General features: G+C 38.2%; 3 protein-coding genes and 1 long non-coding RNA gene across 4 annotated transcripts; all 4 read left to right on the top strand.

Annotated features, from left to right (window-relative positions):
- The first annotated feature begins 8,508 nt into the window (after positions 1-8,508).
- Positions 8,509-48,064, top strand: LOC146004071 (uncharacterized). The gene is made up of 12 exons (XM_083142693.1): positions 8,509-8,668; positions 10,478-10,641; positions 13,531-13,725; positions 14,599-14,721; positions 16,722-17,738; positions 26,973-27,457; positions 28,925-29,700; positions 32,208-32,332; positions 35,084-35,202; positions 41,934-42,099; positions 44,049-44,207; positions 47,849-48,064. Exons 2-12 carry the CDS (start codon positions 10,501-10,503, stop codon positions 48,056-48,058), a joined length of 3,516 nt encoding a protein of 1,171 aa, XP_082998819.1. The 5' UTR covers positions 8,509-8,668; positions 10,478-10,500; the 3' UTR covers positions 48,059-48,064.
- A 22,285-nt stretch (positions 48,065-70,349) lies between these two features.
- LOC146004388 (putative ATP-dependent RNA helicase DDX60) lies at positions 70,350-142,795 on the top strand. The gene is made up of 9 exons (XM_083143196.1): positions 70,350-70,473; positions 90,131-90,327; positions 94,177-94,316; positions 107,341-111,644; positions 117,790-117,895; positions 123,825-124,112; positions 133,957-134,107; positions 136,086-136,219; positions 140,319-142,795. The coding sequence occupies exons 2-9, from the start codon at positions 90,144-90,146 to the stop codon at positions 140,616-140,618; spliced, it is 5,607 nt and encodes a 1,868-aa protein (XP_082999322.1). The 5' UTR covers positions 70,350-70,473; positions 90,131-90,143; the 3' UTR covers positions 140,619-142,795.
- An 11,287-nt stretch (positions 142,796-154,082) lies between these two features.
- Positions 154,083-157,050, top strand: LOC146004134 (uncharacterized). The gene is made up of 3 exons (XR_014443898.1): positions 154,083-154,162; positions 155,901-155,954; positions 156,841-157,050. It is a non-coding gene; the product is annotated as an uncharacterized LOC146004134 (long non-coding RNA).
- A 27,852-nt stretch (positions 157,051-184,902) lies between these two features.
- Positions 184,903-239,776, top strand: Nse4 (SMC5-SMC6 complex kleisin component Non-SMC element 1). The gene is made up of 8 exons (XM_083142484.1): positions 184,903-185,173; positions 197,894-197,974; positions 211,112-211,242; positions 213,702-213,926; positions 219,906-220,113; positions 227,228-227,343; positions 231,844-231,959; positions 239,389-239,776. Exons 1-7 carry the CDS (start codon positions 185,089-185,091, stop codon positions 231,931-231,933), a joined length of 936 nt encoding a protein of 311 aa, XP_082998610.1. The 5' UTR covers positions 184,903-185,088; the 3' UTR covers positions 231,934-231,959; positions 239,389-239,776.
- Positions 239,777-247,908: the final 8,132 nt, after the last annotated feature.

The raw sequence follows: 247,908 nt of genomic DNA, 5'->3' as shown, positions 1-247,908 counted from the left end.
TCTGTTCATTGTAAATTGTTCGAGATCTGAACAGCGGGCTTGCAACAAGTCGACGACATTCTGTTTTCTTCGTCACCAACCTCACATCAACGCGATTTCGCACATTCTCCATGGTCTTCCCAAATACCGCATTGTTCATTAATTTGAAAAAATCGCGATCAAGTTCCGAAGTGGCATCAGTGCGATGTTTGGTGTTCAGTTCGATGTACGGCTTCAACCATGGAGACTGCCTGAACAAGAGCACGTGGTAAACTGCTTTGACCGAGACCCCTTGCTGTATTAACCACTGGAGGTTCCGGTAGTGTAGCACATAACGCTTTTTGGGCTCCAAGTCCATGACGAGCTTCGGTTGATCCGAGCCAGGTGGACACTTGAATTCCGGAGCAGGCGAAAGGTCAGAGAATGTATCCTGCAGCTTCTCGGGGAAGTCAAGGTCCACCTCGGCAAAAAACCCATGTTCCGAATCGTCAAAACCTTTAACGTCGAAGTTGGAAGGATCAACCCACTCAAACTGTCCTGTTGGGAGTGGCCGCATCATGGAGTGCCCGTAAAGATTATTCACGTCAGTGTACATGATGTAGCTTGATGGTTGGGAGGGGTCGTAACCAGTGGCCATGTGGTAATTGTTGGCGTGTGCGAAGCGTTGCGACACTTGGACCATGCCGCCCCGGATAGCTCTCTCGATGAAAAGCATGATATCAACATCGAAGATAAGTGAAAGTTTAATTTTAGTCAGCAGGAGCATGGCCGACCATGCCAGTCCAGGAAGGCTGTAAAAATATACAGGGTCCAGGTTGTAAATGTTTATCGCAGTCGCCCGAAACGCCTGGAACACATCGGCAAGAAGCGTCACATCAAGCTTCAGGTATGCATCGTGGTAATCACCGAAAGTTCGACATCCCAACTCGACCCACATAGACTGAGCATGCTTGTACTCCTCGTCGGTAATACCTGAACCTCTCAGCTGGCTGTAGAACTTATCCTGGGGAGGCAGCAACTCTTCTTCGAACTTGGAGCGGTCTGTGACGTATTCGTAGGGGTAGACCCCTTTACGTCTGATGAGTGCGACATCTAAGTTTGGGAAACTTGATGTGGTAATGGCTAGTTGGTCGTCTCTGAGCTTCCCAGCAAGAGCATCCAGGCTTGCCTGGAGGAACCTCAGAGAGTCGAGGAACCGAAGCTCGATGCTCCTGCTTGAGTCGGGGATCGGCACCCGCTTGCTGATGCTAATATAACGCTCCTCGTTCTGTGCCAGGACATTGATTCTCGCATCGTCGTACCCTAGATGTGTGACCAAGTGATGGAAATCATATCCCGAGCCATTGTGAAAAAAGACCGGTATGAAGCGCGGGTCCCTGGCTCTCAAGTTACACCTGTTGCACCACGGGCCAATGTAGCTTCCAGTCCCATAATGGTCATGGTGGTGGACCTTTTTGTTATCGTCAGTGAAGACCGAGTTGCAAACAGGACACTTTAGAGCTATTTCGTGCTGATGCTTGTCTTCCGGAGACAGAGGCAGCATGGGCTTGGGGGCCAACAGCACCTTCTCTATCTTGATGGCTTCCTGTTGCATTCTCTGCAGGAAGTGTTTGACCGGGTCGCGACCGCGATACACATAGGGCTCGGAGGCAATATGGTCTCGCCACACCACAACATAGGAGTAACTCGAGGCCTCGTGGATTTGGAAAGGAATGGTAGAGGATGTTTCGGGGTTGGGCTCGCAGTTAGACAGAGGTTGAAGAAAGGCCTCGAAGTCTGCTACAATATAGGCAGGATGCTTCACCATAGCACTGTGCATGCGGAAGCACTCTACTGCACCAGGTTCGGGCAGGATAGTTCGTGCAGGCTTGTTGGTACCACAGTAGAGCATGTGGCGAGCTAGCTTCTCAGCAGCAATGTTGGGTCCTCGAGAGTGTTTGAATTTATAATGGTTTCGGTTGTCGAAAGTGGACAAGCACCTGCGACACACCACGATGTGACCATTGTCTATTTTTCTGATTTGAAACAAGTCTGGAAAGAGAGCGAATAAGCGTATAATGGTGGCAGGTGTTATTCTTGATAAGAAGAAGGTTAATTTCCTGCGCACCATCGTCGTCTACGTCGCTCACCCGGATGGGGTGGACGATGTTTGCCTTGGTGAGACCGTAAACATTGATGGCTAATTGCAGGCCCAACAAGTCACGAGCACGAACCTCAAACTTGCCAATATGCGAGACTTCTACAGGGTAGGCAATCCCGGCCATTGCATCCTTCAGTTCCGACTCATACTGCGTGTAGTGGTTAACACGGTACGGGTGGTTTTTCCAGTGAACAGGGTGCAATGCTGCCAGCACCGACCAGAGGAAGCATTTGGTGTCTTTGTTCCGAATATTGAGAACAGCTTTTTTTGCTTTAACCTCGGATGGCAGGGAAATATAGCTAGACCCTGCCAGTGGCAGGAATTTGTTAAGTTTCAGACGAAGTTTGTGGGGCTCGCCACACAGCGAACCGCCCGAGCCTTCAGCCTGATGCTCCTCGTGCTTTGCCACAAGCTTCTCGACAAACTTGCCGTAGATGCTGTCGAGGTCAGTGACATCTGCCTGATGCAGTGTTTTTGCTTTTGTGGCATGGAAGAATTTATATATTTCATCAGACGGTTTCTTATACTTGCAGCATAGCACAGCATAGAATTTAGTGGAGTGTGTAGCCAATGCATCGTTGAGGATGGATATTATCTTAGCTCGCTCGCTCTCCAGAAAACTACGCACATCGCAGAAGCTGTCTGATGTTATGTTAAAATCTTCTAATAAATGCTCAAACGCAAATTGGTCTGCTTTCTTCGCCAGCTTGACGCGTTTGGCAGGTGGCGATGCATCGAGGGAGGTTACTTCTACCTTTCGCTTGGAAGGTTGCGGTAGAGATGTTCCAGTGCTCTTGCAAGTAAGCTGGTGTCGCTTGAAGTTGGCAATAGAAATATTTTTTCCACACTTAGAGCACAGTTTGGTCGCACATATTCGCTTTTCCGGCACACAAGTACGACAGTGCCTTTGAAAATGTTTACTTGACACAGCAGTTTGGCACGTAGGGCAATTTTTTACAGAACGCATAATGCAGAGATTTTTTGGGGGTATGTTATTTAATATCAAATGGTGTGCAATGCAAAATATAATTGTTCACTTTTTTTTAACTATTAACTATTCTCTATGACCTTACTTGGGTTTTTTTTTTTTCGTTAAATTATATGCTTCTAGCCTCCTATACAATACAATATACGTACAATATTGTCAAAAGTGTCATATTTGAGTAAGTCGCTTGTCACCTAAACACTACAGCTGACAGGTTGGTAAAATTTCACATCAAAGCAGATAATACGCCTCAGTCTTATTTATATATAATTTTACGGGTGTACAATTTTGTCAAAAGCGTCATATTTGAGTAAGTCGCTTGTCACCTAAACACTACAGCTGACAGGTTGGTAAAATTTCACATCAAAGCAGATAATACGCCTCAGTCTTATTTATATATAATTTTACGGGTGTACAATATTGTCAAAAGCGTCATATTTGAGTAAGTCGCTTGTCACCTAAACACTACAGCTGACAGGTTGGTAAAATTTCACATCAAAGCAGATAATACGCCTCAGTCTTATTTATATATAATTTTACGGGTGTACAATATTGTCAAAAGCGTCATATTTGAGTAAGTCGCTTGTCACCTAAACACTACAGCTGACAGGTTGGCAAAATCTGAAATCAAAGCAGATAATACGCCTCAGTCTTATTTATATATAATTTTACGGACGTACAATATTGTCAAAAGCGTCATATTTGAGTAAGTCGCTTGTCACCTAAACACTACAGCTGACAGGTTGGTAAAATTTCACATCAAAGCAGATAATACGCCTCAGTCTTATTTATATATAATTTTACGGACGTACAATATTGTCAAAAGCGTCAGTTTCCGTAGAGCTTTCTTTTTCCATCTTCCCTCTATACAGAATCGACAGCTTCCCGATTTTCATCACGTAGTTCCTTTTTCATTCAATAGATGGCAGAGGTTGTATGATCTTTCAAATCTATGACGCGTATGTTTGCGCTGCTCAAGTTTTTTATACTATTTCAAGTGTGTTTTGTTTAGTAATTTCTCATGTAAACAAACCTTCATTTGTTACGTCTTGCAAACATGTTGCATAAAAATGTTGTAGAAGATTCTGCAATATGGATATTGTCACACATTCCTCTTATTTTATACTGTTGTAAATAGAAAAAATTATGTACGATAAAAAAAATGCAAAATATCCTCCAATTTTAATTCGATCCACCTCTGAATCGAATTTTTACATATTCTCACGCCGGCACATATGTTCTATTTTGCTTCTTTTACTCGCCTTGCTTAATTAACTCTCGCTAATTAGCATTTTTTTGGAAGAAGTCAACTAGAACAACATATGGCGGTATGAGAAATATGCAAATTAAAGAATATTTTAGTAATATAAGGGCCCTAGCAATTAGCTTTGTCGACTAAGAGTACTCTTTTAAACGTCTTGAGCTAAATCGTATTACTACGCGAGGACGTTTAAAATGGTTGGGTGTTGAAAAAGTTTGACCTACTTTTTATTTCTATGTTTCGGGGAGTCAACATTATTTTTTACTCAGTCGTCATATAACATAAACACACGCAAACATTCACATGTGCTTTTTATTATTTTGTGTTCGGTAAGTACAAGTATATTCTTACATAAATTATTGTTTAATTTAATAAATTGTAAACTCGGAGCCTGCTATACTAACACTCCTTCTGCTTCTGAGCGATAATACTATTGAAAGCGAATGTTGCGTGCATACAGAAATAACACAGAAAAAAAGCGGATGGAAGCAATTTAAAATCAATGGAGCAAGGTTAGTATTACGAGAACGTAAAAAACATGTGCTTTCATTGTTGTCCGAATTCGCGGCAAACGTGGAGTTGAATGGGAGAGCAGAGAGGCGCGACAGATGCACGCTTGAACTCGCCGTGACCCTGCGCTTGGCAGTCATATTCTAACATTTACTAATTAAACAATGTAAAACTTTAACAGTTTATCGATAATACTGAATGTAGAAAAATTGTAAATGATAAAGTAGCACGTTACATTTTTAATATAACTAGTAAATAGGTGGAAATCATTGTGACGTTTGTTTGGCGTCTACCTTCTGCTTCCACACTGTGCGCCTGCGCCCCAGAGCGCTGTGGGTGAAATTCGGGCTGACACCTGGCGGGAAAAGTAACAACCGTACTACAAGGGGACACAGCCTAAGTTGTACAATTAGGTACAAATTGTTGTACAATTATTTCCCCCCCCCCCCAGTGTATTTTGTTTAATATTTTATTTCAAATTCACTGTCAGAAACTAGTGTTGCCAGTTCCTGGATGTAGGTTTACCTACTCTGTTGGTTGTCACTGTCAAGCTTCCAGTATTCGTACAGCATAAAAAGCCATAACCCCCCCCTCTCAAAATATATATATTGTATACGCCAAGATGCTCAATAGCCTAGCAACACATCATGAAAAAACATGCCAAAAGGACCCAGTGGGTTTATAAGTCAGTGCTGCCAATTCCTATTTGTAGGTTAGCTTAGCCAGTGAAAAATCATATAGTGGAATTTTCTTCGGATGGGTAGGCAGCACCGACGAGCCTCAAATAATAATTCGAGCGTCAAATAATAATTCGAGCCTCAAATAATAATTCGAGCCTCGTGTTGCCAATTCCTATTTGTAGGTTAGCTTAGCCAGTGAAAGATCATATAGTGGAATTTTCTTCGGATGCGTTGCTAAATATAAACAGAGGGCAATGGGTCCCCTTCATAAAAAGCTACAGTAACACAGTGTCGCCAACTCTGTGCCCCCAACAGTGTTGGCAGACATAAAAAATACATGGGCCCCTCAGGCCCCTTTGAAAATTTACAGTGAACCCAGGTTGACAAAACTGTCAGAAAATCCACGGCAGTGTTGTCAGACATAAACAGGGGGCCATAGACCCCCCTCATAAAAAACTACGACAACACAGAGTTTGCAACACTGGGCCCCCAACAGTGTTGGCAGACATAAAAAGCTACAGTAAAAGCCCACAGTGTTGCCAACTCTGTCAGAAAATCCACGGCAGTGTTGCCAGACATAAACAGAAAACCATAGACCCCCCTCATAAAAAACTACAGTAACACAGAGTTGGCAACTCTGTGCCCCCCAACAGTGTTGCCAGACATAAAAATACATGGGCCCCTCAGGTCCTTTGATGAAAATTTACAGTAAAAAACCCAGTAGGTTAACAACACTGTCAAAAAATCTACGGCAGTGTTGCCAGACATAAACAGGAGGGCAATAGGTCCCCCTCATAAAAGGCTACAGTGGGCCCACAGTGTTGCCAACTCTGCCCCCAACAGTGTTGCCAGACATAAAAAGTACATGGGCCCCTCAGGCCCTTTAATAAAAGTTTACAGTAAAAAACCTAGTAGGTTAACAACACTGTCAAAAAATCTACGGCAGTGTTGCCAGACATAAAGAGTACATGGGCCCCTCAGGCCCTTTAATAAAAGTTTACAGTAAAAAATCATCCTATCGTGTTTGATGCGATAGATGTTCTTGCCGGAGGAAATTTTGGCCTCTCCTTTATTCTCGGGATTCATGTCAAACTGCAGTTTGCCGGAGATGGGGAATTGGTAATAATTCAAGTTGTTGTTGAATATGTAGAAAATCTTGCCCACATCCTCGTCGTACTGGGTCAGGATGCTATTCAAGTGTATAATCAACAAACCGTTGAGTTTAGATAGGGAGGGTAACAGGTCCCAGCTCGCAGGTGGCGATGGTGCGCTTTGGGCGGATACCTCCATAGCCTGCTTCCTGAAGCCAAACAGGTTCATAGGCATTGTTATTTTATTTTATATTTAGCGATTCGTTTCGAGCCTCAAATAATGATTCGAGCCTCGTCAGTGCTGCCACTATTTGTAGGTTAGCTTAGCCTGTGAAAGATCATATAGTAGAATTTTTGTAGAGTGGCTAGGCAAATGTAAAAAAGCCATAGACCCCCCTCATAAAAGGCTACAGTAACACAGTGTTGCCAACTCTGTCCTCAAATACATCATAAGGCTACAGTGGGCCCACAGGCCAACTCTGTCTACGGCAGTGTTGGCAGACAGGTGCATGGGCCCCTCAGGTCCTTTGATTACAGTGAACCCAACTCTGTCATACAGCAGTGTTGCCAGACATAAAAAGCTACAGTGGGCCCACAGGCCAACTCCTACGGCAGTGTTGCCAGATGTAAACAGGGCAGGACCCCTCAGGTCCTTTGATTACAGTGAACCCAACTGTCTACGGCAGTGTTGCCAGATGTAAACAGGGCAATAAACCCCCCTTATAAAAGGCTACAGTGGGCCCACAGTGTTGCCAACTCTGTCTACGGCAGTGTTGCCAGACATAAAAAGCTACAGTGGGCACACAGTGTTGCCAACTCTGCCCTCAAATACATCATAAAAAACTTCAAAATATCAGTTGGTGAAATTTTCGTGGGGTGAGTTGGCAACACTGAGCCCCACATAATGATTCGAGCCCCAAATGAGGGCGTTGAACCGGGCTTCATGTTCTACTTAGGTCCATTCCCACTTAGCCTTACTGTGCTTAAAACACCAACTCAATCAATCAATTAACAGTCTATCTGCTTGGCTAACCTTGTACTAATGCGAAGAACACCCCTCCCCCTTCCAAACCGATTCTAAAGGCATAAGGGGTGGTGTTTCATTTCAACCCCATTGCCGCAATCACCAACAAACGAAACCCCCCATCCTTTTGTGTGAAGCCTATATATCATTGGAAGCTAAATGATAAAACTTGATCTCCCCCCTAAATTCGCATGACGCGGGCACAGCTGATTATAAATATGTATATTTTTCTGTATATAGCCTATATCAGTGTTCGAAGTGAGAGGATATGCGGGGGGATGGTATCCCCCAGTAGGAGCTAACTTAATTTTCTCCAAGCATCCCCTCAGCTGTTTCATTGCTACTACTTTTTAAAACCGGTCGCGGCGATTAGGAGGGACTAGGGAGCAGTTCCCCCCCCCCGCATTTTTCGCCACTTTTGGCCCCGCACTATGCTAAATCTTATCTACAAAGGGAAATATACTGTCTTTGCCCCCCTAGTTTTGGCACCTTGCCCTCCGGTTTTGGGATCCAATCGCCGCCACTGTTTAAAACATAGGAGCATGACGAGCATATGCGATGTAAATTATTAGGGGCCGTTTCCTTTTCTTGGTCAGGGGGACGGGACGTGAAATGTTTTATATATCCCAACTGTTTGAGATCCCAAAAGAGCAGGAAGTCATTTTCCCGAAGTCAGAATCGGGGATATATATATATTTTTTTACCTCTATCGGCTTTTCGGAATCCCTCACAACTCTAAAATAAAAATTAAAACATACATTTAAAAAAAAAAGAAACGAATACGTCGGAGAAGACGGAGCATAGAATCTCCTGTGAGATGGTGTGCAGAACTAACTGGCCGGTAACCTTACCGGTAATGGACATGGAGTTCAATCGCAGAGTTTGTTGAAAAATCCACTAAACAGGTGTTCGTTGTGTCGACTGTGTCTCTTGTCATGAATTGGAAATTATATTAATTTGGAGAAAGAAACACTGTAGTGTGACTATACATAGGAAAGGTATGTTATTTTTGAGCACAAATAATTTATGAGCACCATGTCCTGTACTTTTGAGTGAATGTGAAATGAGGTTCACGTTGAAACAAAACTTACTCCCATATTCGCGCTGCCCACTCGATCAAGATGGTAGATGTGTCTTTCTCAAAAATGTTACTTCTCGCTTTGAAAGCGTTATGTATATCACTGAACTGTGATGTGTACACGTTCACAATTAAAATATGGGACTACTTGTCGCTTTGAATTAGACAAATGCATTTTAAGATCTTTGTTGATTAGGACCGCAGATCAATTAATTTTTATTTCGTTTATTTATGTAACTTTTGTTAATACCTTTGAGTTAATTGAGAGGATAAGAATGAATGATCAACTATGAAATAGATAATGGGACAAATTTTGTGTGTCGGTAACTGGAAGAGGGGTAGTCGAGATTGCCATAATATTTGAATGTCCAAATAAACATAATATTTGCTTCCCTTGGGTAACTGGGGACAGAAATTACCTTGCCACCCATAAATAAATGCCTAAGATGTGTGATGCAGCGGATAACTGATTTACCATATGGATTAGTGTAATTATTTCTGTGGTGCTTTAATAACGTGTACTTGGCCCAGGTTCCGATTGCATAATTCCAATATCATTATGATGCATATGCATTTTCTTCCTGAATTGAATTCTATACATGTCTATTATCACATGCTCTACATGCTTTCTGGTTTGATCATCGTCATATACGTAGCTTAAGTGGTTCAGTGTTAATGTTTTTTTAGCATCATAATTACGCTTGTATCATTGCACAACCTATTTTTCAAGATATAATTCCTCTAGCTTTGAATCACACAAAATAATTTCCCCGAACTTCAAAGTTACTTGGACAATCATTCCTATCATTCTAGATGCATTCCACACTTCTGTCATTGTATGAAAAATTTTCAGAATCTGAACCGGTACCTACTTTTTGTTTAAAAAAAGGCCATACATTTTGCCTTTTTTAGACTACAATAAAAACAGAATTGTTACCTGTTATATCCTTGTTGGTTTTTTTCCAATAGTGAATGGGTGTATGTCACCTAAATTTATTTTAATGTTATGGGGTAACAGTGCGATCTCCGCCGAATGGATTTCTTCATTTTTACAGAAGAAACTACTTACGGAAATGAGTTTCTGTAGTATTCTGAAAGTTCGTGGAGGTATTTTCTTCCATCATGGAATCTATTTGACTGGGAATTCATGTATTTTTGAAGAAAAATATCTCTCGAATGCACAATGACCGTTGCTTCCTCTACGTGAGCTGGATGTTCCGTACGTTTCATAACGTAACCTCCTGTCAGTGTTTCCAACCACGCCATTGTTTTACAAGAAGTGAAGGTGATTTTTTTTTAAAACTATTGCAGTGTTTTACGAATAAAATTTTAACTATGCTTGCTTAACCTTGCTGGAAATGGTTTTTGGGGCTATCCGTCAATGGTTTGTGGGTCTATTCAGGTATTTTTCGATTACGGAGGTTGGAAACACTGCATACCCACATGATGCGACTCAAGCTGTACCCGCCATATTGTGTGTTACGGAAGCGAAAAACAAAGAACAATAATTACTGTTAATGTAAAAAATTGAAATTATTTTCGTGAAAAAAGTAAAATGCCACCTTAAAGAATCTTTCGCAATGCAGAATAGGTAAGTATGAATGTTAGAAACAACAAAATAAGCGAGTGAGAGGTGTTCGGTGGAGATCGCACCGGTACTTGTTTATCAAATAAATTGTTATTTGTTGTTTGGCATGCTGAGGAAAGATTTTTTTTCTAATATGTATAGATACCTAAACTTTTGCCACATAAATGGCGAAGAGGAAAAGGAATAAAGAAGAAGCTGGCAACAGTTCAGAAGGATGTTCTAAGGGTATCAGTAAGCGGAAAAAGATGGATGAAAGCCAAAGAAGAGTATCAGAAGGTGTACCAGCGGAGCAGGATGTTCTGCAGGTACATAGGCTGACATTTTCATTCTTAGACTGTGGAACTTTATTCACGTAGGAGCCAACATCTGAAAAATCTGCTCTAGTTGAGCATTTATGGGGCCATTGACCCACTTTGAGAATTACGCTCAATTTTTTTTTCTTAATCCACGAATTTTGATGTTTTATGTAATATAACATTGGTTACATTGTGTGGAAACCACAAATGACTGAATGTTTGATCACAAGTATGGCCTGGGTAAGTAAAAGACTGCCATCTCGGAGTACTTTTGCCACTTTTTATTAGTAAAAACCATTTGTATGCACATTCAAATAGCTGAAGAACACATGCAAGAGATCAGATCATCAAGCGTAGCACTCCTAATTTAACAAAATTGCCGAGAATTGCTATCAACACCAAACCCAACGATGTAAACACCAATAAATCTAACACTCCTAACAATAATTTCACTTCTATCTGGGTTTCATAAGTTTTCAGTCCTTCGTGTTTGATTTATTTATTTTACATTTATGAATCTGAAGGCAGCATGCCATCTGCTGCTGTTGTGGAAGCCTTCGGGCTGTTCTGCTTTATGCTAAGGTAACACATATACTTCACTAGACATAACCCATTTCCACGAGCTATAAACAACAAAATCTTCATAAACCATGCAAAATATTTCAATTTCTCGATGGGGTACAGAAGGCAAAAGGTACCAACGTTTTACTCTTGGCTTTGTATGAATAACTTTATTTTCTTTCCTTTTATTTTACTAATAGATATATGTTTGCAAACTGTCCTTCATTGCATTACTTCAGTTTGTTTTGGGTAATGTGAGTTTCAAGAATCGAAATCAACATCAACAGTGTGTCATAGGCAATTTATCCCATTGCAGTAACACTATTAGAGTCAATTCCATGCAAGAGTAAAAAAAATCACGTAGAAATTGGGGCTGGCTTGGTAGATCAATGGCACAGTGTTGCCCTACATTTTTTTGCAAAATTTCTACAAAATAAATACTGTATATATGTCTGCATAGTTAACCATAGCTTTTGGGACCATTGAAAGAGCAATCATAGAAGTCATAAAGCCTACTTTATTCACTCCTAATTTAGTTTTTGGATACTCCTTTGGTTCATACCTGGATTTGAACCCATACCTTCATATATTCTGAACTTGACCTACATTTTAAAGTGGGATCTGAACCACTATGTGCCTCCACTGGGTATCGAACCCGGGACCCCTTGATTACAAAGCGACGACACTACCACTGCGCCATTGGGGAAGCCTCCATACCTTCAGATGATACATCGGAGCATCATTTTACCTCTCAGATTTGGTAACTTGTTGACAATGTGTGATGCCAGACAAAACATCAGGCACATTGTGTTCGGGGAAAGAGCTTCTCGGCGGAAAAAAAAAGGTTTAATTTAAGAGTAAGAATAATAATGACCTGTAACACAACAGCCCTTGACAGTCAGAGCCTACCGCCTGCCGGCCTCACTCCTACCTGCTGAAATCATCCAACCAGTTATGGGGTGATGTGTGATCAATATGACAAATCCACAGTCGTTGTTGTAGTTTTCCATGATTGGGTTATGCTACTCATTCGTGCCTCCCAATGTCCTCATGATGGTAGGTGGTCACTGGCCGAAATCTCGGTAGAATATTTGTTACGGTTCCACCCAGGAGAGATTAATCAGCATATGTCCTGTAGCCCAAAGCCTGATGGCTTCGGCATGACCATGGTGTGGAACTTAATTTAAGAGTAGTTCTATAGAAATATGTTAGTCACAATTTAATATGTGTAATGATTAGAGCTCAGATTTGTATGTAATTACATATGCTATTCCTTTCTAGATACATAACTTGAACAGGAAAATGTAAACTAATTATATAATTGACATGATTTTGCATGAGTTTTATGTTACATATTTGCCAGGATATTACATATTTGCTAATTTACTTCACATAAAACAACATATTTCTGTAATTTTTTTCCTATCTTGATCCTTTTCCTTCAATCTCAAAAACATGATGAAGAAAATTTGTAGCTCATGTGATGTCAAATTTTCTAATCAATGAGATGTTTAGTGCTTACGGTCACCTAAAATTGACTACCAAGTCAACAGTCAGGCTGAAAACAAAAAAAAAAATAAGTAATAAGTTTCTCCCCCAACCACCCTTCTGATTATGTATTTTCGTTTTACTTTTAGATTTAGGCAAGGTGCCTAGAAACTTGGCATCCGTGGATAGGAAAGCTACTTTCCTGTATGTAGCGAGTTTGACAATATGTTCCCTTGTACAAAAGTAGCTATGTATTTTCATTCAATTGTTATTTCTGTAGATGCTTCTTTTCACAATTTGTTTCAAAAGTTACAAAGAGCTCTCTTTCATATTTACATATTATACAACAATTTGCAATGTGAAAAATAATTAAAAGTTGACAGAATTGGTTTCTTAAATATGTACATGTTGATGTGGTTTTTTGAGTTTATAAATTTGATACAAATTTTAATTTCAACAACTTATGTTCTTAAAATTGTTCAAATAAAATATATATCTAGCAGAATTCTTGAAATCGTTTGGATACTCAATTGTTATTAACGTTACATATTATTTGATACTACATATTTTGCTACATATCCTTTTGATAATACATACTTAGGTACATATTTTGTCAATTATTGTTACATATTTATGTACATTTTTGTACTTTCATATAACATAAAAATCCGGGGTCTAGTAATGATGGATACATTGAAATTTTTATTTCAGTATTGTGTTTCCCCAGCTCACTTTTTTTTAATATGTATCAAAATTTGGGCCTCCTTCCTAGAAAAGAATCTGGCTACGTCACTGCAAACATCCTTAAAATATTATTTTTTGAAATTATGTTCCCATTTTTTTCAATAGATAGCAAACACAATATTTGGAGACCCGCCTGTGAAAAAGGATCTACGCCTGCCAAAAACTCGAAGCAGTCAAATAGACCAGCAGATTTGGACATGGTATTGCGCCTGCAAGAAGCAAGGGAGAAAGATTTCTAAGAACCTCATCCAGGCACGAGCCAAGTGGGCTTTCCACAATGCTGGGATGACGGATTTCAAGGTAAGGGCAGTCATTACGGATTCTTACTTTGTCTGTGCATATGCATTGCATAAGGGCAATGCTTGCCCTTAGTATGTAAAATATCTATAGGAGGATTTTGTTTACAGGTGCAATTCCTGTAGTAGGAGGTTGTTTACGGGTGCAACATTAAATTTACCCTTTGCGCCAAAAAGTCACGGTCATATATATAGTGCAAGGACATATTATTTGCAAGCAAAGTTGATGTAAAAAGTTGTCGTAGGTTGAGAAGAATGTTTATCTTCCTCACATACATTGTATGGTTATAATTCATCTGTTTTTCTATTGAGGTCAGTCAATCACAATAATGTGGTTAGGAGTCAGGTTTTGGAATTAGTTCCTTTTGTTTGATCCACAATATTGTATAATAGAAACAATATTTCTTAACACATAATAGCACGAGTGTGTATTACTCACTTAAGATAAACAAAATAATGTCTTTATTAAAAAGAAAAAAACTTTTTCTAAAAACACTAAAATTCCTTACTTACGATTTGCGAGTAGTCCAATGCTATAATCAACATTGGACTAATCGTAAGTAAGCAATTTTAGTGTTTTTAGAAAAAGTTTTTTTTTTTCTTCTCAATAAAGACATTATTTTGTTTAATATTTCTTATAGTGTTAAAATTAGTTTATTACTTCAATAAACAAGTTTTAACTTTTGATGAAATGAATAATATTCAAGTGTGCTGTTTTTTTCTTAAAACAAATACATGTATTACTAATTTTCATGTATTTGAGTTAGAAAGGTGAATGTATCGCTCAGTTACTGCAGAAAATGGCTGCCATTTTATGGAGGCACCAGTTCTAGTATCTGTGAGTTTGCATGTCAAGTCGTTTCTTTTTTCCTTTTAGGCAAGCTATGGCTGGTACAGAAGATGGATAAGCCGGTGGAGAAAGTTTGGCCCTGCAATAGGTATTGTGGAAACAGGACCATTGACTAAAGGAGAAATAGCTGTGTTAAATCAGAAAGTTGAGGTATGTACCATGCTACATACTGGGATATAAAGGTTTTGAGAGATGTATTGTCCTTGGTGTAAATGATCCTGGGTTTGAATCCTGGTAAGTGCCCCAAAATTTTAGTGTTGACGTGGCATCATTAGGACGATGTAGAACTACTGGTTTGGTTTGAGTTGCTGTTTTAAGTCCACTTTATGCACAGTAAGGCTAATCGGGACTGGACCTACAGTTTAAAGTGGGATCCGAACCACTTGTGCCTCCACCGGGTATCGAACCCGGGACCCCTTGATTACAAGGCAATGACGCTACCACTGCGCCATGGGGAGGCCCCCTAGAACTACTGGCAAGCAATGGTAGCAGCTTCTGGTCTTGAAAGCCAGAAAACCGAGAACTCTTTGCATAAATCTCATAAAGGTGGAAAATTTCACCTTTGTCATTTGAAAGTTGACATTGTGGGGCCATTTACCCACTGTACCCCCTCGAGAATTACGCTGAAATTTGTATTAATCGACAGATTTTGATGTTCATGTAATATAAAATTATTTCCGGCATGTGGAAAACACAAATAACGGAGATATTCGATCACAAAGAATTACCCACGTAAGGAAAAACCTGCCATTTTGGAGTACTTTTGCCACTTTTTATTATTAAAACCCTTTGTATGCACACTCAAATAGCAAAAGAACATGTTGATAATAACTATTGGTACCAAACCTAATAATCCTAACCTAACTACGTAAAATTATAGTTGCTGTTGTGGAATGTCATTTTTGGGTGCTAGATTCACTTGCGCGAAGCCTTCGGGCTGTTCTTCACGGTAAAGAAAGATGCTAAGGTAACAGATGTCCTTTATTTCTCAATGACACATTTCCGCGAGCTAAAATCAACTGAAAACGTTCATAATCAACAAAATCTTCATATACCATGCAAAATATTCCACTTTCTCGAGAGGGTACTGAGGCTCAAGGTTACCGACATTGTTTTAGAATTATTCCATTTACATGTACATTTAGTGTAAAAAGTCGACAATGGTCAGCAAGTGAAAAAATGCACATGCATACATTCTACCTTTTCCATCACTGTGTACTCTATAAAGGAATAACATCTTATACCCTGTACCAGCTAACTGTGGAGCAAGGCGTACATAGCGTCAGAGAAGCGAAGGAAATCGAGTGGCCAGAGTGAAGCAGTACACGCTGCTGGGAAGGCTGGTAACTGCAGTCGCTTTCCGTTCCTCTTACGTGTTCATTGGTGGACCCGTGTCGCGACACTACTTGCGCAGAGACTTGTTTTTGTTTGCCTGCTCCACAGTTAGCTGGGATAGGTATAGATGAAACACAAGTGCAGTATATTACCAGCATAATTTTACTTGCCTGTAAGGTGGTTGTTTGTAACACAACTTTTTTAACCTGACTGTAAATTAATGTTTGTGGTTTAATTTATTTTGCAAACATACTTTTCTCTGATTTAGTGCTACTCAAATCCCCTGTGCATATTTTTACACATATAGGGATGCAAGTTGTGGAAATTGTGGTGAGAGTCTATTAGAGCATTGCAAAGGAATGCCAAAATTTTCAGTAAATGTACATTAACATTTTTAAATTATCATACCTGTGATCAGGGGTAGAAAAATATTTTTGGCGCCTGGTTGCCATAACACCTGAAAATTTTCACCTGGTGACTGAATTTTTAAATGCAGTTGTAAAAAGAATTTTTAAAAATATTTCGAGTTTGATTACAGAAATCCCATTGTTTTTTTTTTCAATAATGAGTACAGTATGTGTTCTTTAATGTTTGCGTGTTTCCTTATTACATGCATCATTAAATCAGAATAATAAATATGTGATTATCATTTTTTCAGGCTGTTACCAGTTGAGCCTTCTTTAGGAAGGCCAATCTGGTGCAAGAATTAACTAGTTTTACTCAAATCTTGTATTAATTAATAAATTAAAATTTGATGCAGATATATGGAAATGTGGCAAACGTAATACAAATTATTATGCTTTCATTTATTCCAGGGTAAAATGGGAGTGGAAGGTGTTGAAGAAATGCCAATAAAACTCAGGCAAGAAATGACACGGGAGCGACGTACGGCAACAAGTAGCCATGAGGGATGGAAGGGGGAGTTAAATACACTGGACAGGATGCAGATATTGCATGATGTAGCATCCAAGCACCTGGCTTCTGAGATTCCAGATCATTTTGTTTGCCAGAACCAATGGCAGGATGCACCAGAACCAGTAATGTCAAGTACTAGCAAAGATTCGGCAGCGCAGAAGAAGTGTGACAATCAGATACCAAGTTTCGAAGAGCAGAATAAAATGACTAAGTTTCTCGAAGAGCGTAGTGCGGTGGATAATTCATGTGTTCTGGCCGTAAGTGATGCTGTAGGTACATCTACGCATGTAACGGAAGATGTGGTGAATGTGGCAGAAAGTTTATCCCGCGACACAGCTTCAAACGTTCAGCACGTACTGATTACCAATACTTATTACCCTCAGTTGTCTGTAATAGAGCAGCAGTGTGCAACAAATGAAAATCCTAGTGTATCTCTCGAACAGGCGGACTTCATTTTCCAGTTAAATGATTCGTCGCAGATCATTGAAGCCGACAAACTCATAGGCGTTCTGGATGAGAGCAAGGATTCAGATTTACTTTCGGCGAGCCAGTGCATGAGCTCGATGCTGCAGGACATCACATTGAACATTTCCAGGGACAGCATGCTCTCTGTGACCCTTCCTGTGCCGCAGGAGCTAGTGAGACCGGGTGACGAGAGAGGGGTCATGCCTGCAAGTAAAATAATCGAGTCTGTTGTCCTTCTGGAGCAGCCAAGTGAGTTTATCGGTGACGTTGCAGGTGATGCCTCTCAGGGAAACATAATTGGTGAGAATGCTCTCTCGTCGTCCCAGTTGAGAACTCTACCGTCGGAGTATGTTCATTTTCTTCAGACAGTGGCAGCCTTAGATGATTCGCAACATTTTCTGGAAACAGTTGCCAACACTTCTTTGGATGCTACAGGACAAAGCAGCTTAGAGGTAAGTTACAAACTAACTGACCTTAGCATATTGGAACCTGGAGTTTCACTGTTACCTTCATTTACCTCTCCTTGTACACTTATCCACATTGCATCTTCAATAGAAATGTTTTAGATCAGCGGTGGCCAACCTTTTTTGGTTTGAGGGCTAATTTACATTTCAAGAATCACTGGCGGTCTACTTATTTTATTAGAGCTAACAACGAGAGCCTAAAAAAGGAAGCAAAGGGCCAATACCATAAAACTGACATTGATTATTTGATTTTATGTATTTATTTATTTACATATTTATTTATAAAATAAGTTTTGGCTTCAGTACTGTGGGCCTGGCACCTGTTTTCGGCCGTATCTCCCCAGTTCATCATTAGCACCTTTTCATCCTTTTAATGAGAAAGTATTGAAATAAACATAATTTTATTCTTTCATAAACACTCATTTCAACAAACGTATGTCACTTGTTGCTGGGCATCAGGAAAAAAATTACACTATTATTTTGTACTTTTTAGCAGTCATTTCACTTGATTCCAAACACTTGACACTGCATTCCGCCAATGAGTTTATCTTGTTGCAAGTCATATGGCGTTACTGCTACTCTCAAGCAGGAAATCAAGTAATCATCAGTTAATCGATTCCTCTCCTTTGATTTTATCACATTCATTGTAGATAACGCTGACTCACATAGATATGTAGTTCCGAAAAATGCAGTCAAATAAAGCTCCACTTTGCGAATATTTGGATAGAAGTCTTCACACAATAGTTTCCAGATTTCTGATACGTTGCTATCACTTGCTCTTGCTTTCAAGTAAATGTCGCAGTGCAGTCTACTTTACTATGGTCTCCTTCCACTAATTGCGATATTTGAGAACAAGAGTTTATCCACAGATTCAGTTTTCATTTCCTGAAATGGGAAGACCATGGAAGTTACGTCTTCTAACTGGAATTATTTTCCTGTAGTTTACAGTTATTACAAGCATAAGAAAACAGTTTTTGGTTGTGACGTTTCAGGAGAACACACGCTCCCTTCATCAGACATTTATTTTCATTTTGACTAAAGATACAGTTATAACAATGGTTAGCAATTTTTTAAACAAAAATAATCCCTTATATAATGGATGTTGTCAATGTTACATTGTTGTAATATAGCAACTTAACTGTGAATAGAAGTAATCTGTTTTTTTTTATTTCAGATAAAAATTTTTGATCACATTATATTTTATTTAAAATTATGAATCCCAAATATCATCAGGTAATTCAAATTCATCATTGTTTTCACAAAGTCTCTTGATGTTTTCTGTTACATTCAATTTTAAAGATGATGGCTTACTCCATTTGTGAAAAAGAAAACTCCATACTGGATCTATTTACCATTTACATTATTTAATTTATTCCAGTATTCTTCTGCAATGAACGAAGCTTCCCAGACATTCAACTCTATGTTTCCCGTCAATCTTTTTAAAATCCTTCTCTTTTTAATCAAATGCTTCTCTTCGATGATGTGAGCTTGACAAACCTATTCTTGGGTTTAGATTTATAATTTCCAAATCGTGTTCGTGCCATCTTATTTCCATTTTCCTTGCTGTTTGTCCTACATAATCCTTTGAACAGAACTAGAAGAACTCCGTAAATAGTCTTTCAAATTCCGTGCGCAAATCATCTAGTTGCGTTGCAAATGACTGACAGAGCACTGCAGGCTACCTCTCAGGACTTGCCGGTCGACTGGTAGACCGCGGTCGACACGTTTACCACCCCTGTTTTAGATTAACCATCGCAGTGCCTCCATATTTTCATTCTCAATACATAATATCCCACATGAATGCAGCGCTGTATTTATGCTGCAAAAACTGAGTTCAATATACTCTTATAATCAACTATTGTCAGTGTGAAGTCAAGGTCTTGATGCAAACTTCAAATTCTATTGTATGTGGAACACATTTTAAATAATGGGGATTGTTTATATGGGAATACTACAGTGCCTTCATTTAGTTATTGTACTGAATGTGGCCTCTTAGCAGCTGGAAGCATGCTGCTTGCTGGTGGTATTCAATGTACAAAACTCGTCAACTGAATTTCGCAGTTACAACCAAATTAATCACTAGAGACCAGATGTTAAAAAAAAAAAAAAAAATTATTTTATTTATTATTAACAACTTACCGCATTCCATAGCTTGCCTCCACTTTTACCTGGCTTCACCATTTCACTGACAGTTAATACTGTCACACAGTAAAGTTAAAACTATTCTAAGAATGTAGCAGATAAGTACACTTTTAACCCAACAGGTGTACCTCTTAAAATGCGTTTGTTGCTGCATGAGCCCAGATTGCATTGTTTCAACAATCGCTACAATGTACTCCCAACACTCATGGAGGGAAATTAAGGTAGAAGGCTCTTTCCTCTAAACTGCACCAAATAGACAATTGCTGAATGTTTTGTTCAGGGTAAAAAACAGTCCTGCAAAATGTTCGATATCTTGTGAATAAAGAGACCAAGGAAGATGTTTTTTAAAAAGAGGCAAAAGAGGAATGTAGGCTGAAAAACTAGTCAATAAAGGGACCAGAAAGAAAAATGTTTTAAAAAAAGGGAAAAAACGAGAATGTCTGCTAAAAAAGAAAAGTCAAAACCATGTAATCTTGTTGGTTGAAGATAATTATCAACACTGTTGTTGTTTATTCCACGATCAGTGTTGAAAAATTTAAACTGTTTCCCTTTAAAATCCAGTTTCTAGTAATCACATACTTTTGACACAGATGTTGGAAATGTCCTTTTATGCCACCCATATATATCACAACTTCCAAGAAAGTTTGCATTTTCACAAAATTTTATACATTTTTTTTTTTGTTCTAAAGTGTACTAATGCTGTGGCATTATAACAGTGTTAATAACAGTTATCAATACTAATCAGTTTGTTACTTATCACCTTAGCAAACTACACAGAAGTGAATCCTTCATCAAAATGGCATGTCTTCCTGTATGAAAGCAAACACTGCCAAACAGTGCATGGATCTGTTCTGGGTAACATGGTGTTGGTGTATTGCATTGTTCTGTAGTTTTCTTTCTTAAACCCTTCCCTGTGTAATTTTCTGACAAAATGCTTTCCCGTGCTGTGTATTTTTTTTTCTGAGTTTGCGTAGTCATATTTTTAAGTAGCTACTGCTTCAGCACAATTTATCCGAGAATCATGGTTCATACGTCTTTCTATTCAGAATAGAACAGGCTTTCAAATGGTACCATGCACATGTGTGTATGAGGAAGGGGAAATCTGGGATAATTCAGGAAATTTCCCTCCGAAAAATCCCTTTTGGTAACTTTGGGGCCCTCTGGACCAGCCCTGGATATAGGTACCCGATTATAATCTACCTTGAAAACTAATATGGTCTATACGTAATGTGTCCGCCAAGTTTCATTGCAATATCTTCAGTAGGTATGAGGGAAAAAATATTTCGCAATCCTGTGTGACAATACTATTAGATACCAGTCCCAGATTGGGTCCCAAAACAGGGGGACAAGGTGCCAAAACTAGGGGGGCAAAGACAGTATATTTTCCTGTGTAGATAAGATTTAGCATAGTGCAGGTGCAAAAGTGGCAAAAACTGGGGGGACAACTGCCCCTCCATAATCGCAGTCACTGTTAGATACTATTAGAAACTCACCGTCACTTGAGCTCACAAGATAATCCATAATTTCGAAGTCGTCAAGGGCATGTTTCATTTTGGCCATTTTACACACCTAAACCAACAATAAATCACCAACAGTTCAAATAACGCAACATGAAAAAAATGTACATAAAGCAACTTACTAAACTCGGCACTCAAACGAACTCACGTTTGCACTTTGTCAGCATAACACAAAAACATTTTCTTTCCCCTGAACTTCTTCTTCTTTGTCAGCACACTAAATAAAAGGTCGTTGTTTCTTCAAAAGCAAAACATATGTTTCACCAACAAAAAACATATTTTTCCGTTCAACACAGGTTACTTCAGAGTCAGAAATGTTCGCGGGCATAATATTAAGCCAAACACAGGGAAGGGGTTAAGGCTCCTTCATACATTTGACGAAAGTCGAATCTGAGTAAGAAGGGGAAAAAAGGAGGGTCATATGGGTTGGTTTTTGTTGTGGCTTACTCTGTGCGTATCTCTGACGTAACAGAATACGTCACGAGATTGGCAGTCTTCACAGTGTTCTTGGGTCTCAGCTTCTACTGCCTCGTAGAGCTCCGACACAGTAAATAGTCCCTAACGAACCTACACAAGTTATGTTAAAGAAACAGCGACATGATTTTAAAAAAGTATAAAAGATTACCTACACATGGAAACGGATCTTCATATGAAATAGTTGAAGGTAGGCATTCGCTGTTTACTGTTCACGGCTGACGGGAGAGAAGTTGGGGTGGGGTGGGTACCTGAGGGGAAACAAAACAATCGCTTGCAAGGGTGGAAGGACGAAAATTTGTTTGTTGTGAAGCAGTTGACCATCTGGCACGCAGGCGAGCGAAGAAAGCAAACATGAATTATCGTTCTTTTAACACGTAACGAATTTTTCGTGGATAGTAAAACCGTAATTTGATGACAAAACATTATCAAACATTTATGAAATGGAAGATAGTAAACACAGCCGTGCTTTCATCTGTCTTGAATCTTGGATATATCATTATGTGGGAGAAGCAGGGAGGGGAAAAGGCACTTTCTCTCTCTCTCTCTTTCTATTTTTAATCTTCCATAAAGAGCAATGAAAGGAAAACCAAAAACTATTCCTATTTTGTACCTACAGTTCCTAAATAGAAATTACAATTGTTGTAACTATAATTGGCTGAAGCAGAATTTTGTCGCGAGGTGTTTGAAGATTGTTTAGATTTTAGTATTTATAGTAATAATAACAATACATTGTTTTTTGATTGATTGATTGATTTGCTTTATTTTACTTTGCTTTTTGTGCCACTTTTGGCTAATTTGCGAAGATGGTGATGAGTGATGATATGATGAAATTGATGAATGAACACTCACATACAACCATGCCCAGGCCAGGATTCCAACCCGGGACTAGTGTTGTCCACGGGACGAGACGGGACAGGCTTTTAAAAATTCGAGACGAGACGAGATTGACCATGTGTCATGAGACAAACGAATATTTTCGAGACGAGACAGCATTTCCACGAGACATGACAGGCCAAAGTCTCGTCTCGTGGGCAACACTACCCGGGACCCCTGGCATCGTAGCGCGATGTGCTAACCGCTCCGCCACGTGGGCCGGCAATATATTGTTTTTATTATAACATTTATTAACAATAGTAATCTAATAATATGAACTGTTTATATTTTCGCTGGATGTGACACTAATTAGTTTAAAACAGACCACGAATTAAACATTTCTTCAGTTTGCCCAGTCAGTGATCACAACAGGTTCATTGAATGGACAGTGTTCCATAAGATATACACATATCATTCTGATCATGTACAATTAACTACACGTTAGCTAAAATTGTAGTTTTACAACTTTGTTTTTACAACGCCCACACTGGAAGAGCAATGTTGTGCGCTACTGAATTAGTAGTCTTTCTGTATTATTATCTGCAGATAAAGTTTATTTCGTGGTGAAGAGTAATGAATGGGATGATGAGAACAGACATTGCCCTCTACACCGCAGGGAACGGAGTAGACTGGTTTTTCTCGAGGTACATTTATTTTTTTTGCTTAAGTAACAGTTTCTTATGTATATATAAAGGGTGGGCCAGACTCAATTAGGCAGTTTTTGATTAGATGTTATTTTTATTTTTCCTTTATTTTATTTTTATTGACAAATGTTAACTATTTCAATGGCTACAAAATTGTTACAAAAATGGAATCACATACACATAAGTCATTGATTTTCAAGATAGTGGTCGACCTGGGCACCATCTAAGTCAACACAGGCTTGTAGACGCAAAGCAACATTTTCACACGCCTTACTCCTGAACAATCACCTCACGCATATGTTGCTCACTGTCAATGGGATTAGCGTACACCTTGTGTTTGAGGTAACCCCAAAGGAAAAAGTCTGGTGGGTTGATGTCGGGTGATCGGGCTGGCCACTCCACAGGCCCTCGACGGCCAATCCAGCGATCAACCTTGTTCACAGCATACCGTATGATGCAGCCATCTATCGACAACAAAATGTACTTTCCAATTTTTCCGTGTGCTGTTGGATTTATTGGTTACTAATGTTCGAAAAGTGCCCAATTGAGTCTGGCCACCCTGTATACTATTCCAATTTTTGCTTATTTGAAGTACAAATAACAAGAAAAGAAAAAAATTCTGACAAACAGGTAAAAAAATTAGTGGGCTACAAAAAAATCATATACGGACACAAACAATGAGCTTCTTAAAAATTCATGAACAGCAGTGCACGTAGATACACTATGTAATACAATAAGAACAAATACATGACAACGAAACTCTCACAATAATTGGAAAGCGACCTGCGTTTCAGTACATTACGAACAATTTATATGACAAAATCAGTCTCAAAGGTAAACATATTCTCTGTTGCTATACAAAATGCCTCCTGTGCATTGCAATACATAAATACGATCAAATTCATGAAGAAATTAGCCTCTAAACACTTACAAAAGTGAAATCTGTTACTGTACGTTATGTGTAGGCCTCCCAGAAATATCCACTTCCAACTATGCCACAAACAGTGCATACGTTACATACAAAGGTTACCTCGTTTAGAAATTAATGTCAAATAGAAGAAGGATTGAATACTATTGCATAACGAAATAAATATTAGATACAGTGAAGTTTCTGATTAATATTGTATACATATCGTTATGAGTTGTAGTATGCATAAACCTTCTTTTGTAATATCATTCAAAGCCGTACGATCCCAATATAATCCTTGCCTTCCAATAAATTCACAAATGCTAAACGAGTATTGTTATAATTTTATTACTTGGTAATATTTTCGTTGGGGAAGGGGGTCCAGACGCCCCAAATAAATCCCTTATGTCTTTCAAAGCCGTATGATCTCAATCCTAATCAATGCCTTCCAATATATTCAGAGTAAAAATAGTTGTACTTGATAAGTATTTCGGATGCTATACTTCAAAGCCGTATTATATTTATAGCTATAATCCTTTCCTTCCAATACGCGTTCAGAGGAAATGATGCATCGAATATGCAAAAATTGATAAAGGAGTATATTTACATTATTTAATTTTAGTACTTCATAATCCTTTCGGGGGAGGTCCGGACCCCCAGCTAACTTGTTCTACGTACTATAGCGTAATATTTGCCAAGGAGACCGGTTTAATTGAATTACTCAAAATAACGTTACTGGTTTACGTACGTACAATGTAAACGTCTAATGGAAAACGATAAATACTTCCCCATTTGATGATGTAGTAAACGGATAGGTATTATTTATATTTCATTCTGAACCCTTCCACAATACGTGAACGTCTGTGCAGTTAATTTGCCGGCGATTTTGTAGCGCTTGAAACTTCATTGTTGTTTCTGCAGCAGAAAATTTTCTCGGAGCCCACATCTTACGCCAAACACACTTGATGCCGTCACCCATATTTTGCAATTTAACACGTCCAGTTGACGCATGCACACTTCCCTGTCTCTTGCGATCGTGTTTTGTCTTCACGGGCTATTTTGTTGTATCCCTCCGCTTTCTACTGTGGGTGGGGTTTAGAACGCTTCCAACTATCTGCACGAGGTGTCGCCACAGTGCAGCGACACTTTTACGTATTGCAAGGGTTTCGTTTTCCTCAAACAGTCTCAAAATAGGAAAACTGACTTCTACAGTGATGATGTTAATGTCAAGTACAATGAACATTGCATGACCCCAACAAAACAGTTTTCCGTAAGCTTGTGTGGTTAACGAGATAATTGCATGTGAAAATTACGGTTTTCCCCATTTTTATGCCCAATTTACTTATTAAGCAGGGTCTTTTTTAAAATTTCGGCTTTGTAAGAATTACGCAGCCATATTTTCTGAAGGATATAAAACAAACCCCGAGGTCCTATCTTTGCTCGTAACTGAAAAATCTGTTTAAAACGGAACGTCTGCACTGCGCGTTTTCGTCGCGGTATAAAGGAGCCTTAAGAGACACTTGACAAAACCTCAGCTTGGAAAGCTACCAAATGTACCAAACAGTTGAGTTGAAGGGATGGATATGTGTATCGGATTCTGCTGGCAAGCAACGTGCTTCAAACCACTAAGTGTGCCATGTTCAAGCAGCCATAAGTTACATTTTATAGCATTAGTGTATTTATTTAAGAAATAGTGCATTGCCTAGCATACCGGTTATTATCATTGTCGTATATGTAAATACCTGTTGCAATATGTGTCTTCTCTTGGTAAAAACTTCATAATTAAATCCCCAAACAATTTATTGTATGGATTACAATAAAAATACCTTAAAAAACTTTTCCGAACTTGTTCTATTAATTTCTGATGAGATTTGTAAGATAGGATTCACACAGCAGAAGAATTTTCAGGTTTATTTCTTACTAATGTATTTTACAATAGGGAACTGAAATTTACATTACTTAGATTTTTAAAAAATTCTTACAAGAAACCCCAACATTTTGTAAGCATTTATATTCTTTCTGTTTTTGGAGGGAGGGGTGTTGCAATAATGTTTGTCTATTCATCACCACCACCACCATCATCCTTCGTAGTTTCCTCCATCTGGCTGGGTCGGCATAGAAGTCAAGCCTCCATTTTTCCTGGTCTTCCACCACTCCTGGCTTTCCATGGTGTTCCAATCTTGTCCTCGTCTCCTGACACTCTAGGGGCCTTCCCCGGTGGAGGCACATAGTGATTTCGGATCCCACTTTAAAATGTAGGTCCAGTCCCAATTAGCCTTTCTGTGCATAAAGTGGACTTGAAACAACAATTCAATTAATCAATCAATCTCCTTACATTCTCCACTATCTGTTCTTTCCACTGACATTTTGGTCTCCCCTGTCTAGTATTGATGTTTAATTCCAGAGAAAAGTGCATATGCATCTTCATTGTACTGTCAATTGAGATTATGTACTTAATTAGCAGGCACTTTTCTTTGTTTATATGGTTGTTGTAATTTATGTTTTGTGGATAAAGTGAATACTTGTTTTGGATTTAGTACTGAATGGTCATATTCAGGAAGCTTCATGAGCCGCCTGCATCTTTCATTAAAGACATTGAAATCTTTGGATTTTGCATGTTTCAAGGTTTTAACAAGTTTTTCTTCTCTCTTCAACGAAACAGAAAATGCCAGAGAATCTGATAAGCGAGGAAAGCTCTCTGAACGCAGAACCCCCAGCAGGTAAAAAGCAATCGGAGAAAAGGAGAAAGCAGGCACTGGATGCATCGTCCAGCTGCAGTGCACTGCATAGGAAGAAAGGTGAGAGGTATCTGCCACAATTCAAGGAGAAGGTGATATCGTATGCAGCAAACCACACCTTCAAGGAGACTTCCAAGAAGTTCAAAGTCCACCATGCCACGGTTTCAGAGTGGATTCGAGAGAAGGAACGACAGGACATTGCGGAGCAGGTGGAGACCGGACAGAAACCGGAGAAGAAAGAAGTGGAGACTCCCGACCAGGCCTTCCTGTCATGGGTGCACGATTACCGCTGCAGTGGCAAGGTGCTCACGGGGGAGATGCTGAAGATGAAGGCAGATGAGGTAGTGGCAGCTTTTGGGAAGGAATATGTTGAGAAGAGCAGCAAGTGGTTCTTTGCGTGGTGGCAAAGGTGAGTATCAGATCTGCATTCTTATATTCTGTTTATTTTTCTTCCAACACACAAAAACACCTTTTGTCATTATCCTTTACTGTTAACCAAACCTCTCTGTTGTCTTCTGATCTTCCACCACTTCTCTCTTTTCATTGTGTTCCAATCCTGTCTTCCTTTTCTCACAACCTCCACTACCTGCTCTTACCATCAACATTTTGGTTTAACTTTTGGTTCTTTTCCCTCTCCCTGCACATTGTATGTGCTCTCACTGGAAGTCCTTCTAGCCCTCTTCATTGTCCAAGTCTGTCTGTGATGATGAGGATGAGTGATGATATTTTGAAATTGATGGAGGGGCACTCGCAAAGAACACCCCGTGCCCAGGTCAGGATTCGAATCCAAGGTCCCTGTCATGGAGGTTGTCACACATGATTATAGGTACATAGTATGTTATTGAAGAGGATCGGTGCAGAAAGACAGCCAGTATGAGCTTACAGTGCACAAGGAGTGGGGAATAAGGCCAAAGGGGAGACCAAGATGTCGGTGGAAAGAGCATATAGTGGAGAGTGTTAGGAGAATAGGCAATATTGGAACACCATGGAAGGAGAGGAATGGTGGAAGACCAGAAGAAAATGGAGAGGTTTGACTTCTGTGCTGACCCAGTCAGAGGCAGGAAACTGCAAAAGAGGAGGAGGAGGATGATGATGATGAGTATGTGTTATGTTAAATTGTGCATTTCCTAGTCATATACTTGTTCCAACCTGTTTATATCAATCTTATAGCATTGCAGATGGAATAAATACTGGTAATAAAGTATAAAGCAAACATGCCACACCCCATGAAGATCATAAGTATGTTGGGACACATATCGTAAAAACAACCCAAATTTTCTAACCTCCCCTGGGTTGGAAAGGAGGGTGTTAAATTAGGTTAAAAATGGTTAAAAACTTGGAACTCTCTAGACATCAAGAAGTCAGCTTGTTACTCACAATTTTATCCTGACTGCAACCAGATAGACAACTTTCTGATCTCCAGGGAGTTCCAAGTTTTTAACCTAATTTAACATCTTTCCTTTCACATGATTGAAAATTTTTATCAAATCTAAGATACATTAATGTTGTATTCTACTTAAAGTATAAAATCTCATGTGTGTGTAGTAAGATTCATTGTAATGGCCTGTTGAAGAGGAGCATTTTTCTTTAAATTCTTGAACCATGTATTGAGTAAAACAAACTGATGATTGGAACAGGTGTTATCAGCCAGGTTAAGTTGCTGTTTGAGTCCAACGTTTCAAACGCCTGATGATGAGAGTAATGTATGTGCTCGGAACGTTGGGCACTAACACCCAACTTAACCTGATAATGTGAGAACACCTGTTCCAATCACGGTGCCAGGAAAGCTACAATTCTTAAACTGATGATTATCAATTTGCCTAGTATTAACTTTCTAGCTAACTATACAACAGCATCATAGAACTTTCTTTGACAGGTTTGAGGAGAAGGTTTACGTGGAAGGAATGGAAGACAGAGAAAACTTCAAGGAGATGCACATCCATTATCCGCCAGCATTCAAACTTGAAGTTATGGAGTTTGCTCTTCTCTACAGCCAGAATGCTGCCTCTCGCCTGTTCAATGTGTCCAGGAAACGCATTTTTGAGTGGCTCAAGACGAAGGAGAAAATTGAGGCACAAGTAAGAAAGGGAAGCACCAAGATGAAGACCGCAGGTCGGAATGTCACAAACATCGACGTGGACAATATGATTTTCCAGTGGTACTCCACCCTGAAGAAGAAGGGGAGGAAGCCCAAGGGAGAGGAGGTTAGACTGAAAGGGTTGGAGCTGTACAAGGCTCATGGGCACAACAACATCAAATGCTCCTACGGTTGGTACAAACGATGGTGCATTCGGTTTGGCGTTCAGCTGAGGTACGAGAAGGACGACGAGATAGTGGAGTGGGTGTTGACTCAGTTTGATCACAACAAGACGGTCACTCACCATGAGCTGCAAATGTACGGCCTCAGTGTGATAACTCGTGAAGACCCTGAGTTCAAGGCTTCTCCTGGTTGGAGCATAAGGTTTTGCAAAAGGTACCCTCGACTTCTGCAACACCCTGTTCCGTTGGACGTTAGTTTGCCAGAAAACTTAGTGCAGCAAGTGAACAAGTTTCGTTCTGTGGTTCAGAAGCTAATTCAGGAGAAGAACTTTGATCCTGGATGCATAGGGAACATGGACGAGTTATCTCTGAACTTTTCTGCACAAATGACGGGTAAAGATCCTCTCTTTCTCTATCTATCTCTTGCTTCAAAGTAAACTTAAGTCTTAAAGTAAAGAAATGCAATTGAGTTAGTTGACAGCTTCTTCAGAGCTGCATGTATTTTGGAGAAGGTTTTCAGTGCAACTCTATAGTGAAAACTGAAGAAGAAATAGAAATTAGTCGATGGAAAGTAATATATCGTTCCACCAATGCCAAAACCATGAACGTGCTAAATCTTACTTTGAGATAAAAGCATTTTAATATTCAATGTCCTGAGAAAAAAACACGTTTTACATGTATAAATATAATTTGAAATTGTCTACCCACATCCGGCTGTTTATTAGCTGAAAAAAGTTAACATAGGAATCTATCAACAAAACGTAATCATAATCTGCAATTAGGTGAAAAATTCAACATTTGCTTATACGTGGTTTAGGCATTGGTGCGATGATGTGTTCTAGAGAAAGTAGAACAGTGAGTTCTAGGGTATGAATTTCTCCTCATGTTGCAGTTGTAAACCAATTATGAGGCCCTTGACCAACTATACCACGTCTGGAATTACGTCAAATATTTTTTTAATGGATAGATTTCGATGTTTTATGTAATATATATAAGATGCGTTTCAGGAAATAACACACACACTTAATTCAAAAATTTTCCAAAGTAAAAACAAATCTCAAGAGTACTTTCTCTGTTTTTTGTGTAAAACCCTGCTGTATGCACACTCAGTTAGTGAAAAAAACATGTGCAAATGATAATGCCACCAAACTTTCCATCCTACTTAACAAGATAATTGAAAATTGCTATCGGGGTCAAACTTAACAACGTAAAATTATGAACACCAATTAATCTAACACATCATCGCTTGTATTTTGGTTTTGTAAGCTTCCAGTGCTTTGTGTTTAATATACTTTATTTTACAATGCAATTTAATATAAAATAATTAATATTTATTGTAAATTTATTGGCTTTTGAAGCAATAGGCAAGGTTCTGTCTGAATTTGTTTTGCGTTATTGTGTCGGGTGCTATATTCAATTGCAAAATGGCCACAATATGCTGCATCTGGAATTTCCTCAATAAATAAATACAGCATTTTGATGAGGAAGAAATAAGACACCAAGATGTTATCTTAGCTAAACTACAACATAACTTATATCCTGCGATGATAATAGATTCTAATTTAATCATGTAATGATGACTGTCAAGTGCAGTTTAAGTATTGTGCAAGAAAAGGAAATCATTTATGCCAGAGGTATAAATGAAAGAGTAAGTGTTCATATGCATACAGGGTAATTATAAAAATCAATGAAAGATTTGTAAAAATTGTACAATGACATGGTTCAGTTGTTACACCAAGTGCAAAACAAACTCTCATATTTCTGTACAGTCTTCATTAGTGTTCAGTGTATCCACCCTTTGCCACTTATCCAGTTAAACATAAAAACATTGTATCTTCTGACATGTCAGGATCACATCACCCCCACTCAAGACCGGCTCAAGAAAGTGTGGGGCGTTACCCCCACACCCCCTATACGCCTTCATGGCGTGGTGCTAAGCACAGGGGAGCACTTTACCTTTTTTTTTACATGCCAGGTAGGCCAGAACATTTTAGAATGCACAAACGTCTTCCTCGAATTTCCTGTGCCACTGCATTTGAGTTTTTGTTGAAGTTCACTTTATACACAGATAGACTAATTAGGACTGGACCTACAGTTTAAAGTGGGATGTGAACCACTATGTGCTTCCACCAGGTATCAAACCTTGGACCCCTTGATTACAAGGTGATGACTTTGTGCCACTTCATTGTGTTGTTGTGCACTGGTGAATTGTTCTTATACACGGCACAGAAAGCTCACTGTATGTCTACAGTCAACTTACTGTGGACAAATTGAAGCACACAAAATGATATCTGTGCCTAGTTGGCACCATCTGTGGCCTCTGTTGAAGGATTTCACAACTACTTTGGCAAATTGTTAAAAAAAAAACAGAAAAATAAATTAAAAATCTGTGAGAGTTTGTCCTTCACTTATATTCCTTTTCCGGAATATCTGGAGTAGCTACGCGCAGAGGCGAAAGTTTGTGGGCGGAGCCAGACTAGGTGGGGAAGGGTGCAGAATGCAGAATTCCTCTAGTAGGCTTGCGAGCTGACATGTTTACTACAGAACTACTGGACCAGTAGAGTCGCCCCCTCCCACGCAGTCCCCTACCCTCCGTGCTTTCATTGGGCGAGACACACAGCCGCAACATGTGCTAAGGATGCGTTTGCGTTCTCTTACTCCAGACATTCCGGAAAAGGAATATAGTGTATGATTTATTATATGTTTCTGAATCATTTAAATGTATCAATCTTAAAAAAAAATATTTCACAGACTTTCTAAATACCATACATATAACATTTATTAATTATTTTCAAGAAATAAATATTTTTTTTGCTTGGAATGATTATACACTACTGCAAAAAATTATTTCAAGTGCTTGCTTGTTTCTCTAGTCGCAGTGTTATTTTTTTCTCTTGTAGGTTCCAATGCAGATTTGAAACGCCATCTCTTGTTGCGGAGATCTGGGATGGAGAACTGCCATGCCACAGTTGTTCTAGCCTGTTTGGCCAATGGGGGATTGTTACCGCCTGTGATAATCTTTAAGGTACTTTTGAAGAAAGGAATTTTTTAAACAAAATAAGTAACAGAAGTAAGGAGTGATTATAGCTAGGTCTGGAAACCTTAGAATCGTCTCCAGGATTCACATGGAGGTTAACTAATGTCCCCACATTTCAAGAAGTAAGACAGGTGGTTGTTGTGGAGAAAGCCATCATATGGTTTGGTTGTTGCCTAATATTAGCAGGATGTGTATCTTGGTCATTTGTGCATGACCAGCAATCACCAGCTGAATGCTGTTTTGTTATGTCTCTACTTTTTACCGAAGATGAGCTTTTGACATTATTTGTTCCTTAAAGGTAATGCCTCACATTCCGAAGCAACATATCTGGCTGTCAGCTGGTGTAAATTATCAACATTAATCAAATATATGTGCCAGTCTTGTAGTGTATTCAAAATCACATATGTTAAACTTTAATCAGCTCTCCTGCAAAGTTAATGCAGATGAACATATGACAAAATAGTATTCAGCCGCAGGGTTGTTCAAGGTCCAGGAATTTTAAATAAATTCAATTCCGGTCCAGGAGAGAAAATCATCAAGCGTAAATGGGTTCTGGACCGTAAATAACCTTTTTATGTTTAAAGTATTTCAATTCGGTCCAGGAACCTTTTTACTAGGGATTTGCCGAAGCCGATTTCCGATGTATGAAAATCGGCCGAAATTGACATATCGGTATCGGAATCGGCAAAAATCCATTATTTAAACTGGTACAGATTATACTAGAGTTTTACCTTCTAATAAGTTTTATATTCTAGTTTTGTAAGATTTATTGAAAATTTGGTTATGATTCTTCATCATTGTAGAGTTTTTGTAATAAAATTATTGCAAACTCATTCAGAGGATCAACCTAACTATAAATCGGAAATAAAACAGTACATTGCTGAACCAGGATCTGCTGTTGTATTGGAAATTCAAAAATGAGTATTCAAACCTGAAGCAAGTGCTGAGAAAATACTTGAGCATACCTGCTGCATCAGTATTCAGTGATTGAGTGTTCAGTGTTGCTGAACAGATTTGCGATAAGAGAAGTAGGTTACTTCCTGAAGTGCTTCCAAATCTCGTATTTCTGAAGTTGAATCTGACAGAACAGGAATTCATTTTGCATTTCAAAGAACTGCTTTTGTACTAATGTTAAATCTCTAGGTTCACATAACCTTTTGTAGATGCAAATGTACATTCGCATCTCTTGAGAATATATATGCATATGCATATGGTATGCAATAGAAATGTACATAGCAAATTTATTTTTGTCATGCAGAAAATAACATCCCATTTCTGTTTAATAATCTTATGTATCGGAATCAGTTAAATATCGGTATTGGTTCCAAAAATTATCGGTGAGTACATCGGCATCGGTAAATTTTCAGCTTCGTCACATCCCTACTTTTTACCAGATCAATTAAAACACGGTCCAGGAACTATTTTCCAGCTAAATTTAAATACGGTCCAGGAACCTTTTTTCCGGCTCAATTTAAATACGATCCAGAAACCTTTTTTTCAATTAAACAAAACGCAACTTAGATCGAATTTAAATGGTGCGAGAAAAAAGGTTCCCGCCCTGTTAACTGAACCAAATAGTAGAACCCATTAGAGTGTATGGATTTCTGGATCATTAATAATCCCAGGGTTGTTAATTTCCAAGAATTGTAAATAAATTCTATTCCCATCAGGAAGAGAAAAATCAACAAGTGTAAATGGGTTCTAGATGGTAAAGAACCTTTGTGTATATATAAAGTATTTCAATTTGATCCAGGAACCTTTTTTTTTTTTCAGAATGAACTTAAATACGGTCCAGGAACATTTTTTCCGGCTCAGTTTAATACGGTCCAGGAATATTTTTTCCCCGGATGAATTTTAATATGATCCAGGAATCTTTTTCTGGCTCAATTTAAATATGGTCCAGGAAGCAATTTTTCTGGATCTATTTAAATATGGTCCAGGAAGCAATTTTTCTGGATCTATTTAAATATGGTCCAGGAAGCAATTTTTCTGGATCTATTTAAATATGGTCCAGGAAGCAATTTTTCTGGCTCAATTTAAATATGGTCCAGGAAGCAATTTTTCTGGATCTATTTAAATATGGTCCAGGAAGCAATTTTTCTGGATCTATTTAAATATGGTCCAGGAAGCAATTTTTCTGGATCTATTTAAATATGGTCCAGGAAGCAATTTTTCTGGATCTATTTAAATACGGTCCAGGAACCTTTTCTCCAGATCAATTAAAATTCGGTCCAGGAACCTTTTTCAGCAAAACAACACACAAAGGACCGAATTTAAATTGTGCGAAAAGAAAGTTTCCGGTCCTGCAGCAGAACCCATTAGAATTTATGCGTTCCTGCACTTTTAACAACCTTGTTCAGCTGGCCAAATGTCTGAGGAAGGGGAAAAACTGCGAGATCCAAAGAAAAGAGTAGGCAACACAGCATCTAGTTTACAATTCACCCATTTCTCAACTCTAAAAGATCCATGTAGTGAGCATTGCTATGAGAAGTCAACTCACACCATTCAGACACTTTTGTGATAAATACCTTGGTATTTCAACCATTCTATCATTTATTGGTACATGAATTAACATGTGAAATGTTTGAATCAAATCTAAAAATGAAATTATAACTTCTTGTCAGATCAGATAATTCACAATTTTGCTTGGATTAGTCTGGTTATATTTGCTGAGTGTCTTGGTGGATGGGTATGTTCATATTTTGACAGAAATATTGTTAATTTGTTTTTTATTACCAGGGACACGAAACCGATCAAGTGCTCTACGTGCCAAAGTCAAATTGCATGGTGTTGTACCAGGAAGAGGCGAGAATGGACATTTCCTGCATGCGCAAGTGGTTGGAACTAATTTGGTTCAAGTAAGTTCACCTTCATTTTCCCATACAATGATCCAAAATCCACAGCATAGTTTTGCTCCTATTTTTACCTTGCTATTTTTACTCAAGCTAGGCTCATCTTCCATGGTTGAACAGTAGCAACCCTGTTTACTGTACTGCATTGTGAATACTTGTGCTGTTGCCGTCGTTGATTAATTATTCATGTACTGCTATTAAATGAAAAATATCTTTCACAATTCGCGAATGCAAAGCCAAACTTCTGTGGGCTGATTACATATCTAAATTACCTGAATATTAGCATAAATGGAAACTCAGCAAATCACTTTTTGATAGAAACTTTCTTTTCCAAAACTTCACAACTGTTACAAGAATATTCCATGACTGTTATCTCTGTTACTATAGCAACGACAATGTTGCCATACACATAAACAATGTACAATTTAACATAAATAGAAAACAAACTTTATTAAACAGCAACTTGAACATTAACATTTGAAGTTAAAAATAGATAATAATTATAATTGTAGATCCACAAATGAACATAAGAAGATAAATATATTTGTGCTGTAGAGAACGGTCACAACATTCCCCTTCCTCGAGGAAGAAAACGATGAGTTGTCAGAAACTTTTGAGTCACCCTATACCAATTTCTTGACACGAACCGTTTTCTTCACAATATTTGTAGGTAAACTGAAGTACGTATCAAGAAGCTAACCTAAGACATATTCCCGTTTGGAACCTAGGCACTCTCTATCATGGAGTCATACCTCCTAGAGCATTCATAGATCTGGGTACCTTACATAAAGGATTATTACCCATTTAACATTAAAATGGTACAACTCTTTTTAACTCTTCCTTTCGTAGGACTAGAGCTCAAATTCTAAGTATCCATTACTTCACATTAATATTAATGTCAGTTCAACTTCTTGACTCTTATACATTAATGTTGTTAGCTATGGACGATAATCGCTATCACAGACTCAATGTTTTCAATACGTATGCGTTCGTACAAGATGACATTATTACAATATTATACACTTATTCATCATTATAACTTCAAATGCATTTTTTTACATGAAGATAATATTTAACTCAACCATATAGAATATTGTAAACAAGATCAAATAGCAAAGACTTTGTTGAAACTAAACTTTTACATGAACATAAATGTCGAAACACTTTCCTTTCGTAACATTCAATCTAAGAACAATGATTGCTTGCTTAACAGTATAACAGTTCTTTGAGACAATAACAATAGTAGAGTATATGAAAGTTCTTAATCTTATAAACTCTTAAACTTTGTACTGCGAATGCTTGAAAATCTAAGATCACCTGTGGCATTCATTTAATCTTACACTTGATGTAGGCTGATCAAATTGTTTACATGCAGTTTCTCTACAGTCAAGATTAGGAGAGTTTGCGTTCAAAGGATTACTCATCGTCCTTGTTTGATAATTTTTGTTTCTAGTATGACTGTCTTCATTTGGTCTTGCACACATTGGACATACATTAGATGAAGATGGGTTTGTAGAAAACCTTAAACTACTACGCTGTTCGTTACTATCATTAACTGGACCTTGATAGTTACCAGAATGCCAATTAAACATATTGTTCGAAAATGTTCTATTCCTTGGTAATTTCGGAAATTACCATCAGGTCTTCTATTATTTCCAAACTGATTGTTAGAGTTATTGAAATTCCTCCTTCTGAAATTTCTATTCACGTAAGATGATCCCTGATTGCTGTAATTACTGTTGCTAGCCCTTGCATCAAAGTTTAGTCTCGGTCTCTTGTTTCCCGTAAATCTAATATTTCCCCTGCTTGATGCATGACTGTCGGATGAATCTGAATTGCTGGGCATAGAATGTACATTATTGTCATTATTTTGCGAAACTGAATATCGATTACAGTGTTCACCAACACGTAAGGACATTTCATTTTGTTTATTAACAGCTTGCACTCTTAGCTTATTATTAGAATCATCAGTCTTTGAAATATTCTTTCCGGATTTCAAATTCATAGCGTTGAACCCATCAGGCAATTCAAACTTTTTATTGGTTCTTACATTTACTAGATCTAATCTTTCCAACAGATCGATTACATCATGTACCTTGTTCAATCTAGCAGCTATTACCGACTGAGCGATAGATGTGGGCAACTGGTTAACCAAAATATCAATAGCTTCAGATTCATTGGGATGTTCCACTAAGTTGTAATAAGTGGAATAAGTGCATACTCCAAAAACTTCCATGCTAACACCACTCGTACTGTCATATCTTCTACTTCTAAGTTCGGAAAGTTGAGCTTGCATCAAGGAATATGATGTATAGTGTTGCAAGAATTCCCTTACGAAATCTTGGTATGTCACAAAAGTGTCAACATGTGTATTGCACCAGCCCTCTGCCGGTCCCTGGAAGCAATTGGAAATGCACTCCAATCGTTGAGTATCTGGCACTTCCAATAAGTCCAAATACGAAGTTAAACTTTTAATAAATTTACACAGACTGCATTTTTGTGGATTGCCAGAGAACGCTGGAAGCATGTGAAGTTCATTCAGTCTTACATACTTTCTAGTTTTGTGCATGCCCTTGCACTTAATTGTACAACTCGCCCTGTTAACACCAGGCACAAATGTTGAATGTAACGCATGTTCATTACAATCTTGCATTTCTGTACGTCGATTATAGTTAAATTGACAAGGCTTATAAACTGGATTACAACATTCATGGTTAGGTTGTGATGAAACTTTTACATTATTTTTATTTCTTTCTACTTTTCTTCTGCTGATCTTAGGATGTTTAATTTTACATTGGTCACACATATTATCCCTTTGTTGTTCAGCACATGATTCATCAAAAGATGACGAATCTTCTTGCTTTTGTGTAAATAAGTCAAAATTTGGAATACCATGTGACATTCTATCAGCAACTTGAGAATGTTGGTAAACGTTAGCACAACTGGGCAATGTAGTAACTGGAGGCGTTGTTGAAAGATCTTGAATTCTTACTTCACATACTTCAAGACGTTCAATTATTTCCCGATCACAAACTAGATTAGTAATTTTTGACAAACTTGCAATTTGCCTTTGCACCTTTCCAGTCAATTCTGAAATATTGCCTTTACACACACTAATTTCTTCGTCCAAGTTGGTAAATTTATTAGTGCAGCCAAGGTTTACTTCCTGAAGTTGTTCTGAGAGTTTCTGAACTTCATTATCCATTCTCTGGTGCAGACTTCTGGTATTTGACCAACATGATTCATCAACTAAACTTATTTCTTCTTTAAATGATTGCCTCATTTACTCAACATTGCAGTTAAGTGATTCCATTTCCTTCCGTGATTGAGATATTTCAGAAGTGATCTGTTGTTGAAAATCATTAAACTGCTGACGAAAATTCGTAGACTCCTCCTGGAAACTGTTGAACTGTTCCTGTGACTGCTTCTGGAAATCTCTGGACTCCTGTTGGAAACAGTTGAACTGTTTCTGTGACTGCTTCTGGGAATCACTAATGCTACGCAGTTCGCCGAACAAAGTTGACAGTTGCGAAACTAAAATATCTTGAGGAATGGTAGGATTAGGGTTAATGGTAACGCTGACACTATCATTCTGAGCTTCCTCTTGCACACTTTGACTTTGTACAAAAGCTTCCATTGCAAATGAATCATAAGACGGATCACACATCATGCACAAGTACTTCTCGTTACCTTGATACAAATCCCAGTGTTTGTCAGTCAATCCTACACATTCTATATGAAACCAAAATTCATGTTTGTTACAAGAGATCAATCTTTCCTTTCCTGAATCTTGGCAACATTTAACATTTAATGACTCATGGTTGTTCATTGACTCATTGCTTGGTATAGAACTCGCAGATGTGCTAGTTCTGGATCACAGATTATAATTACTTCCTGAAGATTGCATTATTGTTGTGTGAACAAATTTACGACAACAGGCACAATAAAACAAAACATAGACATTGAAACTACTTCACAGTACACATTATTCGAACTATTAAATCGCCCCCCTTTACTGGTCACCAATTTATGTGCTGTTGGCATCGTTGATTAATTATTCATGTACTGCTATTAAATGAAAAATATCTTTCACAATTCTCGAAGGCGAAGCCAAACTTCTGTGGGCTGATTACATATCTAAATTACCTGAATATTAGCATAAATGGAAATGCAGCAAATCACTTTTTGATAGAAACTTTTTTTCCCAGTACTTCACAACTGTTACAAGAATATTCCATGACTGTTATCTCTGTTACTATAGCAACAATAATGTTGCCAAGCACATAAATGTTGTACAATTTAACATAAATACGAGGGAGAGTCCCAAAATAAGTTTCCCCTGGCGGCTGTGGACAGAGATGGGAAGGAAAAGCAAAAAACGTAAATGAGAAAAGGAATAGCATACTTACTTTATTTTTCCACATGGGAACCCCGGACATTCAGACATTTGTCATACCGCTTGATAAGCTTCAAAAAACCCTCTTGAAGAAAATGAGTGTCCTGTATACAGAAGAAGTGTTGCACGAAATGTGTCACCTCAGCATTGCTTCCAAAGTGCCTTCCTCAGAGAGCCTTCTTCAAAGCCGGAAACAGATGGAAGTCACTCGGTGCAAGATCGGTACTGTACGGCGGATGGGTAAGGTGCTCCCAACCAAAGGTCGCAAGATGGTGTTGCGAAACCCTCTCCAAGCCAAGTGCGGTTTCGCATTGTCATCCAACAACAGCATGCCAGATGTGAGAAGGCCAGGCTGCCTACGCCGAATAGCCTGCTTCAATTTGGACAAGGTGCGACAGTAAAGTGCAGCGTTGATGGTTCCTTGTTCCAAAAAGTCCAGCAACAAAACACCATGAGCGTTCCAAAAAATTGTGAGAAGCACCTTACCTGCCGAGGGAGTTGTCTTGAACTTCTTCCGGACAGGAGATGACGGATGTTTCCATTCCATTGATGCGGCCTTTGATTCGGGTGTGCTATGGTGGACCCACGTTTCATCCCCCGTCACAATCCGAAAGGGAAACTCATTTTCTTCCCGGTGATAATGAAATGCTCAAAACTGACTCCCATGCGCTGATCCAGATGTTCTTGGGTGAGTTGATGGGGCTCCCATCGTGCTGACACTTTCCTGTACTGAAGCATGTCGTGGAGGATCTTGTGAGCTCACTCTTGGGCTATTCCCAGTTCTTCAGCGACGTCATCGATGGTGATACGCCTGTTCGCTGTAATCATGTCATCCACCAACCTGACATTTTCGTCTGTAGTGGACGAACGCGTCCGACCAGGTCGCGGTGTGTCCTGCACTTGCTCACGCCCCTCACTGAATTGGCGACACCATCTCCGCACACTTTTGGTTTGGACGTCACTTCTGGGCCATACACTTGCACTAGGCAGTTATTAATTTCTGCTCCCGATACTCCACGTGCCCATTCATACCGGACAACCGCTCTCACTTCCTCCTTTGACCACGAATTCAACACGCACCCTCTCTCCATATCTGCCGGGCCACGACTGAGAGGCACCTCCTCCCGTTTGCATGCACTACGCTCACGCCATCTGTTGAATCGCGGTCGTACTTCACCCACTGGTGTATGGGTGTCTGTTGTGTTCCAACACGGCCTGGTTTCTTCCATTGCTGTATGATTTCCCTGGCAAAACTGGGGAGGAAACTTATTTTCGGACTTTCCCTTGTAGAAAACACGTTATTACACAGCAACTGGAACATTAACATTTGAAGTTAAAAATAGATAATAATAATTATTGTACATCTACAAATGAACATAAGAAAAATATATTTGTGCTGTAGAGAACAGTCACATACTGTATATTTATGCTTAAAACTATCCATATCTTCGGAAGCTATAGTTACAATATTAAATTGTTCACAATTTCATTATGTAGTTCACGGATGTTACACAGTATTGATACGGAAGTGCCATATTTGTTTTTTGGGGGGGAAAGCTTTATCACTGAATATTATAATTAATTTACAGTATTTCAAATGTAAAGTAATATGTAGGCCTACTTTCAACAAATACCTTACCTAATCTAACTAGGAAATAATAGATTTTTAATCATCTTCAAAGCAAGAAAGAAATCGTCCAACTCAGAACAGAGAAAATTTCCAGAAATGAAGGTAATCCAAAACTGTGTATCGGCGTATAAGTCGCACCCTGTTTTTCAGACCTATTTTTAAAGAAAAAAAAAGTGCATCTTATACGCCAGCAAATACGGTAAATAGTGATTTGTTTAACCTCCTAGATATTTGGAACCTTTGGAATACCCAGAATTGGGTAAGAAATAGATTAATAAATTCAAAATAATTCTTTATTGGTTGTAGCTGATAATAATATTTGCTCAGATTTACTTTTTTCTGAATCATAATGTTTTTAAGTTACTTACATGAAATTTTGAAATTTTGTATTTCCACGTTGCAAAATTTAATGGTTAAATCCTATTAATTTCGAAGACCCTCTGCCTTCATTCACTAAGGGTACAGCATCTGGAGTGGAGATGGTACGGCTTCACTTTGTTTGTTCCCAAGTGGTGGTAGTTGCTGTACCCTTAGTGAATGAAGAGAGGGTCTTCGAAATTAATAGGATTTAACCATTAAATTGTGCAGTGCAGAAATACGACATTTCAAAATTTCACGTAAGTAATTTTAAACTGCGTTTACCGCATCCATCATGAAAAAGGAGAAAGTAATTTCTCTTCTCCAATGTTACATCTGATGCATCATTTCCAGGTATGTGCCTTCTCCCAACCTTCTGATCATGGACTGCTTTGAGCCTCACACAGCGGATGTTGTGCTTGAAGACTTCAGCGCTAATGGATGCCACACAGCTATAATCCCTGGGGGCTGCACATCCAAGCTCCAACCCCTGGAGATAAACATCAAGCGGGTTTTTCAGGTAATGTGGTATGGTTGATCTTTCGAACTAAAGTAGTATAAATTAATCAGTCATATGCCTAAGGCATTGTATTTAGGGTACAAGTCAGCAAACCTGACAGTGATATTACATGATGGAATTTAGCAGAATTCACTCATTTCTTGACATTTCATTTTTCTTCGCAGTTTTTGTTCGCAATCGATTGTACCACCTGTCTGGTAGCTTTGTTAGGCATGTAATGTCTTTCTGCAAGTGGTGTGGTTCCTTTTTCTCCTGCTCACATTCGTTGTGGCGCTAGTTTGTACAATTGCAAACAAAAACTGGACAGAAGAATGAACTGTGAACTTATTAGAATAGTTTAATTACCTCTCTCGGCGTAACCACCAAATGGATATCTTTAGATACGCGTACCATGTAACAAAATGTTCAGAAATTTTTGCAGTATCACTACCATAAAAAAATCTTGAAGATGTAGCCATGATTTTGTTGTGACTTTACGTTGCTGATGCGATTTGGAAGAAAATTTATTATTGTTAATGGCAATATCTTTCTAACTGCAGTAAAAATGTGAGGTCCACATGAAAGATTTACATTTTTCCTCTTATACAGTTCTGTAATTTCATTCTTTATTTGTAGTTTTAAATTTAAACATTATAGATATGGGTGTGAAGTTTCCGTTTAAACGATAACACCAAAAAGTCGAGGAAAGCAAAATAAAGTGTTTAAAATGCATTTGGGTAGGTTTAGGAGATAAGTCTTTTAGGTATATCGGAATTGCGAAATTACACGAATTATGCCATTTTTCAGAATAACACTGAATTTTGCACTTTAAAGTGAAAAACGCCATGAAATATGCAATATAAACTTGGGACAACACTTTTTAATAGAAAAAGTGCTATTAGATCTGTCATTTGTAGACTAGCTGGTGATCCTTCTATTCAAAAGATATTGTCATGTTTCATTTATTGCAGTTTGGCGCAGAGATGACTGACATGATGATGATTTCATCCTGAAATAGAATTCGTTTGGGGGCGGGGGTCTTCCCAGATAGCATCCCGTGTGACTGAAGGTGCACGCTCAAATTCTGCCAGAATACCGCGAGTTTCCTCCAGGTACCCACTTTATACGATGCGGGTGGCAGAGTGGTTAGCACATCGCACTACGATGCCAGGGGTCCTCGGTTCGAATCCTGGCCTGGGCATGGCTATTTGCGAGTGTCCATTCATCATATCATCACTCATCCCCATCTTTGCAAATTAACCAAAAGTGGCACAGGAGGCAAAGTAAGATAAAGCAAATCAAATCACGACGCTGGGTGGGTACCGGAGCCGCTTGAACAGGTTGAAAAAGTCCCGGCAGGAGAACCGGCACCCACCCAGCGTCGAATAAAGTGGGTACCTGAAGGAAACTCTGGGGGGTAAAGACAGCCAGAGGCATGGTGCTGATCACACCACCTTCACCTTCGGCCGTGATCAAGAAAGTGTGGGTCCTAACCCCACACCCCCTATATGCCTTCATGGTGTGGTGCATAACTCAGGGGAGCACTTTACTTTACTTTATAGCACGGTGCTGGTTTTCTCGGTGTCTCAAAATGTTCCGTTAAAAAGTGAAAAATCATGAAAAATGGTCATTTCACTTTTATAATGTATTTTTGAAAATTATTATTAGTAAAGAAATCCAACCTGGTAATTCGTACTTGCTCCTGTTAATATATACATGTTATACGCAGTAACATAGTAAAAACGTGCATGGTTTTAATGTTGGCTGTTTGAATTATCCCATACTTAATATGCACCACTTTTGGGGACCAAAAATTTCAGAGAAAAAGTGTGCATTATAAATGAGTAAATAAGGTATATAAGACTATTATATAGAAATATATGTATGACTGTGTACGCTATGTATTTTTGCAGCTGCGTTGTTTTTATAATGGTCATTAAGTAAGGTTCTTTACTCCTTTCTGTTTTCAGAATACCGTGGAAGAGAACATCACCCAGTGGGCCAAATATCATACGTCATCCCTGTGGAAGGCTTTTGTGAAGTACGGAAACACAAAGTTCTACAACCCTACTTTGGAGGAGATTCTTAATTGGGTGATGGAGGCTTATCAGAAGGTCCTGAAGAGGAAGGTAAGGAAAGCAACCAACGCAAATCAGGTTCAGGCCATCTAGGTGGCTGAACATGTTGAGTGATCGACTCATGATTTTACTATCGTAGGTTCTAGGTTTGAGCCCTAGCCTCAGCATGGTTTCTTTGGGAGTGTTCTTACATGAATTTCGTCTAACCATCTTTTATCCTCATCATCACAATTAGCCTAAAAGAGGTGACAAGCAATGTGAAATAGGCCAGCTTTAAGGGAGATTTCAGCGTAGTGGTAACATTGTCGCCTAAATCAAGTCTCAGGTTCTATACTCGTTTAGGCACATTGCACAGTGGTTCGGATCCCACTTAAACTGTACGTCCAGTCCAGGTTAGCCTATCTGTGCATAAAGATGACTTAAAACAACAACTTAATTAATGGAGATTTCACACGACATACAACAGGTGACGCATGGCACTTGGAAGTGAAAACTCAGTAATCAATTGAACCTTTTCAAACTGAAGTGACATGACAACTTGCATTCGAAATACATCCGCTACTATAAGACACACGCACTTCAAGTTTACACACACAAAAAAAAAATGATTTATTGTTGGTGATATTATACAATATAGTGTATAGTCTTCTACTATTACTCTGTTCGGTTTCAATTGATGAATCACTTCACTAAAACAGAATTCAAATCTTCGTCTGTCCATTCATTGGTAATTAAAATTCATCCTTCATTTTCTTTGCACACGGAACAGTAAACATGCATCTTCAACAAAGCCTTCATTACTGCCAATGTGTGAAACAATAAGCTTCCCCCTCCACCTTTCCCATCGGTCAACCCAGTGTATCAATGAAAGACTGGCGGGAGTTTTGCATGGTAATATCCTGCCACGCTTTGTTCAATGTACGCCGCATTGACAAATAATAAACATTTTTCTTCTCATGGCAATATCTTTTAATACCGCGAAGATTCTTGTGTCACCAAACAACAAATGATCATTCCCTCCTTCTGCACTCAAACAAACCCCAAACCATTCAACACCTGAGATGCAGTTCGTGCGCACATTGACGGCAAATCACACTCACTTGGTTGCGACAGTTTAAAGTTCACTGCGGTGGAGTATAAACCTTGTGCACTTTCTTCCAAATCGCGCAGAGAAATCATTAAATACCACCACTCTTGAACGGCAAGAGGCCTCTTCTTGCCTGGTGTTTTCATATTATATGTTAAATAAAACTTTTCATCATATAAATGGAATGTCCGCAGACACCTGTCGGCACTGGCGTTATTTTCGTCACCTGAAGCTCTGTTTCATTTTGATATTGTTGCCGTAAGAAGGAATATACATTTAAAACAACTTGCTTGACTTTGAAGAGCTTTTCCCAAATCAAAACTCTGGCAAAACCACACTGTGAACAGGATACCTCGATTCAGCCATTCTCGTCACTGTATAGCACGATTAGCAATGAATCACGATGGACACGGGGTTAAAATAGTGGGATGTGCAACACTGCTATCACTGATTCCACGTGCCATGCAACTTGTTCCAGTCCTTCTCGACTCACTCTTGAGTTTAAGTGCTCCTTTCGTGAACTGACAGCCCAGATGGCGAATCTGCGGTTCCAAGTTTGTCTGCTCAGTGGTTGCAACCAATCAAGTCCATACCTTTTAATGTGTGTATTGTTTTGTCTATATATTAAAAATGAAATAACTGTTTTGTGGCAAGTATACAGTTATGTCGGAATAGAACCCGTCTCAGCGGAACTATATTCTGTGTGAGCGTTTGGGTCTACGTATGCGAAAACCTGCTGCAAAGTTAACTTGATGTGCAGCTTAGTAGTGTTACTCAACTGCCAGGCTGTGGTCCTGTACTGGGCCTTGGTATCAATTATACTGGGCCACGAGAGGTTCTGCTGAAAATGGTTGACAAATAACATGATCCTAATTTCATATTTGAGTTGTGATCCTTTGTCTCTTTAGACCACTTTATGCACAGATAGACTAATCAAGACTGAACCTACAGTTTAAAGTGCGATCTGCACCACTATGGGTCTCCACTCGGTATCGAACCCAGGCCCAATTGATTACAATGCGAGAACATTATTGCTAACAGTTGGGCTGAAAAGTTCGTAGGCTAACATAGTAAAAAATATTTTTTTGACAAAATTCGATTTTATTATTCAATATAGTTGCCTTTGAGGGCGATACAACGATTATAGCGGTCATACAATTTTTCGATGCCATTTTTATAGTACGATTTCTCTTTAGCCTCAAAATAGGCCTCAGTTTCGGCGATTACCTCTTCATCAGTGCTAAATTTCTTTCCAGCAAGCATTCTTTTAAGGTCTGCAAACAGGAAAAAGTCACTGGGGGCCAGATCTGGAGAATATGGTGGATGGGGAAGCAATTCGTAGTCTAATTCGTATAATTTTGCCATCGTTTTCATTGATTTGTGACACGGTGCATTGATCGATTGTGAGCACGCGCGGCACCCATTTTGCACACAGCTTTCGCATGTTCAAATATTCATGCACAATATGTCCAACACGTTCCTTTGATATTTTTAAAGTCTCAGCTATCTCGATCAACTTCACTTTACGATCATTTAAAATTATTTTGTGGACTTTTTTGATGTTTTCGTCGGTAACAGCCTCTTTGGGGCGTCCACTGCGTGCATCGTCTTCGATGCTCATTTCGCCTCGTTTAAATTTAGCAAACCACTTCTCAACGGTTGATTTTCCTGGTGCAGAATCCGAATAATGTTTATCAAGCCAAGCCTTGGCTTCAACAGTATTTTTTTTCCCCAAAAAGCAATGCTTTATTAACACACGAAATTCTTTTTTATCCATTTTTTCACAATAACAAAAGCTGCTTCACTCACAATGCTATATCTCACGAACTAATTATCCGGCAGCTGTGGAATTTATACACGTATCTTTTGAAGGTTAGTACTAAGTAAAAATCACATGGATTTAATTCTAGTAACGCCATCTATGAGTCAGCCTATGAACTTTTCAGCCCAACTGTTACACCATCCATATCTTTATATTTGTCAACAGGATTAGACATAATAGAACTATTACTCTTTTTGATTATGCTGGGAATTTATTAATATTTAATTTCAAGGGTATATGTTAATTCAAGTATAAAATTTTAAATACAGTAGACTTGCGATTATCCGAGCTAATTAGGACCGAGACTACCTCGGATACGGAAAAACTCTGATAATACGAAGATATTGTGCTAATAGGTCGTAAATGACGAAACAACACTTAAAACTGTATAGTAATTATTTATTATTATTACAACATAAATGAGAAGATTACTTTTTCAAAAAGTCTTTCATAGTTTTTTGGACACACCTTTTCCATTTGCCACTCATACTACATTACTGGCTTAGAATAGGCCTATACACAGATTTAAACACCACAGTAACAATCGGATACACCGACAATGTAACAAACACGTGCAGCGTGGATGGTGACTTGACTCCTACTTACTAGTAAACAAACAGGGGATGCGTTATGAAGCGCGATGTTTTCCAACCCCTCCCTCGGTTAACCCAGAGCCTCGGTTAATTGCGAGTACTGTACTGAAAAGGTATTTACGAAGACAATTTGAATCCATGGTTGCATTTTTCATGATCATTACATTGTAAAGATTCTACTCAATTTCAGGAGATCATCCAGTGGAGCTTCTTGGTGACGGGATTGACAGTGGCCCAGGATCATAGTGAAGACAAGCTAATTGAGGACGTGTCTTATATGCCAACAGTGGAAGAAGAGCCATCCCCTGTGGGGGATCCAAACAATCACACAGAAGCCATGGCACCTGATGTTTCACAACACACAAGCGAGGCCAAGAAACTGGTGTATATTATTACATAATAAATTTCTGCAATTTTTACTGTGTTTACTGTTTAAGCTTTCCTAGTGAAAAAGAAGTATACTTTAAATTAATTTATTGAACATTTGAATCTCAATTTTTCACTTATTTTCATTAATTATGTAATATTAATCTTATGTGTGGTCTAGTCCAGCAGTTCTTCAACCTCTCAGGGGTTCGCAAAACCTTCCCAGTGTTCCACAAAGGTTCAGAAAAATACTAAGACAAGAGCATTTACTCTCTAATGCTAAGAATGAATTATGAGAGAACAAAAATTATACAGTGTATATGGTGTCTATTTACTGAGGTAAAAGAAATTGAAGTAGATAAGCCGAAAACGTGGACCTTCACCTTAAGTTCATTTCGTTCTTATCTTTTATTGCCCCTCCTTCCTTCATCATCCTTACTTTTGTTCGCCCTCTTGTCGCGTCGTATATTTCATCTCCCTCTAATATTTCGTCGGCTCCTATCTTTTATCCCACCCATCCTTATCTTTGTTTGCCTCCTATCTTTCATCATCGTTATCTTTTGCTGCCCCTATCCTTCATCATTCTTATCTCTGTTCACCCCCTGTCTCTCGTCACCCTCATCCTTAGTCATTTATCATTGTTCACCCCATCCTTCATCATTCTTATCTTTTGATGCCCCATCCTTCATCATTCTTATCTTTGTTAGACACACACACACACACACACACACACACTCACTCACACACTCTCTCTCTCTCTCTCTCTCTCTCTCTCTCTCTCTCTCTCTCTCTCTCTCTCTCTCTCTCTCTCTCTCTCTCTCTCTCTCTCTCTCTCTCTCTCTCTCTCTCTCTCTCTCTCTCTCTCTCTCTCTCTCTCTCTCTCTCTCTCTCGTCACCCCATCCTTTGTCATTCTTATCTTTGTTCACACCTTATCTTTTGTCATTCTTATCATTGTTCGCCCCAAGTTTCTAAAATACAATACTGACAATATAAATACATGAAGACTTATATTATGTACATGATTATTGATTGTGTGTAAATTAATTGCAAGAAAATTTCCAACAGAAAGTAACTGTAAAAGTAACTAACTGTAACTGAGTTACTTTTCAAAATTAGGGTTATACGTCAAAACATCGACAACAAAAACAACGCCGACATTTCATCGACAGTACAAAACATCAACGGTAAAAACATCGACGGCAGAAACATTGAGACCGAAAACATCGATGGCAATAACATTGACGGTAATAACATCGACTGCAAAAACATCGACATCAAAAACCGACAGTAAAAACATCGACATCAAGAACATCAACACCAAAATCATCGACGGCAGAAACATCGACTGGAAAAGCATCGCTATTATGTTTGGTCATTAAAACTGTTAATATATTATACAACAGCCATGTTTTATTTATCATTATTATTATTATTGGAGGAAGGTGGAAAGGAACTTAATCATAATTCACTAAAAGATTTCTGAACAGCTATACAAAATTTGCAATATGCAATATATGCCAACATTTGGACACCTGGCTAAAATAAAGTTTACTACAAGAAAGATCACATATTTTTAAAGACAATGAAGTGTTTGTCACCATAATTCAAAGCACTTTCCATTTACTTCAAAACTTTTGTGTCCCCTATTCTAGAATACTGTTCACCCATCTGGAACATGGCTGCCCCTTCTCATACCTCCAAGATCGAGAGTGTTCTCAACTTTTTCCTCTCCATCGTTCGATATAGAGACACCTACCTAAGAGAATTTTGAATTTGAATTAAAATTTTGGGTGCGTCAGCACTAAGGCTATTTTGCACCAGTCACATTATACGGGGTCCAGGTCCCTTACCGTTACACATAACAACTCGAACGTTGCAGAACTAAAATCATAAAATATTAAAATCTTCTGACTTTCGTTAAAAGCTGAGGCTGTAAAGGAGCACTCAGCACAAATAAGGACAAAACACAGGACAACACAAACAAAATTATACTGGCTATGGGGCCAGTCGCCAGAGCCTCGTTAGTCTGCAGTTCAGGGTGTACTATGTGGAAGTGAGGTTGACTTTTGGGCCCCTTCGTGGAATGTACCCCTTACACCCCACCTACCTAAGAGAGATCTGCTTGTAAACTTAAACATAAATACTTCAGAATGTGGCGAAACGGGATAAACAAGTCCCGATTCACCAAAACATTTTTTTTTCGAAGGTGGGGGAGAATGTGGCGAAACGGGATAAACAAGTCCCGATTCACCACAAGAATCACGTAGATACATTGCAGATATGAAATTACTACATAAGATCATTAATGGAAACCTAAGATGTAGCATCCCACTCCACGAACTCTCCCACAGAGTGCCCAGACATAAAACACTGAGCAAGGAGACTTTCCACACTCCAACTCCCAGACTATCACTCATACAACGTTCATTATTCAATAGGCTACCGAACCAATTCAATATCATCTCAAATCAAGTAGATATTTTCAGTTCATATTCGTCTTTTATCACCCATTTAGAAAAAATTGTACATAAGTAATGCATTGTGAAAGTAATCTGTTTAACTTCGTACTGTCTTGGCTTGCTTATGTTTATATTTATGTCTTGTTTATTTTATTTTATCTTGTTTCGTGTGTTCTTTTTAACACTAGGGTGCTGTTTTACTGTTGTGTCTTTCCGGTTTAAAATGGCTTCTGCTGTACTGGAAATTGCAATAAATAAGATAAAATAATCGTCTATGACCTGGTAATAAAAATCAACGTTGTGCCGTTTTTGTGGATCTTCAACAGTTTCATCATATTGAAACTGCTTCTTCTTTCGATTTCGCCCCTGTACAGTGTTGCCTATCTTTGGATCATCTATATCAATATTCGATGCCAATTCTTTCTCATCAACCGGGACCCACAGGTCGCCACTCCCCTACGCCTCCATGAGTGGAGGTAGGGAGGCCCTGCCAGGCTGCCAAGTGGCGTCTAAAGCCAGGCTCACACACGATGGTTAAGTAGGCCCCCACTTCCCTACCCACCTCCGACTCGAAACTACCATAAGATTTTTTACGTCTTTAGTTCGCCAAGGCATCAAAAGGGGTCTCACACGATCCTTAAAATCGCATATCTAAAAATGGCGACTGCACCAACACGGTATACCACTTCACAAGTTTAGATGCTTCTAACTGCTGAAGATTTGGGAAAATAATGTTTTCTCTTAAGAGAAAAAGAGAAAAACATTGGCAGTCAGAGGCGAAGCGTCCGGTCATCGGGAGATGCAGCAACGACAAAGCAAAATAATAATAAAAAAAAATGCTTTTAAAATATTTTAGAGAAGAAGTAAAAAATAAGTCACACTTTTAGTTCGTCTTTTAATTCAGTAGCCTTCATGTGTTAACATTCCGGCAAGTTTTCTACACAAGAGACAAAAGATCAGATGGCATGTATTTATGCTTACTAATATCATAGAAGAAATTGAAAAAATCACTCTGATGTTTAAGCTTCTCAAATCTTTCTCTTTGAGCTAAAATAATCGCCTATGACCTGGTAATAAAAATCAACGTTGTGCCGTTTTTGTGGATCTTCAACAGTTTCATCATACTGAAACTGCTTCTTCTTTCGATTTCGGCCCTGTACAGTGTTGCCTATCTTTGGATCATCTAAATATTCGCATATTTGAGAGAAATTAGTCAATCGACGCCATGAAACAGCTAGAAATACGCAAGAGATTCGCTAAGTTTAGCAAATCGAAAGGAGAGCCCAGTTCTACCCCCCCTGCCCAGCCGTCCCACTACGTTTCCTGTTGAGTGCAATGGTGTCAGGCGGGCCAACTCATCGCAGCAGGTCTGCGAATCCAAGGTCCTTCGACCGCTTTTCCCCCGCTCTTGAAAGTCTGGTCATAAGAGGCCTTTTTCAGCCCCCTTGTTTACAAACACGACAGGCTTTCAGTGATGTCATGCATAAGTAAGCAAAAGTATAAATTTCCCCACGGTTAGTGCTAGAAAGAGCTGGGGAAAGGGGGGGTGGAAGCAGTTCTGGATCCATTGTATATCCTTCACAGTATTTCTCCTTTTCCATTTTTCTTTCTTTTGATCTTACGGTTCAAATATAGTTTTCTGAAAATAATGTTCTTACTTTACACAACACGAAGTACTTCAATGTTGTTTTGTGTTTACTATGCTTACGAATGACAAGACTGATCAAGAGTTTTGTTCTCGAGGTGACAGACATACTTACTTACACAGAACCATTTCCCTAACATATCTTACTTTCACACCAGGGATGGTCAAAAACATCAGGATTCCGGAAAATTTAAAATATCGATTCGGAAATTTTACTTCCCGGATTTCGGAGAGAGACGTTTAACAATTTTTCCATTTTTCGGGTAGAATTTAAGAATTTAGTCTTCCTTATTTTACGATCATATACAACGTAGAAGAAAATGAATTTGGCCATCTCGACTTCACACGTCTGTACGAACACTGTTATCATTATCAATGTAGAAATCCCCCTTCCCCCTCCACGGTTGAAAGATTGACCCTGACGTTTGGCAAGTCTTGCGATGACTACGTAAAAATGTCACGCTTCGCCACTGTTGGCACTGTTGAAAGATGTAGCACATGTAGCCCGTGGCAGTGAATGTGAGTATACAACATATGTTATTTCAAGTTGATATCAGTGGCGATTCGTGGAATTTTTGGGGTGTAGGAAGTTATGGTAAACAGACCGAGCAAAGTTTTCGAAAATGCGTTCAATTCCACAGTGGCATGTATCGCCTGTACCTTGGATTAGCCATTGGATTTGTAATATTAGCTGCAGGCCCTCCCTGCCTGTCATGTGTGGATTAAACAGCTTTACCAATACCAACCTCCTGATAAGAAAAGGTGCTGTTTCAACTCATAAATTACCCTAAATGTGATAAAATTATGTTAGGGTTTATTATTATTATTATACAATTATTATTAATTTATTATCATCATTTTCTGATGACTGTAGTAGTTTTAACTTCAATTTTATTTTGCTATTTTGGAGTTGTGAACTGTGTTATTGATTATTGTAGTTAAGCAACATTAGTAATTTCGACCATTCAATAAAATGGGTTGAGCATAGTGCTTGAAAAAAGTTGAAGAAAATTCCATGACTGGTAACGGCGTCCGTTTGTTTTATTTGTGACCTCCAACTTTCTACCAATTTCCTTTTATGAAATGTTCCTCCCTTGTTAAATCGGGGAGGATAAAGAAAAGATTAAAACAAGAGGATGGATCATTGCCTGTAAAAGCTTGTCCCTTGGTCGGCATACTTCCTTTTGTTTGAAACAAGTCCGCTAGAGAAGTACAAACAAGATCTGGAGATTTTCTTAAAAAATAAATATTTCCTCATAATATCTTCATTAGAATTCAATTTCTCTTTTTACCGGGGACGCCCGTTTTTGAGATGATGCTGGAGATTTTCCATTATGCCAAACACAAGAGTGCTAGGTGCCAACGAAGTTCAAATTTTGCTAGCTTTTGAACCATTATGCTAGAGTCAATCAAATGTTGTGTGTGGTTGCCAGCATTCAGGCGGCAAAACGGCCTTTTTGAACTACTGTAGCGCCGAAACGATGCACCAACGAGAAAAATGTTACTGAGAAAAGTTGTTTGTTTTGATGTCCTCTATACGTTCCCGTGGTCCGTGGGCGCCATTAAAATGTTATATATATATAGCTATATATGAATGCTCATGTGATGCATTCTCATTCTCATTGACATTTCATTGATTAACTTGGACCCCCGAAGATAAACTCCGACCCAGGGCCGGCTCTATAGTCCACGCGTTTACTTCGTTAACGTCGAAGATTAAAGAAACCCGCCGCCACAAAAGTGGGTGGGGATAAATAGCGGGCGAGTTGTTTTCGTCCAATCACACTCAACCTTCAGCCAATGGGCGTAGCTGTCATTCTGCTCGTCTACTCTACGTGGAGTACTTAAGCCAATGGGCGCAGCTGTCATTCTGCTCGTCTACTCCACATGGAGTCTCAGTCACATGACTGCGGATACGCTGTTGCCGTATTTTGCAACTTCAATGTGGAGACAGTGGGAAGGTTCTTGTGCGCGGAGGGACAAGGTGGCGTAGATTAGATGTGGAGAGTAGATGTGTGGCAGCACTTTGCGTTGAATGTGATTGTTGGAGCTGGTGGGCGCGCTCTGTGGACTTCAAAGCCAGCGGGTCGTTAACGTAGCTAGCGCGTCGACTATACAGTACGTGCAAAACGTGCATTTGCACGGGGCGGCTAGCTCAAAGGGGGTGGCAAAATGTATAAAAATGGAAGCTGCATTATTTGATGCAGTTTGGTATTCTTGGGGCGGAGAAAATTCAAATTAAATCCATTTGCATATGCAGTATAAAGCAGAAAAGGATAAGAAAAGCAAAGAGTAACTACGAAAGAAAGGGGTGCCGCAGCTATTATTGTTTTGTCTGTGAAAATGGTAAGCAACGTCTGCTGTGCGTGTGCGGTGCCAAGTTACAACGATATCTATAGACGGTGTTAAAGGCGGAGCTACTGCGGATCATGCGCACTCGTCAGGTCCCCCTCGAACATCCGGTTACACTGACGGTGCTATGGACGTTAATATGAAACGGCAAAGTGGAGATTTTTTTTACAAGAAAAAAGGGTGCACGCTGTGGAGAGAAGAAATCTGTGGATACAAGCGGAACGAAGAAAGAATTGGTACCCGGCTCAACAGTAATTTGTACGACTTGTATTTTCTTACAAGCACATGGATCGTTTATCTGTGTATGTGGTGAAAAGCACGTCTGTTAGGGAGGTTTCAGACCGCGACACCCGACAGCGGGGTTTCACACCGAAGTGACAAGCAACACAGGTCCCTTTATACGCAAGCAAGCATTTATTGCGCATCGGAGAGCAACAGATTGAGGTGACACGATGCATGCCATTGGGAGTCTGAGCGACACGTGCAGCTTGTTGTCCCGTTTCGGTTCGAAATGTTACTGATGGTTTCCTTCCAAGAGATCTGTGTCGCTTGTCGCTTCAGACTGAAAGATCCATTAGGAAGATTTCAGACCGAAGTGACAAGCGACAATAGGCATACGCAAGCATTCACCTCGCATGTGACAGCAATGAATAGAGCAGTGGCAGCGATTAGGGAGGGCAGTTACCCCCCCCCCCCTCACTTTTACATCTGAACTATGCTAAATCTTATCTACAAAGGGAAATATACTTTCTTTGCTCCCAAGTTCTGGAACCCAATCGCTGCCACTGGGACCGAGGCAACACCATGCACTGTATTGAGAAAACTTACAAGTCCGAGCGACATGTGTAGCTTGACGTGTCGCTTTGGTTCGAAAGGTTGCATTGATTAATGACGGTTGGCTATCAAGCGACACGGAGATTTCACACCGAAGCGACAAGCAACACAAGCCCCTTTAATCTAAAGCAAACAACTCATCACGCATGGCAACAACAACAAACCGAGGCATTGACAAAACGGCCCAGTCCAAGCTACACGTGTAATGTAAACCGATCTTCAAAAATAAACAAAACCTTCCGAACCAAAAGCGACATGACAAGTTGCAATTGCGTGTCTTTCGGACTGGGTCGTTTTATCGTGTCACCTCAGTCTGTTAGTCTCATGTCTGGTGAACGGTTTGCTTTACATTGAATGCTTCTGCGTTGCTTGTCGCTCGGCGTGAAATACCAATGTCGCTTATCGCTTCAGTTTGAAAGCTCCCTTATGGTTTGAAGTAAATTAGTGCAATTAAAAGTGGCATGTCTTATCATACGTTTTCCTTAAATTCCCCATGCGCAAAGGCGAAGTTCAGAGCACACATATTTACAATCATTTGAATATTATATGTCATTCATTACTTCTGCAGTTTTTTTGTCAAAGATTCACTTCAGCGTACATTGATTGTGTTATAACACTATCACCAGTTTTATAAGATAAGATAAGATTTATTTCCATCCACTTGATCATATGAGTACACATAGCACTATGATATGAGATAGGTCAATTACATGTATAATTTTGAGTACAAAGGAATTAACACATACTTATGCATATTAAAAAGTATAAGAGAGTATGGAATAACATAGAAAATAGAAGAAAAATCAAAGGTTATGACTATTAGTGAACATAAAAATACAAGAAAAGTCAAAGTTTATGTCTATTAATGAAAAATATGATCTAAGTACTCCTCTGTGCTATAAAACAAATACTTCATAAGCAAGCTTTTTACGGTTATTTTAAATTTGGTTGGATTATGATTCTTGAATTCCTCTGGCAGATTGTTATAGAGTTTTACACCTTGAAATCCTAGACCACTATGTGTTTTGGATGTGCGGACAGTAGAAAGGTGGAGGGAGTTATGCATACGAGTGCTGTACTTGTGTATGTCCAGATTTTTTTGAGAAGATTTTAGAATTTGTATGAATAAAGTACAACGTTTCTAATATGTACAAACATGGAAGAGGCAATATTTGAAATTCATTGAAAATTTGTTTTGTTGGGTTTGAGAGGGATACATTCTTCATAATTTTTAATATGCGTTTTAGCCAAATAAAAATTTTCTGCATTTTGGGTGAACTGCCCCAGAAAGAGATACCATATGAGTACAGGTTGAATCTGTCCAAAATATACTGTCCTTAAATCATTCAAAGTTAAAACATTTCTCAAAATTCTCATCATGTAGCAGAGCCTGCTTAACTTTTGAGTTAAATTAGTAATATGCATGTCCCAAGACATGTTTGTGTCTATCCATACTCCTAAGAATTTTATTGCATTGCATTCTTTGACAACTTCATTGTTAATAATCACATTTAAGTTTTTTATTTGTTTTGCTGGATTAAAATTTATTAGAAATGTTTTATTAACATTCAGGGAAAGCTTGTTGTTGTTTAGCAAGGTGTTTAGTTGTGTTGTTGTTGAAATGGAATTCTTTTGAAGTTGCTCATATTCCAGGCTTTTTGCTATGATATTGTTTGAGACTCTGATAAGGTTTCTGGAAGATCATTTATGTAGAGTAAAAATAAAACTGGTCCTAGAATTGAGCCTTGCGGTACACCTGTATTGAGGAACAGTTGGCCTGATTTGATTTTGTTAATATCTACATACTGACATCTGTCTTTTAAATAAGAGGTGAACCATTTTTTTGCTAAACCTCTGATACCATAATGGTCCATTTTATCTAGTAAAATGTCATGCTGAACCAAATCAAATGCTTTGGTGAAATCTAAAAATAATCCATGCACATGCATTTTTTTGTCTCTCGATTTTAGTATGTTGTTTGTAAATTCAAAAATAGCTTCTGATATTGACTTACTTTTTTGGTATCCAAATTGATGTTTGGATAAGATGTCGTATTTTTCTAAGAAAGTTACTAATCTATTTAGCATAATTTTCTCTATTACTTTAGAGAAGACCGATAAAAGATAAATTGGCCTATAGTTTGAGCATTCTTCTTTGTTGCCTTTCTTGAATAATGGTCTCACTTTTGCTATTTTGTACTCACTAGGAAAAATATCTGTTTCTAAAGATGTGTTGCAAATACTTACTAGTGGTTGTAAAATACTACTCGCACATTTTTTTAGTAGAGAACTTGAAAATTCATCTGGCCCTGATGAATACTTATTGGATTGCTTGTGGATTGTTGTGTCCTCCAGAGGTGGTTGTGGATATTGTGCTGATCAGTTATGTTGTCAAAAACTGATAAGCCGTGAATATGAAGTGGAATTCTTGAAAGCAGCAAACCAACGGGAAGTGGCATTCAATTTGAATCTTGTGAAGTTGAAAGAAGATGAAGATAAGTGGTTGGTGAGCTGAAATAATGGACAAGAATGCGAAAACGTTTTGAGAATAATTTTGTGGTCCTCGACAAATGCTTTGTTAAATAAGTAAAAGAGTAAATAACTTTGTTGAAGGCCGACACAAAAGGAGAAAACTGTCCACACTCTAAACTTTTTTGTTGTTTGCATTATTCATTTGTCGAAGAAATTGGGTGTTTGTACTACGAAGTGCTATCGGAAAGAAAATTAAAGGATAATAATATTGAAAATGCTAGCGATGTGTCTAAGAGTTTATTAATTGGTTAGGCAACTTGACCAAGTTCCTGTCAACGTAACAGGAGGTGATTAACTTATTCTATTTGTTATATACTTTTCTTACAAAAACTGTAACGAGTTTTATGTAAAACTTAAGAATATTACGTATAATATTTCATAAATACAAGCATTTTTTAGAAAAAAAAATCCACCAGAAAGTTTGTAACGATTTTCAACATGAATTTGGGTTATAATAGGGATTTTTTTGAGGTAGCCATAGTCGCTTCTTGAACGGAAATGTTGGTGTAAATATTCATTTTTTATCCTTCTATCTCTTTTAACTATATTTATGTGAGGGTAAATGTTAAAATGTGACTTCCTCTGAGATTCCAATCATTCAAAAAAGAAACAAACGAACTTAAATTCTCTACGATGAAATACTGTCTTCCTTTTACAGCGTTAAGATGATCGCCTCCAGATGATGACGTCTGAACTGAGCGCTGCGGCCTGAGCCTCTAAGATGGTCTTGGTTGATCGTGAAAGGTGGTGATGATAGGTATTGCCGAATCGCGCAAGACGCAATAGTAAGTACGAATATCCGCTGCTTTTGGTCGTTGCTGCTTGCACCTCATTTACAATCTTGACGGTGTAACGATAGTGCAGTTAGTGTATGTCGTGTGTGAGAACGCGCACGCATTTGAGTGTGACAATGTATTGAGAGACTTGTGTATTTGTGAATTCTTCGGAAACAAACACAGCATGTCTATGAGGTAAGGGATGAACCCATTTTGGATCCCGAGACAAAGTTTAAAGTGGATTTTTTTTCTTTTTCATTATTGATGTTGCAGTCAATTCTATTCAAGAAAGATTTCAACAACTGAAAGCTCACAGTTCACATTTCTGATTTTTATATAATATAGATAAATTAAAAACTATGGACACAAGTGAAATTTTAAGAAAATGTGAAAATTTGGATGAAATTTTAACACATGAAGAACACCGAGACTTGGATGCCACTGAGTTATGCAATGAACTGAAGGTACTTTCCCACTTAATAGAAGATGATTCGCCCCCACTTGAAGTGTTGCGTTACATTATTGACAATTCGAGATTAAAATTACCACCTGAGCACTAGTGTCGCTTCCAATATGGCCGCTCTAAGTAGGATAATTCTTTGTTTTCATTCAGCAGTAGTACGAAATAGCAGCATGTTGTCATGACTGGTATGGTAGAAAACGTTTAAATTACGCTTTATTTTTAATATTGCGAATGCGATTTGAATTCCAGGTACTCTAACAAACGTGAAACTGTACTGAGAACGAAGCATTTAATTATGATAGGCAAAAATAACACGGAAAATGCAGACGAAATTATGTATACGCACTGGTTGTCCAAAGCAGTGCTGTATCATCTGCACGTCATGTTGTAACTGGGGTTCTCGGAAATTATTTGAAAATAATGGAATTGAACTTGACCTGTACTTGAAAATCTGGGACAGGAGAAAATTGCGAACAGATCGTTGCAGTTCTTTCTCGAAAGAGAAAGGCTGGTTTAATAATAATATTCACGATTTCATGACCAGGCTATACTCACTGAAAAAGGACATCATACTGAATGAAACAGTAACATTAGCAGGTCCACTTTTTTTTCTGGTTACATTTGACATTAATTTATTCTCAAACTATTTTCATCTTCTCTCTTAATCGACTTGCACCTGTTCCAAATTTCACACATACGTAATACCGGTAATACATGGACGCATTGGGTAAGATGCTTCATGATTTTTCGAAAGAAAAAAAAAGCTATATTTATAAAGTACAATTTATAACTTAACTTTCATGGTAATATATATTTATCTCTCGAGAAATAAAGTAAGCAGACTCGTGCATTGCATTCTTCGTCATTTCCTTGCCGAATTATAGTGTTATACCCCCCATACCAATCATCTGTCAATTATGTTTTCCCTGATTTATTAACAAACTTCATTTTGTTGATTCCACGGGGTGGAAACACATGAAAACTTTTATACTTCCTGAAAATCCCACCAGATGACATATCGGTTAATTTTAATTGCGAATTGTTTCGCTCCAAATGTAACCGTAGCTTTGAGAATACTGGTTACTCTGCCGGTAACAGTTGCAAGTGGTGAACGTAGTTTTTTTGAAACTGAAGCTTATTAAAGCTTATTTACGTTCCACAATGGGCGAATCACGGTTAGAAGGACTTACCATGATCTCAATTGAACATGAAATTGGTCAAAAATTAGACTATGGTTCTGTTATTTGCGACTTTGCAAATAGAAAAGCTAGAAAAGTTCATTTGTAAGCTTTCCAACAAAAGGGGGGGAAGGTACAAAGTGAATAGTGTAATCATGAAGAAATCGTGGTTTACGAGACGTACATAATTGTACAGTGTCTCTCAAAAGTTTTAGGACAACGACATTTTAAACTAGGCAACCCAATTTACAGAAGCCGTTGGTGGGTTGCGGGCAGAGTTAGGCTCAATTTCAGGGTTGCCACATGCACAATAGATATTTATAAAATACGCGAAAGAAATATAAACAATTATTATTGTATACAATTATTAAAAATATCACTATTATATCGCAAATGACAAAATTCTTTCTGAAAGAAAAAAATAGGTTTTCTAGTATTTCATCGCTGATGAGTCTTCAGTAAGGAAAAGAGGTGAGAGGAAACGAAGGAGAGGAGAAAGAGAAAGCGAAAGGAGAAGAGGAAAAGTAGAGGAGAGGAGAAAGATAGGATAGACGAGGAGAGGAGATGTAGTGAGGAGAATGGAAAAAGATTGGAGTAGAGATGAGGAAAAAAGAACAAAGAAGAGAAAAGAGGAGGAAAACGAGAGGAGAGGAGAGGAGGAGACGAGAAGAGAGAAGTGGAGAGTAGAGTAAAGGAGATAAAAAGAGAAGAACGAAAAAAGAGAGTGCAGTGGAGTCGGAAATCTAAGACAGGAAAGGAGATAAGAGGAGTGGAGAAGAGTGGGATGGAGATAAGATGCGAGAAAAGTAGGGAAGGCGATATGAGATAAAAGCAGAACAGAAAGAGGGGAGAGAAGAAGGAGAAGGAACTGGAGAGAAGAGGTAGTTGCAGAGCGTCAAGAGCGTCAAGAATGGATGCATTGGTCAAATTATCGACATGAAACATTCAATAACATTTTGAAATGTATTGGAGAATATATTAGATCGGTGCGAAATGCCTTTTGGCTGAGTTCAGAGCATATTAAAATCTTCCATGCAAGATCTTTGATTTTACCTGCGATTACACCACTAAAAAAAATAACGTAATTTTTAATATTTATAAGAATTATTCAATTTTTCTCTACTTCTCGGTTCGTTGAAATTGAGATTTTGTAATTCAATATCTCCCCTCCCCCCATCGTTAATTCCAAACTGAATCATTCCGTTTCGCACGGCGTGGACAATGAACACAATGGGATATGTCTAAAACTTACGAAAATTTTCTGCCAACGGAAGGGTTCGAACCTACGACCATCAGATTGACAAACCTGAACGGTAGCCACTACCCTACAAGCTTTCGTTCCTTAAACCAGGTAGAAGAACCGCTACACCACGCCTTTACCTTCGAATGAAACAACAATTTTTTTTAAGTATTCTGTCCCTTTAATATTGTAAATGTCGTTTGGTATACGTGTAGTTGAACTTTTACTTTAATTTTGATTTCCTTTCTTGTAGTATAACCGATATCTTCGAGAAATAATTTTCGAAGTGATTAAAAACGAGAATATTGGTAGTTGTGAAAATGCCAGTTATTTCTTCTAACTTATTATTGTGATTAGACATTACTAATGGAAAATTGGTAGAGGCTTGAACATTACAGGACGATGTTCTTTTCCTGTGATACTGTAACAGACAAAATGCTTGTTTACTGATGCAAGTCTTGTGTCCAGAACAGTCTTATGAAATGTATTTGCTGTTGCGTAAGGTAACACGAAATAATTACACCGTGTGCGAACTACCAAATCTGTGCAACGTTATACGTAAACAGGCGGAAAATTTTATTCATAAAATCATGTCACATTTGACAGTATTAGTCAAGAGAGACTCTTGGGACACTGTGTTAAGGTGCTGGACTAAATCCTTCTAATTTTTCTTCCTCGAAGAAAAACAATTTCTAAGGAAGAGCAACAGTTGTCACGGTATCTAGTGACATGTGAAACGCAGTTCGATATAAATTATTTTTTGTTTATTGATTCATTTTATGCACAAACATGAAAGTGTGAGGTTTGATTTTATTTTGTGAATAAACTTGTATCCGAGCCAGACGTCGTTAGTTGGAAGATGGGGTTTTTCTTGAGTGACAGCCGAACTGTCATTTCGGCTTAGGACATGACATATTTGCACCAACACGGAGATACGGAAAGATTATTTTCGTCGAGACTGGGCTTCAAGTCGCAGCGGTTGGTCGACCCATGTTCACGGATGACCAGGAAAATCAGCTGGAGCCCAAGCCTGCAAGGATCGAAAACGCGCTGCCGACCGCGTTTCAAGACAATGGACACAGGTCATTCGCATCTCCTCCGAAAGCGAAGCCAAGCCACCTGAGCGTGGGTTTCAAAGGACGAATTTGAATCTCTTATAAATATGCGGTGCTACCATCCCAGACACAGTTTTTGACGGATTTCATAGAGAGAGCAGCTCCGCGCTACACTCTCGCGTGATTATTGTTTTGTGTCCGTGAACTTTGTTTCCTTACGTACCGTGAGCGAATTGCAGATCGAGAGTTGCCAGTGTGCGCCTTATTTTGGTGAAGATTTCGCGGTGATTTGTTTTTGCCAAGCGTGGACTACATAATAATGGAGGGCTAAAGAAGATAGAGAAGGGAGTCCGTCGACTCCCCTGACGCCTGCAACGACGCCGAAGCCAGTCAGACGACGCCAAAACCAAACACTGCCCAAAGCCCGAAGGACGCTTCCAGATCGACGTCCCAACCAAAGCCCGAAGGACGTTTCCAGATCGACGTTCCAACCGAAGCTCGTTACCAGAGAGAGAGAGGGAAGGACGATTCCAGAACGACGCCCAAACGAAGCCCGTCACCAGAGAGAGATGATTGCAGATCGACGTCCAATTGATGCCCGACACTGGAGAGATTCCTGACCGGCGCGTGACCACGTACATCCGACGCTAGTGACAAGAGGAACGCCCGAAGTACTAAGGAGGTGCAAGAACACCATATCGTCGCAATTATTCTTCGTCGCGATCGACCTCGGAGAACAATTTCGCCACAAAGGAATCGTGTGCAAGTCCCGCGTCCAGGAGAGATGAATGACCACGCAACGTAGCAGAGTCTGGTAGAGTATACTTCAGAGGGTCTATGCCCATGTAAACGTGCATTGTTAGTACCAACACCGTACTGTTAACGCCGAAGCCTCACTTATTTGCAAAGTGACTCAGGAAACTCCGAACCTAACCCCCGCGTCTGATAATTTTTGGTATTGTTATAAAAAAGGGTAATTTCATGTTCAGATGTTCTAATTTAATTGTCTGCATTCAGCGTTAGAAGCTCCATTTCATTTCTTTAATATTTAGTGTAAATTGTCAAAGTGTGCTCCATTTTTTGTGTAACCGACCGCCCCGTCGCGCCATTTAATTTGTCAATACTTGACTGATGAGTCCGGTTTAATTGTGGAAGGCGTAAATTTTATTGCAAGGTCGTGCGCATGAAGTAGTATTATTTGTTGCATAGTGGTTTTTGATGTAATTTTTGCTCGCGTCGACGATTGATTTGTGTATTTCCGGCAGCTGGAGCCAATTAAGTTTTTGCATCCCTATGTAATTGTGTAGTTGTTCTCATTGGACGAAGAGGCTTGTGTGTAATACCCCCGTCCGAGAAACTTGTATAATGTCGTGCTTACGACTGGATGCATACGTTCATTCGAACGAAAGATTTAACCACGCCGACCCAATTGTCTTAGTTAACCGCTTTCCGAGGGCTGGCACTTAAGTTAATTTAAAAGAGCACAGGAGCTGGCAGACAAATGCCCTAAATTCACATAAAGGTTTAAAAATTAAAAGGAATGATATGTTAATGAGATCCATGATTTGTATCCATACTTCACATGTAAAAATACCTCATGTGTGTGAAAGAGAGAAGAGTGAATGTTGTGAGAATTTGAGGAGGCTTTGTAAACAGTTGTTGATTGCAATATTTTTTTGTTGTTACAATATATATTCACTTTTTACCGTTCGTCAGTGTTGTTATTTGACGTTTTTCAGGTACCGGATATTATGCTATTAGTGTTTTATGATTGTTCGAATCTACATATCAGAGGTAAACAAAACAGTATAATATTTCAAGGTATTTATCTCCGCCTCGCAATAGTATGACAATAAACGACCGTCTCAGTACCGAACTTGAAAACCTGGACCGAGAGACACGGCCGGTTCCCCGTACACATAACGACGTTTGGCCCCGTGCCGAGGTATGATTGACACGTCATTTCGGGGACCGTGAGTGCACTCGTTACACAGTGATGATCTTTCTTATTTCTTTTAAATACTTACACTTTCCTTTAATTGGGTTAAAAATAAATAAGAATATTGCTTGTATTTCTGTCATTGACGTAGACCAGAGAGAGAGACAGACAGACAGACAGATATTACAAAATAGTTCAAATAGTGCGAGCGCCATTAAAAAGTCATGATAATTCTATGTTGCGTACTTAGAATTATTCATACAATAAAGAACATGTCTAATTGTGAGTTAACAAAAAACAATAATAAAGAGACATTTTCGCATCACGATTGCAGTTCGAAAAGTCGGGACAGGGATTGAAAGTAACGCACTATCCTGACTAAATCGGTGAATCGGACGTCTGCTAGCCTTGCATCAATGATTATAAAACTAAAACCACCCAATATTGCAGCTTGAAGACTTTTGCGCAAGAAACAGATTCATTTATGCAAGAGCAAAATTGAAATTTTTACACATTTCAAAAATCGACGATGTTATTTTCGTATTTATTTATTTATAGGTTCACATTTAAATATTTTAGGGTTCGAGGGGGTAGCATGGCCCACATGGCCACTCCCCTGGGTACTGACCTTACGTAGACAGTGGAAGAGAAATTTTGGAGAGCCTTTCTATTAAATTTAGTATTTACATTCACCTTATGCTCAGATAGATTAAACCGTTTATTGACAATCGTGAACTTTTCGTTTAATAGATAATATTTGGTTTTAGACGACGGGAGAACATTGGTCGAATTTCCTTTCTTGCTCTTTTGAGAAAATATATACTTCTACAATAGCAATCGCGTTCGGAAACTGTGAAAAAAATGACTTGGTTTTCAAAGGCAGACAAGCTTGGTAGTCTAGCTTGCTCGCGATCAAAGTGACTCACTCACGCTATTCAAGGCTGCTTCTTATCGCAAAACACTGTGGTTCGATGCACAGTGTCTGCACCCAGCACGTTACAAGTGACCAGAGTCGAATTTTAAAGAGAATCTGAAGAATGGTAGATTTCATCAGAGGCGGCTAGGTAGGCACCAGCTCAACATGCAATAGTTTAAGTGATAATTCCTGACAAACAAAAAACCGTATTGAATAATTATTGGGATAGTAATACGTGTATCCGCTCCTTTTTAACAATGTAAGCTCGAAGACAATCTATTCCATTTATTTATATTGGCAACTTGGTCAACCGGAGGTTATTTTATCGACTTCGATGATCGAATTGTCTGATCGATTATATTTTGTTTACCCAGGAACATGCCCCATAGGAGATTTCCGAGACCGGGTTACGCTACACACTCGTAGCTCCCCAATTTCTTCACGATGGTGGGTTTCTACCGGTCCCATACACAGGCCGATAACCTAGAGAGTGAGCATAGGCGGACTCGAATCCATGCCGTCCTGCAGTCGGAGTCCAAAGCACAGCTCCTTTGACCGCACGGTCACGGAGGAGGACTATTGTTATCTTACCTTTGGCTAATCGCGACGATGAGGATGAATAATGAATAGAAAAATAAAGAAGGTCACGCACAAAGTAGAGGACGATCTTCAACCTCTTGGGATGACGAGTTCAAGCCCTAAATATGAGGATTTCAACCTTAGACGACCTCAATTTCAAAATTATAAACAAAATGCCTACTTACACTAAACTTCTCATCAAGGCCAAAATAGTTTGTAACTGTGAAACTACCCCTGAATACAAATTGACAATTTTTTTCCATGTGAGTAAGAATTCAATGTATGGCATACAGACATAGATGATACCTTTTGAGAAACAATTAACTGTACCCTGTCCCAGCATCTCTGGAGCAAAGCCACGCATAGGGGAAGAGAAGTGGGGAGAGGGGATCGAGTGGAGAGAGCGAATCAGTGCACGCTGCTGGGAAGGCTGGTAACTACAGTGGTTTTCCTCCCTCCACGCAATCCCATTCCCCTCACGTGTTCATCGCTGCTCAGATACTTTTTTTTCGTTCACCTGCTCCAGAGATAAGTGGGACAGAGTGTAGTTCGCATACATGTAGCAAGTAAAGAAACTTATCCCAGAATGAAAATTCCACGTAGTTTTAAAACGTTTGTTTAAGCAATGAATGACTGGAAACGGATCACACATAATTCCCTTGCCAAAATCTAGTGGTCGAAAATTAATTTCAAGACATTTCATATCTATTCACCATATTCCAAGTTATAAGGAACTATTTCGTAGATGTTCATGAAACCGTTATAAAATTACAAATAAAATATGTTCACAGGCTTAGATATACTAATACGAAGAAAGAAATTCAGAGTTAAATTTGAAATGCGTGTGTATAAAGTAAGAAGTAGAAGTACAGAGCTATATCTGAGTATTTAACTTCTTTTTTGCAGATAACGTTACAATATTGAGGCGACAGAATAATTAGGAACTGTAGCTCCAAGAAAACAAAGGGCGTAGTGTATTGGTTAGAGTTCTTGAAAGCATTGCGGTCCCACGTTCGATCATCCATACTAGATGTTCCTTAAAAAAGAATCCCTTCCATTAAACAAGAGCATGGTAACATTATTTGTAATAGCAGTATATAGTCCCTACATTGTTCTGCATATAAAATTTATTAAAAAAAAATAAACAAATAAATGAATTGACACATGTTCAACGGGATATTTTTATATATAAGATCGTGAATTATGATACGATAATTGTGTACTGTTTCAAAGACATTGATAAATATTAATGAAATAACTATTTATATGTGTGGCAATTCAGGACATGCTAATTTTACCCCTTTTCCCACTTGAGTTCAATGCAAGGATACCTCCGCAAATATCGAATGAGAAGTTCTCTCGTTTTCTTTGTTACAAACAATACTTGTTTGCACGTTACATGCAGGAGAGTTACATCTACATTTCACATTGGTCAGCTCCTTTTACCTGGCTTAAGGAACGAAAGCTTGTAGGGTAGTGGTTACCGTTCAGGATTGTCAATCTGATGGTCGTAGGTTCAAACCCTTCCGGTGGCAGAAAATTTTCGTAAGTTTTAGACATATCCCATTGTGTTCATTGTCCACGCCGTGCGAAACGGAATGATTCAGTTTGGAATTAACGATGGGGGGAGGGGAGATATTGAATTACAAAATCTCAATTTCAACGAACCGAGAAGTAGAGAAAAATTGAATAATTCTTATAAATATTAAAAATTACGTTATTTTTTTTAGTGGTGTAATCGCAGGTAAAATCAAAGATCTTACATGGAAGATTTTAATATGCTCTGAACTCAGCCAAAAGGCATTTCGCACCGATCTAATATATTCTCCAATACATTTCAAAATGTTATTGAATGTTTCATGTCGATAATTTGACCAATGCATCCATTCTTGACGCTCTTGACGCTCTGCAACTACCTCTTCTCTCCAGTTCCTTCTCCTTCTTCTCTCCCCTCTTTCTGTTCTGCTTTTATCTCATATCGCCTTCCCTACTTTTCTCGCATCTTATCTCCATCCCACTCTTCTCCACTCCTCTTATCTCCTTTCCTGTCTTAGATTTCCGACTCCACTGCACTCTCTTTTTTCGTTCTTCTCTTTTTATCTCCTTTACTCTACTCTCCACTTCTCTCTTCTCGTCTCCTCCTCTCCTCTCCTCTCGTTTTCCTCCTCTTTTCTCTTCTTTGTTCTTTTTTCCTCATCTCTACTCCAATCTTTTTCCATTCTCCTCACTACATCTCCTCTCCTCGTCTATCCTATCTTTCTCCTCTCCTCTACTTTTCCTCTTCTCCTTTCGCTTTCTCTTTCTCCTCTCCTTCGTTTCCTCTCACCTCTTTTCCTTACTGAAGACTCATCAGCGATGAAATACTAGAAAACCTATTTTTTTCTTTCAGAAAGAATTTTGTCATTTGCGATATAATAGTGATATTTTTAATAATTGTATACAATAATAATTGTTTATATTTCTTTCGCGTATTTTATAAATATCTATTGTGCATGTGGCAACCCTGAAATTGAGCCTAACTCTGCCCGCAACCCACCAACGGCTTCTGTAAATTGGGTTGCCTAGTTTAAAATGTCGTTGTCCTAAAACTTTTGAGAGACACTGTACATACATAGTTTATTGTAAAAAGTGATGAGGCGAAGATATGTTACTTCATGTACAGTATAAATAGTCATGAAGAAATAGTGAAACAAAACAAGAGAACACAGTTCTGCACGTCGGCAGAAACTATGGTGAGAAAATGCAACAGATATTTTATTATTATTAGGCTTAAATATACGTATATTATTTCTTTATTTATGAATAACTTATCTTCTCACATTATGTATTCTTTCATTTTATTATGTTAAAAATTGGTTATACCATGTGATACATTGTTGATACATTACGTTTTCATTGTACGTATTTTGGGTTGGGGCAGCATGAAGTAATATTTCGGGGCAGCAAAATTCCTAGGGCCGGGGCTGCTCCGAGCTACGCCTATGGAGACACCTCAGGTGAACTTTAATGTAAGTGAAAACATATGTGCGTCACTAGTTAAATATTTTCACATATACAAAGAAAATCCAAAACAAATTTCCACCTCACTCATGGATTATGCGAATTCAATTAAAATTGTACTTATAGCTACAGCTGAATGTGAACACGGGTTCAGTGTCATGAATCTAACCTTTGCTGAAAAGACTGAGATTAAATATTTGCTTGGATCATAGAATACATCGGCGTAAATCGATTTTGGTGATACCCCGTTGTTGGCGTTTTATTTTCATGAGATATGAGCTCCATTACCATTTTAAACCTTCGTTTTAAAAGTTATTCGAACACAAAAATTGTTATCGGGGGTAATTTTAAGTTTTTTTCCGACTTCAGTACTTAACTTCATTTTAATTTTTTATTTTCTGAAAATTTCGAGGGACTGTAGCCCCTTCAGCTCCCTGGGTACGCCAGTGCACCCAGACATTACATTTTGTATTCTTCCACAAATGCCTATCTTTAGCAGATGATATACGAGATAAGTAAAATTACGAACCATGATAAAATGTACGTAATTGCTGTAATCAATAGATCAAATAGGTCATAATATCGCAGAGCTCGGGATAAGTCCCGAAATTTTCTTTACGATGGGTTTTATTTTCCCCGCACATAGTTGCATTGTTGCTAACTGCTATAAATAGTTATATGTAGCGGGATATTTTCCAATTACGAGTACAATGTTAAATTCGGTGAATATTTTACGTCTTGCATGAAGCGAAGGCTATATTTTATGTATTCGGTGTGAAAAAGAGAAACTTTTGTTAGCGTTGCACAACTTTAAATTACAAAATTGTGACGTACAGTATTGCAAATCCTGTAATAGATTATTATTATTAAAACAGTAATGTTTGCATTCTCCAAAATATAACACAAAATGGCAGATATTGGACCAAAAATTAAAATTGCTCTTTCAGTTGAAATTGGTAGAATTTTTGACGTTTTCTCCGAGTTACAAAGAAAATTTAACCAAACTTCATTGCGAGCAGTTTGCACGACTGTTGTATTTATTTCGTGGCTGTTTCGGCTTTGAGTCTCCATTATCGCACGACACTTCTGCAACATTGTATTCTGACGTAAGATGAGGAATTCTTGCCTACGTTGTTAGGTTTGGTTCCATTAGCATAAATACACTGCTAACTTATTATTTATCTTAAGAGAACTAAACCTAGCTAGCCTAACCTAACAACTTTGGCATTTATCCTAAAAATAAAATGTATTTCTACTGACGTCATAACGCAACGTTGCAGAAGTGTTGTGCGACAAGTGAGACCGGTTACGGCTCTCTCCTCCTCTCACTCATTCTGCTCGTGGCTCTCTGGTGGTGTTCTGGTGCCGTGTTCTATATACGTATACCATACAAATGACATCGTGCCGGTTGAAATTGTCAGAAATATTTATCGTACTTGTTTCCAGTGGACTAACTAACTATCAGTTGCAGCCAGCATCTTGTAAGTCATTAAGTGTAGAGTTGAACCACAGAATTGAAATATTCATTCGACCCAAAAGTAAAAGTAACATGGGGAAATCTTACCTTTTTAAAGAAATTGCATTTAATCATTCATTCATTCCTTTCTTGTTATAATATGTGGTATACGTAATGCGTTATAATGTTTAGCCATGCCGTGTGAGTAAAATATTGCACAGAACACTTCTGAAAATGTGCAAAACTATATCACTTTTGTATTTGAATGGTCCAGTTGTGTTTCGGACTAGATTTTGTGTGTAGGCCTATAGTTTTTTTTTTGTTTTTTTGAGCGAATTTACAATATAGAGTGTATCTAATTTCGTTAATATTTTGTATACTAACCAATTTTGGCCTTCTTAAGATGACCGTACCCCCCTCCGATTTTTTTCATATTTGGCATACTCGTGATTGAGGCCTCCTAATCACGAATCTGGAGTTAAAAGTTGTCGGAAACGTCTAGAAATTGCAAAATAAGCGAAAATAAGGCGTTAGTTTTCGGAATGGAAACTGTCGATTTTCGCGAAATTTTTTGTTTCACAAGGAAATATATATATTCCTGATACTACCACGACACCAAATTTTAACTGTGTTTGCCTAACCTAACAACACGTCAATGGTTCGCAATTATTTAGCAATTTCTAGATCCTGATACTACCATAACACCAAATTTTAACTATGTTTGCCTAACCTAACCTAACTACACGTCAATGGTTCGCAATTATTTTGCAATTTCTAGAGGCTCCCGACAAAGTTTAACTTCAGATTCGTCATTAGCAGGCCTCAATTAGTAAGTATACTAAATATGAAGAAAATCTGAGAGAGATCCACTCATCTTAAGTCATACCAAAAATATTAACTAAGCTTTCCTAACCTAACCTTACCGCAAATGGTTCGTGGGGCTAGCCATGCATAACGTACAATTTCTACACGTGAGCCCTGCATTTTAACAACAGATGCGGGTAAAAGTTTGGTATGGTCCCAATACCTCTCACTTGTTTCTTTCATAATTTTTAACATTCGTACTTACCTAGTCTGTATTACGAAATATTCTTCAAGGTGGTATTTTGCTTTTTTCACGAAAATAATTTCTATTTGTGACATGAGAAATTATTGTTGTTCCTTATTTTGGTTCCGTAAGACACAATATGGCGAGACAGCTTGACTAGCATGGTACATCATCATTGGGTATGCAGTGTTTCCAACCTTGTCAACCGAAAAATCCCCACGAACCATTCACGGATAGCCCCAGAAACAAAAAAATCCCCATGAATCATGCACGCTTAGCCCCACAAACCATTCATGAATAACCCCACAAACCATGCACAGCAAGGTTAGGTTACGTTAGACAAACATAGTTACAATTGTCATCTTCTTGCAAAAAACGGCGTGGTTGGAAACACTGACAGAGAGTTACGTCATCAAACATTCACAACATTTGGTTCACGTAGTGCAAGAAAATTAAAGGTACAACAATTGTGCATCAGAGAGATATTTCTGTTCAAAAATAAATGATTTCCCGGTGAAATAGATTCAAGGATGAAAGAAAATACTTCCACAAACTTCTAAATGCTACAGAAACTCATTTTCGTAAGTAGTTTCTTGTGTAAAAATGAATAAATCCGTTGGGACTGTATCGAATTTTTACCCAGATTCGTGATTAGAAGGCCAAAAGTAGTTAGTATACCAAATATTAACGAAATTGGAGATACTCTCTATATTGTAAATTCTTACCTTTTTCTTAAAATGAGGAAACTGTATGTGCATAGTTTTTCTCTCTTTTTATGAAATAAACTACTTGCACAATTATCTCTTACGTAGCTTATGTGTAGCACGATTATGTGATGTTAGTTCAGGGTACGATCATTGGGAAAATTGTTCCTGTGCAAGTGCCAGTTGTTTAATACGTATTTACAAGTTGCACAGAAGAATGTTGTTAAGGAGTGTAGAAGTAAGTTTGAAATTTGGAAGTACAAATTTGCATAATTTTAAATTCGCTTGCTGAATGGACGTCACAAGTCATTGCTATGTCAAGAACGTCTCCACTTTGGAAAATGTGATGGAGAGAAAGGGAAGTGTGCAAATGCCAAGGTGATCAAACCTAACAATCGCAACATACACAAAACCTATAAAAATACTGTAAATATTGTAGAAGCACAATTTGAGTACCAAACCTTACTTACCTGACCTACTTACAAAAGCATATAGGATAGGAATGAATAAAATATTATATTCTCATGAAGAAGTGTTCAGAATGTGTCAAGTGGCACATGAATCCCATGCTCTAAAACTAACAAAGGGAACACTGCAACCCTCATAAAAACAATCTCATTGAAAAGAAATATATACATATGGCTTGAGAATATGTATGAAAGATCTCTTAAGGTAAAAATTTCCTTTGCAATTTCCAATTGCAAGGACACTTTTAATTTTGGTACCAGTTTCGTACATCGGAGACACATTAAAATCTGATATTTTGTGTTTCGCATGGTTCGTCCTTACCAATTCTGTATTGCGGAACATAGTTCAAGGTGCCATTATGCTTTTTACACTAAAACAAACACAGTTTTTCTCATAGAGAGTAATTTTTTAAATTCCTATTTTCGCTTTCGTAACGCACAATATGGCAGCCACAACTTGACTACTGTTCTGGGTAAGCAGTGTTTCCAACCTTCTTCACTGAAAAACACCTACTATCGTGTTCGTCACATGTGCAAATTGTACATTATGCACGGGTAGCTGACGGATAGCCCCACGAACCAGGGAGTCGTAACGTACCCAATTTGCGTTACACGGTACGTTCCATTTTGTAGGAGGAAAAGTATGGTTCCACTGCTGGTACCCATGTAACGTAACGAAATGCAATATGTTATAGACTGACGTTACAAGGAACGTAACAAAATGTATTGTGGTAGATATTAACGTTATAAAGGAACGGAACGAAATGAGCACATTGGAACATAACGTAATATGCAATATGGTATATACTACCGTTACAAGTTACAAGGAACGTAGGAACGAAATGCAATATGGTATATACTAGCGTTACAAAAAAACGTAACGAAATGCAACATGGTAGTAAATAACGGTATACATAGGAACGTAATGAATGCAATCCTCCGTAACGGAATGAAGTGAAAGGCAATATGGTTAATTAACGTTACATAGGAATGTAACAAAATGTAAACCACTGTAGCGGAACGGAACAAAATGCAGTTGGGTACATACCATCTACATAAGGAACGTAAATAAATTCAGTATGGTAGATGTTAACGTTACAAGGAAAGAACAATTCACAAATGTTAGCTAGTAACGTTATAGGCGCGTGACGAATATAATCTATTTAACATCACGGAAGAAAAAGGAATAGCCAAAATCTCTTACCTTTCATTGGAACATTGCGAAAAATAACTCAGTATATCGTATGGGATTAATGTGAAATAGCCGTGAAAAATATGGTTGTTTGTAAACAAATGAATTTCAACCAGGGTTGTTAAAGGGTCAGGAATTTTAAATCAATTCAATTCCGGTTCAGCAGGGAATATTAGCAAGCATAAATGGATCTGGACCGTAAAGAGCCTTTTTATGTATTTCAGATCGTTCCAGGGACCTTTTCTCCTGATCAATTGAAATACGGCAAAGGGACCTTCTTTCCGGATCAATTTAAAAGACGGTCTAAGTTCCATATTGAAATGAAAGAATACGCAACTTGGACCGAATTTAAACTGTGCGATAAAAAAGTTTCCAGTCTTGTTGCGGAACCCAATAGAACCCATTAGAATTTATGGGTTCGTGGACGTTTAACAACCCTGATTTGATATTAAATTACATTTTTGGCTCGAAACTGAATAAAGCTTCCAACTAGTGTAGAAAGGAGTAGCAATAGGCGTGCGCACGGGGTGCAAGGGGAGGGGTAAAATGCCCCCCTCGTCATGGACATCAGAGAAATATGCCATATGCAATTGCATATTAACCCGATAATAGTGTTGCCCCCTCAAGAAACACCACTTGAATTCGAAATTATCGCATTCCTGCATCCCCATTATAATAATTAATGTAAATTAGTATGACAAATCAAATTATACGTGTGAAATATATACTTTTAGCTGACATTCGTTTTCTAAAGGGGAGAGGTGGCCATCCTCGCCCCCCTTCCAGATTTCCATGCCCTTATATTATTATACTTTATTCCAGAAATTTAGGGTAGAGGAATCATATCGCCGGTTATTAAACTATATTATGCTCTTGAAGAAAATGAAGTATTTTGAAGCCGATGAAAGTTCACAAAGGAACAACGGCGGAAGAAGGTGTTGTGGCACAACCACAGGGGGCAGGGTAGATTAGCCCTCAAACTTGTACAGAAATCAATTCTAGGAGGTAAGGAAGGCAAACATTGGACTATAGAAAGAAAGGTTGCAGAATCTAAGAGTAGCAAGACAAAAGGATACTCAAGATGGATTTAGTTTTCACGTCTTTCGTGCACTATTTCTTCCAGACGGCAAGAGCACCTGCAAGGGGGGCACAGAGGGGCAATTGCCCCCTCTCGATTTCTATCTTTATACCAATTTTAAAAAAAGTTATATAAACTTGGACAGTTGCTGCTGATTACGGTGTAAGTTTTGTCCGTGTAAGGTAATAAATAGATTTATTATTAATTTTTGAAGCCGCACCGTTCATTTATAAACACACTGTATATGAGTCATTGTGAATTCGAGTCAATTTAAACATTTTGCGTTGTTGCGAGATTATCTATTAGGATACAATTTGGACATAAACAATCTAAGTAGAAAAAGTGCATCTTGTATATCAAAATTGCCATGTCCATCTGATCTCCGAAAGTAGTGTTTAGCACGTCATTTTTCAAGTATATGATTGATTGATTTGGTGTTTTGAGTCCACTTTATGCACAGTAAGGCCAATCGGGACTGAACCTTCAGTTTGAAGTGGAATCCGAACCACTTGTGCCTCCACCGGGTATCGAACCCGGGACCCCTTGATTACTAGGCGACGACGCAACCACTGCGCCATCGGGGAGGCCATTTCAAGTATAGTCCATGATTGTATCTAGTATATGAATGAGATTTGTCCCTCCTCTCAAACAATTCGTGGCTTGTCCCCACCGAACGAAGTGTGTCACTTATAAATTAAGTTTCCGAAAGCAGGCATTATGCATGAACAGAACAAAAAATACTCCTGAGAAATTACAAACATTATAAGCCAGTTCGTGACCGGGAGTTATTGACGGTCTCCCCCCCCCCCAACCTATCCACTTTAGGTCCCGGGTTCGAGTCCTGGTCTGTAAATATCTTTTTTAGGTGTCTCTTCATCAATTTCATCTATTTATCATCCATCTTCATAGTTTCGATTAATTATAAAAGTGACAAAAGCAAAGCAAAATAAGAACAAATAAAAATAATTGCAAAATGACTACAATGTCAGAACTACATTTGAAAAATAAAATGCGAGCAGAAGATTCATTTTCAAACAGGTATTTGGGTAGAATTGTGTAGACAGACAGCATGCTCCCGAAAGTTGCCAATCCACGTGTAGCATGACCTTCGATACTGGGGTTGCGCTTTTTCAGGAAAGTTTTCTCGACCCTCCTCAGGCGTCTTATCAAGAATGCCTCAGTGTTCGTAGCATTGCCAACTTATTTTCCGTCGGAAAAAGTATTTTTCCTCCTATTTAATCTGCGGTTGGCTCTACAATACATACAACAACTGAATTACGGCGAAGTAGGTTAGAAACCCTGCGTGCTCAACAGCAGCTTCGATAAGGCACCTGATTGTTTCGAGCTGAACCAGGAAATGGGCGATCTTTATTCCCCAAGGCCATTCCGTAAAACTAATGCCACAAGAAGTTTTCTGTGTGGATTTGAGAGCATGAAATTGTAGGCTGATGATAGTACTAGAAGACGTCAAGTGGATTTTTTTTCTGTTTCGTTATGTTATATAGCTTTCCTACCTATATAGTTTGAATAACTAATCAATCATTTGATGAGTAGACAAACACGAAGAAGCCGATCCCGTGGCAAATTAGTTAGCGTAATACACTGCGAAGTCTAATGTCGGATTAGAAAATATGGATGGGTCATTTGTCTTTATACCACTTCCATCACCTATCACATCCTTTATCATCGCGATTAACCGAAAGTGGTAGACGCGAAATAAAAATAGAACCTTTGCATGAATGTCCGAAAAAAAGGCAAGGGCACGAACCACCTGGAAAAGGAAAGTCAACCAAAAATTATATATATCGCGCAATTGCATTTTAGCTATAATAATATATGTTAATTATTGCATGAACATGCTTGAGGGGAGGGTGGGGGAACACAATTTTTATCCCGAAATTTTGGAATTTTGAGAGTTAGCCCCCTCCCCCTCGCCACATATTTGCAAAAATTTCATATAGTCTGAATCTCTGGTTCATTCCGCGTACAACGGTATATCACTCATCTCTCTAGGACAATTAGCTTCCGATCTACACTTATTTAATTGAAACTCTGCATTTTGCTCAAAATCGGCTCGGTACCCAGAGGCTTACTTGTGAAAAAGGTCTTGGGCGTCAAAAGGTTAAAACAAGACAAACTTTCATTCTAACCTCAGTCAATTGTGGGAGCTGCTTAGAAGTAGTAGTGTTGCTGGTATGGTGGACTTCGGTTCTTACTTTTGCTTTTAACAGATAGATACATTTTGAATAATAGTGAAATCAAAGTAATCGATTATTTTACCGAATGACAAAGTTATAATGGAATTGTGTTATCTCCATTACAGAACAACTACCTAATCTCATTCAATTCCAGTGTTCTATCTGGTAGATAGATATATCAACCTTTGCAATGATGTAAACTTTCAGTGCAATGGCGACAAAAGTCCAAGAACTATAATGTCAAACTTTAAAGGTTTCCTGACAAAATAAAAAAGGGACAGATCATTTACATTCTCAATGGACATGTTGAAAAAAAGACTAATATTCATTTTTTTAAATTTCTTTTTTTAGCGTAGGTAAAAGGAAGTCACTTGAATAAAGTGGGAATATAATCAAAATGTCCATCAGGTATTCATTGATTTCAAAAAAGCATATGATTCGGTCAAAAGAGATAAATTATATAATATATTAGTCGAATTTGGAATACCTAAGAAGCTTGTTAATATGATACAAGTATGCACCAGTGAAACAGAAAGTAAAATTCGTGTGGGTATTTATGTGTCTGACAAATTTACAATTCATGATGGGTTAAAACAAGGAGATGCATTATATCCATTGCTCTTTAATTTTGCCTTAGAATATGCTGTCAGGAAGGTAACAGAAACTAACGAAGGACTAAAATTAAATGGTGTGACTCAGTTGTTAGCATATGCAGATGATGTAGACTTATTAGGGGATGATATAAATACAATTAAGAATAATGCTAAAATACTTTTCAAAACTGCTAAAGACATAGGTTTGGAAGTTAACAAAGAGAAAACTAAATATATGCTTACAGGCCGAAACCAAGTGTTAGGTAATAATCAAAATATAATTATTGATAACAACTCGTTTGAACCAGTTTCCAAATTCAAATACTTAGGAGTAATATTAACCAATGAAAATTATATTAAAGAGGAAATAAAGAGTAGGCTTAATTCAGGAAATGCAAGTTACTTCTCTCTTCATAAACTTTTGTCTTCTAGTTTAATAACTAAGAAACTAAAAGTTAAAATATACAAAACAGTAATTTTGTATGTAGTGCTCGTATTAAATGGGTGTGAAACTTGGTCCCTTACATTGAAAGAGGAACATAAATTGAGAGTATTTGAAAATAAGGTTCTTAGGAAAATATTTGGACCTAAAAGGGATGAGGAGACAGGTGAGTGGAGAAGGTTACATAATTTAGAACTACATAATTTGTATTCATGTCCAGATGTTATTAGAATAATTAAATCAAGAAGACTTAGGTGGGCAGGCCATGTGGCACGAATGGGAGAGGAAAGAGGAGTTTACAGGATTCTTGTTGGGAAACCTGATGGTAGGAGACCTGTAGGAAGGCCAAGACGAAGATGGAGGGACAACGTTGACATGGACCTAAAGGAAATCGGTAGGGATGGAAAAGAGTATATAGATCTTGCTCAATATAGGGACAGATGGAAGGCCTGTGTTGCTGCAGCCATGAACCTTCGGGTTTAAGAAAGCTAGAGAGTTAGTTAGTTAGTTTAAAAGGAAGTAGCTATAAATGAGTAAATAAAAAATATTACGTGGCAGAGTGGTTAGCACAGCGCACTACGACGCCAGGGGTCCCGGTTTCGAATCCCGATCTGCACATGAGTGTTCTCTGTGAGTGTCCCTTCGTCAGTTTCAGCATTCGTCGCTCATGCTCATCTTCGCTTTCTGAACCGCCAGGTGTACAGCACCTGGCGCAGCGTTTCGCGTCCGAATTCCAGGAACAGGCAACTTACGGTTACCTGACCAAGTAGCGTTTCGTCCGAGGGCTACCATCCTAATAGTGTTTAATGAAGCAAACTCTTGCTAACACTCTTAAATGCTCCATCGAAGAAAATATATATTTTTTTGTTTTAATATTTCTTTCCCTCTGGAAATTGCAAATCTCACCTTCGTAGTTGACAGATAGTAAGAAAGTGTTGCCATCAGCCATGACTAAAATTTCTAGATCCAAGTTCACTTCCTCTCGACGATTTGTTTTGATTTGATTTGTTGTTTTAAGTCCACTTTATGCACATTAAGGCTAATAGGGATTGGACCTACAGTTTAAAGTGGGATCCGAACCACTTGTGCGTCCACCGGGTATCGAACCCGGGACCTCTCTCTCGACAATTTGTCTTGAGTCTGCACTCCGCTGTCTATGCAATGTAGTTTTAAAAGTTGTAAACCGAGGTATACTAGTCACCAATTCCATCGCTGCCAGTGGTTAGTCAAGGTGTGACTCATCATCAGCCAGGATCGAACAAAACGCAACTCATTAAACCGTCGCAGACGAACTGTAGCATTTTTCTAGAAATTTCGCTTTCGGACGAAACGCTACTGAACCGTACAGCAGTCCCAATGCCTACTCCAAGTTGCACAGCTGCTTTCGGAGCTCTTGGTTTGGAAAGGGGGTCGGGATGAGGAAAGGGTCTTGATTTTTTATACTGAAGCTCCTTCATTTCAGTCTCCTATTTCTCTTGGTTGAATTTTCTGAGATACGGAATCTACCTCATTTTGCTTGTCATTACGTTTTATTGCATCACCCACGGTACGCTTACATATACTACTTAACATTTTCAATTTCCCTGTACCCTTTGGTTAGGTACGGTAAAAATAAATAGCTGCCATTCGTCAAATGTTGTATTTTTGTTTTTGTTACCCATTTTTCTCGTACTTCAGTCAGGGAGCAATGCAGCTACTGGTAACAAATGTAGTCAGGAAGTAGCATCAATTGTTCCTTCCCCGCACTGTAGTTGACCAGTAAAAAAAAACGATGTAAAGCCTCGTTTCTATTACCACAAATTTGCCGCGCAACATGACGCGCGGCATGCGACGCTGCATGTGCCAAGCATTTGTTGAAATGGAAATTGTCTGCAACATGCCGCGGCGCAAGTGCCGGGGACAAAATTGCCCCAACAATTAAGACGCACAACATGCGCCGCGGACAATGGAAACAGCCTGCAGCAAGTTCCTGGGGCATGCGCACTAGAGTAGAAACAGACGACGCGACTACAATCTGTGGTCCAACAAGATTTAATAACAATGCAAAATCACTTACAGTCATTCTTACAAAGTTTTCGTATCCACTTTGAAGACGTAAGTCTCTCATCAACGAGTTATATGCTCCTTCCGAATTTCTTTTCGCTAGAAAACTTCTAATCCACCATCTAGGTCGTTTTCGCCTCTTATTTTTACAAGTTCATGGTACGCGCCTGCCATAACCACAAAACCCGCCATAGTTGTATTGTTCATCTTTACACAAGTTAAATCACTACCAAATTATTACAATACAAGAGAAGAAACACTGACTACTCTAAAGCACAATGGAACAACGCTACACTCAAGTCCTGCACTCCGGTGCTGTTGTAGGCGTATTTTGCAGAAGTAGTTTTGAATTGGAAACAGTGCACTGAATGACGCGCAACATGCGCCTGCACATGTTGCGCGTCATGGGTCTGGAACTTGTCAGAATGGAAACGTAGCTTAACAGAAACAGAAGGCTTTCACGATTTGTCTGAATATTAAAGTGATCTCTTTTTTCACACCCAAACATAAATAACTATTTTCAAATATTTAAACGTAACAGGGGTGTAAGGGGTGACCTTCCACGTATTACATCCAATCCTCAACTTCATTCCACGTAGTACGCCCTGGACTGCTCTTTCCAGACTAACGAGACTCTGGCGACTGGCCCTATGGCCAGTATAATTCTGTGTGTTCTCCTGCTTTCTGTCATATGCGCTGAGTGCCTCTTTACAGCCTCAGCTTTTAACCTAAGTCAGAATATTTTAATATTTCAGTTATGCGACATTACAGTTATGTTATTTGTTATGGTAAGGGGCTGCACCCCGTATAACGTGGCGGGTGCAAAATAGCCTAAGTGCTGACGCACCCAAATTTTTTTAAAAAAAGTTACATATAACTTTAAGAAATGCGTATAAATATTTCACCATCGTTTATATTTATGTACATGTTAATTTTCAAATATTGTGAAGGAATGCAGCAAGATGCTACGTATTTGATTACTAATGTGAGCCACTGTATATGTTATGTTTTTATTTCATGAACAATGTATGGTCAAACATTATTTTGCAGAGCTCCGTGGCGGAGTGGTTAGCACAGTGCAATACGACGCCACAGGTTCCGAGTTCGGATCACAGCCTGTGCATTATTTTCTTTGTGATGTCCTTTCATCAATTTTGCCATTTCATCACCCATCCTCGTCTTCGCGATTAGCCAAAACTGGCATAAAACCAAATTTAAATATAACAAATCAAAATCAAACATTACTTGGCATGACAAGAATGGATAGGTTATTTTGAAGCTGCTGTTATTAAAAGCAAATTGTATGTAGCTTTCCTAGACAGAAGTTTCACACAGAGAAACTGATTGATTGGATAACGGCTGCGGATTCCTACTCGAGCAGAAAATATATATATTTCCATTTATTACTTACAACAATAGCAGACTGATTTCCTGCTAAATCAAAGAAAACTTGCATTCACAGTTACAAATTGACGTGTTGAATGAACTTAACTACAGATTTCTCTCACTCCAATTCTGATTAATCGAACAGCACACCACAACGTGGGTCATTATATATTTCCAGCTTACTCTCGAGTTCCTCAACTAAAAATAAATTGACTGCGAGACAAAAACTCCTCTCCGATAACACATTATATGCAGATTGTACGTAAGTTGAAATTCCATCATAATAATAATTTGAATTCTTCAAGTAGTAGCTACAAATATAATTTTTCATACATATTTTCTTAGCAAAATATGAAGTTCCTCACTTCACAAGGATAACATATACACAGTATTTCACAAGAGTTTTTAGTTCGAGCTAGTCGTAGGCCTAATATGAATATAAACGTCACTTCATTACTTAGTTAAAAAAAAAAGTGCCAGGCAATCAGAATTCAAGGGTATGCCTGAAACTATTTGTAGTATCTCATGTATAAAGGGGGCTTTTTAAGTAAAATGAAGGATACATACCACATGCTTTGGTCAATTCAGAGTAGTAGAAACGTAATTATACTGCATGTTGCAACTGAAACCGTAGCCTCGAAGGCCGAAGTCGTTTAGTAATCCATTCATACACTCGGTACGTACCAAACATTTCAAGTTCGAGTAGACATCTGGGCATGGCTGTTTTTTTTTATAACATCCCTTCATAGATTTAATATGATCATCATTCATCTTCATAGTCGCGATTATCTACAAGTGGCAGAAAAGCGATATAAAACATGAATAATACAAAAGTATAACAAACAAAAGAGGATAAAAGGATGAACTGAGTTTGAGTTAATTATAGGAAGTTTTATAAAATTACTGTTTCTTGAATAATCTTGTCCTTTGTTCCGATTGTATTTCTCAGTCACACGTTGCTCAATATCCATGTCGACTGCCGTTCTTGCGTTCTTGAAAATTACTTTCTTGTCTGTCTATGACCTTCTTTCGAACGTGGTAGGTAGGCGGGCATTCTGTCTGTTTCTACACCAAAAAGTTTAATGCACCTCCTGTCCAAGAAGACAAGAATTACTGAAAGTAATTTTCAAAATTGTAAGCGGATGAGGGCCCTTGTAAATGATAAAATATACTGTCATTTTATTCGCTTAGTTTTAAGAATCACTTTCCATACAATTCTTGCCTTCTTGAGAGTCCAATGGCCCTGTCTAGCTACAGACCAGTTGCACAAACGCGGTTTCGTTTGTTTCGTACAACAATTCCATCTAACATTTCGTTTCTACGCATTTTCTACTTGCCAAAAGTGCCTTTCATATCGCCCCAAGGCGTTGTCTACTCGGATGCTTCGTGATCGAAAGTCACGTGTACAAAGTTTCAGGATTCAGATTTTCCGATTTTGCGTGGTGCTGCTGCTATCAGTTCGGTTCGCCTTCTCAAGGTCGCGCAACAAGCAATTATTTTTGGTCTTCCGATAGGAGAAAGCTTGCCTCTCGCTTAGGTGGACGAACGATTGGCACGAATGATTTTTTGGCTCGACCATGGTTGGTCCTTTATGTTTCGTCCTTCAGCAACTTAATCTAAGCACGAATCATTCTCATCGCCAAACAACTGTATTTTTTTTAAAAAAAAATGATGTAACACATGTAAACAGAGAGAGAGAGAGAGAGAGAGAGAGAGAGAGAGAGAGAGAGAGAGAGAGAGAGAGAGATGAGATAGATAGATATAAACGTTTTCCCTCAACAAACGTTTGCTTTGCTATCGTATAAAGTGAACGTACATGTTAAAATTCATCTTGCATAAATAATCAAATTAGAACAAATTCACATAAAGCGATTAAGTATGCAGAAAAGAAATATATTTGTGATAAATACATAGTTAATAAGTAAATTCCAATAACCAGAACTTTTGTCACGCCGAATCTTGTTTACGGATGTTTTCAAACGTTTTGTTTTACAATTTAATTTTTTCACTGACATCCAAAACGAAAATACGTATTATAACTTAGTGACTTTCAAGGGGTCAAAGTACTGTAATGTTAGTATGCTGCCGATCATAATTATGAGGCTTCTTCGAAAACGCCTTCGATAACGGTATTTGCTATTCGTAACGGATATGTGTATCACTTTTTCGAAACAGACTTTTGTGGAGGAAAAGAACTGTAACGTTACAAAAGTAACGAGCACAATTATACGAGAGACCTATGTTATTCTCTCCGGAACACGGCATCGGACACGGTATTGCACATCGGAACGTCTGTATCATACCAGCTATAAATAACGTTGTTGCTTTGAGAAAAGGAGTGTAACGTTTTTACAACCGTGACCTCAATTAAGTTACTGGTTAATTGTAACGTTACTATCACTTTCCACACACACTAAAGTTACTAGTCAATACGTGACGAACCTCTTTCTTACCCTGTAACGTTACTGGGTGCCGGCAATGGATGTAACGTTAAAGTGTCACGTGAAGACCTACTCCTTTAGAGATCAGTTATGGTTCGGTACCGTTATGCACACCTGTAACGTAATGTTCATATACCTGAGGTAACGTTTCTGTTCACGAAAAAAGTTATTCTGTTTCTGGTTGTAACGTAACGGAAACCGTAATTGAAAATACCGTTCCATTTCGTTACGTTACGACTCCCTGCCACGAACCATTTCCGATAAGGTTAGGTTAGGCAAGCATAGTTAAAAAAAGGGGGGTTGGAAACACTGACAGTCGCTTATGTCATCAAACATATGCAGCATCCGTTTCACGTAGGGGAAGCAAATGAAAGCAATGGCAATTGTGCATCGGTGAGATATTTCTCTTGAAAAATACATGATGAAGGGGTTTAGTCTAAGGCTTGATTTTTTTTTTTCATGTGTAGATCTACCTGCAGGGTGTCTGTAAATAAAATGTCAGTGCTTAGAAATGCACCCCTTTTTTACAGCATGGGCTCAAACATGGCCGTTCATTGAATTTTGACAGTTTTCGGGGTTAAATATCTTAGTAGATGGGTTCCCTTTAAAAATTCTGAAATTTGGCACATAGGAAGCCCTTCATGAACCTAACTCTCAGTACAAATCTCAACTTTTAGATTCACCTCTTTTTGGTCAATGTGAGGTAACATATGTCACACGACCAGTTGGTATTGTCAGCTCCAAAACTGAGCTTCCCCCATCTTTTTATCAATGTAGCAGTACATGCAGCTTAAGATAGCCAGTGGCATGCCCAGGAATGTCAAAATGGAGGGGAGTTACATATACTTTTTTAGTATACAGCCCTGTTTTTGCCACATTTTCCTGCCTTTGACTTAAACCTATGCTTAAAAATGCAATTTTTTAACTATTGTTACCCCATTTTCCACCATAATTTTCGTACTTACGATGCAATTTCAAGTTAAACATACCTGAATATCATAGGAAGTATACTTCATTAGCTACAAAATGAATTTTGTTGCAGGTCTCTAGCTTTAATAGTTTTTGAGATATTAAGGTTTCTGTATACTGCCGCATGAGCAAAGAAAGTCATGCGCCATGTTGGAAAAATGGCTGCCCCAGAAGAACTAAAGACAATAATTTTTTTTGAACATTGGTTTTGATATCTAGAAACATGTACAAACGTATGTACTAAAAATGATTTTTTTCTAAAATTGGTTGATTTGACATGGAATGACCCTGAAGCCAATTACTAATTTTGTTGTTGTTCAGTGGATTACACCTAACATGAAGTTATTAATGCATATTAGAGACAACGCTCTGAGGAAATTCAAACGGACGAACAACGTTGCCAATTGGAACCAGTACAAAGATCTCCAAAATTTTAATACTACCGTTATCTGACAGGAAAAGAAGTCATATTTCTCTTTTAAATTTGGCGCCATTCAATCAAATAAGATGAAAACGTGGCGTGAACTAAACCAGTGGGGCTAGCTGGGTAATAAAAATGTCATTACGAACTTGTCCTCGCTTGTGAGCACAGCACACAAGCTCATTGCTCTTAATAATCATTTTGGGCAAATTAGGAATGTATCTAGCATTTCCACTTAACTAAAGACACAACAAATAGAGTACTTTGAAACTGTAGCTTTATCGATGAAGATAAATTATTTTGTTTTAACACAGTAACCAGACTTGTCAAAATTATTGGGGGGGGGGCTCTGATCACTGAAATGAATGAATGAATGACTCACTCCCTCCCTTTTTTTAAAAAAATAAAAATTTCGTCTTCGTATAGCAGTTTTTAAGCAGCTATTATATTCCTCATGCAAATTAAATGTAACATGAAAAACGTTTAGAAGATGTTTCAAAGTCTCTTTATGTCTTTTGTGTATGCTCATTTGTTTTTTTAGATAACAATTAACATTTTTATTTAAAAGTAGGCTATGTATTTACATTAAGAGGCCAACATAACAGTTTTATGCCGGCCTCGGTAGCCGAGCGTGTTGGGTGGTCGACTCAACTCGCTTTGTTCCGGAGGTCTCGGGTTCGACTCCCGGCGAGGGCATGTGCGTGTTTTAATGTCCGCAACAGACTTTTAAAGAAAGGACATGTGACGGGTGCAAAGAACCTTAGTGTTGACGTACCCATAAAAATAAAGAATATTTACAATATTTATCAGTTTTATTTAATTATTTACATAAATGCTAACACAAATCGCTGGCAAATAGTTTTACTTTTTTGTTCTTGCGACAATATTTTACTTAAACATTTAAATTTAATTTTGCAATAATAAATAAACACATAGCATGCCGTGCTTGAGCAATAATGCCTTTGATCATAGCCGTTCCCGCTTTCGCAATACAGACTTTTCATAAGCTTTCCTTGCGTACTTTACTGCATGCCAGTGTTGAATAAACTCAAAGACTTTAGATTTATTTTCCCCTATTCTTTGGACTAGAGGCAGAGATTTCGAGGATAACTAAATATCCTACATATCAATATCGCCTGAAAGTCGTGTTTATGACCTCAAATTGTTCAGAATTCACTAAACAACATACTGGTATAATTGTCATATCACCTTATTTTGAAACTCTTTTCAGTAGAAATGTTAACAATACTCATAATTATAACAGGTGTATAAGCTTAAATCTGCTGTTTGCTCATAGATGGCGTTAGTGAGTGTATGAAGCTACCATGGGCATGCCATACCTGCTGTTTGTTTGAGTTGGACATCTGCCAACACGAATCAGTGCACATCGTCAGCACGTGCAGACATTAACAGACAGAAAAAGAGCATATGCAGGAAGCTTTGCTTTTCTGCTTCCATTTGAAGAAATCTGCTACTGAATCGCATCGAATGCTTGTGGAGGCCTATGGTGACAGTGCTGTATCGGAAACAACGTGCAGGGATTGGTTTCGTTGGTTCAAAGACGGCAATTTTGACCTGAATGACAAGAAGAGTGAAAATCGGCCCAGGAAAGTGGAGGAACATCAATTGCAGGCTCTTTTGGATGAGAACGATACCCAAACGCAAATGATGCTTGCCGAGCAATTGGGTGTTACTCAAGCAGCCATTTCCATGCGTCTACGTGCCATGGGAAAGGTTCAAAAGATCAGAGAATGGGTGAGACATGAATTGACCGATCGGCAGCTGGAGAGACGCCAAAACACATGTGAAATCTTGCTTGCCAGACAAAAAAGAAAGTCTTTCCTGCATCGGATTGTGACTGGTGATGAAAAGTGGATATATTTCGATAATCCTAAACGCAAGAAATTGTGGGTTGATCCCGGCCAACCATCAACATCTTCCTCGAGACCAAATCGCTTCGGCCGGAACACGATGCTGTGTGTTCGGTGGGATCAACAGGGTATCGTCTACTTTGAGCTGTTGAAACCTGGTGAAACTGTCACTGCCCACAGCTACCACCAACAACTGATCAAATTGAAATTGCACCATGCTCTTTGTGACAAAAGGCCGGATTATGAAAAAAAAACATGACAAGCTGATTTTCCTCCACGACAACGCCCCATCGCACACGTCAAGACTGGTCCAAAACTACTTGGACACACGCAACTGGGAGGTGCTACCCCATACCGCGTATTCACCAGACCTGGCTCCTTCCGACTACCATCTGTTTTCGTCGATGGGCCACGCCCTCGCTGAGCAGCACTTCGATTCGTATGCAGATGTCCGAAAATGGCTTGATGAGTGGTTTGCCTCGAAAGAGAGTGACCTTTTTGGCGTGGTATCCACAAATTGCCCGAGAGGTGGGCAAAATGTGTAGCTCGCGAGGGCAAGTTCTTTGAATAAATTTCTTATTGCTTTCTTTGAACAAACCATGTCTTTTTCTGACTACAAAACAGCAGATTTAAGCTTATACACCTGGTATACTTAGTATATAGTAATAAGTCATGTGTTTTGCTGTCTCCGGTCATAAGTTGATGGTCTAGAACATTTCAAATGTGTATTTAAAGTTAAGTTCATGTGGCACAATTCAGAGTAAACTTTACAAGAGAAGCAAAATAATACATTAGATCCTCTTAAGCAAAATTATTTGAGGGGCTCTGCCCCCACATCATTAACCTTGGGGGGGGTTCGAGCCCCAAGCCCTATGACAGTAACTGAAATTGATGTGCAGAAAGCAGTACATAACTTTAAATCAAAGAAGTGTTGGAGCGGATGGCATAAACACTAAGATGTTAAAGATTACACTACCATGTACTGACTCCATTAACTCATATTATCAATTATTCTTTGTCTAAAAGCGTTTTTCCAGAAAAATGGAAAGAAGTGCGAGTCTTGCCTCTTCAATAGCAACAAGATCAGTTCTTTCAATGACTTAAGACCTATAAGCCTATTGCCAGTACTCTCTAAAAGTACTAGAAAGAAATGTATTATCGCAATTAATATATTATGTTGATGCGAACAACTTGATACCTACAGTTCAGTCTGGGTTCTGTGCACGACATAGCACAGCAACAACATTAACAAAAGTTAGATAATATTCTTTGCTAAATTTGCAACCGTTGTTCTACACTTCTCGTATTACTGGATTTTAGTAAAGCTTTCAACACAGTCCAACACTATTTGTTAATATCCAAACTCAAATACTATAAATTTGACTCTGTAGCCGTAAGGTGGTTTGAATCCTATTTACTTAGTAGAAAACAGAGGACATTCCTTCAAAATTCACCCTCACAGATCTCCGAAGCTGTAGTTTTAAAATCAGGGGTTCCACAGGGATCAATTTTAGGACCACTCCTTTTCACCCTCTACACCGCAGACTTAAATAAGGTTATTCAATTTTTCACACCACATTTCTATGGAGGTGATACACAACTGTATTTTTTGACTAGATGTACATCGCTGGAAATAGTATTTCCTCACTCAACACTGATTTAAATAATATTTACACATGGTGTACATCAAATGGTCTTAAGATAAACCCTGAAAAATCACTTTATATGCTAATTGGAGCGAAACAATCTCAAAATTATTATGTTGTTGAACCAATTAAACTTAAAATTAATATTGAAATCATCCCATGTAAGAATTCAGCAAGAAATCTTGGCTTGATCATTAGTGAGACATTGGACTGGACGGATCACATCAATGCACAATGTAAAAAGCATATTTTATTCTGAGAAGCCTCTACAGTTTCCAAGATCAACTACCTGCAGAATGCAAACTTAGACAAGTTCAATCTTTAATTTGGTCGTTATTTGATTATTGTGACATTGTGTATGGGTCCAAATTTGAAAAAAAAAAAAAAAAAAAAAAAAAAACTCTGTAGGAAAATACAAATTGCACAAAATGCATGCATCAGATATACTTTTGGCCTGGCTAAACGCGATCACATCCTTCCCATCTTAAACAGACATAATATTTTAACAATGGCCAACAGGAGGCTACTGCACTATCTGTCTTTTATTCTGCATACTTATTTGAAAAATTATGTAATCACAGCACAATTCACAGATACAGGAAACGTCACAACGAACTTGACATTCTTTACCATTCCACTAAGCTATATACCTCATCTTTTTCTATATCTGTCCCAAAAGCATGGAATGCACCGACAAATGTTAAATCCATAAAACTATATAAGAGTTTCAAAATTAAATTCAAGGAGATGCTTCTACAGGAACAGTAGCACATACTAGAAGTAAATGTCCACTCAAGAAACGACAAGACACTCATATTCTATAACTGTAATTATTGGAATTTTATTACTGTCGTCAAATTATTATTTTTACTATTTACTTAAAGGCAACCTTATGTTAACATTCACATTTATATTATTTTATGGCAAATATTACTGTAATGAGTATATTTGTAATTTTTTATTTCTCTTAGTGTAATCATGCTTTCCATCTGTATTCATATATTATCATATTATATTATATATACTTATATTTTCTTGTGTAGCTCATGACAAGGGTTAGGTGGTAGAACAGCCTACGTCTGAACCTCACCTGCTGAATAAATGCATTATTATTATTATTATGTGAGAAAAAATAAGTGAATGTATCTTTTATAAAATTTTAATTTCATGTACTTTTTTCCAGGAGTCTATTCCCAATGGAGGAATACCCAGAACCGTTAGAGGAGGGAGAGGGAGGAGTTGAAACTGATGAATCTTCATCAGATGATTCAGAAGATTTTGATTCATCAGTTGATACTGCTTCAAAATTCAGCACCCAAGACCCCGCAGTTAAATCACTTTTTACTACACATGAAGATAAGGACAGTGAGACTAGTTCTGGTAAGAGAACATATTTTAAATACTAACACTTATTATAGTTTATAGCTAGCTGTTTCTGGAAGGAGAAAGTGTTTGTCCAAATAATGTATAAAGTAAACAGGTGTGTGCCGTGCCTTAATGACGGATTTATATCTAAAATAATTTTGTGTAGTGAAGTAGGTATCTTTGAGAAGTAGGTATCACCAATTTTTATTTAAGACTTGCATGGGATGATTCAATTCCAGCGTATTATCCTAATATTTGTACTGGTGTAGCATGGTAATGTTAAAATTAGCAACACGGCAAAACCATTTTGTAATAGCATCAGTTATATCAGTGTTGCAAAAAGAGAAAGGGTTTTGTGTATATTTTGAGGCTGTAGATACTGAGATCATAAAATCATGTGTTCTCATTTAGGTATTTTTCTGTGGTATCATTCAAGCATTCTTTCTCATGCTTCCCTGCCCCCCTTTCTTCCACAGCAAGGTTTCACAAATTATACATTAGTCTTATGATTGATTGAATAGGTAGATTAGTCATCTCATACATTTGAAAAGTATGTTGCACGCTAGTTGGACAATTAGTATTAAGCTTTTGCTTCTGTAAGAAGGGTTTCCAAAATAACACTGAGTGAAACATTTGAGCAAATGCTTAAAAAGTGGGAATATTAAAAAAAAAATATAATAAAAAAATTAACAAGTATTTTTTTTTAGTTCAACATCTATTGAACTTGAATTTGTAGATAATTCATAACACCCATGACCATACAAATGTAACACACAGCACAGATTTTTTTATTTTTTAATATTGAATTTAAGAATACAGTGGAACCTTGATAATAAGTTTTTCAGGGGACCAAGCTGAGAAAGTTAAAATACTGGAAAATGTAAAATCGAGGACAATTTTATGGCATTTTGCAATGTTGGGACCATCAGAGTTGAATGTATAATGCAGGGAAATGCAAAATCTGGAAACCTAAAGTCGGGGTTCCACAATTTTCAAAAGTTAAAACATTGAACATTTCTTTGTTTTTTTATAGATAACACAAACAGTAAAGTGTTACAGTAAACAGTGGTGAAAGTACCTTACATTTGTTTCCTATCTTCTAACTTTCTCTGGCAACATTGTACCAACACTACAGTTAGTATTCTGCACTCCTATACTTCGTGAATCTGTACACCTCTTTTTTCTCCGATGACAATGTGACCTAGGTCACGAAATATCAACGTTTTTCTTTTCCTGTGGTGTTTACTGTCTCCTTCATCATTTGTATAAAATACAGGAATAGGATGAGAAGAGTGCCAAACACTAATAATGAAGGAGACAGTAAACACTTGTAACACGAAAAGAAATAGTTTGATATTTCGCGACCTAGGTCGCATTGTCATAGGAGAAGAAAGAGATCGTGGTTACGAAGTGTAGAGGCACAGAATATTGACAGCAGCATCAGTGTTGCCAGAAACAGTAGATACAAGAGTTAGTTTCACCAGTGTTTACTGCAAGGTGGGGTAGTTTTGGGGAAAAGGGGAAAGGGTTATTGGTTAGTTAGGTTGAGTCCTGGGTGGTATAGTGGCATGCATGCCTGATATATAGGCCCTTTCCCATCGCCTGCGGAATGATGTGTCTGAGTGTGGGGTAAAAGATGGATTATGGCCACATGGAAACAGTTGTTAAAGGCTGTTGGTATGGATAGCAACTGTGAAATCGAAGTTTTGGGTGGAGGAACGGTGATTATTGATCCTTAGGTTCAAGGGGGTTGCACGTTTCGCGGATTTACACCCTCATCTGCCAAATCTGCAGCGACTTCTATCGGGGCAAAATCTCATCCTCATCACCACCTCCTCCCCCCACCACTCACAGTTTTCTACAAAACTGGCGAAAGGACTACGTACATTCCACTCCTGAAAATGTGACAGTGTCATGAAAATTTGAAGTTTTTCTGCATCTGGTGAGTGTTTCTTCTCTCTACACTCACACTTTCACTCTCTCTCTCTCTTTCTCTCTCTCTCTCTTTCTCTCTCTCTGTCTCTCTCTCTCTCTCTCTCCCTCCCTCCCTCTCTCCCCCCCTGTAATCTGTGCAACAAGGCTGCGCATAATGGAAGAGAAGGGGAGAAAGTGATTTGGCAGAGCAGTGTGCACTGCTGCTAATGGCTGATAGCTACACTCACTTCCCCTCTCATAAGTTCATTGACCGCACCCTCTCGAGTCATCACATGCGCAGATCCTTGTATTTGTTCGCTAGCGTCAAAGATTTCCAGGACAGAGTATAGAAAGCAGAAAGAATAAGGTAAAGTTTTATAATTGTGATTTTCCAATAATTGTAAGGTAACAATGGTAACGAAAGTGGTGGTAGTCAACTACTTGCCTTGCAAATTAATTTCCAAAATTCAGTCTCAAATTTTGGAATTTTTTAAACCCTTCTTTGTTCTATATTGTATGCTCGTTACTAAGAATACATATTTTACTTTTAATAATAGCTAAGAAGACACTATATGTGTATACATGTAACTTGTTTTATTATCCAGAGTTGAATTTGGCTACACACACATGCATGGAACATGCATTTTTCATGAACATTATGTAAGCTAACTGATTCATGTAAATATTTTAGAATGCACTTCCTCTAAATATTGTATATATGAAAGTTTAAAAATATATGAAGTTTAAAAAATTCAGTTCACTAACTTATAAGCATTACGTATATGCAAGTATAGGTATATACATAAAGAACAAATTTTATTATCCCGAGTGTACTCCGGCATTTTTATCATCATAATAAACATAAACACTGGCTAATATCTTGCCTTTAAATGTTTTTAAAATCTTACAAATTGCAGTTATGATTCTGAAATTATTAGGTATTAGGCACAGTGTGTTAGTCTGAAGCATGAAGCTACACATAAGGGGACATAGCAATCTGGGCAGCAGTAACATGATACATGACAAATCTTGTTGCCTTTGACATCTTTACACTGCTACACATTTCACATTGTCTTGTAGGATTAGTTGGGGGTTTATGTGAGCATAATTTACATCATTGTTGCACAACAGCTAAATCAACATCACCGGCCCTGCCCTAGAGAATTCAGTACCCTTGACCCTCTGTACCCCCTAGAAAAAAAAAGAAATATCTTGCATAGTTTAAGAAGATTTTGTTGTTTATGAACATTTTCAGTTGATTTTAGCTCGCAGAAATGTGTTATTGTGAAGTAAAGTACATCTGTTACCTTAGAATGTTACTTTACTGTGAAGCAGAACAGCCCGAAGGCTTCGCGCAAGTAAATATTACACCCAAAACAGCATTTCATATCAGCAGCTATAATTATGCGTGGTTAGGTTAGTATTGCTAGGTTTGGTACTGATAGTTATTTTCGACGTGTTCTTTCGCTATTTTAGTATACATACAAATAGTTTTTACTAACAAACAAAACGTTGCTAACATATGGCGTGGGCCATACTTTGGGATCAAATATCTCCCATTATTTGTGTTTTCCTAACGCTGGAACTATAAGTAAAACATCGAAATCTGTAGATTAAAATTGAATTCAACATAATACTTGAGGGGGTCAACGGCCCCGAGAATTCACTAACGAAGAAAGCATATTCTTAAAAACTGTCTTTGACAACATGTACAATGGTTTCCGGGCATCAAGCTGAGTAAGGTGCTGCCTCCAAGTGCATATTTACTGTACTTAATGGCAGAGAGCCTCTCACGAGTTTGTATGAGATAAAAACAATGGAATGATTATACTCTGAATAATATAAAGTGCGCCTAATACCTGCCAGAATTTACTTAAGATGATAAGGAAAGTAGTTAAAGGCATGAAAAGTTTTTCCTCAATATCTGAAAATATTTTTTTCATTCCATAGATGAGGGTTCTTCAGAAGAGGATATTATTAAAGAAATGGATAAATATGGAGTGTGTGATGATGAAAAGGAAGACCCTGCGAAGGATGAAGGAGTTGCAAGTGTGCCACAGGAGGAATCTGAAGAGACAAATGAGGACCAGGTGAGTGAATATGTGTATTATTGACCTAGTTTATGTAATACTAATATTTTTTGACTGTTATATATTAACACTAGGACTGAACTGACACCAATACTGATTTTCGTACTTTACCAGTTCCTGATGATTCTATTTCCTGAAAATTGTTACAAGTTAAGAGTTGTTCAAAATATACATTAATATTAGTTGGTGAATATTCCACTAAAATTATAGAGAATCCGTTTACCAGAGTTATATACAAGAATCACATCAGAATAGCAAAATACCTCTTACGAATTGCAGAATACAGCTTTCAACACAATATTGCTGAAAAATAAATGAACACTTCAAATTTTGCAGAACTTCCAAGATATTAGACTCCATGAAAGTGTTGCACAAAAGACAAGAATGCCAAGAAAGTATTTTGCCTGGACCTGGATGTCTGAAGCTATTAAATGGTACTGCATTCCTCCCCCCTCCCTTGGTTCCTTCACTGTTTATTCCTCGTGATTTTGTGTATTTATATTAATTATTAGAACAGATTAGTGCATGCAGCAAACTTCGGTGCATACCATATTTACACGTGCCTTTTCTTCCATTTTTTTTTAAATTAAAAATTCGGTGCATGTTAACCGGTATAATTCCAACAGCTAACATGAGACCACGCATATTTTTTACTATGCCACTGTGTATAACAATGTATGTATCGACAGAAAATGTCGCAAACAACTTTATTAAAAATTGCATCCCACAGTAGGAAAATCATCGGCACATTTTGCACGAGAAATAATGGAAAAATAACTTCCTCAAAAAGTTTCCAGGAAAACATCACAAACAACTTCATTAAGTATTGATTTTACAATGTAAAACATTACTGTCGGATGTTTCTACCTTCTTTTGTTATATTATTGTACATGTATGTTAGGTTAGGTGGCAGGTTGGAATTCTTTAGCATTAACAAATTTTAAAAAAAATGTATAAATAAAACTTATAAAAGTGAATACTGTTTCTCATGATTTTTCACCTTGTATCGGAACATTTTGCATAGCCAAGCAAACCGGCGCCATTGTGGTGGTGATCAAGTGTACGTGGGAGCCATATCATCGCATTTCTCACATGAGAAATAATGGAAAATAACTTTCCGAGCCCTCCAAATTGCCATCTTATATTTGCATCACCAACCTCGAATTTTCGAGCCTCAGTCTTGTTGCCATTTTCCTGAGCAGACAGCAGAACTTGCAATATGAAAGCAGCATTAAAACTCCCCCTCTTTCCAATCTTGATTTTGTTTTCTTGCGTGACTCATTGTACAAGGTGTACAACTTGGCTTCCGCCGTGTTTCCCCAAAAATATGATGCTGTAATGAAAAACATTGCTTACCCAGGCATTATTCAAAGTATTGTCCATCGCTGGCCACTACTTTCTCCCATCTTTAGGGCAGCGTACGAATGCCGCGTCTAAAAAATTGTTCATCTTTGGAGGCGATCCACGAATCGATCCACTTTTTGACTTCTTCATAAGATCGGAAGTGTTGGTCAGCCAGTTCATGAGCCATTGATCTAAACAGGTGATAATCAGAGGGAGCGATGTCTGGAGAATAAGGCAGGTGGGGTAGGACGTCCCATCTTAATGTTTCCAAGTACGTTTTCACCACTTTGGCAACGTGGGGTCGTGCGTTGTCATGCTGCAAAATCACTTTGTCGTTCCTCTCGCTGTATTGCAGCCGTTTGTCCTTCAATGCTCGGCTCAAATGCATTAATTGCGTTCGATAACGAGCACCTGTGATTGTTTCACTTGGTTTTAACAGCTCATTCTGCATCTTCGAAAACTTTCTGTCTTCCACCACTATGCCGGTCTTCAACGTTAAAGTCACCGTTCTTGAATCGTTGAAACCACTCACGACAGGTTCTCTCACTTGTAGCGTCCTCACCATACGTAGTGGAGAGCATTCGATGAGCCTCAGCCGCAGTTTTCTTCATATTGAAACAAAAAAAGTAGAACCTCCCGCAAATGGCGAGAATTTGGCTCGTACACTGACATTTTCAATCGCGAACAACTTCACGATGCACACACCACTCGACTAATGTTTGAATGGGGTTATCTTGACAGAGGTCCAAGCTAACTGCGTGACGTCTGCGATCTGCTTCTTTCGACCGCTACTTCCTGTTGTTGCCACCTGTCGGAAAACAGCAGAAGCAAAGTTGTACACCTTGTATACAGGGGAGGATATTCCATCATGATCTGCATAGCAACAGCTGACTCATTGCATAGGCATGCGTTTCATTCTTGCTGGACATAGCAACAGTTTTATGTCCTACAACTAAGAAAGAGTTGTTCTGTACATTATATATGAGATACTTTTTTGTCACTTTTGCCATCAAAATCAGGATGTGCGTTATACATGCGCAAATATGGTATATAGTACTCTTTTCCATTCTTTGTGTACCTAATTTTATCATTTTAATTATCTTTCAATAATATGTATTTCTTAGTTATACTTTTTTAGAGATGGGACCGATTAATCGATATTCTATCGGTTTATGGGAAAAAATTACCGATTATTTTACCGATCCGATATATCGATAAATATCTTATAATTTTGTGCAAAATTTTGTGCCATTTTGTTGTAATTTTTATGGATAATTTCCATGCCCTACTTTCTAAAAGAAGTAAATGTCTAAATATTCAACTTTTGCACTGCTGTCACTTAGAAACACACGTTTATTATGGAGACCAATGAACATTTCAGGTTCTTCAAGGACCATTTCTAATTTTATATGGGATCGGTTATCAGTATCGGAAATTTTATATCTGTACTTTATCGGTATCTACCAAAATTTCATATCTGCCCATCCCTACTTTTTTCTCCTGTTCCTCATAAAATGTATAATTGAGATTTCACTGTAGTACATTCACATCTTTCACACACAAAGGAAGTCTGGGTAATTCCATACATACATAGAATATCTTTCTCATTTTTAAAATGAGAACAGAAATCTGAATACTTTATTTCTTGATCTAATATGATATATACATATACTTTGTTGGCCTGTGCCAACATGCTTACTATGATAGTGCATATGAAAATACAATAAAGCTTTAGACACTTCGGCTGTGTGAGAAAGCATTAGAGTTGGAAGTGCTCAGGGGGAAAACTGCCTTTTTTCGGGGAAGATACTGATTTTCCCCCTGGCATTTGTGGTTGGGTTTTTTCCAGCTCTTTTCCCATCTAAGTGTTCCAAATCGTTGAAAATACTTTAGTTGTCAGCATTTTTCTTGTTCCATTGCTATGGTTTATCTCTCCAGTCTCCAGTATAAAAAGACAACTTTTGACATTGAATTTATAGCTAGACATCAGTAGAAGTTAAAAAAAATATAAAAGGCTCCCTGATGGCATAGTGGTAATGTCGTCGTCTTGTAATCAAGGGGTCCCGTGTTCAATACCCGGTAGTCACATGACACAGTGGTTCGGATCCCACTTAAACTGTAGGTCCAGTCCCAATTAGCCTTTATGTGCATAAAGTGGACTTAAACAACAAACTCAATAATCTTCTTCTTCCTCTTTCCTCTTTTGCCTCATCTCTTTTTCCATCTCTCCAGTTTCTTTGCCATCCTCTTCAATTCTCTTATTCCTTTAACTCAATAATCGATTTTTTAAAAAGTCTGTTTTTTGTGAATGTATTTTTTTTCCTGATTGGTCTTTTCATGTTTCATCATACTTACTAAATGTATCTACATAGTATGTACATATTCACATCAGTAGAGTAGTTTTGTACAGGTTATGTTCTGTTTTCTGCATTGCAAATTTAATTAGTTTTAGATTAATTTAGAAAGACCAGTGCCTCCATTGAGATAGTTAATTCGTCACTGCTTTACTTGTTCCCAGGCAGCAGTAGTTCCAATTTCTCCCATCGGGCGGTGCTGGTGGGTGTTGCTTAGCCTGTCTTTTCTCCTGTGTTTACTATTGGCAGTTGCTCTGTTTTTCATTGTCTGTTGGAGCCGGGGGTGGTGATTGGCAGGTTTAGCTGTCTACTGTGGTGTGCTGCTTAGTTCAGCATAGTTTGTGTTCCTTGTATGGGTGATAGATAGGGTGTTGTACGGGAGGTCCACATTTGTTCTTGCTGTCTGGGATATTTTGAAGTATAAGGTGTCAGGTCGGTTGTGCTTGACCATTGTCCGAGTTTAGTTTGTTTCTGCTGGGTAATAGCAAACATTTCTGTGAGAAAACCAGTGGCATTGAGGTATTATGAGAGACCTGATCTTGTTAATTTTTTGTGGCATCATTTCAGTGGTCTCGCAATTCATTGTGTTGTTTTGTATATTTTTGTAAATAGAATCTAACATTATGGTATATAAATAGGCACAGGATGCATTTTTTACTATTCTTTCTTGAGCTATATCTAAAATTTAAAATTAAACTAAAAATAAAAAAAAATGTATTTGTCTTTCAAGTGTATCATGTAAAATATGTATCAATGTGCACTAAACATGGCACAGAGCTAGTTGTGTATTTTGGTTGCCTAGTGCAGTAGTTCTCAGCCTTTGTGAAATTTATTTTATCCTGATCCGAACAATTTTACCCATAAGTATGTTACATATTTTTTATCTTTATACATTTATTATATGCACCAAATTAAATATGGTATTAATTATAATATTAATGAATATTATAAGGGGTAAGAGTTTGATTATCTGCAGAATTGTTGACAATATAAAATTAGGTTTATATTAGTTGTCAACCATTGGCTCAAGTGAACAGGTTCTGTGCATGATGCTAAACATTGAGGAAGGCCCAACGTAGCAGCCAAAACCATGCCACGGATAGAAGATGACATCACCAGAAGCCCAAAAGCATCAACAAGAAGGCTAAGCCAGGAGCTGTCCTTACCACAACCAACTGTGTGGAAGATACTCCAGTACACCGTAAAAAATCTGGTCAAATGACCTTCAGGTGGTGCACAAGTTGAAAAGGAGAACAGCTGTTACAGGCAATGCAAGAGGAAGATTTGATAGAACACGCGTTGTTTAGTGAAGAAGCTACCTTTCACACATGTGGAACTCTCAACAGACACAACTGTAGTGTGTGGGTCAATAACAGCCACATGAGGTCAATACATTTGTTCTAATGTCAAGCCTCGTTTTCTCTAAAATGGATCGAGACTTTGAAATCACCCTGTAGTTTAGGAATTGTAGCTTTCCGGCAATGTCATTCGAACAAGTATTCTTGGGTTACCAGTCAGATTAATTAATCCTTAGCATTCAACGTTTCGAGTACATACTCTCTCATCATCAGAGAATATTGATTGGAAACCAAGTATAAGCTTTATTGTGTGTATGAAGCAGCGGAGCTTACTCTGTCCTTTGATTGGTTCGCTCTGGATCCTGGTGTTTAATTGGCAGATATGCTTTTATGGGGAAGTGGATTCCAGGCATGAGTTGGAGTCCCACTTTTCTGTTTGAATTTTGTGCTTTCTCGGGGCAATTTTACTATTCTGCCCCAGTAACTGGCACATTTGGCTGTGCTTTTGGTATCGGCAAATAAAATTCTATGACTCTTCGTGATGCTATATTCTGTTAGTCCTGACTTTTCTTGTTGGAGCAGTTTGATGTAGCTTTGCTCATTTTATTTCCGTTCAATGGTGCATCCTGTTTGTCATATGTATGGTGTCCGATATTCACACGATATGTGGTATACTCCTGGAATACACGAGTTCCATATCATCATTGACTGATTGCAGTTGGGTGATCTGTGGATTGTCTTTGTCATGCCTGGCGATAATTCTGCTTAATTTTGCGAAGTAAGTCCAGTGAATGGTACAACTGTGTTCCAGGTTGTCAAGAATCAGTCCTTCTAATGGCCACACTGCGGTTCATGACTGGTCTCGGCTGAGATGCAAACTGCCTTTGTAAGCACCCTGTTATCTCTGATGTTGTATCCATTCTGTAGTAGCGTGGTTCTAAGATAAGTGAATTCTGATTGTGAATTTTCCTGGTCTGAAATTGTTACTGCCATGTGGGTTAGCATGTTCAGACAGTTTTAAAATGGAATTCAAACCTCTATGCAACGTGTCTCCACTGGGGATCAAAACCAGTACACTTGAGAAGATACACACTAGCAGCTTTTTTCGCAACTCGAGAAAACATTGTATTTTTATCTGCTGTAGGAATCTGAATGCCATGCAGGAGACACAGTGTAGGTGATAAATGTTCTAAAACAAAAACGCTAATTTTCGGAAACGTAACACTAACAAGTCAAAAAAAGATAAAGATTGATTGACTTTAATTTTTTGGGTGCGTCGCCACTTATGGTCATTATACACCCTTCAGTATATACGGGGAAAATTCCATTATCTAAAATCCTTACCTTAAAATTAAAAAAGGGTATGGAAAATAACTTTCCCAAAATAACTTTGAAGATATCAAATTCTCACGAAGAGGCGTAAGCCATGTGACTTACCATGAAGGTATAATTTCAGATATTTGTCAGAAAATGAGCTAAAATGAAAATGTGAATTTTGGGAAAAATAACACCGTATAGTAAAAAATAAAAAAAATAAGAAAATACATCAATTTGAAAAAAAAAATATCAAGGTCCCTACCGATTAGGCATAAATAAAACATGAATAACAATTGTAATTTATTGCATTAGTAACAGTGAGTGTTACCAAGTGTTAGGTAATAATCAAAATCTAATTATTGATAACAACTTGTTTGAACCAGTTTCCAAATTCAAATATTTAGGAGTAATATTAACAAATGAAAATTATATTAAAGAGGAAATAAAAAGTAGGCTTAATTCAGGAAATGCATGTTACTTCTCTCTCATAAACTTTTGTCTTCTCGTTTAATATCTAAGAAACTAAAAGTTAAAATATACAAAACAGTAATTTTGCCTGTAGTATTATATGGATGTGAAACTTGGTCCCTTACATTGAAATAGGAACATAAATTGAGAGTATTTGAAAATAAGATCCTTAGGAAAATATTTGGACCTAAAAGGGATGAGGAGACAGGTGAGTAGAGAAGGTTACATAATTTAGAACTACATAATTTGTATTCATGTCCAGATATTATTTGAATAATGAAATCAAGAAGACTTAGGTGGGCAGGCCATGTGGCACGAATGGGAGAGGAAAGAAGAGTTTACAGGATTCTTGTTGGGAAACCTGTAGGAAGGCCAAGACGAAGATGGAGGGACAACGTTAAGATGGACGTAAGGGAAATCTGTAGGGATGGAAAAGAGTATATAGAACTTGCTCAAGATAGGGAAAGATGGAAGGCCTGTGTTGCTGCAGCCATGAACCTTCGGGTTTAAGAAGGCTAGGGAGTTAGTTAGTAACAGTGAGTCCTAACCTAATTTTTGACATAATCACCCCCGTTGTTTTGGCATTTGTCGTAGCATGGCACTAAATTTTGTATGCCCATGGTATATGTGTCTGACAGCAAAGACTGGAACTATCTCTACCGCAGTGTAGCTGTCAAATCCTTGCCCTGCCAGAAACCTCTTCAGATAAACAAAGAGATGAAAGTCGGTACATTCAAGCCCAGGGCTGTACAGGGAGTGGTCCAAGATCTCTCACCTGAAGTGATGCAAAGGGCCCGTGTGTATTCAGCTGTATGGGGTTGTGCACATTCGATTGGCCTTCTGTGAATTGTCTGCACCATCGTCTGACCATACTATCACTCACGATGTCCAGTCTGCCCACCTTACACGATTGCTGGTGGCTCTGTGCCAAATTCTGAGCGTGCAATGTAGGCTACATCGCTGTCGGTGGGAGACTGTATGAGAGCTGCAATCTTTAACCTAGAACGGTCCTAAAACTGCTGCATTGCAACTGAATCAGATTACAGCTACATGCCACTTCTCCCTGCCTGCATGTGTGTGTGTATCTCTGACCACTAGTACTGCATACAGGCACCATTGCAGCTTTTTTCAGGATGCCCCTCGTATATGATCTTTCAGAAGCTTTTATTATTTGAGTGTTCCTGTTTTAATGTGTGGTTAGCTAAATCAGGTACCTATACAATGAAATTCTATAAATTCCTTACGTTGAATTTCTAATACCTAAATATCCTTTTCGTCAGCATTAATGGTATAACTGCATGTTGTCAGTTTCACAGTACTTCACTTGGATATACTGTACTGAAGCAGAAATCCCATTGATAATGTAAGGAAATATGACACTTTATTTTGTTCGATTCAATTGTTTCACTTATATGCAAGAGTTAAGTTGTTTACTCTACAGAGAACAGAGAAGTAGCTTTATGCATCGAAAAATGAGTCTGCACTCATGGTTCTTGCAAGCAGAGGGTTCCAAACCTCAGTGGAAATATCAACATATAATACCGAGAATGTATAAGGAGACTGATAAATTACAATTTGTATTTCTTAACCTTTTGAATCCCAAGTATCTCGATTGAGATACCCTGTGTCAAGGTCGTAGTTTTTACGTTATAACTTTTCCATTTTTGGCTAGAATTTCGATTTTTTTTTTATATTGTTCCTAACACATGTATTTAACAGAAATGTTTTTTAGCATTTTTTTTGTCTTCATGAAAAAGGAGGGGAAAAGGTGGGAAAAGGGACTTCTCTTTTCAAGGTCAAATTTTTGCCGACAAAGGAAGACCGGCTTTGTTGTTCTAAAGCAATGCTTTTCACTCCCTCCTGTTAACTGCATTCGAAGGAAGCTTGTTTATCAGTATCGGATGTCAAAATGAATTTTCCGTGAGGGTGCAAGCAGGGGGTGGTGGGAGGGGGAAGACTGGTTGTTGAATCTGCATTGTCCCCCCTCTCTCTCTCTCTCTCTCTCTCTCTCTCTCTCTCTCTCTCTCTCTCTCTCTCTCTCTCTCTCTCTCTCTCTCTCTCTCTCTCTCGAAAGAGAAAAGGAAGAAACCCCAGGACCCCCCCCCCTCTCTCTCTCTCTCTCTCTCTCTCTCTCTCTCTCTCTCTCTCTCTCTCTCTCTCTCTCTCTCTCTCTCTCTCTCTCTCTCTCTCTCTCCCCCCCTGTGAAAATGGAATTTCGAAGCGTGCTGAAGGAAACCTTTGTTTGTGAGCACAAGGTTGAACATAGGTTACCCTGCATTGTCTAAAAATAGAATGTCAAGCAGCTGCAAGAATCGGTGTTCATTTTTCACTGTGTTCTAGCTTTTCGTCCGTGAATGTTGTGTGTAGGTGTTGTTTTGTGCCCAAGTGCGAGGACATTTTTTGGGTGAAGTGACAATTTTTTAAAATAATTTTTTGGGGTTTTCTCCCTTCCCCCTCCATATATACGCCAAATTTGCATAAATTTTGCATTTTGTATATTTTGACATTTTTTCGGGGGGCGGGGTGAAACACCATTTTTTTTTAAGAAAAGTTTTTGAGGTGATTTCCCCCCTTTCTCCCTCCATATGTACGCCGAATGTGCATAAAATATATATCGTCTGAATGTGATTCATTCTGCGTACAACGGTATATCTTTCATATCTCCAGGGCAAATAGTCTCTGAGCTAGAGTCATTTCAAGGTACCGCTGCATTTTGAAGCTTGAATCAGTGGCGTGCCGACCATTCCTTTTGGCGGTACAACTCAAGTTACATTGGTCATATGATAATAATGCAAATATTTTTGTGTTCCTTACATGTCAGCGATCATGTGCATGTCGACACTGTCGTGTACTTTTTTCTTAACCCATTAATGCATAAAGTTTACAAACCCCTTTCATGAAATTTTTTTCATGGTTTTGGTATCAGTACAATTCAAATAAGACACAATATACGATACATTTTTATTTTTACACTGTATGTAAGAGATACAGTGCGTCCGATAAATCGGACACTGTGCACTACGATCACTTCCGTGTGTCCAATAAATCGGACACTGTGCACAATGATCACTTTCATGTTTTGTCTATAAATAGCTGTCCCAAGGAAAAAGTATTGCTGTGCAAAATATGTAACCAAAAGAAAATAAAACACTTAAGATCAGTCATATGCAGTGGCAGATATTGGGTTCCAAAACCGGGGGGCAGGGGGGCAAGGTGCCAAATGTAGGGGGGCAAAGACAGTATATTTCCCTTTGCAGATTAGGTTTATCATAGTTCAGGTGCACAAGTGACGAAAAATGGGGGGGCTACTGCCCCCCCTAATCGTCGCCACTAGTCATGTGTATGTTTGCATAAATACATACACATATTTCGAAGAAACAATACAAATGGAAACATTTGCAATAGAAATCAACAAATATACACAAAATTATTATTGTTACAGTATAGAACACATTGGTCCGATATCAGATTGTATCTGTGCACAACTGGAAATCTATCATGTAACCACTACTAGAGCTTTTTTGCCCAGTTCTTGAACCCAAAATGGACCAACTTTCCTCTAATGAACTGTTTTGCGTAGTGTCTCCCGTAGTAAGGAATCATACTCTCGTCGATGGAAAGTATTTCGTCCACACCTCCATGCTGTTCGAAAGATGAGGAAGAAAAGTTTCTCGAAATATGGCCGTATCTTGTACAGACGATCGGACTCATCTATTTGTGAATTGTTATTCAAATTAATATTATGCAGAATAGTCTCAAACCGATCACAAGGAATGATTACAGAAAGTATCGAAGGAGTATATTTTTCTTTTGACCAAACATACGTCTGTTTGAATATTTTGCATAACCTGACAACAAGAGACCACCAAGAACAAGAAGAAGTTATTCTTTCGTCAAATCAAGATCAATATTTTTTTGCGAAGCATACAATTTAGATTGATTTGTTATAAGATTTAGCATGTCCTTATCAAAAAATAAATTATAAAAGTCTAATGGTGATTCACAGTTCCGTGCTGCTTCAGATGGTTCATTAGGGCAGCACTCAGTTTGTAATTAGATTGAAGGTAGACTTTCTTCCACAAGGGTCTTGATTTTGTCTGAAGACGTATTTTTTTTTGATGCACCAGTGTTATGTGTAGTGGTAGATGTAGACGCTACATTACTGGATGAACCTTCACAACCAACACAACTTCATATTTTAGTTTGCACCTCACAAACACTCATTAGCGTATTTCGCCAAAAATTGTTTAGTTTGACCGCATGCTCATCATCAGATTTATCACTGTCTTCGTCTGTATCCTTGCCATCCACTGGTGGTGTAACATAAATGAGTTGTTCCTCCTCCTCCTCCTCCATATCTTCATTCTCCATAGTAGTCAAAATTTGATCACACACACACACACTAAAGCACAAACACGCACACTAAATCACAAACCCCTACACATTCACAAACTAATGCATAAACACGCACACATTCACACACTAATGCATAAACACGCACACATACATGCATATATACATACACACACTAATGCACACACACACATAAACATGCACACATACACACACTAATGCACAAACACACACACACACATACATACACATATATATACTGACAATGTGTAAACATCAAAGGTATCGAAAATTTTACAGGAAATGGAAAATCTGCATAATGTGCTCAATGAGCACAGAGTCCGATATATCGGACACTATATTTTCTCTCGCAATAGCAGCTCAGGGATAAAACTAATGTACAAATTAGTGTTACATGTTTGATTACTAATGTCTCTTACGCATATTTGTCAAAACACATCTCGGATGAATGTCAACTACTACATATGAATTGAAATTAGCTTTCCCGTTACGCAGAAACGTAGTACAGCTCACTCTCCATGTTTCACTCCCTTACAATTTGGCGGAAAATTTACAATGTTGCCAAACCCGTGGGGTGACATATGCATGACAGAGGTACCAAAGAACTAGATTTGATAAATATAACCAATTAAAGTGAAACAGTGTTACAGAAAATGCAAATATGTCAGTGTCCGATTAATCGGACACCATGCATTAATGGGTTAAGGGGAGGTGGGGGAACAAAATGTTTTTTCCCGAAATTTTGGAATTTTGAAAGTTAGCCCCCTCCCCCCGCCACATATACGCCGAATTTGCATAAATTTCATATAGTCTGAATCTCTGGTTCATTCCGCGTACAATGGTATATCACTCATCTCTCTAGGGCAATTAGTCTCAGATCTACACTCATTTAATTGAAACTCTGCATTTTGCTCAAGATCGGTTCGGGACCGAGAGGCTTACTAGTGAAAATGGCCTTGGGACTCAATAGGTTAATCAATCACTCTAGAGGGGGGGGGTTAGGAACAAGTGGGAGGGCTCTCCCCCCTCTCTCTCTCTCTTCACTCTTATCTCATTTAGTGGTAACTTTAAAAATAATCAAGTATTTTATTTTAAACTTACTGCGTATGACAAAATTCCGTAATCCTTCCCTAGCTTGTGAATTGAAATAATTTTCCAAATTCACTATTTTGCAGTTTGAATTCAAATCATAGAGAATACAGAAATTAAATCAATTTCATAGGAGATAATATTAGTACTTAACAAAACCATACCTGGATCTGTATGAGTTTATTATTTCTATTTGCAAAAACATCAATTTAGTTTAGTTTGTAATTGTCAGGGAAAAATGTAAATTTTGTCCTGGAAAACCTGGAAAAGTCAGGGAATTTCATTTCTGCTTGTTTGTAGCCACCCTGTCTGTGGTTGACCACTTGCATTATATAGTCTTTAGTGAGAGTATGGGGTAACTTTACTTTAAAACATGGCCCTTACTATACCTATACAGGAAAGTTTCTTATAAAATATTTTTACATTCATGTATATACGACAAGTTTATTTCAATTTAAAGAAGTAATTTTTCCTTCCAACATTTTACTGTAGAATTAATCACTGTTCTGGGATACTTCAGACTCCGGGAAGCATTGGGATCGTAAAGAAACTAGATTTTTTTTTTTAAGATTTTTATTTTGTATAATGCTCCTCCTTTGTTTTCATTTCATGACAAAATATGGTAGGTCTGGTACCTTACGCCTTCCAAATTAATACTTCAGTTGGTAATCTCAAGATTTCATGTTTCTGTCAAAAACTAAATATCTGTCTTTGTGTGTGAGTTTGTGCAATAGATTTAGAATATTTATGGAAATATTTTATTTCATTTTTTTTTTTCAGATTGCAGATCAGGAGCCGTGGATGATTCGACCAACAAAGAAGGTGGCTTTTTTGCCAGAAAAACTCCTGCACTTTTTGTACAGCAATTGCATTCATCCCCGTCCAATGGACATAACAACCGAATTCAGTGACAGCGAGGTGTTTCTTGTGGATGGCGATGCTTTACTTCTCGATGCATGGAGTGATGGGAACTTCAACCGCGACCATGGAGGGCAAATGCTTCATTTCATTTATCTGTGCGAGAGGAAACTGCAGCTGTTCGTGAGAAGGGGTGGAGTGTTCCATCTGGTCTTCTTCCAAGTGTGGGAGAAAGTATGGGAAAACAATCCCTCAATAATGCTCGCCAGGACTGTCCTAATGCTGCACTTCAAACATAACACACCCTATAAAGTATACACATTCGAAGGTATTTGGAGCAAGGAATTCACAACTCACATTGAACACTTTAAACCTACGTTTTTGTTAACGAAGTTTGGAGCTCATGGCCTGAATCTTTCCGGAGTCGAACCTGTGCTCCAGGAAAATCTTATTTGTGTGACGGTGCTTTGTGGTCTCAATTGTGTTGATTTAAGCTACTTGTGGCCAGGTGTGTCGATCTTGAGGGGTCACCACGTGTCTATTCAGAGAAACGAGTTTGTTAGGAAATATACTGGGAAGATCAGAAATGTTTGTCTAAATGTGACCTTACATCATAAGCACCAAGACAACTTCATGAATAGTGTAGTGGTTAGTGACAGTGTGACAGAGATCCCACGCTTTTATAAATTGCTCAGTGTACAAGGAGTGAGACAAAGTGTAGCTGTGTTAAGTGTAGTTTTGCATCTGCAGAAAATGGAAGAACACCAATGGAATGTGAATGTGGATTTATCACAGTCTTTTATAGCGTATTGCTCCATACTAGAGAGTTTTCCTTTGAAGTTGCGTGGACTCAAACCTCCTTGCGTGGATATACCTGAGCATGTTACAAACTTTGTGCATGAAATTCAGCTTCTGATGAAGCAAGTTCTTCTGTGTCTTGATGAGCACAAGTTTTTTTCCAAAGATATGATGAAGGTGGTTGCAGATTTATGGCATGGAGCGTTTTTCGTATCCTTTCTGTGCCTTCTAGATTCTAACTTAAAGGAAGAACAGGAGTCGATTTTGGAAAATGAAAGCAGGGCGTTGTACGAAAAGATGATCAGTGATGTAGAAAGACTATTGAGTAGAGATCTGGACAAATCTTCTTTTCTTTCAAATAGAATTTTCACTTCCGAAATAAGTACAGAGTCAAACCAATTGAGCAAGAGTCCAAAGAAATGTGAACAGACGGCACCAGCTTCATACAAAGCATTCATAGATAAAACACTGAAGGTTATTCCAGCAGATGCTGGGAACAATGAAAACTCACATTCCGAGAACTGTGTTTCATGTACTCAAGCAGAGGGAACTGCAGGAAACTTTTTATTGCCGTGCAGCAGTCCTCTCTATGAGGAGTTTGGGAAAGACTTTTTGCAGTCAGATTACTTAGTCAGCCTACCGCACACAGATCCAAAAGTGTTAGAAATGGTGACACGAGATTCAGACTTTTTAGAACTGTATCATTGGCATTCAAACCACTCGATAATAGATGAATTAGAAAGTGTAAAAGACTCCTCTTTCACAGTCCGGGGCTGTGTCGATGATTGGGAAAGACGTCGGCGCGAGAAGGTCCATGCTCTTCATTCCAGATTCATGTACCAGTACGGTGTGAACCTTGGAGCAAAACCATTGGTACAAAAACCTATTGTTTGTTGTGAGGAAAAGTCAAGAAAAAAGCAAAAGCCTCAAAAACAAAGCAAGAAAGCATTGGAGATTATACAAAAATGCAATCAAGAAAGAAAACAGGAACTTGACAAGAAAGAATCTGAGAAAATAAGCAGTGCTGAATTGACTGTGCTTCGCTTAATAAGTTCCAACCGTGAAACTGAAGCTCTTTTGTATCTGGATAATGTTTTGAAGACTCTCAAGTCTGAAAGTTGCATCAAAAAACTTCTGTTGAGAAAGGCTGCAATATACTCTTCTCTGTGGAGCAAGGAATGCGAAAGGCATTCAGAGTTAGCAAAAAGAGACATGAAAATTGCAGAGTCATTTTTCCTTACTGTGAAATTATTGTTGAACGACTACAGGGCCTCACTTAGTTCTGATGAGGAGAAAGTAGTGGCTGGCTACCTGTACAAAATGGGATTCAAAGACCTGGTGAAAGCTTTTTCCCTGAAAGGCAGAGCAAAAGACGAAGCTAAGGTCTCCTTCCAGATGACACCGATTCGCTTTCAGCTGGAGTACTTGGGCCACGCATTAGATCGGGATGTGAGAACAGACCCCGACTCTCGAGTCACTGAATTCATACCAGACACATGGCAGAGGGAGCTTTTTGATGTGGTTGACAAGCAGCAATCTGCTCTTATTGTCGCCCCCACATCCTCTGGAAAAACCTACGCTTCGTACTACTGCATGGAGAAGGTATTGAGAAGCAGCAATGATGGTGTTGTTGTTTATGTCTCTCCAACAAAGGCTCTGGTGAATCAGGTTGCTGCAACAGTGTGTGCTCGCTTCAGCACAAAGACTATGCCTCCTGGAAAGACAGTGTATGGAGTCTTTACGAGAGACTACAGGACGAACACCCTCAACTGTCAAATTCTTGTAACAGTCCCACAGTGCCTTGAGATCCTGCTGACATCTCCTCACCAGTATGAGTGGGTGAAGCGATTACGTTATGTCATATTTGATGAGGTTCACTGCCTAGGTGGTTACTCTGAGGATGGTGCAGTATGGGAACGGATAATAACCATGATTAAGTGCCCTTTTTTAGCTCTCTCGGCTACTATCCGTAATCCGGAAGTGTTGCATTCGTGGTTGCAAGATGCAGAGACTTTCAAGGAAAAACGAGACAAACTAGATGGTTGTAGTAGACCACACTCCGAATACATGGTGAAGCTGGTTGTTCATAGAGAGAGGCATGCAGATTTAACTAAATATTTGTACTCAACAAGGAAATACATCAATGAGACAGGCAAGAATGAAGTTGAAAGGGTGTACAAACATTTGCACCCATATTCATTGCTGAATGACATCGTTCTTCAGAATCACCAAGGAATACCTGATCATATGTCTCTTTCTTCTAAAGAAACCGCAGAACTCTTTGATGTCATGAGACAAGTTTGGCCAGAAAATGAACAGCTATTGACTTTGCATCCAGAGAATTATTTTTCAGGGTATACAGGTTTCTTGAAAAGAAGGGATGTTAAGCTGTATGAGAAATGTTTGAAGGAGCTGCTTTATGAGTGGGCAAAAAATCACAATGACAAATTTGTAGAAGTTGTTTCAAATCTTGGTTCAGGCTTAAACATTGGAATTCATCAATTTGGTGAATTGTGTGGGGATTTCTATGTTTGTGATGAAATTGTAGAATTTGTTGAAAAACTGAAGGCGGATAAAATGCTTCCTGCCCTGATATTTTCATACAACAGAGAACTGTGTGAAGAAATGGCTTGTATTGTGACTGACAACTACGAAACAAAGGAGGTGGATCTCATGGAGCAAGAGAAGAAGTACAGAGAAGATCAAAAGAGAGAGAAACTGAAGAAAAAGCAACAGAAACAAGAAGAGAGAGATGCAAAATATGAACCGAGGCCGTTGCTTCCTCTGCAACTTAATAACAGGACGAAGCCGAAAAGGTCAGTGCTCTCCATAAATCTTCTGGATGAAAACATTTTGAATTCTTGCACTTTGAGGGGAGTTGGTGCAGTAGACAAAGATGATCTCAAATTCATAGAGAATAGGTTGACACTGAGGAAAAAGGTACTTCGCAAAGGCAAATTCGTAACTGAAATGGTTCACGATGATGCTCACGATTCTTTCATTGCACAACTAAAGCGAGGTATTGCGTATCACCACAGTGGACTGGGTGCTAAGAGAAGAGTCTCCGTTGAGATGTTGTTCAGAATGAAGTTCTTAAACGTGGTGTGTGCCACAGGAACCTTAGCTTTAGGTGTCCACATGCCCTGCAAAACAGTAGTCATAGCAGCAGACAGCCCTTTCCTCAACTCCCTGGAGTACCATCAGATGTCCGGAAGGGCTGGAAGAAGAGGCTTTGATTTAGAAGGAAATGTCATCTTCTATGGGGTCCCGCAGAGGAAGATGCAGAGATTGCTGACAGCTCATCTTCCAAAACTGGTGGGTAATTTCCCACTCACTGTGTCTTGCGTTTTGAATCTGATGCTTCTTGCGAGTAAAGCATCAGAGGGAGGCAAGGAGTCTAAGGTGGCGAAATCAGATGCTCTATCAAGGTGAGTCATTTGTTTTTCCTCATACCAGGGTTAACAGTACTTATATATATTTTAAGCCCAAACTTTAGTTCCTGAAATACATAGAGTATATCTTGGACATCGCATATCTATACGTAGTAGTCACCTTGAATGGGCACATTTATTTTCTAGAGAAAGAGGAACATTAAATACATGTAACACAATTGTTACAATGACTAATGTATTTGAACTGGAGTAAGTATGAGTTTGTTAATCATTTGAAAGTACTTTAGAGTGAATTTTTACAGGCATCTGCTCGTACTTGTAGACAAGTGGGTAAATTTCCATATTGCCTCAGAATAAGTAAATGTGTGAGTGGAAATCAATAAATAATGCCTGAATCACATGAGGCAAGATTTCCTGCTGGATTTTCAAGTTGGTCTAGTTGTGTGAAACTTGCCCACCTGCTAGTTTTCGCCTTACACGATACTCATTACCATACTTGTTGGTATACTTACCGTATTTGCCCGAATATAAGCTGCACCCTAAAATTTGAAGGAGCGAAAAGAAAAAAAGATGATACCCGAATATAAGCCGAGGGAAGAAAAGAAAATACCGGCAACAATTTACCGGCAGATTCAGGGAAATATAATTAGGTAGGTACATATTTTATTTTATCATAAATACAGTATCATTATTGAAAAATTAAGGTTACAATTGTGTGCTATACCTACTTCAAAAGTAGCTTTCTGGTAACTACCGGCACAGTACTTATTAGGCAACAAATTTTGCCTATTCACCGCTGTCACTATTGTCACTACTGACTTCACTTCCAGTAACCACTTCATCACACTCGCTGCTTTCCTCTCACAATACGTTGTCTTCGCTACCATCCAGTGCATTCGACAGACGGCATCTTTTGAAACCTTTGATGATGATATCTGATGATATTGTTGACCATGAAGTTAGAATCCATTGGCACAAAAGTGTAACTGACGGCTTCCTATTTTACCAGATGGCGTGAGGGCATGATCGCCTTCCAGAAACCATTCTGAATACTGTTTACGTAAATGATCGTTGAACAGCTTGTTCACCACGACATCAAGCACTTACAATTTTGAAGTCATGCCGCCAGGTATGACGACGAGGTCTGTCTTCTGTACAGCAAGTTTGGTTTTCACTTCTGGCGTGAGATGACCCTTAAAAGCATCCAAAACTAACATGGCTTTCTTGGCAAGTAGAGCTCCAGGTCTGCAGTTGCAAACGACACACAGTCAGTCAGTCAGTCATCAGTTCTGTGCTCATCCAGCTTTTTTCCTGGCAACTAATCACTAAGCCCTTAGGAAAGTTTTCTTTGGGCAAAGTTTTCCGTTTCAGAATAACATAGTGGGGTACAGCAGCGACGTTCTTAGATTTCTGCCGGTGACCTTGACTGTGCACGCTGCAAAGGGAGTTTCTAGCGAGCATGTGACTGGCTGATGACGATGGCTGATGTGCGGAATGTAAACACTGCGCCAGTGCACCCACATACGAACAGACTTTGAAGCTGGAGTTTCGAAGTTTAATCACACCACACACCAGATAAAAAATGTGAAAATATTTTTTTACATGAACGAACATAACTGAACAAAACAACTTTTCTTCAAAATGTATATAATATACAAATTAAAATTTATACACATTTGCACACACGCGTTCATTGTTAACACAATACAATTAAGTGTTTTATGCATCTGAAAGGTATTCCACACCTGACATTTCGTTGTCACTTCCACTGCTATTCATATCACTGTCACTGCTGTTACCGGTGTCACTATCTCCAACGTTAATAACAAAGTTCTCAATAACATCCTCTATAATTCCCTCCTGTTCAATATATTGCTTTTCTATTGTCTCCACGTGTTGACAAACGTTTTCCCACTTTTCTATCCCAAGGTCACCCTCTGGTCACACAAATTCATTACAGCATCCAGTTTAAAGGTTGTATTGTTACCGGCTACCCATTGTTTAATATCGGCCCAAATGAGTTCTATTAAATTTATTTCTGGTGAATAAGGCGGTAATCTGAGAACAGTATGTCTTGGAGATTATCTATTACATATTCTTTACGCTGTGGCTTATGAGCTTTAATAAGACTGTAAAGTTCGACCTTCAACATTTTGTCATGAAATGGCACATTATTAGCTGTTAGCCAGGTTTGCATAACACTTTTATTGCTAGCACTCGTAGGAGCTTTGTTTAACTGCATGTTGTGGTATGGGGCGTTATCAATAACTAAAACTGATTTTGGTGGCAAATTTGGAATTAACTTTTCAGTTAACCACTTTTTGTAATTTGCAGCATTCATCTCATGGTGGTAATCGCCAGTCGTTCTGTTGGATTAAAAATCACCAGGCACAAACCCAGCATGACTGCCAGCATGAATAATAATCAGTCTTTGTCCTTTCGAAATGGGAGCCAACAATCCTGAAGTGTTACCATCACTCCAGTTTTTAGGTCTTGTGTGTGTGCTGTGGATATAGGTTTCGTCCTCATATATGATTGGTCTGCCTGCCCTCCTATATTTCTGTATTACACGTAAATATGACACACGCATTGATCTAATATCATGCTTTTCCACTAATATCGATCTGTTTTTACTGTTTTTCCTCCACTTATATCCCATATCTCGTAATATAACTTTTAAACTTGCACTACCTCCTCTAAACTGTATGTTGTCTTGCAGTTTTCAGAGCAGTTTCTTCCGTCGTATGACACATTTCTCGAAATCATCAATATCGGTGATTCATTTCGGTACACGGTGCACTTTCCCAGGCATTCAAAAAGATTTGCCTTGTTCCTCACACTGTTTCCCTTCTTTAATGATGTTTCTTAATGTTATCACAGGCACCCCAGTTGCTGTTGCCACTCTCTCTTGTACCTTTTTCAATGGTATTAACAAACCTCCAGAAGCCGCTTCACGTTTTGCAAAGGAATGTACATTATTTACAACTTCGCGAGATTGACTGTGAAGCATTTTTGACCCAAGTTTGGAGTTAATGGGTGGCATTTTGTTTGCCCAGAAACTTACATCTACTCACACACACACTTTCTGTACGACAAATAAACAGTATTATTTGCAATGTTACACACAAGCCTAACACCTCGTGGCTAGAAGGCAGATACGACACAATGCAATGTTTCCGAGCGACTACGTGTTTAAGTGTTACTGCACATGCCTGTCCAGTCTAAGCCTGCCGACTGTCTCTCACGCGATATAGCAGCTAAGGCCACCGGCAGTAATCGAACATCGCTGTTGTAGCTTTCCGTAACGGCCAACATCACAGTTATTCTCAATTTCTCATTGCCGGTTGTTCTTAATATGATACTTTTTGCCCCTTTCTCGTCTACTGTCATATTGCTAGGCATGTCGAAAAATACGGGCATTTCATCAGCATTGCCTATTTGTTGTAATGGGTATGAGTGACCCTGTTGGATTTGGATGATGTACCGTTGGAAATTCATCAATTTGTCTTCAAAATCTGCTGGCATTTTCTGTGCTAATGAGGTTCTTTGCTGAAGAGCAAGACCATTCCTTCGCATAAACCGACTGCACCAACTGATATCGCATTGAATTCTCTCCGCGAAATGTTTAAGGTCCTAGAAATTTCAAAGGCCTTCAGCTGGATTACTTTCCGTGAAATAGGCATCCCATATTTTCTCTTCTCTTGTACATAGGAAAGAACTCTACCTTCAAGTTCCGAATATTTGCCATGTTTTGGTGCCCTGAAAGATCTTCTCGTTGAAAGTGCATTTTTCAGTTTTGGCTCAGCAGCAACCCAACATTGCACATTGGATTCGTCAAGTCCATATTTCCTGCCGGCCTCTCTGTTGCTTGTGGCTTTAGCGTAACGAACAACTGCAAGTTTGAAACTAGCATCGTAACTATGCGTTATTCCCAGGCTTGATGATTCTTTCTTCTCCACACGATCATTCATATTGGCGACAAACCTGTAGATCCACTTCAGAAATGAATACCTGTATAAACTTAGAGAAGAACAAACACAGTCTTAATAAAATCAAAGAGTACGTTATCAAGAATGCTGACAGTTTTTACAATGCCCAGTTAAAAACAACAATGTTATTGTTGGATAACATTATGGTATCTACAATGTTAGTACAATGCTATTGTTGCATTATCTTTATTTCAAAATGAGAAATCAGCACATTTTTAACAGCATATGATTTGACGAAATGTCGTAATTCTTTTAAGGTCGCGATTATAAGACACATCCTCATTTTTCACAATTGAAATTTGGATAAAATGTGCGGCTTGTATTCGGGCCAATACGGTATGTTTCCACAAGGTATTGTGCAGAAAAGCTAAAACGATTGGCGAGCCACTTAAGGAAGAATGTCATATTAGAATATCTCCTGCTGTTATTATTTAAAATTAAAATAAATGCATGGGCTAGAAATGAGTATTCAAAGTACAACAAGCTTTTCAATGAACTTAGAAATGTATATTCATTAGAGCCGAGCCGATACCAGCGGTATCGATTGGAATTCATTTACCGATACTTTCCTGGCATTTTGATCTTTCATGGACTCCGCAAAAATGCCATGGGACAATTTCGGAGAGTCTAATTATCCTTAAAATTATGCAAAATTTCAAGTTTCTTTTTATTTTGCACCAGTTTTATGTGAAAGAAAGTGAATTGTTTTGACAATATAACATGTATATTCTGGTGTAATTTTTGAATATTTTAAATGAAAATCTTGGTAAATTGGTCCGTGTACTAATTCAAGTGGAATACATACACACAAATGCTAATCAATACAGATTTTGGGGAACTATTAATTATTAAAATTTTCGAGTATCTGTATCAGTGGGAATCGGTAAGAGTATCAGCATCGGTTCAAAGTGGTATCGGCTCAGCTCTAATATTTATACATGAGATTCACAGAATTCATTCACCAAAAAAAAAAGAAATTGTTCAACTAAATATGTTTAACATTTAATACATTGGTAATAATAAGAATTTTCATTCTGTACAAATCTCATCGCTTTGGTTAAATTCCAAAATATTAATGAAGAATGGATCTCATCTGTTACTTTTTCTACCTCTCAGATTATTTTCACATGACCAAACTTACGCTCTAGTTGTCAAAACTTGTCTATCAGCCATAATTTCCAGTCAGGTAGGCAGTCCAGTGCCTACTGAGGAATTCCTACAGGAATACCAGTTCGATAATTTTCATAGATAGCCATCCGAACATTTTTCCCCCAAACTGGGTAAAGCACCCCCCCCCCTCCTTCAAAGCTAGGATTTTACATTTTGAGCACTAGTGGGCCAAGATTTCATATCTTGCCCTTCAGTCCTAAAAACTCATGTGTTACCATTTCTTATTAGTATTTTTTTTTACAAATCATAATATGTATATAATTCATATTTTGGGAAATGAGAGATGCGGTAGTAATAAATACAGAGAAGTTTGGTACTCACGATTTCCACAAAGCTGGTTTTAGTTCTATTAATTTTGGTGGCTACCGCCACCATCCTCGTTAGCCAGCAAATTTAATACAACAAACTAAAAACAGCTTCGCGGAAATCGTGAGTATTAAGTTTCTCTGTAATTATAAAATTGAATTTTTTTCCATTGTTCTTAAATTCAGACTTGAGCCCACTATTTATATAGCAACTGGATTCGACTTACTTCCTGTCCATTAATATCAATCACTTTGTTGATGAACATTTTTTTGATTATTTTCATTAGATGTAAAAGTAAAACGTAACAGCAAAAATTGGTAATTGAAGAGTAATTAATAGCCATTCATAAGTTACATAATTTTTGGAGGGAAAATCAACATTAAAGAAAATGAATTTGTTAAAAGTAGTAACGATAAATAAATTGTTTTATGATTTGAATATGTCATACAAATGGACAAATAAACAGAATTGCAATATTGTGTTAAATTTTGAAGAAATTATTCATTAATTGCCACCACATGGTGGTAGTGTGTGTGTATATACGTACACCCACGTGACCTTTTTGCAACGCACATTGTGGTATAAATTGACACAGCTCGTCTTCTAAAGGTTAAATGTATATACTCTCTTCTGTTTATCCACAAGTAATGTATGCATTCTAGGTAAGAATTTTTATAGGTTGTTTTGTATTCATGTTTTTTTTTGCCTTTTTCCAGAGTTCTGACAATGCTGAACAACTGCCTCATCTACAAGACTCACCGTGAGTTGAAGGCTCAAATACAGCACTTCTTCTGCTTTTCCACCCAGCTTCTCATGTTCCAGGTAAGAGCATAAGAAAATGTTCAGTCACAGATAGTTATGCCTAGAGCCATCAACATGATAAGCACAAACAAGTAGTTGCAAACCCTGTTTTTTCAGGCACTATTTACCCTAGTACAGAGCTAGCTAGCCCAAGGGAGGGGCAACTCGGACACTCACCCAATGCCCCATTCTTCAGGGAGCCCAGAGCCAGATAAAACTAATTGATTGTGTGTGTTTATTATGTGTTATAAGTAGACCTCCGATTTTTAGGTTCTAAAGAGTGTGCTTTTTGTTTCCTAAAATAATCTCTAAAAATCCCAAATTAGGCTAAAAAAAATCTTGAAGTTAAACCGGCAAGGAAATTATGCAGAAAAATAGAGAAGTGTATGTAAATTCAGAAAATAAATGTTTTTGGGAAAACATTTACTTCGTTTTTATTGCAAAACTGACCTTACTTAAGCTTTTGGGTCCCAAGCGTCTAGGTCGAGATACCCAAATGTAACCCTCGTGGTCGAGATACCCAAATGTAACCCTCGTGGTCGAGATGCTGTGTCAAGGTCGTAGTTTTTTTTTTAAAAAAAAAGTATTTCAGGGGATTTCCCTCCTTTCGCCCTCCATATGTACGCCGAATGTGCATAAATTATATATCGTCTGAATCTGTGATTCATTCTGCGTGCAACGGTATATTGTTCATATCTCCAGGGCAAATAGTCTCTGAGCTAAAGTCATTTCAAGGTACTGCTGCATTTTGAAGCTTGATTCAGTGGCGTGCCGACCATTCGTTTTGGGGGTACAACTCACGTTACATTGGTCATATGATGATAATGCAAATATTTTTGTGTTCCTTACATGTCAGCGATCATTTCCATGTGCATGTCGACACTGTCATGTACTTTTTTCTTGGGGGGGATGGGGGACCCCATTTTTTCCCCAAAATTTTGGAATTTTGAGAGTTAGCCCCCTCCCCCCACGACATATACACCGAATTTGCATAAATTTCATATAGTCTGAATCTCTGGTTCATTCCGCGTACAACGGTATATCACTCATCTCCTAGGGGAATTAGCCTTCAATCTACACTCATTACATGTGAAAATGGCCTTGGGACACAAAAGGTTAAAGAATAACCCTTGTAGTTTGGATGAATACATAATAATTGATTTTTATTTGAATACAACAGCCTGTTAAACTGTCTGTATATTTTTTAATTGTTCAAATTTTCAACATTCTGAATACAACACACTGATTGGTAAAAAAGTAAAGGTAAAGTGTTCCCCTGTGCATAGCACCATGCCATGAAGGCGTATAGGGGGTGTGGGGGTAACGCCCCACACTTTCTTGATCCGGTCGTGAGTGCGGTGATGTGATCAGCATCACGCCCCTGACCGCCTTTACCCCCCAGGGTTTCTCGCAGGTACCCACCCATGTTATTCGATGCTGGGTGGGCGCCGGGGCCCACTGATTGGTTAAATACTTAAGTTAATCTCAAATGTCGTAAAGTAAATTATATAAATATGCATTTAAACAGTGTTTGTTGGTGAAGTGGGTCAAGCCCTCTTTGCAGTTGCAAGATTTGACTGTCGTACATCATTCAGTTTTTGATACTTTACACAGATATAACAATTTGGAAACTTAACATTTTGTCATTTTGGGGAGGGCATTTGTTTGTTTCATGGTGTAAAATCTCATGGAACTTTACAATTTGTTTAATCTGCACCAGCAAGGATGTAAATTGAATTGGACAGCCAAATTCAGAACATTTTTTAGGTTTATTGCTCTATTTTTTTCTGCTGTAATTATGAAATTAATTTACATAAGGCAGGTAAAGGATGGAGTTTGGGACGATTGCACACTTCATGTTGAAGATTAACAATAAATATTGATTGAAACACGAAAATAACACACATGTTGCCGGCACGTGACATAAGAAGTTTTCTACTGTCAAAATGAATATAGAATTAAGGTTGAGTTAACTATTATTCGGTCGTCTCTGAATGCTATATTGTATTTCACCCTTAAAAAAAAAACTTTTCTTTTTTCTTGCATCTTCTTCGCCCTTCTTCTCTGTTGGGGGAAGAGAAAGAAAGAAATATAAAACGGAGAGAGAGGGTGAAACCCTGTCGCACCTCGCCTGGCGGTTTAAGGTAAAAGGTGAAGTTTCCCATGCATTCACTGTACCATGAAGGCACATTTAGAGGATGTGGGGATAGAGCATTAGGAGGTGAAATGATCAGCACCATGCTCCAGTTGCCTTTACCCCCAGGGTTGCCTTCCACGTACCCATTGATTTGAGGCTGGGTAAGCCCCAGAGCCGCTTTTTGCCGGAAAAATTCCGACCTTAGATCACCTACCCTGGGAATCGAACTTGGATCCCCCACAAGCACTCAGATGCCCTACTGACTAAACCACTGGGGCTCGGAGAGTTAGAGTTATAAATTATAACAACATGAATTATTTGATTGGGAGACAGATTAAAAATACCCTTCTCGAAAAGTCATTAGCCCTTGAATTTACGAAAAGGAGATACAGGTGTTCTACAACTGAAATATAAATAGCACTACCGACAAGTTTGGCTTTGATCAAGAGAGAGATTTACAAGAGTGAACATGCAAGCATATATATTTTTTTTTTTTTATGTTTGCTATATTCTGATGTGGAACGGACCGATGCCAGGACAAAATGTTGCTCCCAGTCAGTCAGTGGGTAATTTTAAGATGAACATTTCATCCCACTCCCCCAGCAAAATCACTTGCGAGAAAAATGGTAACATGTGAGGCTGTGCTGTGGTGAATGCTCCATTTCAGGTGACACACACCTGACCAATTTACTTGATCGAAAGTGATGAAGTAACTTTTTTTTAATTTCACAGGGAGGTTCAAGTGATCCCTCTCCTCTTTCTGGGGACCATGGACCTATTAGTAGTGAGTGTTATATTTTACACTACTGGTTTTTCATGAATCCGATACTTGTTTTAAGAAGGAAGGAGCAGAAGAAATTGCTTAGCTTATAACACAAATCACAACACCTCCCACTCCTTGCGAGTAATCCAGATTAAACCCTCTATGATAGTATATGACTTCCCAATGGAATGTAGAAATTTTATACCATATTGCCAAATATAGTCCCCAAAATATTTGGTCTAGGAATTAATTCGTGCGGTTGTTACACACACATTGAAGCTGTAGTTCAAACACAAAATACATAAATACCTTAAGAAAAATATTGTCCATCGCGAGCCACCACTTTCGCCCATCTGTCACGCAAGTTATGGATTCCGTGGCGAAATAAGTCCTCATCCTTTGAAGCGATCCAGTCAGAGACCCATTTTTCAATATCTTCTGAAGAAGTGAACCGCTGTCCAATCAAATCATTATTCATGCAATCGAACAAGTAGTAGTCCGAAGGAGCAACGTCTGGTGAATACGGCGGGTGGGGTAAAACTTCCCATCCGACATTTTCTAAATAGATTTTGACCGGTTTTGCAACATGTGGGCGAGCGTTATCATGTTGAAAAATAAGTTTATCATGTCTGTTCTCCCATTCTGGTCGTTTCCTGGCCAGAGCTTGCTTCAAACGCATTAATTGTCGTCGATAACGTTCTCCATTAATAGTTTCACCCGGTTGCAGCAGCTCATAGTACACCACACCTTTCATATCCCACCATATGCATAGCATAACCTTTGCACAGTGAATATCTCGTTTCGGTTGTGACGGACCTGGTTCACCTGGCTTCACCCAGGCCTTTTTTCGTTTCGGGTTCTCTTAATGGATCCACTTCTCATCGCCAGTAACAATGCGATGCAAAAACCCCTTTCTTTTCTGTCTTTGAGGCGTTTGGAAACTGTTGTTTGATCAACGCCTAATGCTTCTGCAAGTTCTTCCTGCGTTTGACACGAATCCTGATCGAGCAATGCTCTCAATTCTTCGTCTTCAAATTTTTTTGGCTGTCCAGGTCGCTCTTGGTCTTCCAGGCCGAAATTACCATTTCTAAACCGTGCAAACCACTTCTGACACGTTCGCTCAGCTAGCGCATGGTCACCATACACTTCCACCAAAATACGATGACTTTCGGTAGCACTTTTCTGCATGTTAAAGTAATGAAGCAGAACACCCCGCAAAAACACTTTATCTGGCACGAACTGCGCCATGTTCAGTTGACTACAAAATGCTGTTGTTGACGCATCAATCAACTGCCCTATACTACGAACGATGCGCGCTGACAGGAGTTTTCAACGCATGTGTGGCTACACGGAACTGTGGGACGATACGCTCGTTACGCCATCTCTTGTCCAAGCGCACGAATTAATTCCTAGACCAAATATAAATTTTGAACCCTCCCCCACTACAGAAATCCATTGACAATCTAAGATTTAACACTTTATCAAGACCTTCATGTCTCCCACAAATTTAATGCTCAATCCTTCCACCAAAATTTTGTGTGTTCATTGTAAACTTACTGTTGATATTGAAGAGTGTCTATTGTCCCTTCCAAAAAATCAATTCTCAGTCCCCATGCCAAATCTCTCAACAGTCTAAGGAAGTGGTTCCCAAAGTGTGTGCCACTGCATCCTGGGCCGACTTCGCCCGGCTTACAGGGGCACCTTGAAATGTTCCAATATTTTCACTGAAATTACACTTAACTTGTTACTGTATACATGGTTTTAGATATGATTGTTCCAAATATGTGCTAATTTAGTACTTTTAAATATAAAATGTTTCTGAATTTGAAATATGTGTTTATTTTCTAACTTTGGGCAAGCAACCTAACCCCACTAACTGAGCATTGCAGGTGTTAGATAGGCCTACATTCTCACTTGGGTGCCACAAAAATATCTAGAAACACTAAGGGTGCCGTGAAACGAAAAAAGTTTGGAAACCCCTGGTCTAAGGCATAATACCTTAATAGGTATACCTTAGTTTTTCTTGTATGTACGCGTTGCTTGCCTTGTAGAATTATTTTCCTGTAGTTTACGGTTATTACAAGCATAAGAAAACAGTTTATTGTCGTGACGTTTTTGTATTACTGTTTTCTTATGCTTGTAATAACTGTAAACTACAGGAAAATTAATAGGTATACCTTAATAATAGTAATACACAAGGATATCCGCTCAAATTTAATGCTCAGTCAACCCTAACTAAAATTCCTGTCATAATCTAACACTTAACACTGATATTCAAGAGTTGGATATTCTCTCTCCCACCCCTCCTCCCCCAACGTTTAATCCTCAATCCCCATGAGAATTCATGTGACAATTTAAGGCCTAATTTTTTTAGTAGTTTGATATCCCCCTCCTCCTATTAATACATATTACCTGTTACAATTCTCTTAGCAGTCTACAAATTGCTATTTATTTAGCTGTCGATTGTGCATCCACAATCATGCCTGTGGGCACCCCTGTGCCTAAATACTTCCGTTCATTCATCTAATGGGTTAAATATAGAGCACTTAAGCTATAATTGAAGAGCTCGGGTGTAAAACATGGTAAGTGACATTTTGGTAATATTTTTGTTACAAAGTAACAATTTTCCTTCAATTTTCGAGTGAATTGTCATGTCGTACAATTTGCATTGGACTCAGTGTAGCCTTGTGAAATTGGTAAACAACACGAAAAACAATCTATCTACAGTTAAGCTTCTAATAACCTTTTTTCTTAATGAACTCGAAGATGACCAAAATGTCACTTACCATGTTTTACACCCTAGCCCTTCAATTTTTTTTACATATTCTTTTTAAAAAATGTATAAATATTGAATTTTATATTTTAAGGAAAGAATCCCCTTCTCCAACTTTGATTGTGCAGCCCATGCCATAATTACATGCTATGGACACCCCTGGCTAGGCTCATGGTTACTTGTATAGAGAATTATTGTTGGCACTGCTCACGTCAAATGTATTATCTTAGTGTGAGTGCTGATTGCCAATTGATTACTATTAACTGTGTTTTTTCAGAGCCTGCTAGATACCCGGGGAAACCCACAGTGCTTTGCAGGTATTGTCACCCACCTGAGCTATCATGAGCCAGGCAACCTTGCTTTCGTTTTCCTCCTGAAGTCTGGAGCTTTTCACAGACTCTGTGCGAAGAATGAAAATGGGAAGTTCAGAGATGGAGCACTGAGCGTGTTGGTCGTTGTCCTCAGCTATCTCTTTGCACGCAGAGTTCTGCACCCGTCAAAGATTCATAAGAAGTACAAAGTTTCACGTGTAATTCTGCCTCCAATGCCACAGATGTTCAAGGAGGTAAGTTTACTTATTGTCTGCTTGCTTTTGTGGATATTTCTGTCTGTTTACAGCTTTGCATGTGAATGAATTAAAGCTAAGAGGTAGCAAGTGGGCATGGAATGATAAATTTAATATGAAGAAATGTGAAACAAAGGGATTGTCATGTTGGACCTACCTTGTAACAGGACCATAGAATAAAATCGGCATGAATGCAAGTAAGAATTCAACACCAAGCTTACATCCTCTCAAGGAAACATTACAGGAAGCGTGGAGAAGAAGAAATTTAACTAAACTGCAAAAGCTTGTGAGAAATGAAGAATTGTGCAAATAAACGACTTAATTCAGATAATCCGAAAATTATACAGTTAAAAAACAGTAGTTGAGAGTAGTTCTGTCTTCTCAGAGCTTCCTGATATGATGTGAATGTGCAGGGTCGAAAACTTGCTTTTGATTTTTTTACTTTCTTTTGTCATTTTAATAAAAGCTTTTCCGTAGCTCATCATCATCACCCTTCGCCATTTCCTGCCTCTGGCTGGGTCGGCATAGCGGTCGAGCCTCTCCATGTTTGCCTGGTCTTCCACCACTCCTCTCTTTCCATGGTGTTCCAATCTTGTCCTCTTCTCCTAATACTCTCCACTATTTACCTTCTTACATTTCATAGGTACTTCCCTGTTCCATATTAATCTTCAAATGCCTTGATATAGTCCACCACCCATTTGTCCACTTCTGTTTACCTCCTCGTCTATTCTTCCACTTTTTTCAATTATGCTTCCTAGATATTTGAAGCTCTCCACTACCCTCAACTCTTCTTGGTTCATTTCTGGCTCTGTTTTTTGTTGTTATTAGCACCTCTTTTCTGTGCTGAATTTCATTCCTGCTCTTCTGATTTCCTCATTCCAACTATCAAGCTGTCTCTGTACTTCTTCCCTGTTCCCCCATATTACTAAGTCACCAGCGAACAACAGGGCCTTCATCTCTTCCTCTCCTATCTTCTTTTCCATCTCCTAGTTAATTGCATCCATTGTAATTATGAAGAGCAGTGGGGAAAGAGCACTTCCCTGTTTTAATCCATTAATTATGCTGAACCACTCCATTCTTCCCACTGGTGTCTTCACACAGTTCTGGTTGGCCTTGTATGTGCTCTTCACTCTACACACTAATCTCTTCCTCGACCCCTTTCTCTCTTAGAGGCTTCTGTTCTGTCCATGCTATCATATGCCTTTTCTATATCTACGAATGCCATAATGGCATAATCAAATCATTTCCATACTTGTAGTGCCTTTCCTGCATTTGCCTTATGGTGAATATCAGATCTTCTGCTGATCTGCCTCTTCTAAATCCATACTGTTCCTCTCTCATGTTCAGCTCTGTTACTTCCCTTATTCTTTTCTCTAATATTTTCTCATACACCTTAGCTGAGTGGCACATAAGTGTTATTCCTCCGTAGTTTTTACATTCCTTCTTGAATATGGGAACTATTAGTCCATTTGACCAATCTCTTGGCACTTCTCTCTCTTGCCACACTGTACAGTCACTGCACACCAATCACTCCTGCTCCTAGTATAATTTCCACTGGCACTTCATCTACTCCTGGTGCTCTACCTCTCTTCAGAGCTTCCTCCACTTCTTTCCATGTGAGATTCACCTTTTCCTTCCTGTTTTCTTTTTCCCTCACTTCATGTTCATTTCCTTTTTTCATGTTCAGCAATTTCTCAAAAATATTTCTCCACATTCTCCTTATTTCTTCATCCTCTTCTACCATGTTTCCCCTTTCATCCCTTAGCTTATAGCTGTCTCCTCTTTCTCTTCTCCTCTCTCTCTCTCTCTCACTAATCCATACAATACTTTCTTGTTCCCATCTACATCTTCTAGCACTTTGGCCATTCTTCCATCCACTTTCTTCTTTCCTCCTTTACTACTGTTCTTGCCTCTTTCTTCTTTTCCATGTACTCTTTTCATGTATTTTGTGATTTACATTTAAACAATTTTCTAAGTGCATAATTTTTGTTTTTCAATGCGCCTCTAGTTCTTTCATTCCAGCATGGTGTTTCTTTTTTTTTTGCTTGCTTGTTCTTCCACATACCTTTTCAGCTGAGTCTACTAATTATGTTTTAAATCTTATCCATTCTGTTTCTGTTCCTTTGGGTTTATGTCTTGGCACTTTTGTTCGCAGTATTTCTTGATATTTCTCTATTATCATCTTATCCTTCAATTTCCACACTCTTATCCTTCTCTTCTTCGTCCCTTCTATATTTTATTTTCCATCTCCTCACATCTCCTACTAGTAGCCTGTGGTTACTAAGTTCTCACTGGTATTACTTTAATGTTGTTCATTATCTTCTTTACTTCTTCTTTACCAATATACAGGGTGGCAATTAATGAACTATATGAAATAAAACAGTCATAATTTCTGAACGGTTCGCATGATGACGTCCAAACTGCGTGGCTGGCCACAGGGCATGATGGGAATTCGTATGCGCATACACACGCAACGTGTTGATGTCGGCCATTTGCAAGTGAAAATGTCACGGTACAGCGTACAGGAGCGTATATCACTTGTGAAGGCCTATTATGCGAGCAATAACAGTCAGATTGCGGCGCAAAGGAAGTTTGCGACCGAGTACAAGTTAAAGACAACCGGTCCAAGTGTGCTAACAATCAAGAATTTTATTCGCAAGTTTGAGAGAACAGGTAGTGTTTGTGATGTGGTTCATGCAAGACGGAGCTCAACCCCATCGGACCACGAGTGTGTTTGACGTCATGGAGTATTTTGGGGACCGCATTCTGGCTCTGGGGTACCCAGAGACCACTGGAAGGGGACTCCCTTGGCTGCTTTATTCCCTGGATCTGAACACATGTGACTCATTTTTGTGGGGCTATGTTAAGGACAAGGTGTACAAAAATAACCCCAAAACCATTGCCGAGCTGAAAACTGCCATTCAGGAGGTCATCGACAGCATCGATGTTTCGACACTTCAGCATGTCATGCTGAATTTTGCTGTTCGTCTGCACCACATCATCGCCAGAGATGGTAGATATATCGAACATGTGATAACCTAAATCGGAATGTCTGTAGTGCCGTTTACATGTGCAATACAGTTTGTGTACTACATGGTTTGTCACTAATTTCAGTTTTATTTCATATAGTTCATTATTTGTCACCCTGTATAATCTATAACAGACTTTAGTTCATTATTCCAACTGTATCTTGTAATCTTATGGCTGTCATATTTTTTCTTAAACCAGCTACTACCTGCTAACAGTCCATTTCTCTTACACAAGTCCAGTAGCCTCCTTCCCTCCTCATTCCTCTGTCCCCATCCATCTGCTCCAAATACTTTCCTATACCCTTTCCCTGTCTCTTCCCACTTGTGCATTAAAATCACCCATCACAATTTGCCATTCCTTTCCTACTTCTTCTTCCAAGTCTTCTTCAAATTCTTCTTTCTCCTCCCTTGTACATCCTGTTTGTGGAGCATACACTTGAATTATTTCTATTACTTTCCCTCTTACATTCATTTTTAGTTTTATTATTCTGTCATTTACCCTTTCTACTACCTCATTTATTCCACTTCTGACTACAAATCCAACCCCAATTCGTCTGCCCTCTTTAGTCCCTGCCCAGAACAGTTTATAGTATTTCCTCAATTTTATCTCTCCTCTCCTTCCCATTTCGTTTAACTCATTCCAAAGATATCGATCCCTCTTTTCTCCATTAGATCCACAATTTCTTGAACCCTTCCTGTCAGTATTCCAATATTCAGTGTTCCTATTCGTAGCCCACGTATTCTCCAATTTCCAGTCTGGCTTCCTACTTTCTTTTCTCGATTTTTTTTATATTTTTGTCTGTCTGCTAATCGTGCCTGTCACAGCCTACACCTGGGTGGTGAGGCTTCCACCTGTGGGTTCTCCGATATACTCGTGTTTTCTGTCAGGGTTCCAACTCCCTTAGCCTTTCTGGATCCCTCCAGGCCCACAAGGCAGTGGGGGCAAACATTTTTATGGTGATGTTTATTCGCTATAAGACAAGGCTGTCGATGGATATCTGTGGTCTTTGCTAAGTATGTCCATGCCACTGGACACCCTCCACACCCTGATAGCCTTGCCACGTAGGTCGGGTACTGCTCCGGTTTCCCCTTATTCACAGCTTACCCTCGTATCTGAGGGAGGTTTCATTTTCTGCCACCAGTGACTTGTCCAGTAGCTGAGGCTCGCACTAGCTAATATTCTAAAAATCATTCATCTTTCTTGGTTATATAACCTGATATAAATTGTATACATATTTCAAAAATTAATGTAACATCAGAAATGTATATCTATTAAGTTTTATACATACATATAACCCACAGCGCGACAGCCCTTGAGAGCCTTGGCTTACCTACCGAATGCTGGTCTCCCTCCCACACTGTTCCTCCGTCACCTGTTATAGCGTGGAGATCTTAGACCAGTATTGGGGTGACGGGTGGTCAGCCCGATGAACCCCCAGCCGTTGTAGGTCTTCTCGACCGGGTTACCGCTCACTCATTCGGAGCTCCCCAATTTCCTCACGATGGTGGGTTGCCACCGGCCCTGTACGTAGGCCGAATAAATTCCAACCAGAGCCAGATTCGAACCTACGCCGTCCCGCAGCAAACGATCTCAAGACGAGTGAACGCCTTAACCCGCTCGGCTACGGAGGAGGACTTATACATACATATGTTACTTTATAAATTTTATATATGAGGAATATCCATAAAAGAAGTTATTTTTCTATTTCAGTATCTCTGACAAAAGAGTTTGTCTACTTTTGTTTTAAATCCACTTTATTCTCATATAGGCTAATCAGGACTGAACTTAACATTGAAAGTGGTATTTACAGTTCTTCAAGGAGTGTGCAATATGGTTCCACCAGGTATCAAACATTGCAAGAACAGTGTTACCACTACACCATCAGGGAGATCCTCAATGTCCCCAGAGTTCACATTATTTTTTTGCAAGTCCAGTTAATACATAACTGATTCATGATCAAAACCTGATCTTTGTGTGAGGAACATGGAAATAAAGATATTTCTTATTATACTAAGTTCATACAAGAATTATCTTTCCTTCTTTGTGGAAATAGAAAGAGAAACAGGAGAGGAAGAAAAGGGAGAGAAGAGCAGAGTAAAAGAGAATAGTTAATTTTAGTACCTGGCAACACTTGCAGAAGGTCATGACTCCCTAGACGTAGTCTAAAATCAACTGTGGTGAAAATCCGAAACTAAGCTCTTCGACAAATTAAAAGATATCATTAATTCATGAAATGATTTTTCTTGTATGTACGTTTTGCTGGCATTATAGAATTATTTTTCTTGTAGTTTACAGTCCTTTCAAGTACATAAACACAATTTTTGATGTAACATTTCTGGAGAACACACGTTCCCTTTGTCAGACATGTATTCTTAGTTTAATAATTGTTAATTATGACTACAATGTTGTAACTGTAACATTAATCAAACTAAGAATAAATGTTCGATGAAGGGAGCGTGTGTTCTCCCGAAACATTAAATTAAAAGTTGTGTTTATGTACTTGTAAGAAATAACTGAAATAATATTCTGAGCAAACAAGAAGACTAACAACATAGTAAATACTTCAATACAGTATCAATTAAGAATATCTCCTATGTATTCTTGTCAACTTCCGTGACAGAGTAGTTAGCACAGCATGCTACAATGCCAGGGGTCTCTGGTTCGAATCCCAGCCTGGGCATGGCTGTTCTTTGTGATGGTCCCTTCATCAATTTCATCGCACCATCATTCATCATCATTGACATGTCAAGAAACGGAAATATGAGGCCATGGATGTTCCCAAGGTAAAATATTCCGGAGGTAAAATAGTCCCACGTTCGGATCTCCGGGTGGGGACTACTTTGGGAAGTCCCTGGACTAAGGATAAGATCTACGTTAGGAATAAGGATATTAAATTAGGCACCTGGAATGTTCTGAGCCTTTACCGGCCTGGGGCATTTCAGTGCACAGTTAATGAGATAGTGAAGTATAAATTAGATGTAGTAGCTGTCCAGGAAGTTAGGTGGCCAGGAGAAGGGAATTGTAAAACTAAAAATTATACTTTTTTCTATGGTGGTACTGAAAATCATAATTTTGGAACAGGCTTTTTCATAAATAATAGAATTATCTCGACTCTTAAAACAGTAGAATTTATTAATGATAGGATATCATATGCAGTTTACAGGGTAGGTGGTGTAAAATTATTTTAATAAACATACATGCAACAACGGAAGATAAAGATGATTTTTGTACAGAGTTAGAACAGGTCTTTGATAAATTTTCTCAGTATGATATGAAAATTCTGTTAGGTGACTGTAATGCACAGATTGGCAAAGAAGAGACATTTAAACCCACGATTGGTAAAGAAAGTCTTCATGAATTAAGTAATGATAATGGTATAAGATTGATTACTTTTGCAACCTCAAAGAATTTAATTGTGAAAAGTACCACTTTTAAACATAAAGATATCCATAAACATACCTGGTCTTCTCCAGATGGTAAAACTCAATCAGATAGATCATGTTCTCATTGATAAGAGAAGGCATACTAATATAATTGACGTTACACATAGAGGTGCTGACTGTGCTAGTGACCATTATTTAGTAATTGCTAAATTAAGAGGAAGACTCTCAGTGATAAATCATAAACAACAAAATCTAAAAGTTCTAAAATTTGATACAGGAAAGTTTGCTGATGAAAGAATTAAGAAAGATTACCAAATTAAACTGTCAAATAGATTTGATGTTTTGCAGGATTTAAATGATGATGAAAATATAAATGAAACAGACGTAAATAAGAATTGGGAGCACATACGTAATGCAATAGAATCAGCAGCTAAAGAAAGTATAGGATACCATAAACCAAGAAAAAGTAAGCCATGGTTTGATAATGAATGTCATAATCTAATAGAAATAAGAAATCAGGCTAGACTTAGGTGGTTAAATAACTCTAATGATACAAATCTAAGCAATTATAATAGAATAAAGTAAGAAGTTAACCGCACGTTTAGAAGTAAAAAAAAAGAGATTACTTGAAAAGCAAAATTAACGAAATTGAAACAAACAGCAAAAATAAAAATATCAGATTTATATAAAGGTGTAAATGAATTTAGAAAGGGGTGGCAACCTAAAGTAAACTTGATAAAAGATAAAGACGGTGATTTTCTAGCTGACCCAAGCGATATTCTAAATAGATGGAAGAACTACTTTAATGACCTTTTAAATGTCCATGTAGGAGATAAATCAGAAGTAAATGAAGTACACACAGCAGAACCTTTAGTTCCAGAACCTAAGTAAAATTCGTGTGGGTATTAATATGTCTGACAAATTTACAATTCATGATGGGTTAAAACAAGGAGATGCATTATCTCCATTGCTCTTTAATTTTGGCTTAGAATATGCTGTTAGGAAGGTAAAAGAAACTAAAGAAGGACTAAAATTAAATGGTGTGACTCAGTTGTTAACATATGCAGATGATGTAGACTTACTGGGGGATGATGTGAATACAATTAAGAATAATGCTAAAATATTTTTCAAAACTGCTAAAGAGATAGGTTTGGAAGTTAACAAAGAGAAAACTAAATATATGCTTACAGGCCGAAACCAAGGGTTAGGTAATAATCAAAATCTAATTATTGATAACAACTCGTTTGAACCAGTTTCCAAATTCAAATACTTAGGAGTAATATTAACAAATGAAAATTATATTAAAGAGGAAATAAAAAGTAGGCTTAATTCAGGAAATGCATGTTACTTCTCTCTTCATAAACTTTTGTCTTCTCGTTTAATATCTAAGAAACTAAAAGTTAAAATATACAAAACAGTAATTTTGCCTGTAGTATTATATGGGTGTGAAACTTGGTCCCTTACATTGAAAGAGGAACATAAATTGAGAGTATTTGAAAATAAGATCCTTAGGAAAATCTTTGGACCTAAAAGGGATGAGGAGACAGGTGAGTGAAGAAGGTTACATAATTTAGAAATACATAATTTGTACTCATGTCCAGATATTATTAGAATAATTAAATCAAGAAGACTTAGGTGGGCAGACCATGTGGCACGAATGGGAGAGGAAAGAGGAGTTTACAGGATTCTTGTTGGGAAACCAGATGGTAAGAGACCTGTAGGAAGGCCAAGACGAAGATGGAGGGACAACGTTGAGATGGACCTAAAGGAAATCGGTAGGGATGGAAAAGAGTATATAGATCTTGCTCAAGATAGGGACAGATGGAAGGCCTGTGTTGCTGCAGCCATGAACCTTCGGGTTTAAGAAGGCTAGAGAGTTAGTTAGTTTTAGTTATCATTCATCCCCATCTTCACGATTAGCCAAAAGTAAAGCAAAATAAACCAAATCAATCAATCAATTCTATGTATTGTTGACAACAATAATGTCTCACTGAGTTATCTCATATGTACAACATTTATTTACACTTCTACCCTTCACCGTATATACATATTTTCATATCGAATCCAATATCAACTGCTCCCAGTTGCCTTTTGCCCTATAACACAGAGAATCGCACTTCTCAGGACTTCACTCTACGAGCGCACTATTTACCATAGCGCTAACCCGCCCCTGCAGTTTATCACGCAGAGGTCCCTATGCCGTCCTCGTATTAAGTGCAGTACAACTTAGAGCTATGAGTGCACTATTTACAATAGTGCTAACCCGCCCCCACAGTTTATCACTCAGAGGGCCCTACTCATAGCTACGGTGCTTACTCTGTGTGTATCGCTGCATCCAAAAAGCTGTCAATCCATTGAGGGACGGCCACTTTCTGCGATCTGCAAGTCTGAAAATATGAGAGCATAAGAGAGGCCGTAACAAGTCTGAACCGGTATTTATACCGCCGACAAACGACCCGCCCCCAACCACCAAGGCAAGGTCCTATTGTTACCTTTGAAACAGGGAAGTCGTTGAGGGAACCCAACCGTTGGCTTCCCCAGCTACCGGGCAAAAAGCAATAAACCAGAGCATGTACAAAGAAATACACTTTTACATATATACTTTTCAATTTCCAACTGTGTGCGTAAAAACCACACAGGAGTAGTATTAATCGAACAATGATGTGTGAATGTAAGCTTGCATACAAAAATGTAGATTTTTACCAGCATCTTTTTGAATAATGAGCTGGCTTAGAAACCCGCAAGGCTTATTATAGAAATAGTGTAAAATATTATTAGAAGTTAACCTGATAGGTAAAAACAATAAGATAATAATATATCCAATATTTTAAGACCTTCAGAGTTCATTTCAGTCTTACATATCATATGTCTCAAGCCCACCATAGCTAATAATGAATAATTTTTGTTTTGCCATTGTGATATTTAATACGCACGAACATGGTTTTTCTCTTACTAAAAATAATGTTCACTTAAAGGCACTTTGGAAATGTGAATATTCATTTGTGTGTCTTAAACACATTTTCATGTTGTTATTCAACTAGTGTCATTCAGCCTGAAGTGTTAATAGGAGTTGACTCTATTATATTGTGAAATGTCCTTGAATTGTTGACAGCTTAATTCCTTTCATAATGTGTTGGTAATTTGTTATTCTGTTCAGTGCTCGAAGTGGAAATGGCTAGATGGGAAATTTATGCAAATTTTTCTGGTTAGGTTGGTGAAATCACTCCCCTCCCCCACTTCAAGCCCTCTTCTTGTTTTAAATTAGTAAAAACTGCAGGATATACAAATTGTTGGTTCCTACATGGAGACCCATCGGAGCCTTTTTTTAAAGACCAGCTCTGAAACACTGCATATCATTAATTTTTATTGTTGATTTTACATGCGCACATTGCATGGAGTGATGAAATGTATCTTCTGTATTTGCAAAATAGGAGGTGGAGAAGTATAACAAGCAAGTTGAGATTGTGTTCAGCCGTTACTTCAGATGTGTTGCTGAATATTGTGAGCGGACAATGGGGGAGGACCGGTACTTGCCACTGTCGAAAGTGGAATTTCCTACTTTGGAAGGATTTTGTCCAAGTGGTAAGTGTATAGGTGGAATTGTTTTTTAAACTACTTTTGTATCTCATGAAGTAGAGCTCAAAATTTCTGAAAATTAAATAATCCCTGGGGAATGGTATACCCATGTTATCTTTCCAAGGTATGCTGAAGTTTAAACTGCAGATATTTTTAAGCAGTACTCTAGTAATTCATATGGCATTGTTTCATTGTAACATTTACAATTGGGAATAGACCAAATATGAAATTTTAAGTAATATTGATAACTTACTGATAAGTAATATTCTACCAGAATTTTGTACTTTGTTTAAAGGCCACTTTATAATCAGGACTGGATCTGCTATGTAAATTGAAATCCTAACTTTTGCAGTGTACCTCCAGTAGGTATTCTACTGTTTTACTACAAAAATTGCAAATGTTCTGTGTAGAACGTGAATGCTCCATTCACCTCGTAAAATGTGTGTATCCAGATGTAATTAGGATACATAAATCATGCCTTTATATGCATAAAATGAACAATAAAATCACTGAATCGTACACTCAAATACAGACTACGAGGGTCACTCTGAAAGTTTTGCGAATCTACAACAATAAGCCAATGCAACATGCTGCTGGTGTTTCTATATTTAGATTGGCATTTCAATAGCAAACTCTGCAAGTTTCAACTTGCTCCAACAATGGGCTGAGTCAGCATGGTAGTTTACACAGCAGCAGTTGAGGTTTCGTTTCGAGCAAGGATGGATCTGAAACAAGAGCATTTCCATGCTATGATTTTTTATGCCTTCAAAGTTGGTTTAGGCAAGAGTGAGTGTTGTAAAAGATTGCACCATGCATTTGGGAATCTTTGCCCTTCACAAGCCACCATCTATTGATGGTTTGCAGAATTGAAGAGAGGATGAAGATCGCTCAGGGCAGCCTGCTAACATCCACAACAGATGAAAATGTGGTGAAAGTTGAACAAATGTTGAGAGAAGATCGACGATGTACAATACATATGTTCAGATTCAGACAAGCCTAAATATTGGATCGGCAGCAGTTAGACAGATCCTGGATGAAAAACTTCACGTCAGGAAGATTTGCAGTCGCTGGATCCCCCACAACCTCACAAATGAGCAGAAAAGAACACAAGTGGATTGGTGCCAGGAAATGTTAGGACAAATTCAGTGGAGGAAGACCAAAAAAAAAATTTTAACATCATAACAGGTGACGAAAGCTGGATATACCAATATATATGAAACTGAAATGAAGTGGCAGTCATCAGTCTGGGTCTTCCCTGGGGAGGATCCTCCAACAAAAGTGAAGAGATCAAGAAGTGTTGGCAAAAAGATGATCTGTTCATTTTTATCTGCTAGTGGGCACATTGTGACAGTTCCACTTGAAGAACAAAAAACAGTCATTGCCAGATGGTACACGACAAAATGTCTGCCCAAAGTGTTTGATGCGTTGAGGAGGAACCGTCCAAAGACAGGCCTGTGCAGAATCATTCTGCATCATGACAATGTCTCTGCTCACACCGCAAGGGAGACAACAGATTTTCTGAATGAGTCATGAGTCAAAACATTACACCATCCCCCTTACATCCTAGATCTGGCCCCATGCGATTTTTTTCTTTTTCCTAAAGTGAAAAAAATCATTCGGTGTCGTCGATTTGACTCACCTGAAGCTGCGGTGGCTGCATTTAAACAGTGTCTTTGTAGCATGATGCATGGTGTTCAGCATTCAAAAAGTGGCTTGAACGGATGACACATTGTATAGTGTATGGTGGAGAGTACTTTGAGAAGATGTAATGGAATTTTTTTTTTTTTTCATTTTAAGGCTTCCATTCTCAAAACTTTCAGAGTTACCCTCGTATTTATAGAAATATCAGATCAGTAAAATGATCAGCAATTTTACTGATACACCGATATACTTGGTTGTGTAAGTTGAAAGTGGCATCAGGTGAGTTCTGCTGGAATAACATTAAAAAATTCTATCCTAACGATTTCCATTTAACTGTTTTCAGGTGGGACTGTGGAAGAAAAGCTTGTGCAGGGAAACCAAGTGAACAAGATATGCTCCTCATTTGCTGCCTTGTCTGGCCATGGAGACAACAAGCTGTATGACCACAAGTCTCTGGTCTCCAACTTAAGGCACCAAGTAAGCACTGATTTATTGGACATTTTTTATGAATTCTGGCACAGTTGTCTGAGCGTTAGTTGCAGTCTGAACGGCTCATCTTTTTCTATATGGTTTCAAATTGTTTACTTATTGTACAAATTAATATTTTGCTTCATTTTAAACAATTGTGTTGTGGTCAACCTGTCACCCTTTCTTTTCATGCATATTTCACCGTATTTTAATTTTTTAAAATTTATTTTTTGTACTTGTAATGATCTGTTTATTATAATCCTTCTTATTCATTACATTTTTGATAAAAGTTGAATAGTAGGAAAAATAATGTATTACCACAGTTATAAATGTTATTATACAGTAATATATATATTATAAACTAACAAAAGTATATTTTATTTGAAATAATTATTATTATTATGTAAATGGGGATCCACCAAACTAGTGAATACCAGCATAACTATTTTCCATTATTTCTTTTGCAATTTATGCAGTTAGTATCTAAATGCATTTTGATATTAACCTTTTCATGTCTCGTGCAAGAAAAGGCTTTAAATGTTAAGGGGATTTTTTTAATGAAGTATGTTGTGTGGCCTCTCACCTACAACTGTAATTATTACAATTTTCAAAATTGTGGAATCATTTGTTCTTTGGATGGAATGGTAGAATATAATCTTGTTCCTGTATTTTTCACTGTGTTTTCCAATGCATTTTTTTATTATTCTGTTCGAATACTAACTAAATTAACTTTATTTATGTTCTTAACAATAAGAGTAACAAACTTTTGGCTTTCTTGTATATTTAAATAAACGCTGTCAATTTTCAGGGGGGGGGGGGTCACCGACCTGTTCGACCCCCCTCCCAACGCCCATGGCCACGACTATTGTAAAACCAATGTCAAACATGTAGAGATGTGTATAATTTTCTGGAAATTTGTAGTACTGTATAATGATGTACAATTTTTGGAAGGTGTCACCTTTCATACAGTGCTGAATGTATTATTTATCCATTAATGTTTGTAGTTTGTATCTTTTTTCCTCCCAGTTGCATTTGAGAGAGCATCCTTTCCTAGAGGGGAGGGGGGGAAGCATATTTGCTGAAAATTTACATTGAGATGGGGCATAGCACTGTCAGCAGGACAGTGACTGGTACAAAAAGTATTTTAAAAGCAGTGCTTTTTGAGCATCGAGATCTGTGAATATGGTAGAACCTCACTTACAGGGTCATGCCTAAGAATTTTGTATCACGCATTTTTCTGCTATAGCTGTATTCTATTTAAACCCACGATTGGTAAAGAAAGTCTTCATGAAATAAGCCATGATAATGGTATAAGATTGATTACTTTTGCAACCTCAAAGAATTTAATTGTGAAAAGTACTACTTTTAAACATAAAGATATCCATAAATATACCTGGTCTTCTCCAGATGGTAAAACTCATAATCAGATAGATCATATTCTCATTGATAAGAGAAGGCATACTAGCATAATTGACGTTCGTACACATAGAGGTGCTGACTGTGCCAGTGACCATTATTTAGTAATTGCTAAATTAAGAGAGAGACTCGCAGTGATAAATCATAAACAACAAAATCTGAAAGTTCTAAAATTTTAATACAGGAAAATTTGCTGATGAAAGAATTAAGAAAGATTACCAAGTTAAACTGTCAAAAAGATTTGATGTTTTGCAGGATTTAAATGATGATGAAAATATAAATGAAACAGATGTAAATAAGAATTGGGGGCACATACGTAATGCAATAGAATCAGCAGCTAAAGAAAGTATAGGATACCATAAACCGAGAAAAAGTAAGCCATGGTTTGATAACGAATGTCATAATCTAATAGAAATAAGAAATCAGGCTAGACTTAGGTGGTTAAATAACTCTGATGATACAAATCTAAGCAATTATAATAGAATAAAGTAAGAAGTTAACCACACGTTTAGAAGTAAAAAAAAGAGGAAAAGCAAAATTAACGAAATTGAAACAAACAGCAAAAACAAAAATATCAGATTTATATAAAGGTGTAAATGAATTTAGAAAGAGTTGGCAACCTAAAGTAAACTTGATAAAAGATAAAGACGGTGATTTTCTAGCTGACCCAAGCGATATTCTAAATAGATGGAAGAACTACTTGAATGACCTTTTTAAATGTTAATGTAGGAGATAAATCAGAAGTAAATGAAGTGCACACAGCAGAACCTTTAGTTCCAGAACCTAACTTGACTGAAGTTAAAGATGCTATTAAAAGGCTAAAGAATAACAAAGCACCTGGCATTGATTTAATTAATACCAGCTGAGTTAATTAAATATAGTGGAAATTCGTTAATATGTCAAATTCATAAATTAATTTGTTTAATATGGAATAAAGAAGAAATCCCTCAACAGTGGAAAGAATCCATAATTGTTCCTGTGTTTAAAAAAGGTGATAAAATGAACTGCAATAATTACCGTGGAATTTCTCTACTCTCAACAACATATAAAATATTATCTAACATTATTTTAACAAGACTAACACCATATGCTAATGAAATTATAGGTGATTATCAATGTGGATTTAAACGTAACAGATCAACTACAGATCAAATTTTTCACATCAGACAGACACTTGACAAAAAGTGGGAATATAATCAAAATATCCATCAGCTATTCATTGATTTCAAAAAAGCATATGATTCGGTCAAAAGAGATAAATTATATAATATATTAGTCTAGTTTCGAATACCTAAGAAGCTTGTTAGTATGAAAAAAGTATGCACCAGTGAAACAAAGTAAAATTCGTGTGGGTATTAATGTGTCTGACAAATTTACAATTCATGATGGGTTAAAACAAGGAGATGCATTGCTCTTTAATTTTGCCTTAGAATATGCTGTTAGGAGTGTAAAAGAAACAACGAAGGACTAAAATTAAATGGTATGACTCAGTTGTTACCATATGCAGATGATGTAGACTTATTAGGGGATGATATAAATACAATCAAGAATAATGCTAAAATATTTTTCAAAAACTGCTAAAGATATAGGTTTGGAAGTTAACAAAGAGAAAACTAAATATATGCTTACAGGCCAAAACCAAGTGTTAGGTAATAATCAAAATCTAATTATTGATAACTCGTTTGAACCAGTTTCCAAATTGAAATACTTAGGAGTAATATTAACAAATGAAAATTATATTAAAGAGGAAATAAAAAGTAGGCTTAATTCAGGAAATGTATGTTACTTCTCTCTTCATAAACTTTTATCTTCTTGTTTAATATCTAAGAAACTAAAAGTTAAAATATACAAAACAGTAATTTTGTCTGTAGTATTATATGGGTGTGAAACTTGGTCCCTTACATTGAAAGAGGAACATAAATTGAGAGTATTTGAAAATAAGATCCTTAGGAAAATCTTTGGACCTAAAAGGGATGAGGAGACAGGTGAGTGAAGAAGGTTACATAATTTAGAACTACATAATTTGTATTCATGTCCAGATATTATTAGAATAATTAAATCAAGAAGACTTAGGTGGGCAGGCAATGTTGCACGAATGGGAGAGGAAAGAGGAGTTCACAGGATTCTTGTTGGGAAACCTGATGGTAAGAGACCTGTAGGAAGGCCAAGACGAAGACGGATGGACAACGTTGAGATAGACCTAAAGGAAATCTGTAGAGATGGAAAAGAGTATATACATCTTGCTCAAGATAGGGACAGATGGAAAGCCTGTGTTGCTGCAGCCATGAACCTTCGGGTTTAAGAAGGCTAGTGAGTTAGTTAGATAGTTAGTTAGCTGTATTCTATTGAATTTTTGATTCAAAATAGCTGGTCTTATTTTTATGTTTGTATAATTTCTGCTGGCCTCCATGGCGGAGTGGTTATCACAGTGTGTTAAAATGCGAAATATCTCAGCCTTCTTTGTGAGTGTTCCTTCATCATATCATCATTTATTCTCATTTTAAGAACCTAATCTGCACCGAGATATTAATTTTTATTGAAAACTTTGCATAATTTTAAACTTCCTGATGAAAACCCATTGGGGCTCTATTGTGTAAAACAGGTCTCTGCATTTAAGGGCTAACCTTCCTCATACCTACTTTGTCTTGTACATGGAATTCTGTTATTGCATTATCGTGCTTTTCTTTTCTAGGTCTTTACAGATGTGAAAGTAGTCCCTATATTGGAACTGGATGTGTTGTTGAATGCATATGCATTTGATTTCATTTCCCATGGTTCGCTTGAGTATGTAAAAGAGGAGAATGGCCTGAGGGCCGGGGATGACTACCAGCTTATCAACGACTTCCACCTGGTGCTCAAGTGCATTAAATCTTCCCTGGAACAGGTTGCCCCAGAAGATGACCCAGTACTCGAAGCTGTTTCCTTGGTACAGACCCGGTTCTCAAGTCTATTTTTCAAGGAATTTAACATTGATGAGTACAAGAGTATCTAACTCTTGGTTAAGGTTTAACAAGAGTAATACTGATACTCTTTAGAATATTTTTGCATGTGAGAATGAATATTTGGTCCACTCTTTTGATGCAAAAGCTGATGTCACATGCATCAAGTTTTTTAGACCAGGATGTTCTACTTTGGAATAACATTTTAGAGAGAGATCTTCCCTTCAGAGAGATTTCTTGAGGCATCACTGCATGAACCCCCATAGTCATCCTTGCTTTATATTAACTGTCTATTACTTTAGTCTTCAGAAATTTTCCCCATTGTGAAATTCTCTGAGGTGATATCACAGATTGGTTCAAATTTAAATAGAAATATATCAAATTGATATTGTGGAACATGAGAGCTACACAGAATACCAAAAAATCTCTGTTAAATTCATGTCAGGCATGGCACAACAATAAATAAGCCTCATGAATATTTTAAACAAACATTGGCTATATTAGCATTTTAAAATTAAAATACATTTGTAACTTTTTATAGAAATTTTCCAAGTTTTGTCATAAGAAAGCATAATATGGCATTGTTTAGCTTCATCCCAGTTTATAATTATTCAAATAATTAACAAGAAAATAAACCACTTGACAACATTTATTGTGATGTACTGAAGTTAGTACATGTTTAACTAATCTGTGAAAAATATTTCTCATCCACTAATGTTGTGGCTGTGTTTCCGTTCTGATTAAAATGCTGCATCATAAGTGTAGCCTCTCCTTAGCTACCGATATGTGTAAGAGGTTTCACTATTTTAAAGTGTACTACTATTCATAGCAGGCTGATAGTGAATTGTAACACTGTGATATTTAGTTTTAACTTTTTTTTTTTTGTGCCTTATCTGTGTATATAGGTCAAGTGTACATGAATTTAACGAATTGAATAAGAAAAAAAAAGTTTGGAAAGTGAAATAGCCAGATTTCAATACTGCCAAGGACAAATATATTTTTAAAATCTTCCTTTTGACAATAAAAGGGACTAGCTGTTTCAGTAATGAAAATTCACAGTTTTTACAGCCAGTTCCCAGCAGTTTTTCTCAAACATGCCTGTGGTCTTCTATGTAGATTGTTTCTTTTTTAATAGTCAAAGCATTTTTATCATTCTAGCAATGGAAGTAGCTTTTATGAATGCCACATAGAACAAAGCTCTATATATATACTCACAGTTGTAATGGCAGAAAGATGATTTTGTGTGGAAAATATCATGATTTGCATCATTTATGGCAAGAATAGGAAGGGAATCAAAGTGACATTAGTTTAATGTTGATAAATAGCCTAAGATTTTCAATCGTATTACAAATTGTGTTGAATTGACTGGCAATAAAGCACGTATTTAATGGGGAAGGAAAACTAAGATAGTCTCATCTTTGTCTAAAATTCAACACTTTCACTAACTGAACACAACATGAAGAAAGGTTAGTCCCTTCCTTGAGCAAGTGCCTTATTCAGTATTGTAATAATATTTTTTTTCTAATTTATGAAGCATAATACTTTTATTGGCACAAGCTTTGGTTCTAAGTGCCATATTTTTTAAAATGGGTACATCGATGTTAAAGGTAAAACTTTTAAGGTTAATATATTTATACCATAGTTATATAATAATTGAGCATACATTGTTAAATATGTATTTGTAATGCATGATTTTAATTTTATATCAACATATTTCTGGTGTACATGCACATTTGGAGTGATTTTGTTGATTGATAGTGTATCTTCCATAATTAAACCCCATTGATTTATTTGAATGAGTAGGAAAATGCAATAATCATGAAGGAAATGCAGGTTTGTTTGCTTTTATAGGAAAATCAAAACACATTGAATGTATTTTTAAAGCCACTTTTGCCGTGAAGGTGAGATTACCTTCATTCTGCCTTCCTGTTCTGAGAGGTTAAAACATGCATGAGGAGAAAACAGGTTAGAAGTTGAAGGAATAGAAGCCTACTCTTGTTTAGAGCATGTGTTTCTGATTTAATCTGATTACACGTGGCAGGAAACAATTTGAATACTTGCTAAAGTTGATAACTTTTGCCTTGTGTTGCCTCAATTTAAAATAGTGCAACGACGATTTATATTCTTGGATTTTATATTTTCATACACTATACATAAAATATCTATGGTCCGAATAAAGGATGTAGAACTTTCCTAAATTTTATGTTTGCTCATATTTCCCCCCCCCCCCCCCCCCTTGGTCCCCTAAAAAACATATAACCAAGGTTCCACTGTATAGACTGGTTGTGTTTTATTTTTATCCACAGTAATATCACGTAACTTCAACTAACCTATTGCGAACCTCACCTTGCAGTGTCAAAATAGAAGTATTGCCTTTGCACTCAGAACACACATCACTAACTATATTTTAGAACTTGTAACTGTAGTAAAATAAGTTCTTCTGTGAAAAAGAATAAGATTGTAATGCATATTTGAAAGACATGTGGCAATCGGAAATGTAGTTGCACTTCCTGATATCATTGCAAAGTAAAAGTTTCCATATAACTGTAAACAAACTATTTACTAAAAATTATGCGATCAAAACCCACACACAATATGGCTGCCAAGCAGTTGGAACTTAAAAGAGTGAGTTTGTAAGAAGCAAGCATGTAATGTATTCAACTGAAATTCGAGCAGGAGTTTCATACATTTGTGTGAAAAACTTTTAAATGGTCAGTAAGTGCTCGTGACACTGCAGGTTTAGGGCCAAGTTAGTGGCACTCCAAACTTGGTTCATCGGTAGCCATGGCCTTAGTCCTTGTTGTTTTCTCTCTGCTACTTAGCAAACAAAATAAAACTGCATAATTATAAGTCTTAACTGTGACAGTTTACAGTGGTCACAGTCGCAGTATTCTGTTTGCTAAGTAGCATTTTTTCTTTCCAAGACTAAAACCGTGAGTAGTGATGAGCCAACTTTGAAGCACCATTTACGTGGCCACAAGGATAGCATTTCTGTTGAACAGATTTGATCATGACAATAAAACTCATTTTCAACTAGTTTCAGTGCACATTTTTCACCTTTTTTTTTTTTTTTTTTTTAGACTTCTCTTGATTTTTCATTAACATGCAAAATGTTCAAACATGGCCTTATTTATGCTATGTAAGTGGTTTATTAAAACTAGCTGTGGTGAAAAACTTGCATAGTTTTTAAAGATTCATAGTGGATTCACTTTTGTAAGTTCATACTTCAATTCGTCATTTCGAATTTTCTCAATTTATAGCATTTTCCTCTCGCAGCACATGTTCTTTCCATCCGAGTGTAATATTTCTTTTAGATTGTATAATTATTAACATTCTCCTAAATGTAATCAAGGAGGGACCATTTTTTTTTTTTTTTAACTCATAATTTGAAATCATGGATTTCTGTGTTTGTTATACTCTTGCTGTTGATTTATATGAAAGTGCACTTTGATATGATGGTGTCATTAACATTATTAGATCAGCACTGCCAAATCCCACAAAGTCATAGTGGGCATCAGTTACCTTGCCAGCAGATAAAATCACATCAAAATATAACAACAATAGTCTGTTTTATCATGCTATTTTTTTGTGTAATTTTATCTCATGATGATGTAAGCCTAATTATTGGAATAAGTGTGAAATAACTTTGCTCATTTGTGGTAGTTATTAGTATATTTATTTCTGAATTTTCATGTTTACAAAGTATGGACACTTGATGAATATTTTAATTTGTTTGTATTATTAAATATCTGTGGTATTTTGAGGTATTTTATAATTAAAAGGTATGTGTGTTATTATAAAATCAGAGATAAAGTATATTATTGCCAGTTATTTTAATTGTTGCACAATTTATATTTTATTTTTGGAATAAAATTGTGTAATTTATGAAAATTGTTTTTTTTATTATTTATTATACAGGGTGTATCAAAAAGAATCATCCGATTTAAAAATGCTATATTTTGGAAACCAATGGACATAGAACCTTGCAGTAAGTTGTAGAATACATGCTGGAATATAAAGTTTCGCTTGCAATAAGTTTTACTTAGTTGCAGGTAGGTGCCACTGGTGCAGCTCACTCTTTAGTCCGCGTCAGGATGGCAACCCAGCATCAGGCAGCATTCTGCGCGCAACGTCGAATACTGTAAGCAGTAGGTGGTGCAGCACCGTATTTACGACGAAACTCACGCTACACAACTGTAACAGACCACATTTGTTCGGTTGTTGGGATGCCATCTTGAAGCGGACTAAAGAGTAAGCAGCACCACGGGCCCGTTCCGAAAGTCGCACGAGTTGAACGTGTTAAACGAGTTATGGTAACTGGCCGTCCCATAACTGCTCTCGTGCGTTTCATTATGCTGTCCCAAAAGTCGCTTTCCGTGCTTCTCATGCAAGAACGAGATTCACCAAACGCAAGGGCCAGGAGGCTGGTTTCTTCGGTGAGAATCACTTGCTGAGTGCAGACAACACGCGTGCATAATGGCTTTCAACTGAACTAGTTCGGAAAATGTATTATAATTTTAACAGAGAGCTGTATGAAGCAACATGTGTAAGACGATTGTGCCTCAACTGTTCTTACAATGTGATTAAAATGAGTAACAGTGTCCACAGTAGAGTTTACTTCTGCCAGAAGGACATGCCTTCATGGACGCCACGAGGATGCTGCGCCTGCGCTTTCGTCTAGAGCGTTCCATAAGTGTAAAATAACTCGTTTCACCAGGTTGATGAGCCCAGTTACCTTCGTTAAAACTTTCGGAACACACCCCAGGAACGCACCTACCTGCAACAACGGAAAACGTATTGTAAGTAAAACTTCATATTCCAACATGTATTTTACAACTTACTGCAAGGTTCTATGTCCATTGGTTTCCTAAATATAGAACTTTTAAATCGGATGATTCTTTTTGATACACGGTGTATTGTACAATACTCTATAAGACTATAAAATGAAGATACCCTGTGTCTCTCACAGATCTGTCCAATTCTCGTTTTTAATGATTTGTTTTTCAAGACATTGACACCAATGAACCATTACATTATGACCACCTAACTAATACTGTGTATGACCACTTTTAGCCTGGAGAACCACGTCCACTCAGCGAGGCATCGATTCAACGAGGTGGAGGAAGGTGTCCTGGGGTATCTCATGCTACAAGCGCAACAGCAGATCCTTTAGTTGGCATACAGTGCGGGGTGATGGTGATGTAGCAGGAACCCACTTCTCCAAGTCGAACCACAAATGTTCAATGGGGTTTATATCCGGGCTATTTGGGGGTCACTGCATTAAAGCAAATTCACTGTCATGTTCCTCGAACTAGTCCTTCACAATCCCGGCAGTGTGGCATGGTGCATTGTTCTGTTGGAAGTGGCTGTCACAAGCAGGGAACACTGTTGACATGAATGGATGGACTTGGTTTCCAATAAGGTCCAGATACCGAAGAGCCGCCAGGGATTGGTGTACCAGAATAATGGGCCCCAGTGTGTCCAATGAAAACATTAGCCAGACCATCACTCCTGTTCCACCGGCCTGTCTCAGTCCAACCATGCAATCATGCCATAGCCTCCGATTGAAATCTGCGTACACACACACTCGGCCGTCAATATGATGAACCAGGAATCTGGATTAATCGGACCAGGCAACCATTTTCCAATCATCCACGGTCCAGTGTCAATGATTTTGTGCCCACCTTCTGTGCTGTTTTCGGCGGAGTGCAGTCAGCATTGGGGGACGACTGGGTCTTTGACTCCGCAGTCCCATGCACAGAGATGTTCAATGAACTGTGTGCTGTGAAACATTGTCCTGGTCACCTGTATTGTACCTGTGGATGGTTTCTCGCACTGTGGCCCTGCAATCGCGACAGCCTCGACTGGCATCAATGAGCTGCTGTCCACACACGGCTGGACAAAGAGTTGTTGTTTACCCATCGTTGCACCACTTTTGATACCTGCTCACAACAGCAGCATGACAGTAGCCAATGAGCCATGCCGTTTCAGAGATGCTGGTACCAAGGTGCTGTGCCATCACAATTTGACCTCTATCAAACTGGGAGAGATCGGCCGCTTTTTCATTCTGATGCCAGGGACACTGCTAACAGCGAGTCTGTAGACCTGGCCATTATATACCATGCTGCCAAAGTGCCATGCTATAATCGCTTTGCGGGCTTGCAGCAGACAATATGGGTGTGTGTGTGTGCAAGAACCAATCAGGTCCACGAATGAGTGAGCCCAGTTGCCACAGCTAGCTCACTGCACCCTTCTAGAAGGGTGAGTGACCTCTGCCTGTTGTGAGTGAGTTGTAACTGCGACCGCGCTTGTGCTCAAAATATTTAATATAATACGTGTTGGAGATGGAAATGTTGCTAGCTGTGTTTGTTGTGGTGTTAGTCTTTGTATTGGTTGTAGGAGGCTTATGTAGTGGAAGAAGTTTACGGTCAGATGCGAGGGAATTGGTGGTGAAGTTGTATAAGTTTTTAAGTCAGAATTTGATGCGTGCAGAAAAAACGAACCATTTATTTCAGTAAGTTTGGTGATGGCCAGAGCGTGTAAAGCCACAGGTTTTCTTTCTTTGTTTCAAGTTTGATATGGTAAAACGAAAATTATATGAATTGATCAAACACAAAGATAGGTTTCGGCAATACGACATTGATTCTTTGTCAGAAAGCAGGCGATACTGTTCCTAGGCTCTCACCATATATGTGTGAAGTAAATCCAATGGAACTTATCTGGGGGCAAGTAGAAGGATATGTGGGAAAATACAACATACATTTCAAGATGTCGGATGTTGAAAAATTATTTCTGGAGGCAGTTGACAGTTTGACAACGGAAAACTGGAGAAAAGCATGCAACCATGTGTGTGGAAAAGAAAACTTTTACCATGAAAAAGACTCTGTGCTCGACCAAGTTATAGAGAACTCTATCATTTCTCTATCATCTGGAAGTGAATCAGACTCCGAAGACGAGACCCTGGATGACAGTGAATCTGACGAGACTGAGGGTGGACTTGAAGGAATCCAAACTTTGGATGAAACTTAAGGTACGTGTGTAATAAATTAATTTTCCATTTTTGCTAAATTATGTTGTTACAAGTTTTTGTTGTTTTTTTGCTTAATGCATTAGAATTTTTATTTGTTTCACTTATTTGTTCTTTGTCTTTTAAAACACTTCAGTGTACTGGAATTTCATAGCAATGTGGCTCTTCTTTCATTCACTGTAGCAAGCACTGAATGCGTGCGAAAAATTATTCCTCTTTGCTACCTCGGCCTGTTTGTTCGGCTGAGGAGCAGACAACACGAGAGTATCGGCATCAGTGTGCGAGCGACGTCTGCTGTTTGCCCGTGAAGCACTCTTTGTAAGGCCTCCTGCAGTATAAATATTTCTGGGTGGGGTGGTTATAATGTAATTGCTCCTCGGTGTAAGAAAATTGTGTATTCTGTGATAATGCCCTCTCCCCCCAAGATAGAGGAATATCAGTTGCAGTTGAATGTTTCTTTAATAATTACACATATAATCAGCTGCTAATTAACACCAACTCTTCCTATATTGCTAATAATAATACAATCTTAGGTGGTTCGATTTTGTATGAATCACTTGCTTATGCAGGGTGTCTATTAGTATAGAAAGTCATAAAAGTCTAAAAAAAGGTAAAGAAATCAACAAGTACTAGGTCAAGAAATTATACTTGTGGTCAAGAATTTTTGCTATCACAGTGACTGATTTAGTTTAATTTACTTCATTTTTGTGCCCCCTTTTGGCTAATCGCGAAGATGAGGATAAATGGTGGTAATATAAGATGGATGAAGGGACAATCACAAATATATAGGAATGACAACACGAACTGTACATAAGATTATACTGGCTGAGTCCAGATGCCAGAGCACCTCTACTCTGCCAAATGCAGTCCAGGATGCATTAATAGATAGAGCAAGTCTAATTCTCTTGTTAAGTACAGCTTCAGATTTCATCTAACTGACCTTTTGGTAAGGGTTTTTCATTAAATAAATATTTAATTTCTTAATTGCAAATTTTCAACTTTACGTAAGTAGTGGTCGAATATTGGATTTGTTATTTTGCTAGACAGCCGGTAGTGGTAACGTTATTACATCTCTCCAATCCTGTTATGACCAGTCAACAAACTTTTTCTAGATATGTATTTTGCAACCTTGACCATAGTCAGAAAGTCATCCTTAGACATGTACATTCTTGAAGATCTAAATTGACCATTTCTCCCGGAACACCTACCTCATGATGTCCTGTAATTTTCTCAAACACCCTGTGGTTGTTTACAATGCAACCCACAAGTGAATACATGATTACATACGTATTAGGAATGGACTGATATGAAAGTTTTGCCAGTATCTATAAAGTACGGACAAAACTTGCCAATACTTAACCAGTTTTGCACTATAGGCTATAGATTTATCTGATCGGACAAGATTTCTATAACTTTACAGATAAACTAATGTGAGTATATTGATGGATACTGATACTATTAAAATTATCCCATCCCTAATGCACACAATAACCTGTCCCTGAAGATGGAGACTAAGATTAACAATGTTTTGTATCTGCTCAGCTTTATATAACACTATATATTTTCAAATGTGTCCTAAACATCGGTACTAAAATGGGTACAGTGAAACAGTTGAATCAATCAGAAAAGTGTACACTGTAGGGTGAGAATTACAGAAATTTGCAAGGATTATTCCTCCCAGTAAACTCAAATTTCCAGACATATGCAGTGCTCGAAAAATCTTCAGAGCTAAGCGCCAGCTCTGAAATTCAGACACCAGGAAACCACCTATTAGCAATTGTGCACACTATAGTGGAACCACAAGCAAGAAAAGTACGCAGACCTGCGACTCCTGTGCACCGCACTCCCACATGGAGGGGAGGAGCAAAGTGGACCATGCTTCCTTATGGCCCGAGTTGAACGGAAGAAAGGGAAGTTGCACGAAGACTTTTCGCCGAAGGTTCTTGTCCTTGTGGTTTATACAAGAAGCTGAGCTGCCCCCGTTGCGGAGTGGGAAGCACATTGTGCTACAATGCCAGAAGTCCCGGGTTCGAATCCTGGCCTGGGTATGGATATTTGTGAGTGTTCATTCATCAATATCATCATTTATCACCATCTTTGCAAATTAGCCAAAAGTGGCACAAAAAGCTAAGTAAAATAAAGTAAGTTAATCAATCTAAGAAGCTGAGCATCACCGTATTCAAAACATCGCTAAATCATGTGAGAAAGTGGAAAAATGGGGTTTGGGAACAAAGAGTAAGAACTTGTTACTAATTCTATGGTATGTTCACAACGTTGATAAAAACACACTTGCTAACTTATGCTGTACTGCAATTTGAATTTAGAATCTTCAAAATTTCGTAGATGTAAACTTATAAAACGGCAATATTACAGCAAAACATCACAGTCGCCCTGGTGACCGGGATTTTTCGAAGCCCTGGACATATGATATGGATCATGCCAACACCTAGACTCAAATATCCCTGGTCAACAATGGTAAAATTTTCATCCTGCTATGGAAAATTTGTATTCCCTCACTCCATAAATAATAGTAATGTTTGTAAATATCTCAATTAGTTTTCAAAAGTAAACTTATTATAAGCATAGCCATTGCCAAAATATCTATTGTTTGATTTGGTTATTTAAGTACCCAGCTTATTACCAAGAAATACTTGACAATATTTTAGGTTTCATTATCATTGGATGGGGTGTAAGGAGGCCCCTCTCTAAAGACGACAAAATCTCGACCTCTATTGCACATAGTACACCCTGGACTGCATTTGTGCAGACTAACAAGACACCTTGTCAGTTTCATCTTGTCACCATTCATACTCATCTTTGTGATTAGGGAAATGTGACAAAAACGATGATATTCAAGAGGAAATAAGAAGCAGACTTAATTCAGGGAATTGATGTTACTTTTCTCTTCATAAAATTTTATCTTCTCGTATCTAAGAAACTAAAAGTTAAAATATATAAATTTTTCCTGTAGAATTATATGAATGTGAAACTTGGTCCCTTAAATTAAAAGAGTAACATAAATTAAGAGTATTTGAAAATAAAATCCTTAGGAAAATATTTGGACCTAAAAGGGATTAGGACACTGGCGGTTTCAGGATTTGTGAACAAGGGGCACGATAAGCAAAACAGCACCCCCCTCCCCCCCTGTACTTATACAGAATGAAAATTATTACACAGTTTCAAACAGTCTTTTATATACATTGTTGCTGAACTAAGCAAATTCTAGACGTTCTTTGAACATCTCTGCTGTTTCGTTCAGAGCCAGTTTCTCGTCTCCATGTAGACCGCCAAGCATCTTGTTCCTCTGCTTGCTCATATCTCTTGACAAAATCTGCTAAGAGATCCATGGTGTTTGGAACATGAGCCAAGCACAATTGCTTTACTCTCCAAGGCAACTGTCCGATGATTAGATTAACTACTTCCTGCTCTGTGTAATTATTACTCAGATTCCTACAGGCAGAGTACATGGACCAAACATATTCCTCCACATTGTTATCATTCTGCTTATTGTACCGCCTATTCCTCACAGATGCCAATTCTCTCTCTCTCGCTTCTGTTGAAGCAAAACGCTTCTTGAACTCTCTGCAGAAATCATATTAAGTGCGGAAATCGTTCTTATGCGAATAAAACCAGTGATAGGCCTTTCCAGTTAACGAATGTGGAATGATTTCAGGTCTATAATGTTGAGGAATTTGTAGAATTTCAAGGTTTGTATTAAATTCCTTTAAATATATTTCAGCTGAAGTAGCGATAATATTGCCATCAAACTTTCTCATAGAATTGATGTCTGTATTACAATACCTTTACCAATTGACGTGACTAATGTACAATTTACTGCAAAAGCGAAGCAAGTGCAAAATCAAACCTATTTTTGCGGAAGTGCGTAACCTATTGAATTTCAATAAATTTAAAATTTTCTGCTTTTCCATTGATAATTTTGTACAATAAACTTTGCTCGTGGATGTCTCTTCTAGTAGAATTTTTTCTGGCAATTTTATATGTAGTATCTGTATGACGATTTTTTTATAAGTTTAATAATACAGTAGAATTAACGTAAGAACTTTTTGGAATATACACACCAGCAAAAGGATCGCATATTATACATGCATATTTTTATATGCTTCTAACGAAACTATTAACATTTAATAATTAAATAATATAATTACTGCCTCTATATTGTTAATGTCATTTGTATTTGTTATAATAAAACCTAGTACATGATAAGAGGTATTACGTACAATATTTTTCAATGTGTGTTCTGAAAGATAAAAGAACTTATGATGGATCATTGATTTCTGTTCTCCTTTCCAAAATATTACCATCCACCTTACACTCTAAGCAGACGAAATCTACCTTTCTCGTGTGGCACTGGTGCCGTAAGGTTTTTGTAATTTTCCTCTATTTGTACTGAAATGTTTGCGCATGTTAAAAATACCAAGGTTAATAGTTGAGTTTACAAATGAAGCCTACGAGGGCCGTACAATCTGAATCTATCAATGCAATGCGAAATATTAACATTTCTGCACAAGTTTAGCCGTACCTAATACTATATGTAGTCTTACCAAGAAATGTCCAATTCTTGCAGCAATATTTTATTGTGACATCAAGAGAAAGCCAGGAGAGAAGCAAAGACAAAAACAACACTAAACCTGGCATAACTAATGTTATCCAAAATTCAAGTGTCAATATTTCTAGTTTCGAAACACTAATCGCAATTTTTTTTTTCACTATGATACTGTTGAAAAGTAGAAAAATGAATCGCTAGAAGTAGGCCTTTTTTCAACGATTTTAATAACCCCTGATTTCCAACGTTTCAGAAATTTATTCATGAATGTAGACTGATGCAAGGTAGCCTTTTCCCGTTCTCTGACTCTGCCTTTTCTCTATTTTCTGCCCCTCACAGTTTTTTCTTTTCTGTACTCATTTTCATTGGATGCAAAAGTGGGAAACCAGAAAGAAAAATTCAGAAAGATGCAAACTGTTAAGACCGTACTCTTCTAATGCATGCGATTCACTCACTATACCAGACCACAACTGAGTATCCGAAGGGAAGCAATACTACGAACTATTTTTTTAAAAAAAATGTTTATCATACTGCTTATTGTTGCAGATTATTAAAATGTTCAAAAACGTCCAGTAGCCCTTCCGAACAGCCGCCTGCCACATTCTGAAACAGTGAATGGAAAAAGAAACACCGACAATTGAATTCGTTTAAGTGAGAATGGATCTTATAAGGGATTGTTGACGTTAGAGGACAGGTTCCGTGCGATTGTTGACAGTTGATTGAAGTAGGACACAAAAGGAATGATGTTTTGACATTTTTCCCTCTTGCATATCTCCAAAGTGTTTCAGTCGGAACTTTGCAACGTGGAAGTTGCATTGCAACAAATATGTGCAAGAACGAGTTTACCAAAAAGGATGCATTCAGTAAATAAAATCCAGCTACGTTCTGCCTTCATGTCGCCCCGACGTCCGTGAAACAACAGGGAATACGGCCATACAGTCGTACCCCCCTGGAGCTGCCGGTGGATTAGGCGACAGGTGAGTGGAGAAGATACATAATGTAGAATTGCACAATTTGTATTCCTGTCTGGATATTATTAGAGCAATTAAATCAAGAAGACTTAGGTGGGCAGGCCATGTAGCACAAATGGGAGAGGAAAGAAGAGTTTACAGGATTCTTGTTGGTGGTAAGAGACCTATAGGAAGACAAAGGGGGAGGCATAACGTTGAGATGAACCTAAAGGAAACTGGTAAGGATGGAAAGAAAATATTGATGTTTTTTAATGCTTATCATTAATTTTACCACATTTTGCAGGTAGTCTGTGAAGAACACTACAATAGACATAAATTTCCTGGTATTAGAGTTTGTCTTCCATAATAGAAGTGGTATTGCAACAATGTTTCTAATTTAATCATTACTACATTAACACCTTGCACAAAAAGCAAAGTTGGTGACCCCATTTGTGGTAATTCATTTATAAAGACCTACAAATGTTCATTTAACTTGCATATTGGTTCTTTCAAAACTTAACTTTTCTTGTAGGACAAGACAATTATCAATATACATACTTGTTGCAAAATGCAAGAACAATTTGTAGAAATCAGTAAAGGCTACTGGTAAAATAATTGAATGCTGGAGGGCACTTTGATGAGAAAATAAATAATTTATTATGCAGCTTTCATCATGCTAATGTTCACTTCACTCAAGAAAAACAGTGGATTTCATTGGAAATATGTGCATTTTCAGCTTTCACCTGGATGTAGCAAATTGATATTATCCCCCCCCCCCCATAACAAAACAATAAAATGTTCATAATTTGTTCATTGCTAATAGCAGAAAAACTCTTTCAGAAAAATGAATGTACATAAAAAGGATTCAACAAACTTATTGAATTACTACGAAATTAACAATAGAATTAATAGCAGTATTAAATCAGGGGGGTTTTTGGACAAAAACTGCTTAAATTGTTGATGGCCCAGCTATTATCGAAAAGTGCTTAGTAACAGAGCTGTTCCAGCAATTAATAGAAAACAACTGAGGGCCACAGCAGAAAAATGCCAGCAAAAGTAATTATTAATTACTAATTATTAATAATTAGTTTTAATATATGATTTCCTGTAATTTACATATACTAAATGTGGCCAATACAAACAAGTTTCTATTTATATATGATGCATTTAAATGGCCAGAATATTTGATGATGAGCAAGTCTTGTACCACAAGAGCTACAACCAACCTCATGTTTAACCTATTACATTTGAATAACCTTTTTTATTATTTGTACATAAAACAAAGATACGTTGATATTATATCAGAAAAAAAAGAACAAAACTTACAATCTAGCTATTATGTAATAAATATTGAGTTGGCTAAGAATCAGGAGAATGAAGACAAATTTTAAAAATGTTTGCTTCAAGTTTAGTATTAAAAACTTAATTATCCTTAATGTAAAAACTAATTATTTTAAACTGAAATAGCCATGCATGATTTTGGTAACTTGCATGATTGTTTACTTACGTGAAATTTAGAAGATTTCGTACTTCCGCGTTGCACAATTTAATGGAATTTAATCGAAATTAATAGGATTGAACCATTAAATTGTGCAACGCGGAAGTACGAAATCTTCTAAATTTCACGTAAGTAATTTTAAACCGCGTTTACCGCAACCACCATGAATTGCATGATTGTGGTAATATTGTTCAAGAAAACAAACAGTAATATTTTTTGTTTTATATGAAAGTGGTAATATAGTGAAGCGCACAGGGATTTCACCCATCGTTTTTTGCCATAAGTGTTGGACCATCCAATCTGTCGTGTATGTAAGTTTATTTTAAGTGTGCAGCTTATTCTTATCGAATGTGCTGATTTTAATGTCCTCAGACAAACTTTTAACATTCCCAACTGTTTACAATCTGGGTTGGATATGATGACAGTCTTTTAAATAATGTTTTCAGCTTTTTGAGAAGCACAGGCCTTTTACACTTACCCGAGACAATTTTTAATTTCTCCTTAGCTTTAATCTGGTGTGTGTGTCCTGTGCAGATCTTTTTACAACCTTGCACTTTTACCCTTTCTATTACACCCCTTCCCCTTTTTTTAACTTTCAGGTAGGGATTTTAGATCAGAGAATTTTTCCTCATACTTTGAAGGGTGCGAAATAGCCACATGTGCCAATGCACTCCAAAAATGTTAACTTGTTGATTCCAGAATTCCGTAAAGCAGGGTTCCCAAACTTTTTCGTTTCATGACACCCTTGGTGTTTCAAGATTTTTACATGGCACCCAAGTCAGAATGTAGGCCTATCTAACAATTGCAACTCTCAATTAGTGTGGTTAGGTTTCTTGTCTTAAGTAAGACAAAAATAAACACATATTTGAAATTCAGAAACATATTATGTGTAAAAAGTACTAAAACCCTTTGTAGACTAACAAGTAAGTATCATTTCAGTGAAAATATTGGAACATTTCACAGTGCTCCTGTAAGCCTGTCACGGCATCCCAGAGCACCGTGGAACACATTTTGCGAACCACTGCCGTAAAGCATATCATCCTCTATTTTATGTAGTCTGTCAGTATTTTGTGATATTTAATAAAATGCAATGATATATTCCCATCAATTTTTCTGTGCATGTAACCCTGAAAAGATTCTCAAACCTACATTTTCTCATTGAATATAATGTGTATTCAGGAAAACTGTTTACTTATAGCAGCATGCAATAGATTATATACATGAAGTAGACAAGCTTTATACTATTATTCTTGTACATTTTTAAAAATCTAGCATTAATACTGTGTTTCTTTGCAGAAGAAAGTTCGCTACAACAAGCCATTTCTCAATTTCTTGGCTGGAATGAAAACGGTTAGTAACAGTTGACTTTGGAAAATATTTTTAATATAGTGTGAGGGAAATATTTAATATTACTTGCATCCAAGAAAACACTAAAGTGCTAATATATTAAAATTTGTATCAGTATGGTTGTGCTTTATATTAATTTTAATGTTGCTATTATTTCTGTTGTTGCAATTATTTATTTATTTTACAAGTTTGTTAGGAAAAAGTCTACTTTTTAACAATGTTCAAGTTCAAGTGGGTAACAGGAAAATTTCCATCTTAGGTTTTCTTTCCCATGTTATAATTTAGATCTCAATAGGGGAAACCAAGTTTCCATACCTTAGAATATATTTGCCTTGAAATATTTGTAGTTTTGCAACTTTAAGTAGTGAAAGTGATAGTTGTACTACTCACATGTCAAATATTTATTGCAAACATGATAATTCATTAAGTATGTTAATAACTTGAAGAAAAAAAATATTATTTGGATAGTTGGACCATTTCCAATATCAACTGCACTCTTACGTTCATAAGTGGTTTTCCTGCTCTCTTCAAAATATCATTCACACTTCTCTCCAAAGTCGTGGTGTGGCTAACCTCCATGACGGAGGGTACAAATACATATATGTATTTCCTGACTGCGTGTGTATTCCTAGTGCTTGAAATGAAAATTCCTAGATGGGAGGATGCTTGGTTGAGCTTTGCAGTTAGGCGTGGGATACTTTTATGGCTTAAAATGGGTACAATGAAGCAGAAGGAGAGGAGTGTTTATGCAAATTATTCTTTAGAGGATGACTTCCCTATTTTCAGTACTGCATTTACCAGGATACTGAAATAAATGGCATCCACTTGGAAGCTAAAGTTGAATTCTGTCCACATGAACCGGTTGACAATGTTGTCATGTTACCCTCAGGAGAACCCAGAAAAGACACCCAAGGAGCTGTGTCAAATGGCAGCCGAGCTCTGGAGAAACATGTCCTTCGACGAGCAGAAGCCCTTCTACCAGCTGGCCCTGGAGGTGAGGCGTTACCTGCCGCTGGAGAAGTTCCGCGTTCGGAGGGAGATCAAGCTGGAACGCTGGCATCGCAGGCAGAGGGAGCAGCAGAATGCCCAACACAGATAGTGAGTACTCTCCGGGACAGTGTATGATGGCCTTTGTGTGCCCCTAGTCATAAATCTAGTGCTGAAGTACATTCGCCTCATTTAGTAGCGAGGAAAATGTCCAATGTTGGTCGAACCTCACCTTGTTGGCACACCAACAATGAAAGGCTAGTTCACAGTTGCTAAGCTTCTTACCACTTTCCATCCATTAAACAGAACAGTTCTTTCCTTGTTCCCTTGAACATTGCAAGTCTCACAAAAGGTTCAGTAGTACATATACCCCATATTCTTTTTCACCCTTGGTCCCTCCACCATATACATGCCGTTAGGCATTGCAGTGACGATGCCCAAAGAAAGGCAGGCTGCTTTAGCTAAGATAGTCGAGAAGAGGGACTGTCAATTGCAGTACATGTTGCGGTTTCGACAGGAAGATGAATGGGGCCAGGGTTGTCATAGGTACTCTGGCAAAGCCTATGACTACTAACTTTCTTATTTTCACATACAGAATGCTTTTAGATCATAGTTTGTAATAGCATTCCCAGTGGCATTCTCTGAAAATTTTGTTTGGGTGGGCAAAATATTTTCAGGTGGCCTTCAGTGACAATACCCCCCTCCCCCTGAAATAAATTAGGGGAGCAACGGAATACTTTCTGGGGAGACATTATCTTTAATATCCCCCTAAATTCCATAAAAATAGTGCATATTTGGGCTAAAAGATCATTTACTTATCTAGTTTTTCTTGTTGGCTAGGAGTAGTGCCCCTTTTAGGGGTGTGCAACCTGTGCTACCACAAATGGTCCCATGCTGTGAGGGGCCTCACTCTTCCGTTATATGCTTATGGAATATACATGTTCATGAGAAGTTTTACTTTTTTGCTGTTCACCTTAGTTAATTAATTAGTCTCAAAAGAGTTAGAACTAAACAAGTTTAAATAAACTGTCTTCTACTCCTATTTTCAGAGTCCAGATTCAGCATGCTGCTCACCTTTGTTCATCTGAAGAAATTAATTTGAGTTTATCAGTTTATGGTTTATTTTATGAGATGTTAAATTATAAGTTATCTCTACTGCACATCGACTTTTGATGAATTTTCAAATATATTATTAAATGTAACAAACAAACTTTATTTCTGGAGAAATGTTTATATGAAACTTGGTTAGCGAAACAATCTGTGTTCAATTTGCACTTCAGCATTGTATACCTTTTAGAATTAAAAAATGCATTTTAGCAAGTATCTGAATGTTGTTTCCATGTAAATTATTTTTACAAAGGTTACAATGATATGTTCTGTAGCAGCATGGTGCTTCCCTTCACTGACAATATTGCCTCGAAATTCAACAGGAGATAGAGACCACAGTTCTATTGTATGAAGTTGACATCAAGTCATGTCCCTCACTTGTATCCCTATCCGTATCAGATCATGATGCACTACTCTGATACATAGGTGTAGCTACGGGGTGTGCCGGGTGTGCCTAGGCACACCCTAATGTGCTGCTTTATCAAAGAGAATTAAAGATACATGTTTCAATAAGAGAGAAAATAGGCAGCATCTTTCTTTTTCCAGGCCAAAATTAAAAGTATAGATTATTCAAAATATTGAACTCGCTGAGTTTATACCCGAATCCCCCCGTGCACCTGCAACAAACAGGTAAACATCACTTCCAGTTGCCAATAACTTTTCACCAAATGAAGTTACATGAAATCTGATTTCACATTTGACATCCTGGCGAAATTCTAGCCTATGGTCATGTATCACGTGACCCACCTATTATTTTAAATAAAAAAGTTGAATTCAAGATGGCGGTCGTCCCCGTGACATACTCCAAAAGGTGTTCCCCTAGGCCTATTTTGTATCGGCCATATCAAATTCCATGAAAATACATCACTGCGGATTTTACAAGGGGTGCACCCTGTACAATAAAAATAAACCAATTGACGTCCAATTAGATGAGTGTAAGAAGGCTTTTCTTTCAAAGCAAGAACAAACAAGACTGAAAAATCGAGAGGTCATACTGAGAATAAAGAAGCATACGACAGGGGGTTGTTTCTAGATGTAGTTGATTTAATTTCCAAATATGACCCCATTTTGAAAGAACACTTAGAAAACGGGCCAAAACATTGCACTTAAGTCCACAAATTCAGAATGATCTAATCCGTAGTTTGAAAAATGTTCTTGTAAGGAATTTGAAAATGTCATTACTTGGTACAAACGTGTGCATTATCGCTGATGAAACGAGTGATTGTGGTCATCATGAACAGATGTCTCTAGTTTTTCGATTTTTTGATGTCATTAAACAGTTACCTGTTGAACATTTAGTGGCTCTTCATAAGTTATCTTCTGTAGATGCACAGAAAATTTTTAATACACTAGCACTAGTAGTGTCAGAGTTTGGTGTTAATTGGCAAAATGTTTTTCAGTTTGCTTCGATGGAGCCTCAACAATGTCTGGGACACTGTCTGGGGTGCAAATCACAGGTGCAAATTAAGTGCAAAGAAAGGAACAATAATTTACGTACACTGCTATGCTCATTGTTTGAATCTTGTACTTGTGGACTCGTGTAACTCGCGACCCGAAAATAGACTTGTTTCAGATTTTTCGGAACAATTCAATTCCTTTACTCTTTCATTGAAGATAGTTCATCAAGGCATGCAGTTTTTGAAAGTGTATGCCGGAAATTGGTCTAAGTTTAAGAACACTGAAGTCTTTGTCAACAACTAGGAGTGTGCGGGATCGGAAATAAATTTCATGTCTTGATCCCGACTTTGGGAAATGATATCCCGACTTTTCGGGATCCCGAGCAGTCTGAAAATACCAAATGGTCATTTTTAAAATGTGCTAATTCTCGACATTTTCTGCATTACAAGTGTCTGGAACTTATCGGAAATTGTTTGTTTTTATTCCAGAAATGCAAAAACAATCACTTATGTTGAAAATGACATGTAGAATTCGAGATTTTCAGAGCTTCGGGAAATTTCGAACATTTCCCGTCCCGAAAATTTCTCGACTTTGTTGGGAAATGGCGAATTTATCCCATCCTGAATGTCGGGATTAAACAAAATTCCCATCCCGATGAAAAAAATTCTGTCCCGCACACCCCTATCAACAACGAGATGGGTGTGCCGTGCTGAAGCTGTTTCTGCAGTGAAAAGGAACTACTCTGCAATTATTTTGGCTTCAGAAGGAATCACTCAAAACAGTCATCAGGGTGATGTGAGAGCTAAAACAACAAGTCAGATCGTTTGAGTTAGTCTTTTGTCTCACAATGCTGCATCCAGTCCTAGAAATGATCGTGAAGCTTAGTAAGTTACTCCAAAGTCCAGATGTAAATATACTTTCGGCTGTATCTCGTGTCAGATCACTTTGCAATGCTGTGCAATCCATGAGAAATTCATCTCAATTCATGGAACTCTTCAACGAAGCTATTAAGGTCTGTGATAGTCTGGAGATTTCAATTCAAGAGGCGCAAAATTGCAAAGACGAATCAGTCAGCCAGCTCGCAGTATTTGTACGAAACAAAGGAAGAGGAGATGAGAATTTATTGTTATTATCCTCTTTTAGACTTAATTGTTTGTGGTATTGATGAGAGATTTCGTCAAGAAATGTTGGGGTCATCAGTGCCATGGGAAATCTGGTTGACTTGAATGTAAAGGATGAAGAAATAGCCGTCTTAGCTAGAACATTCAAATTGTCAGGCGAAGAGTTGGCAGCAGAAGTAAGACTTCTGAAAGGAAAATCCTCTGTGCCTAAGGGAAGTTCTTCTGTTACGCTACAGGAGTGGTTCGAGTGGTTGGAGAAAGAAGAAAGAAAGAAGTTATTTACTGCATTATACTCTGTACTACAGCGCTTTTCATCTATACCTGTCACAAGCTGCACGTGTGAGAGAGCTTTCTCCAAGCTTACCCAAGTTAAAACTAAATTAAGAGCAACTCAGAAGCAGGATAGATTGGAAGCCCTGCTCTTGCTATTTGTGGAACAGGAGAAAGCTTCGTCTATTGATGTAAATGAAGTTATTGATGAGTTTAAGAATATTGTGCCTTTCGACAGATGTCTCTTGTTTAGATGACGTGTATTTTGATGTATTTGTAACATTTATGAACATTTTGTGTGTGTGTAATTCCTATGCAATTTGATTTTTTCTACTACGCGTACATATATTCAGAAATTTTCAACACTGTCATTTAGTGAATTTATATTCCTTTACAAACATCAGTGCAGTTAAAGAGCCAAGTGATTGTATTGCAAAATATGCTATTAAAAAGATGCAAGACCTCATTTTTTCCCCTTTGTGCTCACCCAGATATAAAGTTCTAGCTACGCCTATGCTCTGATATGGATCTTTGCATTCACTCCATATTTATACCAGTATCATATGAAGTTTTGCACCAAGCACACCTGTATCATTTGGTTCAGCGATATCTCTTATGATAATAGTATGTACAGTCACCGCTAATAAAAATGGGACACTTAGTTACTGAAAGATTCGCTTCCATGCAAGACGTTATGTGTGTTGCCTAACTCTATGGCAATAAGTGGACTTTAATAGCAAATTTTCAATGGCAAATTCTACCATCACTGTACAGTTAGACAACACACATAACACCTTGCAAGGAAGCAAATATTTCAGGCTCTAGGTGTCTCATTTTTAATGCTGGGGACTACATTATTTTTTCACAGAATTTTATAAGAAATCTGCAACACTGACTGCAAGGACTTAGATATAGAAAGTACTTAAAATTGGTGTCTCAGGGTTTGTCCAGAATTTTCCATAAAGGAGAGTGTGAGGTCATTTTTAGGGGAGGACTTAAAGGGATATTTAGCACCACAATGGTCATTAATAGAACTTTTCCCAAAAAAATGAATTATGGACTGTTGAGAAAAAAAATTGGGTTTTGTGGGTATGGGCATTGGGAGGGGATCAAACTGGTCTGTTGGAAATTAGCATCTCATTCAAGTTGCAAAGAAACAGAAAGCTTGTTACTTTTATTGTTAATAACATAAATTAAGTTTCAGTTAGTACCGAATCAAAAGATGCATTAGATCGAGAAATTTACTATAAAACCAGGTAATGATTTTCATATTCTACAATTTAAACCAATGAATAAATAGTTTCGAAGTTTTCAAAATTACAAAAATTAGAGTTTTATGTAAGAGGTCAAACAACATAAAGTTTCTCCCGAAATTTTATTTTTTTATTCTTGAACCAGGTGTGTAAAAGTACATTTCAGTACACTAACTGTATGAAATATAAAAATATAAAGAAAAACAATTGCACTGGATATTCATTCCTCTGGTGGGTTAAATACAAAAGTATCCTCAAAGGTGTAATAATAATAATATAACAATAATAGTAATAAATTTGGATTTGATTGAGTTGGTGTTTTAAGTCCACTTTATGCACAGTAAGGCTAATCGGGACTGGACTTACAGTTTAAAGTTTGATCCGAACCACTATGTGCCTCCACTGGGTATTAACCCGGGACACCTTGCTTACAAGGCGACGACGCTACCACTGCACCATCGGGGATTCCCTAATAAATTTGGAGTGAAATTGGTTTATTTTTATTGCTTTATAATAGTTGTCACTGGAACCTCAGCCACAACTTCTTGACCAGCCTTGAGTTGGAGTCGAAAACTTGGGACAGACGTTTTTAAGTGTATTGTATCATGCTGTTTATTTATTTGTTTTGTGTGTTTTTTTAACAAGAATGCACTTCTGTCACTTTGATACGCACCCACTTATTGTATCATTTTAGGTGTTTAATATGTTTAAAATGTTAATTGTCTAATATGACGTAATTTGTTTTGTTCAATTGGGTAGTCTTTTATGGTTATGGACTAACCTTAAAACATTTGATGGTAAGATGGTTAGGTGAGAGATATTATGGATGTTTCTGGAATAATGGAAGTGATTTTGAAAATGTGAATGTGGTAATTTGTGTTGTGAAGAACAATTATGAACTTAATACACTTTTGTTTCTTATAAGGAGTTTAATTGCGAGTGCAAGTTGGTAAGGTTTACGAAAGCATATCCTTATCTCATTTCCCACAACCTGAGGGCTTCATAGTAGGCTGATAAGTCTCAGGCTCGCCGTTGAGGAATAAATGTAAGTAGTTCCATTGAAAATAATCTCGGGAACGTAGCAGGTGTAAACTTTTTGGCGCCGCAACGCGGGACTCGATAAATGTGTTTGAGTAGGGTATGCAGAAGCGTAATTTAAGAAGTGATCGTCGTAAGTTAAAAATGGATACTTTAAGTTGCTGTTCCGATAAAGGGAAAGCTGATGATGAAGAGGTCGAGTGCAACGATTGTAAAAGAAGCTTTCACTTACGTTGTGCTGATTATCCTTTGCCAAAATCGCAGTATAAGGGGGAAGATTTGAAATGTCTAATTTGTAAAGAGAAGGGTAACAAAGGAAGTCCTTGTTTGGAACAGTTGTTTCAAACCCTGATGGAGAAAATGGAAATGGGAAGAAAAGAAGATAAAGAGGAACAGGATAGGATAAGAAATGAACAAGAAAGAATCAGAAGAGAAGATAAAGAGGAACAGGAAAGGATAAGAAGAGAAGATAAAGAGGAACAGGAAAGGATAAGAAATGAAGATAAAGAGGAACAGGAAAGAATCAGAAGAGAAGATAAAGAAGAACAGGAAAGGATAAGAAATGATCAAGAAAGAAAAAGGAATGAAGAAAGAGGAGAATTGATGAAGCTGCTCAGCCAAGATAAGGATGAACTATTATCTAGAATAGAAGAGGGGCGAAAGGAATGTAGAGAAATTAAGGAGACTCTGAGGAAGGAAATTGCGTGTGAGAGGCAGCAAGTAGCTGAATTAATACTAAAGCTGGAAGAAAAACAAAAGGAGGATTATGAAAAGTGGAACTTAGACTTGACACAGGAGAAAACATCTAGAGAAGCTAAAGAAAAGGAAATGGAAAATGAAATTGAGAGATTGAGGGGACGAATAGAGAGTGTTGAAATAATTGCAAGGCCAGAACCAACACAGGGTTCCTCAGAATTACTTGATAATTTAGAGCTAAATCAGAGAAGGCAAGAAAAGAAACTTGAAGAAGTTACGGAGAAAGTCGCATCTGTAGATAGGCAGGTCGATCAACTACAGATGTTAATGGCAGGCTGTAGGGTTCTAGAACCTTCTCAAAATGATGAAGCTGTATTTCAACCGGGAATGAACGGTTCAACAACGAGAGGTGATTCTAAGAGGAAGATGAGGAAAAGGAATCGTTACTCGTCAAGTTCTTGCTCTGCAGTTTCCTCTAGTTCTGAGGAAACTGAAACAAGGAAAATTACAAAGCCCAGGAAGAGACATAATAATGGAAAGTCTGAGAGATGGGGACAGGATGAGATATCTCGTGACAATGCCTATAAGAATAGTTCCTACAAATCTTTTCGCATGTCTGATGTTAACGCTCTTTCAAAGTTTACTGGAGAGATTAATACTGTCTCTGCTGAGAGGTATTTAAAAGAGCTAATAACATACCTGGACCTAATGAATGTCCCTATGATTTTTAGATTGAAGTTATTGCCCTCTCTTATGGTAGGAAAGGCTAAGGCGTGGTTTGTTGCAAATGAGAAGAAGTGGAAGACTTTTGAACATTTTTGTGCTGCCTTTAGAAAACAATATGCCTCTGCTGATGCCAAGCAAAGGGAAATGCAGACGCTGAGAAACAAACGGTATTCGAGGAGCTGTGGCCCCTCACTTGAAGAATATTGCTGGGACACACATGGCTCGTATTGTAATCTTGTGGATAGCGTTGACCAAAGCGAAGTGCTGAACTTGGTTATTAGTCAACTTCCGCTGCGAGTGCGTCAGTTGGTACTTACTCGCGATCCACGCAACATGGATCAACTTACCAGCTTCTTGGGAAGATATGAAGCCTCGGAGCAACTTGAGGGATGGAGGACAGAAAACCCGAGATTCAAGGACAGAAGAACCAACCAAGCTAGAGTTAGGCAATTGACGTTCTCCAGAAATCAACCCAAGTCAGCGAAAGTGTCTGCTGGTAACGGAAGATCTGATAATGAGAACTTTAGTGGTAGCGCACGACAAGGTAACAATCCTTCAGGAGAAGAAAATAGAAGCGGGTTCTACAGAAGAAGGAACTGCGAGGTATCACAGCGATCTTCTGGAGAAGAAAGAAGAATGCCATTCCGAAGAAGTTCATTAGGTAATAATAATTTCTGCTCACATCACTATAACCGGTATAGAGGTAACTACAATTGGAGGAGGAAAGAAAGTGCTACACAGACGGAAGATTTCGATAGTGGAGAAACTAGTGTTAAACAATTAGATGTTACCACTTGGAACACGTCTGCCGCGTGCTACACTCCAAGAAACTGAGAAGCAGTTGTTGAGTTGAGTGGATGGCCCTATAGTTTTGAAAAAGAAAATTTACTCCATTTTCATTTTGTTAATTTTCTTTTTGTTTGTGGGAGGATGCCATGATACGCACCCACTTATTGTATCATTTTAGGTGTTTAATATGTTTAAAATGTTAATTGTCTAATATGACGTAATTTGTTTTGTTCAATTGGGTAGTCTTTTATGGTTATGGACTAACCTTAAAACATTTGATGGTAAGATGGTTAGGTGAGAGATATTATGGATGTTTCTGGAATAATGGAAGTGATTTTGAAAATGTGAATGTGGTAATTTGTGTTGTGAAGAACAATTATGAACTTAATACACTTTTGTTTCTTATAAGGAGTTTAATTGCGAGTACAAGTTGGTAAGGTTTACGAAAGCATATCCTTGTCTCATTTCCCACAACCTGAGGGCTTCATAGTAGGCTGATAAGTCTCAGGCTCGCCGTTGAGGAATAAATGTAAGTAGTTCCATTGAAAATAATCTCGGGAACGTAGCAACTTCTAATGCCTCAGCTTGCACACTGGAACAGATGTTGATGCAATCAATACAGGCAACTTGTGTCCATTAAGGATCAAAAGCAGTGGAAGCTGAAACCTTCAATTTTATGATATTTTTCAGTTTAGAACATTTTGGAAGAGCTAAAGACTGACAACCTTTCAAATGCGTGAATATATACACCCTTAGCACAATTTAAACTAATCCTTGTCATGCATTTCACTTTACAATCAATGAACAGATTCTCTAGGGCCTTTGACCAGGTGAGTTCTGGAATTGATGTCACTCTCATCTTCAGGGTGGAAAATGTTAGCTCTCAGAAGTTCGGAAACCTTTCCAGAATGCATCTGATTGATAGCATGAGGGAATATGTTCATTATTCGTCGCCAGGAAAGTTTCAAGACTTACATAAAATGTAATCCACTTTGGAAGATAAGTTTCCTGTTACTATTCATATTTTCATTATTTTACCTCCCTTTTCTGTTTGTATTTTCGTTAATTAGCCTCGCTTTTCTTCCTTGTGAGTGTTCGGGATTTTTTCCACCACCTGTTCAAGCAGCTCCGATGCCCACCCATCATCGTATAAAATGGGTACTTGTAGGAAACTCTGGGAGGTAAAGGTGGCCAGGGGCGTTGTGCTGATCATATCACCCCAGTGACGTGTGGTGACGTCGACACTTGGAGTAGCAATTAGTGGCGTGCCCAAATTGGGTTGGTGTGGGTCTCATAATCCCCCCCCCCCACCGTTTTTAGCGGCCAGTGTTCCTAAAAAACGCCAAAGACAGGGAAAGATTGCAAAATGGGGAATTTCTACTAAGAAAAAGTACATGTAACTCCCACTTCCTTTCGAAAATCAAAAACGATTTGACTACTAAGCCAGAGATCCCGGGTTCGAATCCCGGCCTGGCCATGGGTGTTCTTTATGTGTGTCCCTTCATCAATTTTATCGTTTCATCTTCGCGATTAGCCAAAAGTGGTGGAAAAGCAAGTAAAATAAACCAAACAATCAATGATTTGATTTTTGTTATTTAGCATCGCTTTTTTGTCACATTTGGTTAATCATCATGATGATACGATGACATTAATGAAGAATCAAACACTAAGAACACCCATGCCCAGGTTGGGGTTCGAACCCAGAACCCCTGATGTCGTAGGGCGCTGTGATAACCATTTCCCTACTGTTCGTTGATTTGGTGTTTCAAGTTCACATTATCCACAGCAAGGCTAATCACGACTGGACCTACAGTTTAAAGTGAGATCCAAACCACTATGTGCCTCCACCGGATACCGATCCGGGGCCACTTGCACACAGAGGTTGGCCGACAATAACGACGAGAGGAATGCACTAACCATTCGGATACATGGGTATAGGTAAAGCAAACTGCATTTTTTCCGCACTACTGTTTTTCAATTGGATTTTTGGAATGCTATCTTTGCATATGATTCATGTTTTTTGAATGATTTTGTATTGCTTGATTTCCCTCATTCCTCCATCTCACGATCTCGTTGCCGAAGGATCCGGGCTCGAGCCCTGGCCTGTGCATGAGTATTTCTTTATAACCACTCTTTACCCGTTTAATTTAATCAACGTACTTCGTCATGGCAGATGTTAGGTAAAGTGATGGAAGAGCAACAGCTAGGCAGACAAGAATACACAGTCAACAGTCCGCCTTCCCATTGTTTACCGCGGCACGTTTGGTTTTCTGAATTCGAACTACAATAAGCGTCTTTTTTCAAGTAACTCCACAATTGTCTCACGACCTTGGGTCAAAACAGAAATTTTGGGAGTTCTCACCGGGACTGGGACTGCTTGCATCAAAGCTAGAGTTCTAACCACTATGCTACGTGTGACCTCTCTTCACAGTATAATAGGTAAAAACTTAAATTTATGTTGTTGTTGTTTTTTAATCTAAAGGAACTTTCTTCTAATTTCATCTAACCACAATTCGTCATCATGATCAGCCCAAAGAATAGAAAAGTGCAACTTTTTATTATTGTGTTGTCCATTTGGTTACCTGTTTTAGGAGGTTTTAGTGCCTACAATAAAAATCCGAACCCATACGCATTACTTTCCTTCTAAACGAGCGTTCACGTGCTTTGCACCAAAGTCCATCGACCGCTAGTTTTCCTCGCTCCGAAGGGGGCGGCAAACAGTACACATGTCAACGACCCTTTCATTCATTCTTTGCACTAATGGGGTATCAGACACTCGGAAGACAGTTTCAAGTTGCCATCAGAAACCCTGCTGCGGTTGTAAACACGGGGACTGGAAAAAAAACAAACCAGTGGACCTTCAATCGTAAATTCCAAGAGCGCTGAGCGGTACAGTGGGATTCATGAGTATTACCGTGCAAATTCTCCATGACTATTTTCATTAATTTTTCTTTTACATCCTATGTGTTTTTAAGCGATTTATTTTTATGTATGCTGGTGCAGAAAGCAACAGCTTGTTTTGAGATTTCTTTTAATTCTTGAATCCCGTATATTGGGTCATATAAAGTGCATGGACATGGTGATGGACAGTTTGCATGGTAATACTCATGAATCCCACTGTGCACCCTCACATTTGTTGTCCCTCCACTTCAAGAGTAGACAAATAACCATTTTATGGCTCCTGTCCTCTGTTGAGCAATAATATACGACAGGAAATAAAGGAAAGCTGGATTCACAAATGCATCGCTGTTCTTTGTCGGCGACCTTTGACTGGTGGCTTGGCAAAAATGAACACACAGTTGTCCGTTTGGAGAAATTCAACTTTGTTGTGGCGGAATTTTTCTTTTCACAGCAATTATGTTTGTCTTCAGTTGCGTGCAGTGACGTCGACACTTGGGGCAGCAATGAGTGGTGTGCCCAATGGGGGTTGGTGTGGGTCATAATCCCTCCCCCCCCCCCTTTAGGGCCCAGTATTCCTAAAGAAAGAACGTCAAGGACAGGAAAAGTGTTCAGTTATACACCTCTTGGTAAAAGGATTTCAGTCCTCATAGACACACAATAATTTTAGTTACAGTAAACGTTTGGCCTCATATAAGTGCAAAAAAGTAGAAATATTAAACAATTCGTACAGTTTATCTAGTAAGCAATGGCTAAAAATACAATAATAGCATAACATACTTCAAAATTAAGCAAGCAGTGATATTCCTGTGGCACATAATAAATCTAAAATATACTCGAAAATACTCTGACTCTGCCATATGGTCGTGGGTTATCTGAGATCGAAATTTTCAAGCTTTCTCTCATGCATAAAGTGGCTCTAGGAATTACTAAGCCTCAATAAAATGGAAACATGCAGTAAAGGCACTGGAGAGTCATGCTGATCACATCATATCAAAAACATGCAAGAACGAGAATATATGGAACCCTACTCATATATTTAGGAAACTTGACCTACCCTAACAGTAAAAAATACCAATGAAACTCTAAAATAAACAAACTTTCGTACGAAGCAAACAAAAAATAGCTTAGTGTAAGTCAATAAACCCTAACAACAACAACATTCAACAACTACATAAAAAAAAAAAAATAATAGTAATAATAAAGTTTGTGGCTAAAGTTTCACTTAAAAGTACTTCTTCCTTAGTGATTAGAGAATTTTTTTAAAATAAAAAACAAAACTCAAAGTAAAAAATTAATAAATATAAGATACAAAAGGCAATAAATAGAAAAATTAATAAAAGAAGTTGAAAAAATTTTCTTTGCGAGTCTAAACTGCAATAAAAAATGTAGCCTGAATAGATGAAATTGTGATATTAGAGTAAAAGATAAGCCTAAATTTGTAAATAATAAGTTAAAAGTTGAAAAAATGTCTTTGTAAGTGCAAAATGTAATAAACACTCCTGCCAGAATAGCTTAAATTGTGTTATTTGAGTAAAAAATGGAAATAAACTTTTAAAATAACAAGTTAAAAGTTGAAATAATGTCTTTGTGAGTCCAAAACTTAATAAAAAATGTAGCCTGAATAGATGAAATTGTGATATTAGAGTAAAAGATAAGCCTAAATTTGTAAATAATAAGTTAAAAGTTGAAAAAATCTGTAAGTGCAAAATGTAATAAACACTCCTGCCAGAATAGTTTAAATTGTGTTATTTGAGTTAAAAATGGAAATAAACTTTTAAAATAACAAGTTAAAAGTTGAAAAAATGTATTTGTGAGTCCAAAATTTAATAAAAAATGTTGCTTGAATAGATGAAATTGTGATATTAGAATAAAAAATAAACCTAAACTTCAGCTAAAGTTGAAGAAACACAGTTTGTGTGTCTAAATTGCCATGCAAACTATTGCTTGAATCGTTCAAATAGCATTTTCTGAGTAAAAATACGCTAAAAATGTGAAATATTGGCCCTAACAGTAAAAAATCTGGTCAATTTTACCTTAATCCTGCTGTTTATAAGGCAATGATCAAAAGGTCCGTGGTTCGAAACCTAGAAATAAGGGCAAATAGTGGATCGCATCCACTTTAACCTGTAGATACTGGAACTGATTGTTCCTAGTTCAGCCAAATTCGTTACGCTTTAGATCAAATAGTCTTTGCAATGTTACGAAAGGAGGAAAAAACCGCGTAAATTACTTCCACAAAATAAAATTGGAACCTCAAAGAAAATCAATACAAGCGTGTTAAAATATTGGCGATACGCGACCTTATCCCATTCAGCTCCGGAAGAAGACCGATGGGGAACATAACAATGGACTCTTTTCTCCCATTTCGGCCGTCAATGATCGCTCGCGGTTTTGGATTTGCGGTGAAATATTCTTCTTTTCTGGTGCAAATTTCGATCGCAACCTTGTAGAGGGGTGTTGAACTCGAGGTATTCTTCCCTTTTTTTAAGAGCAATTATTATTAATAACATGGATTCTGCCCGTATACTTCGTTTTCATATAGGCTACATCGTTCAATTTCTTCGAATTTAAAGCGAACATAGGCTAACGCCATATATTGTGTTATAATATTTTCTACCTCCGATCGCATCGGGACCGGTTGAATTCGGATAAATCCAGATCCTTAATTATACCTAATATGATCCAGCATCGTCGCCTTCTGCACTATAATTTCGCCTGGTAGTGTAGTTCCCGAGAGGAGCAGTGTTTCCAAACCTATAACCGTAGTGTTTCCAACCCTGTATTGGTTGGTTGGTTGTTGATTTGGTGTTTTAAGTCCACATTGCTCAGTATGACTAATTGGGACTGGACCTACAGTTTAAAGTGGGATTCAAACTACTTCGTGCCTCCACCGGGACCCGTTGATTACAAGGCGACGACGCTACCACTGCGCCATCCAAGCCTGTATTGCTTCGTAGAAGACGAAACCTTCACGTAAACTTCTTCATTCGTTAGTTACATTTGGTTTACAAACTCTCATTACAGGACACTCTTTTCCTGTATTGCATGTTTTCTGGAGCGGAGAAAATTCTGTAATTATTTTTCATTTTATGTTTCGCAGCTTGTCTACCATTTATTGGCTAATCGCAACAATGAGGATGAATGATGACTCGATTAAATTCATAAAAGGACAGTCATAAACAGGGTTGGCATGTTTAAAACAAAAGTGTTTAAAACACTTTGTTTTAAACGTTTAAAACACACGGCTTTGTTTTTTTTACAAATGTTTTAAACGTTTATAACAATGTGTTTTAAACATGTTTTTTTTAGAAGTGTTTAAAACACATTTTGGTACTTGATATTTTATAATCTATGATATATTTTTTGTTTGGCAGCCCTGTTTTTTTCATTGAACCTGTGTCAATTAATCCGTGCTTTATGGGTCTCACTTATCGCACAACACTTGACCAACCTTTTGTTCTGACGTCACGGGAGAAAGCTTTTTAATTTTAGGGCACATGCCTACGTTGTATGCACAAGGTAGCAAAACTGTTGTGCGACAAGAGAGACCCGTGCTTTACTGTAGAAATCGAAACTTCTCAGTTCTTTGTTTCCTACAATTCGTGATTTTGATCATGACGTGATTTTTATTTCTCTTGCGATACGATTCATTGGTTTGTATAACTGAATAAAGCGCAGATGGTTACTTTTGGTAACATAATTTTGTACTTAGAAACATAAATTGATCTTGAGAATTTATTATGACACTGCAGGTTGTTTTCTGCTATATAAACTGTTCAGGCAGCAAGAAATATTTCACCATGATTTTTCCAGGACGAGGATAGTAATTCAATAATATTTAGTTTCTTGAAATTTAGATGAATATGAATCCTAACCTACTTCAACAGTGACGGAAAAAGGGGGCTATTAACCCCAGTAGTCCCTGCAGTAGAGGTGTGCGGGATCTCGAAAAGTCGGGACCGGGATCGGGGGCAAAACAGGCCCGTAGCTAGAGGGGGGCAGGGGGCAACTGCCCCTCCCTGAGAGCCTGCTTTGGCACACCTGTGAAAAATACAGAACACATTCCTACCTGAAATTCTCAATAATCTTTACAATTATATCATGTGTTACTCTAGCAACATAACAAAGACACTTATTGATTTTGTGATTTATTAGGGTGTGTGGGATTCCGTATAATGTCGTATCATGATTGGAGGGAGGGGGAATTCCCTTCCAGATTCAGACTTCGGAAAATGATTTCGAAATTTTCAGTATCTAGAAGAGTTGTGAAATTTTGAGTAGTCTTGTATTAAAAGTGCGTAAAGGTGTCGGATATTTTTCTTGGGATGTGTTGCTATGAACTTGGAACTGCTTAAATTTTTGCTTCATGTGATAGAGAGAGGGAGTTGATATTTCAGTTTTGTTACGTATCGTTGCATTTCTGCCACTTCTAGTAGCTAATGGCAACAATGACTGATGACGTGAAACTGATGAAGAGACACTCACAAACAGTGCCGAAACCACAGGGGGGCATGAGACATTGCCCCCCCCCCTCCACCTTGGACGGTAGTCCATTCTATGGGAAGCCAACATTGAAGTAAAAAAAGCAAGACTAGGAGAATCTAGGAATAGCAGGACAATTGGATACTCATGATGGAATTAGTTTTTACGTGTTCCTTGCATTTTTCTTACAGACGGCCATGGGGACTTGCAAGGGGCAATAGCCCCCCTCCATTTCAAATTTTATACAAATAACAATGTCCTTGCTCGCTTCGCTCGCAATATCTGCTATTCTTATAGTCCAAGTTCAGAGCCATAGCTATGGGGCGGGGTGAGTCGGCCCTGGGAGCCAAATGATCTATAGTAAAAAAAAATGTTAAAGAGAATGCCATGGCACCCCGTAAAGTTATTTGCGGCCTATTAAAACAATTTCTTTCTAGGGAAATTTAAAATGAAATATTAAAGATGACACTGTAATCCAAGAAGTCATTGATCAGTCAAGGGATTCCTATTTGTTTGTCAGGTGTCAAAACATGTATTTCAACTATAATATAATACAATTCACACAATATTTTGCAAAATGGTTAACGTAATCAGTAGGCAAACATTGTCTGTAGTGATGCAAGAGTCTCCCCTTTGAAGGAAATAGAGTCCGTGGTGGACTAAGGGACCCATGCTTTAATGTTTTAGCAAGTACAAAAAATGTATTACAAATTTTTACACAATTCATCAAAGTGTAGATAATATGTAACCATTATTATTTAATTAATTCGATTTTTCTTACATAACACAATACAATGGTGTTGTTGGATTAACATTAGATACCTTTGTGAGTAAAAATCTTGCATCCTGGAAACCAGAGGGAATCATTATGAAGCATGATTTATAAAGGGCTCCCTTAATCAGTTTTGCAGAGAGGCCCAAAGCTGTTGGTACATATTAATAATCTATTAACATTATCGACCTGTAGATATCAAGTTGATACAGTCTCTATTAGCTTATTTATGTTAAACTTTATATTCTTTGAAGTGATTTTCGAAAGGAAGGGGTTATGTCTACATTTTTAAGTAGGCATTCCTCATTTTGCCATATTTTCCTGCCTTTGACGTTATTTTTTTTTAAATATTGGACAAAAAGGGAGGGGTATAACTCCCACTAGTCCCCCCTTGGGTACGCCACTGATTCTTTGACAATCTGGAAAGATCATTATCGAAATGTTGCTATTTGATGCTGCTCGAAGTTTTTATTGATCGTTGCAGTTTCAAGATATCATCCACTTATCTCTTTTGGGGGAGAGGGAAAGTGCCTCTGTGTACCCTGCTATATGTGCCAATGTGACACAATATATTAAGAAATTACCCCCTCTAGGATTGACTCGCCCCCCCCCCCCCTCCTACAAAGAATTCTTGGCTACGGGCCTGAGGCAAAAATTCCCGGGACGATCGCGACTTCGGGAAATGACTTCCCGGCTTTTCGGGATCCCAAGCAATCGGGAAATACCGAATGGTCATTTTAAAAAGTCGTCAATTCTCGACGTTTTCTGCATTGTAAATGTCTGGAACTTATCGGAAATTGTTAGTTTTGTACCAGAAGTGCAAAAAGAAGCACTTAAGATGGAAATTACGTGTAGAATTCGAGATTTCAAGAGCTTTGGGAAATTTCGAACATATCCCGTCCCGAAAATTTCCCGACTTTGTCGGGAAATTGAGAATTTTCCCCGTCCCGAATGTCGGGATTTAAAGAATTTCCCGTCCCGACCCAAAAAATTGTGTCCCGCACACCCCTACCCTGCAGTATGGTAAACCTTATCACCAAAGGTAAATAAACTCTCCTTGCCGCCGCTACACTCATAAAAATGAGTATTTTTTCTTTAACGACTTTAACTATAATTTACTGGGAAAAGGTTGACTTTCTTTTGTTTAAAACATGTTTAAAACATGTTTTTTTTAACTCATGTTTAAAACTATGTTTAAAACAAAAAAAACATGTTTTAAACAAAAAAAACAGTTTGTTTTGTTCTTTTTAAAAAAAACACAAATTTTGCCAACCCTGGTCATAAAGGAACCATGGGGGCTAAATTCATATTAGTATTATTATCTTTCTATTTTTTTTACTTTACTTTTGGCTAATCGCAACGATGATGATTAGTGTATGATAAAATTCATGAAGGAACACTCATAAACAATCATACCCAGGCCGGGACTCCAATCCTGGAATTTCGTCAGCGAGATCAAAAGCCGACGGCTTACCACGCTCGGGCACAGCGGCGGTCAATTATTATTAGTGATAGTGTCTCAAGTAGTGTATTTTCCCACCATATTCTTTCATACAATCATGAAACGGATGAAAATTCAAATGTTAAAATACCTGCCTACGTTTTTTTTAGTTTTTTTTTAGCCTGCAATATAAACCCCTACTGCACGAAACCAAATTGTGAGAATAGGAAACAGAACCAAGTTAACATATCTTGACCGTGGAAAGTGTTAATACAAAATCTAGAAAAGAGCAATTTAACAGTTACGTGATTGCTTTTCCATTTGTTGTATGGGAAGAATTGTCTGAAATGTGTGTGTAGTGGCAGGCAAAAGAGAATACAAAGATCGAATAGAGAGGCAACACTGTCACTGTTCTGCACTGCACAGACAACGCGTCTCGTCGAGTGGGCGGGTCACTGTGGGTGCGAGCGAGCTGCTGTTGCTTCTGCAAAAAGAACACTGACAGACAACTGAATGACGCTCCGCTTAAAATCTAGTCAATCGAGAAAGGATTTGTTGAGGAAGTGAATTGAAATATAAACACCAGAATTTGGTCTAAGCCTATAATGGTTACTCGCAATAAGAGCTGATCAATTTTTACATGTGGAATTCCGTAATGAAAGAGGCAACAGGCCGCACTTCACACCTTTAGCCTGGTAACACCAATAAATCATCTCATTATATGTGTTCGGTTATGTTGATAGTCATGTTTAATATAATACCTTCAAACACAAACAATATCATGGACTCACTCAGAGGAAGAATTCAATTTTACGCTTTACTTTCCTGAAGATAGTGTAGCAATATAATCATTCCGCTCCATTTTCGTATTCTCAATTGAACTCGCACTATTTTTTCCAGACGTTGAGCCCCACCTCCCTTCTCCCACCTTAAAAATTCTTGGGTGAGAGGCTACAAACTATACTAAAACTGAATTACAGACAATACTTTACGACTCAAAGTGACGTGACCTAGAACGTAGTGAAAAATCACTGGTGCAAAATTCAACGTAATGAGGATAAAATGAAATTAGGAAAATGTATGTGCTACACAGTTTTACATACATACATACACATAGTTAGTTCCGTGTAGAAGACATTTCTTCACATTTTTCTTACCTTGGCTTCCTTGAATTCACGAAAATGTAAAGCCATGAACGCGTTAACCCCCTATAATCACGGAGTCCCAGGTTCGATTCCTGGTGGAGACACACCTGCCTAGTGGTTCGGATCCCACTCTCAAGTGTAGCCTTTCTGAGCATGAAATGGAATTAAAACAAAATTGGAACACGGTAACACATCACAACACACGCGCAGAGGGCGTTGAACTTAATGACTGACAATTATTATATACATCGGACTTTCAGCGAAGCTGGAATAAGGTCTATTTGCCATGCCAAATAGTGTGAATTTTCTGTCTCGTGGTGCCTTCTATACGAAGTGCACGCAAGTTATCTAAAAAATTCAAATTTGAGGGTGAGTCGAGCTATGTTTCTTTCAATAAGACTCTTCACTTCAAACATATTTTGCTCTATAGCTGTCGATTTCGAATGGACATCTAAGACTGGTTGTTTAGCGGACCGGATTTGGAGCAAAATCACGGACTATCATAGTTCCAATCACACTAGAGACGTAGCAAAAAATGTTCGCCTGAAGATGAGAGAAGAGGCGATCTCTTGAAATGTCTCGAAATTTAAAGATAGAATATATGGTCAATAAAAAAAAACAATGGATAATGTCCAATTAAGTAGAAACGCTGTTAGAACCGGTGTTCATTCACAGAGCAAAAGGGTTATTTTGACAAAATCCTGTTTCCCTGCTGGCTGCTTCGGAGAAGGGGGCTTTGTAAAGTTATCGTTTCTTGCCCAAGCGGTAGGCCTAATTAGTTGATTGACCACGAGTTCTTTCGTAGGTAAACGCGGCAACAGAGGATCACTGCCATAAATGTGGTTCCCGCGCCGGCTGAAAGAGCGACGGGAATTTAAAGGAACATTGACACTAACTTCAGACAAACATCCAATAATTTCCTTAGGTTTCAAAGCTGATCCGAAGGGACAACAAATACCAAAGGAAAACATGAATTAAATGATCGATTGGTCCGTCCTTCTGTTAATGGACGGCAATTCATATTAACAATAATAATCGTAAGCTTATCACTAAAGAGTCAACAATCAAAGCTAATACGCATCTATTGATCAGAAATTACTAGAGTGTTAAAGTTGTTTTTAAATCTTTTGTTATTATATGTCGCTCTTCTGCCACTTTCGGCTAATGAGGATGAGTGACGATTAGATTAAATTGATACCATGATACCAATACTGAAGCCGTGGCTCGAACCCGGAAATTTCGTGGGATCGGAAGTGGATCACTTAACGCGCTTGGCCACCAAAGAGAACCGACTCTGCGGCCAAGTGCGGTTAGTGGTGGACTAACAATCCAGACACCGAATGTTCCGGGTTCGAGTCCCGCCCAAACCTTTGTCAATTTCTTAATCTTCAGAAATCCCTTCACAATCTAAGACATAACACTTTATCAAAACTTCATTCCCCTCCCCTCCACCTGAAATTTAATACTCAATCTTCTCAACAATATTTCCATGCCAATTTTAGACTTCCTGTTGATATTGCTCCCTCCAAAAAAAGCAATCTAAGACGTAATATTAATACACAAGAGTTTGGATTCCCTGCCCCCCAAAATAATTATCAATCCAGCTACCTGAAAATCCCACTAACTTCATTAATCGCCCACCATAATTTCCCTATCAATCTAAGGCCTAATATGTAAGAGTTGGATATCGCCCCCCCCCCCCCCCGGCCGATATTACTTATTACCCGTAACAATTCCCCTGACAATCTACAAATTATTATTTGTATATCAGCAATGGCTAATTGATAACGTAATTCATCAACGTCAGTCTGCGCCATAATGCCCCCCCCCCCCCTCCGCTGGGCACCCTTGATTTAGAACTGTGACAACGTGAGAGGTGTAATGTAACTAATAGTTAAATGTTAGGAATGGCTGCATGTATGCTGCGCATTTGAATTTCATGTGAATCAAATCTGTCAATAATATGAATATTAATATTATAGAATATAATATCGTGGTGCAGAGGTGTAAAAAAGTAACCATGAGCACCAAAGTATCAATAAGAAAGATTTGGAAAGATAAGTTGCATATGGAGATGTGTGTAATTAGTTTGTTCTGGGATGTAGCAAAGAACATCGGTTAAACCGTGTGGGGTGTCAATACTCTGTCCACCCCCGTTGGTTTCAAGCACTGCATCTAGTCGACGAGGCAAGGATTCCACGAGCAGATGTCTTCTCCTTAAACTCTTCCAAATATCAAACATGTGAGCCAGTAGAGCTTCCATTGTTCTCAGCTGTCTAGGTTCCCACTCTCTCACCATCAACGCCCAAATGTTTTCGATTTGGAGACTTCGCTGGCCAATCTACTCTTGAAATTCCTGGGTGCTGATTAAACCAGGTGGTGGTCGCTTTCGACGTATGGACGCTGCTGTTGTCTTGATCGAAAGTCACGTGCGGAATCTCATCTTCAAGGTGTATCTCTCGCGCGCTGGGAAACATGTGGTTTTCCAGCACTGTTACGTATTCCTGCGAATTCATTCTCGAGGACACTTCCACCAATCCATCTACTCCAGGCGAACTGATCCATCCCCACACCGCCACGGATATCCTGTCACTCCTAGCATGGGTAGAAATGTTCTCGGGGCCGTAGCGAGTGTTGTTGTGCCTCCAAACATAAACCTGACCATTTTCGTCGGACGAAAATACCTTCTCGTCGCTCAAAATTACGTTCTGCCAAAATTCTTGAGGAGCTGGTAAATATTGTAAAGAAAACTGATCCGTGCTTCGTGATGGAAATGCATCATTGCTTCTTTCTTTGCCGCTCGACGGTGCCGAACTGTTGAAGCATGGCACTCCAGTTTCAACTATTCGCGAATCTTCGTTGCAGCCATAAAGGGATTGCCCTCGCTCATCTCAATGTTGCCTCCATCTTCTTCCCTGGTTGTCTTCCTCGGCCGGCCTTTGTTGGGTCTTGACTTCATTCCTTGGTCCCCTTCTTCCTCGTAACGCCGAATCCAACGCCTGACGCATGAATCGTCCACACCAAGGGTCGTAGCAATCTGAAGTGCAGAAGATCCGCCGCACAAGAAAATGCGGACTATCTTCTCTCTTGTAAATTCCGAAGTGTAAGGCATGATGAAATGATGTCGTAAATGAACATTCGGACCGAAGGGACATGCTGCACGTGGCACATGCCTCTTGAAACCACCTTATCATTGGTGCATGTAGAGTTTCACGCCCATACGGGTGCAGAAAGTTTCATTTTATTGGTTCCGTTGCAAGTGACATGCTCAAGGCATAGATACGTGTAAAACTGCTCCAGGATCTCGAACGAAGCAACCACCGGGGCTCGAATTAAAGCCAAAGCGTGGTGGCAAAAGGCAACCGTGAAGTTACTGCATCTGAGATTTAGATCAATCAGGGTCTGCCTGGTGTGTGCAAAGAAACTCGCGCTTTCTTTAGGAAATAAGGATACTATTGAATCAATGCAATGTAAAAGAGTATATACCGTAAAATATACATTACTATTGACTCGTGCATTAAAAATATGCATTGTTTTCTTGCACATTTCTGCCCGCAATGAATATAAATGTATAATCTATTAAATTAAGCAGGTGCATGCAGATTTAAAAATATTGATAAGATGATTCAATTGAATTGAATTGATTTGTTGTTTTTTAAGCCCACTTTGTGCACCGAAAGGCTATTTGGGATTGGGCCTACAGTTTATAGTGGGTTCCGAACCACTATGTGCCTCCACCGGGTATCGAACCCGGGAACCCTTGATTAAAAGGTGACGACTCTACCACTGCGCCATCGGGGAGGCCGTAGTCCTCTTACGGAGATAATTCGTTCGGATCAATAGAAATGCCCTATCAAAACAATTGGGGAATATTATTGTCAATGTGGATATTCTTCGGAAAATGTGTTTCTAACAACAGTTTACCTAAATAGTGGGACGTGGGGTGAGAGATAGGGACGGAGTTGGAAGAGAGAGAGGGAAAGCACACAATTTTCTGTTCAGTGCGAACCTTTGGGATTGCTTTTTCCTAGCGCACCAAAAACACAATACGTATAACCAAATCTTCAATCACTCAACTGGAATAAAAAGTACGGATTTAAATCTAGGAGGCCAGAAGATAGTTATTGCGCTAGACTATAGGATGTGAAACATTCACAATGTAATTGCATTGCTTTACATCGCTTCTGGCTGTATTTTAAATGTAGTAAGAGATCAGCGATAAGTTGATTTTTTTTCTTTTTGGCCAAGGTATAAGTGTATTTGAGCGCAAGGGGCTACCTATTTCATCATTCATAAAGAGTTAACTTCGTCGTTACACTATATAGCACCAGGCACAAATGCATCAATTTCTATTTCGGTTATTTTACATCACTCTTCTGCCTCTTGAGTTAATCGCGTTAATACGGATGAATTATCAATTTTTAAAATTGTGACGGGACAAACTAAGTGATACATTCATGCCTGACCAGAGTTCGAATCTGGAACATATGACCTCGCTTCGCTAAAAAGGCTGGCAGAAATGTATCGGAAAAGTGTAGGAGCACCAAAAACCGGTTTCACCCAGCACAGACGATGAAATCATTTACAGCGACTCGCTGTGGCAGTGTTGCTTGCCACCCCGTCCCCCTCGCTCGCAGGTAGCCTTCTCAGCACCCCACCTGCTGATGGAAGAGTACTGTCAAATGCTGGCACCCTCCCCCCTTCCTCCCAAGGTTAATAAATGAGACTCTTGCACTTTCAAAACCCTTATCACAAGAAAAAGCTGGCATCAATTTTACACCACCATAAAATAAGTATGCAATAAGATTTACACGGGAAACATTTCTTAACATATTTTCTTGATTCGGACTAAGGTCAAATTAGAAATAGTCAAAGGAATTATACGCAAGAGAATTAAATTACTGAAAATATGGAAAAGCGCGATACCGAAATCTGTAGTGAGTGCGAAGGGAAAATCGAGAAAAGGAAAAAAAAAAGTATATAAGTATTTGAATAAAAAGATTAAGAGAGAAAGTTATCACGGCACGAACAATGCAAATGAAAAAAAAACGGGAAAAGAACTAATCCGAATTGAAATATACGACAATCGGAAGTAGGCTGAAGGAAGAAAATTTTAATAAACGTGGAAAGAAAACATAATCAAAGGAGCGCTGGTTCGATTCGCGACGGAATTTTTTCCAAAACAGATGTCGCCAAAAATTTAAAAACAAAAAGAATAACTCTGAAGAAAAAATGCCGAAAGTGTTTTTTGCGAAATGAAAGAAATGGGTGTAATGGGTGCAAATAGGATACAGTGGGAAAAGACAAGCGTGACAGGCATAAGCACACTGAACGGGGTGGGGTTGGTTATGGAGGTCAGAATCCTCTCTTTGGACTTACCTATGGTGGCAGGACCAACGAGAAAAAAATCTCGAAAAGAATAACTGCAGAAAAGGAGTTCGGGGGTTTGCATTAGCGCGAGTGATGTAAAAACCAATCACAACTTCCACGTCATTTTACGTGTTCCGAGCACACGTAAATTTTTAAGAAAATTCTTGATTTCAATTTATGCACAGATACATTAATGGAAACGGAACTTATGATCTAGAATGTGGGCCACCAGTGGGAATTGTATCTAGGACCGCTTGATAACAAGGCGACTTTAGGCTATCGGAAGGGGCTTTTTTTTTCTGAAATAGATAACAGAATTAGTCATAATGCTATCTTTTCGTCTGCAGGACTCTCTCATGGGAGGTGTCAAGTATCCGAGCTATAACGAAATCCGTGATACCTCCTTTCACATATTCGTTCGGAAGTGGTAAAAAAAATAATAAAAAACTCAAGCATAAAAGTTAATAACACTTGTTGTTATTACCATAGACATTCTCAAAATAAACTTGTCCGTTGAAATCAAATCAAGAGGAAAGCAAGATGCAAGATCTCCACCCGGTCGCGTGAATCTGTGGCTAGATTCAAGAGTTGGAAACACTACGCTTCTCGCGAGCTGCTCTTCCTGGCGAAACTACATGATATAAAATTCCGGGTTGCATAACCGTAAGGGAGGGCGTTTTCTTCGATTTCCTGTGTACAACAATAGGGTTAGGTTAGGGTAAAAAACGGAATACATAATAGTATCTTTTGTACATTAATGGAAAACCAATAATTCCAAACTCCCACGTGTACATAAGGCACCCATGACTCATATCCGGCAGTAACGCGTATATAAAGTACAACAGTAGGGTTAGGTTAGGGTAAAAAAACGGGATACATAATAGTATATTTTGTGCACTAATGGAAAATCATTAATTCCAAACTCACACGTGCGCATGAGTCATCGATGACTCCTCCTCCACCCCCGACACGTGGCGCTTGATTAATTAACAATAGCGTCACCCCTCGATAAAGAATAAAAACCCATTAATGTCAATTAAAAGGATGATTAATAGCTCCTAAGGGTAGCATCATCTACTGTTATAGTTCCTGCAATTCATATCGCAATATTAAAAACATCGTGTAATTTAAACGTTTCTTCCATACCGACAATGACAACACGCTGCAATTACGTACTACTACTGAATGTAAACAAACATTTATCCTACATAGACCGGCCATATTGGAAGCGACACTAGCGCTCAGGTGGTAATTTTAATCGCGAATATTTCAACCATTGCATTCGGGCGGCTGTTTCTACCTGGAACTGGTGAGGCGGAGGAAAAGACAGCTAGGGTTCCAGCTTTGCCCGCTGAACGCACCGAGGGACGAGAAGCGCGTGAAAAAGAAAGTGTTGCATGTGAACTGTGGCTTCAACAATACAATAAATATTGTGATTTGAAAATAATTAGAAATGCGAGATTGATTGATCTATCTCTGCTAGACTAGCTACTGCTCAGTGCACGTCACGGTTTTTCTTCCTTTTCTGCGCCTCTGGAACTTTTGTTGGTAAGAACAGCTAGACAATTGTGAATTACTGTGCACGTGCATAGTATATTTTGAGAACGGTATTGGCGCGTTTCGGTTTCTCATTTGAACATAAACCTTTACGTTTACTATAACTTGCTACACCTAAAAAATGCCACGAGTCGCCACTGCCTATTATACCGCGTTTGTTACAACCTGTCCCGGTTCCCGCGCTAGTTGCTCCCTGTCTTTTCTCGATGCTGGGGAAAGTCAAAGCCAGGCAGCCAATTAAAATACGCAACGTCGCAACAGCGTCTACGTAAGCGCCTCTCTTCTGGCTTTCATTCGCTCCTGGCTGCCCAGCAGACGATTTTTTCCTCGTTTCTCATTGGCACCGAAACTGTTGAGCGCTCCCTAGCGCGGGAAGCGGGACAGGTTCTACCAAACGCGGTATAGTATGGGCAAGCAAATTATTGTAGGTGGCAAAGCCCCTGTTACGTCCCCACGCTATTGATCGGCAATTGTTCTCCCATTTAAATACATGGGGAAGTTGATGCCGAACGTGCTGCTATACATTAAATTGCAAGTTTAATATCATCTTAACCTCAGAAATGATGTCTGAACATGATAGTTGAATAATCAGTGCTGTAAGAATAAGACTTTTGAAAATACGATCCTGAACAACAGAAAAGATATCGGAACTCAAAGAAGGCTTAAAATTTGCACAGCACTTTTTTACGTCACTTGCAATTTTCACAATTAAGTGATCTATTGTTGAGAATCCGGTCAAGAATAATGCATAATAATTCCGCGCGGCTGTACTTTTATTTTTATAGTTGTTTCTAATAACCGACCTTTTTTCACGTGATATAATACTTTTCCGCGTTGCTAGTAAATATGTTCGTTTGTTTTACATACACACATTTATCGTCAAGAATAGTTATTACATAAAATATTTTTTCTTCTTTTTCATGTGTGGCAATCTCTAGGGCTATCTTCTTTACAGGTATTATAATTCTAAAATTGTCGTTACCAAGAAAAAGAAGGACGAAAATACGAGGGGAGAATACCTACTTAATGCAATGAAAACATACGTTAATATTAAATTATCGGATAGGGTATAATGTCAGTCATAGTGTATAATAATATATATCATGCATTTACGCACTTTATACATTTTTTCTTTATAATGTTGGGAGTTTCTTCGATTCCTACCCGCTGTTGAATTACACGTGCTCGCAACCATAAAAAAAGCAAAGCATAGTGTAAAAATCTAAATTTTTGTATTATCGACCCATGGCAGCTAGAGACGACCCAAATGACGTCAGGTTTAGTGTTCTTTCTGCATAACGTACTATAGTTAGTTCGTTTTCGCAACCATTCCGTTGCGCTTTAATATATTAATTCTTAGGTTCAGGAGAATGCAATTTTCGGTTTGGTTTGATTTGGTGTTTTAAGTCCACTTTATGCGCAGTAAGGCTAATCGGGACTGGACCTACAGTTTAAAGTGGAATCCGAACCACTTGTGCCTCCACCGGGTATCGAACCCGGGACCCCTTGATTACAAGGCAATGACGCTACCACTGCGCCATGGGGGAGGCCCTGTAATTTTCGGAAACTTATGACTCGCTACATTATCTTAGAGCTTTGCTAACCCATTTTTTTATTATCGATTTACACGAGAAATTCTCACCTTCATTGAAAATAACGCTTGAATAGCCATCCCATCGAGCTCCAATGTAAAGCTTAGGGTACAGCGCTGTATTTAGGGCAACCACAATGTACATAGGGGCAACCAAATGACGAATGAAATTATTTAGGGACGCAACGGGGGTGGCGCCGCCACCGCAAAAGTTTGGCAATGAACAGCCCCATTATTAGTACTTTTCCCCTAATTTTAATATTTGAAACTCACCGTCGTCAACTTCAACAGCACCTCCTATTTCGCCCTCGGACGGGTGGATTGTGATTTTATAGCATCGTTCGTGTTTTTCGTGCGTAAGACTCTGGCAATACTGACAACAACACAGGTTTGTGTTATTTTGGAATTCCATATCCATACCCGATACAAACCAAAGGAAGTTTGCTTTGTCTTTTCAATTCAGTAATATTTGGAAATTAGTTTGTCAAGTACAATGGAGCAAAAGCAGGAGACAAGAGAAGAAACCGAACGCAGAAAACAGGAGTACCGAGACCTCATCGATGAAGTTCAAGATATAAGTAAGTTCACGGTCTAGCTGTCATTACACTGTCGGCCTGCAGGGTTCGTTGTCGTAGACTTTCGATCTGTACACCACAATATACTTCGGTAAAATTTCAGTAACCACCAAACGTCTCTAATTCCCTTATTTTCTTATTTTTCACATTGATACTTACGTATTCTGCATTCCTAAGGATCCTTGAAGGTGGTATTTCGGTTTTTCCACGCAAATAATCTCAATTTTAGACATATCGACATTAATTTCACTCCGATGCACGAAAGCTGTTCCCTTGCTGTCCGTCTACTACGTGAACCAAATATTTGTGAGCGTTTCATGACGTCACAACCGGTCAGTGTTTCCAAATACGCGGTTTTGTAACTGTGTAACAGTTGTAGAACGTAAATAAACGTGCGTTACTGTTCATCATTTGTCATTACGAACTTGCGACAACATTACGTGCACAGGATGCATGGTGAAATTGCACGGCGTTTAAGATCCTGTACAATTTGTAATTCACCATGGAATTTTGAAGGAATTGGAATTGTTCGTGGGGCTATCCGTGAATGATTCGTGGGGCTATCCGTGAATGGTTCATGGGGCTATCCATGAATGGTTCGTGGGGCTATCCGTGAATGGTTCATGGGGCTATTTATGAATTGTTTGTGGGGCTATTTATGAATGGTTCGTGGGGTTTTCGAACCCAAAAAGTATTTTTCTAATTTTTAAAACAAATTTAACTATTGTAACCTATGTGACCCTACCTAACCTAACCTTGCCGTGCATGGTTCGTGGGGCGATTTATGAATGGTTCGTGGGGCTATACGTGAATGGTTCATGGGGTAAAAAAAAGGGTAACATTATCGTATGGGTAAAACGGATTCCTTCAAATTTACAGGAGAAAGTACTTACGGAAATCATTTTCTTGAGCGTTTTGGAAGTTCCTGAATGTAGATTTGATCCATTTTAATGTGAATGCGTGTTGTTTTCTGCGAAAATCTCTGTCCGACACGCTGTTTCTGCTCACGCCATTTGCTTTTTGCATGAGAGTGCAATGTTCCATGTGTTAAGACGATGCAACCCCCGTAGCCAGTGTTTCAGCCTCGCCATGTTTTCACTAGAACCACCTGTCGAGTTCGGAACAAGCCATTTTTCCCGAATGGGTGTCACTTATCGCACAACATTGTAGCAACATTGTTTTCCGACGTCACAGGAGAGAGCTGTTTTTACAATTTTTCTTTGTATTTATGCTAATGGAACCTAACCTAACAGGCCTAATCTAACCACGTAGGCATTCCTCGTCTGATGTCAATTTTCAAGGTTGCAAGGAAGAGAATTAACGAATTACGAAAGAAAGATGTTCCGACCCGAATGGGTGTCACTTATCGCACAACACTGTAGCAACATTGTGTTCTGACGTAACAGGAAATATCTTTTTCATGTTAGGCAATACAAGCTAACGCGTCTCTTAGCGAAAATAATAATTTTTCTTTGTATCTATGCTAATGGAACCTAACCCAACAGGCCTAACCTAACCACGTAGGCATTCCTCGTCTGACGTCAATATTCAAGGTAGCAAGAGAGTTGTGCGTAAAGGAAGACCATTAACGAGTTGCGAAAGAAAGATGGTTCCGAATTGCGAAAGAAAGATGGTTCCAAATTGCTGTGTATGGACAATGAACGTGGTAAATCGCAAGGTTATTTTACAAGTTCTACACGTAAATGCGACGTATTAGCATAATTTCAAATAGAGGCACGAAAGTAGATATTTTCTGGTGAACGAGGTTGCACCACTGCATAAATCGACAAAACACTCTCAGAACGCCCCCTAAACCAGTATGCTATCACGGCCATAATGTGTTACAGATTCGAAACAACAAGTAACAGTAAGTACTCGTAAATAGAGAAAATAAACATTGTCTTAGTTAGAAATGCATTATTTCGCCTTAAGAAATGTTCCGCAACGCGTTAGCAATGTAAAGAAGTCCGAAATATATGATTCGTAGGTGTTTCACCCATACGATAATAGTACCAAAAAAAGTGTTCCCCTGTGCTTAGCACCACGCCATGAAGGCGTATAGGGGGTGTGGGGGTAACGCTCCACACTTTCTTGATCCGGTTGTGAGTGGGGGTGATGTGATCAGCATCACACCCCTGACCACCTTTACCTCCCAGGGTTTCCCCCAGGTACCCATATTATTCGATGCTGGGTGGGTGCCGGGGCCGCTTCCATCGTTAGAAAAGTTCCCGGATTTGAACCTGGTTGATGGTTCATGGGGCTATTTATGAATGGTTCGTGGGGTTATCCGTGCATGATTCGTACGTTTTTCGAATCTGGAAAGAAATACAAAATCAGTAACACCAAAGTAGGTATTTTTCTATGAAGAAGGTTGCAACACTGCATAACCACTGATCATGGACAACGCTGTCAAGATTTCTCTGCCATATCGCATGTAACGCAAGCGAAAGCAACAATATAAAAATACTCGTTATTTATAAAATTGACATTATTTGCGTCGAAAAAACGAAACGCCATCTTGAAGAATCCTTAGGAATGCAGAATACATAAGTATTAATGTGAAAAATAAGGGAATTAAAGACGTTTGGTGGTTACTGAAATTTTAATAAACGTACTAGTATAGTATGGGGGTGACACCTATAAATCATATAGGCCTATTTCGCAGTTTTTTACATTCCTAACGTACTATTTTGGAATGCGGAACATATCCTAAGGTGAAATAATGCATTTCTAACTAAGATAATGTCTATTTCTTACATTTACGAGTACTTACTGTTACTTGTTATTTCGATTCTGTAACACACATTATGGCGACAGTGTACTGGTTCATCGCTCGTTGTACGAGTGTTTTGTCGATTTATGCAGTGTTGCAACCTTGTTCACCTGAAAATACCTAATTTCATGCCCGGATTTGAAATTATGCTAAAACTTCTCAAATCATTGATGTTAGCCTCACAAACCATTTACGTTAGCCCCACAAACCATTGACGTTAGCCCCAAAATCCATTTTCTATAAGTTAAGGTTAGGTTAGGTTAGGCAAGCATAGTTAAAAAATAAATAAAAATGCTCTACGCGTCATGTTCTAGTGAACACTGTGACTTTGAAACACTGGCTACGGGTTTTACGTCATCTAACACACGGAACATTGTGCTCTCGTGCAGAAAGCAAATGGCGGCAGCAGAAACAGCGTGTCGGACAGAATTTTCGCAGAAAACAACATGTATTCACATTAAAATGGATCAAAACTACATTCACAAACTTCCACAACCCAGAAAATGATTTCCGTAAGTACTTTCTCCTGTAAATTTGAAGAAATCCGTCACCCCTATACTATACTGTTACTGTACAAAATATGTAACAATAATTACTAAAATATGTACCTAAATATGTATTATCAAAAGAATGTGTTGCTAAATATGTAGTATCATAGAATATGTAATATAATAATAATCTAGTGTCCAAGCCATTTCAAGAATTCTGCTAGATATCTATCTTATTTGCACATATTCAAAGACATAAGTTGTTAAAATTAAAATTTGGGTATGAATGAAGAATATAGAGAATATCTCTAATTACGTTAATATTTGGTATACTAACTAAATTTGGCCTTCTAATCACGAATCTGTGTTAAAATGCCACGGACACGTGTAAAAATTCACGGGTAGCCCCACAAACCATTGACGGATAGCCCCAAAAACCATTCACGGATAGCCCCACGAACCATTTTCAGCAAGGTTCGGTTATGTTAGGCAAGCATAGTTAAAATTTTGTGGTAACACTTTACTATAGGTGAGACGGATTTCTTCAAATTTACAGGAGAAATTACTTTCACAAATCATTTTCTGTAGCGTTGTTGAAGTTCGGCAATGTAGTTTTGATCCATTTGAATGCGAATGCATGTGGTTTTCTACGAAAATCTCTTTCCGCTGCTGCCACCATTTACTTTCTGATCGAGAGCACAATGTTCCGTGTGTTTGATAACGTAAACCCCGTGGTCAGTGTTTCAAACCACACCTTGTTATTGCCACAATATGACGTGTTGAGGATGCGTCGTGAAGTTGTTGCCGGGTGTGGAAGATGCTGTGTAATTTGTAATTCAACACGGAATCTTGAAGAAAGAAGTGGAATGCAGAACGTGGAAAGTTAAAATTCAAAAGAATTCCGTGTATTTTTTTTTCATCGAGAAAAACCGATGTCCGTATATGCTAAATTGAACGAAATGAGTGCTAATGGAACCTAACCCAACAGGCCTAACGTAACCTCGTTGGCATACCTCGTCCCCGTGATGGTTCGTGGGGCTATCGTGAATTTTTGGGGCTACCCGTGGATGGTTTTTGGGGCTAACATCAATGGTTTTATAATTACTCTTTATGTCAAAAATTGAACTTTTTTTCGTAAAAAAATTTCGTGAAGTGTTTTTAATTTTTTTAAAAAAATTAGTTATTTTTCGGCGAACAAGGTTGCAACACTGCATGCACACTCCAAATTGACAAAACACTGGCACAACCCACGATGAACGGGTAAGCTATCGCCATATTATGTGTGGAAATAAGGAAGAACAGTAAGTACTCGTTAATGTAAGACATAGATATTATTTTCGTTAGAAATTCATTATTTCACCTAAAGAAATGTTCTGCAATGCAGAATAGTATGTTAGCAATGTAAAAAAGTGCGAAATAAATGATTTAGAGGTGTCTCACCTATAGTAAAGTACTACCAATTTTGTTCGTAAAACAATGTAAAAAAGCTTTTTTAAAAAAGAAAATCAAGTTACATCAGCTTTTTTCGCAATTTCGAGACGTGTCCACGGCATTTTAACAACAGATTCGTGATTAGAAGGCCATATTTAGTTACTATACCAAATATTAACGAAATTAGACACATTCTCTATATTCTAAATCTGCTCCAAAATTTGTATCAAATTTATGAACTCAAAAAAAGCACAGCAACATGCACATATTTAAGAAACCAATTTTGTCAACTATTAATTACTTTTCACTTTTGTCAACTATTAATTAATTTTCACATCACAAATTATTGTACAATATGTAAATATGCACGAGAGTTCTTCGTAACTTTCGAAACAAGTTGTAAAAAAAGCGTTTACAGAAAAAACAATTGAATGAAAATACATAGCTACTGGTGTACTTTTTTGTACATGGGAACATATTGTGTAATTTGCATCATACAGGAAAGTAGCTTTCTTGTCCACCGATGCCAAATTTCTAGGTGCTTTGCCTAAACCTAAAAGCGAAACTAAAATATGTAACCAGAAAGGGGAAGGGAGAGAAACTGCAGCATCTTTCTATAATTAGCAGTTCCAGTAATTTTTTCTTTTTGGGGGGTCTTCAACCTGTCTTTCGACTTGGCAGTCAATTTTAGGTGTCCGTAAACACCATGCATCTCATTGATTAGAAAATATGACATCACATGATATATAAATTTTCTTCATCATGTTTCAGAGGTTGAAAATATAGGAAAAAATTACCGAAATATGTTGTTTTATGTGAAGTAAATTAGCAAATATGTAAAATATGTAACATAAAACTTATGCAAAATGATGTCACTTACATAATTCGTTGACATTTTTGTGTTCAAGGTATGTATCTAAAAAGGAATAGAATATGTAATTACATACAAATCCTAGATCTAGTGGTCACTCATCAACTCTAGGAGGCAAAATTCCCGAATACCTTTTTGAAATAAAGCATGACAGCACACGCAGAGGGGCCTGACAGAGCTGATCTCTTCAACTCATTTTTCTCTAAAAATATAGTGTCAAATACACCGCCTTCTTCTCTTCCTAATCTCACTCCAGTTTGCTGTCACTCTCTGACATCTCTCTCCACATCTCCTGGAGAAGTTCTAAGCATCCTATCTTTGTTGCCTGATTGCGCAATTGGTCTACTTTCCTCAAAAACACTGCTTCTTCTCTCGCTATTCCCTTCTCTATTTTATTAAACAGATGCTTCAATGAGGCAACATTCCCGGATTCATGGAAAAAGGATAATGTGGTACCGTTATATAAATCTGGCGACAAGGATGCTGTTGCTTCTTATAGACCCATTTCCCTGTTATCACCACTTTCTATCGCCTGTGAAAAAATAATAAAGGACCGACTTTACAAATTCACCTCTCCATATATAAATACAGCACAGCATGGCTTCTTACCAGGCAGCTCCTGCTGAACTAACTTAAGCATCGTATTATCTGATGCTGAAAACTCTCAACTGGATGTAATATATCTTGATTTCTCCAAAGCCTTCAATTCTATAAACCACAACTACCTCCTACATAAATTATCTCATCGTTTTAATATTCATGGGAAATTTCTCTCTCTGCTCAAACACTACCTCCGAAACAGACAACAAAGGGTTGTACTTTCCGGAACGTCTTCTTCACATTGAGGTGTATCTTCTGGTGTTCCCCAAGGCAGTGTTCTTGGGCCTCTTCTCTTCATCCTCTACCTAGATGATCTTCCAGAATATCGTTCTGACTCTTGTAAAAACCTTATTTTGTTCGCCGATGATTGCATAATTAATATACAGTAAAATATCAAATTTAAATGACATGGCACTGTTGCAAAAGAACTTAGATTCCCTAATAAAGTGGTGTGAAATATGGAACCTGAAACTTAATCCTCAGAAATGTACCACCATGATCTTCTCCTTAAAGAAAAATACATTTAGTACGCAATATTTAAAAAAAAAAAAAAAAAAAAGGGTAAAGTGCTCCCCTGTGCATAGCACGACGCCATGAAGGCGTATAAGGGGTGTGGGGGTAATGCCCCACACTTTCTTGATCCGGTCGTGAGTGAGGGTGATGTGATCAGCATCACACCCCTGACCGCCTTTACCTCCCAGGGTTTCCCCCAGGTACCCATGTTATTCGACGTTGGATGAGTGCCGGGGCCGCTTCCATCGTTAGAAAAGTTCCCGGATTTGAACCGGCCGGGGATCGAACCCGGGACCTTTAGCATGGTAGTCAGACGCGTTACCGACTGAGCCACCGTGGCAATTGCGTTCAAAGGGTTGCTGCACAGGACTTAGGCGTCATATTTGATGAGAAACTCTCCTTTTCTGACCACATATCTGTACTCACTAAGGGTTCCATGCGTATGCTGGGTCTCCTCTATCGTGTTACTGAAATAAACAACCTGTCTGCTCTCGGCACTTTCTACAAATCTTTCGTTTCACCTAAACTTGAATACTGTTCTCCGATCTGGTCTATGGCCTGCCCCTCAAAATTAGATAGACTAAATTCTGTTCTAAATTTCTTCCTGGCCATTGTTCGCCACCGAATTCCATCCACAAAACATTTACAAAAATCCATCCTTCTGAAAATGCTAAATATCCATACCCCTCATGATAGACACATACTTGCAGACCATATTTTCCTCCATAAAATAACCAATGGGAACATAAGAAGTGATCGCCTTCTTCGAGAAATTCACTTTCGAGTACCGTCCTGCACCACAAGGAGCACTCAGCTTTTCAAATATCAGAAACCCATATTAAGCCTAATACAGCATTCTCTCTTCCACAAACTACCCGGCCAATGCAACACTCTACCAAACCAAGTTGATATTTTTGAAAACCAGTCACGTTTTAAAAAGCTACTGTGTAACAACATGTAATCCACTTTATCTCATATGTATGTATGCACAAACGTAAAGTATGTATTTTAGATTGTTATTATTATTTCTTGTTACTTACATTGTTATTTTTTGTTATTTCCATTGTTATTACATTCCAATGTAAAATGGCCAAAGCTGTATTTGGAATTCTCTGGTAAATAAATAAATAAACTTACTGTGTTTGTAGAACAATTTTTCCCTTCCATATACTCCTACATGATTGTTTGCGAGCAGCCATTCGTTTACTGTTGTCTTGGCTTGTTGTGTGATTGACTTGGTTTATTTTACTTCGCTTTTGTGTAACTTTTGGCTAGTTGCAACGATGAGGATGAGTGATGCTATATGATGAAATGGTAACGTTTCCTAATGCTAATGATTTTTCTAACTTTTGTAGGGATAGTAGGGAGTACTAGAAACCATTGTGGAAGGAAGTTAGGTTAGGCAGATCAGGTTTAGGGCACTTACCATTAATAAAACATCCCTAAATGATTTCATTGTTATGTTAGGTGGGTCAGATTTGGGGCTCTTAACTTTAAAATAACATCCCAAAATGCTTCCATCACCTAATTATGAACCCCCCTTCAGCCTTGCTTGAAAATCCATCCAAACTCAGTTTCTTAGATGATCATAAACTAAGAATGGATGTTAGCTGTGAAACATGGACACTCATGTAATCTACTTTTCAAATCTTAACTTCCCTGGTAAATAATTCTTAATGAAGCTTTTAACTGCTCCAAGCTTTGAACTTACTTCCACAACCATTTCCAGTGTTCTCAAGCACCTCCCAATACTGCAATATAACTTGGGCAAAATCATGAAACATTAGGAACCGTTACCAATTCCAGCAAGGATGCAAATGTTGTCATCTTCCCATTGGGTCGTTTCAATCTATTGCTCACGTTGAATAACATGCTGGCTCTCATTGTTTATTATTGAAAAAGCTTTTCAAGAGGCTCTTAACCAACTGAACCCCCTGAGGAATTGTCAATTTTTTTTAATTGGTAGATTTTGATGTTTTATGTAACAAAATGTGTTCCAGTGTGCAGAAACCGCAAATAACCAGAGATATTTGATCCTCAAGTACGGCCTGTGTAAGTAAAATAAACCTTTATCTTTGAGTATTTTTTGTTCATAAAAACAGGTTTTATGCACATTCAAATAATGGAAAAAATTCTTACAAATAATACAGCCACCAAATTAATTAACCTAAAATTTTAAAAATTGCTACCAGCGTAGAACCTAACACTCCTTAGGATGGCTTCGCCTCTTTCATGTTTTCAGACCTTCGTGTGTTATTTACTCTATTTTATAACACATTTTAATATAAAATAATTAATACTTAATTGTAAGTTTATAGGGATATCATTAATGTTTTATGTGTATGAAGCAGTGGTCAAGGTCAAGTCTGCTGGGTTTATATATATATATATATATATATATATATATATATATATATATAGTTTCGGGTATTATAGCCCTATCAATGAAGCCTTCAGTCTGGGTTGCTTCAGGCCAAGGTTACAGAGGCACATTACTTCACCATAACACATCTCCACGTGCAAACAGCAACAGAAAACATTCGTGAACAATCTTCATTAACCATGCAATTTTTTTTACTTTCTATCAAGGATACCCTTCTTAATTTTTGTGGCAGAATGAATAATATTTTGTCATGGTTACTCATGTCAAAAGTAATGCAATGTCTAGCTTCAGTTCCATTTAGTTGAAAATAAATTTTGTGAAGTAATGTTAATCAAGGGATGTAAATATTGTTTACAGTCTCAAATTTGTGTTGTGTTGCTTGTAGTCAACTTTTCATGTGAGTGGTTTTTAACCCAATGGGTTCTTTTGTGTGTTGTATTTCATGCTGTATAGACCTACATCTAATTTTTATGAATTCATTATTCTCACTTTTATATTTTCCTGTAATTAAATTTTATTTATATATGATTCATCCAGTACAACAGGAGCCATTTTTAAACTGAATAGAAATAAAGTAAACAGAGATGCAAGATGTCACAAAGTTCCAAATTATTATTAATACATAGTTGGCTCAGTGACAGAGCACATTAAGTAGTCAACTTTGATCTCACCACTGAAGTTCACACTTTCAAGTCCTGATGTGGACATGGGTGTTCTTCGTTTCTCTCCATCAATTTCATCTAATTCTCACTCATTCTCATTGGCCAGATTAAGCAAAAGTTGTAAAAAAGCAACATAGAGTAACAAAAATACAAATACATATTAATGCATTAACCCATGGCGTGACAGCCCTCGAAGGGCCTTGGCCTATCTCCCAACTGCCAGTTTTCATTTTCTATGGAGCAAGGGACGACCGCCCTTTGAGATCCATAGGGAAATGCAGCCGACATATGAGGACAAGTGTTTCGCTTTGAGAAGTGTGTGGTGGTGCTGTTGTGAGTTTGAAAATGCCCGAGAAAACCTTCATGACAATGAGCAATCAGGGCATTCTCGCACCTCACTCACAGCGGAAAACATTGCCCGTGTGGATGCAATGGTGAAAGGAGATTGGTGTGTCCATCTAAAAGACATTTCCAAGGAGCTTGCCATTTCTTATGGCAGTGTTAACAATATCGTTCGTGGATCCTTGGGGTATCGCAATGTTTCATATTGGAGGGTACATAAGATTTTGCATGACCTGACCAAGGGCAAGCGAATGATGTCTTCACTGAAACATTTGCAGTGTTATGCCAAGGAGGGTGAAAGTTTCCTGGATCTCATTGTTACTGGAGATGAAACAAGGGTATTGCATTTCACTCCAGAATCAAAGCATCCGAGCATGGTGTGGAAACATCCACATTCTCCTGTCACGAAGAAATTCCGCAGAATGCAATCAGTCGGGAAGTTGATGCTCACGGTCTTCTGGGATCGCCAAGGGCCGCTCCTGCTGGATTTCCTATCACAAGGTGACACCATCAATGTTGCACACTCTCACGTCTGTGAGCTTCCATCAGGAAATAGCACCAAGTGAGTCTCGACGTGGACAATGTGATTATCCTCCATGATAACGCCAGGCCTCATGTGGCAAACCATCGACAGACTTCAGTTATGTGAATGGGAGATTCTGGAGCATGCTCCATATAGTCCAGACTTTGCCACCACATGTTCGGTCCACTGAAGAAGTTCCTGGCAGGACAGAGGTTCATTTGTGACGATGAAGCGAAGACTGCTGTCCGGCAGTGGTTCCACGATCAATGGGTCGAATTCTACAAAAGCGGCATCACCAAACTAGTGGTGCGATGGAAGAAATGCCTGAACCACTGTAGTGACTATGTGGAAGAATAGTGCAAGGTACATAGAATAATTACTATATTTTGATTTCCCTGCATGTTTATTATTTCAGCTGAAATTGGGGCAAGGACTTTTCGATTTGCCCTCATAGAAATCATAGACAAGGTCTAAAATGATATGCTTGCCATGTATCAAAGTAAAGTCAAATATGTTCATCCTTACATTGAGGAGAATCATTGAGAAGTTTAGTAGTAATGTAACAAACCCAAGTACCATGTTACCTTTTCAGTACTTGGTGCTTGTAACATGTCACTGAAAATACATGAATACTTTGTGTTACCTTACTTGTGTTAGCATGATAAATTCAGAAGTTGGAGAATTTATTTGCCAGGATGAAACATAACTTTTTCTGAAAAACTAAATATGCTGACCAAGGCAGTAATTTATTTGATTAAAAACATAAACTAAACGTAACATTTCAATCTTCTAGCAAGGTCTTCTTCAGACTCTGTATCAAGTACAAATGTAACAAGATACAAAAACCGGGCATTATATATACACAAACATTACTCCCTCTGGACTATTAGAAAGTTGTTCTGGAACTTTCTAGCATGTGGCTTTCCCTTGTCAACTGTACTTTCACCTAAAAGGCTAAACATATTTACTTCCATATAGAATGTGGTTGGACTTTTTGTCTCATGCTCTTTTTCCTTCATTTTTCTTCCTTCTCCTCTCCTCTTTCTTGTCCTTTCCACTTTTTCTAACACCTTCTTCCATTCTTTGTTTAACTTCAGTCCCCCATTCCAGTTCATTGTGTCTTCTTCACTTTTCTTCTCTATTTCCTTGGCCTCCTTCCATTTTCTCACTAGTATTCTCTTCTCCCTTCCTATCTGCTTAGCCTCATCCCACTCAGTGTCACGTCCTGTTTCTCTCGTGTGTTTAAATATCGCATTTCTCTCTCTCTCTTAAGTTGTACATCATCCCTATGTTGTTTCAATCTGTCTTTCAGCCTCTTTTTCGTTTCTCCTATGTACAAACTCTGACATTCTTTACATTTCACTTCGTAGATAATCCCTTCCTCTTCTCTGTTTTCCTTTTTCTTTTTTGCATTCTTCGCTATTCCTAAGATGCTTCTCCCTCCCTTCCTGTAAGTTTTAATGCTCGCTTTCCTATGCACTTTGCATATCTTTTCTGTGGTCTTCCCCATACTCCTTATTCCAAACCTTCAGCATATTTCGTTTTTTCATATCATGGAAACAAGGCTTAATGGTGTTATTACTTTTTCATGTATCTAATTTAATTTCGACAATATATTGATGGTGTAGAAGATTTTGAAGGGACAAACTCGCACTCACACATAGAATGGAACTCAAACACAGAACCCTTGGTGACAGTGTAAGACATTGAGCACTTGATTGCCGGCCCCCTATGATGCAGTGGTTAGCACATCAAGCTACGACATCAGGTGTCCCGGGTTCGAATCCCAGCCTGGGCATGGATGTTTTTGAGTGTCCATTCATCATATCATCGCTCATCCCCATCTTGGCAAATTATCCAAAGGTGACACAAAGGGCAAAGTAAAATAAAGCCAAAAAAAAAATTGAGGACTTGATTAATTAGGAGAGAATTTCCCCGTGTACCAGTACCTTTCTTTTTGACAATTACTTAGTATTTTTGAAGCTAGTTGAAGGACTTCAAATATACCACAGGTACGACATGGTCTGCTATTTTGGTTCTTTTTCCTGAAGGAGGGCTATTTTTCATTCTTTTTTTTTCTTTTCATTTTTTGTCATGTTTTTATACATGTTTATGCTTGTTTTCCAATTTATTGCAGGAGAGACAAATGCTCTTGGTACGCAGACAGTGGAAAAGATTATTTCTGGTCTGTCAAAGGCTGATCAGCTGATAAAGACAGGTATGGTGTTTGTATATTCTCTTTTAATTATTTCTTAACCACTTGCCTTATTATCCCGAGTAAACTTGGTCAGGTAATAGGGGCACTTTTTATATTATCCCGAGTATAATCAGGCCAAACTACTTTTACCATTTCCATTTTTTTTATCCCGTGCAAACTCGTGGGAGGCTTTCTAACGCAAAGTACAGTAAATGTCCACTTGGCAGCAGCACCTTACTCAGCTTGGAATGTGTAGCCAAGTGAGAGATACCAAAGGCAAGGAGATTGATAGTGAATCATGTTACTGCTGCCCAGATTGCATAGCCCCCTTATGCTTCAAAATTCACCATACTGTGCCTATCTAATAATTTCAGAATCAGAACTGCTATTTGTAAGATTTTAAAAACATTATGCATATACAACATTTGAAGGCAAGATATTATGTTTACATTTATTATGATGACAAAAATGTATATCTTTCATTAGCCTGACCAGTGGCAGCGATTAGGGGGGGAATTCCTATTTTTTACACTTTTGCCCCGGAACTGTGCTAAACCTTATCTACAAAGGGAAGTAAACTGTCTCCCCCCCAGTTTTGGAACCTGATCGCTGCCATTGAGCCTGAGTATACTTGGGATAATAAAATTTGTTCATTACATATACATATATTCATACACATAATGTTTATAAGTGAGTGAACTGAATTTTTTAAACTTTAATTTCATATGTACAATCTGTCAAAAAAGTACCGGGAATTGTTAAATAAAATGCACAATTTTCATTTATTCATCAATATTTATTTTGTTGCCTTCAAAGTAGGCCCCATTTGATGCAACACACATGTGCCAGCGTTTTTTCCAGTCTTCCAAACCCTTTTTATAGGTGCTTTCCAGTATGGCCTTCAGCTCCTTCCACGAATTTTGCTTTATGGGTTCAATCGAGTCAGAACGATTACCCCAGAGTGGCAATTTAATTTCGGGAACATAAAGAAATCACATGGGGCCAGATCTGGTGAATACAGTGGTTGATCGATGGTATTGATTGTGTTTTTAGCCTTAAATTTCGGTCACAACTGTCGCTCTATGCGATGGCGCATTATCGTCGTGTAAAATCCACGAATTGTTCTTCCACAAATCTGGCCGTTTCCAACGTATTTTCTTTATTGACTGTCTGTCCCTCTGGAACAAATTCATGATGCACCAAACCACGAGTATCGAAGAAAACAATGTGCATCACCTTGACTTTTGAGCGACTTTGACGTGGTCGTCTTTTGTCCTCCATTCTGATGACTGTTGACTTGTTTGCATGTCAAATTCGTAGACCCATGTCTCATCACCAGTTATGATGCGTTCCATGAATGTGGGATCAGAATTGGCACGATCCAGCATGTCTAAAGAGACCTGCTCATGGTACTGTTTTTGAAGAAAATTCAGCTCTTTTGGAACAAGCCGTGCCACGGCATGTCTCATGCCCAAAATATCCACCAAAATCGAACGAACAGACTCGTGAGAGATGTTAAGGTCACTAGCTATCTCTCTTAAGCTGGAATGGTGAATATCGAGCACAATTTCCTTCACTTTTTTGATGTTTTCATCGGTTGAAGAGGTCAAAGGTTGTCCAGAACGAGGCATGTCTTCGACTAACTCTCGGCCCTCCTTGAACGCTTTGTGCCACTCGTAAGCCGGTGTTTTTGATAAAACTGATTCACCATAAGTCTTTTCTAACATTTTTAGCGAGTCAGCACACGAAATTCAGTTCGCAACACAAAATTTAAGGCAAACTCTTTGTTCAATAATTTCGTTGATTGTAAAAATTGTGATGCACTACTGAAGTGGACTGATTCAACCAGCTGCTGTAAACAAACTGGTTGACAGATCGAGCTCATGTTTGGCGTAGTAATTAAGTACAGTGCTACCAACTTACGTAAAAAAGATTTTAAAAAAAAATCGTTAGCGCGGGCCTTTTAAATTACAAATTCCCGGTACTTTTTTGACAGAATAGTACAATATTTAGAGGCATAATATTTTAAACTTTTTGTAAAAATAAGTTGTTTTTTTACATTTTGTGTGTAGCCTGAGTTAACTCGGGATAATATAACTTAAGTTTTGTATATATTGATATTTTATCTTCTTACACAATATAAGTACTTAAAAAAATACTATAAAAGTGATTACTTATGGTTCGTGAGTATATGTTTTATAGAAAACACAACGTTTCGAGATGCAACTGGTCTATTCCTGAGGTGCACTTCTTGGCAATCGGAATTACTTCATGCCTACTTCAATTTACACTAAAGAACCCTTGTGTCTAAAATTAAAGAGGTAGGGGAAAATACAGGGAATTCGTATGAGGTGAAGAAGGAAATAGAGAAACTCAAAATAACTAAGGAAGATAGAATAATGAGTTTTGATGTCGTTAACCTACACCCCAGTGTACCTAGGGACAGAGCTGCAGACTGCTTAATAAGATGGTTAATGGGAAAAGGGGTAAGTGTCATTGTAGCCTGGGAATGCGTAAGATGGTTTTAACGACAAGATCTATTTGCAGAAGGAGGGATTAGCAATGGGGAACCCTGTCTCGGAAATTGTATCCGGGATTTTCATGCATTATATTGAAAAAACCGCCTCAAGACAGACAAGGGGTGGTATTAAATTAGGTATGTAGATGATACCTTGATTATAGGGGACAAGAAGAACCTTAAAATAATGTTTGAGATTTTAGGAGAACAAGATGATAGGATTAGTTTTACTAAGGAAGAAACAAAAAAAAGGGAGAAGTTATCTTTTTAGGCCTACGGATTATTAACACCGGAAAGGAAATTAGGACAGGGGTATACCACAAAACACTACCAGGTGACCTGTATATTCATAACAAATTGGAACATGCACGGAGAACTAAGAATAATGTGTTTCTCAACTTTTTCATAAGGGCAATAAGGCTATGTAGTCACAGGGAAGAAGGGAAATGGATCATGACCGTGGGAAAAAAAGAACAGGTACAAGGAGATCGATTTGAGGAAAGTACAAAGGGATGCTCGTAGGATTTGTGAAAGAGGGGAAAAAGAAAATAGTAACAATATGATAGGAGAGGAAAGTGTTGAGGAAGAGAGTGGGGAAAAGATAAAGTATAAATACATAGGGATTCCGTATTTCACAGGAGTTTCGGAGAAAATAGAAACACTGGCCAAGGAATATGGAATCAAATGTGGGATGAGAGCACCGAGAACAATCGAAAAACATTTTACTGAATATAAAAAGGATGCAAAGAAAGGGAAGAAAGAGGGGGAAATGAAAAAGAGGTGTATAAAATAAAATGCGAATGTAATAAGGAATATGTAGGGCAAACTGGAAGGAGTATGAAGATTAGATGGGGAGAGCATGATAAAGATATTAGAGAGGGAACTCCAAGAACACGGTTATCTGAACATGTAATTGAAAAAGGGCATAGAATCAGGAAAAGAGAGGTGGTCAAAATTGAAAATAAACCAATAGGTAGAAATGTGTACGAAGCGGCATATATTTGTAAGGATAGAAGTAATAAATTGAACAGGGAAGATGGAAATGTAGACGAATTATGGATCCAGATGTTTAACCTTTTGGAGCGCAAGGCCATTTTCACATGATGCCCGAGCCGATTTTAAGCAAAATGCAGAGTTTCAATTAAATGAGTGTAGATCGGAGGCAGAGAGATGAGTGATATACCGTTGCACTTGGAATAAACCAGAGATTCAGACTATATAAAATTTATGCAAATTTGGTGTATATGTTGCGGTCGAGGGGGAGAACACTCAAAATTCCAAAATTTCGGGAAAAAATGGGGATTTCCCCCTACTCCTCCAAGTAAAAGTACATGACAGTGTCAACATGCACATGGAAATTATCGCTGACATGTAAGAAACACAAAAATATTTGCATTATTATCGTATGACCAATGTATCGCGAGTTGTACCCCCAAAATGAATGGTCAGCATGCTACTGATTCAAGCTTCAAAATGCTGCGGTACCTTGAAATGACTGTAGCTCAGAGGCTAATTGCCGTAGAGAGATGAATAATATACTGTTGTACTCGGAATGAATCACAGATTGAGACGATATAAAATGTATGCACATTCTGCATATATATTTAGGGGGGAAGGGGGAATCCCCCCTCCAAATATATATTTTTTTAAAATGGGGTTTCCCCCTACCCCCCCCCCCGCCCCCCCAAAGGACGTCTTTTTTACCTTGGGTACCGATATACAAACTTCCTTCCAATGCAGTTTCCAGGGGTGAGGGAAACGCATTGCTGTAGAACAACAAAGCCGGCCTTCCTTTGTCGGCAAAATTTTTCCCTTGAAAAAGACGCAAAGAAGAAGTCGCCTTTTTCCTGCCATTTTCATGAAAAGAGAAAACGTGCAACAATCATTTCTGTTAAATACATGTGTTAACAACAATATGAAAAAAGAAATTCTAGCCAGAAATAGCAAAGTTATAACGTAAAAACTACGACCTTGACAGAGCATCTCGTTTGAGAGGATCAGGCCCCCGAGGGTTACATGAGAGCATCTCGATCGAGACGATCTGGCTCCTAAAGGTTAAGCGATGAGATAAGATCAAGGGAGGGGGGGGGGGTTATTGGTTTCCAGGTCTCTCCGGCTGTAATCAATGCGACCCGCGAGATCCAAGATTTCCAGTTTAAAATGATGTAGCAGTAGGGAAGGGGAAGAAAGGGGGAGAGCAGATGGGGACTTCGGCGAGAAGCTAAATCAGTTACCATGTAGACAACGTTGCTTGAGGTGGGGTTTTAACGTGTAATGGGAGACATGTTTTTAGGTTTGAGGTTCATGCTTGGCAATGTGAGAAAGTGAGTTTTTATGTGCACAAAGGGCAGTTTTAAGAAATACCGGTTTTAACCATGATCTTTTATTATCACCTTATTCCTTGTTCATTTGTGTAAATTGACATAGGCATGAAGTAATTCAGATTGCCAAGAAGTGCACCTGAGGAAGAGACTAGTTGCGCCTCGAAACGTGTTTTCTATAAAACATATACTCACGAACCATAAGTAATCATTTTTATAGTATTTGTTTAAGTACCTATATTGTATTGTAACAACGTGAGTAAATCGCACAAACCTTTTTTTATAAAATGTGTTTTATCTTCTTAGCCATATTTCAGGTAAAATATGTATTCCCAGTAGAGAGCATACAATAGAGAACAAAGAAACGGGATTTAAAAAATTCCAAAATTTCGGACTGAATTTAGAAATTTCTTTTTAAGGCAAGCTGTTAAGCTACCATTGTGGTGAGAATGAGCATTTGTCTTTTAGTCCACCAAGAATCATTTTCAATAATAAAGACAACTTCATGCATAGTGCAGGAATTTATTTAGGCATATGCTACAAATATAGCACTAGGCTTCTACATAACCTACCTACTGTTTGTGAAGTCAAAGACAGACAAGCCAACTTACATGGAAATTCAAGTTTCCAGAACTGTCTTATGTCCAACGGGGTGAAACTCATATGCCGGTACTTGTGGCTTTGCGACCTTAGCAACATCTAACTGTTGGCACAAGAGTTATTGGTCAGGATGCTTCTCTACTGTCATGCTAGATGGCAGCAGAGGCCTGTTTCTCTTTTGTTCTAGGGCCTCTTTTATCGCACAACGTGCTTCCAAATTCATGTTCTGTCATTAGAGGCAGAGTGAATACCCTGCAAATGTATTATTTATGCTAAGAGAACTAAACCTAAGAGGCCCAACCTAAGAAATTAATCATTTAGCGTAACAATGAAAGTTTTTCGTGGTGACATCAGAAAGGAAGATTGGTAGCATGTTGTGTGATAAGAGAGGCCCTTTGTCTAAGCTTCTTTTGTAGTGTGGCTGGTGATGCTTGAACTTCGTGCTTGGAGCGAAACGGAAAAAAATCTTCATATTGCTGCCTATTTGTGTATCTGTTGTCGTGTTTGTTCGAACGTGATTGTATTTGCTTGTCTTTGTCCGTCTCCCAATTATTTGTTCTGTGTTTGCCAACTGTATGATTTGTGAAAATAACTCGTTGCCATGTGAAAGATTGTAAACTGGCTGAGCAGCATAAATTCTTTTGCTTTTCAACAGATCCATATACAAGGGTCGTTCAAGGTTGACCGGGACTTTTATTTCTAGACAGGAAATATACATACATAGAAGCACCAAACTATGTCAGTTTTTCAAAGTATTCCCCCTGAACATCCAGACACCGTTGCCGTCGTTGTGGAAGTTCCTTGATGCCTTTGGCATAGAAAAAAGTAGGTTGGTGTCGTAACCACTGCAGGACATCATTCTTGAGTTCCTCATCTGTCTGGAAGTGCATCTCACCCAAATGCTCTTTAAGTGCCCCAAACAAGTGGAAATCACTGAGGCATAAATCTGGACTGTAAGGACTGTGTGGTAAAACCTCCCAGTGCAAGTTGGCCAGTATTGTTTGAGTCAAATGGACCGTGTAGGGCCTGACATTGTCATGGAGAAGAATGACGTGTTTCGACAACATTCCAGGTCTTTTCTTCCGAACAGCCCCACGTACAGCACCGTGAAGCAGTGTTGAGTAATACTTGGCATTAATTGTGGCACCCTTCTCCACAAAATCCACATGGATAACACCTTTCATGTTCCAGAAGACTTCCCAAAATCTTACCGGCAGACAGCAGCGCTTTGCTTTTCTTGGGTGGAGGGGAACTTTTATGGCACCATTCGTACACTCTTGCCCGTGACAGTGTTTGTTCACCATACTGTGCTTGCAGTCTACGCCAAATTTGAGCAGGTTTCACCTTCTCCTTCACGAGAAATTTCATTATACACCGCTGTTCCACAGCAACAGATACACTACTTGCCGCCATCTTTGTTTACACTACTGCGCATGCGCCAAATGTGTCGCAAAGGATCATGGTTACTCGCAAGGAATCATGGTCTGTCCTGCCCTAGTAATGCAGCGCTACATTGATTCATTAATATTTTACGCACGAAAGTCCTGGTCAACCTTGAACGACCCTTGTATATGCATAAATCATTCAGAGACTCTAATCAAATAAACAAATGGCAGGTTAAAAATAACTTTTATGGCAAAATATCAGTGTATATGGCATGATAGATTGAATAAAAATTCACATTTTAGATCCTGTTTCTTGTTTTTTAACAGACTGCCATCTAGCGTTGAAAAAGAGAAACAGTGGGATACAAGTAACTCTTGTTCCAAAGGTTAGATGTTGCTAGTGGACGAAGACCACAGGATTTAACTAAGAGAGAACGAATCTCCCTTTGGTTATTTTATCTACGTTTATGTCACTCATGCATTTATCCTAACACAAAATTCAACTTGTCAGCTGCTTCTACATTGGCTTAGTTAAACATGGCAGCAAGATCCAGCTGAGATCTACATTCTAGTAACGAGGCCTGGTTTGAGTCGAAGCCTGTCTCTTGTTCGGACTTAGGTTTCTTTTTTTTTTTTTAAAAAAAAAAAAAGCTGACCTTTTAGGTTTTGGTTTTGAGTTGGTGTTTTAAGTCCCCTTTATGCACAGTAAGGCTAATCGGGACAGGACCTACGGTTTAAAGTGGGATCCCAACCACTGTGCCATGTGCCTCCACCGGGTATCGAACCCGGGACCCCTTGACTACAAGGCGACGTCGCTAACACTGCGCCATCGGGGAGCCCCCCCCCCCCCCAAAAAAAAAGCTGACCTCTGTTACGTGGTGGAGTGGTTAGCACAGAATGTTATGAGACCAGGGAATCCAGATTCAAATCCCAACCTGGTCATGGGTGTTCTTTGCAAGTATCCCTATATAAATAAATTTTTTAAAAAGTAGATTTTTCAGCGAAAGATGCAGGCTTGGCCAGGACTCGATTCTGGGTCTCTGACGTACCGTGCCATTGCTCTACCACTGAGCTACCGAGCCAGCCTGCCTTCGCCTGATTTTTTGCTGGCACTGTTTTATCTGTGTAGAATTGTCTCTGCAAGTGCAACCACAACAGGGGTGGGCATGGTATGCCAGAGACCCAGTTTCGAGCCCTGGTCGAGCCTACATTTTTTGCTGAAAAATGTACGAAGTTCATAACATGTAGGCTGATAACTTAATCTGTAAATACACTACAGTTCTGTTTAACTGAATTTGATGGGACCAAGGGTGCTTTGGTTGAATGAAAGTTAAACCGGAATAAAGGTTTTTTGATATACAGTATGTACATTTTATTATGTACAGAATTTTGATATACAGCTACGTAACGCTCACTATACGGCGCATGCTTTTAGAAGGAACATGAGTTCGGCCAATACCCAGCCAGTGCTACTGCGCTGTTGCCAAACTAACTGCTAGCGCAAGGGAAGGACAGAAAATTCGCAATGTGTCCATTATTTTTGATAATGCATGGACGGTATATATGAGTACAGTGAAATAATATAGTGAATATTTCTACACAGGATTATAATATCATATCACTGTAGCAAATACGAAAAAACCCATACCTGAAAGAAGCTTGAAGGTATTTATTTATTCATCACCGCTCTCGTCGTCTTCCTCGGTCTCCGCATGGACGTCCGCAGGATTTTTTCCAGGGAGGGGCAAGGAAGGTGCTTTTTTCCAGGGGGGGGCAAACAAGGCACATTTTCCTCCATAATAGTATTGTTCCCTCAAAAACATTGCTTAAATTTGATTATCATATTCATGCAATAATTAACACATATTATTGTGGCTGTAATGAAATTATATGTGAAAATATATCTTTTTTGGTTGACTTTCATTTTCCAGGGGGGCCATGGCCCCCCTTCCCCCCCCCCCTCCCGGACACCCATGGGTCTCCATGTCACTGATTTCACTCATTTCCGAATCACTCTCCTGGAGGTTAATGATTAGATTTTGCACCCTTGGTGCCTGTACTACTGGTTCTAAGTTTTGAGAGTGACATTATTTAAAATAAGAAGAACACACGGAACACACACTATCGCACGAAAGGGCTGTATTTAATCTTTTCACAAACTGTTCTTTGTGGCGCACGAGTGAATGCTGAGCGAATAATTTTACACCGGCCTTGCTACGAAAATGCTGAACTCAAACTGACCCAGGCTTTCAATGTTCGAGAATGCCCAGAACAATGAAGGGTCATTGTTTATATCGAGGCGAATTTAACACCCACAGTTTTCCCTAGACACAACAACTCAGCTGCATCAACACGGTGGCAACGAAAAAAACAGGCTGAAGGAAATGAAAGGTGTTTCCATTGTTTCTTCAAGGAACAATAACTCCGGCTGTAGGCGACGGAAATTCATGGGCTTTGGACAGTCAGGTTCAAAATGTCTTTTCGCATCTTATCATGAACCTTAAAGTGGCGAGTTTTATGAAAAACTTCTTGCGCGCAAGAAAAATACAGAACACGGCTTTTAACTTCCGCGCCGCAGTCTCCTAACTGTACAACGTTGCACTCCTGCCATTGGTTGATCGCCACGCACACCCTCTGCGTGGCCCCACCCGATATCGCTTCTAAAAGCGTGCGTCATATAACAGTACGGTTTCAGGTGCGCCGAACTGAATTACAAATCTCAACTGGCACTGGTAGGTGTCTCTTGTCCTTGAGCGTATAGCACAGTACACGTGCTAAAAATAGACTGGAATGGGGGAGTGGGTGAGTACAGCCAATGCATCGTAACAATGAACTTACTCTTTGATAACCAACTGTTAGACCAAAACAAAGACAAAAGTGCTTCGTCGGTGCTCTCGTGTAAAACACAGTCATGCACGAGTAATGGCTTTTTTTTAGTGATTCAGTTAACCCGGAAATTCGGTTAATCGGAACTGCAGTGTATAATTCAATAGCAGAAAAACCAGCTGCCAAAAATAGTGTATATGAGAGACTTTAATATTTTAAGATTACTCAATACGGAATAAAAATTAATAGTCTGAATTTATTTAAAATATTTCCCTAATTTTACATTGTAAGGTTAAACCTTTTGGACAGCATAACACTTCCAAAACCTGTCAATATGTTTGTTAATATCAGAAACACAAATTGGGTGTTGTAAGGTGTTGTAACGCTAGGTCTTGGTTATGAATCCAGGCAGGCTCGCTGTTAAGGGTGTGTGATGTGTGCTACTGCACAAGGCCCCATGTCTTTAGGGTAGGCACATCACACTTCTGAAATACACTATGTTGCCATTTGTCACCGGACACCCCATACCAGTACGTTAATTCGGTCACAGCACCACATCAGTATTGTGTAGGGCAACCTTTCATTGCAATGATGTCCGCAACCCTTCGAGGAAGACTTTCCATCAATTTGTGATACGTGTCGATGGGAATCGTGTCCCATTCCTCCTGCAAAGCGGCAAACAGCTCAGTGGTGTTTTTTTGGGAAGCATGGCCTGGCTCTCAAGCGGTGCTCCAACTCGTCCCAAAGGTGTTCAATGGGGTTGATATCTGGACTTTGGGCTGGCCAATCAAGTTTTTGCACACCCATGTCATCGAACCACGTGTTGATAATGCCTGCCGTATGACATGGAGCATTGTCGTGCTGAAACAGGTATGGGCCAATACCGAATTGTTCCCACCATGTTGGTAGTTCAGAATTGTCCAAAACTTTTTGGTATGCATCGGCATTCATGTTTCCCCGAACTAAAACAAGAGGACCACGACCATACCATGAAAACCAGGACCACACTATGATGCCACCTCCGCCGAATTTCACTGCGGGTACGATACAGTCCTGTAAACAGCATTCACCGGGCATATGCCACACTCACACACATCCATCAAACCGCCACATCTGGTAGCGTGATTCATCACTCCATAGAACGGATTTCCATTGTTCGAGAGTCCAATGGCGGCGTTCCTTGCACCACTGTAACCGACGGGTCGCATTGCGGGCTGTAATATTCAGCTTGTGAACTGCTGCGCGACCATGAAAACCAAGTGCAACGATCTCCCGGTGAACAGTACGATCACTTGCAGCACTACTGGAAGCCGATCGAAACTCCTGTGTCACCATCTGTAATGACGCCTTCCGGTTTGACTTCACCACATGTTTCAAGCATCAACGGTCACGATCTATTAATATTTTCGGTTTACTGGGTCTGGGTCGGCATGTCATGACCCCCTCTCGCTTCCACTTCACGATAACATCACTCACTATCGACCGGGGTATCTGAAATTTGTTGGAAATCTCACGGGTTGAATGCCCAAACCTGTGGGCTCCAGTGATCATCCCTCTTTCGGCCTCACTCAGTTCACGTTCAGTGTCCATATTGACTGCTGTAGGTGGTATGAGTGTATTCTCAACCGGCAACGCCTTTTATAGGTTGTATGATGTGTACAGATGATGACGAGCACTTTTTGTGGGGTGTCCGGTGACGAATGCCAACATAGTGTACAATGTCATTGAATTATCTATTCATTCATATTTTGTGCAAGCATGATCATATTCAAAATGAGGGAAGGAAATAAAAAAAAAAGAACCGATTTCAGATGGATACAGCAAGATTGATTGATTGATTTGGTGTTTTTAAGTCCACTTTATGCACAGTAAGGCTAATCGGGACTGGACCTACAGTTTAAAGCGGGATCCGAACCACTGTGTGCCTCCATCGGATATCAGATCCAGGACCCCTTGATTACAAGGTGACAATGCAACCACTGCACCATTGGGTAGGCCCTAGGATACAGCAAAACATGGCAACAGCCAACATTATTGCTGTGAAAATTTGTTATGAAGACAAAATTTCCTCCACAATAGAGTTGAATTTCTTGTTACAGGCAACTGTGTGTCCAAGATGGATTGGTTTAAATCAGGTGATTTTTTTTTTTTTTAAAAAAAGAACTAAGCGACATGTGACCTCTGTTACATTTACATGGTTAATTATTTTTTTCCTGTTTTAATTAAGATTTAATTCATTTTTTATTTATATATGGAAGGAATGTACACGAAAGGAATACTTTCATTGTAACCAATATGAGACTGACATTGGCCAGTTTAGATAGTTCGACCTATATGTTGCAATTCCTGTCTCTTTTCAAAAAGAAAAAGTGTGAAAGACTAAAGGTTGCCATGTTATTAACCCATTACTGTGACAGAGCTATATATAGACACACTAAAATTGGGCCTTTTTTGCGGAGTGTTTATATATAAATTAACGGTTCGTGTATTGCGTCAACTCATTTTTAAAGACACCACTTTTTCGTGCTATTATTAGTTTATGTACGCTATTGGCAATCAAGAAATCCATTGTTGATGCTTTGTCAGTTCCTGAAAAATATATTTTTTTGCAATATGGAATTAGAGCCGCGGTGTTGTACTTGGGAAAGTGTCTGACTGCAATTCAGGAGACCCAGGTTCAATTCCTGGGGTGGATGTTCAGAGGTTAGAATTTTTACCGGCCTAGTTCCTGCATAAAGCGGCTCTGTGGCTCACACAGCCAGAAAATCAATGTGTACCTGGGGTCAGAGATCAAGAATATGTAGTGGTGATGTAGGGCCCTAGAGCATATTTTGATAGATTGTCAGTCATATTCAGCATATTTTTGCTTTTTCAAGGAATATACAGCCATTTTTGAAGTGGATTTGTTCTTTCTCCCATGTTCAGTCAAGTTGTTGAATTTTTTACAATTAAACGTCCCAGTTTATTAACTGACAAATGGTGAAAACCAGTCTCCTCTTCTAATGGAATGAAATCAGAATATGGACTTTGCCCAAAATAACTCTGAGCACATATTTGCTTATTGTTGAATTACTTCGAAATGTAGATCACTGTTTATTTTCTGCAAAATTATTGCAATGCAATACAAACTTCCTCTCGAGACTACAGAACCTGAACTGAATGACATTGTTTAATTTAAATATGCTCCTCTTGTATCAGCCGAAGTAGAAATAATCTTTTTTTCAGTACAAAGCTTTGCTGGCTGACAATAGGCAATCGTTTCTATTTGAAAATTTACAGAAAGGATTCATTGTACATTGCAACTTGGGGCTCATAAAGTGAAACTATGTCAGCATATGTTAAATATTGATGTTTGAAACAGTTCAGTTGTAAGGGCATATTTTTCAAATTATAGTGCATATTTTAAAAAGAAAATAGGTCATAATAGCATTTTTATTTTGCATATTTCGGTAATTTTCAGATCATAAAGATCCTAGTCCTACTAATAAGTTATTTGTTTTGCTTCCAGTGAAGAATGCTGATGTGGTTGTTTTAGATGCAAAAGTTCTGAACATAAGCTCAACTGTATTAAGGAATAATGCGGAGGCCATCGAAAGAAATTTAGTTGCCTTCCGACCTGAGGAGTTCTGTGAGAAAATGGTGAGTGGGGTGTTTTGTTACTTCAAGGAATGTATTTCTGAACCTAACCTTGAGACAATCCTGTAACAGAGGTTTGTTGATGCAAAAAACACAAGCCTTCCATTTGTCCTTGTCATTGACTTGCCTATGACCACATGTCCTATAACATTAAAGAGTTGTATTTAGCTTAAGAAATGCGTTTGCCTGCTTTCGTTCCAGCTACAAGCAGGATTTTCAGTTTTTCACAAAGCCAGATTTTCTGTGTAAAGCATAGATGAAAATAACCTTTTACAAACTTTTATTTCTGAATTTCTAATTAAACAATTATGAGGAGGTCCTTGGTAAGTCTCCTTCACCTGATTTATACTGAAAGGTTCAGATACAGGAATTTACGGAGAATGCCCTGATTGTCTTGGTGAAGATTCAAAAATGTAACCATACTTAAAAACTAACACAAGATACAACAGATTGAGAAATATTACTCACGGTTGTATAGTTCAGCGCTGTACATTTAACTTTGTAATGATCGATGCTAAAAAGGCCATATATTTGAGAGCTCTCAACACTTAAACAAGACTCACTATCAAAATCACTGAGCACTTATATTCTTCTACTTCTGGTTAGCACTTCCTCTTCATTCCTCCTGTCTGTATCCTTAAACAGTTGCGGTAGAAGCCACCTCTCGCCGATCCATCACACTACAAGCCTTTTGATCTTTCAAAGTACGAGTTCACCATTGGTGTTCTCTTTTGGGCTCAAAGCAAGCTTTTTGCATTTTTCCAGCAACGCATGCGCGGACATCAACCGCAAAGACGAGATGCCATAACTCTCTTATGGAACTTACTCGCGCCAAAATTCACAAGCACTTATTTTCCATTGTCTTTGGGACTCAGTCTATTATTTAAGAGGGGAGTGAAGTATTTTTCATCCTCATTCATTCCGAAGTATAAGTCCTAGAACAATCGGTTATAGTCCTACCCATCACAATCTTCTTTAACCTTTATTGGATGGGAGTCTCTCTCTCTCCTGAAAGCCCATTTGGAGCAGAAGGTTTTCAGGTGCAGGCTTTTCAAATGTGATTGATTGATTTGGTGTTTTAAGTCCACTTTATGCACAATAAGGCCAATTAGGACTGGACCTACAGTTTAAAGTGGGATCCGAACCACTATATGCCTCCACCGGGTATTGAACCCTGGACCCCTTGATTACAAGGCGACGACGCAACCACTGTGCCATCGGGGAGGCCTTTTTCAAATGGGAGAGCTGCCAAAAAAAATCCATAGAAGGTTGATTTTCTCAAAGATCCTGTGATGAAAAGGAAAATTATCGTATCCTATTCCCAAAAACCGAATTAGAAGAAAATTTAAATTTTACAAACGAAATTCTAGAGCCCTGTGTCCCCTGTTACAAAATTATGAAGGGAATGGGAAAAAAAATGAAATATCATCTGGTTTTCAAGAAATTACATGTGAAATTCTGCAATGTTGCACTGGGACAGGTATAGTCCCAACTGCCCTCAAGGTGTTTACAGCTGCTGGGATTAATGCTGTCTCAGCCATTCGAATAAAGTTAATTTTCTCATAATATTAGCTAATGGATGTAGATTATAGAGTTCAGCAATGTGTAATCTTCTCCACTCATCTCTTTTTAAGTGCTAATATTTTCCAAGAATTTTATATTTTGAAAACTTAATTCATGTTCCCAATGGAGTTAAAATTTTGGAATTTTTTTAAAACTTTCTACCGCTAATTACTAAAACATGCACGTTTTCTGTTGATTGATTTGCTTTATTTGACTTCACTTTTCTGTCACTTTTGGCTAATCATAAAGGTGGAGATGAATGTTGATGAGATGAAATTGACAATAGACAATTGCAAACACACATGTGCATCACAAGCCTCACAAAATATTATATTTGCTGTGTATCCAGATGCCAGAGCCTTATTAATCTCTAAAATACAGTCCAGCATGTACTACATGGACGTGACCTTTATGAGCAATACCTTATAGCCTGATCTATGTAAACAAAAGGAGATACAGTGGAACCTCGATTTTATATTCCCGGATTTGACATTTTCCTGCATTATACATTCAACCTTGATGGTCCCAACAAAGCAAAATGTTGTAAAATTTTCATCGATTTTACATTTTCCTTCAGTCCCTTGAAATAACATAAAATCGAGGTTCCACTGTATTTTTCTAACTCTACCATTCCTGATTTCCAATATATTGAAAGATGGACGATGAGGTTAGTTTCATGAAAAAAAAAAAAAAAAAACAGGGTGTAAGGACTAAATTTTGTGTATTTGTGTATTTTGTGTAATACTTGGTTGTGGCTAGTAAGCATGTATTTAATTTTTTGCTTTCCGAGCTTCCAAACTTGTTTATCTTACAACTCTTAAAAGTATTTGGTCTTAATTATATCGGCATGTGCAAATACATCTACGGATGTATTTAAACGTAAAGCATTCTCTTTCCAGCTGACTTTCCTGACTGCAGATGCACCGTTGAATCAGAACAATGTCTGCGAAGATGATTGGAGAAAGGTGGAGCCTCTGTTGAGCGGAGTACTTCAACCTTCACCTTCGTTCACATTCATGAGTGGCACATTCGAAGTGGAGGCTCCGGTGGCAGTGAAGAGGCAGAGGAAACCAAAGGAAAAGGAGAAGGAGCCCTCGCAGGCCAAAAAGGACAAGCCAGAAAATGTGAGTTTTTCTATTTTTCAGCATTTTGGCTGTAATCTTTGAGTATGCAGCGCAGTTAGGGTTACCAGATCACTGAAAAAAAATAATTTAAAAATGATTTCTCCCCCTTCCATCACCCTCTCAAAACAGAATTGGGAGTGGAGAGACAGGGTTTCCAGGTTTGGGTCCTGCTTGAGCCTGCAAACAAATACTGTTTTTATTTAAATGGCATATTTGAAACAATAATTGTTTTTGTATACATTTTAACAAAAATACAAGTAAATTGAAACATTCATGTTTTGTGTAAGTAAATGGTTCTAGATTGGAAACAAATTTCTATCACTATTCACAGACTATTTTATGAGAGGTCAATAACATTGAATTTAGACTTAAATATGTAATATTTGTGGTAAGAGTTCAGTTACAAAATTTTCCTCTTTTTTGAAGGTGAGGAGGTGGGTAAGTAGCCCACACACTAATGCGTTCGTAGTTTTGATGTTACATTTTCAGTAAACATCCATAATGTTACATGTATTGTGTTCCATTTGTCTGGCACTTTTATTTGTATTTTACAGAACAACAGTAGAATTACATTCCTGATTACTTTGCATGTTCATTTTTATAACATTTGTATGCCATATTTGCATTGCTAGTTTCTAGTGCATATAAATCTTTGCTCTTGTCATAATATATTATTTTACATTTTGCAATTAACAATTAAGTAATACATTAAAAAAAGCTAGCCACTCACAACTATAGAAGTTTAATTCAATTACAGATCTGCAATTAAGAAACCAAGCGTGAATTTTATTTCTAAGTATAACATCCATCCATTGTTAACTCTTTAGTTAGGTCATTTGTCCCTTGTTGTACATGCTTAATAAGTTTACTTTTAATTTTTCTGCGTAGTTTTTGTTTGTGATTGATTTCGCCACGTCTGGTGGCTTTGTCAGGCATGTACTGTCTTGCTGCAGGTGGCGTAACTCCTTTTTCTCCCTTGCATTTTTGGCCGCTCTAGTTGACACGGGCCTTTCACTTTCTCCTTCTCCGATGTGGGAGTGGTCTTCCTTCTTTTGCCCTGCACAGATGTCGGTGCTGCTGGTTTCCGGTCTCATCGTCTGCATCCATGCAAAGACGTTCGTTTTCACTTGCATGCACAGGCAGGGTTTTTCACAGGTGGTTATGTTTCATGCTTGGTTTTTGTAGTTGGCGTGCAGGGAGAACGGGTCAGGCAGGTACGTGTATTTCTGATGGCAAGAAGCCAGGTTTTATTGAGGCACCCAGTGTTGATGTGTTGGTGTTGAGGTTGGTGAGGTGGTCACTATTCTGTAGGTTTCTTTTTAGAGCCTTTCTAATGTGGATCTCCCTTGCATAATTACTTTGGTACAGTTTATGTTACGGTTTTTCCATGTGCCAACGTAATTATGCAGGCGAGATCCACATTAGAAAGACTTTCAAGGGAAACTTACGCAATAGTGACCACCCCCACCGACCTCAACACATCCCCTCTTTCTCTTTTGAAGGTACTTGATTTGTTGTTTTAAGTTCACTTTATGCACAGTAAGGCTAATCGGGACTGGACCTACAGTTTAAAGTGGGATCCGAACCACTATGTGCCTCCACCAGGTATTGAACCAAGGACACCTTGATCACAAGGTGACGATGCTACGACTGTGTCAACGGGGAGGCCTGTCTGTTTTGAAGAATACGATACAATACAATACAATACTTCCTAGACAATCACACAACTGAATAGTTTCATTTCTTTATCTGTCAGATCGTTTTGCCGGAACCTGTATTACAGTGGAACCTCAGTTTTACGTTTTTCAGGGGACCAAGCTGTAAAAACTTAGAATACAGGATAATGTAAAACCTAAAGAAAATTTATCATTTTGCTATGTTGAGACCATCAATATATCTTATCACTCTACTGAATGATGGGATCGAACCAACCACTCCCAATAGATTAATGGAAAATGTAGCTAATCACCATTCATCCTCGTAGGTGATGAGACCACTTGTCCTCATGACAAGTTGGATGCTTGGCTGCGAAAGGTACAACTGAAATACAATACCTAACTATACAACTAGAAATGGCAAATAGTCACTCGTTCGATTTTGTGAGCCTTTGAACCTGAATCATGCATGTTATGTTTAGGATAGTTACCTGTCTACACTTAGAACAATGGTCATGAATTTAGTAACGTAGTGTAAAATAAAACTGAGCTCTCTGTAGGCTTCGTAGGTAGTTCACACTACTCAGGTTCACTTCTCTCCTTTCCAAAGTGTCCTTGTCTCTCTCTCAACCAAACGAATAGTGAATCATTTGCCAGTCTGTCCGTTCCTCTAAACCCCGGTCTCTGAACTTCCTATATGCCGATGCGCGAGTCTTTACCTTCCTAGTATTCTCCACAGCTTGCTGCTTGTCAACCTTTTGTCAACCTTGCAGCCTCAATACATCAGGAAGTTTGCTTGATACAGGACAGTGCATATTTCACATACCTAAGAGAAATGGACAGCTGGTAACTAACAAGTGAATGACCTGGTCAGTTCGAAGCCTCTAGAGGAACTTTTAAATTAAATAAAGTATAATCTTAAGGATTGATACGTTCTGCTGCCACGTTAAAAATTTTCCATTTTTGAAAATTTATAAATTTAGATCACAAAGCTTAATTCAAATTTTCTGGTTCGGTTTATTTATCAAAAAGACAAACAAAATATAAAAACAGAAAAGGATAAAAATAACTGGAGACAATGGAATATATCTTTTTCTTTTCCCATAACCAAAGTTTACCTGTTACCCTTTCAAAATTAATGGACACAAACCATAAAATTGAGTACATGAATTGATATATAAAGAAGAATTAAAAAATAAATGTAAGCTCTTTACACGCAATTCAACAAGGTGCATGTTGGAAATTGAATAAGATGTTATGTACATGTATACAAGAGTTCATTTTTATTATATAAGTGTAGAGAAATGCTGATTACTACTTTTGCATTGTAACTTTCAATGTCAATGTCATTGTAATACACAAAACTGCTGACACACAAATTTGAGGTAGTATTGCTCATTCCTAACGATTCAAAATGCTGCACATGATTTGAACACTTTCCAAAATGGCCGCTAGCCGAGATCATGCACTGAAACGGTCTCTGACTGCAGCATCGTAGCGATACGAACAGACAAATGAGCAACGTTTGCCAGAACGAAAAACGTTTCAGGTTTTCAAGGCGTGGTTCATTCACCCGCATTTACTCATAATATATGAGTAGACCCTGAGTTTTCGCTGACGTAGTAGGTATAATAAGACGAAGTGCACTATTAATAGATAACAATTATGCATGAAACGTTGTTCTCAATGCCACAAAGATTCACTTCACATAATGTGTGTGACGAACATCACGTAAATGTGTGTGTGAATAGCTTATGCCACACCACTACAACAACAACAAAAAAAAAAATCACAGTTTGTGTTTGTTGCATTGTACGTGGAAAAAAGTTTATTATAATGTTCGTTGTACTTGTTTTGTAACTGCATCACTGGTACCAAATGAAGAGAAGGTGGTTTGACTGAAGCATTCACAATACAGTTTATGGTCAAAAAATAGTTTATGCTTTTGAAACTGTTTAATTAAGTCTTGCACTCGTTGATGTAAATACACATATGTAAAATTGTAAGCTAAAATAAGCTTTCACTAGAAGTGTATGTGCATGTTGACTGTACACGATTACCAATCGCTGATGACATACATAGAATAGACAGCTTGTTTGATGCAAAAAAAAAAAGTTTTTTACTGGGAGGTGTGACTGCTGCTGGCATGAAAACCAGGAAATCGGAATTACACTTGGTTTTCACCTCCGTATTTCAATATTCACTAGGCCATACCTTTGTGAAGCACTGTTGATGTGAAACTGTGTAGGACACAGCTAGAAAAGTTCATAACCTTGACAGGTTATATTCCTTGTTTTTAAACAATGTCCAATGGAATGTGTTCTGGCTTTAGACATCAAAAATGAAATGCAGACAGCACTGTACAGCTTTAGGCCAGCTGCACACCTGATCTGACACGAGCCATGACGCAACGCAACACAATGTGACAATACACAAAATGACACGACGAGGCAAGACGAGTCTTGTTGCATTCTTCATACAAAAACGAGAGGTCAAAAGAGGTGTTGATTACTTTAATTCCAGCCATGGTGGTGTTCCATGACAACATAACTTTACAAATTACTAACAAAACTTAAGTTGGGAAGGATGTAACATGTCAGTGTGCGTGAGGTAACTGGGAATGTGAGATCAGGTATAGCCCATAGGAGCCAATTATTCCTGGCAACATAAGTTAACTTTCATTACTACCAGGGATGTTTCTAGCCCCCGACCGTTTTGACACTTTATATAAAATATGATAATTAAATTTTGATATTTTGTTTGTACAAAAATTAAATATATTGCATAACAAAAAGAATCACCAACATATACGTGAAAACATGAAAGCCATTGAAGCTTTGGAAACACATTTTTGTGTGAGGAAATGAGTAATCTATTGTGTAACTTTGTTTTGTATTATGTTTCTAGTTATTTTTCATTATAATGTTAATTTATCTCCTCTCAAGAGAGAGTAGACTTCCTTGTAAATATGTTTCCTGTTTACACATGAATCGAACAGTAGATGAATCTCCTGCAAAAAGGAAAAAGTTTATTTCGCAAAATGCAAACACACAGTTATTCGAGCAATAAATATCAAACTGGCCTTAAGATTGTTTTTCTGTACAATTTACAATACATTTCGTACACTTCATTCTCCGTCCAATTACAAGATAATTTCCAATAGACCTATTATTCAGGTAATGTAATTGTGCCACTTCATTCCATAGTGCATCAATTTTGTCCTTATTATGGTTCTCAGTCAAGGAATAAATGTACAATGGAGGCCTTGCTTGGACAAGAACGATTAGCTTCTCTGGATCAAACTGCATTTTTAACCTTGACCGCACCGTCAAATCTACATGTAATGTGCTGTCAAACGATACAGTGATGAGTCACATGCAGGTAGTGCACTCAGGAGAAAGGATACGCACATGCGCAGAGCATTTTGTAGCATTGTGTCCTCTGAGACCAAATTCCACCAACGTTCACTGTTTTGTCCGGTGTGTGGCAGCCCATAAGAGTCCCATGTTAAACGTTCCCAGAGTTGGTTTGCAACAAAAATGACTCGTCGTGGCATGTCAGATCCGGTGTGCGGCTGGCACTTACAGAACTTACAGGATGCATTTTTAAAATGGCAGATTCACTGGCACTGGTGTGTACGTGTGGAAGAGGACTACTTTGAGAGTCATCATCATCATCCTTTGCCGTTTTCTGCCTCTGGCTGGGTCAGCATTTGAGAGTAATGGTGGCCAATAGGCCCAAGGTGAATTTTTGACCAGATGGTAGCACCAATCCAGAAAATTCTTGATGTCCTTTATATTCTTAGAAAATAACAACATTTTGCAATAATTTGCAGGTCACTCTTAATTTGATAACGTGAATCAGCTGATAACACGATAGTAATGACTAATCTATCTAATCTCTTCTGTTTATACTTTCTGGGTAGGTTACAATTGTTAGATTAGATTTCTTTAGTATTTCCACAATTGTCATCCTCTCTCATTCATGGATACATTATTTTCAACATGAAAGAAGTACTTCAGACAGCGATGATTTGGACAAGTGCAGTTACTCCAGCAATCTACTTTCATGACATAATTTCTCACAAATTAATACTTCCTGCAATTCTGAAATACACACTAACTAGCTTTTTTCAGACGTCATGCTTACTTTGACAGCACTTTTGAATATTTTTGACACTTTTTTTTCTTTCTTCTGTACAACTTGTAAAAATCTTAGCACAACTAGAGCTGTGACTGGAAGTTTATCTTTGAAAACCTGACTAAACCTGAATGTTGCCTTGTCAATGGATTAATTATCACTGGGGTGTCCCTTGTTTTTGCAGGTGAGAAGTGCCAAGAAGGAAGAAACTGGCGTTGAGGAGACTGTGGAGGATATTTTGCAAGAGCTCACCACGGCATACAGGAAGAACAACAACAAACCAATTAATTTTCTCAAGTTCATTGCCGACCCAAGTTCGTTTGGCCAGACCTGCGAGAACTTGTTCCATGTGTCATTCTTAGTGAAAGATGGACATGCCAAAGTAGGAGTCAGTAAGTGTCACAGTGGGGGGTGTGGTTGGGAGAAATTTTGTGTAAATGTCATTGTCCAATTTACTAAGTCATTAAATGATGAAACAGAGTAGCCAAGTCACAAGACACCAGTAATTTTTTAATAAATGTAATTCAAAACCTGGAAACATTGTGATTGGAGCTGAACCAATACCATTACCAATAGTGTCATTATCTGTAAGTAGTAGCTATAATTAATATCAATATAAGTCAGAGTCCAAGTGTCTCACAGAGTCTGCAAAAATGCCACACAACATTTTCATATCCTGAAAATTAATACATAATTTTCATTGCTTTTGCAACAACATTGTGGGAAGAAATGGGTTCTTGTGATTATACGAAGGGCATTCAAGTCATACGGGAACTTTTGAGTTTATTAAGTAAAAGAAGGGTGATTTCATCTCAAATAATACAGGTGCTGTCAACTCACCGTCACGGATTTTGCTGAAAAAGTATATGTTAAAGGACCACATGATACATGTCCGAAAATAAAATATTTTCCTTTTCTGTTTATTTGTTACAGTGTTACAAGCTCACAAAGAAAGACACTATTTGGTCAAAAAAATTACGTAAGGGAAATAATGCAATTTTCAAACCACTATAAATCAAAAACAAAAAATGGTAGAGGTTTCTTTTATTTGACAGCTTGTTCAAAGCACTTCCAAAACCTTATTAAGGAATATATTTATGAAACACACCTCAACTCTAAAATTAAAAATCAAAATACTTTTTTTTTTTTCAAAGTTCTTTTTTTTTTTTTTTTTTTTTTTTAAAGTGAAGAACAACAGGACATGAGTTTTGCTGCGATAATACGTGGGTTGTAAATAAAGCAGTGGCAACACTGTGAGGAAAAGGTAATGACACAGTGCAAGTGCTATCAGGCAGTGAGCAATGTCAGTTCGGGCCCTTGTCGATGTGTGGAGTGCCAAAAGTGGTCGGTGCAGTGAGTGCTGTGTTGTATGTATGAGTTTGAAATGAACACCATTTTCTGTACTGCTCTAAAACATGTTTACAAAGGTAGAACATTGATTGTGGATCAAAATCCAGGTTTGATCATGGCAAAAATGCACAAGAAGGTGACCAAAACTTGCACAAAGCCTGAAGGTACAATAACTTGCCTTACCTGATGGTTGCACAATGGTGACAGTATCAGGAACACAGCATGATTCATTTTTCCCCATGTTGAGGTTGTTCTCACGGACGCATCGCAACCTCCTAAAGAAATTCACTTACGCATTATACAACCATCAGATACAGCTAGGTATTGTTGCTACAGGCTTCATGCAAGTCTTGCTGACATTGTCGTGCAATTTTTCCACAGGCAATCTGGATTTTGATCCACAATCAATGTTCTACCTTTGTAAACATGTTTTAGAGGAGTACAGGAAATTGTGTTCATTTCAACCTCCTACATACGCCACAGCACTCGCTGTACTGACCACTTTTGGCACTCCACACATCGACATGGGCCCAAACTGACATTGCTCACTTCCTGATAGCACATGCACGTCTCATTACCTTTTCCTGACAGTGTAGCCACTACTTTATTTACAACCCACGTAGAATATATGGGAACAGGATTAACTATTTCCAATGCCATTTCTGCTCTAACTTCTAACGTTATGTAGAAAATTCTTCGTAAAAATGAAAAAAAAAATCCATTTTGACTTTTTTTTTCAGAAAGCATTTTCTCCAAAACATCCATCTCAAAATTTCTAAGAATTGTACAATATAGTCTTTGGTTACTGTACTTGCAGGAGATGCAATGAGACCTTGCAATATTTTTGTGTGCTTTAAATCTTCTGAAGATCTCTGCGGATTTTACGCCTTCGTTAAACAAGAAACTTCATCACCACATGCTGTTTCGTGCACTTTCTAAGATTGTTGCCTGCCATCGTGATTAACTGTCTTTGGACTGGCCCATGACATGTGCACCAAATAATCAGTAATAGGACACACTAGCCACTTACTACTGTGTGTAGTACCGCCACACCAGCATACATTGTTATACCTGTAAAATTAAAAGTCCCGGTTTTTGAATTACAAATATTTTAAAGCAAAACTTTGGTAGATTGCTATAATATAGTTCATGGGCGTTGGGAGGGGCCATTGAACTGGTCCATGGAGCATCTCTGGAAATTGGCATTGTTAATTTCAAGTTACAAAAAGTCAGCAAGCTTGTTATTTTTATTGTTAATAACTGAAATAAAGTTCAGTTGGGTATTACTCTCGAACAGAATAACAAAGTTAAAAATGTGTTAAATCGAAAGAATACAGGAACCAATTTGAATTTTCACATGCTACCATTTAAACCAAAGATTTCTAAAAATTAAGAGTTTTATTTGAGACGTCTCACAACATACACACTCTTCAATGAGGTGTGTTAAAGTAAATAACATAATAGAATTACTACGCATTCCAGTACACTAGCTGTATGCAACATTAAAAAAACAACAAAAAAACAGTTGTACTGGCTATTCGCTCATCTGGTGGATCAAGTTGAAAAGTCTCCCCAAGGAGTCGTCACCTTGTAATCAAGGGGTCCCAGGTTCGATACCCGGTGGAGGCTCATAGTGGTTTGGATCCTATTTTAAACTATAGGTCCAGTCCCAATTAGCCTTACTGTGCATAAAGTGGACTTAAAACACCAACTCAATCAATCAAGTCTCCCAAGCATATAATAACAACAACAACAACAAATTTGGAATTCATTTGGTTTTGCTACAGTCCTCTCCCGTCGCACTTGTCACCAACTATGTGAGAACACTGGTGTAACTTACCTTAGCAGCTCAGTAGAACATGATGGTAGTATCTCAAGGTTCAGGTCGAGATATTGGTTCCTTCCCTTTTTCTCCATCTGTGAAGTCCGTTGAGGTCCACTTGTTCACCCTCGATTTCGGTAGTCCTACCGAAATTACTGCTTTTAAATTAAACCACAGAGATATTTTTGGACTATAATTTATTAGAATAACGCATGTACATATATAACTTCAGACAAAATCAAATAAAGCACGGTTTCGACTGGCTACACTGAGAGATCCGTAAGCCTAATTCTCGGTTATGCGAATACACTTCTTTACTCTGACAATGACACACAGTCAGGAAGCAGTTGCTTCTCTTCACAGATTCAGTGGTACCAGATAATATAATTTTTAAATACTAATTGGTTTGCTTTATTTTACTTTGCTTTTTGTGCCACTTTTGGCTAATTAGCGAAGTTGGGGATGAGTGATGATATGATGAAATTGATGAGTGGGCACTCACAAACATCCATGCCCAGGCTGGGATTCCCCTCTAGGTTCCGGCACCTGCGTAACGTGGGGCCTAACATTGGGAAAGAAGGGGGGGGGGGGGGGGCAGAACATGAACTTTGGGTTCCCAAAGTTTTTTTTAAAAAATCTACTATTCTACAGTCATGTACACTTCTGGATTGTAACAATAACGTTGTCTCCCAATGGAATCGTTACAAACCAGAAGTGTCCGTGACTGTATATTTTGATAAACATGAAAATTTGTTTGGAAGGGGGTGTCCTCCCTTGTGCCTTGCCCTGTCACGTTACGCCTATGGCATCCGACATCCCACCACAGTACATTCTGGTAATACATATGAAAATAACAGAGGGTGCTTTGTAAATATCATCAGCTCCAGCGCCTGATTATTTTGAATCGTTTACTTTTTTACATTCATTCTGAAATTTGTTCAGATTGAATTAATTTTATTCACCACAAATTCCCTCATTGCCCTCAGTTCCACTACACAACAAATATCAATGTGTTGTTTATAGCACTGACCAACCATACCTTTCACTATATTTATCACGTTTCACCTTCCATAATAAAGTATGCATAAACAGCAATAAAGAAAATCCCTCCAAAACCCACAACTTATTTTCAACCACCTCAACCAAACACAAGTGCACACGCGACTTGGTCAGACTGGTGCAAAACTTCCAAATGTTTGGAATGCCTGAATCTTGTGTAAAACTGAAAAGTCTTGGAACTTGATCCCATCCTCAAGCCCCCATCCACTTTCACATATAGTTGGAACAGCAATAAACCGTTCTCATGCCTGGTCAACAACCTTGAGGGGGAGAAAAGGGTGCATGCTTCCTTGCAAATAGATGGCCCACTTTACAGTCATCCTGCAGACAAAGCAAGTCGAGGAAAAGTTGTTATGTTTCATCTGCAAAAGATCTTGCGACATGGTGGCATCTGTGGAGATGTATAAGGTTTGGGATAAAGTTATTGTGGGGATGACTACAGTTATACTTGGCACGTTGTTTTTTGTATTCAAGGTAAATAAATTTTAAATGATGGTTTGAAGTGTAAGAAGAGAGAAGTTCATTGTTGTATGTCAAGAGCAATGCAATAAATATCTCAACTGCTTTCAAGCAATGGAGAGCATGACATTGATGTGCAATTTGTGTAATACATTCTGCATAATGATTGATAAGTATCCTTTGTATTTGTTTTCTAAATTCACAATAAATACGAGGGGATATCAAAAAGTAATTGAGTAATTTTTTTACAGCCAAATGGAAATGTATTCACAAAAACTGAAATATACGTTTTGAAGGTTGAACATTACTCTACTTTTCCACATAACATCCATTCACATTTATACATTTGTCCCACCGTGACCCCAATTTTTCGATGCCCAAGGGGTAGAAATCGTTCGGCTGGACATGTAACCAAAGACACATGGCTGTCACAACTTCCGTGCCGCAGCTGAAGTGTTTGCCGGCAAGGTGTTCCTTCAGTAGGCTGAACAGGTGAAAGTCTGATGGGGCCAGGTCTGGACTGTAAGCTGGATGCTTGAGAATTTCCCAATGCCTGGAATGGACTTTTTGCGTCACTGATGCAGCCATATGGGGACAAGCATTGTCATGGAGAATTATGGCCTCCTCCAGAGATTCTGTTGGGTGTTTACGGTGCAGAGCAGCTCGTAGACGATCCAGTGCAGCAGCATTTACAGTTACTCCTTTTACCCAAAAATCAGCAAGAATGACACCCTGGTTGTCCCAGAAAACGGTAAGCAAAACCTTCCTGAATTTTTTGGGTAGGGGCGAGTTTGTGTGTTTCCATACCATACTCTGTCGCTTTCGTTCAGGAGTGTATTGAAAAACCCACAATTTGTCACCGGTAACAATGCGGTCGAGGAATGCATTTCCAACCCTATTATACCAGAGCAAATGCTCAAGACTGTATCCCATACGGTCCTCCATATGCTGTGGTGTGAGATGTCTGGGGACCCATCTTGCTGACACTTTGCCATACCCAAGTTCTTCATGGATGATGGTGTATGCACTGCCATATGAAATGCCTACTGCATCCACTGTTGTTTGGGTTGTTGACCGCCAGTCCTTCTGAATCAGTGCCTCCACAACGTCAACATTGCTCTGTGTGTGGTATGTGCGAGGCCATCCAGAACGGGGTTTATTGAAGACATTTACACACCCTTCATTGAACTTTGCACACCAGTTACAGACATTTGTGAATGTCATGCACGTATCATCATACACTGCACACAACTCCGATAGATTTCAGGTGGTTTCTGTCCATTTGACCACAGAAACCGAATCACACTCCGTGGCTCAACTGTTTTGAACGTCTCAAGCGTAGCTGCCATTTTTAAAGCAACTGCCTCTTGTCGTGCGCGAGGTGTACACACCTGCCATCTCGTGGAAAGGGAAGGGTGGCGAAATACATGTACTTCCAAATGTGTATTTCAGTTTTTATGAATACATTTTAGTTTGGCTGTAAAAAAATTACTCAATTACTTTTTGATATCCTCTCGTTTATTGATTGAAAACGGAATATTATGATACCAAAAATATGAAAATGAACCAAAGTAACATGTCTGCAATATTGAAAATTGATTTTACATAATTATCTGAATTCAATTAAACATACAACCAGAGAGATATATCATATTTATCCTCTTTCAAAGAATACTAATACTTTTTCCTACTCTAAATATATGGAGTTTGCTTGAACTCTTTCGCCTTTGGTGGGTGTGAATGCACGACACCATTGCCATACTTTTCCTTCACTCATTACACTCCGACCATACACTTCACACAATTCTCAGTGAATTTCAGCAGCATCCTGACCTTCGGCATTAATTAAATCGAATCACAGACCATATTTCTCAACTTGCAGGATTGTGTAATCGTGGAGCCATTTTAACATGATCTAGCTCAGAGAATAACCATCAACTTACTAGTGAAAATACGATTTTGAGTCGCCAATGGATCAGTTGATGTTACTGGGCAGGTGCAATCTGATCACTCTTGCCAGTCACTTTTTATAAATAATCTGCCCTTTCTTGTGAAATGCACCTTGTAGTTACTTTGCCTAGTTACTTCCACAGACCTCGTGCGATGTGGTTTATCATTCAGCAGTTGAGCCAAGACAATTTTGAAGCTGGAAGTTAGTAGTGAAGTATTTCCTCTCAGACATACCTTGCAGTTGTCTGGCTCATCTAATGCGGTTAGTGTATTGTGGTACTGCCAACCAACATGTTCTATTGTATTCTTCCTTCAATTACAGTTTCAAAATTGTTCCTTCATGTCTCAGGATATAGCATGTGGCCGTGGTGGCTCAGTCAGTAACGCGTCTGACTACCATGCTAAAGGTCCCGGGTTTGATCCCCGGCTGGTTCAAATCCGGAAACTTTTCTAACGTTGGAAGCGGCCCCGGCACCCACCCAGCGTCGAATGACATGGGTACCTAGGGGAAACCCACGGGGGGTAAAGGCAGTCAGGGGTGTGATGCTAATCACATCACCCTCACTCACGACCGGATCAAGAAAGTGTGGGACATTACCCCCACACCCCCTATACACCTTCATGGCGTGGTGCTAAGCCCAGCACTTTACTTTTTTTTTTTTTACCTCAGGATATAGCATTCCATCCTGCATCTTCTCAAGACAATTGATTTCCACAGGCTTTTCTTATTATGTGCACCTCTAAAAACATCTTTGTTTGTTACCTTGTCTATCCATTTGATCTCTGATGCTTGCTTGTAATAATCGTAAGTTTGAATTAAAAATCAGTGTTCCTGTTGTGACATATTCTGATTGCCTTTCTTGCAGAGGATGGACAGCCGATGATTGAGCCAATGATGAAGAACAAGGAGAAGACTCAACAGCGGCAGGAGAAGGAGAACAGGAACCAGATTGTAGTGCAGCTGACCTGGCAACAGTGGGAAGTAAGTGCACAGAAAACATTTGCGACATAACACTGTGGAATTGTGTTCCTTGACTGGGAACGAAATATGAATTCTCTTCATGTACACTTGACAACTTCTTATGTGGCAACCCCGAAAATATATGTGCTCAATTTGTAAATTTTGCAACATAGCACTCCAGAGTCAACAAACAGTAGCCAACTTTGATATATATAGGTCCTCCGAAATGAAAAATGCTGCCGTGAATGATTTATATTCATGCATATTCCATGAAGTTAGAAACTGTAAACCCAGTAATGTAGTGCACAATAAAAATAGAAACCATAAATAAAGGGTGGCACAAAAGTCGTCATCCTGTTTGAACTGACCTTTATTTTGACATCTTGTTGTTTATATCAGTATGTTTTGTCAATTAAATAGAAGTTATGCACAAAATTTATTGTGCGAGAAAATGAATAAATATACCCCACAAGAACGTGGAAAAATTGTGACAATTTTCCGGGCAGAGTAATATCCCGTTTTGGTGATTTGCCATGGCAGGCCAGGCTATTTGACCGCTCCAGATTTTTTTCCTTTGGGGACATTTGAAGTCATTGGTTTATGTAAATAAGCCAGAGACGTTACAGCAACTAAAGGACAATATTCAGCATGAAATTAAAAACATTTCCCCGCAGATTTCCAACACCATGGAAAACGAAATAAAAAGAGCCCAAATTTGCATCAATTCGAATTTATTGGATGTTATCTTTAAAAATTGAGGACATAAAACTCAATAAAAGTTTAACACAAAAACCTACTTTGTTTAATTTAAAACCCAAGCTATACGCTAAGAAAATCAGCTGATGACTTTTGCGCCACCTTGTAGAATTAAGAACTTTTAATGATTTATATAATTCATCATCCTCAAATTGAAAATAGAGAAATCCACGCATGGTTTGGAACACTAAGCTAGTTTTACTCCACCTTTAGAAAATCACTCTCAACTTTCAACACAAAGATACGTTATTATGCGTTTAGGTGAAATTTGAGTTGAAATACCTTGCACAATACCAGGCATTTCTGTGAAGTGCATCTTTTATGCAATCTAGCGAAAAGTCTTTTGGAAGATGGTAGGTGATTGTTTGCGTAAGCATCAACATGTTTTAAATAGTTTCTCATCAGTAATTTTAGAACAGTTGGTCAGAAGTTGAGACAGTTGTTCTTTTTCATCAAGAACAAAAGATCGTATGTTCAAATCTCACCTACTCTTTTTTTTTTCCTTAGGTGACATTTACTGGGTATGTAGTTTAGACATAATTACACATAATTATATTAGATCACTGTAAATATTTTTGTGATGTATACTTTGAGAAATGTTCCTTCAGTTATGTTTGTTTGATTTTTCTCGACACAATACTTACGAGAAGCCAATACTATAGTCAGGATTCTAGATATGAGTGGGTGACTGTGTTTTTCAGGGTGCAGACATATGCACTGTAGTACATCAGTGGAAATGTCAGAGTGATCCAACTGGGACACATGGGGTCATGAAGTTAGTGGTAAAAGTAAGCTTTTTATCGAAATGTTAATGTCGTGAACTCACTCATTCTTTCAGACAAGCATAACTAGAAAATTTTCTTTCCTTCCATTGAAAAGTAACTCATTACTTTGAATCACTGTCAAAATTCACCCCGTAACTGTAGTTTTCTTCAGTGAAACATAGGAAGTGGAATTAGAGAATGTGCACCCCCCCCCCCCTTCCCTCGATGTTCACATCCGTAATGCTTGATATGCACAAAGTTCTGAAAGCCAACTTATATTTCGGATCGAATTAATGAATTGTAGTCTTCTCCTTGCTACTTTTCCAGAGTTACTAACTTCAAACTTGCTGAATCACTAAAACTGGAAACTTGTTCACTTGTTTCATAAGTGATGAAAATTAATGTCTGCATAGCTTCATTGTATGGAGAACTTGTTGACATTGTGACCCACAGTGCTTTTCATCATATTAGCATGGCAAGGACAGTGTAGATAAGGACAGCACATACATATACTCTATGTGATCAGAATTATCTGGACACCCACCTGAAAATAAAGTACAAGTTTGGTCAAGTACAGTCAATACAGTGTTGGCCCACCCTTAGCCTTGATGACAGCGTTCACTCTTCACAGGCATACTTTCAATCAGGTGCCGGCAGGTTTCCTGAGGAATGGCAGCCCATTCCTCGCAGAGTGCCAAAATGAGAAGAGGTATTGATGTGGATCGGTGTGATCTAGCACGAAGTCGGCATTCCAAAACACCCCAGAGATGTTCTATGGGTTTCAAATCAGGACTCTGCGCAGGCCAGTCCATTAGTGGAACGTTGTTGTCGTCAAACCACTCCCACACAAGCCCTGCAGTATGGACGGGTGCTCGGTCATGTTGAAAGACATAATGGTCATCCCCGAACTGGTCTTCGACGGTATGTCAACGTAAGCTTGTGCCGTGACATTGCTATGTAAAGCAACAAGGTGGCCAAGCCCCCTCTAGGAGAAACATGACCACACTGTAACCCCGCCACCTCCAAATTTCACTGTCGGCACTATACAGGCTGGTAGATGTCGTTCACCTGGCATTCCCCACACCCACACCCTACCATCGGATCGCCACATTGTGTACTGTGATTCATCACTCCACACAACGGTTTTCCACTGTTCTATGATCCAGTTTCGATGCTCCTTGCACCATACGAGGCGGCGTTTGGCATTTGTCTGTGTGATGTTTGACTTATGGGCAGCTGCTCGGCCATGGAAACCAAGTTGCCTCACCTTGCACCAAACAGTAATGGTGCTTGGAGTAGATCCTGATGCAGTTCGAAATTCCTGTGTGATGGTGGCCATGGATGATTGACGATAATGCTATACAATCCTATTCAACACTCGATGGTCTCTGGAGGTCAACATGGGAGGTTGGCCTGCACGCTTTTGAGTTGTACACATCCCTTCACTATAACATTGGAAACAGTAGACAGAGGAATGTTTAGGAGGGTGGAAATCTCACACACAAACTTCCTACACAAGTGGCACCCAACCAACTGACCACGTTGAAAGTCTGTAAGTTCCTCAGACCATCCCATACTGCTGCCTCACACTGTCTGCAGACTGCTGAGTTCGCTGACTATGTGTTCCATGCTGTAGATGGCAGTACTGTGTCGCCCTCTATGATAAACAAACGTTTCACGGTGTGTCCGGATACTTTTGATCACATAGAGTATATATAAATAAAAGTACACATACAGATAGTTAGTTATGTCTTGTTGCTGCAAACGCAGGAAATGTATGTTTCACTGCTTGCAGGTGCAAGTTTCAGTTTCCACTTCTATCCGATTCACCTAATTTACAATCAGTGCTGACCATGTTCGTATATTTCAGCCAAAGCATACATACTTGTTTGTGACTTAGGTGTATTGGTGTATTGGTAAAATTACAAATTATTTTACTGATCTGATATATCTATAAATATATTATAATTTAGTGCAGAATTCTGCCACTTTTTTTATAATTTTTATGGATACTTTTTAAAAAAGTGTCTAAATATTCAACTTCTTTTGCACTGTAGTAACCTCAAAACACACATTTATTAAGGAGGTCAGTGAACCATTCAAGCTCTTCAAGGGCTACTTGGAATGTTATATTGGATTGGTAGAATATCGGTTATCAGTATCAGTAAATTTTATATCGGTACTTTATCGGTATCAACCAAAATTTCATATCGTCCCATCCCTAGTTATCTTACAGTTTCTTTTGACTAGACAGTCATATTAATGATAATTTTAATTGTGATACTGATTAAAATAATAATTATCATTAGCAGCCATTAATCAGAGGTAGTTTGTTTTTGTGTTATTAAGTGATTCTTATTTACATAAATGCTAGAGTATACGCATAAACTCTCGTTAGAGCAGTTGTGTGGTGTCACTATAATAGGTGATATCTTTGTAGCATTTCCCTCCACAAGAAAATTAGAGATCGAATTTGCTCAAAATTTAATTATCTTTGACTTTGTCCTTACGAAAAATTTACATACATGCAGCCATTTGTGCAATAAATGTATTTTTGCATTATTTTTTTAAGATGATGGCTGTTTCCTTAGCACTAAGTAGTGTAAAATTTGGATATGTTTTTCAGAATGAACAGAATAGTGAAAAATTAATTTCCATTGCAGTTTCTTCGTGTTATTTTTCATTGTCTTTATTGCATTAATCAGTGGTTGCACTTGTAAGAGTATGTAATCTTCTGTAATAATATTAAGATTGTAATTTTTCATTATCATCTTAGAGTAGGTCAGTTTCCTGTTTCCTTGCATGTGAATTCTTCTAATCCCTGAAAATACAATTCTGAATTGTGAAACATTGGACCAGAATTCATGTGATTTAGTACTGTATATTAAGACAAAATATGAGTCACATCCAGAGAGTTCTTGAGAATGTTTCTGTCTTTCTTAACATATGATATTTCCTACATTTCATTTGGGTAATTGAGGTGAATTTTTTTTATCCACAGAGAATAATTGAAGTCTATAAAATCCAAGAACCCATGATACCTCCAAAGAGTTCAAGCCAGCGAAGAAGCCAGGTTTCGCAAAGGAAGTGATGGTTCCTGCACTTCACATTTAGCTGGTGAGTGCTTTCCTTATTCTGTTATCCAAGGGCCAAATCTTAAGCGATTAAGGACATAATGTTTTGCCTACCAATTCATTGATGTTTAGTCTTCACTGAAGGTTATGTCATCGCCTTGTATTCAAGGGGTCCCGGGTTTGATACCCAGTGGAGGCACATTGCACAGTGGTTCGTATTCCACTTTAAACTGTAGGTCCAGTCCCTATAGTCTATTTGTGCATAAGTGGACTTAAAACCCAACTCTCAAACAAACAACGCAACTCTACACTTGAAATAGTGGGTAGATAATAGCCTGTCACTTTATTTTAAAAATTGCTGTTCATTTTTCTCTTCAGTATTTTAACAGGTTGCTCAAAAAAATTCATACTGTCCGACCACAGATGAGATTAGCTTAAGAGGACGAATCTACATGCGAGAGGAGAAGTAGGTAGGAAGATGCAAAATACGACGCTGTAGGTTTCATATCATTGTTTTGTTTGTTTCCATTTGGCTTTTTTGTTTATTGTCACTTGCTTTGTTGCCTTTATGATGACTTACAACTTTTGACTTCCTTGTAATGTATTTTGTTGGCAACATTACTATATATATAACTTCAAACGTCATTTCAGCAGTAGACAATTTTCACAGAACTTGCTTTCCTTATCTGTTCCAACCCCATTATGACTAGGGGCGGAATTTTGCATATTTGCATGTTTTTTTTTCCCTTAAGGAAAATTTATATTCTCTCAACGGATTTATCCATTTCATTGGATGTGGATTACTCTGGTAAAGTTTTATAGTGCATATAAATGCATATTTGGGACGTTAGTGCATATTTTAGCTTAACGTGCATATAATTTGCATATATTGGGATTAATTTTCATGTAATTGTTCGTTTCAAGTTTGTCTGCTTCATTTTCCCCGTTCTTTGTGTCAGCATTACAAATTAGCCTACTTCTGTCTGATCATGGATACTAGTTGGGTCAAGAACATTCCAAAACTCATCTCATAGCGTTGCAGGTGGTCTGGTTGCGGAGATAGAGAAACCCCACCCTTTCATCAACCAACGACATTTCAGAGATGTGAGTCACATTTCCAAATTCGAGCAACAACACGAGGGTCGCGTTATTTGAGGATTATCTGTTAATGTGGCATCTTGATAAATCTAAGTGTGTGTGTGTGTGTGTGTGTGTGTGTGTGTGTGCGTGTGCGTGTGCGTGCGTGCGTGCGTGCGTGCGTGCGTGCGTGCGTGCGTGCGTGCTTGCTGCAGAAGTGACAATAAATAAAAGGGGGGATGTAACAGCATATTGCTCCAACAGTGGGTAGAACGGCAGAGTTATTTATTGTCAAGTATGCTCTAAATATGTAATACATTTCAGGTATTTAGAGTAGTTTTTGGCAGCTGAAATGGAAATTTGCCGAAATACAAATTTATCATGCTCAAACAGAGCTTTCATATTAGGTAAAAGAAAACATTTGTTGCCTGCGTTTACCTGGACACTATGGTTTTTTTTTAAACTCGTGTTAATTTTTGCAGACTATGCTGCTGTATAACCTAATGAAGGATCGTTCTGTTATTTGAGTACAAAATAAGAAGACAGTAGAAACTAAGGGAATGATGGTCAGATGATGATGAAGATATACACTATGAGCGCATTTTATTCTTAAATTATACATAATAGAAATACAATAACTTTTTGCGATTATGTGTGTCGATGGATTGCAGCTAAATATTCAAACAACATACTGGTGAGGATTACACATGATTTTGGGTGATTTTCTTCACGAAAGTAGCAGTGATTTTTGGAATAAAATTTACTAATAAAGTAATTGGAAGGAGAAAGATGGCAGTTGTACAGAAACTGAGATAGCTTCCATGGGATTTGTGTACTTATTGATATATTTAATGCCATATTTATAGGTGTATAATACGGTCCTGGTTTTGATAAGGAAAATTCTCACAATTATATCTCTTATATAACCTGTAACACAATTTATGTAAAAAGAATATGCTTTTATTATTTTTTGGTCTATCGTTGTGCATTATTTCCCATTAAATCTCATGCGTCAAATAGTGTTTGTTCGACTCCCGTGTTATGGTAGGTGCGAACCACAAATTCATAGTGCAGACGGTGTGCTCCCCGAGTTCAATATCTGTCTATATTACATACATTTATCTCTGTGCTAACCATCTCCACCAGAACCACATGTTAAATGTAGCAATCCAGCATTGCTTCCTTTGAATTGATGTTTAAGGTGATGGATTCACATTTGGAGTGTTTGCAGTTTGAATCCCCGCACTAGGCCATCCAGACCATTGTGGTATGTCTGTACTTGTATCATTGTGTTGTTAATGGAATGAAAATGCAGTTCATCTGAATCTTATCTTTCTTTGTCCATCCAATCTCTTTTAGATATTGTTCAAAAGAAAATAGTACCAGGAGAAGTTGAGATAGCTGAATTAGTGAAGCAGTTAGCAATAGCTTCCACAAACCCTGTTTGCAGTTCCTGAGATGGGTGATTTCAGTGTTGCAGGGGGAACATGTCCAGGGTGTGCCTGACTATTCCACAACTGAAATTGATTTATTTATTTGAAATTCTGAATACAGAAAAATCAATTTTATGTCAGGATATCAACACAAGAAATGAAACGAACAAATACTGTCCAGTCACATCTTGTGAAATGGAAAGAACATTTTCAAAATACAAAGACTTACTTTCTGACAATCGCAAACCTGAAAACATCGATAAATAACACCTATTTTTTTAAATGCTAATGTAAAAGAATAAGATATTGATTAATGCAACGAAAAGAGCATAGTGTTTCAAACAAGATACCTCTATATTATTGTAATTGCAATATTGCAGTTTTTAAAGCAAGCCTCCAAAGGAATGCATGTAATATAATCATTTTGTAAATTAGTATTTTTTTGTGATCCTAAATAGCACAATTTATCACACTTCATTTCTATGAGTGTGTTCAGTGACTTAACGATACATTTACTTCCCATGTAATGTGTACAGAACCTTAAAATAGGTTGTTTTGAAAACTTTATGCATATTTTGGCCTTTTTTAGTGCATATTTTGGCTTTTTTTAGTGCATATAAATCTGCCTCCTAATTATGACATTGGACTTTTCCAGCCAGTGCATGCAAGCTTGCATTAATTATTGCAAGTAAGGCAGATGGCCTATATTTGTAATATTTTGTGATGGTTCTTATGATATACGAGAGCAAATCAAAAAGTCTTTGCTCCTATTTTTTTTTCATCCGAAATAGTAAACATACAGGGAAATAAAAATATAGGAATTGTTCTATGAACTTTGCACTATTTTCCACATAGTCACCACAGCGGTTCAGACATTTGTCCCATCACACCACTAGTTTGCAGATGCCGCTGTTGTAGAATTCGGCCGAATCGTCGAATCACCGCCGGACAGCGGTCTTTGCTTCGTTGTCGCAAATGAACCTCTGTCCTGTCAGGAACTTCTTCAGTGGACTGAACACGTGGAAATCACTGGGGGCGAGGTCTGGACTATACGGTGCATGTATCTCCCATTCGAATGACTGAAGTCTGTTGATGGTCCTATTTGCCACATGAGGCCTGGTGTGTGGTGAGGCTGTGGCACAATTTCCCTATGGATCTCTATGGGCTTTTGTCCCTTGGTCCATAGAAAACAAATAACACTTTGCTGCTCATAGGACGTGGACGTGTTGAGTACTACAGCCATCTTTGCAAACTGACAGCAGCCGTGGAGCAGCCAAGAGTTAATGCTGGCCCATTCCAAGAAAAAACTAATGCATTGAATGTATATTAGGGTCGATCGAAAAACCGTTTTTTTCTAAATCTGTCTGCGGCTAGTGCTTAAAGTTTGTGGTTAGTGGTCCTTATAACCCATAAAAAATTCCAACTTCATCGGATAATATCTTCAGGCTGCACTTTTTGGTCAAAATTTTAAATTTTTATGAAAAAATGTCAAACATTTGAAATTTTTCCTGATGGTTTCTAGATGTTTCTGGAGTGATTCAATGGCAAAAAAATTACATATATTGGTTGTATGTTGCTTAATATTAACTATTTAGTGTGTTTCAATTAGGGAAAATGGTTTCTTAGTTTGCCAAAATTCGTCAAAGAATGCCAAATATACAGAAATGTTACGGATGTTGGGTAGACAACCGCTATAATTACTTGACCCCACCGACTTAAATTTACCAAAAACGATAAGGTTATAGGAAAGGAAGTAAACTGCAGCTCTTAGTTTATCGACTAATCGACTATCCAACACTTACCATGAAAAGGTAGATGTAAATACATTAATAACGCCAGAACGTGCGTTGCTTATATCCTGCACCTGTAGAACTATTCTTCCGTCGCCCTAGTGCTCCCATCGCCCCTGCGAGGCAAAGTGAAGGACACTTGTTCTAACTTGTTTGATGTTGATGGAGCAAGCACGATCCCAGCGACCGTTCCATTGCGAGTACGGTGTGTGCACCAGTCAGTTCGGACGGTGCAACTAATGCGTGTTCTTATAAGTCTACGTAACAAGTGTGATATTGCAAAGTGCGTGTCAAGAACTACTGTTGAATCTTGTAAATCTGTGGATTGACAAGAGTGCAAACAAGAAATATTTGTGTTTTATAGTGTGCTGGACAATATATTATAACAATGCCGCCCTTGCCTCGAGGGCAGATGAAGTCAGCAGTGTTGGATATTTTAGGGAAATCGGAGGATCTGAATAAAAACCAGTTACCAACATTTTTGAGTGTCATACGGTGTTTTAACTACGTTCAAGCGGGAAATAAGAGTAGCTTTTAACGGCAAATCCCCTTCCGCGAAAAACATTGCTAACATTGTTGCAAACCGAATAGTGAATATTTGGACGAAAGCTTCGATCCCAACAGTGTCGTTGAAGAGAGTGAAGGACCTTGTAAACTGTGAACATGTTAAAGTGCAGAATTTGAATATGTCCTACAGTAAATACAAAAGGAAACCTTCACCGCCATTTGAAGTTCAAATGAATACTTACCTCGAAAGTTTGCGACGCCTATTTGACATCGCTTCCTGCAAGTGTGTGAACTACAGTGCCTGCAAATGCTCTCTCAAAATACCTGAAATGGGGAAGGAATTTTTAGAAGATCAGAGAACAGACCGAAAAATGTACATTGGAAGAGAAGACATTCCGACAACGAAAAGAAATTGAAAATAATAAAAAGGAAAGAAACCGACCACCTTAGCTTGGAAAAACATATAGAAGAGCGTTCGTCGTCAGAAGTGCGGCAAGTGGACGAAGCTGAAAATGTCGAAGACAAGGAAGACTTACCTGGCGATGATGAAGATGGAGAATTTATTCTGCAAAAGAAGAAGTTTAACTCAGTAACAAGTAGTCAGACCAGGGTCAATCTGAGTTCGTTTTCGCGTGCATGTGAGAGGCATGGTGTGTCAGAGTAGCTGTACGTTTGGTGTCAAGTCTTCTGAGTGATACAGATAAAACACTACCTTGAAAGGAGAAATTTAACATTGTCATAGACAGAAACATTGTCAGGCGACAGCACTCACAAACCGACAAACACTACAACAACAACAATGTCCCCAGAACAAGAAAATTTTGTCGTTGTACTTCGATGGAAGGAAAGATTCTACTTTGGTGAAAGAGACATGTGAAGAGATGGAAAAACGTACCAACCGACTTGTCAAGAAGAGCACATTTCTCTCATCGAGGAACCTCGTTCATTCTACCTTACCCATATTACGCCCAAAACAGCCGACGCAGAAGGAGCAACTGCCGCTATTTGGAACTTTCTCTGCGAAGAAGGCATAGATTTGACGGAATTGTCGTGCATAGGATCCGACGGAGAGAGGAAGAACACGGGGAAGCACACAGGCATCATCCGGCGTTAAGAAGAATATATCCAGCATCCTCTCAAATGGATTGTGTGTCAATTGCATTCTAATGAACTGTCCCTAAGACACATTTTTGAGAAAATTGACGGCAAGACATCCGTCCCGAAGGGCTTTCATGGCGTTGTAGGAAAGAGCTTGTCTACCTGCCAAGACCGGCCCATCGTCCAGTTCGAAAAAATTGAAGCAATTCTTCCTGATATTGACGTTGATGTTCTCAGCAAAGACCAGGCTTACCTCTACAAAATGTGCCAAGCTGCAAACAGTGGAGTGTGTGTGTCTTCCTGGGCCCATTCACGATGCTCGATGGCTGACTCTTGCAGGGTGCATCCTTCGACTGTATGTAGCAACGTCAAATCCATCACCTGCTCTTAACACATTGACAGAATTTGTCGTTAAAGTTTACGTTCCCATGTAGTTTTACATCAAATGCAATGGAACTATCAACGACGCGTCAAAAATTCTGTGGCTAACATTACAGTAAATGGAGTACTTACCAAACGATTTAAAGACTTTTCTCTATGAACGTCTTCAAAATCATGCTTTCTGGGGGCATCCAGAAAACATACTTGTTGGTATGTTGGCAGACAGTCGCCCAAATGTGCGTCAAAACGCAGCGAAGAAGATCCTTAAAGCAAGAAAAAGCCAAAGCCAACCAAACAACACCATTAGAAAATTTGCACTCCCAGTGATTAACTGTAATGCCAAAAATTACACAGATTTAGTGCACTGGGTAAAAGATGAAATAACATCGCTTCTAGTAGCACACTTACTTACCAATGAAAACATAGAAGAGATCGCAGCAGGAAGAGACGATTCCCTAGGAAAACTGCAGACTTTTTTTGACCTGCCGTGCCATAGCCAGGCAGCGAACTGCTGCATCAATTGCTGTATGTGGTTATGACTCCCGAAATGGCTATATTAGAGCTCGATTGGAGGACAGGAAAATATTACCAAAGTTTGATACCAAAGCGGACTTTAAAACCTAAAGAGGCCAGTCTACCTGGGTGGGTGGGTGGGTGGCACTTGATTGCAGCCACCTCCTCGTCACCACGAGGATAGCTGGATAGTCGATTAGTCGATAAACTAAGAGCTGCAGTTTACTTCCTTTCCTATTACCTTATCGTTTTTGGTAAATTTAAGTCGGTGGGGTCGAGTAATTATAGCGGGTTATTGCCTACCCAACATCCGAAGCATTTCTGTATACATGTCTCACATGTCCCTTATCACTTCAGTGTGAATGTTCTTGAAGAACTTCCTTGAATAAGAATTTATGGTGGGAATTATTTGGTTGTGCATGTTTGGTGATAAAAAGTCAGGAATCTAGTATTACTGTTGCCTTTGCACTGAATATTAAGTTTCCACAATCTTCTAAATCTTTATTTGATACAACAATGATTCACAAGTGAAAAGGAATACTTTAAAGTATGTTGTTGTTGCATTCAGAGCTATTCCAATCATATTTATATACATGAAATAACAGGTTAAATAAAATTTGCTATTCTACAGGAGTACCAACAAAAATACACATATTCTGTCATCTTTTAATAGGTGGCAATTCCGGACAGAAGCATGACTCTTGGGATAAGACTGTATGGACTATGAGAGAGAGAGAGAGCATGTGACAGTGTTGCCATGATAGCACCTTGTAAGCACAATCTACCAAATGATGATGCGAGCACAGTCTATTTTCTTTGTTCTTCTCAAAACTTTCTGATTTTATATCTTGTTATTATTGAAGCGTTCAGTGACTGTTGGTATCAGAGAGAGAGAGAACTTCTCTCATCATCTGAGAAGAAAACGTGTTTTCTCCTTCACTGCTGCCTTGCGTGAGAGGAATGCTGTGTTAAATTTATAGTGACAAAGCACCTATGTCATGAGAATTGATATTGTAATATTTTTGTATGTTTATGAGATGTTAATAAATCAGTTGGCAAGACTTCTTTAGTAGATATTTTAAAATGGAATACAGTAACCAGATATGAAATCCCATGTTGTGTGAAATTCACGTGTTTTACATAGTTTGCAGTATTATTTAGTTGCTTTTTTAATGTAATCAATTAGTGTATTTACATTGGTGTATTTTTGAATGCAAGGAACGTGACAATGTTTGTGAACATAAAGTGGGCTTAAAACAATGAACAATATTTGAAAAAGGAACAACCAACTATCTTTGGAAAATTATACGATCATCGTGCATTGTTTCATTTTGAAAGACTTGTTCTAAAACATTCATTATTCGAGAGTCATTCGGAAAGTAACTTCCATTTGTGTATAAAAGAAACACCAGGATATTGTGAGAGTTTTTATTACAACCGAAAGAGACAACTCTCAGCTATTTTTCTACATAAGCACCATTTCTGTTGAGACACTTATAATATCTGCAAACCAGGTTTACAATACCCCTGTCAAAGAAATCTGCCGCCTGTGCATTCAGCCATGCAGTAACACTGTCCTTGAGCAACTGTGTTTGAGATTCAAAAGGGATACTCTTGGTGGAGTTCCTGGAATGAGACACAACAATCAACGCCCAAGTGTATTGTGAAACCTTGAGGAAATTGCAACGAGCAATTCAAAACTGGCGATGTGGCATGTTGAGTTCTTGCATTGTTCTCGTGTATGAACGCTCGCCCGCATACTGCTGCTCGAACCAAAGACCTTCTCCAACATTTTCAGTGGGAATTGTTTGACCACCCTCCTTACAGCCCACATTTGGCCCCTAGCGATTATCACCTCTTTCCACAAATGAAGAAGTGGCTAGGGGCACAGCACTTCAACAATGACCAGGAGCTCAAGGTCAGTGTTACTCCATGGCTGAATGCACAGGCGGCAGATTTCTTTGACGTGGGTATTGTAAACCTTGTTTGCCGATATGATAAGTGTCTCAACAGAAACTGTGCTTAAGTAGAAAAATAGCTTAGAGTTGTCTCTTTCAGTTGTATATAATAAAAACTCTCACAATGTCCTGGCGTTTCTTTTATACCCAAATGGAAGTTACTTTCCGAATGACCCTCATACAACAAAGCATGCTGTTTTTATGGAAGTAAGACTTGAATTCCTTTAGTATTTGCTCAAGCTTTATACATGAACTTCCATAAAGAGTCCATCAACTACTCCTCCTCCTGCGAGCATTTATTGTGTGAATGGTGAAATGAGAAACCTTCCATTAAAGTCCTACCTTTTACCCATTAATAACAAATATAGTTTACAAAGTAATATGTTGATACGATGATGAGTACAATACATAATACCAGTAATTCTGGTCATGACATTTTGAAGACCAAAAAGTTGTTTGCTTCGTGAAAAAGTCTACTTCTGGGAAATATCTGTCACAAAAGTGACTTACCATATTTTTTTTTTGGAAGGGTTGAGGGGGTAGGGTCATCTCTGGCAGGGATGAGCATTTACTCTGTTGCCATGGATACTTGGGTCTATTTGGGATGATCTCCCATTAGTTTCCATCCTGCTCGTACATAATGCCATCTGTCAAGTTTCAACAAAAAATTCAGTGAAAGGAGTTTTAGAGTTCCACGCAACTTGGATTTCTTCAGATTAAACAGATTGTCTTTTCACAGGAAAACCTAATATATGCAGAGGTTGATTCGCTTTCATCTGGATGATTTAAAGTGTTCACCCACTCATGACAGTCCTGCCTTCCACAACCTGTTGTGTTTGATGTGAAGGCCAGCAGTCTGGACTGTTGTCTGACATCATGGTTTCCTTGAAGATGACTTCTTTGCAGTTATACCAAGAATAAACAGGATTGGTTACTTCCTATACTTTTCATGTAAATTTTGCGTACACCATTTTGTCACAAAATGTAGCATGCAGAGATATCTAGTAGTTGTAGTGAAAACTAGTTCATTGTCATGGCATCCTATTTGCCAATCCGATCCATGCGTTAATATCGTTGTCATAGTAACCAGGCTACCAATTCCATCCTACTTCAAGTTTGACAGATCAAGATGTTCCCGTGCAATAACCTGCCAGTTATCATCCTATTCTCGATATTTTCTAATAATAATTTGGACATTCCTTGTAACTTTAACAGTGCAAATCTACAAACATAATAGCAGTTAATTGAACAAGGATAATTTTGAAGCATCTTTTTCTTCTTCTTCTTCAGTCACTTCCAATTTGCTGTGTTTGAGCTAAGAGAAAGGACGGAATTGGTTTGGTGGATCTCCCTCAAACGCAGAATATCGGAAGTAACCAAAAGAAAAAAATGCGTAAAAAAAAATCATCAATTCTCAATTTACTCCTATTGTGTTTGCAGATTTGCCGTGTTAAAGCCACGAGGAATGTCCAAATTATAATTAGAAAATATCGAGAATAGGATGATAACTGTCTAGCACCCCCCCCCCCCTCAAAAGAAGGAGAAAAAGGAAGAAACCTATAAATATTTGTCTAAGGCAATAGCCATGGGAAAAACTGCAAAAATCCCCAAATAAATAATAATAATAATAATGTGCAAGGTGAAAATAAGAGGTGTCTCGGAAATATTTTTGTTTTTAAAATTATTAAAATAAATACATAATTTTTTTTTGTATAAAGATAAATTTATTACCAAAGGGAAGCTTAAACATTAGATTTTTATTTGTAGAAAAGAGTATTGAACAAATGGTGACCGTTCATGGTTTCACATTCAATTATTCTTGAACTAAAGTTTTTGATCACTCGCCGAAGCATTGCACGAGGAATAACATTGATTTCATCTGTAATTCATTGCTTCAATTCTCTCACTAATTTAGTATACTCGTCATAGTGCTTCCAGTGTTTTCAAACTTTCTCACCCAATATTTAATTAAATTTGTGCGTGGGAGTCTCTCATTCCTGCTAGGTTATAATGATGCCGGTACAAACAACACACAACAATATAAGAATCATTATTTTTATAAAAAGCACGTTGCTGGCCCTGTAAAGTGCTCCATGGCAACTAAATATTAACAATGTTGCCAAGCGTTTGCGATCTATCTCATTTCTCCGTAATGTGTGAATTGTCCCAGAGGGCGATTCAAAAACAAAAATATTTCTGAGACACCCTTTATGTGCAATCCAATGTGAAGATTAAAATTGTCTACAAGGCAGAGAGAGAGAGAGAGAGAGAGAGAGGTTGCGAAATCATTGAAGACTGTGGAGGAAGATCTTATTTTACACACACACACTCACACATACATATTGATAGATTGGTATGATTTGTTTTAATTTGCTTTTCTGCTACTTTTGGCTATTTGCGAAGATTGAAATGAGTGATGATAGAAATTATTGAATGGATACCCATGCACAGGTCGGGATTCGCACCCGTGATCCATGGCATCATAGCACGATGTGCTAACCACTCTGCCACAGAGGCCAGCACACACATACATATTTGTTAATTTATTTTGAAAGTTAAAAGGTAATGCTCCCCGGGTATATGCGATGCGATGAAGGCACTCTTGGGGGATGTGGGACCCACATATTCTCGATCTTGGCCAATATTGGAGGTGATGCAATCAGCACTATGCTCTGGTCACCTTTACCCCTCAGGTATCCATTGATTTGAGACTGGCTGAGCCCCCGAGCTGCTTAATGGAGGGACAACTCCGGAAAAATTCCAACCTTAGATCGCCACCCAGGAAATTGAATACTGGTATCCCGTGTGGCAGTCGGACACCCAACCGAGTAGACCACTGCGGCTCTAATTTATAATGTAATGCCAACTAAAAAGTAAATGACTAAATATTTTAAAAAATATATATATTATTAAATACCTAAAGCAAATCATTTGTTACTTTGATTTTTTTCTATTTATTAACATAAATCAAATGTCATTCTTACATACGTCTTGTATTCTTGTTGTACTTTTATTGAGAGAACATGCGAGTGAGAATGCATGCAACACTTACAAACACACAGAGAATAACATTATACTTAGTTAATTTTGTGCGTGTTCCTTAGTTATATTTGAGGTCAAGTTTAATTGTTTATCTTTGTTGTTATAGCAATAACTCTTTGAGTAAATTTTGCTGGGAGGGAGGGGGCCATTTTTTAGGACAATAATTTTGATGCGTGAAATCGACAAACCCCTCTTCCCCAAGAATTTTTTCAACAATCGTTCATCATTGTCACTATTGACCTACCAAAAATAAACAAGAAAATCACAAGTTATGCTGGAAATTCTGTTAAAATAGAAAAAAGGGATAAAGCTTGCTTTGTACATTACACCCAGGTGCAGATCAATGAGAAGAATAATTGTTTCTCGCAATTACCTACACTAACTTGGCATGCATATACTAGTGATTTAAGTGCTCAGTGGCACAGGGTACCCCCCCAAATTTTTGAAGGGGGGTACTGTACCTCATAAATCTGTAAATCGAGTTGTACCCCCCCCCCCCCTTTGGTAATTTGACAGCAGACACAAGGTGCTACTGTTAAAAGAACTTATTTTCAATTCACCCAATTAAAAAGTGTATACTGTTTATAACTTATAAGCATTATCTTCCTTACCATAGTAATTCAAACCATTGTAAACTTATTCTATTACATTGTGCTCTCGTAGTTAGTTCATTGACCTATATTCTGAGAAATCTCTTTAAGGAGATGAAAATTGTTTTAAATGTGTGTGGAATGATGGAATCAGATTTGCTCTCATAAAATTATGCTGCAGACGAATGCTCCTTTGCGTAAGGGGGGTACACTTTTCTAAAGAAGGGGTCACGTCGATTCGAAGATAAGATACAAATCTTCATCAGAAGAGTATATGACTGACACCATTTTCTCTTGAATATTTAAAATGGAATTTTCCGAAACGAAATACTTACACGAACGCGACGAGACACGATAGACCAACTCGGGGGCAGTGGTAGCGTCGTTGCCCTGTAATTAAGGGGTCCCGGGTTCGACACCCGGCAGAGGCACAAGTGGTTCGGATCCCACTTTAAACTGTAGGTCCAGTCCCGATTAGCCTTAATGTGCATAAAGTGGACTTTAAACACCAACTCAACTCAACAACAACCCAACTCGGGGCTACAATGTACTCCTGTACCTCACCCATATTTTTCATAACTTTGTAAGAGAGTGTTCGGAAACCTATACTTAAACCTATATATTAAGATATTTTTTTGAAAATAGAGTCCCGATTAGCCTATTTGAGCATGAAGTGAATCTAGAACAAGTTTTAATAACTTCAGAGTGGAAACTGAAACAATAATAAATACAAACAAGAAGGAGAAGAGCCTCACCACACAGGAGACGAGTTGGGGCTGTGACAATTCTAGACTCATCGCAAAACCATATCATTGCTAGGTGAAATGACATTTTCCCTAGACATTTAAATAGAGTGCAATTTGCGATTTTATCAGGGGGGGTTAGTTTTACCTATTTATTAAGTATACTTACATTTGGACATTAATTGCTTGGAATCTTAATTTTGATATCGAATGCAACACAATGTCATTTTAAGTTAAACCCTAAAGTCAAACTGTAAGGAAATCACATTAGTCAGATGAATGAACGAGATAGGTGAGACTCACTGCAGGTTTTATTGGTAGATTTTTGATTGAATTCACAAGGTCTTTGAGTTAGATGGGAATGTTTGATTGATTTATTTGGTTTATTTTACTTTAATTTTCTGACACTTTTGGATAATCGCGAAGATGAGGATGAGTGATGATATTATGAAATTGATGTACACTCACAAATAACACCCATGCCCAGGCCAGGATTCGAACCTGGGACCTCTGGCATCATAGCGCACTATGCTAACCCCTCCGCAACGGAGGCCGGCAAGGTGGGAATGTGTTTTGGATTTCCTTTGTTGATGCGAAAATCTTTAACTGTGATGCACACATGCTTTTGCTTATATTAAAGTTTACCTTTTCACATCGAGTAATTGACATGTCACCCCAAAACACACGCATGCACCTGCATTTAATCCCATTACATACGAAAAGAAACCTTGGTCAGCTCTTCATATTGTCCACCAACGATTGAAAAGAAAAACTTTTGAGCGTATGACTTTCCTTGCTTCCTCAGATCTGAAGGACAGTGGCGCAGGAACGTTTTTCATTTGGGGGCGGGGGTACAAAATTCAGCCTCCCATATATATATATATATATATATACACACACACACCTACTACTACTATACTTAACAGGCACGTATGTAGAAATACATTTCGGGGTCCAACAAAGTGTCACAATAATAATAATAATTAGAATAATTATATTTAACTAAATTAAAATATTAATTAAATATGTAAATTAATTAATGTTGCATTGTTATTATTACATGAATAGGTAAAAGATAGTAAAATAATAGATATACAGAACAGCACGTACTCATTATCTAGCCTTCATGTAGTTAAAATTGCCAAGATTTGCATAAAAACAACTGCCCTGGCAAGGATTTAATGTCAAATAGAAAAATAACTGAATATTTATTGAATAACAAAAAAGGAGTTGGATCCAATTAACAAAAAGTAAAGTTGCTGATCAATATTTTATGGATATTATCATTAGTACTCTGCATAAATATTTGGAACCCTTCAAAGCCGTATGAGCCAATTTCCTTGCCTTCCAATACGTCTTACGAAAATAATCATCGATTATATATCTAATGCTAAACAATTATATTTTGATTATTTACTTTTACTACTTGGTAAGTCTTTCGGGGGGGGGGGGGTCCAGACCCCTTGGACACCCCCCAAATACATCCTTGATACCTAGGTATAATGTGAAGCCATGGGAAACATTCCATTTTAGAACAACACACACGAATGTCCTGTTATTTAATGTAACATTCGCATAAATATATAATTTCTTTGTTTTTCTTAGAATTTATGTTGTTTTTTTTAATAGATTTTAAAACCTGATAACAATTCTGAAACATATAAAGCTCCACACCTCGTTCTGGGCTTATTTGGATTTAACGGAACGGAAAATCAGGAGTTTGAAATGTGAAAATTTGCGAACAAAAGATACATATATTCATTTTAATGCAGGTTGAGATTAAAGGGGTGAGGAGGAGGATCTTGAGCCACCCCAAACAGGAATAATTATCTCCTACCCACTGAATATAGAAACCACATTATTGAATATATCATACTTATAGAGTTCCACTTCAGTTCACTTCATTCTAATATTAAAGTCCCATAACTACGCATAAAAATATCTTTAAACAATGTATGGCAGATGTGTACTAGGGATGGCCAAACGGATCCAAAAGTTACGGATCTGGATCCGGATCCGGGTCTGAAAGTTTCGGATCTGGATCCAGAACCGAAAGTTCCTGATCTGGATCCGGGTCCGAAAGTTTCGATCTGGATTTGTATCCGAAAATCCGGATCCGAGAGTTTCGTATCTCAATCCCATTATAATAATACCACACCTTAAAAGGTATTATGATCTTCGATTACAAATAAATTTTTCGTTAGTCCTACAAGAATTTTTTTCAAGTGTTGTTCCTAAAATACTTTGCTACGCATCGGCTAACACACTCGTGCACAAATGTCAGAGGTGATTTTGTAAATGCCATTAAAACGAATATGTATTCATTCGAATGTATTGGAAATGAAAACACACATAAATGTGAGACATTCCATTCCAGGATGAAACCTTTAACACATATAACAAGATAGAAATGTTATACAAAAATTATACAATTGTTCTACAGTTACAGTTTTACAAATTAAAATAAAACATTATAATATATGCAGTGTTAAATAATTACAAAGTGTAAGACTAACAAGGGAGGTTATCTAAGTGTCCCCCTCCGATTTCCATGGAACTTGGCAGTATAGTGGGGCCCAAAGGAAGAATTACGTGTTTTTTTGTTTCAGCTAAAAAAATATTTTAGGGGGCAAAACCCCCTCAAATGTCAAGATGAGGACAAATTGAAGTGAGGATCTGACCCCTGTGTCCCTCCGATTTCCATGAAACTTGGCAGGTGCATGTATAAACGGGCCCAAAGGAAGAATTACGTGTTCTTTTGTTTCAGCTAAAAAACGATTTTAGGGGGCAAAACCCCCTCAAATGTCAAGAAGAGGACAAATTGAAGTGAGGATCTGACCCCTGTGTCCCCCTCCGATTT

Source organism: Lepisma saccharinum, chromosome 21 (assembly GCF_977018435.1).
Source record: "Lepisma saccharinum chromosome 21, izLepSacc3.1, whole genome shotgun sequence".
Classification (NCBI taxonomy): Eukaryota; Metazoa; Arthropoda; class Insecta; order Zygentoma; family Lepismatidae; genus Lepisma; species Lepisma saccharinum.
Note: the sequence above shows the minus strand (reverse complement) of the source record. Positions and strands in the feature narration are given on the sequence as shown.

Excerpts from the sequence above, each read along its gene's own strand:
- LOC146004071 (XM_083142693.1), top strand. The coding sequence starts at position 10,501 with ATGGCGAAGAGGAAAAGGAATAAAGAAGAAGCTGGCAACAGTTCAGAA. Across the intron at positions 13,726-14,598 it reads CTGGGATGACGGATTTCAAG|GCAAGCTATGGCTGGTACAG; the intron begins GTAAGGGCAGTC and ends TTTTCCTTTTAG. Across the intron at positions 14,722-16,721 it reads TGTTAAATCAGAAAGTTGAG|GGTAAAATGGGAGTGGAAGG; the intron begins GTATGTACCATG and ends CATTTATTCCAG.
- LOC146004388 (XM_083143196.1), top strand. The coding sequence starts at position 90,144 with ATGGAGGAATACCCAGAACCGTTAGAGGAGGGAGAGGGAGGAGTTGAA. Across the intron at positions 111,645-117,789 it reads AAATCAGATGCTCTATCAAG|AGTTCTGACAATGCTGAACA; the intron begins GTGAGTCATTTG and ends GCCTTTTTCCAG. Across the intron at positions 124,113-133,956 it reads TGCCACAGATGTTCAAGGAG|GAGGTGGAGAAGTATAACAA; the intron begins GTAAGTTTACTT and ends TTTGCAAAATAG.
- Nse4 (XM_083142484.1), top strand. The coding sequence starts at position 185,089 with ATGGAGCAAAAGCAGGAGACAAGAGAAGAAACCGAACGCAGAAAACAG. Across the intron at positions 197,975-211,111 it reads TGATCAGCTGATAAAGACAG|TGAAGAATGCTGATGTGGTT; the intron begins GTATGGTGTTTG and ends TTTTGCTTCCAG. Across the intron at positions 227,344-231,843 it reads TGACCTGGCAACAGTGGGAA|AGAATAATTGAAGTCTATAA; the intron begins GTAAGTGCACAG and ends TTTTATCCACAG.